The sequence below is a fragment of the Macaca thibetana genome, chromosome X (assembly GCF_024542745.1).
Source record: "Macaca thibetana thibetana isolate TM-01 chromosome X, ASM2454274v1, whole genome shotgun sequence".
Classification (NCBI taxonomy): domain Eukaryota; kingdom Metazoa; phylum Chordata; class Mammalia; order Primates; family Cercopithecidae; genus Macaca; species Macaca thibetana.
Window position 1 is genome coordinate 135758842 of NC_065598.1, and position 288358 is coordinate 136047199.

The 288358-nt window shown below is 38.5% G+C and overlaps 1 protein-coding gene and 1 non-coding gene across 2 annotated transcripts; one reads left to right on the forward strand and one right to left on the reverse strand.

Annotated features, from left to right (window-relative positions):
- Positions 1-23316: 23316 nt before the first annotated feature.
- On the reverse strand, positions 23317-24586 carry LOC126946934 (cerebellar degeneration-related antigen 1-like). The gene is given in 2 exon segments (XM_050777706.1): positions 23317-23668; positions 23670-24586. Coding segments are annotated over 2 exon segments (858 nt in total). The 5' UTR covers positions 24294-24586; the 3' UTR covers positions 23317-23434.
- Positions 24587-46626: 22040 nt separating this feature from the next.
- Positions 46627-46703, forward strand: LOC126947012 (small nucleolar RNA SNORD81). Its single transcript, XR_007722867.1, has one exon. It is a non-coding gene; the product is annotated as a small nucleolar RNA SNORD81 (small nucleolar RNA).
- The last annotated feature ends 241655 nt before the right edge of the window (positions 46704-288358 follow it).

A 288358-nucleotide genomic window follows, 5' to 3' on the forward strand; every position in this document is an offset into this window, starting at 1 on the left:
TCGTGCCATTGCTCTCCAGCCTGGGCGACAAGAGCAAGACTCCATTAAAAAAAATCAATCTATCTATCTATCTATCTATCTATCTATCTATCTATCTATCTATCTATCTATCTATCTATATCTGGTCCTCAACAGCTAAAAATGGCCCAGCCAGAACGTTGGCAGCCAAAGCAAGTTGAGCAACCAATAAAATGTCATGTCTGAGCTAGAGAGTTTCAGAGATCTCCTGCATCTATGATATAAATCACATCATCAGGAGAGCTTGCAAACAGTAAGGTTCACCTGTGGTTAAACTTAAGGCTGTTCATAAATATAGCAATAAAACTATTTCTTTCCCATGTCCCAGGTGTCTTAGTTTTCACACTCCCACCACAACTTGAAATGTTTAATATGAAAGTGTGACAATCTGCAAGTAACACTAAAATATTGTCACAGGAGGCTTGTTCACAAGAAATAGGCACAGCCTGGGAACAGTGACCTGCAAAGCTCTGGAGCCTGCTTTTGTTTGCATCTACCCTCCTTGTAGTTTTGGACACACTCAAGTACAGCTGCATTTAGCAGCTGGTCCAAGATTTGGTCCATTCTCATTGTGTCCCAAACTGCAGACTCTGCAGATGAATGTCAGTGTAAACGTGACTCTTTCTTGTGGGTTGCCCTAACCTTTGGTTCATTGAATCTGGTTCTTGGTCATCACCTAGCACAAAGGCTGCTGTTACAAGACAGAGACACCTTAGTGAGTACTGGAAACACTCACAAATCTTTCCTCTCAAATGAGCTTTAGCACAATGAGTTCTGAGGTCCCTTTGCAGATTCACAGTAAGCCGCTGGAAGTTTCTGAGACACTGAACAATGAAAATGGACCTCTTCTTGAGAACTCTGTGGCTTACACTGTCAAAGCTCTAAGCAAACATTGTTTTGTAGGCCCAAAAGTTGGAACTCATACTGAATTGGAAAAATTATTGTATGTCTTCATCAGAAAAGGATTTAGGGTAGCTGGTAGCTGGCGTTCTGCCAGGAGTGTCACAGTTCTCCAAGGTTTAAGCCTTAAGTATCTTCTTCCAAATTTGTGTGTCTTGCATCATAAAATGTGTCTAAGATAACATGTTTTGATACACATTAATTAAACCTTTAGCTAAAAAAATTGTTTGTCTCCTTAGAATATTTTTTTGAGAGGGGATGTTTCGGATGGGTCCTGTTTGTTTAAAAAGACTACCCAAGGGAGTTTCCCAAAATAAATGTCCTTGTGGCAGAGACTCAAAATCATTCATAGAATAGAACTGGAAATGTAGAAATGAGAGAGCCCAAATTCAGAGGTGTTAGATTCAGCCAATAAAGCATGACGTTTGAGTTCGAGCCCACCTGTATGACCTGGAGGAAGCCAATGTTTACACCCAGTTTCTGCATCTGAAAAAATATGGCATTATGCATTATGAAAAAAAGAAGATGTGCTTACATCACAGAATTGTGGTGAGGGAGGATTAGCTAAAATACTATACTTTGGGAAATAGTTTGTAAATTGCAAAGTGCCATTAAAATGTAAGGAATTACTATTATAATCATCACTGGCTGAGGTCCTACATATAAGGACCTACAGCTTATAGCGACCTCGTCAGAGTTTTTTGAAAAAGAGAGAGAGAGAGAGAGGGAGGGAGAGAGAGAGAGGGAGAGAGAAAGAAAGCACTCTTATCTTTCCCCACTAGATGGCAGGCGAGCCACTTGGTAAAGTACTGACTGGCTTAGGACTCTAGAAACCACAGCAATATTTTGGTTTGTGAAGCAGCCTAGCGATGGACAAAGGGTGAATTAGAAGTCATGAAAAACAGAGACAGCCTGTATCCCATCGGTTTGCAGTTTACCAACATTTCGTGTGTATGAAAACATGGTCTTTTTCTTTCTTTTTTTTTTTTTTTTTTTTGTACTTTTTAGTAGAGACGGGGTTTCACCGTGTTAGCCAGGATGGTCTCGATCTCCTGACCTCGTGATCCGCCCGTCTCGGCCTCCCAAGTGCTGGGATTACAGGCTTGAGCCACCGCACCCGGCCGGTCTTTTTCTTTTGACTGTGAGAAAAAGGATAGCTAAACAATTTCTCTAACAAGGAAAATGTTGAGCTCACTCAGTTACAGCTAACAGACTTAACGATTATTTGTCACACCTCTTTACAGGTAATGTCTTCATCTATATCAGGGATTGACAACCTGCTTCTGTAACAGTAAATATTTCTGGCTTTGCAGGTTATATGGTTTATGTTGAAACTATTCAGCTTTGCCACTGTAGCAGAAAAGCAGCTTGAAACAATATGAAAATAAGTGGGCATGAATAGGTTACTATAAACTTTTATTTATGGACACCGAATTTTGAAATTCACATAATTTACACTTGTCACAAAATATTCTTCTTCTTTTGATTTTTTTTTGAGCACTAAAAAATGTAAACATTATTTTTAGGTGAAAGATCATACAAAAAATGACCATAGGCCTGATTTGACTGGCAAGCAGTAGTTTGCAGAGATCCAAGACTTCTTAGCTATCAGATTGGCAATCTCCTCAATCTATATATTTATAACTTTCATAACACATATTTCAATGTGGTAAGTATATTTTTTGCACATATAAATTACTAAAAATCCATGTGGCATTTTTGCCTGTTATTGTCTTGTTTGTTAAAAACTATAGACAAAAAAATTCAAGTAGTATACCGGGTGTGGTGGCTCACGCCTGTAATCCCAGTACTTTGGGAGGCCAAGGCGGGCAGATCACCTGAGGTCAGGAGTTCGAAACCAGCCTGGCCAACATGGTGAAACCCCATCTCTATTAAAAACAAAACAAACAACAAAAAAAAAAACACAAAAATTAGCCGGGCATAGTGGCGGGTGCCTGTAATCTCAGCTACTTAGGAGGCTGAGGCAGGAGAATCGCTTGAACCCAGGAGGCAGAGGTTGCAGTGAGCCAAGATTACACCACTGCACTCCAGCCTGGGTGACAGAGGGAGACTCTGTCTCAAAAAAAAAAAAAAAAAAATTCAAGTAGTTGGTGCATTGTTCTTGGATTTGTCAGGAAGAGAGCACACAGTTAAATGTGAATTTCAGTTAAAATAAAAACAAAAGGGATTCACTGTTTCTCTGAGATTCAGTTTTAACTGGGTGAACTAAATTGCTAAGTCTGATATTTGTTCTTCTACTGACCGATCCTCATTTATTAAGGGCTTAATAAATGAAGTTGAAGATCTGAAGACAAGACTTCTCCAGTAAAATATATCTTTGGGGAATTGGGAGAAATATGGATCTCCACTGGCTTGCTTGTTTTCTGTGCACTTTAACACATTAAAACAACTGTAAGGCACGAACAGCTGTTACTCACATCCATTTTCTAGAACAACAAATTCTGAGCTGCCAGTCTCAGTTGAACAAGCCATTTAAAATGCTTTGTAAGAATCTCAAAGTAACGAGCACTTGCTATTTTATGTTGCAAAGGGCTTCAGAGAAATTTGAGGTCTTTTAATTGAGTAGGAACAGCAAATAAAAATCCTCCCAGCCTGGTGTTCTGTGGAACTGAGCTTCCTTCAGGCCGTTTCAAAACAGAAACTCCGTCCTCCTCTAAAAGCTTTTTTATACCCCTTGATGGAGGTGTCAAGCGTGCACAGGCAGCAAATCGTAGGGCCTGGTTCAGAGAGGTTTCTTTTTGTGTGTATCTGTTAGGATTCACTACTGGTATTAAATATTGACCCACATTTAATTTGCCTGGTGACTTTTCACGATAGATATTGAATGTTAAATGCTCTCCAAATCGGATGTTCTTTCCAGTTTTAAGATTTGACGCCTTATGATCTACTCTATCCACGACTTTTACAGAACCTTGGAGGGTCTCTTACCGCTCTGGACTTGAGTTGGTTAATCCCGCTGCAGAGACGGAGTGGGGCGGGGGTGGAGGTGGTGGTGAGTGGTGTAACTGAGGAAGAGTCCCTGGCATACTGCAACCAGGTCAGAAGTGACAGCATCCAGCCCTCCCCTCCTTGGGGAGTGGGGGAAGGGGGCGACCCCGCCCAGTGCAGAGGGAGGCGAGTCAGGAGCCGACGAAACGCTGGAGAGGCCATCCGTGGGGGCCGGTCTCTGCAGAGAGCAGCCGGGTGACAACGTGGCACGGAACGGCACTGCATCAGAGTAGCACACTGCAGAGACGAGACGAATCCTCCCCAGAGAGGGGAGGCGGTTAAGGAGAGGCGATTGCGTGGCCCGGAGCAGCCAGACCCGGTAAGCCGACTGCTTCCCGTATTCCGCTTTAACCAAGCTGCTTTTCCTGGCGGCCCCACAAATGTCCTGAGCGGAGCGTCTTCGCTGGCTCACAGCCAGCCAGCCAGAGCCCACTTCTGCGACCTCCTCCTTCTTCCCATCCTGAGGGCTCCTGCTTCGGCTCCCGGCTTCCTCCTCCGGGGTATCTTTTACCCCTTCTGTAGCTGGATAATCGCCCTCACTCAATCACCACGGTCGTAAATAGGGCAAAACGAGCAAGGCACTCGCCTTGGGTACAAAATTTAAGGCGGTACCCAGATACTCAGTAATCAAGATAAAAATGTTCATGCAATCTCTTGAAAATTCAAAGTTACAGCCAAAATTCCGCGAGAAGCTAGATAACAATTATTAAATAAGGGCAAGCTCAGACTTTGCACTTGAACGACTTAGCCTCACTTGCCTCACCCTAATCCCCGGCGCCACTAATCAACTCTGAAGTGATTCCATCCTTTCCGTGGTGCCACGTACTGGACCTTCGGTTTTCGTTGTGTATACGCCTTCCTGGTTGTGTGGGAAGGGGCAGGGACTGAGCCTCACGGAGCGCAGTCCAGTGCTTTGTTCACCGAGGCCCTGGGGTCGATATGGATTTTGGAGTAGCCCAAAGGTGAGGGCTTATGCAGCCAGGTTGCAAAGCTTTGCATTGGAACTGCCGGAGGCCCCACAGAAGCAAAGTTAGAGCGGAAAATGCACTCCTTTAATTAGTATTTAGGAACCCCTTCAATAATTGAATTGAGTATAAAATCTTTAAAGTAACTACAAATAGCAGGGAACGGCTTTTGGAATTCTTTTTCTAAGACGGATGCCTCCGCGCGTGGAGACGCATTGTTCCTCTCTAGCTTGCCATGTGTATTTGGTCGTGTGGCACTTCAGTCTGAAGTTGCAATGATACAAGCACCTTTAATGAGGATCACACTCCATAACTTAGGAAGCACCATTTACCTCTCCTAGTAAGTGACTAGACACTCTTAGGTGCTGGCTAAAAAAGGGTTTTCAATTCTTACCATCCCCTAGAGCCATTTTATGCTGATCTCGAATTGTTTGCTGCTCTTACGTTTAAGGGAGGTGACAAGGGGGGCAACTAGCTCCGGAGTAGGGGATGACCTGGTGTTATTTATAAATGCTTATTTTTGTCTTATGCGTGCCAGTGAAAAATGAGGTTAAGAGGAAGATCTCTAAAAGACCTGGAGAAGATCAGGAAACTATTGTTCAAATCCGTGTGCCTTTTCTTAAAATCTTTCGAAGTTTTGGGCGTGACCAGCTCTTCAAAAGGAAGAAAAGGGCACTTGTGATCCCTGGCCTGCTAAAAAGAGTTTGCTTCCCTTGAGGAGGGATCAAGCCAAATTCTGTCTAACCTGGAATGGGGAAAAGGTGGGCCGAACGGTCATTGTGGCCTTCGTCAAACGTGGGACACGGCAGATCCCCTTAGCTGTTGGATTTCTCATAGGCCTGGTTTAGCTGTTCCACGCTCTGGCCAGCAGAGGGCACTATAGCCACATAGAATGTTTTTTGACTGTTTTTGGTGGTGAATTTTCAGAGCTATCTAAAAGACTTCCATCCAGGAAGAAGTATGAACGATTTTCCATGAAATTTTAATGTGAAAAATAGATTATCATTAAAAACTGATGGATGTCTATTTGGTTTTTAACCCATTGAACCATAGAAAGAAAGTGAAGATGTTTCATAACAGTCAAAGATTAAAATAGCAAGAACATAAAAGCAATGTGATAATAAATATCGGCATCATATCCCTAAATTATTTCCAACATAAGTAGTTAGGGCTTTTGCTTATAGGGATGATATTTAAATTTTCAAATAAAGAAAGTTAATTTGTGAATTTATATTACTCATTGGAAGAATGAAAACTGGGATATGAATAGTCATGTGATCTTACAATGTACAATTCAATTTTCTACAGAGAAGTCTCCAGTAAAATATGCTTCTATGTGCCGTGGGAATTTAAAAATTAAAAATGTAAAAGATTTATAATTAACTGCCATAAATGAAATAACAAAGACTGTGTATGATTCTGAGCAAGATTAGGATTGAAATCTGTTCGCTATGTTTAGGTCATATTTGTAGAAAGTTAATGGAAGAGTTGTATCGATACTAATTTATTTCTTACAGTTTTGATAGGAATATCAAATTCATATTGTAGAAACTTAGACTCACATTCTGTGTTAGAACCTATGAGCTATTCTGGGTGTTTTAATATGGTTTTTGCTCATTGCTATGCTACAGGTATTATCATACATCTTTTCTAAAGGTGGAGGCCTTCTTTTTTATTTAACCAGAAGTTTCTTGTGTTAGGATGATTTTGAGCAGTTAAGAATTGCAAGAAAAGATCTTAACATCATTAGTTTCAAGTACACTGTAATGATTGAGTGTGGAGTGTAGAGCAAGATTGCATAGCTGTACATTTTGGGCTTTCCTACTTAATAAACGTGCGACCTCGGACAGATTACGTAACTTGTCTGAGCCTCAATTTCCTCATCTATAAAAGAATAATAATAATATCCATTGCATAGGGTTGTATTAAATATTAAGTGAGTTAATATATGTAAAGCAGCTAGAACAGTGCCTGGCCCAGAAAAATCACTTTATAAGTGTCATTTACCTATTTTTTTTTTCCATTATTGTTAATAATATTTTTAATTTGAACATGATGTATTAATTTCCCCTTAGTTTATTGTTTAGCTCTAGAGCTGCTTGGATTCATTTACATATAATATTGCTTATCTAATTTTAAATAAGTGGTTCTATGCACATTTAGTAACTTATGCCTCTTAAACATTGGCCATGAAAGAGAATTCTTGAATAGTTTCATGAAGCAGTCTTTGTGTCTTACTCAGAGAAGAATATTTTGAAGACATCTTTTCTCTGAAGTTTTTAGACAGGCTATAAACTAGTTTGTATTAGTCGGAGTTCTCCAAACAGACAGAACCAATGGGATAGCTAGCTAGCTAGATAGATAGAGGAGAGGGGATTTATTAGAGGAATTTGTTCATGTGGTTATGGAGGATGACAAGGGCCAAGATTGAGGGACTGACAGTTGGCAAGGGCTTTCTTGCTGTGTCATCCCATGGCAAAGGAGAGAGAGGCCAAACTTGCCCTTTTGTAAAGAATCCACTCCCATGAAAATGATGTTAATCTATTCATGACAGTGGAACCTAATCACCTTTTAAAGATCTCACCTCTTAATACTGTTACAGTGGCAATTCCATTTCAACATGAGTTTTGGAGGGGACAGACATTCAAACCATAACACAGCTCCATGACAGAATTTTCACATGCACCAGAATGTAAATGACAGCTACTCATTTTAAGGGGAAACAGCTTAGGTTAGTGTAAAAAACATGAGTATTGGAGTCTGGAGCTTGGACGCTAGCTGTGTGACTTTGGACATGCCACATGTCATCTTTGAGCTTCTGCTTTTTCAAATACAAGGCTGTTGTAGGCCAGAATATGACCAGGTTGTAAAGGGTTTGCCACATACCGACTGCTGACATCAAAACATATTAGTTCCATTTCCTCGACCTTATTCCCTTTCTCCTTTGATAATGCTTCATTCAAGTGCAGATCGAAGACCTCAGGAGGAAATGAAATGTTAAGAAGATTTGACTGTAACAAAAGGGTTAGTGTTAACACATCCATTGTGTACTTATACAATAGAAGTACAATAGTAATCTTAGAAGCTGTGCAAAATCACTGCTGCTTCCTCTCTCTGGGCCTCTGAATTAATGATGCAATATATACAATACATATAATAAATATATGTTATAACATATAATATATAATATATTTATTATAATTAATTCTTATATTATATATTATATTACATATAATAATAATTATTATATATTATAATATATAATATATTATATAATAATAATTATTATATATTATAATATATATAATATGTATATAATATATAATCATTATTATTATATAATATACATTTATATATAATATATATTATTATTATTATTATTTTGAAGACATATTTTCTCTGAAGTTTTTAGACAAGCTATAAACTAGTTTGTATTAGTCAGAGTTCTCCAGAGAGATAGAACCAATGGGATAGCTAGCTAGTTAGATGAAGGAGAGGGGATTTGTTAGAGGTTATAGAGGATGACAAGGCCAAGGTTGAGGGACTGACTTCAGCCGTCCTTTGTTTCAGCTTCATAATTAATATTAACTATAATAATTATATTATTAATCTAATTATTATAATATAATTATATATAGGAATTAATATAATAATTATATAACATATTTAATTATATATGATAAATATATATTATATTAGTATATGTACATATTAGTGTATATATTAGTATGTGTATTTGTATATATATTATATATATATTTGTACTAATATACATACACAAATACATATAAGTATAGGACCTAGTTGCTTCCTCTAAGGCTTCATGTTTCTCTAATGGTCATAAAATGGACTAAATGGGGCTTGAGTTGGATGATGAGATTCCATAGATAGAAAGGAAAGGGAGCATTCCAGCTAGAAGGAATGGTGTGAGCAGAGGTACAAGTATGATTTTGGTCAGGAGCCAATAAGTAAAGCAGTCTTTCCAGAGAACCTTTCTTGAGGAAGGTGCCTTGTAGTGCCCACAAATGCAGGAAGCAAGGATTAGGACAAGGTCACTGATGGTCAGTTCAAGGAGTTTGGAATGTGTCCTGTAGCTATTGGGAAGCCACTGAAGGCTTATTAAGTAAGTAAAACACAGCAGAGGTACTGTTTTGGGAACAAAAAGCTGGTGGCTATGAGGGTGGACTTGGTTATAGCAAAATTAGTCAGGAAACTATTTTAACAGTCTGGGGCCAGATCATAGAGGGCCTCATAGGCCCCATTTGTTCCTTCATCTACAGTTGCTTCAGCTTTTACATCTTTTTAGACCAGTCCTGTTATGTTTTACAGAGGTCTTCCATTTCAGTCTTAGATGCTGTCTTCTATTTGCCAGTGGGAATTCTATAATCCCATTTGATTTCCATAGCATCTAATGAAATTCGTTTTTTTCTCCCTCCCCTCCATGAAAGCAAATTTTCCATACACTTTGTGTGCCGAAACCTAGTAAGAATAGGTCAGATTAATCCTAAATATCTGCTTTTTTATTCATTGCAATCATAAACCCTTTCATTAATATCAAGACAGCTAAAGAACTCCACCTCATCAAAGAAATCTGGCATCTGAAGCCCTTTATGATTTGCCTCAACAAATCTTTTCCAGTTTTATTTTTACTGCCCACTTCAGCCATCCTTTGTTTCAGCTTCATCTCTCATCTAATTCCACGCGTACCCAGCAATTTCGTGCCTCCGCCTTTGTCCCTTCCACCTGCTTGCCTTCTCCTCCACACCCTAAAAATTCTACCCATTCTTCAAGGTCCCATTCAAATGCTACTGCTTTTGAGAGTGTTGCATGCTGGTCTTACTTTCTGTACTGTAAGCATTTATGCTATAAAATGAGGACCTATTCTATTCCAGTTACTGTCAAGGCATTCCCAAATGATTAAAACACAGGAAAACAGATGGCACTGTAGTGAAATATCCTAAGTGCTGTAATCAGAGTAGGCATTGGAGGAAGGCTCTGAGAGTTTCCACCATCAATACAGAGCCAGCAGGAGGGATCAGGGAAAGCTTCCTGGAAGACATGGTATCAGAGGCATTTGAACCAGAGTGACTCCATCTTGAATAGGGGCGGGGTAAAATAAGGCTGAGACCTACTGGGCTGCATTCTGAGGAGGTTAAGGCATTCTTATTCACAGGATGAGATAGGAGGTCGGCACAAGATACATGTCACAAAGACCTTGCTGATAAAACAACATGTGGTAAAGAAGCCAGCCAGAACTCACCAAAACCAAGATGGCGATGAAAGTGACCTCTTGTTGTCCTCACTGCTCATTATGTGCTAATTATAATGCCCACCTACCAAGCACCTGGATTTAAAACTTGGTAACAAGTTAGCCAGGTGTGGTGGCTCACGCCTATAATCCCAGCTACTCCGGAGGCTGAGGCGGTTGCAGCGAGCCAAGATCGCACCACTGTACTCCAGCCTGGGTGATAGAGTGAGACTCCATCTCAAAACAACAATATAAAAATTGTTAACATTTTTTCCATAAAATAAATTACTGGTAACATTATGTATGTATTTGCTTCAGGTCCTCCCCTGACAAAACATATATTTATTTATATTACCACACTTCCGTGACTGCACCCAGTAGAATCAACAGCAGTGACCTAATGTCATCTAACAGCCTACTCATGCTCAGATTCCCTCAGTCCTTCCAAAACTATGAGTGACTATTTATTGATTGATTATTAGTGAAGCATTATCAGAAGATCTGAGATCTGAGAACTTGGTACTGTTGCTTAGTTGATATGAGTCATAGTATGGATTGGTGGAAGAACAAAACTTAAGACAACAAAATAGAGAGGAATTATTTATTTGAAAACACTTTCCTCTCCAAGCTACACTAACCCAAAGAAACTGAGGGATCACCTAAGATCAACTTGAGCGCTCAACCTGGTTGCCCAAGGGTTATGGCACTACCGGAAACTCTCAGGCTCTAGAGAGAAACAAGGCCATTGGGAGAGAACTCCAGACACTTGTGGATGGATAGTCAGTTGTTTATTCCAACATCATTTTTTGAGTAGTCCATCCTTTCCTTAGTGTTTTGAAATTCTACCAGAGAACTGTAAAAATACTAAAAATGAATAAGTGAACACATTTGTATTATCTTATTGGGGGGAAGACTCTTCAAAGCAAGGCAGAGACAGTTGACTACATAAATACTAGAAGCAACTTTATGGCAAAAGACAAAAGTAATAAAATTCAAAAGTAAATGACATGCTTGGAGAAAATATTTGCAATATAGAGAGGATTAAAAATAAGATCTCTAAAATGTTAACAGTACCTATAAATCAGTAAGAAAAAAATATAACGTGGAAAAGGGATAAGAACAAGTATTTAAAGAGGAAAGATGATGAAAGAAATCAATTAAAACAAAAATTAGATACCTTGTTATTTACCTTCTAATTGATACAAGTCACAAATGCTGATTATGTTTCATGTTGGTAAGTACATGAGAGAAAAGAACTCTCATTTGCTTTTAGCATACAAATTGGTACAACCTTTGTAAGGGCAATTTGGCATATATATACACATATATACGTATATATGTGTATATATACACATACACACACACACATATATATATTTATTTATTATTATTGTTTTTGAGACGGAGTCTCACTCTGTCACCCAGGCTGGAGTGCAGTGGTACGATCTTGGCTCACTGCAACCTCTGCCCCCGGGTTCAAGTGATTCTCCTGCCTCAGCCTCCCAAGTAGCTGGGATTACAGGCGCCCGTCACCACGCCCAGCTAATTTTTTGTATTTTTAGTAGAGATGGGGTTTCACCACGTTGGACAGGCTGGTCTCAAACTCCTGACCTCGTGATCCCCCTGCCTCAGCCACCCCAAGTGCTGAGATTAGAGGCGTGAGCCACCACACCCGGCCTTGGCATATATTTTTATTACTCCAAATTTCTGTCTTTCTCACTAGCTCATAAGCTACTCATTTAGATTGCCTCTGTTCCTGACCTCATTTCCTATTTTTATGTTTGCTTTTTCCTAGATGGTGTGCTTCTCACCTCAGCCTGGTAGCCTGACCTTGACTCCTGAGTTCTACGATCGCTTCACAACTGCAAGTCATTCTCATACAAAATTTAAGTTTTCCTAAGTCTGCGCCTTTGAGAGCTTTGGAACGATATGCAAGTTCAAGTCACCATCCTCTTTCTTGCTACCTCCTGTGAGAAGACCAACATTTGGGTTACTTGTTTCTACCCTTGTTCTTCTGCTTGATATTGTTGCTTCTGCAGCCATTGATCACACACGTGTTGTCATACAAAAACCGGGTAGCCTTTTTATTTGTCTTGTGAATTTTATCATTTGGTTCTTACGTATTACAAATTAATATTGTGTACTCTCAGTGATATACAACTTTTGGTCGTTGTAAATTTGCATGAGTTAGGGTGAGAATGGCATGCAAGCAAAAGAACAAAAAGAGGGATGATAGAGATGCAAGAAGAGTAAAGAGGGCAAGAAAGGTGATGTTAATAGCGAACACAATGAAAGTTCTTTAAATGCTTGATAATGGTGAAAGCAACACTTCCTAGGTCATATTTTTGGTGTTAATGAACCTACACATCATACAATAAAGAAAAATGAGAAAGCAGTTGGGGCCAGTGAATCGGGGGCACACAAGAATCACTGAGAAAATCATACATAACTCAAAATGCCACAGTAGAGAAAATATAAAGAGATGCGCACTTGTGGCTTCTGAAACAGGGAAGGTTAAATAGGTCTCTTTCTGTGTGTAAAATCTGCCAGTGAGCATCACAAAAATGCACATTTAAATTTCAATCTGGATGGACAGTTATAAAATTCATTGCAAGTAATGGGTGGTTGGGTAGGTTTAAGAAATGCCAGGTGGGTGGATCACTTGAGGTCTGGAGTTTGCAACCAGCCTGGCCAACATGGTGAAACTTTGTCTCTACTAAAAATACAAAAATTAGCCAGGCATGGTAGTGGGTGCCTGTAATCACAGCTACTCAGGAGGTTGAGTCAGGAGAATCACTTGAACCCAGGAGGTGGAGGTTGCAGGTGAGCCGAGATCCTGCCATTGCACTCCAGCCTGGGTGACAAGAGTGAAGCTCTGTCTCAAAAAAAGAAAAGAAGAGAGGAGAAGAGAGAAGAGGAGAGGAGAGGAGAAAAAAGAGAAGAGAAGAAGAGAAGAGAAGCAAAGCGAAGCTGTGGCCTGTAATGAAAGGAAGTGGAGAAGTGGCTGGCAGAGGAAGCAGATTAAGAAGCTGCCGGAGAGTATCCTGAATACCTGAAGAAGATGATTGAGGAAAATGGCAATTTGCTTGAGCAGGTTGTCAGTGCTGCTGAAACTCTGGAAGCAAATGCCTACTTGCACATCTATTGCAAAGCATGAGAAAAGGACCAGAGGCTTCAAGCCTGGAAAAGACAAACTCGAAGTTCTGCTTTGTTCCAGTGTGTTCTGATTAAACAGATTCCAAAATTGTTGCCTTTTTAAAAGAGAAGGCCAGAAACACTTTTCTGTCTACATGAAGGGAAACCATAAAATATGGATCACTGAGAAACTCTTTTTGAACTGGTCTTTGAAGTGTTTTGTTCTGAGGTTAAATAATATTTAAAAGAGTAAAAAATCTTGACTTCACAGTGTTGCTGATTCTGGACACTGCTCCTACAGACAAAAATGCAGTCATAAATGCTGCTCCTTGTGTTCAAGTCATCTCCATTACCCCCAGTACGACTCCACTCCTTCAACTCATGCATCTGAGAGTGCTAAAGTTTCTGATGTACTACGCTCGGCCTGTATTTCGACTACCCGCAGATCTTATCGGAGACACCAGAACTTTACTGTGAAAGTGGCTTGGCAAAATTTCTCCATTTGTAATGCTTTAACAGGTGTAGAAGAATCAGTGAGACAAATAAAACAATCAACACTTAATGAAGTCTGGCAGAAATTTTGGAATGAGGTTGTGACTGATTCAGAAGGTTTCCTTCCAGTAGTAGAAGAAATTGAAAATGTTGTAACATCTGCAAACCATTTGAATAGTGAAGGCCTCGAAGACATTGAGTTAAGTGACATTACTGAATTGTTAGACTCTCACCGTCAAAAGATAGTTTAGAAATATTTTGGAGATGTGATCACATCAAAAGGCAATAAAAGAAGCCAGCATACGTTAACATCCAGAACTCTAAGAATGTTCAAGTATCTACTCCACAAATGAAATTGTCACAGTGATTCAAAAGAAAGAGGTCCTTTGGTGGACTACATACTGACTTTCAGGTAAGGCTTAGATGATTATTTACAGTCCTATAAAGCAGTAGTAATAAACCTCCAAACAAACACCAATAAGTCTTTTCTCTCTGCTTACTTGAAAGGGGAGAAGAGGTTGACATTAGGACATGTCATTCAAACCCGTTCTGCAGACAGAAAAACAGGAAGTAGATATGCCACACACAGATGGTTAAACCTTGGGATTCAGACTCTGATGGCTCTGATGATGTGGTGATTTGTGTGCTGGGGATGAAAGAGGAGCGGAAGACTGAGCTTACATCTCTTCAGATGAAATGCAATTTTCTCTATTCTTTCCCTGTTACTACTGCTATGACCAAGCATTTTCATTGATGTGTTATCATCTTCATCTTGAGATCACAAAGGAAGTTAATTGCCTGATATCCACTATTGCTAATATAAAATATCATTGATATTTATTTTATTGTTTTATTTTGGTGAACAAACTAATTGGGCTTTTGTAATACTCATATCCCTGCCTCATTTCTTCCTGAAAGGTCTTAAATTCCTACAACATGGATACTCTGAGAGTTTCAGGAACTCAACTATGGCATTTAAGGAGTGTGCTGCTACTGTACTTGGCTGGATGATTTGATTTTGTACTCTTGATCTGAAATTTGTTTTAATTCTGATTAAGCCTAACTTGTGATCTCACCAGAAAGGATTAGTTTGGTATACGTTAAATTCATTTGTTTTGCAGCAGTTGTATATGTTAGCTATTGGCTGATCCTGAAAAGCAGTATATTTATGTCAAATTTCCAGATTTCCTTTGGTAGCTAATCAAGGAGGAACAGTTGCTAGAGTTCATTTTCATAGATTCTTTCTGTTCTCATATCTGGCCTCCCCAGTGATTCGAAGAGTTGAATATCCTCCAAAAAAAAAAAAAAAAAAAACCAGATATTATTACTTCCTGTTCTCTGATGGTGATGGAGACATCATTCTCAGATTGTTTTTAAATTCCCTCCATAATTCCTTATATTTACTTTATTTGATTCAATTGTGTTACAAAAGTTATCGTTATGGTTGCTTTAATTTTGGATGTTTGGAATTTTCCAGGCAGATTTGACAGAGGGGAAAAAAAATCACAAAGCCAGAGATATGACGCTGTTATCTTGTTCTAAGAATTTTGAGCAAAGACATAGGATGGACCTGCCTGTTCTTTTGGCTGCTTGTACACATTCCCAACTGATGTCCATTTTGAACTCAGTTGGACAGTTATTCTGGGGAATAGAGAGGAAGTCCAAATAACAATGCTGTTGTTTCTGTCTTAATTGCTATTTGTGCCGGATTCACAGCACTGACCTCATCATTATATCTGATAATGATGCACAGGAAACCTGAATAGAGAAAAGAAGAAAGATAGTTCATTGGCATGTGCTTGCCAAAAAGAGACTTTATATAACTTGAGAAAACATAAAGACAACCTAGAATGAGGAAATGTATGTACAGTAATGAAAAAAAATGCTTTAAACAGCAGTGTCAAAAACTGACATTGGAGAGTAAATTGAATTTGGTTTTGTAGGAGGCAGGAAACAAGCCCACTCAACATGAAATTTGGCGTAAGGGAGTCCAGTAACTTTCTCCTCAGTCTGTGAACTATACGTGAGTTTGATATTTTGAAGGAAAAGGAACAAAAAAGTTTAAAAGGACTTTTGCACAGCAAATGAAACTAGCATCAGAATGAACAGGCAACCTAAAGAATGGGAGAAAAATTTTGCAATCCACCCATCTGACAAAGGTCTAATATCCAGAATCTGCAAGGAGCTTAAACAAATTTACAAGAAAAAACAACCCCATCAAAAAGTGGGCAAAGGATATGAACAGACACTTCTCAAAAGAAGACACTTATGCAGCCAACAAACATGAGAAAAAGCTCATGATCACTGATCATTAGCGAAACGCAAATCAAAACCACAATGAGAGCCAGACCGGGGTCCGGTGCGGAGAGCCCCTCATCCTGGAAAACGGGCCTTGGCCAGAAAGGCAGCCACCCCCTTGTGCATCATGCAACACACGTTTGTGAAGAACCTGGCGCTAAACCATTCCTAGACAACCGACTTCTGGGTCGGGGTTTCATGAGTAGCAGAGCAACTTCTTCACTGCCATCTATTGAAAGTGAGCCCTCCACACAAGGGTTTGTCTGCCTGCGTGCTCGGGGGGCCGTTGGACCAGTGGTGCCGTCTGTCCCTATTCCTTCCTTTCTCCCGCCACCCGCTGGGGTCCTCCTTACCCCAGCCTGCGCGTGCCCACCTACTCTGGGTGTGTCTCACGCTGGCCTGTCCAAACCTGCCGCGCGTCAGGCCAGTCAGAATGGCGATTATTAAAAAGTCAGGAAATGAGAGATGCTGGAGAGGATGTGGAGAATAGGAACATTTTTACACTGTTGGTGGGAGTGTGAATTAGTTTAACCATTATGGAAGACAGTGTGGCGATTCCTCAAGGATCTGGAACCAGAAATACCATTTGACCCAGCCATCCCATTACTGGGTATATATCCAAAAGATTATAAATTATTCTATTATAAAGACACACGCACACGTATGTTTGTTGCAGCACTATTTACAATAGCAAAGACTTGGAACCAACCCGAATGCCCATCAATGATAGACTGGATAAAGAAAATGTGGCACATATACACCATGGAATACTATGCAGCCATAAAAAAGAAAAATAATTGAGATCATGCCCTTTGTGGTACATGGATGAAGCTGGAAGCCATCATTCTCAGCAAACTAACAGGAACAGAGAACCAAACACCACATGTTCTTACTCATAAGTGGGAGTTGAACAATGAGAGCACATGGACACTGGGAGGGGAACATCACACACAGGGGCCTGTCGGTGGTGTGGGGCAAGGGAAGGGAGAGCATTAGGACAAACACCTAATGCATGTGGGACTTAAAACCTAGATGAAGGGTTGATGGGTGCAGCAAACCACCATGGCACATGTATACCTATGTGACAAACCTGCATATTCTGCACATGTATCCCAGAACTTAAAGTAAAATAATGATAATAAAAAAAGGGCTTGCTTGCATGGTTATGGTTGAGATGACAGATATTCTTCAACATGCTCAAATGAGGAAGATGAGGGTTGAAAACCCATTGTAGGATACTGTGGATCTAGCGATCCGCCACAGTTCCAGGAGGGCTTATGCTCTTGATCTAAACCACAGTTGTTCTCAACACTGACTGTGTGTCAGAGTAATGATAGAAAGCTTTGAAAAATATAGATTTCCAGGAACTGCACACAGACCTGCTGAATCAGGGATAGGGCCAGAATCTGTATATTTCAAAAGTTCCTCCAGTGTTTCTTTATATAGCCATGGTTTTCAAACTGCCGCTCGAAAGCTAAGGAAAATTATGATAGAAAATATAAATGGTAGTGGGCCCAGGAACTAGGAAACTTTGATTTGTTCTGCCACTAGTTCAATGAATGGTCTTATTCAAGTCTCTCGTATCTTTCATTGTCTTTCAAATGAGAGAGTAAGACTACTTGGTGTCTAAAGTCTTTCTATCTCTGACATTACCTTGAGAGAAAGGTGCATCAACCACAATGGTTGATTTTGAGAATATCTGAACTTTTTCATAGAGGCCAAGGTAAATAGGAGTATTATTGCATTGTGTAATTGTGCTCATGATTCAAGTTTTACCATGTTTTAGTCCCTCCCAGAAAAGGAAGTAGGGCGTAATGCCGTAGAAACAAGGCAAATACAGACACCAACTCTCTGAAAGGAAAGAGAGGAAATACCTACTGGGAGTTTCTTTTTCTGTGATAATAGCCTTTTTCCCCACTCCGGGTTATAGGGTTTGGGAAAAATAATGCACAGATATTGTGTGTAAAATGCCAATATTTTGTATCTATTGTTTCCACAAACCCAAACAGAGAACTCTGTATGGTGAATGCTTTAAGTTTTCATAGATTGTTTCCTTCTTCTTAATCACATCTACAGGTAAATATTTTTAAATCAGTGATCTTTTCCTTAGTATAATCAGTGGTTCTATATGACTTTAAAGAATGAGCTGTTTTGGTTGGGCACGGTGGCTCACGCCTGTAATCCCAGCACTTTGGGAGGCCAAGGCAGGCAGATCACGAGGTCAAGAGGTCGAGACAATTCTGACCAACATGGTGAAACCCCGTCTCTACTAAAAATATAAAAATTAGCTGGGTGTGGTGGTGCGCACCTGTAATTCCAGCGACTTGGAAGGCTGAGGCAGGAGAATCACTTGAATCTGGGAGGTGGAGGTTGCAGTGAGTCAAGATCGCGCCACTGCACTCCAGCCTGGCGACAGAGTGAGACTCCATCTAAACAAAAGGAAAAAAAAAAGCTGTTTTGATAATTTTACCATTTATTGAGATTACTACCTTGGCAATTTTTCCATTTAATTTGACCAAAATTAGAGAAATAAAAGGTTAAATTGAATTGCATCAACTAGGAACTCTTAATATACATAATAAAATGAGAAATTGACTATTATATGATTTTAGTTGTCATGGGAATACTTTGACTTTGGCTTGATGTATGGAAACATTTATCTAGGGCCCAGGTTATTTGAAATAAAATATTGGGATAAATCAAATTATTGTTTAAAGACAATATCCAGTTAAAACAACCTAAGAAGTATCACTGATGAGAGTCAAAGAACATTTTACCGTGGTTAAGTTCAACAAGTCAGCAAAACTTGTAGGAGGATGAGAAAGTTTGGTATAGGCTAAAGGTAGAAATAGAAGTTAATGACAACACTGCCATGTAAATGAGTTTTTTTTCTTGTTTAAGAATAGTCCCCCAAATATAAAAGCTGCAGTTTCTTTTAGTATGTTTTATGCACAGTTTGAGTGGAGAGAATCTGTTGTCAAATGGTTTGGGTAAATTCTTGAGCTCAGTATTACAAAGTGCATGGAAATTCCCTTCTTTACAGACATGTTTAACCATTGTGGCAAAAAGAAAAAAAAAAAGAGAGAGAGAGGCTGATGAAATGGGACGAATATGTTAGGAAACCTGTATTACATTTAAAAAGAACTTTTTGTTGAAAATCTTTTAAGTTCAAAATGCAGAGAAAGCTCTTTAAATTACACATTTGGATTACATAGCTTCTACCACCTGAATGCTAATAAAGGGTTTTGACAGTATATATAGTCTAAAAGCTTGCGTGAACAATGTTTACGATGTGAAATGCATTGATCACTGAACTTTACATAGTGTTATTACCTTTTAATGGCCTTTGATGTCAGTGTGTTATGGTTGCTAAGAATTCAGAAATATGATGTACTATGAACAGAGTGTATATATTACTGGGAACTATACAATCAAATAGAAAATAGATGAAAGAATAAGTATCATTTGCATAAATAACAAATACTGAGAAATTAAGTATGAATCTATTGTGTTTGAGACATTGCACTTCATCTTTCTTGCATTCCTACATAAAGCTAAAGATATAATTCATTCATCTTTGCAAACACCTAGAATTGGTTCTTGACTACTTGGCAGTGGTATGGTGAGTATCACAATGATAAGAAAATGGAACTTAAAGGGAGAGCTCTGCCAGTGACTTCTTGACTTCCTGTCTGCTCTGGACTGGGGGCACCCTCTTTTTGGGTGAGTGGCACTTAGTCCTGGTAGTACCACCCCTGGGTTATTGGGGTTGTGGAGAATCAGCATGGAGCCAAGGTTTTGTAATCACACGGATCTGCTTTCAAATCCTGCCCCTACCAATTACCAGCTGTGTGACTGTGGGCTTATTTCTTAACCATTCCAGACTTCAGTTTCTGATCTGTAAAATGGGGTCAAAAATACCTGCATTGTAGGATTGCTATAAGATTATATGAAATCCTTAGTACAGTGCCTGGCACATAGTAAGCGCTCAATAAATTGTTATTATTATTATATGAATAAGCATTATGCAACCAGAATATGAGAGTTCGTGGCTATCTTTGCAAAATTTTCACATTTTGATACTTAATTTCCCTCAAATTAAGGTATGCATGATGGTTTTAAGATGAGAGAAGGAAGTTTAAAAATGAGTTTTAGTATTTCTTTTTGTTTGCTGATGAGGGATACATGAAACAATAATTTGCTTGCCTGTAAGTTACTCCCTGATTTGCAGTGATTCTTCATGCTATAATATGGTTATCATTGCATAACATTTATTTGTGTAGTGACTAGAGGTAATCTCAGTTTTGGACATGGATATGTTCTTATTCTCTAGAAAGTAATCCATCCACTTGTTTCCACTTTAAAGAAAATTAGGTAGCTGTGATATAGGGGTAAAGATAAAGCTAAATAGGACCTGTTTTTGCTTGACCACCAAGGTATTAGCTCAGCTGCCTTTTGAGAGAATTTGTGTAAGTCTATGTAATCTTACTTGGCTAGGAAAATTCCTCACAGCTGGCTTCTGAACTTCTTTGAATTTCATGTATTCTATGATGGCATTCAAGAAGTTTAAAATAGTGTTATTCAGAATGCTAAGTATTCATTATAACTGATGCTGTGTCTGCTGAGTGACAGAAATGTCACTGCCTTAATTCTAGCCCCCACTACCACTTACCTACATAACTGTATTAGCCTCACATCCCAACCCTTTAAGTGTTTTAGCTTGGAGTATTAGGTGTTCTACTATATATATCTAGTAGTCTTTGCTATTCAGCACCTTGCTGCTCAACTGACTTTCCTTATGTACAGTTCTGATTCCAATACCTCCTTGTTCATAGACGTCTAATGACCACCCATTGTCTATATATTCCACTACTTGGTCTTTAAATCATGCATGGCCTAGTTCCAGTGTACTTTCCCAGTTTTGTATGCCAGTGTTCTCTTTCATGTAATATATGTGATAGTTCCTGACTCCTCAGCCTTATCTAAGTACTAAGGGCCTTCAGCCCACAGCTCAAGTCTGATCCCTTAAGCTTGTCACTTAAGCTCTTTGTCACTTAAGAAAGTACATATATTACCTGAAGCCGGGGTGGCTGGGAAGAGTCTACCAAGCTATAATCTTTTTCCTGTTCCCCTCCATAGATGTCCAGTCTGTAGGGGTAGGTTTCTTCTCTAATTTACTTAAGCTTCCAGCTTATTTAATTAAATCAGGACATACTCATCGATCCTCAGCCCTGTTGGTTGGGCCCCTGAATGCAACCCATTTAATTTTGGCTCTGAATACAAGGCTCCCTGTTTGGGCAATTGTCCAAACAATTACCTAGAGATCTAAATTCTTAGGTTCTTGCCAGTTTCATCTCCTATCATTACAGCACATGATATTGTTATTTACCATTCGGCTTCAATTTTCTCTGCTTGTTCTCCATGTGAGAACAAGTTCTCTTGTTCTCTGCTTGTTCTCATATGTGAATGCTAGGCTGGAATGTACTTAACTTTACCATATCCTTGATTTGGCGTTAGAGCAGGGCATAGCAAACTAAGGCCCTTGGGCCAAATGCAGCCCAACCATTTTTTTTTAAGTAAAGTTTTATTGCAGCACGGCCATCCCCATTCATTTACTTACTGTCCGTGACTGCACTACAATGGGAGAGTTGAGTAGTTGCAACAGAGACAATGTAACCTGTAAAGCCTTAAATATTTACTTCTGAACCTTTACAGAAAATGTTTGTTGATCCCTGATCTAAAGCCAAGCAGTTCTCTCAACCTAGATACTGCTTATTCTTTGATAATTTCCCATTCCCATCTTGTTAACTAATAAGGCCAGTTCATCGAGACTATGAAAATAGCTTCCAACCCATTCAAACTATTTGCTTTTTCTTGAATTTCCCTGCCTTCTCTTTCTCACCTTCCTAGAATACTATTTCCTTGTGTTTTGCTTTTTAGCAGAAGAGATGCAATAGTATTAAAGACTACAAGAGTAGTCTCATGATGTCTTTTAATTTAATATCTAGGCCCTAATACACAACTCTTTGAATATTGCTACTATCTTTCAGCATGACTTTCCAATACTATTAAGATTAGGCCTTTCTGTTCTTCAGTTTCTCTAACTCAAGTCTTCTAAGCTCCAAAGCTTCCAACATCTTTAATTGCCAGATCTTCCCAATATTATAACATCCATGCATTCCAGTCCCTGTCCTGCAGCATCTCCAATGCCCTTGTTTTCTAAACTTCCCAGTATTCAAGTTATTAAAAATTTAGGTCTAATATCTCCAACAACCCATCTTCAAAGTCCAGGTCTTGTCTTTCAGGATCCAGAGTTCTAAATTACAAGTCTTCCATGGTCCTAATCCTCCAATATCTCCTATATACAGGTGTTCTAGAGGCTATGTATCTCATAGTGTTAAGTCTAGATTCTTCAATGTCTTCCAGCACTTACATCACACAGTTTTTACATTTTTAAATGTCTCCTACATTCTAGTTTTACAGTGTATTTTTATTGCCAATTCCTCCAATGCCCAAGTCTTTTAATACCTGCAAGAACTAGGTCTTACAATTTTCAGGTACATCAATATCCTCAATGTCTGAATGAATAGACCTCTCAATATCCTGGTCTCATATTGTCCAGACTGCCAGTATTCTTGACGTCCAGCATCTTTAAAATTTAATTCTTCCAAACTGTCTTTTGACATAAATATGTCAGTATCCATGCTTACCAATGTCTCCCAAAATCCAGGGCTTCTCATTTTAGGATTTATAAATGTCTATATCTTGCTGTTGTTCATATCTGCCAGTATTTAGGAGTTCCAAGGTACAGGACTTACAATATCTCTAATTTCCAGAGATTTCACTGTCTATGACTTCCAATATTCAATATCCCAATGTTCAGGGCCTCCAGAATCATCAATGTCCAGTGTAACCAATGTCTTCAGAATCCAAGGCTTGCAATGTCTCCAATATCCTGTGCTTACAATGTTTCCAATGTCCAGGGTTTCCAATGGCGCCAGTGTCAAGGTCTTCCAACAACTCCGGGTCTTCCAGCGACTTCAAGTCTTCCAACAGTCTCAAGGTCTTCCAGATAATCCTGAGCTTCCAGAAAATCAACATCTTCCAGACAATCCATGTCTTCCGGACAATCCACGTCTTCCAAGAAGCTCCAAGTCTTCCAGTAAATCCAGTCTTCCAGCAATTATAGGTCTTCCACCAAATACAGATCTTCCAGGAAAATCCACGTCTTCCAGAAAATACGTGTCTTCCAATAATTTCAAGGTCTTCCATCAAATACAGATCTTCCAGCTAATCCATGTCTTCCAGAAAAATCTACGTCTTCCACCAAATCCAAGTCTTCCAGTAAATCTAGTTCTTCCAGAAAAATCTAGATCTTCCAGTCAATCAGTGTCTTCCAGAAAGAAATCCAGGTCTTCCAGTCAGTCAGCGTCTTCCAGAAAAATCTATGTCTTCCACCAAATCCAGGTCTTCCAGTCAATCCACGTCTTCCGGAAAAAATCCAGGTCTTCCAGCCAATATATGTCTTCCTGAAGATCCACGTCTTCCTGAAAATCCATGTCTTCCAGAAAATCCATGTCTTCCAGTAACCTCCCAGTCTTCCAGTAACCTCCCAGTCTTCCAGAAAATCCGCGTCTTCCCAACAATCCAGGTCTTCCGGATAATTCGGGTCTTCCTGAAAATCTACATCTTCCAAAAAAGCCATGTCTTCCAGAAAATCCACGTCTTCCAATGGCCTCCAGGTCTTCCAGACTATCCATGTCTTCCAGAAAATCCTTGTCTTCCCTCAAATCCATAGCTTCCAAAAAATCCACGTCTTCCGGGAAATCTGTGTCTTCCAGCAAATCCACGTCTTCCAACAAAGCCATGTCTTCCAGACTATCCACGTCTTCCAGAAAATCCTTGTCTTCCCTCAAATCCATAGCTTCCGAAAAATCCAGGTCTTCCAGGAAATCTGTGTCTTCCAGCAAATCCACGTCTTCCAACAAAGCCATGTCTTCCATCAAATTAATGTCTTCCAGCCTACCTGTGTCTTCCAACAAAGGTATGTCTTCCAACAAAGGTACGTCTTCCAAGAAAGGTACGTCTTCCAAGAAAGGTACGTCTTCCAACAAAGGTACGTCTTCCAAGAAAGGTACGTCTTCCAAGAAAGGTACGTCTTCCAACAAAGGTACGTCTTCCAACAAAGGTACGTCTTCCAGAAAATCCATGTCTTCCAACCAAGCCATGTCTTCCAGAAAATCCACATCTTCCGGAAACTATATGTCTTCCAACTAAGCTACGTCTTCCAACAAATCCATGTCTTCCTGTATCTGCAGGTCTTCCAGCATCTCCAGGGCTTCCAGCATCTGCTTGTCTTCCAACATCTCCCCGTCTTCCAGCATCTCTGTGTCTTCCAGCATCTTCATGTCTTCCAACAACTACCCAGTCTTCCATCAACTGGCTCAATATCCATGTCTTCCAACGTCTCCAGTGTGCTGATCTTCTAACATTCAGGTCTTCCAGTGTCTGCAATATCCAGGTATTCTAACATATTCTATAGTCCAGATCTTCCAACCTTTCCCCAGGTCCAGGCCTTTTCAAATCTAGGCTTCCCCTGTCTGAGCCTTCCCATGTTAAAATCACTCTACAGAAAAATCTTCCAACTCAACTATTTCTGCTTCTAGTTGAATTAGCTTCAAAAACATTTAATGGGACATTCCTCCTTATAGACTAGATCTTATGAACCAACTGTACTGCAGTTTGTGTTTTTTACAATTAGGAAATGTGTATTTAATCTCTACAACTTTTAAAAATAATGTCCACAATAAAACTTCTGCAGAATAAACAGATAGGACTGCTGCAATAAATTTTACTACTTCACTAGTGCTTACAGTTTTTATACAGTTGACTATGTTTAGATCTAAGTGAAATTTTTATTTAATGAGAAAAATTCCTGTTTAAGACTGGTATTTTAGGTAAAGTTAACATGTAGTGTATTATTTGTCCATTTTAAATATCAATTTTTAGCGTTGGTCTTATGTGACCAAAGAATAATATAATAATAATAACAACAACACTTAACATAGCATTTGCTACGTCCAGGCACTGTTCTAAGATCCTTACATGCATTAACTCATTTAATCTTCACAACAACCCATTGAAGCTAGGTACCATCATTATCCCTATTTTACAGATGAGGAAACTGGCACACAGAGGTGAAGTAAATTGTCCATAGGACACAACTACTAAATAATGGAGCCGGACCTGGCTAGCCTGTTGTGAGAGTCCATGATTGTAACCACTATGTTGTGATATCTGCTGTTTAAAATCATGATAGAATGATGTGATCCAAAGGTTGACTGCTTCCACATTATGTGTAGAATATTATACAATTCCATATACAAATGGTCTCGCTTGATCCTGTCACTGCCAGAGTCTATTTATATGCACAGCTTTTATTCCCCAACCAGCTACTACCATTCCCTTGGTCCTGTATATGGAAGTAGGTGCAAACACTTTCTGATACCATAAGGAAGCACTGAGTTCAATTACCCTTTGCTTCAGAATCATATTCATAGCTCCATGCTTTGAGTACTGGTGCTTGGAATTTATCTCTTCTATCTGTTTGAATCCCTTATTACTGACTATTCTCCAGTTTGTACCTTACTATGTGGAGCACTTACCTTTAGTTTGTTTCTAACCTCCAGCATTTACCTGCTTCCTGGGTTCCTGACCACTGCGTTGTATCCAACTAATGGTAGCTACAACTCCTTAAATCGCAGCATGCAGATCTAGAGAACTAACTACTTGGTTCTCTAAGTCTCAGCTCCCACCAGGTACCTTCAGCAATGTTGCTACCCAGGCCTCTGGCTGACGTGAAAACCATGAAAACCACATAATTAAATTTTTACAGTTAGGCAGGGACTCTCTAAAGATTTAAAATCATCTATAATGTAACAAAAAGGAACAATAATAATACCAATTAAAATAGAAATACCTTCTGAATGTCTAATGATTTATACTTTATAGAGTGCTGTCACCTCATTCATTCATTCATTCATTCATTCATTCAACAAATATTTATTGAGCGCTAACAGTATGCCAGGTTTGTTTTGATAAAGCTTAAAATCATCTGTGGGAAACAAACAACGTACAGATAATCGAAAAATTACTTATCCATTGTAAGGCCATGAAGAAAAAGTAACTGAGAGTCTGAAAAATCAAGGAAAGCATTCCTAAAGAAGTAATATTTATTGTGACTCTGAAGAATCTGTATTCTCATTTGGTTCTCACAATATAGCCTTGTGACTTAAATAAAAAAGATTTTTATATATCAGTTTTACTAATCTGAGTGCTAACAATAGCCATGGGACCCAGCTGTTTTGACCTCTTTGTTTTTCCTGCTACTCATTTTGCCTTAAAATATATATGAAGCACTATTGGAAAATATATATCAAGGGATATAAAAATATACTTTTTGGTTTAGTATATTCCACTTCAAGGAATCCATCCAAGGAAATTATCTGACATGTGGATAATTCATGCACAAAGATACTCCTCACATAGTTATTTGGTATAGTGAAAAACAGAAAAACCTTAATCTAACATTAAGGGAATGACTAAGTAAATGTGCCATGTACCTATGATGGAATATTCTTCCGTTAAAATACTGTGGCATATTCATTTTATAAGTTAAGTGAAAAATCAGCATACAAGGTTACATAAAGTGTGATGGCAACTATTTAAAAATATATAATCAGTGACAAATTACTAGAAGTAAATGTATTGGGGACTCTAAACTAATTATCACTGGATAGGTTGGATTATGTATGATTTTATTTTCTTCTATATATTCTTTTATTTTTAAGTTCTTACAATGTACAGGTATTTTCTATTCAGGAAAAATATTTAAACAATTGTGCACAAAACTATTATTTATTCATCGTTTTTCTTGTACATGGAATCAAGTTTTACTGTTGGAAACACTTCAAAATATATGTTAGCAAAGTGAAAAAAATAAATTCTCAAATAATTTCAATATCCAGAGATAATCACTGTAAAGATTTTTGCGTATGCTCTTCTAGACACTTTCACTGGTATATTTTCTTGTACAAAATGTAATCATACTGCATTTTAACCTATTTCTTTCTTACACTTAGCAATAAATTGTGAACAACTTTCTATGTCAGTAACTGTGCAGCTATGTAATAATTTTAATATATAATTTATTTACTCCATCTCCTATGGGTGAGCATTAAGTTCCTTCCAATTTTCTTGTATTATAAAAACTTCTGTGATCAGCACATACTTTATGTAAGGTGTGAAGAACAGAAACTGTGTCATTCTACATGGCATCCCTGTACATATTTGTGTGCAGATGTGTTTGCATATTACTTAGGATAAATTTCTAAAAGGAGAGCTGCTGAGCCAAACAAGACCATGTGCATCATAATCACAGCAAAAAAATTACAAGCAATCATATGTCTAACGGTTGGGGTGGTTAGAAAATTGTATTGTAACTATCTAATGGAATACTGTGCAGTCATTTGAATTTATACCATGGAAGAATATTTACTGAAATGGGAATATGTTCATAAGGTATCACCAGTGAGAGAAATAGGTCACGAAAATATGTATAATATTCATGTTTTGTAGAAGGAAAACTAAATGCCTTCAGGAAAATAACTAGAAGATATACACTAAAATGTTAGTAGTAAAAGTCCCAAAAATAAAATGGATAAATCATAGTATGTTTCACATAAAATATTATATAGTCATCATATGAATGTTCTACAGCTACACATAATGTGGGTAGATTTTACTTCTAGAATATTAAGATATCATGTCTCAAAAGACTACATATAATAGGATATCCTTTTTGTATTATTCAAAAACAAGTAAAACTAAGCACTATATTATTTAGGGCTACATACACACAGCATACAAATAATTTATTAAAAAGCAAAAAATAATTTAAAAATTGAAGATAATGGTCACTGGGGTTGAGGAAAGAGGGTCAGAATATGGGAGGACTATAAATGAATTCATATTATGGTTAATATTCTAGTACTCGTGTTGGGTAGTGGTTGGTGTCATGTATTTGAAATCCCATTATTGATTATTTAATAATTTTATGATTATTATTAACATTAAATAAAAAGGCAAGTTAATGGGTAAAAATAAAAGAGGGCCTTGCATGAATCAATGAGACAGTGTGCACAGTCTAAGGATTATTAATCCCTTTCTGTACATTTGTCTTTCATTATTTTTTAAAGTAATTTAAAAAATACTTATCTGTGGGTAGTAAGACTACATGGGATTTTTATTCTTTTGGTTCTTTGTTCTTGAAATTTTCTATTTTGAACATGCATTATTTTCAAAATTAAAATATATTTAAACTTTATGTTAATGTGTTTTTATTGACATAGGGAAATAGAATATTATATTTATTGAAAAACGAGCTCAAAATTACATAGCGCATGATCCAAAATATGTTGAAAAATACATAATAGGGAGTGAAAAGTGTTGATATGTTAACAATAATTGCTTCTGCGTAGTCAGATTTCAAATCACTTTTTTTATGTTTCCATATATACACATACATATGTATATATGTATATTCCATATATACACATATGTATATATGTATATTCCATATATACACATATGTATATATGTATATTCCATATATATACCTATATATGTGTATATATATGTGTGTGTGTGTTTTATAGGGTGGGCTTATTTTTTATTATAAAAGTAATACATGTTTATTGTAAAAAGTAAAAAAAAAGCAGTAGTGTATAAAGTAAAAAGTGAAAATATCCTCCTAATCCTATCTCCCAGAGATAGCCATGACTCTTTGTTTTGTTAACTTCCTCATACTGTTTTTTATTTACTTGAATGTATTCTCATTTGTTTTAGAAAATGAAAAAACATAACAGGGAGTGAAAAGTGTTGATATGTTATTATTATTGACATTAAATGTTATATTATTGTAACATAATAAAATATAATAATATCATATTATAATTATATTATTAACATAAAATTAACATCCTATACATATATTCTACAACTTGCTTTTGTCCTGCTCAGTAGAAAGTCATTTTATAAAACAGCTACAGAAAATTTCAGAGTAGGGAGTACTATATTATTTATTCAGGTCTTTCCACATTAGATCTTTAGGTTAACAGTTTGTTACTATTATAGATAATGCTATATAAAGCATCTTTACAATTTTTTATTCAATTCTTTCCACATGATAGATCTTTTGGTTGTTAACAGTTTGTTGCTAATATAGATAACGCTATATAAAGCATCTTTACAATTTTTCGCACTTTTACAATGATTTTAAAGAGCTGGTACCTGAGAAATATAATTTCTGGATGAACATGTTTGAGCTAAATTGCCCTCCTGGCATGCTGAATGCTGTTATTTTTGACTTTCGTCAATATTTTGGATGGAAAATCTAATCTCATTCCTTTAAATTATTTTTCTCTAATAATTTGTAAAGTTAAGCAACTTTTCATACATTTACTAGCTATTTTTATTTCTTCTGTAAGAGATTGTTTGTTTGTATCATTTACCTATTCTTTTGTTGTGTCATGTGTCTTGTTTTATTATTAATTTGTAGATCTCTGGATATTAGAGTTGATATCCTTTTGTCTGGTGTATATTGCAAATGTTTATCAATTTGTCTTTTAAATTTATTTATGGTGCTATTTACCATAAAAAAGATTTAATTATGTAAATAGACAAACATTTCAACCTTTTATAGTTTCTTGTTTTTGTTTCATACTTAGGTAGGCTTCTGCACTCCCAAGATTATAAAAATATTCTCCCACATATTCTTCTAATCAAAAAATATATTTTTTGAGATATGGTGTCTCTGTGTTATCCTCATTGGTCTTGAACTCTTGGGCCAAAGAGATCTTCTTGCCTCAGCCTCCTGAGTAGCTGGGACTACAGGTGTGGGCCAGTGTGCCTGGTTCTTCCAATATTTTGTACATTCTTATTGCTTAGTACTCTATCTAGGATTGGCTTTTGTTTTATAAATGTGTATATGGTAGAAAGTAGGAATCTAAGCTTAGTTTTAGTTTTTTTCAGAACAGAGAGTCAGTTTTTTCAACTTATTTACTCAATTGAATTATTTCCCTACTGATTTGGAATTCTCTTTTTATCATGAACTCTTTGGGTATATTTTTATGTTTCTTTTCTGTTCAACTGATAATATTTCTCTAGTACTGAGCTAGTACCTCACTGCTTTAATTACTGTAGCATTATGTTTTGACGTATGATGGGACTGCTCCCCCTACATTATTCTTTCTTTCAGAATTTTTCACTATTCTTGTGCATCCGATTTTTCTAGATTAATTTTAAAATCAACTCATCAATGTCCATAAAAAAATTAATCCCTTGGAAATGCTTCAGACCTTTTGAGTAACATGTCAAGAACTGCCATCTTTATGATAGTGAGTTTTGCATCTAGTAACAAGGTATCTGTCTCAATTTATTTAATTTACTGTAGTCTCCATTTAGATATTAAAACAATTGTTGGGCTTATTTGTTAGTTTATAGTTTTAATTCCTCTTACATGAATGATATTGCATTTTAAAAATTCCTTATCATTAGTGCATAGAAAAGCTATTTAATATTTATCTTATATCCAGGTATCATATTGAACTCTATTCCTAGCTCTAACAGTAGTTTTTATTTTCATTTGATTATCTTGATTTCTTAGGTACACAATCACGCCATTTGTAAATAATAAAACATTTATCTTTTTCTTGCTAATGTTTGTATGTATTTTTTTTCTTTTAGTACATTGGTAAATACTTTATAACTTCCAGGACAATGCAGATTGATGTTGATTAATAAAGAGCAGGCAACCTTCTGTTTTTGGCTCTAATAGAAATGCCTCTTTGTTTAAATATTATAATTGCCATTGTTTCAGATAAATACCCCTTTTCAAGTTGTGGAAATGCCCTTCTGTTCTTGATTGACATATAATTTTATCAGGGATGGATATAGAATGTTATCAAGATGGCTTTTCTGGCATCTGACAAGCTGATATCAAGGTGATGATATCGTTATTCTCTTTAATCCATCAGTGTAGTTAATTACCTAATGTTGAGCTATTCTTAGATTCCTGGAATAAAACTGATTTGGTAGTGGCATTTTGGTATGTCATTATTTTATTTAGGATATAAAACTCTATATTAACAAATGCCTATAGAAGTGCCCTATTACCTCTTTCACATCATGGCACCCTGGGGTAAATAGACAAGATTGCTCAGGGCAGAGGCAACTTGGCTTCCCAGGATCTGCCTGGTTGATCCAAGGCCTTAGGAGATAAAGATTACAGTACACATGCAAGCCATTTACAGGACACCAGTGTGCCAAGGTACACTTGTTGGGAAACTCTTATTTATTGTTTTCCTTTCTGTGATACCCCTTTCCTGATTTGATATTAGGATTATGATATTTTTGTGAATAAAGCTTTTTTCTTTTTCCACAATGTAAATAACTTAGACACAAGCTGCTCCTTAAACGATTGGTAACACTCACCGGTATAACTGTTTTGTCCTAGTGCATGCTTGGGGCCTAGAAATTTAAATCTTTCAATTTCTTGTATGATTATTTTATCCAAGATTTCCTCCTATTCTGGAGTCAATTTTGTCAAAACTGTCCATTTCATCTGGATTTTCAAATGTGTTCATTGGAAATTACACATAGTATTTCCTGATGTGCCTTAATTTGCTTATACGTGGCTATATGCTTTTTTATTTTCTCTGGTAGGACTTTCCATAGATTTGTATATTTTATTTTCAGTTATCTATTTTTTTGGAAAATCAAGTGTTTTCAAATATCACTTTCTGCTTTTGTAAATTCCTTCTTTTTACATTCTTTAGTTCTGTTTGATCTCTTTCTAGATTCTCTAGGTAATGCTTAGTTTACTTTTAATTCTTTCTTTTCTGTTTATTGCATTTAAGTTAGAAAATTTCCTCTAAACACATGTTTGATTGTATCCTATAGTTTTCAGCATTTTCGTGTTTGTTTGTTTGTTTTGTCACCTCATATTCAGTTAAAGCTTTGTTTTCCTGTTTAATCCAAGAGTTATTTAGAAGTGTATATATTTCAGTGTGGTTAGGTTTTAGTTGATGTTTTGCTTCCTGTTTCATTTTTCCCTTAATTACTACTTGTTATCTCATGGATGGAGAATGTTTCTTGCATGAGTTATACCTCTTGGAATATTTTCTTTGTATTCTATATGAAATAAATTTTTTATAAATATTCCATGAACAATTGGAGAAAATCTATATTTTTTGTTGGGGTAAATATTATATCATGCTTCTACAAATTAAGTCAAATTAGTTCATTGTTATTCAAATTTTCTATTTTTGTCTGATTTATCTAAATTTTCTAATAAAATATATAAAACATCTCACTTAATTGTTTTATTACAGTCTCCTATTTCTAACTTTTTTGGCTTGACATATTTGAAATTGCTTTTAAGGATATTGTTTTATGATTATCTTATTGGATTGTATTAGTTCACAATGTATATTAATTCAAAAAGATACCTTCCTTGACTCATTTAATGATTTTTGTCTTGACTCTTCTATGCTACCTCTACTTTATTTTTGTTATCATTTGCCTATTATATTCATACCAGTATTTTCAGCTTTTCTCTGTTGTTTTGTTTTGGGTATATCTTTTCAAAACAGCATGTGATGAGTTTTTTTACTCGATCTTGCAATGTCTGCCTTAATATTTCACAATTAAACCTTTCATATTTATTATAATTTGGTAATATTCATTAATTTTTCTGTCTTTTTAAAGCCTTGATAGATTTGTCAAAGTATATGTACTTTTTCCTATACTGGTTTAGAAGTTTGAAATATCACTTCTAATAGTGATTATGCTCAGATAGGTACATATATACGTACATATTTATTTTTAACTTTATATACTTTTGTGCAATTGGAACTTTTGAAGTATGTAATAATTTTGTAATAAAAAAGGGGGAAAGAAACATCTGCTTTTTAATGTGTCTAGTATTTGTTCCTTCGTCAGCAATCTCATTCCCCTTGCTCAGGCTATCATCCTCCAAATTTTAAGTCCTTCCACAAATCTCTCAATCTCTCATTACTGCCCATCTGGTTTATTGCTACCAGATTAATCTCTTTAAATATCATTTTTTTCATATCACTCAAAAGCATACAATTCAAGTTTCATCATTAAATCTAAATGTCCACATGTGCCCTCCAAGTGCCCATGACTTTCCCTACAGAGTCATCTTTGTTCTCTACTTGCCCATGGGTCATCTACTCTAGTCAGACTGGTTTTCTCAATACCACATACATCAGTATCTCTTCCCTCCTTTACTTTCATTTATGTTGTTCTCTAAACTTTTTCTGTTTTCTCAGAGCCCCACCCAACCATACCTCTCTCAGATATGTTATTCTCTTCCAATAGTTTTCCATCAGGGAACACCTACATCTTCAGGAAGGAGAAATAGTCTGGTTACAAAACTGTGGGAACAAACTTTATTTTTGACCCTGAAATCTTCAAACATTTGATTTTTATTGAAAAGAGACATTTTGACTATATCTTAAAATTATTTATTAGGTTGGTGCAAAAGTAATTTAATTGTGGTTTTTGCTATTAAAAGAAATGGCAAAAATCACAATTACTTTTTCACCAAACTAACAACTTTGAGATTGATGTTAAGCCCTCACCCCAAACCAGAATTTTCCTTATGCTTCTACCTTAGTAGCAGTGTTGGTCATCATCACCTCAATTTAAATATTTTCCTCAGTTTATGCACTTTTTGAATCCCCCCTACCAGAGGAAAGTCAATCTTTCGCTTCTTTGAGAGTTGGTTTGACATTGTTAGCATTTACTTCATGATCTTGAGCTCCTCTGGAAGTTTCTATCAGTTTCTCCAGGACTGAGATTCCAACAGGGCCTTTGCTTTCATTTCAGTCAGTGTGGCCCTTCCTGTCCTGGAATGAAACTAGGAGTGGGGCCCAAGAACTGTAGGCACTGAAAAAATGTACATTTTCTTACTGGTATCACGAATTAATCAGCTTTCTATGATGATTCTACCCAACAAGACGAGGTCTTTAGCATACTTTGTATTTTCAGTACTTTCACTTCTTCCCCTACCACCTCCTCCAGATGACTCTGCCTGCAGAGTTCCTAACAGAGAGAACAGCTGCAAGCAATACTATTCTCATGAAGTGGAGCCCTTTTGGAACAAAAAAGATGAATTCTTGCCAAACCACTGAACTTCTTCTAGATTTTAAAATAATTTTGTTTGTTTACACTATGCGTTTTTGTTTTAGGAACTTTACTTAATTTTCTTAGTTTTAAAAATTTACTTAGTTTTCTTAGTTTCATAGCCACATCAACAGTAATTATTGAGACAATATGTTCTCCTTGTGACCACTGTGAGCACCAAGTTGTCTCCTTTATTGCATGTATTAGTCCGTTTTCACACTGCTGATAAAGACATATCCAATACTGGGTAATTTATAAAGAAAGAAAGGTTTAATGGTCTCACAGTTCCATGCAGCTGAGGAGGCCTCACAATCATGGTGGAAGGCGAAAGGCACTTCTTACGTGGTGGTGGCAAGAAAGAATGAGAACCAAGCAAAAGGGGTTTCCCCTTATAAAACCATCAGATCTCATGAGACTTATTCACTACTACAAGAACAGTATGGGAGAACCACCCTCATGATTCAATTATCTCCCACCGGGTCCTTCCCACAACACGTGGGAATTATGGGAGCTACAATTCAAGATGATATCTGGGTGGGGAAGCCAAACCATGTCACTCCACCCCGCCCTCCACCCAAATTTCATGTCCTCACATTTCAAAACCAATCATGCCTTCCCAACAGTCCCCCAGAGTCTTATTTCAGCATTAACTCAAAAGTCCACAGTCGAAAGTCTCATCCCAAACAAGTCAAGTCCCTTCTGCTGATAAGCCTGTAAAATGAGGAGCAAGTTAGTTACTTCCTAGATACAATGGGGGTACAGGCATTGGATAAATACACCCGTTCCTGATGGGAGAAATGAGCCAAAACGAAGGCCCCATGCAAGTCTGAAATCAAGTGAGGCAGTAAAATCTTAAAGCTCCAGAATGATCTCCTTTGACTCTATGTCTCACATCCAGGTCACACTGATGCAAGACGTGGGTTCTCATGGTCTTGGACAACTCTACTCCTGTGGCTTTTCAGGGTACAGCCTCCCTCCTGGTTGCTTTCATGGGCTGGTGTTGAATGTCTGCAGCTTTTCCAGGCACATAGTGAAAGCTGTTGGTGAATCTACCATTCTAGGATCTGGAGGATGGTAGCCCTCTTCTCACAGCTTCACTAGGCAGTGCCCCAGGGGGGACTCTGTGGGGGCTTGAGCCCCACATTTTCCTTCCCCATTGCCCTAGCAGAAGGTTTTTGTGAGGGCCTTGCCCCTGCTGCAAACTTCTGCCTGGACATCCAGGAGTTTCCATGTATCCTCTGAAATCTAGACGGAGGTTCCCAGACCTCAATTCTTGACTTCTGGGTACCTACAGTCTTCTATTGCATCATCAGACTGCAAATTTTTCACACTTTTATGCTCTGCTTCCCATTTAAACATAAATTCCAATTCCAAACCGTATCTTTGTGAATACATAAAACTGAATGCTTTTAACAGCACCCTAGTCACCTCTTGAATGCTTTGGTGTTTGGAAATTTCTTCCACCAGATACCCTAGATTATTTCTCTCAAGGTCAAAGTTCCACAGATCTCTAAGGCAGGGGCAAAATGCTGTCAGTCTCCTTGCTAAAGCATAACAAGAGTCAGCTTTGCTCCAGTTCCCAAAAAACTCATCTCCATCTGAGATCAACTCAACCTGGACTTCATTGTCCATATCACGATCAGCATTTTGGTCAAAGCCAACCAACAAGTCTCTAGGAAGTTCCAAACTTTATTATATCTTCCTGTTTTCTGAGCCCTCCAAGTCTCTAGGAAGTTTCAAATTTTCCCTGTCTTTTTCTGAGCCCTCCAAGCTGTTCCAACCTCTGTCTGTTACTCAGTTACAAAGTCACTTCCACATTTTTGGGTATCCTTATAACAGCACTCCACTCTACTGATTTCAATTCACTGTATTAGCCCATTCTCAGGCTGCTAATAAAGAAATACCCGAGACTGGGTAATTTATAAAGAAAAGAGGTTGAATAGACTCACAGTTCCACAAGGCTGGGGTGGCCTCAGGAAACTTACAATCACAGCAGAAGGGGAAGCAAGCATGTCCTTTTTCACATAGTGGCGGGAAGGAGAAGTGCCGAGCAAAAGTGGGAAAAGCCTCTTATAAAATCGTCAGATCTTGTGAGAACTCACTATCAGGAGAACCGCATAAGGGTAACAACCCCCACATTTAAATTACCTCCCACTGGGTTCCTCCCACAACATGTGGGGATTATGGGAACTACAATTCAAGGTGAGACATGGGAGGGGACACAGAGCCAAACCATACCAACCCATTGTCTTTTTCTTTCTTTATCATTTAGAATTCCTATAAGACAGACTTTGACTGACTTATTTTTCAGTTGTCCTCTTCTGAGTTGTTCATGTTAATCATCAATGACCATAACATAAGTACTACTCCTGTTGTTTCTCACTCTGGATCACATATTAATAATATCAAGTTGTCTACTTGAGAAACAATTCAATAGAAAATCAGTCCTTGTAATTTGGTGTACTGTAATTTGTAGTATCTGACCTTGTGATTTTTAAAGAAGAGGCTCTTGTTTAAGCACTGCTTGATGTCTGACTCCTTGGCATCTTAATGCCTGTAGCAGGGCTTTCCTGATTAGCAATCATAGAGGGCTCTTGCTGAACCTCAGATACAGCTGCATTGCAGCATATTTTTAGGAATGTTTCCCTCCTGACTCTCAGAGTAAATCTCATGGATCTTACATAGTTTATATTTTGGGTTACAGTATTCTAAATACACTTTGCAATTTTGGTAAAAATGCATCCAGCCATTGTCATATGATACTGATATGTATTGGTAAATAATTCAACACAGTATTGTTTCTAATTTTTAACAGTTGAAAACCTAATAAAAACCTTTGGTATATTATATCGTATATATTATTACATCTATGTTCATCAGGGATATAAGAAAATGAAAATCATTTTCTTTTTCTGTAGTTTATTTTTGATTTGACTGTGTTCTTTTTTAATTTAATGTTTCCCTCCTAAGGATCTGGCCTTAATGTTTACAGTTTATTATAGCCAAATTTGATTTTTGCTGCTTTTAGGGGTGAAGACTATGAGTTCGTTAGTTACAGAGAGCCTTTGTGCACTGACTTTCCCAGATGCTGGTTGTAGTAGTTATGTACTTGGTGTGTGGGCAAGTTCACTGTCTCTTATGGGGTTGGAATGTCAGAGATCTCTTGAAGCCTATCTCATTCTCTTTTGTTGTACATTTTATTTAATTTTTCTTCAGTATTTTATTGAGTGAGTTGATTATTTAGGCTTCAGGATAGTAGGGGAGGTATCCCTGGGTAGGCACCAGTTGTAGCTAAAGCAGATGGGTAGACGTAATACCAATGGTGTGCAGAGGTCCCAGGCTTGATGAAGATGGCTGAGGGAGCCCTCTATTAGATGTGCTGAGGTTTTATCAGAGTGAAGGGTAGGAGCTACATCAGGTCACCTGCCAGGCCAGCAGGAAAGCTGTCCACTTCCAGGCCTCACTCCTGTCCCAGTGTTCCAGCTATTCAGATCAGACAAGCACCTCTTTTCATCTGCAGGAATATTGATGTTCCAAGTGTGGAAGAATTGTGACTCTGCCTCTTGTGCATGCCTGAATCTGGGGAGTGTTCCTCCTGTGGGGCTGCAATCACCCTGAATTGTTCCAGGAAGGCCATCTGTAGGTGCATCCATGTTGTGTTCCCATGGGAGAAGCTGCAGCTGTGTCTGCAGTGGTGTGCAAGGGGGGAACAAGGACCCCTTCTCCAAGACCCTTCATGATCACAGAGGCTGCCAGCCTATTGGGTAGAGGTGCAGATTTTCCCTACTGTGCCCAGCACTGCAATTGCGTCTCTGCTGTAAGAAAATGTCCACCAATGAAAAAATCTGGGACTCAAGGCCTGCCATTCCAATTCTTTTGTCCCATGGAGCATTCCCCTAATGCGGTGCTCTCCCTCTTCCCCTAGGAATGGGACTTCCTGACAGCCAGAATACAGTGATTGTTACTGCTCTTCTAGGTCTAGCCACCCAATGGGGCTACTAGACTCTGGGTTGGTACTGGGAAATATCTGCCGCAGATCCACTGATGTGATCTGTTCAGTTCTCCCAGCAGTGGATACCAGCACCTGCTCTGATGGAGGAGGCAGGGGAGCGGTGTAGACTCTGTGAGATTTCTTAGTTGTAGATAGGCTTAGTGTGCTGGCTTTCTCAAATGCTGGTTATAATAGTAGTGAGCTTATCATGTGGACAGACTGAAGACCTCTAGTTACTCACAGTGTTGCAGGCAGTGGTGATAGTTGAGGTCATGCGACCATTTTCTTCTTGAGTGCGGTGTTATTCTACCTAGAGGTGCTGTAATGGCCTGTGTTGATTGGCCTCCAGCCAGGAGGTGGCACTTGCAAAAGATCATCAGCTACAGTAGTAACAGTGGGATTTGAGTTGCGCTGTTTCTCGGAGGAAATATTCTGGTTTCTCAGGTGATGAGTGGGGCTATAAAGCTCCCAAAAGTTTATTTCCTTTGTGTTAAGCTACCGGGGTGGCTGGAGGGATGTCAACAGATGGGGCAGGGTTAAGCGGGTGTGAGCTCTTACTCTCTTTGAGTGGGGCAGGCCACAGCCCCTGTGAAGGATGGGGGTGGTTCCCAGGCCACTAGGGTAATGTTCTGGAGGAAGGTATAAGTGCCTCTGCTGCACAGAAGAGTTTGCAAAGGGAGTCTGGAGTAGCAGGCTGCAACAGTTAAGCTTTACCCAGCTCCCAGGCAGTTGGCGAGGCCAGTCTCACTCCTGTAGTGCTCTTCTAACAGCACCAGGTTTAGATCCAGGCATTCTGCGCACAGATCTCAGATATGCCCCAGGCCAAGAGACAGCAACCATGCCTTTCAAACCATGCCCCTCCCCATCTGCCTGCAAGGCTGGGTGCCAAGCTTCTGTGCTCGAGCCTGAAGCATACTTCCTGCTTGATCCCTGGGTTCTGATCAAGGGAATTGGTCCCCACTTGAGATTATATCACAAAATTCATTTGGGAGCTTCTTTCACTCTGCAACCTCTTTCCTGAGCTTGTTGGGTGTCTTCCCTGAGGGCCCCTGGGAGATATAGTCAGGAATAGCTTCCTTAGGTTCCCTATTCCTGAGGGATAGGAATGCCTGCAAGGCATTTTCTGCTGCTGCTTCTACTTTTATGTTTTACACCGCTCCCTAAATCCATCCCAGCTCTGTGTAGGGTTAAGGCCTTCTCCCATGGTCTGAATTTTCAGATTCCCCAGTGGGGATGTCTGCTCGGAGGCAGACTCTCCGCTTCTCACATTCTTGGAATTTACAGGTGTTTTGCCTGTCTCACAGAGTAGGTTGCAGCCTGCCACTTCTTTCAAAGGATCTGTAGATTCTTTCAGTTTTCCTGTTAAGTTCCTGTGTTGGTTCTTGGGGGAAAAAAATAGTGTGAATTTCTCTCCACTATTCTGTCCTTCCAGGTGTGAGGGCCGCACTAACACTGCCTCCAGTCTGCCATGTTAAAAAAAAAAAAAAAAACTAATTATGGATGTTTTTAGTATCATTCAAAAAATGTTTAACTTTTAATTGCAGGGCTGCAGGTGCAGGTTTGTCATATAGGTAAATTGTGTCTTGCAGGGGTTTTGTGTAAAAATTATTTCGTAGCCCAGATAATAAGCCATAGTGATTAGCTCTGATGACTGGAGGAATACCAGGGTCCTTGGCCTCATGCCGATGGGATTAACAACACGGACACGCGTGGAGTGGTTTTAAGGAGCAAAAAGTTTAATAGGCAAGAAGGAAGGAAGAAAGAAGAGAACAGCTCCCTGTACAGAGACAAGGGAGGGAGGCTTGGAACAAAAAGAAACCCCATGCATGGCAGAAAGGCAGTCCATTGTATCTGGAGGCTGGGGGAGGTGGTGTCTTGTTTGCATAGGGCCTAGGGGATTGGTTTGACCAGGTGTGTCTTTCACATAGCCCGTGAAAAACCTGGCCTCTCACCTTAGTCCTGTAATATGCAAATGTGGGTCTCCATGATGCTTTGAACACATGGTATTATCTGGAGGTGGCCATCACACTTGGCACAGATGGTGATAAGAAGAGGGCAGGAATCACCATATTGTGTGAACCCAATTTCTAATGGCCTGCATTTGCATATCAAAGCTTGACAACCCAGCCCTTCAAGCCGCCTTTTCCGTTAGAAAAGAGATGGGACCGGGCGCGGTGGCTCAAGCCTGTAATCCCAGCACTTTGGGAGGCCGAGACGGGCGGATCACGAGGTCAGGAGATCGAGATCATCCTGGCTAACACAGTGAAACCCCGTCTCTACTAAAAAAAAATACAAAAAACTAGCCGGGCGAGGTAGCGGGTGCCTGTAGTCCCAGCTACTCGGGAGGCTGAGGCCGGAGAACGGCGTAAACCCGGGAGGCGGAGCTTGCAGTTAGCTGAGATCCGGCCACTGCACTCCAGCCTGGGCGACAGAGCGAGACTCCGTCTCAAAAAAAAAAAAAAGAAAAGAGATGTTTCGGCCGGGCGCGGTGGCTCAAGCCTGTAATCCTAGCACTTTGGGAGGCCGAGACGGGCGGATCACGAGGTCAGGAGATCGAGACCATCCTGGCTAACACGGTGAAACCCCGTCTCTACTAAAAATACAAGAAAATTAGCCGGGCGAGGTGGCAGGCGCCTGTAGTCCCAGCTACTCGGGAGGCTGAGGCAGGAGAATGGCGTGAACCCCGGGGGGCGGAGCTTGCAGTGAGCCGAGATCGCGCCACTGCACTCCAGCCTGGGGCACAGAGCAAGACTCCGTCTCAAAAAAAAAAAAAAAAAAAAAAAAAAAAGAGATGGTTCAGGGGTTGTTTCTTATTACAGGAAAATTTCCACTGAGAACCTTTACCCTTACTATCCTACCTAAAATAATTTCTTAATAACTCCTGTATTATTTCCCCCTCAAAGAGAAGTAAACCTAACTGCTGTTGGGAGGTGTTGGATGATGATTCTTTCTAGCTACTTCCTGCCTAAAAGGGGCTTTGTGTGGCGGAACAGCGGCTGGGCCTTCTCCTGAGGTTGAATGGTGTGTCCATGTGTGGCTCTGCTCACAGCACCATTTGGAGTTTAATTGCTTCTAGGTGAAAACAGATACATTTTACAATAAGTTTTAAAATATAGGGTTAGAATATAAGTATTAAGGTTACCACCATTAGTGTGGATCCTATAGAACATAACTGACAGTAGAGTTTGACACCTGTTTGTTACACCAGTGGATTGCAATACCAGTTTGCCTCCACTAGATGTCGATGTACATTACCAGAAACGTTAATATAAAAGTTACTTTTTATATAAACTTTAATATAAAAGTTACTAGAGAAAAGCATATTTTCCCCTTGATTTGCCATTAGAGAATAACTTTAGGCTTAGGCCATCTTTTTAACTTGCAGTATGATTGGGAGAAATGCGTTATTGGCTGGCTAAAATAACTTTAGCGTTAATTTTGACAATTACTTTCCTTTAATTATTATAGTTTTTCATGACTTTCATAGACCCTCTCACAACATCCTTAAGCTTTCTGACTTGTCCCAAACGTCTTTCCCTTAAACAACCAGTCATTTCCTTTTAGGACAAGTATTTACCATAAAAATCCTTTCTTATATAAAATTTCTTTTTTTATAACCTTCTTTTCATAGCTTAGAGTGTCTTATATTACCAATCTTTAGTAAAAAGTCCTATTGAACTTAATGATAGTAAAATTTTTATGCTTGCTTCTTATCCGTAACTGTTGCTCCTGTTATAAGCAAAACAACCTTGACTAAATTTCTCCTGTAATTATTAATCCTGTTATAAGGATGATAATCAGGCAAAATATTACAGCAATTATAATTTTACAAACAGGATTCCATACTGTGGGTGCTGCCACAGTGTATAGTTCTATTGCAAATAGTAGCGTGACTATAACCATTTTCCCAAGAGTGGCATGGTAAATAATTGTCATTTAAAACTCTACTTGCCCAGATACAATATTTCCCTTTGGAGATTTACAAAATTACAGATGCGATTCTATGAATAATTAAATCTCCCTGCAAATATGCATTAAGAAGAAGTTCTAATATTTGGTGGCAAATTTTGAGACGAAAGGACAGAAATGACAAAAAGTATCTGTTGAGGTACAGGTGGGACTCAGGAAGATGAATAGTCCTTCACTCAGTTTCTTATCTTTTATGGTGTTTAGCTTAAGATCTTCTACTTCTTCACATTGATATTCAGGGTGTTCCTCTGGGCTGTCAAGGGTTGCTCCCTCAGCCCTTCAGGCTTTGAATTGAGTGTGATGTATCCAGGAGCTGATTCCTATAACTTTTACTGCTGAGAAGATTGAAAGAAGAACAGTGGCGGTCCCTTCCCAGGTTGGCTTATGGAATGAGAGAGAGGAGAATTTTCACTAATACCAAATTTCCTGGGTTAAGGAAAGGTGGTTTTATTTCCTGGGCTTGGGCTTCTGCTAGTTGTGTTCATTCTTGTTGGAAGTGAGCTAGAGAGGTTACATGCTTAACCAATGTGGAGGTTTTCTGCCGGCAAACAATCTCTGAGCACACTGATAAGTTTTATCCTTTCTCCAGTGAAAAGCTCGGTGAAGGATTTTAAGGACCTTCATTGGCTGGAGGCTGGCAAATAGAGTTTGCCATCCTGAGAGCTGAAAAGTATGCCCTTGAGAAGTGGCCTATTCTATTTCTGCAGGGGAATACTGAGGTTTAATTTCTTTTATGGAGACCTCCTAGATTAGAAGGGCTTGAAGTGTGTTAGTGCCTTGAGGCTTCCTTGCCTTTGACTTAGCTGGCTGATCAGCTCATCTATTTTCTTTGGCTACCTCATCTGTTCCCTTTCAATGTTCACTATAATGCACCCCTGCTATCTGTCATGCAAGAAAAACTGAGGATAATAATCTGCTAGTTTCCTAGTGATATTTTATAGTAGATCCATGAGTGGTAAGAAAATTCTTTTCCTTTTCAATGGCAGCATGAGCATGGAAAATCAGGAAGGCATACTTGGAGCCAGTATAAATGTTAGTTACCTTTCCCTTGCTTAATTTAAGTGCTTTTGTAAGAGCTATTAGCTCAGCTAATTGAGTGCTTATGTTTGGGGACAGTGACTACTGCTTATCCTGCCTTACGTACTTCTTGCTTTACCGGGCTGTTTGCTAGCTAAGAGCTCCCACCAGAGAACGGTGATCCTGCCACGTTATATGGGGTGTAAACAGTTCAATTATGTCCTGGGGTTAACTTGGAGGCTTTTCTGACTAATAGAGCTACCATGACAATGGCTTGGAAGCATGTTGTAAATAGGTCCTCCTAACTACAACCAAAGTGGAGAAAAACATTGGATTAGGATTTTTCCTGAGATGCCAATTACGATCAGGCTATAGGAAGAAGGGAGACCTGGGAGAAATAGGAACACTTTTACACTGTTGGTGGGACAGTAAACTAGTTCAACCATTGTGGAAGACAGTGTGGCAATTCCTCAAGGATCTAGAACTAGAAATACCGTTTGACCCAGTGATCCCATTACTGGGTATATACCCAAAGGATTACAAATCATGCTGCTATAAAGACACATGCACACGTATGTTTATTGCAGCACTATTCACAATAGCAAAGACTTGGAACCAACCCAAAAAAAGTCCATCAATGATAGACTGAATTAAGAAAATGTGGCACATATATACCATGGAATACTATGCAGCCATAAAAAAGGATGAGTTCATGTCCTTTGTAGGGACATGGATGAAGCTGGAAACCATCATTCTCAGCAAACTATCGGAAGGACAAAAAACCAAACACCGCATGTTCTCACTCATAGGTGGGAATTGAACAAGGAGATCACTTGGACACAGGAAGGGGAACATCACACACCGGGGCCTATTGTGGGGAGGGGGTCGGGGGAGGGATAGCATTAGGAGATATACCTAATGTAAGTGATGAGTTAATGGGTGCAGCACACCAACATAGCACATGTATACATATGTAACACACCTGCACGTTTTGCACATGTACCCTAGAACTTAAAGTGTAATAAAAAATACATAAAAAATAAAATAAAATGCCCTAGTCTGCCACACCAATAGCAACTAGCAGATGTACCTCGGCGGTCCTGGACTTTGCAAGCCTGCAAAGCTTCTGCTACAGCCTCTGTCCTTCTCCTGAGCTTTCTCTCTTTCTTTTGGGCCTCCTCCTGGTCCCTATTATGAGACTGAAGTGGCCACCTTCAGGGAGGTTCTCTAAAGTGCTATTCGGTCCTACAGCTGGCTTCTGTAGTTTTCTTCTAATATTGGGAGTTGCCTGTGTAATAAACTTGTCCTTCAGGATAAGCTGTCCCTTGACTGGATCAGGGGATAAAGAGGTGTGTTCTATTAGTGCCTCTCTCAGCCTTTCCATAAAGGCTTCATGATTCGCACCTGGCTTTTGATCTATTCTAGACAGTTAAGAGTAATTGAGAGGTTTGGCCTTCGTTTTCTGTAGGGCTTCTAAACTGCATATTAAAAACACTTCCTTTTCCATTCATTCCCTGAGCTAGTTCCCCAGTACTTGTCCTTCAGGATACTTGTCCTTCAGTACTTGTCCTGATCTTGCCTAACAGGATTACTTGCCTGGGCTGTAAAAAGTCCCACATTCTCAACACACAGGGAGTAAGAGACTGCAGATAGAGAAAGAAGGAAAGAAGGAAAGTTTTGCGACAGGATAGCTGGAAGACAGCCTTGAGATTAAAACAGATTTGAAGTTGAGATCCACTCCATACTCACCACTCTGATGGATGAATTCCAGGCCCATGCACCAAAATGATATGGCTCTGATGACTGAAGGAACACCACGGTCCTTGGTCTCGTGCGGATAGGATTAACAACGTAGACACACGTGGAGTGGTTTTAAGGAGCGAAAAGTTTAATAGGCAAGAAAGAAGGAAGAAGGAAGAGAACAGCTCTCCCATACAGAGGCAAGAGCGGGGGACTTGGAACAAAGAGAAACCCGTGTGTGACAGAAAGGTAGTTCAGGAGGCTGGGGGAGGGGGGTGTCTTGTTTGCGTAGGGCCCAGAGGATTGGTTCGACCAGGTGTGTCATTCACGTAGCTTGCCAAAAACCTGGCCCTCCTAACTTAGTCCGTTAATATGCAAATGTGGGTCGTCGTGATGTTTTGAACACATGGTGTTATCTGGAGGTGACCATCACACTTGGCACAGATGGTGATAAGAAGAGGGCAGGAATCACCATATTGGGTGAACCCAGTTTCGAATGGCTGGCATTTGCACATCAAAGCTTGACAGCCCAGCCCTTCAAGCCGGCGTTTCTGTTAGAAAAGAGATGGTTCAGGGGTTGTTTCTTATTACAGGAAAATTTTCACTGAGAGCATTTACCCTTACTATCTGCCTAAAAGAATTTCTTATTAACTCTTGTGTTAATAGTACCCAATAGGTAGTTTTTTGATCCTCACCCTCCTCCCACCCTCCATCTTCAAGTAGGCCCTGGGGTCTATTGTTTCCTTCTTTATGTCCTTGTATATTCAATGTTTAGCCCCCACTTACAAGTGAGAACATGCAGTATTTGGTTTTCTGTTCCTGCATTAGTTCCCTTAGGATAATGGCCTCCAGCTTCAACCATGTTGCTGCAAAGGACATGATTGCATTCTTTATTATGGCTGAATAGTATTCCATGTTGTATATGTACTTTGTTTTCTTTATCCAGCTCATGATTAATGGACATCTAGATTGATTCCATGTCTTCACTATTGTGAGTAGTGTTGCAATAAACATATATGCATGCATCTTTATGGAAGATTGATTTATAATCCTTTAGGTATATACCCAATATTGGGATTGCTGGTCAAACTCTAGTTCTGCGTAAGATATTTGAGAAATTTCTGAACTGTTTCTCACAGTGACTGAACTAAGTTTTATTCTCGCCAGCAATGTATAAGCATTTCCTTTTCTCCACAACCTCGCCAACATCTGTTATTTTTTTACTTTTTAATAACAGTAATTCTGGCAGGTGTCAGATGGTATCTCATTGTGGTTTTGATTTGCATTTCTCTGTTTAGTGATGTTGAGCATTTTTTCATATAATTGTTGGTCACATGTATGTTGCCTTTTGAAAAGTGTCTGTTCATGTCTTTGCTCACTTTTTAACAAGGATGTTTGTTTTTCCCTTGATAATGATTTTTGTTTGTTTGTTTTTGGTGTGTGTTCCAATAAAACTTTATGGACAAAAGTAGAATGTGGGCTGGTCATAGTTTGCTGACCTTTCCTGTAGAGCATTAGTTTTTTGTTTGTTTCTTTGTTTATTACTCATATATTCATTTATTCAAAAATAGCTTTTGGATATATAATAATCTCACTCCAACTTAAACTCTCTCACTGATTATTTGATAATAATAACAGGTCAGATATTTTGTAAAAAAAATATATAGCTATGGGATGTCTGCTCTGCTATGTTTACTATTTAGACATGGATAAGCCCCAAGGTCACGGAGTTTATAATGTACTAGAGGAGATAACTAGTTAAAATAAATACATTTTCTTGGTCTTGGTAAGGATTAACAGGTAAATTTAGATAGAGTAAGGAATGGTGGGTAATAATACAAAATATGGTGTTGCTATTTTTTTTCTTTTATTTTTATACTTTATGTTCTAGGGTACATGTGTGATAATGTTTTTAAGTGTCCTTGATAGTGTTCATTCGAGATTCTTCTAACTTTTTGATGTGAGGGTTTAGCAGTATAAACTTTCCTCTTATCACCACTTTAGCTGTGTCCCAGAGATTGTGGTATGTTATATTTTTGTTCTCATTTGTTTCAAAGAATTCCTTGATTTCTGCCTTAATTTTATTGTTTACTCAAAAGTCATTGAGAGAAAAGGCTGTTTAATTTCCATGTAATTGTATGGTTTTGAGAAACATTCTTAGTATTCATTTCTATTTTTATTGCACTGTGGTCTGAGAGTATGTTTGATATGATTTTGGTTTTGAAAACGTTTCCTGAAAATTGTTTTATGGCTGATTGTGTGGTCAGTTTTAGAGTGTGTGCCATGTGGAAATGAGAAGAACGTATATTCTGTTGTTTTTGAGTGGAGAGTTCTGAAGATGTGTCTTAGGTCCAGTTGGTCAAGCGTCAAGTTCAAGTCCCAAGTATCTTTGTCAGTTTTCTACCTCAATGATCTCTCTAATACTCTGTGTGGTGTTTCAGTGCTCCACCATGATTCTGTGGTTATCTAAGTCTCTTTGTAGGTCTCTAGGAACTTCTTTTATGAATATTGGTGCTCTCGTGTTGGCTGCATATATATTTAACATGGTTAAGTCTTCTTGTTGAATTGAATCTTTTAACACAATGTAATGCCCTTCTTTGTCGTTTTGGATTGTTGTTGGTTTAAACTCTGTTTCATCTGAAAGTAGAATAGCAATTCCTCCTTTTTTGTGTTTTCCATTTGTTTGGTAGATTTGGCATGCTCTAACTCTGGGGGGCTGGTTCTAGACTCCCAACTTTCATTCCTTGCCTCTTGAGGTTTGAAACCTGTTTTGTTGGAGAGGCCGAAGTGATCTGCTCTGTAGGCCACAATACTTTGATGGGGAAGTGCTGGCTAAAATGTTTCATCCAGGCAGTGCCAGCCAGATCTGTGCTCACTTATTTGTGCCAGCAAATGGAATGGCATGAAGGGGTGCCCACATGGGGGTGGGGTCTGGGCAGCATGGCAGACATGGCATGGCAGGGGCAGGGCATCAGTATGGGTGTGGTTCTGGCACCCGTGCATGCATTAGCACTGCAGCAGTGGAAGTGGTGCAGTGGGCTGCCTGAGCCTCCGTGGGAGTGGGGCGCTGGTAGTGTTGGTGAGAGTGGCAGGGTGTGCTCATGCCAACATGGTGGGAGGCTGGATGTGTGCACACATGTGTGCCATCGGGGGAGGAGGGGAAAGGGCCATATACTTTTTGCCCTTTCAGTCCAAGGTCTGTGCCCTCCTTTCATCCACTCTCAATGCCTTCCCTTTGAAGATCTGCTCAGAGTGTGCCAGTCTTCCCAATGTTCCTGTCTCTCAGTGGGACTTGTGCCTTCTGGCTGCATCTAGTTGGCTATCTTGGCTCCCTCTCTTCTTCAAAATGTTCAATGAGCATGTATTCTTTGAGCAGAATATAATAAACATTTTAATGAAAGTAAATTTCACATAATGAACAAGAATATATGACTTATATATTGTGTATAATTTATGAGTTTATCATTATTATGTTGGTACCTGAAAATGGTTTTCACTATAAAGGATAATTGATGCATTTCTAGAATCATTTACCATCATAATGTTGCTGCTGGAAATCATTGGTTTCCTTTCCCTTTATTAAGGAATGGTTGACCTATTTCTGGAATAGTTAGGGAAGACAACTATGGCTTTGCTAAAACTGATTAGGTTTTAAATGAGGAAAATATACAGACTGTACTCACACTGTGGCCTGGGGGCAAAGTGGTCCCTCTCCCCTCTGAGCTCTTGGAAGGCTTATTGTGCATATTAGTCATTGAGCACATGTCCTTTACTCCAGTACTTACAATAAGGTGGTTTCATGGTTCCATTCCTTAAAAGTCATCATATTGTGTATAATGGCTAGTGAAAAATAGTCACTTAAATTAATATGTGATGGCTAAAGAAAAAAGTCGGGTAGCTTGTTTTACGATGTTACTGGACTGGTTATTTGACACAGTAAACTTGCTCTTTTACCATCATCGAGGCTTAGATAACAATGAATAATATTAGGAAATCAAGGCACAGAAAGGTTATTTGTACCTTGGGCAAAATCACATAGCTCATAATTGAGAGGGTTATATCTTACTCCATTTTGTGCTGCTATAATAGAATACCTGAGACTGAGTTATTCATTTATCTTATTTTATTTTTAAAACTTTCAATGTTGGGTCTAGGGGTATATGTGGAGGTTTGTTATATAAGTAAATTCATACCACAGCGATTTATTGTACAGATTATTTCTTCACCCAGGCACTAAGCCTAGTACCCAATAGTTATTCTTTTCTGTTCATCTCTCTTCTCTCACCCTCCACCCTCAAGTAGGCCCCAATTTCTGTTGTTCCCATCTTTGTGGCCATATGGTCTTACCATTTAGCTCCCACTTACAAGTGAGAATATACAGTATTTGGTTTCCTGTTCCTGCATTAGTTTGCTGAGGATTATGGCTTCCAGCTCCATCCATGTTCCTGCAAAGGACATGATCTTGTTTTTTTTAATGACTGCACAGTATTCCATGGAGTATGTGTACCACATTTTCTTCATCCAGTCTACTCTTGATGGGCATTTAGGTGGATTCCATGTCTTTGCTATTATGAATAACACTGTGATGAAAATACAAGTGAAGTCAATGTGTCTTTTTGGTAGACTGATTTATTTTCCTCTGGGTATATGCCCAGTAATGGGATTGCTGGGTCAAATGGTAGTTCTGTTTTCAGCTCTTTGAGGAATTGCCACATGTTTTGCCCAATGGTTTAAATAATTTCCTCTGTTATCAACAGTGTGTAAGTGTCACCTTTTCTCCGCAACCTCATCAGCATCTGTTATTTTTTGACTTTTTAATAATAGCCATTCTGACTGGTGTGAGATGGTATCTCATTATGGTTTTGATTTGCATTAGTGCTTGTTGGCTGTATGTATGTCTTCTTCCAAAAAGTGAGACTGGGTAATTTATAATGAACAGAAATTTATTAGCTCAAAGTTCTAGAGAATGGGAAGTTCAAGGTCAAGGTACAGCATCTGGCAAGGACCTTCTTTCTGGGTCATTATATGGTGGCCGGTGGAAAGACATGTGCGTAAAAGAGGAAGCCAAACTTGCCCATTTATAACAACATTAATATCACCCATAAGGGCACAGTCCCTATGGCCTAATGACCTTTCCAATGTCCCCACTCTTAATACTGTTACAATGTCAATTAACTTTCAAGTTGAGTTTTGGAGGCAATGAACATTCAAACCATAGCAGTTGGGATGTAAACTCAGATTATCTGGCTGTAGAACCTGGGGTCTTTACCACTCATCTTTAGGTTAAGCTGCCTGACATATTAAGCTGGAAAAACATAAAACATTAGCCCAAATATATTCAGACACTGTATTACTTACATAGACAGCAAAAGCATGATCAGTATATTGTCAGCTCCCCATATTGCTTGTCCCACAGGAGGACCCCAAAACAAAGGTGGCTAGATCACAGGTAATACGAGAGGTGGGGTACTCTGTTGATGAGTAGCCAATTGCACATAATAGCTAAGCTGTTTTATAGTTTACTATTCCCCTTTAAGGCAGCTGACACAGCGCAGTCCTCTACGCTCTGTCGAGATAAAATCTGTTGAGTGGACCAATGAGGCACCTCATTTGAGCAAATGAGAGAAGGAAACCGATGTTGTGGATAAGGAACCTGTTCTGTTTACTGAGCACCATGTAATATATACTTATATATATGGAGAGAGAGAGAGAGAGAGAGTGCTAGGATTTCACTCTTGTTGTCCAGGTTGGAGTGCAATGGCACAATCTTGGTTCACTGCAACCTCCGCCTCCCCAGTTCAAACGATTCTCCTGCCTCAGCCTCTCAAGTAGCTGGGATTACAGGCATGCACCACCATGCCTGGCTAATTTTGTATTTTTAGTAGAGACGGGGTTCCTCCATCTCGGTCAGGCTGGTCTTGAACTCGCGACCTCAGGTGATCTGCTCACCTTGGCCTCCCAAAGCGCTGGGATTATAGGCGTTAGCCACCGAGCCCGGCCCATGTAATATTTTCAGTAAGGATTACAATAGATGTTGAATCCAAATCAGAGAAAAGATTTGATTGGCTATTATTATACAATTATATTATCTGCCTTTGAAAGTTTAGAAAGATATATTGTGGCAGTCAGCTTCTATGAAAGCATCAAAAAGACCAATGCTCCTGTCATTGCTGTGCAATTCTATTTTCAAGACAATTGTTTTTTCAGTTAGGTTACTTTCTTAGTTTGCCTAAAATAAACTTGTACAATTGTCTTTACAAAACTATAGAAATGACTCTATAGCTATTATAATGTCTTAGTAAGTAATAGTTTAATATAAATTTGAGAAGGAACATATGAAAAATCATGTTTATAAATAGTGGAAAATGGCTGTAATATGGAAGTTCTCCAAGATTACTTTTCTTTTTCTTACAAATATGAATACATCACGGATGAAGAGCTAACATGAGTTAATATCCACACACTTTAATAACAAAAATGGGAATTTTTTGCAATAATGCCTTGTCTAGATTACTATTTATTTCAGAGAAAACCTTGGCATTGACCAAATTGATGTAGACCCTATATGGGCAATACATTTGCTGAACCTTACACACAAACACACACAAAACACAAACCCAAATTAAGATGACTACTGAACAGGGATTCAGATGTCTTCTGGTTCCAAGACTAACTCACTGATCTCAACCACCATTTCCTTGTCTTTCAACTGTGGGGGTTTCACTGAAAAATCTCTAAAGGATCTTCCAGTTCTGACATAGTTAATCTAAGATTTTATTAATGTACCATAATGCATTAACATTTTTTTGCCGGTAGTTCTTTACAAAAGTAATATATTCAACACATAGTGTTCTATTGCTATCTTGATGAACCATAATTGTTTATTACTCTAGTAAGTATCAAATATTGAGGTCAACTAAACCCACAGAAGAAAATGTATTATTTATGCAATTCACACCTCTGGACAAATCTCAATCACTGCTTCCTGGAAGGCAGTAATGGTTGTAACAAACTGATAGGACTGTAGTCCAAACATAGCCATGGCCTGTTAGGAAATTGCAAAAATACTTGAATTGATGAGTTTGCTATTTGATGTTTCGCACTTGCAAACGTTAACTCGCATTTTAAAAACTCACTAGGTTTTTATCTGTGATAAATATAAAAATTAAAGGCATATTTGCAAAGTGTTAGCTTTTCTTTTTAAGAGGTCTCACCCAAAGCTCTGCGTTGCTTTTCAGTAAATGAGTCTTGCAGGGACTACTGGAGTATTAGAAATCCAGCAGGTGAATTCACAACCTTGGCTTTCAGAAAATGTCCTTAAAAAACTGGAGGCCGTGCTCTTTGCTTATTTTTGCTTTTCTTTAGCTGACAAAGCAATTAAGAAGGAATTTCTGGTTTTATACTTCATTGCCTCTGAGCTGGTTTTCATGTTTAGTTGTTGTGCTGGATACATTCTTAATAATTTAATATTTGAAGCTAAAAAGATGAAGACATTCTGATGCGGAAAATCAAAATTGCAATTAAACTACTGTTGAGTCACTCATTAGGAAGATATCTTTTGAAGTATTAGAGTAAGGAATAAAATTGCCTTGGGGTTATTCTTTCAACAGGTTTGGTTTATTTGACTACAAAGGCATTGTTTTTGAATGTGTAATAGAAGGCAATATTAATCTTGTGACTTAATTTAGTCACAGAGAAAGAAAGCCATATTGGTAAAAGGCCTGTGTAACAAGTAATGTCGACATTGAGAATCACAGTCTCACACATAACATGTGATTCTAGTGCACTAAGCACACAATTTACTTTAATTGTTGGTGTAAATACAATCTTCATTAGCATAAATTTTTCCAAGATCATATATAACAAATTCCTCACAAAATATATTTTAATCTCAGCCTTAGCAAGGTAGAGAAGTGGCTGGTAGAGAAAGTCATGACTTGACTTCTATTCTTAACTCTGCTACAATTTAAGAGTTATTACCCTGGGCTAGTTCTTTCCCTGCCATAGTTGTCAATTTCCTCATTTGTAATATGACTAGATGTCTTTAAACGGAGTCTCAAAATATGTTCGCAGGTCCACTGCTGGGCAATAAGTATTAATCTGATGGATTATAAATGAATTTTAAACTATAATTCAAGGAATGAATCTTTCCTTGGTTATTGAAGGCAAATGGTGCAGAATTCCATAGACGATCATTTTATTTATGATTAGGAGAACTTACTTTTTATACACTCATATAGAGTACTATAGGCACGACACTGCTGTAAGCAATTTATAAGTATGAATTAAACATATGTAACCCTCATAACAACCCTGTGGTAGATGATATGTTTATTGTCCCCATTTTATGGATGGAAAACAGAGGTACAGAGAAGTTAGGTAATCTGCTTCAAGAACACACAGCTAGTAAATGGCAGAGTTGGGATTCAAACCTCAGCAGGCTGGCTCCAGAGTCCTTGCTCTTAACCACTATCTAATACTATTAACTTTCTAAGAGAGCGATTAAAACTTTCTCAAACTTGAGGCCGGGCACGGTGGCTCAAGCCTGTAATCCCAGCACTTTGGGAGGCCGAGGTGGGCAGATTACGAGGTCAGGAGATCGAGACCATCCTGGCTAACACGGTGAAACCCTGAGTTATACCTGATGTAAATGACGAGTTGATGGGTGCAGCACAGCAACATGGCACAAGTATACATATGTAACAAACCTGCACGTTATGCACATGTACCCTACAACTTAAAGTATAATAATAATAAATAAATTTAAAAAAAAAAAAAAAAAAAAAAAAAAAAGTTTGCTACAAGATGAAAAGGTAAAAAAAAAAAAAAAAAAAAAAAATACAAAAAAATTAGCCGGGTGTGGTGGCAGGCGCCTGTAGTCCCAGCTACTCTGGAGGCTGAAGCAGGAGAATGGCATGAACCTGGGAGGCGGACCTTGCAGTGAGCCGAGATCGTGCCACTGCACTCCAGCCTGGGCGACAAAGTAAGACTGCGTCTCAAAAAAAAACCCCCAAAATTTCTCAAACTTGATATTCATAAGCTAAGATAAATACATTGCTTAAGTCTACTGAAGACTCAAATTCAGGATTGCGAGGCTCTTCCTCTGCATGCTCACGCACGGCTGGCTGCTGGAGTTATCAAATGTTCTTCCTATAAACAGCAGTTCGTTTTCAATGTTGTCCTGAGTAGGTTGTGGTTTACCATGGCTATTTTTGTGCATTTTAACTTTAACTTAATTATGGTGTGTTTTGATGAATATTTTCATCAACAATGTGCTTTCATTCATTATTAGCTTTCATATCATCCCTATTTAGACTTACCAACAGTAAGAAAGAGGCCCATTGCTGAGCCATATAGCTCCTGATGACCTCTCTTAGCTATCAAAGATCGTAAAAGCTTTGAGATTACTTACTTCTTGTAAAGGCTCCGTTTAGGCCTGGTGCGGTAGCTCATGCCTATAATCCCAGCACTTTGGGAGACTGAGGCAGGCAGATTACGAGGTCAGGAGTTCGAGACCAGCCTGGCCAGCATGGTGAAACCCCATCTCTACTAAAAATACAAAAAATTAGCCGGGCATGGTGATGTGTACCTGTAGTCCTAGCTATTTGGGAGGCAGAGGCAGGAGAATTGCTAGAACCTGGCAGGCGGAGGTTGCAGGGAGCCGAGATTGTGCCATTGCACTCCAGCCTGGGCGACAGAGCCAGACTCTGTGTCAAACAAAACAAAACAAAACAAAAGGCTCAGTTTCGTGTTTTCATTCTCTTTATGTCCTCTACTGGCAGGGCCAAGAGGATCGGGGAGGTGGGTATTCTTCCAGGTTTAACTTATTCCTCCAGTTACACGTAGGCAGTTTTAGGAAGACCCAGCACAGTGGAAAGTGTGCTGAGAATGTAAATTGTTATATGGCGCCATATTTTTACTTATCAAAACCAACACAACCTATTTGAAAATGTAGTTACTAATATTAATGATAGAAAAACAAATACAGTTCAGTTTATGCTTTTTCTAACAGTTACAAAGGTCTGGATCTAATCTATTACCTTTCGCAGCAAAATCTGTAGTCCCTATGAAACTGCATGTCTTAGATTTCAGGAGGTGTGGTGGGTTCAGGAATAAAAGATCAATGTATCCAGTATGTCTCAAATTAGAACAATTTCCATGACAACTTGTTCAGTCTTCTTTAATAAAACATTTTCACAGTTCATCTACAGAAAAAGAAAAGAAAAAAGAAAAAGAAAGAAAGAAAACAGCAGCTATTTCTCATGATGCAAAACTTCAAAATATACTTAATGTTTGTGAAAGTCAGCCAGGTCTTATGAATTATCTCTGTGCAATCGCTCATAATCTAACCCTGCAATACATTTTTTCATATGTTAAATTTTCATTTTTAATTTCTGGTTTGTTTTGTTTTTGTTTTTTCTTTTCTTTTTTTAAAAGTTTTTTTCTGCTATTTTAAATTGTCAGCATTAGTTTTTCCATTCTACTGTGTTTCATCTTTGCATTATTTTCAATACTGGAGGTTGAAATTGTGTAAAGACGTTTGGAGAGTTCTAATTCATTGTATGCATTGTTTTGCAAATGCATCTCCATGAAAGTGTATTATCACAGCATTAACTTTGTGTGTAGTAAGCGTTACGCGTGTATGTAAAACCATTGAAACTTCTTCAGTGAATGAAGAGATGCCCTTTTTGTACATCTGCATTCGTGCACAATACAATTTCTTGAGATCTTGGCCCTTGGTGTGTTGGTGATGTGACGGTGGCCTATTGCAATTTTTGATCCAGCTCCTCAAAACACTTAGGTTGTCTGTCATGGTGTTTCGGATGATTGTGTTCTAGAACTGGGGACAGACAATTACCAACCAAAGTGATATGCATTGATACATTTTTTGACCTATTTCTTTATGAATAGGGTTTGTCTGCTCATAACCGTTATGCCTGTGTGACAGATATATATCTGTATATTAGGTAGTGTCCATGTTTGCAAAAATATATATGTTATTACTGCTTATTTTATTATGTAAACTGACTTATGAAGGGTTCTGTTATGCTTTAAAATGTTTCTCAAATAAATTCCCTCTTAAAATTTATTTAACATGTAATTTATTTATTTAACATATAAATAAATATATTAAAATTTTGTTTAACATGTAACTAAATATATTTAAAAAGTTTTAATTATTCCAAATTCATGTTTTTGAGATTTTGATCTTCCAGGGTGTCAACATTCCAAATTATGACATTTGGGATTGTGTATTTTGGGATTATGATGAACTCCTCTGGGCATTCCTTAGCCCAGTCGACACATCAAATTAACCATCACTACATCTTAAAACATTTTAAGTCAAACCTACCATTCTACTGCTTAAAATCTTCTAAGAGCTTTCCATTAGCAACCAGAGAAGTACCTATTCTCCTTTTAGTTGTCTACAAAACTTTCTGTGATCTGGGCTCTGCCTACTTTGCTAACCTTATCACCTTCTATGTTCCCCTATGTTTGCTCTGCTCCAGTCACACTGGCTTTCTCTTCGACTGAACATGTCAATCCCATTCCTACCTCAAAGTCTTTTTTTTTTTTTTTTTCTTGAGATGGAGTCTTGCTCTGTCGCTAGGCTGGAATGCAGTGGCACAATCTCAGCTCACTGTAACCTCCGCCTCGTGGGTTCAAGTGATTCTCCTGCCTCAGCCTCCCAAGTAGCTGGGATTACAGGCAGGTGCCACCATGCCCAGCTGATTTTTGTATTTTTAGTAGAGACAGGGTTTCACCATGTTGGCCAGGATGGTCTCGATCTCCTGACCTCATGATCGCCCACCTCAGCCTCCCAAAGTGCTGGGATTACAGGTGTGAGCCACCGCGCCTGGCCAACCCGAAGTCTTTTAAATTGCTCTTCTTTCTCCCTGGCATGCTATTCCTTTGTCTTTTCAGATGGATGACTCCTTCTTGTCATACAGGTCTCAAGTCAAGCATTACTCTCCTCAGTGAAGCCTTCCCTGCCCACCCAAGGGAATGCAGCCCTCGTGGTCTTCCTTCTACACTACTCTGTCTTCTGCGGTGCATGCATCAATATCTAAAATTATCTAATGTATTTATGTATACATGTTTGTTACAGTCTTTCCTCAGGGGATTATGAGCAGTCACTGCCTTTTTTGTTGCTCTGTCACTTAGATAGGCTTTCCATTCAAGCAACAGAAGGCTCAATTTAGTAAGCCAGTTTACTGCCTTAAACCATAAGGAGATTTATTATTACCTATGACACAAAGTTCAGGGCCCAAGTGGTCACAGAATTGGTTATAACCATGACTTAGAAATACTATCAGGGACCCAGGTCCTTTCCATCTATTTATTTGACCGTCTTCAGTCTCAGGCTTATCCTCTCATGGTGGAAAGGTGGCTTTAAGCGGCTTCAAGAACAGTAGCCTCCCAAGGCCCCACCCAAAAGCCTGAGAAGAGAATGATCCTTCCTTAAGAATCTTTCCAAGAGGAAAGGGGAAGCCTTTCCCAAAGTGTCCTTCCCCTTACATTTCACTGGTCAGTAAATTTGTTAATTAACCCTTATGCTAGATACACACAACAGAGAAGACAAGCAAAATCCTTGGTCTTATGCAATGATGTTTATTGGGGTCTCCAAGGTGACAGGCACCCTTTTCCCCCAACCGTTTCAAAACAATTTGAGAGAACAAACATGTGGCAGGTGGAGTCAAAATACTATCTTTATTACCTTTCTAGATCAGCTTGGACTATGTGGCCTTAGCTCTGCTAGCAAACTGTGCTTGTTGGTACAGAACCTCTGAAATAGGCAGATTTACCCACCCAGTCCCAACAGCACTAACCCAGGATACTCTCCCTACCCTCTTAAAGGGGCAGAATCCCTGTAGTAGCAGAGAACAGCAAGAAGCAAGGAGAAGAGATTCAGAGATGAGCTTGATTCTCCCATATTTACCAATTAGACAAGTCACTTCACTTTCCCCGAGGGCAGATTGAGTAAATGAGTGAAGAGAGACCAAGAAAATATCTCCACACTTAAATCAGAAGTAAGGAAAGATATTTTCCCTCTAACAGAGCTTAATTATTATTGAGTTTTTCTTCCATTAGAAAGTGGGAATCAATCAGTGAGGTAAGTGGGCTACAGCGTCTTTTGTTCAGCCTAAGTGAACTTTAGACAATAATGTTTTAGAACTGCTGTCTAGTAAAAATGTCTTTGTTACGTAAAACCATACTTTAGCATAATGTGAACAAGTGGATGATATAATTGCATTTTGTTTGCATGTATGTATGCATGTTGCATACAAATCGTGTGGTTTTTCTTGTCCGTTAGCTCTTCGTTGTCGTCACTACCAGGGCCTCCACATGTGAACATTTGCAGCCAAAATAGACCAAGTAGTTTCTGAAGCAGGAGAATCAGAGGAAATAGCCAAATCATAGATGAGAAAAGCAAGACATCAGAGCTGCAAAAATGGTACCAAGTTTGGGTTCAAGATGTTAGATGAAACTGTAAATAACATAACAAGTCACCAGGACCAAATCTGGGATAAGAAGAACCACTTAGGACACTGACTAAAAGATAGGTTGCTGAAGCAGATCAGAACAGAGACTATGGATAAATGATAGGATACCACTATATTGTGGGTGGAGTGTGGGTGGCCCGACTCTATGTTGTGAACATGATTTCTTAAAGGAGCTTTGCAGGGCTAGATATCAGCTGTATTCAACACATGCTCTATGAAATCCTGGGAAGGAGTGGGTCATCTTTCCATGCTTTCTTGGATTGCCTGTATAAGCCAGGCTTCTGTATAGTTGGGTAGGAAGTGGATTGCTTAAACACGATGCTAGTTAGAGCTAGCTTCTAAGTAGCTTTCATAACCATATTGGAAGCTGTTGGACAGCATTGTTATTTGGGAGGTTTCTAGGTTGGCGCTGTTAGCATCTTCCCCAGGCTGGGCTCTAGAATTGTGTGAGAAGGCTTGAGAAGATTCTTTCTGTGAGTCTCTCTCCATGCTGTAAGCTATGAAATAGGTTCACATTTTTAAAAATAATCATTACATATCATATCAAAAAACCCACTTGTTGTGTTTGTAAGCAGTGCCTATCACTACTACCCTAGCAAGCTTTTGTTAAAAATTTTCACTTCCATTTATGTGCAAGTATCTACAGATTTGCTCAGGATATCTCATTTCCTTCGGATTTTCCTGTTGAAATATTCAGTAAGAATTATTTTGCAGAAATGCCAAGAAATGAGTTTTTGATTAAGATTGCAATTTTCTTACGAATGGTGCGAGAAAATAAATTTGTTGTTTAGAGCCAGGCTTCCAAAGGGATATCTCATTTAAAAGTTTAATATCAGAATTGAGGGAGGTATGTGATTGACACCCATATGTGTTTTGCTTTCTGAAAATTTTCTTTTATTTTTGATGAAAAAATTAGGCAAAATTATGAAAATGGTAGCATTTTAATTTCTTTAAAAATAAATAATACATTAGCTCTCCTGCCCCACAGGGAAGAATATAATTGAAATACCAAATTCATTTCTCTGAGACAGGAATAGTAAGAAGTAATGGCATATTCTGACACCTTTGCTGCTTTTTCAAATCCCTGGGAGACTTGGTGGGTTGATGTAACACTGTCACATTTTTGTTAGAAAGAAACATCTTCCTTCTGTTATTTCCTTGTCAGAAGCTATTTATTTCCACTTTAGTCTATGTTTCAGATGATTCTGTATCTAGCTAATATAAGAGCATCTATGAGGTCTATTAAGAAGCTTTGAATACATAATGGAGATTTAAAAATTAATATTATAATTTTCTTTATAAAACAGTGCAGTCCTCTGATGAAATAGAACACTTTAAGAGTCCAGGAGTGGCCTATGTAGTGGTATTGCAGGACAGGAATGGGTAGACGCAAGATAACAACACTCATGATTTTGAGTTGATGATGTCAATATAATATTTATAACATCCTCTCACTAATTCTTTACTAAATACAGTTGTAATAACTGCTGTTATACGGCCATTAGGCCATGCAACACACTGTTCGGTAATTGTTTATGAGTTTACCTTCTTCTCTGAAGTGTGAGTTTTTTTATGTTTCATTTGTTTTTCCATCCCCTACAGTGTTAAACTCAGTGCCAGGCCCAATGGAGTCACTCTGGAAATGTCCACTGTTTGCTTTGTACAGGAAAATAGTACTGGATTCATTATTCTTATTGTGATGTCAGAATTGTCAAAGTGTAAGCTTCATACTAACACTGAAGTATTAAAAAGTTGCCCCATGCCCATCTTTTTTTTCCAAGTAGATGCATTGTTGTTAACTTCAGCTATGGGTTCTATCCTATCCTAAGCTGTATGTGCTCAGGGGAAAGGTGCATGACTGTGCATTTGTTAACCTCTGTGTATATGGGACTAATATTTGAGGGCAATAGTAAGATGGATGACATTTAGGTCTTCTATGTCCCCCATGGGAAACAAGAGTGAAAGTAATCAGTTATCAGGTCATCTAGCTCTCCATACTCCATCTGGCCCACTATGCCCATGGCTGCTGGCTTGCTGGGCTTTGAACTCTTCTTTTGCTAATGCATATAAAAACAATTTCCTGCTCATATCCCATTTTGTTACTTTCTGAAGCAAGCATCTGCTGTGGCTTAGAAGAGGTTGTTTTACATTTTGTCATACAGGTATACATGTTGAGGGTGGGGATGGAGTGATATTTTATATTCCAATAGCATAAGTATAACAAGTTCCCAAATGTCTGCTTTTGGCAATTTGACATCAGAGGCTGCTTTCCACAGAGCCTTGTGTGAGTCTGTTTGCCTGGAACATTTTTTTGCTTTTACTATTCTTCTGGCATGCTTGCCAACGTGTAGCATCAGAGGATCACTTCCCATCTTTATAACTTTCCTGGGTTATCTATCGAATACTAGTGTAATTTACAATTCAAGATAGATGGTGCCTGGAAAATATACATACCACAACTTAGGTATCCAAATGAGAATATTCAGCTCCTTCTAAAGATCCTTACATTTCTCAAATGATGTTCAGAATTCCTTTTACTTTTAGAGGCAGTGATCTAGCCAAACGAGGACATTTTTCGTATAACTTTGCTTTAAAATGCATGTTGGACTGAAAATATTATTACCTACCTGATTTAGCAGGTTTGGTTGAGTCATTTTTAAGTATTTCCAGAAATCAAAAATGGGATCATTGAAAGAAGAGTTGCTACCAGTGAGGAGAAACAAGTGAACCAATGAACAAACCCCAATGAAGCATCATCCAAGTGAGTGACAAACACATTTGGAGTTCTGGCAGCACCATTGCAACCACTGCATGTCTTCCTACAGAGATGAATTCTAAGTTAACAGTGATCATCTCCAAATTGCATACCAGATAGTAACGAACCTCAGACACCAGGAAAACGGTGGCATGACCTGTGCAACTATTTTATCGACCAGGCTGTACTTAATGGGGGTGAGAAGTGAAATAATGAAAACACTTTAATTTCTCCAATTAGTGACTTTCAAGTTCATTCTATAAGAGCTCCCTTTCTCCTCATGGACAGAATCTCAGGCAGATTTCATAGCTTTGTCAGTCACTTTCAGTTTTTAATGAGAAATCTCAGCCTAAAGTATTAAAAAGCCCAGTCAGATAAAAACAGGAACTCGGGTCTTTTTCAATATAAAGTTTCTCTACTTCCTTATAGCTTTTGGCTCAACCTAGACTCAGAAGAATCTAGTCGGAAATGTGGAGCTGGTTCAGATTGTGATCCCCAGAAGCGAATTCTGAGCTGGGAATAGACAAACAGAAGGCTCATTAGAGAGTGCCTTTGGGATCGACACCTGTGGATAGAAATAAATGGAAAGAAGCAGGATTATACAGGAGGACTTAAACTGCAGTACATCCCAGCAGAGGTCTTGGCCAACCCAATGGGAAACTCTGAAGCTGAGATCACCCATCAGAGTTGTCCTGAGTTGGGTGAGGGAGCCAGGCATTTACACCTTGTATTTATCAGTCATTGAGTGTAGGTCACTCTTCTCTGAAAGAAGACATGGCTTGGGGAAAGGTGGCCTTTTGCAGCTGTGGTAATCCTCATAAAGGGGCAGAGAGCCAAGGGCTGTCAACTGGCAGCACTCCTGGGAAAGTAAGCCCTTCATTTCATTTCATTTCATTTCATTTCTTTTCTTTTCTTTTCTTTTTTTTTTTTTTTTTGAGACAGAGCCTCGCTCTGTCACCCAAGCTAGAGTGTAGTGGCATGACCTTGGGTCACTGCAACCTCTGCCTCCTGGGTTCAAGCGATTCTCCTGCCTCAGCCTCCCGAGTAGCTGGGATTACAGGCATGCACCGCCACACTGAGCTAATTTTTGTATTTTTAGTAGAGATGGAGTTTCACCATGTTGGCCAGGCTGGTCTTGATCTCCTGACCTTGTGATCCACCCGCCTGGGTCTCCCACAGTGCTGGGATTATAGGGATGAGCCACCGTGCTCGGCCTAGCCCTTCATTTCTGAATGAGAAACTGGGCAGCACATGATGGAGTCCACCAAAGGGACAGAGTGTTTCTTTTCTTCATTCTCATCAGCTTTTGCCACCCTCCTCTTCCAGGCATTATGCTTCTTCTGGCTTCACTTCGACCTGCCAGATAGGATGGATGAAAGGAAATGGGCAAAGCTTTACCTGACTGTACAGTGTTTATCTTGCATTGGCCTGCTGTGGATGTGACACACACCCCAGTACTGGCTCTTCCTCTTGTACAGTGCTTTTAAGAACTCTCTGGAGACACTCCACCATGGGATCATCCCACTGCATCATCTCTATCATGGGTGATGCGCCCTTTAAGCTGACTACCTTTGACTCTACCCACCCCTCTCCTGCTTCTGGGAATATGACTGATGCCTGCTTTTTTTTTTTTTTTTTTTTTTTTTTTTTTTTGAGATATTCCTGCCACGGCAGGCAGATCTCTTGGGCTGGGCCCCTTCAGCATGATTGACATCCATCAACCTTCCTCAGTGTTTATTGTTGTCCATGGAAAATATTTTCACCTACCAAACTCTGGCCATGTCAGCCATTCCTGCTATAGTCCACCGTATCCTATCTTTCATCTTTAGATTCCAAAGCAAAGACCAGTTTACACATTATTTAGCCTTCAAGAACTACACAACAAGCTCTCCCATTCATTTTCTTGAAGTCTTCTTACTTGACTGAAGACTATTCCTCTGGGACAGGTCACTGTGCTCAGGGTAATAAAGGATAGGACGGTGTTTCCTTTTGAATCGTCAATGCATTAAATCCTAATGAGCTGCCAATTAGGTGAAATCCCTGAGTTTTGAGGGAACATGTAATCTCTAGCAAATTTATTAAATAACTGGGCAAGATTCCCTTTAGGGGCACTCTTCTATGAAGGCCAGGGCTTGTGTATGCTGCCTTTGTAGGAATGGGGATATGGCTTCAGACTTAACATCTCATTAACAGGGGACTTGTACTATGCCATCCTTTTCCCATAAGGAGTCTAGGCCGGCATGGCTTTGTATGTATGTGAGGCAGGTGCTGCCTGTACTGTGTGAGCTCACTGTCTCCGAAAGGCAGCTGCAGAGAATTAGAATAGCCATAGTTTGTCAATAAAAGATCAGTGGTATATCGGGTTGGTGACGACAGGTGGGTAGTTAGACCTTAGGGATATATGTCACAATTGTGGCATTTCATAAAGCTTGAGAACCCGTTATATAGTAGAATGAATATGCTCTGTGGTGTAAGAAGATTTGGGTTTAAGTTCTGATTGTGTACTCTGAGTTAGATCACATAATTTACCTAAAATCCATTTTCTTCATCTACAAAACTGAATTAATAATACTAGCTCTGTTAGACTCACCGGGATGTAATGGAGACCAAATGTAACAACAGGTGTGAAATGAATGCAGTAGAAATATAAAAAAGATTATTATTATATATGTTTAGAGTGTTCGAACCCGCTCTACACTGAGGATGAGAAAGAAGCCTTTAATCTGTTATGTCACACTTTCTTGATGTTATTTTGGCTCAAATGTAAAAACTCTAATTATTACATATTTATGCCGACTCCAACCAAATTGAAAGAAAATTATTTAAATAGGGCAATTTTTCAGGATGCTGCAGAAGCTGTAAGTAGCAACTAGTGGCATGATTTGCAATGAAGATCCAGCATTATCTTCAAAAGTTACTTATTTGGAACAGTGCTCCAGGAAATCTAATTTGAGATCATTTAAATGTCAGCAAATTAAGGGGCCCAGGTGATTAAATATAGTGTAAAGATATTAAGAGCTTCAGGGATGAAGAGCAAGAACATTCTTCTCATTCTGATTAAGAATTGCTACACAGAGTTCTTTTTATAGTGTAGTAGATATTAATAAAAGCTCCTTCTTTTACTGTATACTTCTGGAAGCTCGATAGTGAATTGGAAGGGAGGAGAAAAGGGAAAATGATACTTTGATACTTTTTGTTGTCCTTATGACGTCTGATAGCTTTCCTTTGCCTTTAAGCTGAAACCTACTGAAAACTAAGTTGTAGAAGTGATATGGCTTGGATATGTGTCCCCATTCAAGTCTCATGTTGAATTATAATTCCCAGTGTTAGACCTGGGGCCTGGTGGGAGGTGATTGCATCATGGGGTAGATTTCTTACGAATGGTTTACACCATCCCCTGCAAGCTGTACTGGAGATAGTGAGTGAGTTCTTGTGAGATTTGATTATTTAAAAGTGTGTGGCGCCTCTCTTGCCTCTATCATGGCCACGTGACATGCCTGCTCTCCTTTCATCTTCTGCCATGATTGTAAGGTTCCTGAGGCCTCCCCAGAAGCTGAGGGGATGCCAGCACCCTGCTTCCTATGATAGCCTGAAGAACCAGGAGCCAATTACATGTCTTTTCTTTATAAATTACCCAGTCTCAGATATTTCTTTATAGCAATGTGAGAACAGTCTAACACAAGAAGGTCTTGTAAAATTTTTGACATTTTCAGTTATGGCTTCTGCTTCAAGATTCTTTTGTGGCCACAGTAAATTAACATTTAAAACATTTATTGAATATTTACACTACCTCAAGCAACAGGAAAGGAGGGAACTCAAGAAGAATGACAGAGCGACTCCTTTGGGGAGAGTGTCTCTCAGTGTAGGCAAATGTTCTGGAACTTTAGTAAGCCTAAGAATTACCTGGAGAGCTCGTGCAAATACAGATTTTCAGCATTCACCCACACAGCTTTTGACTCCATAGAGTTGCGCTGGATGTCAGGAGTCTTAATTACTGCCCAAAACATCAGGTAATTCTTATACACATTCTAAAAAACACTAGTCTGGAGAAAACATCAGATAGGTACAAAGAACTGTGGTCAAAGCAAAGTTACAGAGCCTAATGGGAGTATGGCAATGACTTGTGACCGATAAAATCTAAAGAAATCTGCAAAAGGAAGTGTAGGCTAGGACTGCTACAGGTGAAAATGGTAAGATGCGGATGAGGAGAATTGGGGAGGAGGTAGGGAGGAGGCATTCCAGGTGGAGGGTTAGCAATTTTAAAAGTGCATAATGTGAAAGCATTTAGGCCAATGGCATATAATCTGATATAGCTGGATTGTAACATGCCTATAAAATTGTACTGGGAAAATGCATTAAACAGAATGTTTGTATCCCCCCAAAATTCATATGTTGAAATCCTAATCCCCAATGTGATGATACTAGGTGGTGGGATCTTTGGTAGATGATTGGGTCAGGAAGGCAGAAATCTCGTGAATAAAATTGGTGCCTTATAAAAGAGACTCCAAAGAGCTCCCTTCCCCTGGAGAGTTTCTGCACCTCTTCTGCCATGTAAGAACACAGTACATGGCAGATGTAGATAAGAACACAGTACATGACAGAAGATGATCTATGAACCAGGAAATTGACCCTCTCCAGACACCGAATCTGTCGGCAGCTTAATCTTGGAATTTGCAGCCTCCATAACTATAAGAAATAAATTTCTGTTATTTATAAACTACCCGGTCTGTGTTAGTTACAGCAGCTTGAATGGACTAAGACGAAAGTTGGTACTGAGACATGGGGTACTACTATAACAAATAACTAAAAATGTGGAATTGGCTTTGGAATTGAGTGATGGGTAGAGGATAGAAGAGTTTTGAAGTGCATGCTACAAAAAGCCTACATTGTCATAAAAAATCATTAAAAGCAATTATGGTGAAGGCTCCGAAAGAAAAGAGAAGAGGTGGAGAGAGAACCTCAGTTTTCTTAGAAAATACCTAGGTAATCATGAACAGAATTTTGGTAGAAATATGAACAATAAAAGCCACTCTGATAAGATTGTAAGTGGAAATGAGAAACTTTATTGGAAACCAGGAAAAAGACAATTCTCATTATAAAGTTGACAAAGAGCATGACTGAATTGTGCTCGTTTTGGTGTTTTGTGGAAGGTAGAACTTGTGAGCAATGAAATTAGATACTTAGCTGAAGATGTTCCTAAACAAAATGAATCCTTATGACCTTTTTAATTAATTAATTAATTTATTTATTTTTTGAGATGGAGTCTCACTCTGTTGTCCGCACTGGAGTGCAGTGGCACGATCCTGGCTCACTGAAACCTCTGCCTCCCAGGTTCCAGCAGTTCTCCTGCCTCAGCCTTCCGAATAGCTGGGATTATGGATGTGTGCCACCATGCCTGATTAATTTTTGTATTTTTAGTAGAGGTGGGGTTTCACCATCTTGGCCAGGCTGGTCTTAAACTCCTGACCTCAAGTGATCTGCATGCCTCAGCCTCCCAAAGTGCTGGGATTACAGGTGTGAGCCACCATGCCCAGCCCCTCATGACTTTGTATATTAAAATGCAAAAAGAGAGAAACAACTTAAAGACAGAATTGTTGGGAAGTAAGAAAGCAGAACTTAAAGATTTAAAAAATTCTCAGCCTATCCATATTGCAAAAAAATGAGAATATGTGTTTGGGAGAGAACACTAAGGGTGTGGCCAAGGGCTATGGTTGTTTTGGTGGTAGAGGTAAGAGGCAATGCAGGTGGTGGTGCTGCTCACTAAGATGTAGAACACACCCATAATTTGTTATGCAGTAGAAAGTTGTTGTGTTAGGCACCATGTTTGCCATGCATTCAGTTTTTAAATTAACATTTTTAATTTAAATCAGATATTACATTACATTGCTCAAAAGTTAAATTATATTACAAGTATTGAGAAGAACAACAGAAATCCCTTACTCCTACCCTGTACTCCTATCGTGTTCTCCAGAGGCAACCACTCTTATCTCTTTTGGCTTTTTTCTTGTTCCCCGATCTTGTATGTTTTTCTGTATTTCTTATACTTTGCTTTTATAGCTACTTTTTTTTTTCCCTAGAGACAGGGTCTCACTCTATTGCCCAGGCTAGTCTTGAACTCCTTGACTCATGTAATCTCCCAACTCAGCCTCCTGAGTAGTTAGGTGTGTGCCACCATACCTGGTTAATTTTTTATATTGGTTTGTAGATGTGGGGTCTTGCTACATTGGCCAGGCTGGTCTCAAACTCCTGGCCTCAAGCAATTCTCTCACTTCAGCCTCCAAAAGCATTGGGATTACAGGAATAAGCCACTTTGCCCAGCCTGACAGCTCTTCTTAATTTTTACATTTTAGATGTTATTCATTAACTCTCAACTATGAAAAACAGGATTTATTTTTCTTAGAGCCCCTGTCTTAGTCCATTTTCTGCTGCAATAGCAGAATACCAAAGACTGGATAACTTATGCACAATGGAAATTTATTTCTCATGGTTCTAGAAGCTGGGAAGTCCAATATCAAGTGCCTACATCTAGTAACTACCTTCCTGATGCATCATCCCATGGCAGAATATGGAAGGGCAAAGGAGGGCAAGGGCAAGAGCAAAAAATTGAATTTGCAGCTTCAAGTCCTTTTATAATTGTCGTGACTCCATTCGTGAGGGTGGAGAGCTCATGACACCTCCCTTTAGGCTCCACCTCCCAACATTGTTGCATTGGGGATTAAGTTTCCAACACATGCTTTTTGGGAGACACATTCAAACTATCGCAACCTTCTATATCCATACCCCCATTTTCTATATAGTTATATTATCATCTTAAAATCAATATTATCTTTGCAAACATTTTGATTATGTAAATATTGTACAAGGCTGAGCCATATTGTGTACTGACTTTTAAAGTTTGCCATTACTTTACATAGAGTTAATAATTTCCTTGTTTCCTATTTCTTTGCTTTATTTATATACAGCTCAATAGATTTTCCCTAAATTTTATGGCAGATAGTTAAAACCCCTTTTTGCAATCAAAGATATCGGGTATTCTATCAGCTCCTTCTCTTTTTTTTTCCCACACTTCCTCCCACCTTCTCATGTCCTCTGCCCCCCACATTCCTTGCTCCAATCTGGACTAATTACTCTCTAAACCAGTTTCACATGTGCCATTCTGGGGGCTTTTCCTCATCATCGTCTTGGAAATTTTCTTTACCTCTTTTTTGCATTGATCTCTACTTTTCTAGACCCCACCTCTTACTTATTCCTGGTTTACTTGCTTTTTTTGATGCAGCTTATTTTTAAACAGCTTGCTAAGAAGGGTTATCAGCCCATTTTCAAATAGCTTGCTAAGAATGTTAATCAACTTTTTGGTACTTTGAATAGATACATATTTATTCTGATTTCATGCTTTTGATATGATGTTTTGTGCTGGACACTCAGTGGGTCCTCCTAACATGGAAATACATCTTTTAGTTCTACGAAGTTTTCTTGTATTATTTCTTTTATTTCTTCCCCCATCTTTGACTTGCTTTTTATTTCTGAAACTTCTATTATTTGGATATTGGTTCCCCCAATTGATTATTTAATTTTCTTATATTTCTTCACTTTAGTGTATCTTGGTGTTTTGTTATACTTTGGGAAATACTCTCACCTTTATCTTCTACCACTTACAAAGGATTTTTTATTTTTATTATTTTAATTATTTTTATTTTTTGAGACGGAGTCTCACTCTGTCACCCAGGCTGGAGTGCAGTGGCATGATCTTGGCTCACTGCAACCTCTGCTTCCCGAGTTCAAGCAATTCTCCTTCATCAGCCTCCAGAGTAGCTGGGATTACAGGTATGTGCCACCATGCCTCCCAAAGTGCTGGGATTATAGGCATGAGCCACTGGTCCTGGCCTGTAATGTATTTTAAAACTTGACTATTGTGCTTTAAATTTTCATGAGCTCTTTCTTGTTCCCTAATTATTGTTGTTATTTAACCTGGATTCAATATTTTAATGGATTCAGTATTTGTGTTGAATCTTTCAAGTTATTAATGATCAATACTTGAAAATTTTCAACTGAGTTGTTTATTTTATTTTTTTCTTTCATGTTGGAGACATTCTTTGCATTTGCTTTCCATTGTATTTTACAGCTATGCACAAAAAACTGATAAACTCTTTGTTTGTGAGTGATATTTTTTACTGGTAGTCTTTATTCTAGAGTAATTATTAAAGCACCCAGTGATCAGTATCTGTCACTCCAGAGAGCAATTCCCCATTCTATCTAGGTGATATAAACTTGACTGACAACATTCTTGGAGTCAAGCATGGAAAGGGAGTTGTGGGGGTTCCTTGGCATTCAGTATTAGGTTTTCCCTTAAGTCCTTTGCTTTCAGTCTTGTGTTCCTAGGTTTTTAAATATCTCCAAAGTATAAATATAAATATCTCTTCTACTCATATAGGAGAGAGATAGCCTGGATTTGTAAGGAATAAAAAAAGATACGTGGTGAGATTGTATACTTCTCATATTCATTTTCAACCCCACAGTTTACCTCTCAAAAAAGACAAAATTTGTCTTTGCCTACTCCTGCCTCTCGTTTCTTTTCACCAATATTTATTGAGAGTCTAGTATGTTACATACTGCTACTCACCTAGAATAGAATGATGAATAAAGACAAAAGTACTCCTTGACCTGTAGAGCATACAGAGAAAGAGACTAATTAATAAAGCAATCAATGTAAAATTATAAATAAGTGCTAATAAGAAAAATTATGAGGTAAAATGAAAACAGCAATAATAACAGCAGCTAATAACTTCTTATCCCTATACTGTAGGAGTATTTAACTGAGAATTTTGACCTAGTTAGGGAGTTTGGAAGCCTTAAGTGAGATCTGAAAGGAGAGAAGGAGCTAATTAGATGACTGTGAGGAGGAGGGGAGGAGAGCATAGATAGTCTCAGGGAAGAGGGAACAACTTACTACAAATATCTGTAGTGGCAAGTAGACTAGAGAGGCCAGAAAGAAGGCCAGTAAGAATGGAGTGGAGCGAGAATGAACTTGAAGCTGTGTATAGCTCTTGGTGATTACATTAATATTCACTAATTGAAGCCTTAAATTTACAATTGAGTTTTTCTTTAAGCCTTTACATTCAACTTAAAACCCTGTTATTCTATTTATAAATGTAGTATTTTTGTATAAAAATTTTAAAAATCACTTTTATCTGTTCTTTGACTAACTCTTAATGCACTTTTCTCTTAATTTTTTTTTTTTTTTTTTTTTTTTTTTTTTTTTTTTTACCGTAAATACATTTAGAAATTTAACAAATTGGATTCCCATAAACACTTCAAATGCTTGATAGGGCAATCTTGCAAGCCTTTACAAGCAAAATATTTCTACATTTTATATCTAATTAACAAAAATTATAATAGTAATAAATTACATTCTGAAAAGTATTCAAATGTTGTACATAAACATAACAAAATAATTTTACCCCTTTAGTGACCTACTGATAATTAAACACTTCAAGCTAAGTTATAATTTTAGAATCCCTAATAGGTTCATTTCTTTTAAATGTTTCAAATTCCTTATGTTAAAAACACATCACAGATTATCATGATAATAACAAAATTACCGCTAAAATGAAAACAGTTATTGCTAAAGGGTCAGTTTGCTTCAACATTTATGTATGTATTTTTATATCTTACTGGCTTTTTGGGCTGCCAGATTTAGCTAATAAAAATACAAGATTGCCAATTAAGTTTGAATTTCAGATGAACAACAAATAGCTTTTTAGTAACCAGCAATTAATTTAACTGGGTGTCCTGTATTTTATCTGACAACCCTACTGGGTTTACAGAATTGCTTACCCAACTAGGAGAGCAGAGTCACTATCTCCAGTGGGCTGCACTTATGGGTCAAATATTTGTGATCATCATGCAATTACAGGGTCAAAAATTTGTGACCATAATATGGTTATGAATTAGGGATCTTTGTCAGAAATTACAGACCTGGGCATTACTTCCTGGAGAATTCTACTCAAGTCACAGTTTAGCATGCTGAGATACTTCAATTACCTAAATTTGACCTGGTTTGTCAATGGTGACCCAGAATCCATGCATTTTAATGGGGATATAGTTTTACAGCCCTAGACAGCATTGATTCCTTGGATTTCTTCTATTTTTCGCTACCACCTAATATTTTATTTTATTATTTTATTAATTTTTTAGATACAGGGTCTTGCTCTGTTGCCCCAACTGAATTGCAGTGCCATGATCATAGCTCACATTTTTGAATGCCTGGACTCAAACGATCCTCTTGCCTCAACCTCCTAAAGTGCCTGGATTACAGGTGTGAGCCACTGCACCTGGCCTACCTAATTTTTATTGTACCTGGTTTCAACTATTTTTCACATTGTTTGGGATGATGGAATCATTATGGTTTGAAATGATGGAATTCTGAACTACCTCCCTTTCCCCAGCCCCAAATCTGAACAAGCAAAGCCTTGGAGGTCACTGGAATAATCTGTCTTCTTTTCCCCTAAGAGCACTGGGGAGCCACCAAAGACTTTCAGCAACAACATGACATGACCGAGTTTTTGTTTTTGGAAAAACAAAAACAAAACCCACTCTGTTTGATACATAGAGAATAAATAGGAGGAGTTTGAAGTGAGAGACAGAAACCATCTAGGAGGCTTTTGTGGTAAAAGGATTGAGGGATGATGATAAACTAGGGTAAAGTTGATGGAGATGTAGGAAACAAAGCAAATCTGAGCTATTTTGTAGGCAGAATCAATAGGATATGGTGATGGATTGAATGTAGGCAGTAAAAGAGAGGGAAGAATCAAGCTTGAGTCCCAGCCATCTGGGGTAGGTAACTGGGTGAATATTGATGCCACTCACCCAGATAAAAAACAAACGAGAAGGAGGAGAGCAGTTTTTTAAAAAAAATATTTATTTTGCTCTGTTTTGTTTTTGTCAAGGGTGGGGAAAGATACTGAGTCCAGTCTAGGCATACCAAATTGAAGATGCATATGGGGTATACAAGTGAAGATGTTCAATGAACATCTGGAAATGCAATAGACTACTCTTCGGTTTCCAGCTATGGCTATAGAATCCAGAACTTCCTACAGCAACATTATTGCAATTTGTGTTTTCAAAGGCTTTTACCATGGCCAAATTTCACAAAAGAAACATATAATGTGCAATGAATTAAAAATAAATGTCCACAATAGAGCGGCTGTTCTGACCATCCTGATCCCTCATTAGTTGGTGATAGTATTTAAAAAAATACCACTCCATTGGTAGATTCAAGGTTATATCCCTATTTTGGGAAATGATAGGTATTTACTTGAACCTATATCCAGAAGAACACTGTTTACATGACTTAATTTAGTTCTGAATGTTGTGCTTTGTTACTCTGTTTAATGGGTGCCAAGCTATTTAGAAGCAGTAGGTAAATAAATCTCTAAGTTTGGATCGCCTGTTTATAGTCAATTGACTTCCACCTTCAGGAGATGGAAAATTAATGAACTCTATCCTTTCTGTGACAACAAATTTTACTCAGTTCTTTTAAGTTGTTGTGAAGAATTCCTTGTACAGTTTTCAATTAGCCAGGACTTCCTAAGATGGTTTAAACTTAGGGAACCTCTGTTCCTCAGGACATAGGTTTGCAGTCTGTGAGCTTTGTTAGTACGCTTTATGTAGACAGTAGCTTGAGGGGCATCTTGGTCAATTTCTCATTTTGTTTTTCCAAGCCCAAATAGCTTTGATTTGTATTCAGAATAAGGAGTTGGAGCTGCTTGTGGCAGTTTTCTTTCTTTCTTTTATGTCTTTATTTTGTCTAGGATTTCTTAGGATATTTGCAAGGATATAGTCCTAAAAATAGCTTGTGTCTAAAGTGAACTTTTATAATACTATGCTAAATATTTTGATGTCTGTTCAGCTGTGGAAAGCCATTCATCTGTTCTATTCAAACTATTTTTCCGATTATTGAAAATGAGAATATAATTATTGTGTCTTAACCACCATCAGTACTTTTTCTGGGGTACAAAGTATTGCTATTTCTATACAACATAATTTTTGACTAATTAATTAGAATGTATGCCTATAATGTCAAGAATGCTTTCCTCTATATTTAGAAAGAGGACAAGAACATTTTTAGACTTCCTAACATGCAAATTCTTTGCAGGCCTGGTTGTATGTCTAGTCTGGGACTTAACAGATCATGTTGAGAATAAATTACTTACTGATAATAGATGACAAACAACTAAGTATTCAGTGTCTAATAACCTGAGATCTTTTCTCCCAAATGATAAGTGGTTAGCAAAAAGTGAAAGATAAACCATGATAACATTAAAAAGTTAATCAAATTAGTTGTGGTATAGTTTTCAGGAACCAGATGAAGACACCAAGGAGCTTTTCCAACCTTATGGGGTTTTGTTTGTTTGTTTGTTTGTTTTTTTGAGTGTATTGTTGGCTAAAGGAGGTCAGAGTTAAGATGATTCCAGTAAAATTTCAATGACATGCAATGAATAAAGCCAGAGAGGGTGGGACTCAGAATCAGAGACAGAAGAAATATGAAGAAGGCAGGCTTTGTTAATGGCGATCTAGAAACTAAAATCCAGAGTGGGAGAGGAAAGGTATGAGATGCATATAATACCAGAGAGGTCCCAGGAAGAGGAATGGCAGGTTCATGTGAGGCTGTAATACAGTAAGGGACCACTCTGGCTAGTGCCACAATCTATAATCCAGGCTCAAATATTTCCCTGAGTACCTTGGTTATAGCTAGGTCTCCATGAGGTTACAGGTACAGGTTGAGGAAACATAACAGTATGATAGGAGATAGATCATGACAGTTACCACTGTGTTCATGAAACCTACCTGTGTCTTTAGCAACTGGAAGTTAAGTTTGACACCTAGGCATCTGGAGCCCACTAGACACCCAAGAAAAAAGGGGCAAAAAAAAAAAAAAAAAAAAAAAAAAAGCTATGGTTTTCTATAGCTGATTCTATACAGGTAGGGAAACTGAGAGCAGCTCAGATTTCTCAGGAATGACAATTAAGTCATACCACCCAGGTAAACATCAGAAAATAGCTACCTACCAGGATATTGACAGGTACCAGAAAAAAAAATTGTGTTTATATAAAATCTTATGAATTATGTATTTTATGCATATTTAGTGCAAGTAATCTTGGTCATGGAGTGTTTAAATAGTAATATCCTAAGATATTTTGCCTTGATTAGGAGTGGGCTACATTTCATTGTGTTATCCAAGAGGTATCAGGGCACTCTACAAAAGGCAAATCTTGTAAATCCCACTTGGATTACAAGTAGGAAGAGACTTCTAGCCAAAGTGGATATAAATCACTGTCTGCTTTGTCCCTTAATCCTTGTCGCTGTGTTCAGAAGCATGTGGTGCTTTGTGGAAAGAACGCAATTATCCAAAAGTCCATAAGCCCAGAATGCACAGGTTAAATATACAGTTAATCTTGCCCTTTATTCCCCGTTCTCTATTCCTCTCTTGAGGTGTTTTGATCTTGTTTCCATGGCCTATAATAAGCTTCGCTGGTGTCCTGAATTTCTTCTATCATATTCTGATAGAAGATATCACTAATTAATTATGGTATGCCTTGTCATTGAGCTAGATCAGGCTATATGCCCCTCAGCAGAGTGCTCCAGATATCTACTATAAGCTGTTTGGCTTGGAGCTTAAGACAAAAACTATTTGATGTATTGGGTGTATAGTACCAGGAAAAAGAATTAGAAACAATTATAGGAAGGCTTGATCACCTGCTTACTCATTTCTTAGTAAGCTTATAGCAAAAGTAGAAGGGTAGACATTTCTGTCTATATATTCTAATGTTAGGAGATAAAAAATAATACATGCAGAATGAGGGTCAGTAAAGCAAAGAGTAAAATAAGCCATTAACTAAATGAGGACAGTGATCTTCTAATTCACCCAATACTAGGAAGGACTGCTTAATAAGTACCCATAGTATTAAATCAATAGATAAGTACTAAGAAATACAATTATATGGCAGCTAATCACCCGGGGAAAAGATAGGGTGACTATAGCGATAAAATAAGCCATATTACAGCATGATTAGAAAGTACTTCAACTGCACCACTGTGGGATTATAATATAATTAATAATTAAAAATACACTATTTAGAATCCAAGAAGCTAGGGAAAAAGACAAATTCAACAATTTCCTTTAATGTTAACACTAAATAAACTTTATTTTCCCATGAATGAGCTACAACAACTGTGGCACTAACCCTTAACATCAGTGGAATCAAGACTCTCTAGACCCAGTGTTTATCTCCAACTCCACCAGACTCAATTGCCCCAAACTTGTTGAAGGAACACTGAGGAGAAATTTGTCTATACTGCTCACATCTGCTAAAACTTAAGAGCTGAATTTTTCTAGCTTATGTAAATGCAGTGGAGACTTTTATCTCAGTAATGTTGCAGAAGTGGAATATACAATAATGACACTTTAGAAAAGAAAAAAACATCAGAACCCTGTACTTCAGTTTCATTACAAAACCATATACCAATTCAGCAGGCACTGCAAGTGTTTTTGGAACTTGGGAAATGCTTCATAGGATGCTGATGAGCCAAAACATTAAATGTAGTCTTTTAATATAATATTTTTAGCCTAAAATAATAATGTCCATATTATTCACCTTCTCTTTTGACTATTTTTGGTTCAGACAGACTTTTTGGTAGTTTCTTTTCTTTTCTTCTTCTTCTTTTTTTTTTTGTTTTTTTTTTTTAGATGGAGTCTTGCTCTGTCACCCAGGCTGGAGTGCAGTGGTGTGATTTTGGCTCACTGCAACCTCCACCTCTCTGGTTCAAGTGACTCTCCTGCCTCAGCCTCCCAAGTAGCTGGGACTACAGGTGCGCGCCACCACGCCCAGCTAATTTTTTGTATTTTTAGTAGAGACGGGGTTTCACCGTGTTAGCCAGGATGGTCTTCATCTCCTGATCTTGTGATCCGCCCGCCTCGGCCTCCCAAAGTGCTGGGATTACAGGCGTGAGCCACTGCGCCCGCCCGGCCGAGACTTTTTGGTAATTTCTAAAAGGTAAGTTCATCCTTAAAGTTAGTGTTTGGTATTGCTGAAGAGGGTCAAACAATGTTTCCAATGTTTGAAGACCATCCTAATGAAGATCTCCCCAAGTTCTTTGTGTGATGGTTGCTTCCCTGAATTGTGCGCAGCTTCCCCGTGTAAGAAATGAGTAATCTTTATTCATATATTTATTCTCTTATTCATTTCACAAAAACATACTGAGTACCTACTCTGTTCCAGGTACTGATCTAGATGCTTGGGATGCAGGAATAAAGCAAAAGAGACAAACTTTTCTGCTGTCCTTTATATAGATTACAGCCAAGTGAGGGAACATAGACAATAGGCAATAAACACTAATAAATGAATAATATATATCAGAAGGTGATAGATGCTACTGACAAAACAAAAGATAAAGAAAGGGAAGGGGAATGAAAGCTATGAAGTTTTGGAATGGAAAGTTGTATTAACGACAAGCTAATATTTGAGCTCAGAGTTAAAGTGGTAAAAAAGCATGCTATCTGGATATCTGGGGTAACTGCTATAGGCACAGAGGAAAAAAAAAAAACTAGAGAACATTCCAGATATAATGAAAGAGCAACAAAATCAATGAAGATGAAATAGAGTGAATAAGGGGGAGAGTAAAGGAGATGAAGGCAGAGTCATAACAGCACAGGCCAGGTTATGATGAGTTAGGTACGTCGCTTGGCTTTTATTCTGACTAATTTGGGGAACCACTGCAGTATTTTGACCAGAGATATTATATGACCTGATTTGCTTTTTAAAAAGACAGTCCTGGGTGTTCCACTTCTGCTATGACTGAGTAGTTCCTACTGGACCTCACCATTCATAACAACTAAAACTGATTGAACAAAAGCAGGGGTTGTGAGTGTGTGGAGGATTGATACGTGAAAGAAGTGATGGCATCAGGTGAGATTCCTAAGTTGTAGCCACTTTACACTGCTACCTTCAGCCTATTTCCAGGCTTTAGCAGTATAAAGTGGCTAGAACTCTGATGGAAAATCTGTAGTCATACAGGCTTAACGAATTAGAGTACAGAGTCTGGAGCAAGCACAGCCATTGCATTTCTGGCTGACCACTGATTCACACATGTGCAGGGCAGATTCAAAGCAGCCCAGCTACCTCACACGGCGGGGTACACCCCTGAGACGAAGCTTCCAGAGCAAGAATCAGACAGCAACACTCGCTGTGCAGCAATATTCTATCTTCTGCAGCCTCCGCTGCTGATACCCTGGCAAACAGGGTCTGGAGTGGACCTCAAAAGAAAAGAAATTAAATGAGACTTGAGCTATAACCCAAAAGAGACTTGTTGGAAAAGCAAAGGAAATATCTACTAGGGAAGAGAGGGAAGTCTCTACTGAGGAAGTAACATTGATGCAGAAATCTAATGGCTGAGAAAGAGCCAGCCATGTGAAGGCAGGAGGAATGTGGGCAAGCTAAACAGGATTCCAGGCTTTGGGAACACCACGGCCAGAGACTCAAAGGCAGGAAAGATCGTGGTGTCTTCCAGGAAATGAAAGGAGGCAAAATGTGGAATATACGAATAAGGGAGAGGGACAATTTATTACAAAACAGTAGCTGCTCTAAATGTTTATTATATATACTCACTACTGTAGGGAGATAAAGAAAAAGCACTAAAGTTGATATCTATCCTTAAGGTACACAATTGTATTGGAGAGACAAGATTGGTGATGTCAAGGAAACAACTAAACTTCAGCACCAGACAGCATGTAGTTGGTCAATGCTCTGAGTATTCAAAATACATTTGCAAGCAAATATCACCTCATTTGACCCTCATAGTAGCCCTAGAGACCAGGTAGAATTATTACAACTATGCTTATTTAACCCACCTCCCTGCCTCCTCACTAACTATATGCCCTATGAAGGCGTGGACCACACCTGTTTCTTTTACCACTGTACCCTCCTCAGCACCAGGCACAGCTCTGAGTTCAGTGTATTGCTCAGTAAATCTTTGTTAAGTGCATGAGTTTTGCAGATTGGGAAGCCAAGGGTTTGAGGGGAAAGAACTTAAATGCTCAAGGGAACACAGCATGTCTGTGATAGAATTAACTAGAATTCATGGTGGTCATATCCTAGGCCAGTATTATAACTTGGCCAGTGATTTTCAATTCTCCTTGCCTCCCTCTTCTCCTTCCTCCCCTCTGCTTCATTGTTTCCTCCTTTCCTTCCTTCAAATAGCAGAAACTTTTGTTTTCAAACAAAATTTTACTCAGCTGGATATAGAAAACAGAAAAAATTTGTTATAAATGCATCATAGATACTTTACAATTCCAGTGTGCAATTTTAGGAATTATGATTAATGTCAGTCAATGAGAATGATAAAAGTTGTTTAATGAACATAAAAATTAGATGCAGGCAGCAGTCATCCAACAGTCTCACTATCCAATTAATTAATTAATTTTGTTTTGAATGCCCAGTATTGAGAAAGTCCACATGAATTTAAAAATATAGTAGCTGCAAATGGCAGCAGGTGTTAATTATAGATTTCCAAATCTCAAAATGCTTAGATGTCACTAATCCTGAAGCTTGAAAGAGGATTAAAAGAGGGCATCTTTATTTTACATTTGAATCACTAGCAACCACTAGCAACAGCATCTAATTGTTAACTCACAAGTCTGCTTCAATATTCTATATCATGTTGATACCATCATAATCCAACATGTTACATGCCCCTTTCTAATTGCACAACTGACTATCATGTGAATTTAGAGCAAGTGCTGGTAATGCAGCTGTGCCTTGCCTTGCCTTTTATTGGGCCCAGCACATGTGTTCCGTGATCCTCTTCTCATTTGTGCAATTTTGTGGCAGTGGACCAGCACAGGCCTGAAATAAAAAGGTAAATGAAAACTTACAACTCTTTAATAAATGACATATGTCTAAGAAGCTCAAATTTATACCAGCTCTAACGGGAAGAACTTTCTTCTGAGGTCTGCTCCCAAACCCGCCTCACTGTACCACACAAGGACACACATCTATGACTTTCAATCTGCTCAAGCATGGCACATTTGAGTGGGCATGTTATGTTTACTACGTTTTAACAAATACTTTAGAGTGTTTTTCTAAAATTAAATTCAACTCACATATTTGTACTCTTGAAACACCCAAGAGTTCTGCAGAACTCTGTTTGAAATCCAGGCCCTATAGCACTATGCTTCACCATAAGCTATCTCAAACTTAGGTAGGCTGACTGTGGTGAAGTCTGTCCAGGCCTAGCAGTGAGGCATTATAAGAAATTTCGTATAGTCTTCAAGACATGTATGTGCATTTTGCCAACAATCTCAGCACAGACAATGGAAACAAAGCCTTTTGCGCTCCAGTTGAAATGTAATTTCTCTGCCTATCAAAATTTAGTGGGGCAGCTGAAGGAATATCTGAATTTTTATAGTGTTATTGTTTCCCCTTTCAGTTTACTTATCATTAATCTTTAAAGAGACATTCTGGAATTTTGAGAGTTGAAGACTATTTGAAAAAAAAAAATAGGTTGTTTAGTTTTATTAACTTAATTTTGCATAAGTAATTTCTCGGATAGGTCTGTAACTAACACTCATTAGTCTTTATTTTTGTCAACTCAATAAAGCTGTTTTTACTGTTGTAAAACGTACAAGTTTAGGTTTACAAGAAAAGGCAACTGGACATATTTTGTAGGGAAGGGAATATGTGTGAGAGACAGACAGACAAAGGAGTTGGACAAGGGAGTTAGGTGGTTTGCTTTTTTTCTGCCTTAACAGACCTGAGAGTTAAACATCTCTCTTAGTAGTGGTGCATGATGATGCAGTGATTCTCTGAGTAAAGGTGGGAATGAGGACATATCAAATTTGAACGGGTCTTGTGTGTGTGGCTTGAAGAACTCACCCTTCCCCTGGTAATGAGGTAATTGTAATGTGAATGCTCCCTCATAGCTTCTCAATCTACTCAAATCCTATCTCACTTTCTGAAGTGCCTCCTCCATAAATACTTTCCTGACATTTCTCATTCTTATTCATCAACCATTTGTCCCTTCTCTAAATTTCTATAAAAGTTGTAGAATCAGGGCCACTTAACATAGCTAAATGAGGAGAGAGAAAGTGTACTTAATTAGGAGTTAGAAGGCATAGGTGTGGGCTTGGGACCCCACTGGGCAAGTAACTTCCTTATTTTGATTTCCATCTATTAAATGAGGATGGTAGTAATAAATCTACCTGCCTTCTAGGGCTATTGTGAGGCTCAAATAAGATGATTCTTACAAATGTATTTTGAGCACTCAGAGCACTGGCTAATTACATGCTGTCCAGGGTTGGAGGGTAGTTGTTTTATTGACATTAGCAGTCTTATCTCCCTGATATAATTGTAAGTACCTTGAAGATAGAGATCAGCATTAATGCTTTTGCTTCATCTCTCTACAGTGGTGAAACCATAATAAATATTCAGAACCGTTATTGTTTATCATTTCCATTTACATAGTGCTTTATAATTGCCAAAGCAGTTTCACAAACATTATATTCATGGTGTATCTCTATTATTATAAGCCAGAAGAGCAAGATTTTGAGAGACACAGTGACTTTCTTAAGGCCCCACAGAAGAGTTTTTGGAACTATCATACAGGTCTGCAGATTCATTACCTATGGCTCTTTTCACTGTGTGATTAACTTTTTGTAATCTGGGCAGTATCGAAGAGATGCTTTATTCTAGGGAGTTCATGAGGCTCTGGTTATAGAAGGCATTTGACTTTGTAAACCATGTAAGTCCTCTGGAAGTGGTATTATTCATTCTCTACAGCTGGCTGTTCCCGTGCCTTTGACAGCTTTATTTTCTCTTTCATTATAACAGCAAAGATAGTTAGTGCATGGCACATGCCCAGGATGACGCATGGCTTCGGGCTTCTCCATTTCAACAGAGTCAATTCTTATTTTTTGAGATTGTGAATTCACAACAGTGAACTGTTGGGATGTTCTTTTCCTTTTTCCTATCATTCACTTTTTGTACATGTCACTATGAGCTTGAATTCTGATCTGAATGAAGCTAAGAAAGAGAGAGGATGGCTTTCAATTCTACATGTGATATTTTTAACCACCCTGCAAAAATGTTTTAGAGAAAAGTTTGAAGTTATTGGACAAAAATAAATTTTTTAATTATCAGGATAGTTTTTTTCCCCTGCACATTCTCCTGGTCCTAATTAATACTGACTCTGCCATCCAAATTAATTCCAAACAAAAGTAAACAGTCGATGAAAAACATTGTATCCTAACTATTATAATTAAAATCTAAATTTAGGTCAGAAAATGCTCCTTAAATCACCCCAGGGTTTGACTAGGAATGAGAGTAATAGGGATGCAGTGAGCTACTGACAAGACCCTAGCAAAATTCTCATCAGTTTCTATAATGATTTTGACATTTCATCAAAGCTCAGGAGGAAATTAAGCAATTATTTATTTGACTTTAAAAATCACAGGGTGTCAGAATGTACTCAAGTGACTGCAAATGAAATGCTCTGACAGAGAAGAACTTCAGCAGGTATATCGCAACTGAAATTAGAGCAAGTGTCACTATGTCAGCTGCAAAGTGACAGGTCTTATGCAGGGTGCTTCAGGTTAATGAGTGATATTTCATTTGGGCAGAATGACCAGGAAACTTCAATAATGTGATTTCATCTTAGAAAAGAACTACTTGAAACAAAAGTCTATAGGAAGCTGATATAGTTTTAAAAGCAGAGAAATTAGCATGCAACTGGAGGGTCGGATCAAGATGGCTGAATAGAGGGCTCCATCGATTGTTCTCCCTGCCGGAACAGCAAATATAACAACTATCTACACAAAAAAGCACTTTCTTAAGAACCAAAAATCAGGTAGATACCAGCACTGTCACAGCAGGGTCCCTGATTCTAGGTCCCTGGTTCTATGCCTTGGCTCTTGGATGGCATTTCTGGAGCTGCCCTGGATAAGAGGGTAGCCTGCTGCCCTAAAGGGTGAGTACTAGGCCTGGCAGCATTCACCAAAAGCTGACTAAAGAGCTTTTGGGCTTTAAGTGAACATCAGTGGTAGCCTGGCAATATTCTCCGTGGGCCTGTGGTGGTGGTGGCCACTGGCTAAAGGTCTTTTGCCTGTGGAAAGGGGAGGGAAGAGTGAGAAGGACTGTGTTTCATGGTTTGAGTGTCAGTTCGGCCATAGTACAATAGAATGCCAGGTAGATTTCTGAGGTTTTTGACTACAGTTCCTGGCTCCCTGCATCTCTGGACCTGCCAAGAGCCTGAGGGAACTTACCACCATGAAGGGAAGGACACAGGCCTGGTAGGCTTCACCACCTGTTGATTGTAGAGCCCTAGGGACTTAAGTGAACATAGGTGATAGCCAGGCAATGGTTAGAGTGAGTGAGAGCCAGTGCTGTGATAGCAATATGACTGCTCATGTCAACCTACCCCCAGTTCGAGGTGGCTCAGCACAGAGAGAGAGACTCCACTGATTTGGGAGAAAGTAAGGGAAGACAACAAGAGTCTTTCCCTGGTAATCAAGAGAATTCTTCTGGGTCTTATCCAAGACCACCATGATGATACCTCTACTAGTCTGCGAGAACCACGCAGTTACTGGGTTTGGGTTGCCCCTTAATGCAGATGTGGCTTAGATCACAGCATCCAAGTCCTTTCAAATACTTGGAATGCCTTTCCAAGAAGGATTGCTACAAACGAGCCCAGACTGTGAAGACTAAAATAAATACCTAACTCTTCAATGCCCAGACACCAACAGACATCCACAAATATCAAGACCATCCAAGAAAACATGACTTCACCAAACAAACTAAATAAGGCACCAGGCACAAATTCTGGAGAAACAGAGATATGTGACCTTTCAAACAGATAATTCAAAATAGCTGTTTTGAGGAAACTCAAAGAAATTCAAGATTACACAGAGAAGGAATTCAGAATTCTATCAGATAAATTTAACAAAGAGATTGAAATAAGTTAAAAGAATCAAGCAGAAATTCTAGAGTTAGAAAATGCAACAGGCATATACTGAACTATTCATCAGAGTCTTTTAAGAGCAGAACCAATCAAGCAGACAAAAGAATTAATGAGCTTGAATTCAGACTGGCTAATTTAAAATACACAGAGGGGACAAAAGAAAAAAGAGTGAATAAATAAAGCACACCTACAGGATCTAGAAAACAGCCACAAAAGGGCAAATCTGAGAGTTATTGGCTTTAAAGAGAAAGTAGAGAAAGAGATGAGGTAGAAAATTTATTTGAACAAATAAACACAGAACATCCCAACCCAGAGAAAGATAGTAATATCTAAGTACGAGAAGGATACAGAACACCAAGCAAATTTAACCCAAAGAAGACTACCTCAAGGCATTTAATACTCAAACTCCCAAAGGTCAAGGATAAAGAAAGGATCCTAAAATCAACAAGAGAAAAGAAACAAATAACATCCAATGGAACTCCAATACGTCTGTCAGCAGATTTTTCAGTGGAAACCTTACAGGCAAAGTGAGAGTGACATGACATATTTAAAGTGCTGAAAGGAAATAAAGAAAACAAAAACTTTTACCTTAGAATAGTATATCCAGCAAAAGTAGCCTTCAAACATGAAAGAGAAATAAAGACTTTCCCAAACAAACAAAAGCTGAGGGATTTCATCAACACCAGATTTGTCCTGCAAGAAATGTTAGGATAAAGGGCCAAGATGGCTGACTAGAAACAGCTGTTGTTGGAGGCTCTCACTGAGAAGAATGAAAATGACAAGCGAATCCTGCACCAGCAACTGAGGTATTCAAGCTCTCTCATTGGGACTGACTAGGCAATTGGCGTGACTTACGGAGAGCAAGGGAAAGCAGGGTGGTGCAAAGGCCCACCTGGGAGCCACATGGGGCAAGGGGAACTACCATCTCCAGCAAAGGAAGGAGATGAGCGATTGTGCTATCCTTATCAGGAAACCATGCTTCTCCCATGGATCTGTGCAACCTGTGGATCAGGGGATCTCCCTCTTGGACTGTGATTGGCAGCTAAATATTTACTCACCAATTGTATTTGCTGATAATACTTCTGAGTCAGTATGTGACTGATTATGTAGCTTTATTTGTCATCACACCTATGAAAAGGATATCCTTTAAGAAGCTACTTCAAATTTTATATTTTTTCTTTATTTCGTCTTCTGTCATGATTTTCGCAAAAGTAATTGGTGTTATTTTGTGTAGCCATTGTGCTCTATGATGGGTCTTTTGTATTCTTAGGAATGTCTTTGGTCTTTTCAAGGTCAGACCAATTTTTAAATATAATTTTTCTGAATATCATGTTTTAGTGTTCTGAGAGAGTAGAAATAATGACCCTGAGGGGCAAAGATTTCTGATAACCTTTCTGATGGAAACTATGGTTCACAATGATTTAAGTCTCCTCCCGATCTGTGACTTTCTTTGAAAGGCTTAAAAGCACAGTGTTCCTCCCCTGAGTGTGTTTCTTAAAGAAATTCTTGCACATCTGCACAGAAAGTATGTATCAGAATGTTCATTTTATCATTATCAGTGATAGCAATAAAATTGTGTCTAAATGTTCCATCAATGGGAGAAGAGATAAAAAAATTAGGTATATTTGTATATGGAATGAACTCTATAGCTACATCCATCAGCATGGGTGAATCTCAAAACTGTAAAGCAAAAATTGCTGAATGATAAATGTGGTGGGATAACATTTATACAAAGTCTTAAGTCATGCAAAATGTGTCTGTTTGGATAAGCTAGGTAATGCTGCCTTAACACTCCCAAATCTCGGTTGCTTAATGCCATGATAGGTTTAGCACAGATTATTTGGAGGCCTCTGTTCATGGGTCACTCAGAGTCTCAGGCTGATATAGGTTTCATCTTATCACGTGTTTCACTGGTCACTCAACCAGTGGGAAACAGATAAAGTGATTTTCATGGTAGCTTTTAAAGCTTCTGCCTGGAAGTGACACATTTTATTTTTCTTCATATTTCATTGTCCAAAGCAAATCACACAATATCGCTGAACTTTAATAGGACTGGGAAGTCTCATTTTCCCATGTAATTTGAGGGGAAATCACTCCAAATATTTGTTAAATAATTGAAATAACTACCAGACTAAATAACACTCTACAGCGCATATATGGGTATATACAAATGTAATAAAAGTATATTTATATAAAGTTCAAATTAGCAATACGCCTGTGGAAGAAAAGGAAGAGAGTGGAATTGGATGAGAATGCTGGATAACTCAGGTTGGGTTTACACCATGGGGAAACAAGAGATTAGGGAGAAGAAGGGAAATATTCTCCTTGTATCTTCTCTGTGAAATCATCTCAAACTGACTATGTCCCTTGACTCTCAATGTGGCTAATTTTACAAGATACTTCTTTGGATTCCAGGCACCTTTTTCTCTCCTATGCCTTTGGGCCTAGGTGTTAATACCTAAATTGCTACTAGCCCCAAGTTTCTGCACCATCCATTGTGGTTTTCTTATACCCACATCTTTGTAAATAGTCCCCTTCTCCAAAAACTCTCCAGGAACGATCCTATACTGAGTGTATCACTGTGTGTCTTATTGGGGACCAGATGGATAAACAAGGGACTTCACTTGTATCTATACTAATTTATTTTATGGGCTGGGTTGTGGGCACATCGGCATTCATTATAATAGTCTCTATGTTTTTTGTAGGTACATAATATTTAATGATTAAAGAATAAGCTGAAATAACTTGAAAATATAGTGTAAACATCACAATCCATTCTTCTAAAAAAAAAAAAACCTTTAGAATGCCACTTTTAAAAATGTAGTGTATTGACAGTTACATGGTAATTAAAGTTCACTTTTGTTCCTGTTGCCTTTGTGATTTTTCTAGATTTACAAGTTTTCAACATTGGGCGTATTATTACTTTTTTGCATTTAAAATGTTATTTGATACTGTTACTGACTAAAAGAACTTTGAATTCTATTAGAAAAGAGATACATAATTTGATCTCAGTTTCATAATAAAAATGTGCAATAAGGATTCTATTAAGTGACCTCTAAGTGGTTTCTGGTTCATCTGTAAAATAGACAGTACTCAGCACACGTAAAACTCAGGGCTGGTAGCCATCTGTAAAATAGACAGTACTCAGCACACGTAAAACTCAGGGCTGGTAGCCATCTGTAAAATAGACAGTACTCAGCACACATAAAACTCAGGGCTGGTAGCTATCCCTTCTGTGTGCCTGTGTGACTCTTCTCCCACAAGTGGAGTTATATATACTTATCAAGAATCATTTGTATAATTTGAAGTCAAGTAATGTGATGCCCCCAGTTTTGTCCTTCAAGCCTATAGTAACCAAAACAGCATGGTACTGATATAAAAATAGACACGTATAAATCAATGGAACAGAATAAAGAACCCAGACATAAAACCACATGCTAGGAGGGAGCCAGGATGACTGATAAGGCACAGCAAGGAGGCACATCTCTCATCAAAGGTCTGAGACACCAGGAAGACTGGCACACCATGAGCAGATCTTCAGACGGAAGGCATTGAGAGTGGATGGAGGGAGGATGCAGACAATGGATGAAGAGGGAGGAAGCTGGGAACCCTGTGTGGGGCTGCCAAACACTGGGACCCACTCCCGGCCCCGAATGCCTCCTGGGGAAGAGGTGAGTTGAACAGGTGAGGACTGGCCATCTCTCACCACAGACCTCCAGAATCCTAGCAGCAGGAGACCTCATGACTTCCATGGGCACTTGGGCTGAAAAGGAGAGCAAAGTGGAAAGGTGGCAAGGGCAGGACTCTAGCTTGTACAGAGCCCAGAGGGTTTGGCATGGGAATAGCTGCAGTGGAGCACAAGGATACCCATCTCCAAAGGTTTGCCAAGCTCCTCTAGGTGACTGTCATGGCTGGACGGAGCAGGGTAATCTTGCCTGTGGGATAGGGCTAGTTCAGCCTGAGCACCCCCTCATCTGCTGATCTATCCTGGGGCCTCAGCCAAAGGCCACCCTCTTGCAGCGCAGCCTCAGATGCCCTACCAAGGTGCTTCCCAGGGGCCCACATTATAGCTCCTTCTCTGACAGATCATGTCTAATCATCAGAGAGCTCCAGGAGCCCACCTGGAACCTCCCCCAAACGCAGTCGCTACCTACTGCTTTGTTGGCAAGAACTTGCTCATGAGTCCACTCCCTACTGCTTTGCCAGCACATGCACGTGGGTGGTCCTTGCCTCCCTTCTCATGACAGTGCACATGCACAAACACCTCACCACCCCGCTGCTTCCTGGTGAGTAAGCACATCTGGCTGCCTTACCCACCCTCACTGGCACACTGCTACCACTGAGGTGTAGCCCCCGTGTTGCCACCACTACTGCTGGCACAAGTGTGTGCACAGATGATGGAACCACACCCCTGCATCAGCTGGTATCATGCCCCCACTGTGTTGCATCTGCTGCTGGTGCAAGATCGTGCACAGACACTGGCAACCCTGTCACCACCTGCCTCTGCTGCTGGCCTACACTCCCCTTCACGTTGGCACTCTGCGGTGCCGTTGTGGCTGCTGGCATGTGCAAGTGAGCATGTTTACCACTGCCACTGCCCCTCTGAAGCACTTTGGCCGGCACACCTCATCAGAGTGTTGGGGCCAGTGGTCTGCAAACATCTTGGCCCTTTCAGTGCATCAGGTTCCTAACCTCAAGAGATCAGAGATCAAATCCACGGGTCCAATACCAGTCCCCAAGAGTTACAGCACACAGCCCGCGAGTGCTGAGGTGAGCTTTCGCACCCTGAAATCTTCCAGTATTGAAGCCAGTTGACTGAACCCACCTTATACCACAATCAAACAACCAAAGGCGTAGAAGAAGATAAAAACAACAACAACAAAATCCCACGCAAAGGACAGCAGCTTCAAGGATTAAAGGAACATCGGTGCACACAGATGAGAAAGAAAGCACAAGAACTCCGGCAACTCAAAAAGCCAGAAATGTCTCCTTACATCTAAACAACCACACTAGTTCCCCTGCAATGGTTCTTAACCAGGCAGACATGGCTGAAATGACAGACCTTGAATTCAGAATGTGGAAAGGAATGAAGATCATTGAGATTCAGGAGAAAGTCAAAACCCAGTTGAAAAAACCTAAGGAATACAATAAAATGATACAGGAGCTGACAGAGGAAATGGCCATTAAAAAAAAAAAAAAAAAAAAAACTAATCTGATGGAGCTGAAGAACACACTACAATAATTTAATAATATGACTGCAATTATTAACAGCGAATAGATCAAGTGGAGGAAAGAATCTCAGAGCTTGAAGACTGGCTTTAAAACGTAGCCTGACAAAATTTTAAAAAAAGAATGAAAAAGAATAAACAAAACCTCTGAAAAATATAGGATTATGTAAGAATACCAAATATATGACTCTTTGGCATCTTTGAATGAGAAAGAGAGAAAGCCAGCAATTTGGAAAATATATTTCAGGATATTGTCCATGAAAATTTCCCCAACCTCACTAGAGAGGCCAACATCCAAATTCAGAAAATGCAGAGAACCACTGCAAGATACTATACAAGATGGCCATCCTCAAGACACATAGTCATCAGATTGCCCAAGGCTGACACAAGAGAAAAAAATATTAAAGGCAACTAGGGAGAAGGGGTAGGTCACCTACAAAGGAAACCAAATCAGGCTGATAGTAGACCTTTCAGCAGAAACACTACAAGCCAGAAGAAATTGGGGGCCTATATTCAGCATTGTTAAAGAAAATAAACTCCAGCTAAGAATTTCAAGTCCAGCCAAACTAAGCTTCATAAGTGAAGGAGATAAAAGATCCTTTTCAGACAAGCAAATGCTAAGGGAATTTGTTGCCACCAGATGTGTCTTACCAGAGGTCCTTAAGGGAGTGCTAAATAAGGAAAGAAAACACCTTTTCCACCCACCATAAAAACACACTTAAATACATACACCGTTGACGTGTAAAGAAACTATGTAGTCAAGTCTGCATAATAACCAGCTAACAACACAATGACAGGAGGGAATCTACACATATCAACATTAACTTTGAATGTAAAAGGGATGAATGCCCCAAGTAAAAGGCACAGAGCCCCAAGTTGGATTAACAAGCAAAACCTAACTGCATGATGTCTTCATGAGACCCATCTCACATGCAATGACACCCATAAGCTCAAAGTAAAGGGAGGGAGAAAAATCTAAAAGGCAAATGGGAAACACAAAAAAGCAGAGTTTGCTATTCTAGTTTCTGAAAGAAAAAAAAACACAGACTTCAAATCAACAGCAATCAAAAAAGGACAAAGAAGGGCATTACATAATGGTAAAGAGTTCAATTCAACAAGAAGACTTAACCATGCTAAATATATATGCACCCAACACAGGAGCACCCAGATTCATAAAACAATTCTTGGAGACATACAAGAGACTTAGGTGACCACACAATGATAGTGGGAAAATTTAACACTCCACTGATAACATTAGACAGCTCATCAAGGCAGAAAACTAACAAAGATATTTGGGTCCTGAACTTGACGCTTGACCAAATGGATGTAACAGACATCTACAAAACACTCCAAAACAACAGACTATACATTCTCATGTGCACATGCCACATACTGTAAAATTGACCACACAATTGGCCATAAAACAATCCTCAGCAAGTTCCAAAAAACCAAAATCATACCAACCACACTTTCAGAACACAATGCAATAAAAATAGAAATCAATGCTTAGAAGATGTCTCACAATCATATAACTACATGGACATTAAACAACCTGTTCCTTAATGACTTCTAGGTAAACAATGAAGAAATTCTTTGAAGCAAATGAAAACAAAAATATAACAAATCACGATCTCTAGGACACAACTAAAGCAATGTTAAGAAGAAAGTTTACAGTGTTAAATGCCTGCATCGAAAAGTTAGGAAGGTCTCAAATTAACATACTAATATCACACCTTGAAGAACTAGAAAAATAAAAGTAAACGAACCCCAAAACTAGCAGAAGAAATCAGAGCCTAACCGAGTAAAATTGATACCCAAAAAACCATACAAAGGATCAACAAATCCAGAAGTTGATTCTTTGAAAGAGTAAATAAGATTTGTAGACTGCTAGCTAGATTAATAATAATAAAAAAAAACCAGAGAGGATCCAAATAAACACAATTAGAAATGACAAAGGAGATGTTATCACCAATCCTACAGGAAAAAGAAAAACCCAGAGACTGTTATGAATACCTCTATGCACACAAACTGGAATACCGTCAAGAAATGGATAAATTCCTGGAACCATATAACCTCACAAGATTGAACCAGGAAGAAATAAAACCCCAAATAAACGAATAATGAGTTCTGAAATTGAATCAGTAATAAATACCTAACAACCAGAAAAAGTCCATGTCCAGACAAATGCACAGCTGAATTCTACCAGATGTATAAAGACGAACTGGTACAATTCCTACTGAAAGTAGTCAAATAAATTGAGGAGAAGAGACTCCTCCCTAACTCATTCTATGAGGCTAGCATTATCCTAATAGCAAACCCTGGCAGAGACACAACCAAAAAGCAAATTTCAGGCCAATATCCTTGATGAAGATAGATGCAAAAATCTTCAACAGAATACTAGCAAACTGAATCCAGCATCACATCACAAAGGTAATCCACCATAATCGAATAGGTTTTATCCCTTGGATGCAGGGTTGGTCCAACATATGCAAATCAGTAAATGTGACTCATCACATAAACGACCAAAAATAAAAAAACACGTGATCGTCTCAGTAGATGCAGAAAATACTTTTGATAAAATTTAATATCCTTTCATGTTAAAAGCCCTCAGCACAGTTGGTATTGAAGGAACATACCTCTAAATAATAGAGCCATCTGTGATAAACCCACAGCCAACGTCATACTGAATGGGCAAAAGCTGAAAGCACACCTCTTGAGAACTGAAGCAATACAGGAATGCCCACTTTTACTACTCCTATTCAACACAGTACTGGAAGTCCCAGCCACAGCAATTAGGCAAGAGAAAGAAATAAAAGGCATCCAAACAGGAATACAGGAAGTCAAACTATCTCTGTTGGCAGATGATATGATTTTATACCCAGAAAACCTCATATTCTCTGTCCAAAGGCTCCTTGATCTGATAAACAACTTCAGGAAAGTTTCAGGATACAAAATCACTGTACAAGAATCAGTAGCATTTCTATACACCAACAGTGTCCAAGCTGAGTGCCAAATCAAGAACACTTTCCTAATCACAATAGCCAAACAAAAAATACCTAGAAATGCAACGAACCAGGGAGGTGAATGATCTCTACAAGGAGAACTAAAAAACACTGCTGAAAGAACTCATAGATGACCCAAATAAATGCAAAAACATTCCGTGTCCATGGATAGGAAGAATCAGTATTGTTAAAATAGCCATACTGCCCTGAGTGATTTACACATTCAATTCTATTCCTATCAAACTACCAATGACATTCTTCACAGAATTAGAAAAACCTATTTTAAAATTCATATGAAACCAAAAATGAGCCTGAATAGCAAAAGCAATTCTAAGCAAAAGACCAAAGCTAAAGGCATCACATTACTGGACTTCAAACTATACTACAAGGCTACGGTTACCAACACAGCATGATAATGGTACAAAAACAGACACACAGATCAATGTAACAGAATAGAAAACCCAGAAATATAGCCTCACACCTACAACCATCTGGTCTTTTTGACAAAGTCAACAAAAACAAGCAATGGGGAAAGGACACCCTATTCAATTAATGGTCCTGGCATAACTGGTTAGCCATCTGCGGAAGATTGAAACTGGATCCTTTCTCTACACCATACACAAAAATCAACTTGAGATGAATTAATGGCAAAATGTGAAACCTAAAACTATAAAAAAACATTGAAGAAGAACTAGGAAATGCCATTCTGCACATAGGCCCTGGGAAAGATTTCAGGATAAAGATGCCAAAAGCAATTACAACACAAACAAATATTGACACCTGGGACTAACTAAACTAAAGAGCTTCTGCACAGCAAATAAACTATCAACAGTATAAACAGACAACCCACAGAATGGGAGAAAATATTTGCAAACTGTTCATCTGACAAAGGTCTAATATCCAGAATTTATAAGAAACTTAAACAAATGACGAGCAAAAAACAAACAACTCCATTAAAAAGTCGGAAAAGCACATGAACACACACTTTTCAAAATAAGACAAACACGTGTCAAACAAGCATTTGAAAAAATACTGAACATTACTAATCATTAGAAAAAGGCGAATCAAAATTACAATGTGATACAATCACACCAGCCAGAATGACTCTTATTAAAAAGTCAAAAAATAAAATAAAATAAAATAACAGATGCTGGCAAGGTGATGGAGAAAAGAGAATGCTTATACATTGTTGATGGGAATGTAAATTAGTTCAGTCACTGTGGAAGCAGTTTTGAGATTTCTCAAAGAACTTAAAACAGAACAAACATTCGACCCAGTAATCCCCTTTTGGGGTATATATCCAAAGTAAAAATGAATAATTTTACCGTAAATACACATATACATATGTTAATTGCAGAACTATTCACAATAGTAAAGACATGGAATTATCCTAAATGCCCATCAGTGGCAGGCTGGATAGAAAATGTGGTATATATATACACCATGGAATACTATGCAGTCATAAAAATATGAGATTATATCTTTTGCAGCAACATGGATAGATCTGGAGGCTATTATCCTGATCGAACTAATGCAGGAACAGAAAACTAAATACCACATGTTTTCACTTATAAGTGGGAGCTAAACTCTGAGTACACGTGGACACAGGAGAAAAAGCAATAGACACTGGAGCCTACTTGAGGGTGGGGGCTTAGAGGGGGGTGAGGAATGAAAAACTACCTATTGGGTACTAGGCTTAGTACCTAGGTGACAAAATAATCTGTACACCAAATCCTCATAACATGCAATTTACCTATATAACAAACTTGCAGGTGTACCCCCAAAGCTAAAATACCAGTTTTAAAAAATGAAGCCACATATTTACAGCCAACTGGTCTTTGACAAAATTGACAAGAACATAAAAGGACACACTCTACAATAAATATTGCTGAGAGAATTAGATCGCCATATACAAAAGAGTGAAACTGGACCCCCTCTCTCTATATATATATATATTATAATTAACTCAAGATGGATTAAAGATTTAAATGTAAGACCTGAGTCTATACAAATACTAAAAGAAAACCTAGGAGAAACCATTCTGGACATTAGTCTAGGCAAATAATTCCTGATGAAGACCTCAAAAGCACAGGCAACAAAACTACAAATAGACAAGTGGGTCTCAATTCAACTAAACAGCTTCTCACAGCAAAAGAAATTATCAACAGAGTGAACAGGCAACCTACACAAAGAGAGAGCATATTTTCAAATTATGCATCTGACAGAGGACAAATACCCAGGATTTACAAAAAACTCAAACAACTCAACAAAACAAAAAAACAAATAATCCCATTAAAAATTGGACACAGGACCTGAGTAGAGATATTTCAAAAGAAGACATACAAATGGCCAACAGGTATATGAAAAAATGCTTCATATCACTACTCATCAGAGAAACACAAATTAAAACCATAATGGGATATCATTTTACACCCATCAGAATTTCTATTATTATTTTTTTTAAATTTTGACTTTGTAGATTCAGGGATTACATGTGCAGGTTTGTTACACCGATAGATTGTTTGATGCTGAATTTGGAGTATAATTGATTCTGTCACCCAGGCATTGATCATAGTACCCAGCAGGTAGTTTTTCTGCCTTTCCCCCGACCCCCTTCCCCCTCTAGTAGTCCACACTGTCTGTTGTTCTCATTTTTGTGTCCATGTGTATCCATGTGTACTCCCACTTATAAGCGAGAAAATGCAGTATTTGGTCTTCTGTTCTTGCATTAATTCGCTTAGGATAATGGCCTCTAACAGCAGTCGTGTTGCTGTAATGAACATAATTTCATTCTTTTTTACAGCCGTGTAGTATTCCATGGTATATGTGTACCGCCTTTCCTTATCTGACCCATTGTCAATGGGCATTTAGGTTGATTTTATGTCTTTGTTGTTGTGAATAGTACTGCAGTGAACTTATAAATACATGTGTCTTTTTGGTAGAATGACTTATTTTCCTTTGGGTATATACCCAAAAATGAGATTGCTGGATCAAATGGTAGTTCTGTTTTAAGTTCTTTGAGAAATCTTTACACTGCTTTCCACAGTGGTTAAGCTAATTTACATTCCCACCAACAGTGTATAAGCATTCCTTTTTCTCTACGACCTTGCCAACATCTGCTACTTTTGGAGTTTTTAATAGCCCTTCTGACTGGTGTGAGGTAGTAGCTCATTGTGGTTTGAATTTGCATCTCTCTGACGATTACTGCTGTTGAACATTTTTTCATACGTTTGTTGGCCACTTGTATGTCTTCTTTTGAGAAGTGTCTGTTCATGTCCTTTGCCCCCTTTTTAATGGGGTTGTTTTTTGTTTGCTAATTTGTCTAAGTTTCTTACAGATTCCAGATATTAGACCTTCATTGGATGAATAATTTGTTAACATTTTCTCCTATTCTGTAGGTTGTGTGTTTGCTTTGTTGATAGTTTCTTTTGCTGTGCAGAAGCTATTTGGTTTAACTAGGTCCCAGTTGTTAATTTTTGTTTTGGTTTTAATTGCTTTTGAGGTCTTATCATAAATTCTTTGCTGAGGCTGATGTCCAGAATGGTATTTCTTTCTGTTTGCTTGTTTTTTGGGACAGAGTCTCGCTCTGTCATCCAGACTGGAGTACAGTGGTGCAATCTTGACTCACTGCAACCTCCGCCTCCTGGGTTCAAGTGATTCTTGTGCCTCAGCCTCCTGAGTAGCTGGGATTACAGGAATGTGCCACCATGCCTCGCTAATTTTTATATTTTTAGTAGAGACAATGTTTTGTCATGTTGGCCAGGCTGGTCTTGAACTCCTGGCCTCAAGTGATCCTCCTGGCTCGGCCTCCCAAAGTTCTGGGATTACAGGTGTGAGCCATTGCACCCAGCCCAGTATGGTGTTTCTTAGATGTGTTAGTCCATTCTTACATTGCCATAAAGGAATACCTGAGACTGGGTAATTTATACAGAAAAAATATTTAATTGGATCACAGTTCTGCAGGCTGTACAGGAAGCATGATGCTGACATTCACTGAGCTTCTAGGGAGACCTCAGTAAGCTTATATTCATGGCATAAGGTGACCACGTAGCAGGCATGCCTTACGTAGCAGGACCAGGAGCAAAAGAGAGAGTTAGTGGGGAGGTGCTACACACTTTTAAACAACCAGATCTCACAAGAAATCACTCACTATCATGAGGACAGTGCCAAGGGGATGGTGCTAAATCATTGATGAGAAACAATTCCATGATCCAATCACCTCCCTCCAAGCCCCACCTCCAACACTGGAGATGACAATTCGACATGAGATTTGGGCAGGGACACATATCCAAGCCATATCAATAGGTTTTCTTCTAGGATTTTTACAGTTTGTGGTCTTATATTTAAATCTTTTATCTATCTTGAGTTAAATTTTGTACATGATGAAAAGTAGGGTGTTGGGTTTCATTCTTCTTCATATGGCTAGAGAATAGGTATTAAAAAGAGGAAATAATAACTGATGCTGGTGAGGATGCAGAGAAGGAACTATGATGCACTGTTTGTGGTAATATAAAGTAATATAACCTCTTTGAAAAACAGCATGAAGATTTCTCAAAGAACTAAAGGTAGAACTATCATTCACTCCAACAAACCTACTACTGGGCATCTGCCCAAAACAAAAGAAATCATTATATAAAAAAGATATCTGGACCTGTATGTTCAGCACAGTACTATTTACTATTGCAAAGACATGGAATCAATCTAAGTGTCCATCAATTGATGACAAGATAAAGAAAATGTGAAATACATATACATAATTTAATACTATTCAGCCATAAAAAGAATAAAATCATGCCATTTGCAGCAACATAGATGAAACAGAGGCCATTATATCAAGTGAAACAAGTCAGATATGGAAAAATAAATACTGCATGTTCTCACTTATAAGTGGAAGGTGAATACTGTGTACACATCGATGTAGCGTGTGAAATGATAGACAACGGAGACTTGGAAGAGTGTGAGAGTGGGAGGGGGTAGATGATGATAATTACTTGATGGGTACAATGTATATTATTCTGATGACAGACACCCTAACAGTCCTGACTTCACCACTACACAATCTATGCATGTAACAAAATTACACTTGTACCCCATAAATTTATACAAAAAAGAGAATAATTTATATCTTTACATAAACCTTTCAATGTGCTAGTTTAAGTTTGACATTATAGTTATTTATTTGATTAAATATTATGGAAATGGGCGAAGGTATGCATGTGTAAGGGAAGAGCATATGTAGCGTATGTATGGAAACCAATGAGATATAGCTGTAAAAACAGAGGTTCTTTTTCTTGTAGAAAAGCTCAGTTAAAAGCTGTAGAAAGACACAAGGTGAGCATCTTTTAAAAATTCTGTATTGGTTACATGTGGGGAGGAAAATAAAATGTTGGAAAAAAATTAGAAAAAATTCAAGATTTTTCTCAGATTGTTCTGCAAGTGTCTTTAAAATTTATTGTTCCCATTCAAATAAATGTAATCAGAGTTTATAGTGTATTTGCTGAGTGAGCATTTCATAAGAAAGATTAACAGAGGTCCAATCATTGGATGTATCTCCAAGAGAAGATCTTGGTTTCACATCATAAGACTGGCAGAGAATTGTCTTCTTTGATGTTTTATGCTAAGAATATGGGGAAAATACAACATTCTAATGAAAAACTTAAAGAAGACCTAAATAAATGGAGATATGCCTATGCATGGATAGGAAGACTCAATATTGTCAAGATGTTAGTTATTCCTAACTTGATATATAGATTCAATACCATCCCAATCAAAATCCTGGGAAGTTACTTCATGGATATTAACTAACTTATTCTAAAATGTATACGGAAAGGCAAAACACAAGAATAGATAACACAGCATTGAAGAACAAAGTTGGAGAACTGACACTACAAAACTTTACTTACTACAAAGCCACAGTAATTAAGAGTGTGGAATTGATGTTAGAACAGAAAATTGATAAATGAAACAGAATAGAGAGCCCAGAAATAGACCCACATAAATACATTCAACTGATATTTGACAAAGAAGCAAAGGCACACAATGGAGAAAAGATAGTCTTTTTAACAAATGTTGTAGGAATAATTGGACATCCACATGCAAAAAAAAAAAAAAAAGAATCTAGGTCCAAACTTTATACCCTTCACAAAAATTAACTAGAAGTGGATCACAGACCTGAATGTAAAATGCAAAACTATTAGACTCTTAGAAAATAACATAGGAAAAAATGTAGCTAACCTTGGGTTTGGAGATGACTTTTTTGACATGACACCTACAGCATGATCCAGGACAGAAAGAATTGATAAGCTGTACTTCATTAAAATTAAAAGTTTCTGCTTTGTAAGAGACACTGTCAAGGGAATGAAAATAAAAGCCAGAGAATAGGAGAAAATATCTGCAAAACAATTACCTGCTAAGTGACTGTTATCCAAAATATACCAAGGCCTCTTAAAACTCAAAAATAAGAAAACGAACAACACCATTAAAAACATTGACCAATGAATTTAGCAGATACCTCAGCAAAGAAGATCTACAGATGGCAAATAAGCATATGAAAAGATGACATTATCAAGGATATCCAAATTAAAACAACAGTGAGATACTACCATACACCTATTAGAATGGCCAGAACACAGAACACTAACCACAGTAAATCCTGGTGAAGATGTGGAGCAAGAGGAACTCTCATTCATTGCTGGCAGGAATGCAGAATGGCACAATTACTTTGGAAGACAGTTTGGCAGTTTGTTACAAAGCCAGACATACTCTTACCATATGATCAAGCAATCTCACTCCTTGGTATTTACCCAAAGGAACTGAAAAAACCTGCCCCTGGATGTTTATAGCAGCTAAATTCATAATTGCTAAAACTTGGAAGCAACCAACATGTCCTTCAGTATGTGAATGGATAAATGAACTTTGGTACATCCAGATAATGCAATATTATTCAGCATTAAAATAAAATGAGCTATGAAGCCATGAAAACATGGAGAAAATGAAAACACATATTAATAAGAGAAAAATAGCCAATCTGAAAGGCTACATACTGTTAGATTCCCACTATATGACATTCTGGGAAAAGCAAAACTATGGGGACAGTAAAAAGATCAGTGTTTTCAAGGGGGTAATTGGGAGGTAAGGATGAAAAGGTGGGGCGCACAGGATTGTTATGGCAATGAAACTATTCTGTATGGTACAATAATAGTGGATACATGTCATCATACATTTGTTCAAACCCGTAAAATGCCTGACGCCAAGAGTGAACCCTAATGTAAACGATAGACTTTGGGTGACAATGATGTGTTGGTGTAGCCTCATCGATTGTAACAAATGTACCACTCTGGTGCAGTGTTAATAGTGGGCGAAGGTATGCATGTGTAAGGGAAGAGCGTATGTAGGAAATCTCCGTACCTTCCACTCCATTTGGCTGCTGAACCTGAAACTGCTCTAAAAGTCTGTTCAAACATTTATTATATTTTCTGATTCTTGTTTTAACTGACTTCTTGTGCTAACTGTGTTAAATAAGAAGTCTTCTTTTCTATTTGCATGGAAAAAAAGGCTGAGAGGAAATATATCAATATTTTAAACAATCTAATCCCTAGATGGTTGTGATATTGTGAAATACAGGTTGAGTATCGCTTATCCAAAATGCTTGGGACCAGACATGTTTGGATTTCAGATTTTTTAAGTTTTTGGAGTATTTACTTTATACCAGCATGTAGTTTACATCAGTTAAGCATTCCAAATCTGAAAATCCAAAATGCTCCAATGAACATTTTTGTTGAGCATCAAGTCAGCATTCAAAAAGCTTCAGATTTTGCAGCAGTTTAGATTTAGGATGCTCAACCTGTATGTAATTGGCTTTCATCTCAGCTTCCTAGTAAAAAGTTCCTACAATCCTTGGAGTCTCTGGAGTAATAAGAGTGCCTTTTATACACTAATGAGATGACTGGTGGCTGGGGGGCCCCTAAGCGTCTTCAGGATGGGAGCACGTCACCAGAAAGACCAAGGCATGATTGCAGGGTTGGAACTTTCAGCTGTACCCCCTTTCCTCATTTCCAGGGAGGAGAGGGGGCTGAAGCTTGAGTTGATCACTAATGGCCAATGATGGAATCAATCATGCCTAAGTAATGAATCCTCCATAAAAACCCAAAAGGACGGGGTTTGAATTAGCTTTCCATCTTTACTGAACACATGGAAGTTCCTGGAGGGTGGTGTGCCAAGAGGGAGCATGGAAGCTCCGCGCCCCTTCCTGCATGCCTTGCCCTAGTCATCTCTCTTCCATCTGGCTGTTCATCTGTATCCTTTATAAAATCCTTCATAATAAACAGGTAAATGTAAATAAAGAAATTTCCCTGAGTTCCATGGGCCACTCTAGCAAATTATTCCAATAGAGGAGGTGGTTGTGGTAACCCCAATTTACAGAAGCACAGACCACAACCTGGGGCTTGCAACTGGCATTTGAAGTGGGAACAGTCTTAAAGGATTAAACTTTCAACCTGTGGAGTGTGATGCTATGCCATTTCCAGGTAGATAGTGTCGGATAGTATCAAATGTTGAATTACAGGACACACAGCTGCTGTCCACTGCAGAATTGGTTGCTGATGGGGAGAAATCTGTACATATTTTGGTGACCAGAAGTGAAGTGTTGTGCTCAGTGAATATATGAGAGTAGGAAAAAAAACACGTCGGCTTTGGTTTTTCCTATATCTCTTACCCATGGTATATTGTAGTTGAATTTTTATTTTCTTTGTATTTTTCAATTTTTCATATTTTTATAATAAATGTTTATATTTTAAAAAGTTAGGTAAAAACCATTGCATGTAACACAGAAGAGTAAAAGTAGTTTAGACTACAGTGTAATTCCTTAGTATTCACCTCAAAAGCTATTATTCTGACAGTTGTAATATTAACCTACATTTGAAGTTAGCGTCCTGGTGTTACTACTTTGATAACCCTACAGGTTTTTGGTTTGTTGTTTTGTTCCTTCGCCCTGAGGAAATAGCTGCCTGGAGTTCCTTTCTGTTGCTCGTATGATGTATTATGGATTCTAGAGAATTTTATGTCTTCTTGTAAGCATGGCAAAAATTGCCTGCTTGTTGTAAATATCAATTTATTGGGAGATATTCATAACGTTGGGTTTAGGCACTGTCTGTAAATCCACTCCTTCCTGTTTTGCCTGAAGATATACTTGGGAATAGTGTGTTTCATCACTTAAGAAATTTTCCATAAAATATTAGAAATAAATAAGGGGAGAAAGAAGTACACTTCAGTGAAATGTATTGAGTATAATTATGTAAGTGTACCACAGAAACTGAGCTTGGGAGAGAAAAGAGCAGAAATTTTTTTTTAAAGATGCTCCAAGGGAAATAGAAAAATGTCACATTTTAGTGACAGACAGAAAATTAGAAATAAAATGTTCAGAAACTTCATCAACCAATGGGTGCAACTTTTCAGAATCTATTTGTTTCTAATAAAATACCAGTCAGTGCCAGAATGAAGTCGGGCCTTTCCCCAGTTACCTTATCCTTGTTTGGCTTGTCTTAGTTGGAACCCATTGGCTACCAATTTGCAATACACACTTCTAGCACAATGATTCATGTAATGAGAAGTGTCATGTGTTATTCTGATGCTGAAAGTAAACTTTGGTGCCCCCATCTCAGTTCATTGTGACTCTTGAGTACTTACTGTGTCAAGTTGTGCACTTAATTTTGGAATGTGCAATCTAAAAGAGAAGACTCACATATACACAAACAATGCTAAACTCAAGCAAGCTGTGATAGACAATCGAAGGGCAAAGTAATGCCACGACATGAGGGACAGCAGTTTGGAGAATGGAGAAGAAGACAGTGGCATCTGAGGTGAGCTTTGAAGGGTGATTAGCACTCAAGGTCTGGTGAGATGTCCATTCTGCTCAGCATTGCGGCTTTCTGAGGTGGCAAAGTGATGAACCCCGGAAGTGAGGTGAAGGCTTGTTTATCTCACCAGACTGAAAGGTTTAATTTTTGAATCAAGGTTAGAGCTCGAGAGGGCTGTGCTTTGAGGAATGTTCTGCCCTTGAGAGTGGAGGGCATTGAGGGAAGGACAATTCTGGAGAAATCGCCCTTTTCTGTCAACCCTCCAACCCTATCTATCACTCCTGGCCCCAAATGCCTCCATTTAGCATACTCTCCAAATGAGTCAAAAACTCACAGCACTGAACTCTGCTCTATCTAGCATTGATTTTTTATTAGGTGCTCGCATCAGGACATTCATCAGATTCTCATCTGGATCCTGTGGGTTCAAGAGGAAAAATGCAATCATGTTGTCTTAAAAATGTATCAGAAAGATCAAAGTTTCTGGTTCGATCCTTCATCTTTCTTCTTTTAAAATACATAAAGAATAAAGAATTATTGAAAGTACAGTAATATATGGGTTTTCTGAGTATGGAGTTCTCTACTTTTAAAAAGAATCGAAGTTTTTTTTTTTGAGGGTGGGGCGCATATATAGTTAACTATTGTCAGTTTTAATTGGGTTGAACGAAGGGGTGGAAAACCCAAAGAGGCAGATAATTAAAAATCTTTGTTATTCAATGTTGGTAATCATTCTTAAAATATCTTTCCCATACAAAAAGAACAGCCGGAGGATGTGAAAAGCAAGGTTTATATTTGCCTTCTTCCATTTAGGAGGAATAAAGTACTGCCCTCTACGCATCCATCTATATTTTTAAAATATTGAAGAGAGTGTGACATTCGTTTAGAACCATGTAGTTTATACTGCTTGGTTTACTGTCTCAGCATCCCATTCTGTCTCGGGAACATCTGTATCTTCTTGAAAGGAAATGTCTTTACCCTCTCAATTAAACCACGTTGTTTCAGTAGAGCAGGCAAGTGTCCTTGGCCACAGGGGTGGGATACTCAACTTTGAAAAAGTTATAAAGTTAAAACAATTACATATTTTATTTAAATTCAGAATCATTGGCAAATCAAATGATTCAGTAACAAATATTTACAGTGCACACTGTGCTTCAAGCAATATGCAGACACTGTGGATACAGTGGGAGACATGACATGGTCTTTGCACACATAGAGTTTATTGTCAAATGAAGGATACAGACAAGTAAACTATCAAACACAGCTTGTAAATTAATGCTATATTGAGAGGGGGAACACAAAGGGAGGTGGAAGCACAGAAAAGAATGCTTAACCTAACCTGGGCTTGGAAAGATGTGGGATGGAGATGGGATAGATTATTTAACACTTTTCTATATCAGTTTAGCTATGATTACTCTCATTTAATCTGTCAAAGTGGTTGTTTGTATTGGATTTATTTGCCCTGAGAGCTATCCCTCATTTGGCCTCTGCTGTGCCTCATAATATATATAGGCTGACCCCCGAAGATGGCGATTCCTAGACTAGATCACATTTTGTGGCCATCTTGGTTCAACCAACAGGCAGAAAAACAGGAGATTAGAACCCAGGAGGATGGAGCAGACAGTTTTTCTCCGTCTTCTGCATCAGGTGGGGCTTCTCCTTCAATGGCTACATATTATCCATGACTCTAAGCCCATCAAATTAGCCCGCCATGACACGAGGTCCTACGGAACCCAACACCTAGGCTCCAATAACACTATCTCCTCTCTTTGTCTTTCTAGCCTAGAGGTGAGAGTGACTTCCTCATGTTGAAAACTGTTGGGTTCTCCAGTTCTCCTGTTTGGCTTCTCCATCCCTTGTGTAATCAGTTCCCTAAATTAAATTCTCTCTTGTGAGGGGAGAGATCATCATGGCGGATGGGAAGCAGGACTAGATTGCAACTCCAGACAGAGCAGTGTGTGGAGGCTCGCATTGTGAATTTTAGCTCCAGATAGACTGCAAGAACAAACCAGCAATCCCAAGAGGAATCACAGACAATATGAAGGAAGTGGACTGCCCCTGCAGAACCTGGGAGCTACCCCAAATACTGTGAGTTCCCCAACTGTGGAAGTGGAAAAGGGAGACCCTCCTCTCCCAAATACACATCCCCACGGGAGAAGCTGAATGTCTGTTTGCGGGAGAAGTTTCTGACTTCACCTGGAGCTGAGTCAATTTGGAGAGCTGAGCAAAACACAAGGGTAAAGGAAGTAGCAGACAGGCCCTGGGAGCTCTCTGGGTCCCTGAGCAGGCCATTCCAGCCTGGCACCACAGGGATCCATCCAGAGGGCAGCCAGAGAAGCAGGGGATAAAACTCCAAAGGGAGAAGGAAATCTTTAGCTGGACTTTGTAACAATTCGAATCCCGTGAGAAGCCTCCTGGCCAGAACTTGGGGGAGGTTGCAAATCTGGTGTGCAGACTCCACAGGCAGGGATAGAACCAAATCCTTTTCTTTTGCAACTGGGAGGCAGGTAGCCTGGGGCAGATTTTCAAGCCCATCTCACCCTCTTCGAATCCATGAATATGATATATTGTTCCATTTTTTGGTGTTGTCTTCAATTTCTTTAAGGTACTGGTATAAAAACAGATACATAGACCAATGGAACAGAATGAACCAGAATCAAATCCACACACCTATGGTGAACTCATTTTCAACAAAGAAGTCAAGAACATACACTGGGGGAAAAGACAGTCTTTTCAATAAATAATGCTGGGAAAATATTTGCAAACTATGCATCTGACTAAAGTCTAATATCCAGCATCTATAAGAAACTTAAATCTATAACAGAAAAACAACCCCATTAAAAAGTGGGCAAAGACATGAAGTCCTTGCCCATGCCTATGTCCTGAATGGTATTACCTAGGTTTTCTTCTAGGGATTTTATGGTTTTAGGTCTAACATTTAAGTCTCTAATCCATCTTGAATTAATTTTCGTATAAGGAGTAAGGAAAGGATCCAGTTTCAGCTTTCTACTTATGGCTAGCCAATTTTCCCAGCACCATTTATTAAATAGGGAATCCTTTCCCCATTTCTTGTTTCTCTCAGGTTTGTCAAAGATCAGATGGCTGTAGATGTGTGGTATTATTTCTGAGGGCTCTGTTCTGTTCCATTGGTCTATATCTCTGTTTTGGCACCAGTACCATGCTGTTTTGGTTACTGTAGCCTTGTAGTATAGTTTGAAGTCAGGTAGCCTGATGCCTCCAGCTTTGTTCTTTTGGCTTAGGATTGTCTTGGCAATGCGGGGTCTTTTTTGGTTCCATATGAACTTTAAAGCAGTTTTTTCCAGTTCTGTGAAGAAAGTCATTGGTAGCTTGATGGGGATGGCATTGAATCTCTAAATTACCTTGGGCAGTATGGCCATTTTCACGATATTAATTCCTCCTATCCATGAGCATGGTATGTTCTTCCATTTGTTTGTGTCCTCTTTTATTTCACTGAGCAGTGGTTTGTAGTTCTCCTTGAAGAGGTCCTTTACATCCCTTGTAAGTTGGATTCCTAGGTATTTTATTCTCTTTGAAGCAATTGTGAATGGGAGTTCATTCATGATTTGGCTCTCTGTCTGTTACTGGTGTATAAGAATGCTTGTGATTTTTGCACATTGATTTTGTATTCTGAGACTTTGCTGAAGTTGCTTATCAGCTTAAGGAGATTTTTGGCTGAGACAACGGGGTTTTCTAAATATACAATCATGTCATCTGCAAACAGGGACAAATTGACTTCTTCTTTTCCTAACTGAATACCCTTGATTTCTTTCTCTTGCCTGATTGCCCTAGCCAGAACTTCCAACACTATGTTGAATAGGAGTGGTGAGAGAGGGCATCCCTGTCTTGTGCCAGTTTTCAAAGGGAATGCTTCCAGTTTTTTATGATACTGGCCGTGGGTTTGTCATAAATAGCTCTTGTTATTTTGAGATACATTCCATCAATACCGAATTTATTGAGAGTTTTTAGCATGAAGGGCTGTTGAATTTTGTGAAAGGCCTTTTCTGCATCTATTGAGATAATCATGTGGTTTTTGTCTTTGGTTCCATTTATATGCTGGATTATGTTTATTGATTTGCATATGTTGAACCAGCCTTGCATCCCAGGGATGAAGCCCACTTGATCATGATGAATAAGCTTTTTGATGTGCTGCTGGATTTGGTTTGCCAGTATTTTATTGAGGATTTTTGCATCGATGTTCCTCAGGGATATTGGTCTAAAATTCTCTTTTTTTTGTTGTATCTCTGTCAGGCTTTGGTATCAGGATGATGTTGGCCTCGTAAAATGAGTTAGGGAGGATTCCCTCTTTTTCTATTGATTGGAATAGCTTCAGAAGGAATGGTACCAACTCCTCCTTGTACCTCTGGTAGAATTCAGCTGTGAATCCATCTGGTCCTGGACATTTTTTGGTTGGTAGGCTGTTAATTATTGCCTCAATTTCAGAGCCTGTTATTGGTCTATTCAGGGATTCAACTTCTTCCTGGTTTAGTCTTGGGAGAGTGTAAGTGTCCAGGAAATTATCCATTTCTTCTAGGTTTTCTAGTTTATTTGCGTAGAGGTGTTTATAGTATTCTCTGATGGTGGTTTGCATTTCTGTGGGGTCGGTGGTGATATCCCCTTTATCATTTTTTATTGTGTCTATTTGATTCTTCTCTCTTTTCTTCTTTATTAGTCTTGCTAGCAGTCTTTCAATTTTGTTGATCTTTTCAAAAAACCAGCTCCTGGATTCATTGATTTTTTGGAGGGATTTTTGTGACTCTATCTCCTTCAGTTCTGCTCTGATCTTAGTTATTTCTTGCCTTCTGCTAGCTTTTAAATGTGTTTGCTCTTGCTTCTCTAGTTCTTTTAATTGTGATGTTAGGGTGTCAGTTTTAGATCTTTCCTGCTTTCTGTTGTGGGCATTTAGTGCTATAAATTTCCCTCTACACACTGCTTTAAATGTGTCCCAGAGATTCTGGTATGTTGTGTCTTTGTTCTCATTGATTTCAAAGAACATCTTTATTTCTGCCTTCATTTTGTTATGTACCCAGTAGTCATTTAGGAGCAGGTTGTTCAGTTTCCATGTAGTTGAGCGGTTTTGATTGAGTTTCTTAGTCCTGAGTTCTAGTTTGATTGCACTGTGGTCTGAGAGACAGTTTGTTTTAATTTCCGTTTTCTTACATTTGCTGAGGAGTGCTTTACTTCCAACTATGTGGCCAGTTTTGGAATGAGTGTGATGTGGTGCTGAGAAGAATGTATATTCTGTTGATTTGGGATGGAGAGTTCTGTAGATGTCTATTAGGTCCGCCTGGTGCAGAGTTGAGTTCAATTCCTGGATATCTTTGTTAACTTTCTGTCTCATTGATCTGTCTAATGTTGACAGTGGGGTGTTAAAGTCTCCCATTATTATTGTGTGGGAGTCTAAGTCTCTTTGTAAGTCTCTAAGGACTCGCTTTATGAATCTGGGTGCTCCTGTATTGGGTGCATATATATTTAGGATAGTTAGCTCTTCCTGATGAATTGATCCTTTTACCATTATGTAATGGCCTTCTTTGTCTCTTTTGATCTTTGATGGTTTAAAGTCTGTTTTATCAGAGACTAGGATTGCAACCCCTGCTTTTTTTTGTTCTCCATTTGGTTGGTAGATCTTCCTCCATCCCTTTATTTTGAGCCTATGTGTGTCTCTGCATGTGAGATGGGTCTCCTGAATACAGCAGACTGATGGGTCTTGACTCTTTATCCAATTTGCCAGTCTGTGTCTTTTAATTGGCCCATTTAGTCCATTTACATTTAAGGTTAATATTGTTATGTGTGAACGTGATCCTGTCATTATGATATTAGCTGGTTATTTTGCTCACTAGTTGATGCAGTTTCTTCCTAGCATCAATGGACTTTACATTTTGACATGTTTTTACAATGGCTGGTACCTGTTGTTCCTTTCCATGTTTAGTGCTTCCTTCAGGATCTCTTGTAGGGCAGGCCTGGTGGTGACAAAATCTCTAAGCATTTGCTTGTCTGTAAAGGATTTTATTTCTCTTTCACTTATGAAACTTAGTTTGGCTGGATATGAAGTTCTGGGTTGAAAATTCTTTTCTTTAAGAATGTTGAATATTGGCCCCCACTCTCTTCTGGCTTGGAGAGTTTCTGCCGAGAGATCTGCTCTTAGTCTGATGGGCTTCCCTTTGTGTGTAACCCGACCTTTCTCTCCGGATGCCCTTAACATTTTTTCCTTCATTTTAACTTTGGTGAATCTGACAATTATGTGTCTTGGAGTTGCTCTTCTCATGGAGTATCTTTGTGGCATTCTCTGTATTTCCTGAATTTGAATGTTGGCCTGCCTTACTAGGTTGGGGAAGTTCTCCTGGATGATATCCTGCAGAGTGTTTTCCAACTTGGTTCCATTTTCCCCGTCACTTTCAGGCACACCAATCAGACGTAGATTTGGTCTTTTCACATAATCCCATATTTCTTGGAGGCTTTGTTCATTTCTTTTTACTCTTTTTTCTCTACACTTCTCTTTCGCTTCATTTCATTCATTTGATCTTCAGTCGTTGATACTCTTTCTTCCCGTTGATTGAGTCAGTTACTGAAGCTTGTGCACTTGTCATGTAGTTCTCGTGTTATGGTTTTCATCTCTATCAGTTCTTTTAAGGTCTTCTCTGCGTTGATTATTCTAGTTATCCATTCGTCCATTCTTTTTTCAAGGTTTTTAGTTTCTTTGCACTGGTTACGTAGTTCCTCCTTTAGCTCTGAGAAGTTTGATCAACTGAAGCCTTCTTCTCTCAACTCATCAAAGTCGTTCTCCATCCAGCTTTGTTCCATTGCTGGCGATGAGCTGCATTTCTTTGGAGGGGGAGATGCCCTCTGATTTTTTGAATTTCCAGCTTTTCTGCACTGCTTTTTCCCCATCTTTGCGGTTTTATCTGCCTTTGGTCTTTGATGATGGTGACGTACTGATGGGGTTTTGGTGTGGGTGTCCTTTCTGTTTGTTAGTTTTCCTTCTAACAGTCAGGACCTTCAGCTGTAGGTCTGTTGGAGTTTGCTTGAGGTCCACTCCAGATCCTGTTTGCCTGGGTATCAGCAGCGGAGGCTGCAGAAGATAGAATATTGCTGAACAGCGAGTGTTGCTGTCTGATTCTTGCTCTGGAAGCTTCGTCTCAGGGGTGTACCCCGCCATGTGAGGTGTGAGGTGTCAGTCTGCACCTAGTGGGGGATGTCTCCCAGTTAGGCTACTCAGGGGTCAGGGACCCACTTGAGCAGGCAGTCTGTCCCTTCTCAGATCTCAACCTCCATGCTGGGAGATCCACTGCTCTCTTCAAAGCTTTCAGACAGGGGCATTTACCTCTGCTGAGGTTTCTGCTGCTTTTTGTTTAGCTATGCCCTGTCCCCAGGGGAGGAGTCTACAGAGGCATGCCAGCCTCCTTAAGCTGTGATGGGCTCCACCCAATTCAAGCTTCCCGGCAGCTTTGTTTACCTACTTAAGCCTCAGCAATGGCTGGTGCCCTTCCCCCAGCCTCGCTGCTGCCTTGCAGTTAGATCTCAGAGTGCCTTGCTAGCAATAAGGGAGGCTCTGTGGGCGTGGGACCCTCTGGGCCATGTGTGGGCTATAATCTCCTGGTGTGCCGTTTGCTAAGACCCTTGGTAAAGTGCAGTATTAGGGTGGGAGTTACCTGATTTTCCAGGTGTTGTGTGTCTCAATTTCCTTTGGCTAGGAAAAGGAATTCCCTTCCCTCTTGCGCTTCCCAGGTGAGGTGATGCCTTGCCCTGCTTCAGCTCTCACTGGTCGGGCTGCACCAGTGGACCAGCACCAACTGTCCAACATGCCCCAGTGAGATGAACCCAGTACCTCAGTTGAAAATGCAGGGATCACCTGTCTTCTGTGTTGCTTACGCTGGGAGTTGGAGGCTGGAGCTGTTCCTATTTGGCCATCTTGGGCACGCCCTTTTGTGTTTTTTAGTAGAGACAGAGTTTCACCATGTTGGTCAGGCTGGTCTCAAACTCCTGACCTCAGGTGATCCACCTGCCTCAGCCTCCCAAAGTGCTGGGATTACTGGCATGAACCACCACACCCATCCTTACCTTTGTTTTTAAAATATATTTTCACTGTTTATAGATATCTATGTAAACAGTTATTTTGTTTTTCAGCGCTTCAAATATATTGTTCCACCTTCCCCTGCTTTTCTTCTTTTTATTGTTATTAAATACACATAACAAAACATATAATTGACTATTTGAGTAGCTTTAAAGTGTACGATTCAGTGGCACTTAAAGTGTTCAGTTAAGTACGTTGATATTGTTGTGCAATTGTCACCACTATCTACTTCCAGAACTTCATGACCTCAAACAGAAACCCCATGCTCATTATCATTCACTTCCCATTCTCCCCTCCCCCAAGCCCATGGAAACCACTAATCTCCTTACTGTCACTACAGATTTGCCTATTTTAGATATTCCATATAAATAGAGTCATAAAATATTTGATATTTTGTGTTTCTGCTTTTATTATTTTGCAAGAAATCTATGTCATCCTTATATTCTTCTCTTTGTAAATCAAGTGTTTTTCTCCATCCCTGACTAATTTTAGGATTTCCTTTTTAGCACTACTTTTTTTTTTTTAGTTTGTTTGTTTTTTGTTTTGTTTTGTTTTCCTTTATAAGATGCACATTCATTAACTGGCTCATAAGTGCCATCTTCAGCCCTGGTTTTGGCAATTTAATTATTATGTGCCTTGGTCTATTTTTCTAAGCCTTTCTTGTTAATTTCCTAGCTCTGTGGAACTACATCGTTTTCATCAAATTTGGTGATTTTTATTCATTTATTCAAATGTTTTTCTGTATCCTCCCTTTTTCCTCTTTTGTGATCTCCAAATTTATCAGGCCTCTTGAAGTTGTCTCATAGCTCAATAGTGCCCTATTTGTTTTTTTTTTCTTTCTGTGATTCATTATGGAAAGTTGCTATTGCTATATTTTCAAGTTCACTATTCATTTCTTCTGCCTTTATTTCAAACCAATGTATTTTTTCAACTCAGATATTGTAGTTTTCATTTCTCAAAGTTCATTTGGTTTTTTTTTATATCTTGCATGTCTGTATTAGACAACTTTAAACTTTTCTCTTATTTCTCAAACATATGAAACAATTATAATAACTGTTTTAATATCCTTTACTTAACTCCATCAATTATATTATTGATCAATTGATTTTTTCTCCTTATCAATTATTTTCTTTTACCTCTTTTCATGCCTGCTAATTTTTATCAATGCTAGACATTGTGAGTTTTATTTTAGTAAGTGCTGGGTATTTGTGTATTTCTACAAGTAAATATCTTTGAGCTTTATTCTGGGACACAGTTAATTGGAAATAGTACAATCCTTCAGGTTGTGTTAGTTTCCTAGTACTGTCACTAACAAGTACCACAAACTTGTTAGTTTAAAACAACAGAAGTTTATTTTCTCACAGTTCTGGAGGTTAGACATCTGAAGTCAAGTTATCATCAGAGTTGCTTCCTTCTGCCGGTTCTGAGTCAGAATCCGTTCTATACCTCTCTCCTAGCTTCTGGTGATGGCCAGCAATATTCTTGGGCTTATAAGTGTATCACTATTATCTCTGCCTCCATCTTCACATGGTGTTCTCCCTCTGTGCCTCTGTCTTCTCCACTTCTTAAAAAGACGTCAGTAATTCTGGACTAGGTGCCCACACCATTCCGGTATGACCTCATCTTAAGTAAGTAACCTTCAAAGATCCTATTTCCAAATAAGGTCACATTCACAGATATAGGTCATTAGGACTTGAGCATATTTTTGGGGTGGCACAATTCAAACCACAATGTGTCTTGCCTTTAAACTTTGTTAGGAAAAGTCAGAGCACTGTTTAGCCTATAGCTAATATTACATCACTCCAAAGAAAAGCTATCTGAGTATTCCGTATTCCAATCAATGCTCCATGAATTATAAAGTTTTCCACTCTGGTGCTACCAGGGATTATGCACAGCCTTCTGTGCAACTCTCTCATCTCTGGTATTCTGTCCTACAAATTCTGGCCTCATTTACCTCCCTGGATTTTCAGCTCCATTTCTTCCACTCAAGAAGACTTCCAGGCTCCCACTCTGTGCACTGTGGGCTGCAATCTCTCGCCAGGCAGTAAGGTGAGCAATTGGAGAACTCACCTCATTTGTTTACATCTCTGAGATCACTTTCCTGTGCTGTCTGAAGCTTGATAAATTGAAAATGATTGTTCCATGTGTTTTGTCATTTTTTTCATCTCTTTCATATAGGGATATAAATTTGGTTCCTGTTATTTCATCTTGGCCAGAAGCAGAAGTCCTATAGTACAAATTTAAAAACTAAAATATCTAGAAATGACAAATATCCCAACATTGCAAACTTATTGAAGTTATAACCAAGATTGAAATACTGTCTGACACACATATATGTGTTTATATAAACATATAAACTGGGAGAATATATAGCAAAATGGCAACAATGTTTTCCTTTTGTTGGTGAAATTATGTGATAACTTTATTTTCTTGTTGATTGTTTTAATATTTTTCAACACTTTTGAAATATGTAAGAATTACCTTATAATTATAAAATGTAAATATTTTAAATATGATTTAGACTACCAAAAATAAACATACATTCTCTATGGTGTGTTTGCCATATTGACCATACTCTCGCCAGATTCTATTCACCCTCTGGCATGCTTACCACTTGTGTAACTAGAAAGAAAAGATTTTGAAGTCCAATTAGTAGGCAATTGTATTAGTCCATTTTCACACTGCTATAAAGATATTACCTGAGACTGGGTAATTTATAAAGAAAAGAGGTTTAATTGACTCACAGTTCTGCATGGCTGGGGAGGCCTCAGGAAACTTACAATCATGATGGAAGAAGAAGCAGGCACCTTCTTCACAAAGTGGCAGGAGACAGAAGAGTGAGCAAAGGGGAAACTTTCAAATACTTATAAAACCATCAGATCTCGTGAGATCTCACTCACTATCACAAGAACAGTATGAAGGAAACGGCCCCCATGATCCGATCACCTCCCACCAGGTCTCTCACTGGGGATTCTAATTCAACATGAGATTTAGGTGGAGATGCAAAGCCTAACCATATCAGGCATACATAATCAGCCAATTTCCCTCATACTTTCAAATACAATACTATACAAGTAACAAACTAAGGTCTTTTAAGCCCATCCTCCAGAAACAGTATTATCTACAATTTTAAAAGGGAAAATTATATTTATATATAAACCACATTCAGCATGAAATGATTGGAGCCAATATTTTTATGAAGGATCATATGTAGGCAACACTGACAAGATGAATTATAATAATCATATTAATTATTGAATGGTGTTTATATGTATATTATTAAAGCTCACAATAAGCAAATTATGTTACTTAAAAATATGTTCTTCAATCATAACTGTCATTCATTCCAAATTGTTCCTGAAAATAAACTTTTTATTTAAACACTTGTTGATTTTCATAAGAATGATTTTCATTGTTTGATATAAGAACAATCACCTTTTTCCCTTCATAGGCTTATTATTCAAAACAGTTACTAAAGTTAGTTTGTGATTATCCTTCATAAATTCTGTATAAAAATAACTGTGATTCATAATTTTTTTTTTTGAGATGGAGTTTCGCTCTTGTTGCCCAGGCTGGAGTGCAGTGGTACAATCTCGGCTCACCGCAACCTCCACCTCCTGGGTTCAAGCGATTCTCCTGCCTCAGCCTCCCAAGTACCTGGGATTACAGGCGTGCACCACGACACCTGGCTAATTTTGTATTTTTAGTAGAGACGAGGTTTCTCCATGTTGGTCAGACTGGTCTTGAACTCCCTACCTCAGATGATCCGCCTGCCTCGGCCTCCCAAAATGCTAGGATTACAGGCATGAGCCACTGTGCCCAGCCCCATAATTTTTAAATACTTCTCTATAGTACAGATTATTTGCTTGGTTATTGGTTATATCTCATATACTCATTTTCTGCATTTGCAATTCTTCCATTTTGACAATTTCATTCACACAATTTTCTAACAAATTTATTAATGTTTTCTCTCACACTGATTGATTCCATATCATTTTATGCTTCATAAATTTCTTCACCACTGTACTCTTTGTTTTTTGATCTCTTCTTTTTCTTTGTATAAGAAGAATCGACCTCTTTCTTCCTGTGAACATTTCTCTTCCTTTATATTTTGCTCCATGTCTCTCTTTCTGAAACTCATCAATTATTGAATTTTACCAAATGATTTCCATCCAAAGGTGTTCCTATAGATATTAAGTTGTAATACATTTGCACATTATTTATTTCTTTTCACTGGGATGATCTTGTACTTATTTTCCCTTTCATTTTTATTTCCCTTTTTATTTTTATTTTTGTTCTTTTCTTTCTTTTTGTGGAGACAGAGTCTCACTCACTCTGTCACCCTGTCTGGAGTGCAATAGTGCAATCATAGCTCACTATAGCCTCGAACTCCTGGGCTCTAGTGATTCTCTTGCCTCAGCCTCTGAAGTAGCTAGGACTATAGATGCCTCCACAATGCCTAACTACTTCTTGAAATTCTTTGTAGAGATGCAGTCTCACTCTGTTGCCCTGGCTGGTCTTGAACTCCTGGCCTTAAGTGATTTTCGGTATCCTAGAATACTGAAATTACAGGCATGAACCACCACACCTGATTTATTTATTTATTTATTTATTTATTTATATTTTAGAGAGAGGGTCTCACTCTGTCACCATGTCACCCAGTCTGGAGTGCAGTGGGGGGATCGGAGCTCACAGGAACCTTGAACCTTCCACCTCACCACACCTTTACTATCTTTCTTTTTTAAAATATAGATTCATATTTTCTAAAATAGTGGGATGATAAGTGGAGGAAAAAAGTATGCTACTTTGATAATGGCTTTTTCCACTTAGCAAAATGCCTCTGAGTGTCACTTAAGTTGTTCTGTGTGTCAATAGTCCATTCCATTTTAGTACTGAGTAGTATTCCACTCTATGGCTGTATCACAGTTTATTTATCCATTCATCCATGGAAGAACATTTGGGTTGTTTCCAGGTTTTGTAAAGCATGGATATAGCCTTCTTTTTGAGTATATTTTTATTTCTCCCAAGAATGGGACTTCTGGGTCATATGGTAAGTATAGGTTTACTCTTTCCTGTAAAAGTAGATCGTAGTGTAGTTCTTGGAGTCAGAAAAAGGGTTTCCTACCTCTCCTCCAGAAGCAAACAGATGCTACTTTTACCCCTGTCCCAGAGGTCCTGGGGTTTAGAGAATTAGCTGCCCCTCTCTGAGGGTATCTCTCTCTGTCTCCTGCCATCCACCCATTTTTTCACATTTGTACCCAACGGATGCCCAAGGAAAAGAGTCCCGTGAGTGAATTTGAATTCTCTTGTGTTTGGGGATCCTAGTTCTTCTATACTCAGACTTTAAAAATTTATTAGAATTTCAGCTATAATTATTCTTAACATACTTCTTTTATTATTATTATTATTATTATTATTGTTATACTTTAAGTTCTAGGGTACATGTGCATAACGTGCAGGTTTGTTACATATGTATACTTGTGCCATGTTGGCGTGCTGCACCCATCAACTCGTCAGCACCTATCAACTCGTCATTTACATCAGGTACAACTCCCAGTGCAATCCTTCCCCCCTTCCCCCTCCCCATGATAGGCCCCGGTGTGTGATGTTCCCCTTCCCAAGTCCAAGTGATCTCATTGTTCAGTTCCCACCTATAAGTGAGAACATGCGGTGTTTGGTTTTCTGTTCTTGCGATAGTTTGCTGAGAATGATGGTTTCCAGCTGCATCCATGTCCCTACAAAGGACACAAACTCATCCTTTTTTATGGCTGCATAGTATTCCATGGTGTATATGTGCCACATTATGAATTGACATTTTTAAGTGTGATAATGGCATAGCAGTTTTGTTTAAAAGTTAGTCTTTATATTTTAGAGATGCACACACAAATATTTGTTAATTAAATAATATTTTGTCTAGAATTTGCTTCAAAATAATCTTGATGGGTGAGTGGGCAAAATTTCCTAAGAGTCTCATTTCCTCTTGACATGTACTGTATCAACTCTTTCCCCGGAGTATGGGTGACACCTGTGAATATGAAAAGATATCACATTCACGATGATGTTATGTTATATGGATAAAATACTTTTAAGCTGTAATTGAAGTGCCTGATCAGCTGACTCTGAGTTTTTTTAAAAAAGGAGATTTTCCTGAATGGGCCTCACCTAATCAGTATAGCCATGAAAAGAGACAAGAAGTAGCAGCAGGTGCTTTCCTGCTGTGCTTGGAGAAGCCAACACTTGTGTCATGAATTGCCTATGTAGAGGGCCATGTGCCATGGACCTAAGAGCAGACTCTAGGTGCTGATAATGGTCCCTGCCTGATAGGCAGAAAGAAAATGGAGACTCCAGTCCTGTAACTATAAGGAATTGAGTTGTGCCAATAATCACATGAGCTTGGCAGAGGACCCCAAGCCCCACATGGGATTGCTACTCCAGGCAATACTTTGCTGCCTAGTAAGACCATAACGCAGAGAATCTAGTTACACCATTTCCAGATTTCTGACTTTCTGTGAGGTAATAAATGACGTCTAAGAGTATTAATAATTGACCATATAGTGATAGAAAACTAATACTGGAGAGCATAGCTAAAACAAAATTAGCCATGAGTTTATCATGGTAGAAACTGCGTGATAGCTACATGGGTTTCATTGGGCTATTCTCCCTACTTTTGTATATGTATTCTTTTTTTAATAAAAGATTTTTAAAATTCTCATGATGTTTTATGCTAAATGCTTCAGCTGGTGGGAGTTGGGTGATGAATAGCATGGTTTCTAAGACTGACTGCCTTCTCTGCGGAGAGTAGAGCTTTAGCCTCAGTGTGCACATGGCTTTAAAGGAAGCAGACCTGGTGCTTGCCCCGGAAACTCAGGTTGCCTGTTGCATTGCTGGTTATAATTTTAGTTTATTTTGCAACTTGTGATAACTATGAACTTTTAGTATAGGATTGTTAGAGGGGTGTGTGTGTGTGTGCACGTGCATGTGTGTGTGCGTGTGTGTTTATGGGCATATGTGCATGCACACATGAATGTATAAAACTGATAAACCAATAACAAAAAACTAAAGAAACTAGAAATAGAAATTGTATTTAATTTTCGGCATTGTTTACATGGTTCAGATGCTGGAACTCTACTTATACACCTATAAACTCAGTTGAATATAGGTAACAAAGTTGTCTGGTAGAAAAACAAAATAATAGAAGGGACCAGTATTTTACTTGGGTGTCTCAGTATGTTAAAGATGAAACCTTAGGCCACCTAAACTTTGCCTCTTCCTTCTATGAAGTATTACCTGTGTTAATAAATGCTAAAATATGTAACCATAGTCCCCTTGGCTTTTAATTTTTCCTTACCTAAAATAGAACTAGAACCACCACCTTACCTACCTTATTTAGGGCTTTATGTAAAGTCACAGTAGGCAGAAAATGAAACTTCTACCTCTCCCCCTCCCTCAAATGGAAAAATTATTTAATAGTTGTATCTAGAATTTATATCACAAACAGAGTTTGTTACATTCTAAAGGAGTCAATTCACAAAAACACAGATGAATAGAATCTACTCTAAGCAATAATTCCTTCTCCAATAATTGTACCAAGAAGGTAAACACTTTCCATTTTGAAAAATTGCACTCCCTCCTGAGCAGCAGCAGCTTAAAGGAGTGGCTTGGGGCCTTTAGCTTCCCCCTAATATCTATCACCTTTGCCCAATTCACTGATATGAACAAATAATGTTTTTACAATGTACACCAATTTCTATGCAAATGTAGGGTCCAATCGAGTCCCTTAGCCATCCACTTTTGACTAGAATGTCATCTCTAAATCTCTCCCAGATAAAAATTATGGAGCTGTCATTATTCTGAAAGTGTAGGCACACCAGACCAATCTGGTTCAAGTTTTATGTAACAAAGTTGTGAGTTGTTTTTCAGTTGCCATGAACTCTTAGGTCATGTAGTCTGAGTATGCCCAGATGAACCAAGCATGCATTCACAGGAGGAACTTAAATTCTCAGACCTCGGAGCAGGGATTGAACTAAAAAGTGGACACCACATGGCAGGATCCAGGGTCCAACCAGATTGAATCCTGGTGTCATACCATGGCAGGATACGGTCAGATAATGCCTCCCAACATTACATAATTGCAAGATCCAATCAGATCATGTCTCATTGCCCTATGCTTATAAAACCTGACCAGCCCCTAGCTCCGGGAGACACTGCTTTGGGAACTGTCCCCAGTGTTCTCCTTATTTGTTGCAAGTAATAAAAATCCCCTTGTTAAATTCTCCCTGATTGTGGTTATTGGGTTAACACCTGCCAAGTGACTGAACCCACTCATTGTGGTAACAAAAGTACACCAGGTCTCAGTCCAGTTTGACTATTAGAAAGAATACTCTGACATTGAGCCAAAGTTTACTTAGCTTTTAATTTTATCCTTTAGTTCCATTTTCCTACCCATATCAAGACTGCTGGAAACAAACAAGCTAATCTTTCTGCCTCCAAAGCTTTTGACATATCTTACCTTCAACTCTCATGTCTGTTTCAAAGAAGAATTTTCAGTTATCCTGAGTAACATGCAAGAAATGGAAAGTTTGGGCATGGATCACATGATTATTGCCTAAGAAGTTCTCAATGGGGCTAGGACGAGTGTCTGGAACAGTTAAGGTAATAATACAAACTTCAAGGAGACCCATCCATCATGTCAAGAAAATCTAAACCACAATTCTTTAGGACGCAGATTTATATTAACAACACAAATCATGTAGCTGTAAACATCTTTGCAAACCTGTTAGAGAGAGTAAGGTGAATCTCCTTGAAGGACTCTTAAGGTAGTCGTTTGAAAGTAATATGTGGCTATGACAAAAAAAAACCCAGAAATTTCCTGAAAGAAACAATAATCAGTTCAGGGTTATAGTAAGCTATAAATATTTCACATCATGCTGTGTCTGGAAAAAAATGTCTTGACTTACCAGCACCCAGGCTCCTTTCTTATGTAACTTTCTCAACATAAATGTTCAGGCATTTTATAAATAGTTGAGACATTCAAAAATAGGGAGAGAAATTTAAAGCTAGGACTTCATGAAATTCCCAAATAGGGAAAAGAATGGCTTACATGTCTCTTTTTTACCTGTGTAAACCTGACTGTAAGATGCTAGTGAGCACTAAAAATAGAAGCAGTTTGTATTAAAGAAAGTGAAGAGAAAACAAAAATGATGATGGAATCTGCCTTTCGTCTCCTATAGAAAAGAGCCTGAAGTTAGGAATCTCCTCTTCAGACCTGAGAGCTCATTTGTTTTAATTAAATTTGTAATTTTTAAAAGGACCATCATGCTTAGTACCAAAACACAGGGAGTGTACAAGTCCCCAGATGACAATATATGGTCCTCTCAATTTGTAGATCATAGAAAAAAATAAGCTTGTACTGCAGGCTGGTGTCTGTCTGAATCACACATCATTTTCACACTAAGCGTAGACTAGGCAGAGAAAAACACTGCTTCAGAGCAGATGTAAATTAAGTTACGTTTAAAAAATGTTTCATCTTTCTCAAATTTACTGAGCACCTACCATGAATTAAGCACCATGGTAGGCACTAAATATACAAAATCGCAATTCATATGACTAAAAGGCTCACATCATAGTAGAAGAGACGAAACCTGTAAATAAGTTCTTATAATACACTGACAGAATTGTTATGGACTGATCCAGTGTAGTGCTATAGGAACACAGAGGATATGATGCTTGAAGAACTGAGTCACTGAAGAAATGATGCTCTTGCAGACTCTTGACAAATGATTAGAATTTGGCCAGGAGAAGAAAGAACACTCCAGACAGAAAGACTAGTAGATTTGTAAATGGCACAGAGACCTGAAATAAAATTGTGTGTTGAGAAAATATAACATGTGGTTTTGTCTGACAGGTTGCATAAGACACATAAGGGGAAAGAGATGTTCCACACCTTTTTTAAAAAAAAAAAAAAAAACAAGCAGAAAGATGATAGTATGGTGGAGCATATTGATGAGAAAGAGAGTAGCACAAGATGAGTGAACACAAATGGGCAGGGGGCAGATCATAAAAGGGCATTTACAACCACAGTAAGGATTATGAACTTTCAGGAGAGCAGTGGGAGGGTCACCTACAAATATTAAGCAGGAGAGTGACACAATCAGATCTGCATTTTATAACAATGACCGGCTTCCGTGTGGAGAACAGCCGGAAGATGGCAAGAGTGAAAATGGGGAGACCTGTCAAGAATCCATGTTAATAATAAAGGCCAGAGCATATAAGAATCTGAACTAGAATGGTAGTAGGAATGAAAGAGTAAAAACATTAGAGTACAGTCATCAATATTTAATATGGTCAGCCATTTAAATTTTAGCCATTTAGTAAGCATGTAATGGTATTTCATTATGGTTTTCATTTGCGTTTTCCAAATAAATATGTTGAACATCATTTCATATTCTTATTGGCTATTTGTATATCTTATTTGATGATGTGTCTGTTCAAATTATTTACCCATATTTTAAATAAGATTGTTTTCTTATTGTTGTTTTGAGAGTTCTGTGTATATAGGTTGGTGCTAACGTAATTGTGGGTGTTGTATTATTGGAATTTGCCATTTGATATTGGAATATATTATTAAATAAATGTGGTTATGGTGTACGTCATTTTAACGGGCATTTCTCAACTTCATGTTTTTTTGCTAATGATTTACTACTTGCTGTTTATTTCATGTTTATTTTAGACTACGGAAATGATGTTAGACAAAAAGCAAATTAGAACAATTTTCTTATTTGAGTTCAAAATGGGTCATAAGGCAGTGGAGACAACTCACAACATCAACAATGTATTTGGCCCAGGAACTGCTAAAGAACATGCAGTGCAGTGGTGGTTCAAGGAGTTCTGCAAAGGAGATCCGAGCTTTGAAGATGAAGAGCGTAGTGGCCGGCCATCAGAAGTTGACAATGAACAATTGAGAGCAATCATCAAAGCTGATCCTCTTACAACTACATGAGAAACTGCCAAAGAACTCCATGTCGACTATTCTATATTCCTTCGGCCTTTGAGGCAAATTGGAAAGGTGGAAAAGCTTGATAAGTGAGTGCCTCATGAGCTGAGTGAAAATAAAAAAATTGTCATTTTGAAGTGTCATATTCTCTTATTCTATGCAACAACAATGAACCTTTTCTCAACTGGATTGTGACATGCGACGAAAAGTGGATTTTATATGACAACCGGCAATGACCAGCTCAGTAGTTGGACTGAGAAAAAGCTCCAAAGCACTTCCCAAAGCCTAACTAACTTGTACCAAAAAAAGGTCATGGTCACTGTTTGGTGGTCTGCTGCCGGTCTGGGCCACTACAGCTTTCTGAATCCCAGCGAAACCATTACATCTGAGAAGCATGCTCAGCAAATCAATGAGATGCACCAGAAACTGCAACACCTGTAGTCAGCACTGGTCAACAGAGAGGGCCCAATTCTTCTCCATGACAATGCCCAACCACAGGTTGCATAATCAATGCTTTAAAAGTTGAATAAATTGGGCTCTGAAGTTTTTGCTTCATCCGCCATGTTCACCTGACCTCCCGGTAACTGACTACCACTTCTTCAAGCATCTCGACAACTTTTTGCCGGGAAAACTTTTCCATAACCAGCAGGATGCAGAAAATGCTTTCTAAGATTTCCTCAAATCCCAATGCACGGGTTTTTATGCTACAGGAATAAACAAACATTTCTCATCAGAAAAAAAATGTGTTGATTGCAATGATTCCTATTTTGATTAATAAAGCTGTATTTGAATCTAGTTATAATGATTTAAAATTCACAGTCTGAAACTGCAGTTACTTTTGCACCAACCTAATATATTGAATACAAGTTTTTGATTGGTTATGTGATGTTTCAAATATTTTCTCCCAGGCTTTGACTTGTCTTTTCGTTCTCTTAACAATGTCTGTTGGAAAGATTTTTAAATTATTTTGTTAAAGTCCAATCTGAGGAGAGCAACCTGGCTCTCCTGGCAACCATCAAGCAGGCGCTGGAGACAAGAACTCTCTATCAGAGGAATTTAGAAGTAATCAGACTTCCCTGTTATCTTAAGACACCTGTTTCCAGGCCTCTTTTCAACTTAAAATTTATAAAGTAACTAGAATTTGTCTACATCTCTGGAATGCATGCATGCCGAAACTCACTGTGCAACCCTTGAACCTTTGTCAACATTAAGGCATCAAAATGTCTACAAGTGTAACCATTTACTGTGCAAATTACATTTCAGCTCCCACATTAAGGTCCATAAATAGCTCTAAGGAAAAGTTCACTGTGGCTGGCTCAGCCCTCTCACGGAGGCGCCCCGCTGCACTTGTCTGCAGCATTCTTTCTTTCTAATAAAACTTTCCTTTTTCAAACCTATACTGTTGTCAGTAAATTCTTCTTACCAACCCACGAGTCAACCGCTTTCCTATGCCAGGGTTCTGGCACAATCAATCAGTTTTTTTGTATGGACTTGATGTTTTAGTATCATGTCTGAGAAACTGTCTAACTTAAGATCACAAAGATGTCCTTTCAAGCTCTGTTCTAGAAGTTTCATAGTTTTATTTAAGGTTTACATTTAGGTTTATGGTTTATAGTTCACTTTGAGTTAATGTTTAGATATGGTATAAGGTATAAATCCAATGATTTTATTTATTTATTTTTTTGCACATGGATATCTAATTGTTCCAGTACCATTTATGGAAGAAACCATCATATCACCACAGCATGGCTTCGTATTTTTGTTAACAATCAGTTGTTTATATGAGTATGCGTTTATTTTCCAACTCTGTATTTTGTTCCATTGATATATTTGCTTACCTTTGTGGCAATACCATGCTGTATTGCTTAATGCAGCTTTATAATAAATCTTGAAATCTGATAGTATCTTACAGCTTTGTTCTTTTCAAAGTTATTTAGGCTACTCTAAATTGTCAGCATTTCTGTACAAATTTTATTGGCAGCTTGTGATAGCCACAAAATGTTTACTTGGCATTTGATAGAGTTTGTATTGAAGTATAGAAGAAGTAATGAAGAAGTAACACCTTGACAATATTGAGTCTTCCAATCCGTGAACATAGAATATCTTTCTATTTATATAGTTCCTTAAAAAAAAAGTCTTTCATCAGTGCTTTTTTTTTTTAACAGGAAAAGGGATCCCAATTCAGACCCCAAGAGAGGGTTCTTGGATCTTGTGCAAGAAAGAGTTCAGGGCAAGTCTATAGAGTAAAGTGAAAACAAGCTTATTAAGAAAGTAAAGGGATAAAAGAATGGCTATTCCACAGACAGAGCAGCCCTGAGGGCTGTTGTTTGCCCGTTTTTATGGTTATTGCTTGATGATATGCTAAGCAACGGATGGGTTATTCACGCCTCCCCTTTTTAGAACATATAGGGTAACTTCCTGACATTGCCATGGCATTTGTAAACTGTCATGGCGCTGGTGGGAGTGTAGCAGTGAGGACGATCAGAGGTTACTCTTGTGGCCATCTTGGTTTTGTTGGGGTTTGGTTGGCTTCTTGAATGTAACCTGTTTTATCATTAAGGTCCTTATGACCCATATCTTGTGCTGACCTCCTATCTCATCCTGTGACTTAGAATGTCTTAACCATCTGGGAATGCAGCCCAATAGGTCTCAGCCTCATTTTACTCAGCTCCTATTCAAGATAGTGTTGCTCTGGTTCACATGCCTCTGACTTTCCCCCCTCCCTTTTATAAGAGAACACTTAATCTTAAGGGTTGCAGAGGGAGGAAGATTCATATTCTGGGCCGGGCACAGTGGCTCACGCCTGTAATCCCAGCACTCTGGGAAGCCAAGGCAAGCAGATGACGAGGTCAGGAGATCGAGACCATCCTGGCTAACACGGTGAAACCCCATCTCTACTAAAAATACAAAAACTTAGCCGGGTGTGGCGGCGGGCGCCTGTAGTCTCAGCTACTCGGGAGGCTGAGGCAGGAGAATGGCGTGAACCCGGGAGGCGGAGCTTGCAGCGAGCCAAGATGGTGCCACTGCACTCCAGCCTGGGTGACAGAGCGAGACTCCATCTCAAAAAAAAAAAAAATTTTTTTTTAAATTCATATTCTGTAACTTCTTCAAGCTAAATAAGGGCAATGATATTTTTGCCTAACTATTAGGGTCTCTTGTATTCCGGGTAGAGAGGAGGTTAGTCAGAAAGGATCAATATGCTGAATCATAACTCTTGAGTTCCAACAAAAAGTGATATCTGGAAGATTAATAAGTATTCAGCTGAAGAAAACGTTGAGTAAGTTTATTCTTATTCCTATGCAAAGAGCACAATAGCAATATACTTTACAACAATAAAACAAAATAAGTAAAAGAATTTCAAGTAAACTAAATTAGAGGGCTTTCCAAGAACTGTGCAACTGTTGGAACCAAGCTGATATGGGGTTGCTAGGCAATTCCAATACATGCCCGGAATTAGAATACTGATCTAGATTATTACTTTACCCATCCCTCTTGTTTATTCTGAGCAGCAGTTAGAGATCACTGCTTGGTTCACAGGAATAAGCAGGGCTAGTCTAAATTGCAGAAACATACTTAAAAACAACTGATGAGACTGGAATTCAATAACAAGTATACCATGCTTTGTGAAACATAATTTCTCTCTCCAGTTTTTCCATTTTCACCAAAGACAAACCATGGTAAGACTGATTTGCTTTATTATACTTGGCCTTATTCTTTGTATAAAGTGCAGCAAGAATAATTATTTTTCACATAAGCTATTTTTTAAATTGGTTCTGATGGAACTCTGTTCCATAGAAGAAATCTTAGATAAGACTTTTTTAGAGCTGAGTCCAGCCATGGGTTTGTACTTTCAAATACCTATGAGTTGGGTAAATTCCACTCCTCTTGAGGTTCCAAGATAACTTGGGGCTCCTGGACATGTTAGAAAGTGACATTCTTTATTTACCACAGCTCAGAAACCCTGAACAGAGACTGTGTAGGCAAGGTATGAGGCCAGTACCCCAAGGAGCTTTAATTGGCTTTACAAGTTGTATTTGAGTCCTTAAAGGAAAGCACGCCATTCCAGTCAAAGCCTTGGAAAAATAACCAGTTTCTCCAATTGTGTCCTGTTGCAAAAGAAAAAAGATTCTGATTGAACTTATGCAAATAACTATATTGCCATAAGTTAAGAATACTCACAACTGGTTTCCAAATTCTAGAGAAATTAAGTAGAGAGAAACAAATATGCTCTAAATTTTGTTCACAGGAGTATACTTTACTCAATTGCTAAAAGCTGTAAATAACTTAAAAGAAAAGTTTCCTTGACTTGGAAAAACAAAACAAAGGATCAGCAGCATTTTAAGCAAAAAGTTTAAACGATCACTTCAGACTTCCTTAGTTTATGCAGTTAACTTTTGTTCTGCTTGTATTCATGAACATTTCAGGTCTCTATGAGAGTTCTAAAAATTTTTTTCCCTTTATTCTGATGTTATAATCTCCAAAGTTACCGGAAATCTGCATTTAAGAGTACCTGCTAGATTTCTATAGTTGATTATAAACCACCTTCTAAAGACGACCAAAACAAGGCAACAATTGTCTGTGGCTGACAAAATGTTTTAGGGCAGCCACAGTCAAAGACACAATTGACAAAGAAATTTGGTTATGTCTGTGGCATACAAAAATTTATGTAACAATTATAGTTGTTAATAACTAAATTAATACTTGCTAATACTAAGTTAATAATTGCTAATACTAAGTTAAATTATAATTGCAGGAGTTTCCCATAATTTTGGAAAATATACCAATAACGCATTTATACAAATATAGCCCAAGGAAAGCCAAACACCATTTTCTATTTAACAATGCTTCCTTTATGATTTTTATACCAATTAAGCCAAGCATCACTTTTACATTAGTGCGTTATTGATGTCAAATCCAATTCTTAATAAAACCTTATAGACAAATGTATTCAATCTTAATCAGTTTTACCATAAGGTATGATTTTCATAAACCTTTTATAACCCTTTACAAATTTTTGTAAAAGAGATCATAAGCAGATTTTTGCTTTAAGAAAAACCTGTTGCGCTCTTATTCCAATGGTTAATTTACTGAAAAACTGAATACCCCTTTAACTTTAGCCAATATGTTTACACACAGAATTTCTTTTACAATTAATTTTTTACAAAACTTCCACAACTTGCTTAAACCTTCAGCCTTATTCTAACTTAAAACAATCCTTTAGCCGTTTAATTTAGGCAAGAAAAATTCACATTCCTGTGACTTTCTATAATCTTTTACCAAAAGTACATTCTACTTTCCTCACACACCTTGTGTGTAGAACTGTCTTTTCAGTAGTCTCAAATACGTGTTGCACTGTTAACTCTCAGCAACTTTTCCTTTAGGTGAAAACCTTGGCAAGTAAGGGATTTTCATTATGTACTAGGTGTGGAGCCAAGGATCCAGAAAGAAGTGCAGATAAGGTCTGACTCTTTCCAGTGTTTAATTCCACGTGTCTCAGGCCTTACCTAGCTATAAAGCAGGCAAGTTGTACAGTGAAGAATCATAGTGGCATTTTATGAAGCAGTTAGGAGGCTCAATCACCTTTCAATTGTACAACATTTCTTGTATAAATTCCCTTTTTATTTTTTTAAGCAACCAGTCATTTTACCTTAGGACAAGAATTTACCATACAAGATCCTTTCCTATATAAAATGTCTTTTCTTTATAACCTTCGTTGCAAAGCTGGGGGGCATGGCTAATTCCACATATCCCCAGGCCTTATTTAGAATAAGATGCTTCAATGTACATTGAACAATTTTTAAAAGTCAAGGAAGCAGTTTATGACCTTAAAGCATTTAGCAAACCTAATATCTGACCTGCATCATTTAGAACAAATGTTTATTTTTTGAATACATATTTATTTTACCAATAATCTTTAAAACTGTCTTTATTTCCCAAAGATTACTTAAGTTACATGAATGAAATAAAGGGCATTACACTTTTTACTTTTGATTTAACCTCTTATTATTATTAAACCAATTAATCAAAGCTCTTTCATATATAAACATCACACACATAATACATATAGATACACAGAAGAAGATAAAGGACTCATCCCCTAAGCCAGGAATCGAACTCTGAACCCAGCTTCACTGTGACGGTGGAGACCAAGAGAAAGTACTGCCAGGTGGTTACAAGGTCAAGCTTCCAAGGACATACAAGACCAGACGGAACCCTCATCCACTTTTTTTTTTTTTTCAGGAACCTGCAGTTTGCTGGGCCATCTTGAAGAGCAGGCTTACAGGTGTCCTAGGCCACATTCTATCCTAAGGTACTGCTCTCCATTATAAAACACAGGAAGACAGACACAGCATGCCAAAATAGCTACAGCTGAAGACTAACCTCACAAATCCTTTTTTCCCATTAATCAAAACTTTACAGGAGACAAACAGTGATTTTTACCATTCATTCAACTAGTTTGCACAGAGAGAAAGAGAGATAAAGAGAGGCAGAGACAGAGAGAAGAGAAAAGCATTGCCTGAGGCAGTGTGGGGAAGGCAAGCTGCTCAGGGAGGCCAGAGAAAGACCCATCCATTGCAGTGACACTGAAAAGTTCAGGCGGCCACTTGTCGGTAGCAAAGGGATAGTTTCCAACAGTCCCGTCAGCTCTCACATTTCCTCTTTTTGGGGAGGAAAAAGTTCCCCATGTCCCACACTCCTGTACATGCCTAACCTTATCACCCACTGCTGTCAGCAAATAGTACACGGCAGGTTAATCCAAAGAGAACAGTAGTTAACATCCCGTATTGCCAAACCCGCTCTTAGACAAAAGGGACTTTACCAATAGAGACTTTACTGAGAGGGGCCTCTAACCCCCTAAATCTTAGAAGGGACTCTAACCCTCCTAAGTTGGGCCTCTAGCCCCAAATCAGTCAGCATCTTTGCCTTTTATTAAGAGGGGCCTTTAACTCACTCTGTTTTAGGAGACGCTCTAACTCCCCTAAGTTGGGCCTCTAACCCAATCCCATCTTTTACTCAGGTATATGCACCTTACTTACCCAAAGTCAGCCAATCAGTGCTGCAGTCTACTTCCTTTGGGTCAGGAAGTTTCCTCAGTGTCGTCCCTTTTGTGGTTCTCAAGAAAGATGTTACCGGACCCCACCACTTACCCAAAGTTAGCCTTTGGGTTGAGAGTTTAGCACTATAGTCCATTTCATGGTCGCCAGAAGGATATTCCAGAAAAGGAGTCCTGATCCAAATCCCAAGAGAGGGTTCTTGGATCTGGTGCAAGAAAGAATTCAGGGCGAATCCACAGAGTAAAGTGAAAGCAAGTTTATTAAGAAAATAAAGGAATAAAAGAATGGCTACTCCATAGACAGAGCAGTCCCGAGGACTGCTGGTTGCCCATTTTTATGATTATTGCTTGATGATACGCTAAACGAGGGGTGGATTATTCATGCCTCCCCTTTTTAGACCATGTAGGGTAACTTTCTGACGTTGTCATGGAATTTGTAAATTGTCATGGCGCTGGTGGGAGTGTAGCAGTGAGGACGATCAGAGGTTACTCTTGTGGCCATCTTGGTTTTGTTGGGGTTTGGTTGGCTTCTTGAATGCAACCTGTTTTATCATTAAGGTCTTTATGACCCATATCTTGTGCCGACCTCCTATCTCATCCTGTGACTTAGAAGGCCTTAACCATCTGGGAATGCAGTCCAGTAGGTCTCAGCCTCATTTTACCCAGCTCCTATTCAAGATGGTGTTGCTCTGGTTCACACGCCTCTGACACTTTGTAAATTTCTGTATACAGTTCCTGCACATATTTTGTTAGATATACCCAAATACTTCACTGTTTGGTTCTATTGCAAATGGTATTTTTTTTTAGATGTCAAATGTTAATTTCCAGTTTTTCATTGCTGGAATACAGGAATGCAATTGACTTTTGAATATTGTCCTGGCATCCCCTTGTATCCTACAACTTTGCTCAACTCAGCTTTCATTTATAGAAATTTTTGCTTTTAGATTTATTAAGATTTTTGGGTAGACATGTCATTTGTGAATAAAGACAGTTTTATTTCTTCTTTTCTAATGTATATGTCTTTTATTTCTTTTTCTTATCTTATTGTACCAGTTAGGTCTTACTTTAATTTAAAAAGTCACTATTTTATTCAGGGCCCTGGGATCTGTTTTCAAGGATACATTTTAAAAGTTTTGGCAGGGGGCGGTGGCTCACGCCTGTAATCCCAGCACTTTGGAAGTCGGAGGCGGGTGGATCACGAGGTCAGGAGACTGAGACCATCCTGGCTAACACAGTGAAACCCCGTTTCTACTAAAAATACAGAAAAATTAGACAGGCGTGGTGGTGGGCGCCTGTATTACCTGCTACTCGGGAGGCTGAGCCAGGAGAAAGGCGTGAACCTGGGAGGCGGAGCTTGCAGTGAGCCGAGATCGCGCCACTGCACTCCTGCCTGGGCCACAGGGCGAGACTCCATCTCAAAAAAAAAAAAAAAAAAAGTTTCAAGTAGTTACTCACTGGATGATAGTCTGATTATTCAAAGAGCCTCCAACATTTCTTAAAACAATTTCTGTTGTTGGTGATGGAATCAGATTAAATCCATTGATACTCCTCAGGAGGCAGGAGGGGACTATAAACTCTTTTCCCTGAATTGAAGAGGGGAAACTAGAAAATTTGAGAAGGTAGTGTGACGTGGCAGTAATATTGCATTTTTACATACATCGGGTAATACCTCAGAACATCTATTATTCCATTTGGTGCTCGTGAGAACTCTGAGAGGTCAGTATTATCTTTTTTTTTTTTTTTTTTTAAGAGATGGAGTTTCACTCTGTCGCCCAGAGTGGAGTACAGTGGCACGATTTTGGCTCACTGCAGCCTCCGCCTCCTGTTTCAAACAATTCTCCTGCCTCAGTCTTCCGTGTAGCTGCGATTATAGGCACCCACAATCACGCCTGGCTAATTTTTGTATTTTTAGTAGAGACGGGGTTTTGCCATGTTGGCCAGGCTGGTCTCAAATTCCTGACCTTAAGTGATCCACCCGCCTCCTCCTCCCAAAGTGCTAGGATTACAGGCATGAGCCACCACGCCCAGCCTATTAAATTCTTTACATATAGGAAATCAGAATTCAGACAACAACATGTTCTATCTAAGCGTACATGGCTTCGTAACTCTTCATTTAATATTCTAAGAATAACTGATCTATTTAGATATCCTGCTTTATGCGTTAGGGAAACTCTGGCTTTTTCTGTAAGTACTGGGACCGGTCTATATTATGTGGCAGTTTTACATATTGTCCTATTGGTGTACAAGAGTTGGAATAAAAGTTTCTGGCAAACTCGTTTTGCCTTTATGTAATCAACTGTACACCAGGGAGCTGTACTTTCTCTGACACCTTGCCCCTTTAAACACGACACTGTAAGTACTGGATTCTTTGATAGCTGAGCAGATAAATGATTTCCACTAAGTTATTCCCCTGCTCTGCCACTCTATAGTTCTGACTGCACAGAAAGTTCAAGGGCACAGAAGTGTTTATGATACATGAGGCTCTCAAACACAGAGTCTAGGGACCCCAGGGTTGGACTTGATCTTGCTAAAAGGCATAGAAAATGCCATAGCTAGTGTGCTCCACTTTCATTCAGGAAACCTCCAGATGCCTGCTGGGTGAGTTTAGGTATGATTGATGTCTTTTCTTCCGTGATACTGGCTTTAAATAGTAATCTAAGTTTGTCTTTTTTGGCAAAATCTTCACAAATCCAACTTCTTTTGTATTCTGGTTTTTTTTTTTTTTTTTTTTTTTTAACCTTTAGGACAACACTTCTCACTGCTTTATAATAGAAATATTTGTTTCACAGTTTCTTCCTTCCACTCTCCCCTATTAGGCTGTATGCTTTCTGAGGACTGGCTCCTTGCCTTCTTGATCATTGTATCATCAACGTTGAGGACAAGATTTAGAACCAGAGTGAACACTGAATAAATAATTGCTTAATGGAATTGAAGAGTAGGTTTTTTATTTGTTCTAGATGCACAGCAACAAAATAATTTTTTAAAGGTTTTTCATTATTAGACTTGTTTTTCTGATTAATTAAGCAGAAAACGGTATGAGACTTGGGTAGTAGGCAACAGTCGGTTATGCCTCTAGCTATCCTATACGGAGGAGTAAAGTTAGCATTGTCCTTGCTGTCTCTCCAGTAGAGTTGTCTGTTGTGGGGACAAATTTCTCACAACTCACTGGACCATATAGTCAAGGTGTTCCCTATGCCCACAGTATGAAAGACAAGGTCTCTGCCTTCAAACAATTTGTCGTCTCTATAGATAATAAGAAAATAGCCCAATAAGCAAACAAAACTATAATTACAGGCGGTTGTGATATGAAAGACATAGACAGGGTGGGGTTTTAGAGTGTGGTCGGGGAGAAGGGTGGCTGCTTTGGAAAGAATTCTCAGGAAAGACATCTCTGAAGATATGACATTTGTCCTGAGATCTGAATGAATAACAAAAACAAAACAAAACAAAAATGCCGGCCACGTGAAGAGCTGAGAAAAGAGCACTCCAGGCAGAGGAATCAGCAAGCGCAAAGGTGTTAATGTGAGAAAGAACTTTACTTCTTTGAGTGACAGAAAGGAGGCCACTATGATTGAGATGATAAAAAGAGAGTTATACAATGAGATTGGAAAATTGTCAGGGGCCAGATCTTAGGAGGCCATGTACCTCATGAGAAGGAGTGGGAATTGTATTCTCAGTGTGATGGAAAGGCACGAATGGGTTTTAAGCAGAAGAATGGCATGAACTGATTTGTTTGGGAATTATCCCACTGTTTGGAGATTAGACTCTTGGATGTGAAGGGCAAGAGTGGAAGCAGAAACATCAATTAGGAAGTTGATGACACCATCCACAGTGACGTGGACTATTCTGGTAGCAGTAAGTAAGGAGAGAGGTGAATGGATTTGAGGATATAACTTGAAGTAGGTTGACAAAACTTGCTGATGCATTGTATATGAGTGATTACAGAATAGGAAGAATCAAGGATAACTAATTGATTTTTGGTTTTAGCTACTGGAGGAATGATAGTGCCGCTTACTGACACATGAAAGACTGAGGAATAAGCAGACATTTGTTTGTGGAGTGGAGAATCAGGAGGTTGGGCCATATTAAGTTTGAGCTGTAGTAGACAATTATGTCGATATGTTGAGAATATAACAATCTGAAGTTCAGAGAAGGGTGAAAGCTAAGGCTATAAATTTGGTATATGGCTGATAGTAAAAGTCATATGCCTGGGTGAGATATTTTAGGGATAAAGTATTTTTAGAGAAGAGTACCCATTAACATTGGGATCCCTCAACATTGAAAGGCTATGAAGAAGAGGATAATAATGGTAAACAAATTGAGAAGAAGTATGAAGAAAGTAGGTAGAGCATGAAGAAAATTGGAAGAGTGCAACATTTTGAATGCGGAGAGATGAATGTGTTTTAAGAAAATGAGTTTTTAAGACAATAATAGGGAAGAGTCACTGAATTTAAAAGCATGAGGATTATTGGTTATTATAAGAAAAAGTATAGGATGCTCAAGTCAATTGCTACTAACTTCGCAAAGCAGAACAAGGCGAGGCCATCTGTTGAAAGTGTGTGGATGAGGCTCTGACAGGTTTGAGGAAAAATATAAAGGTACAAAATGGAGATGATGAAGGCAAATTTATTGGGGGAAATGTAGAATTTCCAGGCACTATATAGTGTCCATATGAGGATTGTGATGAATTTAAAGAGGATTTTCCCAGGCAATATTTTTCAAAGCAATATTCAGATGCTTAGTTTTCCATGTGAGAAAATGACATATTTCAGTTCAACCAAGTTTGGAATTTTATTCCTTGCTCAGAGGGATACAGGGACTAGGATATAAGAAAGGGGGTGACTATAGTGCTTGATGATGGGATATAATTTGGGTAAAGGAGTGAGGAAGTGAAAATGGTGTTGGGACTTAAAAATGTGATGTGGTGAATGGATTGGAGATTACAATGTAGTTGAAAAATTGTTGGAGTAGGGGTACGAGAGAGACTGATATCAAGATTTCAGATGTGGTGCAGTTATGGTAATGCTAAGCATGAGTGTGTATACATGGAAAGTGGGTGACTGAGGTGAGGTGGAAGTAGAGACAACTGGAGGAAGTCAAGAAGCTGTGAATTCAGAATATTGGACGTTTCATGTGTGTGGTAATTGATATCACTAAACATTATAACTGGACAGAAGTGGAAATGGTGTCAGGGAACCATAGGCAAAAATTTCAGTGAATGAAAAGACACCAGGAGGTCAGTAGTTGGCAGCAACTAGGAGAGGTAGCGGGTGATTTCATTGATGGTGTGAGCTTTTAAAGAGTTGGGGATTTTGAAGAAGAAAAGAGGAGACATGATTTTGAAGTGGCAGTGAGAAATAAGACTGCCCCCAGCTCTGGGATTCCAGGATTATGAGAGGAAAAAAAAATCATTTTTGAGAGTTGCACACCCTCATGGGACAGGCAGGTCACAATTAAAATGAAGAGGTAGAGGGGTGGTTTTGGGAAGAGGTAGAAGATATACAACAGATTGAATAAGAAATAGGTTCTCAAAAGCTTAGAAGTGATAGGTAGGGGTTTGAGTCAAATTACACAGAGCAGTATAGAAAGGAAAATAAAGATGAGTGAGGTAAGCAAGAATGTGAAGCATTATGGAATTAGTCATTATGGTTTCGTATGAGTGGGTGGGCAATAGTTCAAATTATAGATCCACATACCATACTCAATTCAATGATTTGGTGATTATGTGTCTGATTGGCAAGGGGTCAGGTGTTAGAAGTGTTCTTACCAAGAATACAAAGAGATTTGATGACCTTTGGGGTAAGTGGGCAGTCATACAAGCTTATCATGTTGTGACTTTCTGAAGAAGAAGGCCATGTGATGGGCCTCCTCTCCCCCTAGTGAAATACTTGGAACTTTCAAAACACAGATTATCTGTGGGAATCTCTGTGGGACAGATTCTCTCTTTGTGCTTATGAACATGGAGAAATGGTATCTAATTTAGTACAACTGAGCTTTGTATGTTGTGCAGCTTTTGACTTCTTGGAATGTGCTTTTTTTCTGAGAATGTATGATCCATCATAAGCCAAAGTGATATGAGAAAAATCCTGTGTCTTCAGACACCAATTTCCATTCCTAAGAAGTGGACTCCAACCCTGCTCAGGTAGAGTTGTCACTGGTGGCTTAAATGTATACTGCATGGACACATAAGTCTTGCTAAGGAAGGAAGGTTGCTCCTTACAACCATCCCATGTCTGGGTGGCAGGTATCATACCACTCTTTACAGTGGGATAATTTTTACTGAAGGAAATACAAATATTTTACCCCCAAATATATTTCTTTGACCTATTTTGAGATGGCTGTTAGAGGGCCAGCAAACAGAAGTGGTCCTGTAATGCTGTCTTTTGCGGGAAAATGATTTTATCTGCAGAGAATCTATATTAAAGCAGCCATGCATTTTCTTGTCCAGATCTAGAAAAGATTAACTGAGGGCCTGCCACCTTTAAAGGTCTAAAACAAAATTTACCTTCTGTTCTCTCTAAGGGCTGCTACCTGTGAGATTTCATTTACCTAACAAGACCACCTTTGCTACCCAAGTCTCCTCTTTTCTCCATCTCATAACCTCTCTTGCCATTATTACCTGATTTACCACCATAACATTTTTGACCATGCTTTGAGCTCCTGTTCTTTTTGTAAGCTCAAGACGATATATAAGCTTCTGCACCTCATTGGGTGTTTGGGTTTTCATTCTGAAGGCTCCCGTGTCATACAAAACTATAATTAAATAAACATATATGCTTTTTCTCCTATTAATCTGTCTTTTGTGAGTTGATTTTTCAGTGATGCTTCCCCTTTGTTCTTCATTGGTTCCTGCTCTAGGGTGCCAACTACTCTTATTCTTCTATCCGTTTTTCTGTCCATCCTACTCTTACTCTCACATTCTTCTAGGAATGGGAATGGTTTTCCTTTTGGGCCATGTTGGGGCCATCTGCCAGGTTTCCTGGGGGTAGGACTGCATCTGTCTCTACCAGCTCCTGGACATCATTTGCTCATTGTGATTATTTATTTACCTTGACAGCTCTACCTCTGGTGCCCACCCTGACACTAATTTTTTTTTGAGACAGAGCTTTACTCTTGTTGCCCAGGCTGGAGTGCAGTGGTGTGATCTCAGCTCACTGCAACCTTTGCCTCCCGGTTTCAAGCGATTCTCCTGCCTCAGCCTCCTGAGTAGCTGGGATTACAGGCACCCACCACCACACTGGGCTAATTTTTGTATTTTTAGTAGAGATGGGGTTTCACCACGTTGGCCATGTTGGTCTCGAACTCCTGACCTCAGGTGATCCACCTGCCTTGGCCTCCCAAAATGTTGGGATTACTGGCGTGAGCCACCACGCCCGGCCCTGACATTGATTTAAGTACACTTCTTATTGAAGTAGGCATGGACAATAAAATGCACACAGGATATAAGCATGTCATTCAATAATTTTTTTCAAAAGTAAATGCACTTATTTATGCATCAATCATACCAAACACGCCACAGACCCTCTCCATGGTCCTTTCTTGTCACTACATCCCTCCCTTCAAAGTTATTACTGTCTTTAATTTTATGGCACTCTCAATGTGTATGCTGATATTTATTCTATTGCTCTAATAACAAATGCAGTGTGTCTTTCCTTTAGCTGACTTAACTATTTGAATGCCCAAATTGTGCAACAGGACCTCACCTTGACTGTAGGTGTAGTAGACTTGTGTGATTTTAGGCTTCTTGAAGTAACCAATCTATTAATGAGTTAATGTATGTTACTACAAGAATTGTCCAAGTTTGTGTACTCTGGTTAAAAATGTTATATTAGCACATTTCTATGGTTTGATAATTTGAATAGACTCTAGATAAGCTGCTTGTGAGGGTAAGATCTTCTTTTGTGCTTATTGGATATATAAATTACATTTAGATTTAAGATTTAACACCATTCTGGACCTGAGAAATACACGCTCCAATAAATTCCAAAATCATTTGTTTCCTCACATTCTCACATGACACAATGTCTCCCTTTTATCTCCCCCTGCCTCTACCAGTAAATCTCTAAACTCATCTCCTATTACTCTTGCTCTTGTTCACTCCGCTCCAACCTCAACCATGCCAGGACAACTCCCATCTCAGGTCTTTGTACTTGCTATTCCTTCTGCATGAAGTTTTCTTCTTCCAGGCACACAAATGGTTCACTCTCTCAATTCTTTCAAAAGTTTTAACTTAATTGTCTCCTTCTCTGTGAAGCCTTCCTTGGTTTTGCTATCTACTTTTCCCCTCCTCTGCAATTTAAGATTTTTTGTTTTTCCTTTCTGTACTTTCTTTTTCTCATGGGTGTTGATTAATAACATAGCATGTATTTTACTTTATCTGTCTTTCCCTACTATAATGCAAGCTCCAGGAGTGCACGAATAGGTGTCTGTTTTGTTCATCACTTTATCTCCAACACCTAGAAGAGTCCTTGGCACATAGTACATACTCGATCTGGAGGTAGAGCCACCATCCTTGTCCCTGCAAGTGAGCCCAGGCTGACCATGAATATTAACAGGATGTTCTACTAAAACTGCCATTCACTGCTGCTTCATGGTAGCTGGTTATGTACATAAATAAGTAGGTTATAACCAGTCCATAGTTCAAAAGGTGTACCATACATAAACTCTTCAAACTTAGCTATGCGCCCTTAATCTCACACCAATAATTGTTCTTTTAGTGCCTTATTGTTGGACATTTAGATTTTTTCAATTTTTGATGCTATAAATACTGCCGCAATAGACATCTTTGTATTGTAACCTTCGCGAGACTCCTATTATATTCATTTTGGTATCCCCTCTATACCTAGAATAATTCCATGCTGATAGAAGCTATTCATAATGATTGATTAAATGAATTAAATCTGAGTGGGTAGAAATGCTCACTGTCCTACATTGATTTATTAATCCTTACTCTCAATTATCTGCCAATGCTAGGGCAACCAGTCAGTAATATCTGCCAGTTATTTCTTTCTTTCAACGGTAATTTTTGACCACTTATTATATGACAGATGCTATTCTAGGAACTGTGGATGCAGTCATAAAGAAACAAAAATGATTTAGGTTTCTATCCCTATGGAGCTTGTAGTTAAGCAGGGAAAATAAACCTTAAACAGGCATGTGTGATGGCTAACTATATGTGTCAACCTCAGTAGGCTATTGTGCCCAGTTGATTGGTCAAACACCAGTTGAGATGTTGTTATAAAGCCATTTTTTAAATATATGGTCAACATGTAACTGTTGTAGTACTTTGGGGAAAGCAGATTACCCTCCATAATGTGGATGGGCCTCATATAATCAGTTAAAGACCTTAAGAGACAAAGACTGCGGTCTCCCGAAGAAGAAATTCTCCAGACTGCAGCAGACATCCTGCCTGTGTTTTTAGCCTGTGGGGTTTGGACTGAAGTTTCCAACATCGACTCCTATCTGAATCTCCAGCCTGACAGCCTGAAGAACACTGACTAATAGAACAGGTGTATAATTATTTAGGCATAAACTGTGGTAAGTGCCATGAATAGTATGTCTATCAATGAGTCTAATCAGGAACTTCATTTTGTTTAATTCAGGGACTGCCTTTTTGAAGAAATAAGACTTTAAAAAATATGCTAGATGCATAGACGTATTGCAGGTAAAGAAGGAAGATTTATGCAAGCAGAGGGAACCCAAGATCTGAACATCCTGTGATGAGTGACTGGTTCATTTACAGTTAGACTGTGTTAAATGAGCAGGTGAGTGCTGTGAGATGAGGCCGGAGAGACAAGCAGTGGCTAGCTGTGCAAGATCTTGTAAGGTTATGATCATGACATTCTTCCAAAGGCAGTTACTAGCTGTCTGACCCTGGAAGTCAGTTAATCTTCCTAAGCTTCTGTTTCTTGATTTATAATATGGGGGGAATAAAACCTCTCCAAGGTAAGAATTCAATTAGATAATGTATGCAAAAAGACCTAAGCCAATGCTTGGCACAGAAGAAGCACTCAAGACATGAATACGGTTATTCTCTTTCCAGTTAAATCCTATCCCGCCTGTAAGATGCAGTTCAGTACTCCTATCTTCCATGTAGATTTTCTTAACAAGTCTGGTATGCCTTGAACTTTTTCTTTTCTGAAATCCAATTATGTCAAGAGTCTTTTTGAGTTTCACCCTTATTGTTTCAAACTAGGTTAACGCCTCCGGCTTATTTCTAAGAGATCAAAGGCCAGAACTTGAGGCTATCCATTTTCTGCAGCCTCCACTCCACCATAGTAATTTGGTAAATTGGCTGGTAACTCATGCTGCTCGTTGCTTCTTTCATAGTATTTCTTTCACAGTCTCACTCAGCCTCTCTGGCCACTTTTGCAAGAGGCTCATTTGGGGTTATAGGCACAGTTAGAGACTCGAAATGTGAGCAAAACTCGATTGGCCCATTTGGGGACAGAAGCCAGTACTTTCACCTTGAGCACAGGGTGACATTTAGATGACCTTTTAGGATATGACACAAGCATTTTGGAATGTTTGTCACAGTTTTATAGCGTACACCAGAAGACATCATTCAGGCTTATTTTCCATCTTTTGTTCCTTTTTTCTTTCCCCCGGAAGATCTGATTAACTATGCCTCTGATTTCATCTCTTTTCTCTGTGCCATATTTAATGGAATTGTTTTGTATTAATATCAAGGGGTGGGAGTGGGGTCCAATGAATTACATTTGGTATTCTAAGCATTTAATTTGTTAACTCCTAAGCAAACTTTCAAGAAGTTAAGCTTTCTGTCTCTCAGCTGGGGAGGAGAAAGAATTTCCCTTTTAACTTACTTGTCACTTGAACATCTTCAGAACATCTTCAGGCTGTTTGTGAATGCCAAGACCAACCTGTGGGAAATCCTGAGGTTTTGCTGGTTCTCCTTCTCTCAGCAGGGTTAGGAAATATATTTCTATATGCCTGACACTTCCTTCAGCTACTAAGAGACTTGTTTTTGTGTGTGTTAACCAGCGTATTTTCAAACTTGAATGGCATACCAAGAAGCCTCGAAATAATAATTTACCTCTTTTCCTTTTTGCATATAGCAAATATTTCATACTAAGTTGAACATGGAATGTGTAAACTAGAAAAGTACACAATAGCAAAATTTAAGTTGAAGAATTAGATGCACTTAAATTACTTAAAGGAATGACCTGGCTAGCAGTTGTTATTAAAGTTGCACTTCTGTTCAACATGGAATATGCTTAATAAAGTCAAGTATCTTTTTTTAGAGGCATTTTTATTTGCATTTTTTCTACCTTGAGTAGCTCTGAATCCTCAAAGGAAGAAACATTAGGTACTATACATGGCCTCATAAGTCAAGTAGTTACTGTTTGTTGCATTGGCTGAAAATAATGCGGGATTTTCAAGCCAGAATTTAATCAGTGTTACCAGATAATTGTTCTTGTGAGAAAAGGATAAAAGGGATTTTGACTATTTGGGATACGTTGAAAAAATAATTACATGGGAAAGAATGACTCGTTAGAGGAGTATATAACAATGGTGTCTCAAGCCAGTGTCTATCTTTTAGGCAGAATATTAACATGGAACGGCCTCCACCTTGAGCAAATGGGGACCTTCTCAATGAGAAGAGAGATGGATTGATCAAGAACCACATAGAGCTCTAATAACCATTGCTCTGGACAGGGAATCTGGGCACCGGAATTTGACTCCCAATTTCCCTCACTTACTGCCTTGCCTAATCATAGACAGGTCACTCATGCTTTTGGAATCTTTATTTTCCCTGGAAATGATTAATATATTGAGTATCATGGGAAATAATAGATACATGAAAACACCTAGCTTAATTAAGAGTAGGAATCTGAAGGCACTTTGGATGTCACAAGGTTGTATTACTATCATTACTATCTTTCATGCAGCTCTTTATTACCTACAAAGCACTTTGAGACAATTATCTCCTTTCACATCTAAAACTTCAGCTTATTGTCCCATGTTCACATTTGTTCCCTCATGGCTATCCTGAAGGAAGCTACAAGCAAAGAATAATTTGGCTGTTATCTCAAACCTCTTGAGTTTCCTGTTTGTTTTTCTTCAACAGAGAGATGAAGATCGTTTGTGGTTATTGCAGACATGCCAATTTGGTCACTAACTTAGTTGGTCATTAATTCCCACTGTCTGCCAACCACAACTTTTATTAAAACTTACTGCTTTATGCTTTATTTATCTTTAGGGACATTCTGATATTTCTTTCTTAGTGCTGAGAGAGAAGCACTTGACCTTTTTATATGTCCAATATCATACTGGCTACCCTCTGGGAATTTCATAAATGTATGCAACATCATCTCTATTTTTATTAGTAAGAGTCTTCTGTGTGTCACTGTCTTCTCTGAGGTCATGAATAATCTATATTATACATCCTCTTCCTACAATGACCCTGTTACGCTGGGACAGCCAGGATATACTTTATGCTTTATCTGGCCTTTCTAAATCCTTAAAGGTTTGCTCACATTTATATTACCAAAATTATTCTCACACTAAAATGCTAACACCATGTCCATATCTAATCCGTGACTAAATTGTACCATTATTGTGAATGTGCCTGGCATCTGCAATCGCTGATACAGTTTTAAAAATATGACTATCACTTTGCTCCCAATAACAATTTTGAGAGCTTCTGCAAGGCACATAGCTTTTCTCTATCTGCATGTTAATTATTTAATAAATCAATTTTTTGCCTCCTAAAGTAGTTTGCTTAACAGGAGCAACGTATCATATTTCCATATAAAGTGCTTATAAAAATAAGATGGAATGGAGTGTTTCCAGAGGAGAATGATTATGAGGTTGAGCTTTTCATAGCTACAGTATTAATTTATAAAATTATTTCAATATATTTCAAATTGTTAACATTGCACTGAAAGTGTTGTCAGCTACTGGCTGGAACTTGACATAAAATGTCCCATTCATAAAGCAATTTCATCTCATAAGCTTTTGTTAAAATGGTCATTTATTAAACTCAGAAAAGGGAGATATCTTTTCAGCGTATTCTTTCTTTTTATGTATTTCTTTTGACTGTGTGACCATAGATTCAGAAATGTTTTCTCGATGACATGGCATTCTACATTTATTTGCAACAGAGTAAATAATCACCATTTTTGAAGAAAAATAAACTAGCTTGTCTGATTTGGATCTTAAATACAAAGCTCATCAGAAAATGAATTGTTTTCTTCTTCAGGACCAACAACCAGTCAATCACTTATCAGACCTTTATTGAGCACTCCAGTATTAAAGCGAATGTGCTAGGTGCTGGTTTCTATGGGAGGCGCAACAAAGTGTGAGACATGGCATATCATAGGCACGAATCTATCTCTATGGGTCTCAGAAATTATTCATGATGAGGATTTATTTCATCATACTTCAATATTCCTTAAGTACCATATCTAAATCATTTTATTTCTGACACCCCATTCCCTTCTGTATACGTGCTTATCTAATGTTTGTGCTTCAAGTGCTTTATGTTGAAACAGCTGTTATGAAATTTTGCAAAAAGCAAAAGGGCTTCAATAAAATCAATTGTTTCTTGTGATAGAATGAACTTTAAAACTAGAGTAAGTACTCAGTCCAGCAATGATTTGTAAAGTAGTAGTGTTTTGCATCCAAGTCAATAATTTAGCTCATCCTCAGCTCTAGAAAGAACTGAGGGTCACCTGAGGGTTTGGCAAATCTTTGGTGGTAAGAGTTGGAATGAGAGTCTCAGGGCGAGGGACGATATAATACATAAAAGCCGAGAGATAGACATGGTGCTGGGAGAGAAAGAGGCTCATTGTGTATGTTAGGAGGAAGATAAATTTTTGATCAGATGATTTGGGACCTAGTCAACTGGATTCATTTACTAACACTCTTAAAATTGGAAATTCGTACTTTGAAAATCCTATTTTTTTCTCTATTTGTGTTTTACGTCAATTTAATTTTTATATTCTCACAGCGTGCATTAAAACTCTTGAATAAATGCTACCCTGCTCAGCTCTACAAAATGGATTCTTGTCAAAAACTACAGTGGAGCTTTAATGAGTGAGCCTGGAATGGTAGTGACAGTAAGAACCAGAGTGATTGACCCTTGTTGGGAAAATAAAACATGAAGGAACAAAGAAGTTAGTTGGAAGCTGACAGTAGATTCATCCCTTTCATCCTGGAGTCTGGGGCACCTTGCTTTGAAATTCAGGGGCGTGTATGTGCTTCGTTTAAAAATGAAGGCCATCTCTTATTTGTGGTAAGGTGTTCTTGGGCTCGGAGCCCAAGTTATCTCATTTACTAGGCTCTAGCCTACACAGGAAAGCCCAGGTTAAATATCAATTACACTTTGGGGACAAAGTGGAGCAAAGATCTGCATATGGTTCATACATTCATTTATCGTGTAACAACCAAGAAATGTGCCCTTGACTGAGAACAGCACTACTAATAGCCTTCTAGAGACTTCCAGAATCACTTATCATACACTTAATTTAATAGATATTTATCAAATGTCAGTTCTATGTCAGAACTTTTGCTGAGAACTACAGACCAGCATGAACCAAAGTCCTTTCAAAGTTGTCAGTGCAAACCTCTATGAAAATACATGTATTATTTGGGATGAAGAACATGTTTCCTATTAACTTACAGCATCTTAACATAAATGAGGTGATTAGTGCCTGGATAAAGCTGTGCCTCAATCAAATAATATATAAAACAAAGAAAAGCTTGTTTAATTAGCTGTGTGTGTGTGATGGGGTGGTAGGGTAGGTGGCAGAAGGAATGGTATAATCCTGAAGCAGGACCAGCTACATAATTTTTGAGGCTTGATGCAAAATGAAAATACAGGGTCCCTTGTTCAAAAATCAGAAAAAAAGTGATGTTAAAGGTATGAAACTATAAAGCTTCTCCCTTTAGAAATATTTTATTGCTTATGAAACTTAATAGGGGTAATAGTGATACATGAGTAATGGCATAATCTTTAGAAATGCACATAATAATATTTGTTTCATAATTTTATAAATCAGTGCCATAATTTTATATATACAGTAAATAATAACATTTTATTAATGTGACATCTTGATTGAGCACAAGATTCTTCTGGTTTACTTTTCTGCAAATTAATTTATAATATCATCAAAATTTATACTTATAGCAACCTTGTTTTTAGTCAATATAATTGAAAGTACCATCAGTTACTGGTGACAAATGTAAGATTGCAAATCCCCTTTGATATGTTTTAATATTGAAAAGGAATTTTCCTGCTCATGCAACTGTAACTGATGCTGTTAAAAGTATTTTTAGACAAGGACAACTTTCGGGTAAGGTTTTAACAAATTATTTTAAAATATAAATTTTAGTACATCTAGAGCTGATGATTCTCATGAAGCTATTTTTCTAAAAAGATTTAACTCTTCATACAAGTCAGTTTCATGTAAGTCAGAATTTAATTTTAAATGTAAATGTAAGCAATGGCAGTTTAATGTTTATTTGACATTTCCTGCTACTCATGGAGGTTATATAATTAACCAAAAGTGACTTCATTATTTATAAAACATTCAAAATGCTTGTTTATTCATTCTACCACTCTATCTTCAATTACAAGGAAATGTTAATTTTCAAATTGTCTTCATCTTTAATATTTGGTTCATCCGAAGCCTTATATGAAAATACTTATTTTCTGTTGAATAGGATAATCTTTAAAATTAATTCTTTTCTAAGTGTGTGGATATTTCCTTTGCAAGGCTGCAACAGGTTTCAAACCCAGAAAGTCTAAACTCTTTGAAAAATCCAAATAACTCTCTGATATGTTTATTGTAATGTACAATGCATTTTATACTTGTTTTATAGTAATTTGCTGGCAAACTTTATTGCCTAAAACAGGCAGTTACATGTCCCAAAATCCAAGTCAGAGAGTCACTATTCGTGTAGATGGCAGAGGGATGGGCTTTGGGGATGGATAGGTAAGTGAAAGTCAACCTTGGTCCCAGTGCTGGCCTCATATGGAGCACCCCCTCTTTTTTGGGGCTGGAGCCACTGCTATGACAACTGTAGCTTCTGCTGTTTTCACCGCTATTGACTCCACCAGTCTTGACCTAGATCCTGGCCACAGCTATTCTTTCAAGGACCTGCAGTACCCTGGACTACCCTGGGTGTGCATAGTGTACTGGATGAACTGCTATGTGCTATGTGCATACTACCACCTGGCATATCTTGTGTGCTCACACAAATGTTCTGTTGTCCCATTAGATTTCACTTACAAACCACAAGATCAAAGTTAAAATTATTCGTAATTTCAAGACAGTGACAGCAGGGCATTAAACCAAGCACAGGGCCCTTCTGAGAGTGAGGCCTTGAGGAAAAAGGAAGAAAACTACCTCTCATTCTGATTGCTTTGTAACAGAGAACAAACCCCACAATAACACTTCTTCGAAATATCCTGCCACAAGTAGATGAACAAGATTGCTTCCATCCACAAAAACCTCCTTAATGCTTTTGCATTGAATCCTAGTTTTCCTCCTCAGTCATATTAATTTTGCTTGAGCTTTTTGCTTCTTTTCCTCCTGCTGATGGAGTTCATTCCAGTTAGTCCTTTGCTATTTTTTTCTAAAAATTTAGTTATGGTGACACTGAGAATATTTGCAGAATGTTGCAGAATGTTCATGTAAGCATGTGTATATGTGTTTTCGGACGTGTAAAGGAGAAGGAGGAGGAGGAAAGACAGAGACAGAGAGACAGAGAGAGACAGAGAGAGAGAATGAATTTCATCTCTACAGAGGCAGGGAGATCTGACTCCCCACTTAGTAGATGAGTAACCCTAAGCAAACCACTTAAATGCTGTGACATTTCTTCATCTGTAAAATGGGAATAATAATGGTACCCATTTCACAAAACTCTTTTAAGAAATTAATCAGCAAATACCTCTTGAGAAACTTCTTGGTATCAGGCACTGTTCTAGGTGCTAAAAATACAACAGTAGTTTCTTCATGGAGCTACATTCTTCTAATGAGACATACAAAATACACAATATGTAAAAAAAAAAAAAGAAAGAAAAAAGATTTAGTGTATCAGATGGGCATCGGTGCTATGAAAAAAGCCAGGAAGGGTTAGCAAGGACTGGGGTAAGGAGGAGAAGGTCATTTTAAATAGGGTGGTCCTGGATGCCTTCTCTGGTCAGGTGATATTTGAGCAGAGGCCTGAATGGGGTAAGGGGAAAAGCCAGACAGATTCTTGGAGAACAGCATTCCAGTGAGAGAGTACAGAGAGTGCAAAGTCCAGGAAGAGGAAAGGAATTGCACAGAGAGCAGGATGGTGAGTCATGGAAGTCTCATAGGCTACTGTCAAGACATTGCCTTTTACTCTGAGTGAAATTGGGAGCCATGACAGAGTTTTGAGCCTGATAGTGACATGATGTGTTTTGAGTTTTCAAAGGATCTTTCTGGCTGCTGTGTTGAGAATAAACTGGAACTGGAAAAGGGGGACGGAAGGAGACTAGTGAGGAAGTGATGGTCATTATTTGGGTGAGAGGTGATAAGGAATAGCATTGAAGGTGGTAAAAAGTGGGCATATTCTTGGTACATTATGATAGGAGAGCTGACAGGATTTTCTGACAGACTGGATGTAGGGTATGAAAGAGTGGAATTGAGGAAACTTCAATGTGTTTGTTTTTCTTTTCCACCTGAGCAATAGGCAGCTTCAATGAGACAATAAATACAAAGTGCTCAGTATTGCCTCCCTCATAGTTGGTGTCCAATCAGCTGGTAACATATCTAGCCGATTCCCAGAACCCGTCAACCTACGTGAGGTGAGAGACCAGTAAGATATTTCCTGGTCCGGACAGGCTGGAAAAAAAAAAAAAAGTCAGGAACCAGCAGGTGGCGCCCAACTAAAGTTAAGAAAAAAAACCGGCAAGCACCAGTAGGTGGCACCGAAGGCAACCTCTATTTGCCCTTGCTGCTCATTAGCATAAGACCCTCCCACCAGCGCCATGACAGTTTAGAAATGCCATGGCAACGACCCGAAAGTAACTTTCTGTTTCTATGGCAATGACCTATAAGAAAGTTCTAGATAACCCATCCTTTCAATTTGCATTAACCCACCCCTTAATTTGCATATAATTAAAAGTGGGTATAAGTGGATACCACTAAAGTTGACAACATCCCATATCCTGCCCACTCTGGGCACATCGCATATGAATTAGCCCTGCTCTGCAAAGAGCACTACAGTTCAATAAAATTACTGTTTAACATCACTGACTCGCCCACTAATTCTTTCCTGGCCAAAACCAAGAACCCTAGCCAGCTAAGCCCCAATTTTGGGGCTCACCTGTCCTGCACCATATGCATATAAAATGGGTCACCTTCGCTGTAATAACCTACTTAACCCTAGCTCTTTGCTCCACCAACTTAGCTCACCAGTAAGTCTAATTCCATTTGAATTGACATTCAAGGAAAGAGATCCAGGTTGATTGTCAGGAACCCTGGGTCGTAGTCCCATATTACCACTGGCCTGTTGTGTGATCCCAGGCAAGCCCCTCAGCTGCTCAGCACCCAAGGGGGATTTATCAACATGACAAAATCTAACAACATTTGCACTACCTAGCTCAGAGGATGGCGAGGGCAAAGTGAAGCCAAACTGCCGATCCTGATTGGTTTAAAAATGTGTTGATTATAAAAGTGTTATAGAAATGCCAGATTTATTAAGTCAGCATATTCATTATAATGAGTATCCTGTGGAGATTTTAATTTCAGATAGTAAAGACTAGGGCTGTAACTCTTTCGGTTTCTTTGGAATAACAGACCTGAAGATACTGCAAAGCAAATATTTTAGTACTGCTCATCTACTACCTTCCATTTAAAAGTCTCACATTTTCTTTGGAGCCATTGTTAATTCACCTCCCAGCTATTCTCCCTTTAGGCTCGGTAATCGTAGCCCAAATACCCTTTCCTTTATAGAATCTTCTCAACTCATTTTGTTGCTGTAATGCTGGATGGGAAATAGCTTTTATTCCTTTGTCCAATTTCTGTCAACTTTTAGTGGTCGCCTGGAGCACTGACTTCAGAAGGTTTCTGAGGCCTTGTCCAGGCTCCATGGTGAAGAATGTCCTGATTCAGATGTTTTGGAGGAAAAAGGGACTGCATGGTCTGGATTTGACATCCCTGATCTGAGGCTTATCTTGGTTTTGCTTCTAACCTTAGAGCTCTGGCAGCATGCTAATCCAAGCTGACTGCTATGGATCTTCCTGTTCTTTTTTTATGCAACAGAAATTTTTGCTAGCAAATCTCTTGTGCATAACCTCCTTTCACCTCTTTAAATTTTAACTGCTCTCTGGCATCACTCCACAGATATAATCACTTTTAACAATTTCTTTCATCTTCCTCTGGAAACTCCTTGTGCATATATAAGCTTATATTGATATTCTTTGTCTTTCCCCTTCTTAAACAATAATGGGATCATATTGTAAGCATTTTTTGCCACTTTCTTTTTCACCTAATAATGTAACTTGGAGCTTATTCCATATCGACACCCAACTGATGGACATTTAGATGTTTTGAGGTAGGTATCTCTTTAATAGTCTCTGCTTCACACATGGGGAAACCGAGGTGCACAGCATTTACATATCTTGCCCAAGGTCACCCAGCTAGTTAGTTGTGAAGCCAAGATTCAAAAGTAGATCTCTCTATTTCTAGAACTCACTCTTTTAACCATTAAGCTTTACTGACATTGCTGATTGACCCTGGAAGTGGCTGTATTACTGAGTTTCTATTTGCAGAAATGATGACATACTAATGTGTGTCCATTCAAAGCACTTCCCACAGTTCCACAGCACTTCAAAGCTTCAAAGTACATTCACACACAGGATCTCATTTAATTTTAACAAACATTTGTTGAGTTTCTACTCTATGCCAGGCACCATTTTAGGCCTGAACATAAAACAATGAATACAACGAAGTTCTTGGACTCAAGGCACTTATAATGAGGTGAGAGAAACAGACTTGTACATAGACAATTATAACGTCAAACAATAAAGAATATTCTAGTTCTTTAGACCTCTCCTAATATGCGCTAGTGGTTGCTCAGTTCATTTATGAAATTGATTACGGCTGGGAGCGGTGGCTCACACCTGTAATCCCAGCACTTTGGGAGACTGAGGCGGGTCAATCACAAGGCCAAAAGTTCCAGACCAGCCTGACCAACATGGTGAAACCCCGTCTCTACTGAAAATACAAAATTATCCAGGCGTGGTGGCACATGCTTGTAATCCCAGCTACTCGGGAGGCCGAGGCAGGAGAATCACTTGAACCCGGGAGGCGGAGGTTGCAGTGAGCTGAGATCGCACCACTGCACTCCAGCCTGGGAGAGAGAGCGAGACTCCATCTCAGAGAAAAAGAAAAGAAAAGAAAAAAAACAAAAAAAAATTGATTACATTGGGGAATTATAAAAAAATCAGGTACACATTTAAGTGGTTCAATGTTCATTTAAACATGTTAAATATTTAAATGTACATACTTCCTCATCTTTGGATATTTTTGAGGTCTATTGAGTATACTTTCCTAACTCTTTCTTGCATAATCTCACCCATAAAGTTTTACTGATGATTTTGTGTCAGTTTGTTTTACCTGGAACAAGAAATTAAATTAAAGTATTTGCAAAGGATTCAGGTCACAGAATGCAACATTTTAATGATTTTTCACAAATAATGGTTGCCTCACTCACACTTAATTTGACAGCAGTTGTTTTAGTGAGTGCCCTTCCAAAGCAATTATCTCAGTTGTCATAGTATAGCAACTTTTTTCTTTTTACACTCCTCTTTTTTTTTCTAGTGGGTATTTGCATAATATTTGACTAAATTACGTAATTATAATACAACAGGCATACACAGCTTTCGGAACAAACTGGACTGATTTTCCAAAAGCAAATAACTCACTTCAGGGGAGCAAAAGTGGGCGCTCAGTCTACTATGGGGCAGCATTGCCTAGTGACCGGCTCGAGTTCAAATCTCTGCCTAGCCACCTGCAGGCTGTGTGATTGTGAATAATTTAATCTTTCTGTGCTTCAGTGTTTTCATCAATAAAATGAAAATTATAATAGTGTTCCTGTGTGAAGTATATGAGTTAGTACTTGTAGAGTGCTTGGAAGAGTACCTTACACAAACTTCTGCTGTTATTGCCATTTTCAGATGGTAATCTGTTCGTTGTAAATTTCCTGAGGGCACTTGTCTGTATGTTTGATAGAAGATTTGAAACGCTTTAGTTGGTCTAGCAATTCACTTAAATAGAGATTGATTAGATTGGGAATATCAACAAGAAGCTTTTCCTCTATGTTTTCATCTAGTATTAAAGTTTCAGGTCTTGCATTTAATTCTTTTATCCATTTTGAGTTGATTTTTGTGTATGGTGTAAGATATGGGTCCAAATTCATTATTTTCTATGTGGATATCCAGTTTTCCCAACCCCAGTTGTTGAAGAGAATGTCCATTCCCATTGTGTGTTCTTGGCAGCCTTGTAGAAAATCAGTTGAACATATTGTACATGCATGGATTATTTCTGTGCTCTCTATACTGTTCCAGTGGTCTATATGTTTGTCTTTATGCTAGCATCATATTGTTTTAATTACTGTGGATATTTATAAGATATTTTGAAATCAGAAGGTGTGATGTCTCCAGTTTTGTTCTTGCCAATTAAACCTCAATCAAACTTGGGGAAAAAATAGGATCAACAAGATAAGAATGAGTTCTGCCACTGTGAGTTGAAATGGATTCTAAACTCTGATTTTGCATTAAAATTACCTGGGAGAAGCCAGGCACAGTGGCTCACGCCTGTAATCCCAGCACTTTGGGAGGCCGAGGTGGGTGGATCACGAGGTCAGGAGATGGAGACCATCCTGGCTAACACGTTGAAACCCCATCTCTACTAAAAATACAAAAAAATTAGCCAGGCGTGGTGGTGGACACCTGTAGTCCCAGCTACTTGGGAGGCTGAGGCAGGAGAATGGCCTGAACCCAGGAGGCAGAACTTGCGGTGAGCCAGATCACGCCACTGCACTCCAGCCTGGGCGACAGAGTGAGACTCCATCTCAAAAAAAAAAAAAAAAGATTACCTGGGAGACTTTGAACATATTTTTTATGTTTTCAAGTGAGAGCAAGTTTATTAAGAAAGTAAAGGAATAAAAGAATGGCTACTCCATAGGCAGAGTAGCCCCAAGGGCTTCTGGTTGTCTATTTTATGGTTATTTCTTGTTTATATGCTAAACTAGGGGTGGATTATTCATGAGTTTTCTGGGAGAGGGGAGGGCAATTCTGAGAACCTAGGGTTCCTCCTTTTTTTAGACCATATGGGGTAACTTCCTGACATTGTCATGGCATTTGTAAATTGTTATGGTGCTGGTAGCAGTGTCTTTTAGCATTCTAATGCATTATAAGTAGCATATAATGAGCAGTGAGGATGACCAGAGGTCACTTACGTGGCCATCTTGGTTCTGGTGGCTTTTGGCTGGCTCCTTTCTGCAACCTGTTTTATCAGCAAGGCCTTTATGACCTGTATCTTGTGCCAACCTCCTATTTCATCCTGTGACTTAGAATGCTTAACCTCCTGGGAATGCAGCCCAGTAGGTCTCAACCTCACTTTACCCAGTCCCTATTCAAGATGGAGTCACTCTGGTTCAAACACTTCTGATATTTGCCCCCTCCCTTATACAAGGGAACCTTTAATCCTAAGATTTGTAGAGGGAGGAAGATCCATCTTCTGTAACTTCTTCAGGCTGAATAAGGACAATGATATTCCTACCTAACTATTAGGGTCTCTTGTATTCAGGGTAGAGAGCTCAGTCAGAAACTGTCAGTATGGTGAAGGCCATTTGGAACTCCAACAAAAGGTAATATCTGGAAGATTAGTAAGTGTTCAATTTAAGAAAACATTGAATAAGCTTATCCTTCATTCCTACACAAAGAGTACAACAGCAAACATATCCCAAGTAAACTAAAGAAGAAGGCTTTCCATGAATTGGGCGGCTGTTGGAACCAAGCTGATATGGAATTGCTATACATGCTATACATTCCAATAAGTGCCCAGAATTAGAATATTGATCTAGATTTTTACATTACCAATCCCTCTTGTTTCTTCTGATCAGCAGCCAGAGATCACTGGTTGGTTCACAGGAATAAGCAGAGTTAGTCTAAATTGCAGGAAAAAACTCAAAAACAACTGATGAGACTATAATTGAATAACAGGTATATCACAGTTTTTGAAATACAATTTTCTCTCTCCAGTCTCCCATTTTTACAAAAGACAAATCATAGTAAGACTGCTTTGCTTTATTATACTTGGCCTGATTATTTGTCTAAAGTGTAGCAAGAATAGTTGTTTTTACATAGGCCTTTAAAATCGGGTTTGATGGAACTTTGCTCCATAAAAGGAATCTCAGATAAGAGTTTTTTTAAAGCTGAGCACAACCATGGGTTTGTACCCTCAAATACCTATGAGTTGAGTAAATTCCTCTCCTCTTGAGATCCCAAGATAACAAGGGGCTCTTAGGCCTGTTAGAAAGTGACATTCTTTACTTACCACAGGTCAGGAACCCTGTACAGGGACTGTGTAGACAAGATATGAGGCCAGTTTTCCCAAGGAGCTTGTATTGGCTCTATGCCCCACCCAAGATGGCAATTCAGGATCTCTGGGAGTGGCCCTGGCTTCCTAGGTGATTCCAATGTGCAGCTCTGGGAGTCACTGCCTCACAGGAAGGTGTGATGGTCTTAGCACTTGATACGATTCAGCTGTGTCCCTGTATGAATCCCTTCTCATGCTGCTAATAAAGATACACCTGAAACTGAGTAATTGATAAAAGAAAGAGGTTTAATGGACTCACATGGCTAGGGAGGACTCACAATCATGGTGGAAGATGAAGGAAGAGCAAAGGGACTTCTTACATGGCGGCAAGAAAGAGAGCATGTGCAGGGGAACTCCCCTTTATAAAACCATCAGATTTCATAAGACATTCACTATCACGAGAACAGCATGGGAAAGTCTTGGCCCCATGATTCAATTACCTCCCACTGGGTTCATCTCATGACACGTGGGAATTATGGGAGCTATAATTCAAGATGGGATTTGGGTGGGGCACAGCCAAACCCTGTCAGTCCCCAACCAAATCTCATGTTAAATTGTAATCCCCATGATCCCCGCATATCAAGGGAGAGACCAGGTGGAAGTAATTGAACCATGGGGGTGGTTTCCCCAGTGCTGTTTGTGATAGTGAGTGAGTTCTCATTAGATCTGATAGTTTTATAAGAGTTTGGTATGTCCTCCTTTGTTCATTCTCCTTCCTGCCACCTTGTGAAGGAGGTACCTTGCTTCCCCTTCACCTTCTGCCGTGATTGTAAGTTTCCTGAGGCCTCCCCAACCATGCTGAACTGTGAGTCAATTAAACCTCTTTCCTTTATAAATTACCCAGTCTCAGGCAGCTCTTTATAGCAGTGTGAAAATGGACTAATACAGCACTGAAGGATGAGTGGGATCTTAATAGGCATATGTGTTGGTAATAATTCTTTGATCTAGGTGGTACAGATTCTTTTATCTTCATGTTTTTTGATTAAGAATCTAGGTTTCCAGACACTTGGCTCAGACAGTAGCAGAGCAGGCTTTCTAAAATCAGGTCCAATGGTCTTTCCAGGACTCCAGGCTGTCAAAGCCAGGAAGGATTGAAGCAATTAATAAAAATTCATATAAATCTGCTCTGTCTTTTCAAAGTAGAAGTAGTCATAAAATGTGTTGTGTGAATTTTGAAATGAAATAAAACATCAACCTTTTTATGTAGGTAAGATTTACATTTATATTTTCCTCCATAATGAGAAATGTTTTCTGTTATCTGGATTGCAATTATAAGCTATATAAAAAGAGGGTTTTTTTCTTTGAGTAAGTGTCTTACAGCATAAATATGATAAGAATTTGATAGATTTGCTTTTTTTTTCAAATTTATGCTAGCAATTCTCAGTAAAAACCATTTCTCTTTCCACTGTTATTTTACCTAATGCATAAAGAATATAGTAAATAATGTCATATGTGAAATCCAGCTAGAGCAGTAACATACAAATTGAATAACTTGGTGGTCTACTGAAACAGCCTCTTGCCACCCCCGTATTACACACACACACACACACACACACACACACACACGCACACACAATCTAAACATAAAAAACTCTAGCTAACTGAACTGGAGCAATAAAAATTAAGTAAAATAGAGATTACCTCAGAAGTGCATCCAAATCATACTGCAAGAATATTAAATGTGACCATTTTAGATGTTTTTTCTTATTTAGATGTTTACAGACAGGAAATGGTGCATTTTTCTACAACAACCCACAATAGCAAGGCTTAATTGAATGCATTAAAATAAGCAATTTCCTTGTGGCAATATAATAGTGGGAAATCCAGCTTCTTTTCTTGAATTTAAAAATATTGATTTTTTTTTCTTTTTTCTTTTCTGTGCCTCTCAACCCAGCTTTTCTTGACTCCAAGAAGAACTGGGAAGAGAAGGCTTATTGATACATTTCAAGACATTTCGGAAGTAGAATTACAACTTTACAAAGGCTAGAATTTCCCCCTTGCTTAAAGGTGATAAGAGCTGGTTAGCTTTACAAGAGCTCTAAGAACACAGTGAATATACAGACTTTAATGTGAAAAATGGCTACAAAGTAATTGACTTGAGAATCCCAACTTCCAGTGGCAGCAGTCTGAAATCAAGCTCTCCACAGGACCACACTCCCTTTAGGGCAGGGGTCGTTAACCCCTGGGCCATAGACCGGTGGTGAGCAGTGGGCGTGTGAGCATTACCACCCGAGCTCCACCTCCTGTCAGATCAGCATCGCATGAGAGTCTCATAGGAGCACCAACCCTATTGTCAGCTGTACATGCAAGAGATGTAGGCTGCATGCTCCTTATGATAATCTATCTAAAGCCCGATGATCTGATGTGGAACAGTTTCATCCCAAAACCACACCCCCAACACCTCCATGAGTACGTGGAAAAATTGTCTTGCATGAAACAGGTCCCTGGTGCCAAAAAGGTTGGAGATTGCTGCTTTAGAGGCTCTAGAATTTGTTCCCTGCCTCTTCCAGCTTTTGGTGGCTCCAAAAATTCCTTGATTTGTGGTAGCATCAATCCAATCTTGCCTCCGTCTTTACATCACCTTCTCCTCTGTGTGTTTTTCTCTTCTCTTCTGTTTCTCATAAGGACACGTGTCCTCGGTTTTGGGGTCCACCTGGATAATCTAGGATAATCTCATTTTGAGATCCTTACCTTAATTACATCTACAAAACCCTTTCCTCAAATAAAGCAACATTCATACGTTCCAGGTATTTGGATGTGGACATATCTTTTGGGTTGGGGTCTCTATTCAACCCACCATAGTTTCTTTCAGGGGAATTAGGGCTGTACCATCTGTTCAGAAACATTAAAACAATTCAGAGGAGCATGAGTGTACCTCAATATCTTATTTGCAAAATGAAGATAGGGACATAGTTTGGTTAGCTAAGGTAGCATGTTTGGCTAAAATGCCATGTTTAACCAATAAGCACCCACATATTTAAGGTTTGCTTGTACCCAGTATAATCCCATTTCTTGAAAACTTAATAAGTGAAAAATTGGAGGTGAGGGCATAATAGAGACCACATAAAATGGCAAATATATACATGCTTCTTTCTTTATTCTGCTTGTTAGTAGTTCAGAACTTCACAAAAACGAATATTACCACTAGCCAGCAGACATCCCTCAAACTCAAAAGTAAAGCATTGACAGACGTGACTGGCTAGTTGGGTGAGACCATTTCCAAATACTACTTGTAGGTTACTGAGTTGGTTAAGGATCAAGTAAGGTTCTGCATTTGAGGTTCTTTATAAATTGTGTAGTATCTTACAAGCGTAAAAAATTACAGTTGCTCTTTTGAAGGGGATAAGAACAAGTCTGATATCATAGATGGACACTATAAAAAAATCTTTCAGTAAGTAGAAGTTAAAGACGTTTTTGTTCAACACACCAAGCATGTTTGCACCTAGTTGGGGTGGTCATTGGGGTTTAGTGTCTGCTTGTAAATCAGTCTAGCAGGTTATTTCCCTCTTCAAGAATGAATTGGGTTTGCATTAGAGATAATCTCCTTGTTCAGAAGTAGGTGAGTCAAGAGAAATTCTTTTCTTGCTTTATTTATTTATTTCTTTATTTAGCTGATACTGATTCATTTGGTATGAAAAGACAGATGAAAATCTTAGAGGAAATGATTACAAAATGAGGGAATTTGAAATCCTAGGGAAATAAGAATCTGTCAGCAAGATTAAAAATCACTTTTAAGAAAGTGCATCTCATATTGGAGACATATAGTTGCAAAGATTCAGAAGAAAAAAAAATTCATCGCCAATATAATAACAGAGTTAAATGCCATACAGTAGTGGCTTTCCAACTTTTAAAAATCAAACCCCAGATTTTCCCTAAATTAATCTTACCTGGAAGCCCAATACATAAAAGAGACTAAAATGCAGCTGCTCTGGTTGTACTCTATCAAGGTGAGGGCGGGGATGAGGGGCACAATGGACCTCTCGGAGGACTTGCCACAGTTGCAATTGTTTATTTCCTGTGTGGTTTTTTGATCAGTAGCTGTCTTCTCCACCAGAGAAGACCCTACTCCAGGCTGGGACTTTGATTTTGCTCACAATTACATCTCTAGTGCCTAACACAGTGGCTGGCACTCAGTATATACTTGTGTTAATGAATGAATGGATGATGGAGAAGACAAAAAAAAGTGAATTGAAACAAACTGGTCAGGTCAATATCTGACACATCTCAGATGGCAGTGTTGATCTTTTTTTCATCGTCTTAGCATTTGTCACCAGTACTGGCAGCCAGAAAGAACATTGCATTTTGGTGTCTGGTGCAGTTCCTAGCACATAGTAGATTTCGGTCAATGAAGTAAGTGATACTCAGTACATATTAGTTGACCAAATGAATAAGGTGCTAAATGATTGAATAAATGAATGGCTGTGTTGTGATGGAATGAGGACAAGTGATTCAATTTTCTGTCTTAAAATAATTTCAAAAACAAACCCCAAACTCCATGAAGGACCCTAATGAAAGCCTCCCTCCTAGGTGTCTTTTTAAAAAGCCAAGACTACATTTAATGTAAGTTTCACTTTGTTTATACCGATTTCCTAGAACTGTATTGTCTGAAAGTGTGACACATCATAAAACAACTGGAGCCAATGGTGATGTTAAAGCCAACTTCACTCAGTACAAATTGCTGACTTACAATTATCGCCAGGAGACACTGAGTGCCCCAAATATGAACAGCTCCAAAAGAAGTATTCCTGGTTTGAAAGAATTGCGTGCCTGCAGGAAACACACAGGCTCTTTATTTGAGAAGAAGAGGTATAAATTACAGTTGCTTGAAGGAAACCCTACCTTGTGCCTTAGCTATCTGTGTAAGCAATGTGCCATTTGATCTACGGTGTGTATTGTAGCAAGACATTGCCTACGGATGTACTTAAATGAGGGCAAACAGATTTGCAGTTTATCTAGTCATCCAGAGCATTAGCAGAGTAAGACACCAAACAAAGCCTTATGCCATAGTGGTTTTCGTACAAAAATATCCAAAGCTCTAAGGAAACCATTGCAGTGTGTGTGTGTGTGTGTGTGTGTGTGTGTGGAGGGGAGAAGATGGGGAGATCTGGGCAGCAACTATCATTGGAGCCTGCTGAATCTGCCCTCTGATTAACCTCTGATGCTCTCACATATGGAGATACAGAGGGCAGATTCAGGCCTTGATTAACCGTCTCAGTGGGTGGGCTTGGCCCTGGGAAGGATGAGCCAATCCATCCTTAAAGTGGTGATCTTAGCTGACTGGCTCTGAGGTGACTTCCAGGTGGCACACAGATTGAGTCCAGAACGAAAACTCAACAAATCTGGGATTTCTTTTTTACATATATATTTTTCAAAAACAGCCACATTTACAAATTTATAAAGTGTTCATTATAAAAAATATAACTAACACAAAAGTATATGTAGTAAACACTGAAAATACCTTTTCATAAACCACTCTCATCAACCCTACCCATGCCGCACCCCTCGCCCCTACCACATCCTGCTTTCTTGCCCAGAGGTAAACACTAATACCTGTCTGATGTCATTGAATGTGTCCTCACAGACCATTTTCTATTGAGATACAAATATAGCAATGTGCATACACAAATTTTCAAACACATACATCACATTATACTATGCATATTTCACTATGACATGCTTTTGCCACATAACAATACACCTTTGACAGGGATATTTATAGCTCAAAACAAAAATAAACAACAACAAAGGTAACTTCAGTTAATAAGATTTTGGCTTGTATTCTTTCAGGCCTTTTTCTATACATACATTTGCATATATATATATATATATACACACACACACACACTTTATTGAATTTTTAAATAAAGGGTATCATGTTATATACACTATTGTATTTTTCCCTTACTAGCATATTGTGAAGATCATTTCATGTCAGTACACATAGGTCTTCCGCTTTCTTTTAAATTGCTGTTTGATTTTAATAAAATAGACTGTGTCATGTAATTTTGCCTGTTCTTTATTGATGGGCAATTAAGTTGTCTTCCCAGGGTGTTGTTGCTTGTTAGTGTTGTTGCATTTCTTATAAACCACACTGCTGTGAATAGCCTACATATTCATTTCTATGTGCACAAGTGATATTGTTTCTATAGACAAATGTCCTAAAGCAATGGATGTGCTCATTTGAAATCAAGAGACACGGTCAAATTGCTCAAAAAGATCTCTTTCCTCAAGTCCTTGCCAACACTAGATATTGCTAAACGTCTTAATTACTGCAAATTGAACAGGGAAAAATGATTTCATTGTTTTTTAATTTGTATTTTCCAGATTAATAATAAGGTAGACCTGCTGGGTCATTTTTAATTTGTATTTTCCACTCTAGATAGTCTACCTCCTGACTTTTGTTTCCTTCTCTAGTTTCTTCCAAATCCAGGTTATCCTATGCAATGCTTCCAGGAGAATTTTCCCAAAGCTACTTTTTTTTCTTTTTTCTTTTTTCTTTCAAAGACAGGATATCAGTCGGTCACAAAGGCCGGAATGCAGTGGCATGATCACAGATCACTGCAACTGTGGTAGGAGTTATTAAGAAATTATTTTAGGCAGATAGAGAGGAAAAGAGGTCCTTGGAAGGTTTTTTCGCAGCTCCAAAAAAAAAACCTTTCTTGTCTAGCACAAGAGCCCTGGCTCTTAGACCCGGGCTAGCAGCCCTTAATATGCAAATACAAGCCATTAGAAACTGGGTCCACCCAACATGGGATTCCCACTGTTGTCCTCTTGCCCTTGCCCCTACGTGTGCCTGACAGCGTGGCCACCCCTGCATATCCCCACGTGTGTAGAACATCAGGGGCCCTGCATTTGCATATTAAAGGATTGGGGTGGGAGGGCCAGGATTTTATGGGCTACGCGAACAACATGCCTGGTCAAACCAATCCCCTTGAGCCCTATGTAAATCAGACACCGCCTCCAGCCATAGCATAAAACTGGCTGGGATCCTTCAAATGTGGGGTCTCCTCTTTAGGCTTTGGAGCCTCCCTCCCTCTGTCTCTGTACCAGGGAGCATCTTCCTTCTGCCTTCTCCCTTCTTGCCTATTAAACTCTCCGCTCCTTAAACCCACTCCACGTGTGTCCGTGTCAACTTACCTAATTCGACTCGAGATGAAGAACCTGGTGTTCCTCCACTCATGGGAGCAGTATCACAACCTCCAGCTCCTGGGCTCAAGCTATCCTCCTGCCTCAGCCTCCCAAGTGGCTGAAGCTACAGGAATGCACCACTCTGCCTGGCAATGTTTTTTTTTGTAGAGATTGGGTCTTGCCTTGTTGCCTAGGCTGGTGTTGAACTCCTGGCCTCAAGCAATCCTCCTGCCTTGGCCTCCCAACCCAAGCTACTTTTCATCACTTCACTTTCCTGATCAAAAACCTTTACTTAAAATTTCCAGATATTTAGTGAATTTCTACTGTGAGCCATGAGCTCTGCTAGCCCACTGGGAGGAGGAGTACTGGTTCATAACCCACCATCTGCATGGTGGCGCAGGAAGCTCTTCTTTCTCTTCATACATGAGATATTCAACTAGCTCCTAGTTAATAAACCTCAAAACTCCCTTTTAAATAACTTTGGAATAATCCACTCCATACTTTAGTTCTGTAAAAGCCAAGTTCATTTTTGCTTAAGTATCGAGGGTGCAGCAGTATCCAACTTAACAAGAATGATTAGGAAATTTTGTCTTAATATTTGCAGAAATGAAATTAAGCCTCTCTGTCTGAGACTCTCAGCACAACACTGCTTCCCTCCTACTCCTGTTTGAGGATTGCTGCTGTCTCTTGTCCACGTCAGCTTCTCTGTCTTCATTCAGTGGAGCTTCTCCCAGACACTAATGTCATTCAATGGGAATTCAAATAGTAGAATCTCCCCTGATCCTGTAGAACTTCCTAGGTGGGGTGTCTCTGGCAATACCAGGATCCAAGTCCTGTGGATAGACTGAGTCTTTGAAACCCTCCATTTTGGTCTCAAAGAGAATCATAAACCTTTTGTTAACTGCATAATCACCCCGCCTTCCCCCCCAGTGCCTTTTGAGGTGTCATCAGTGTACTTTGGCAACAGTGATGGGAATAAAAGTACGTTTCAAGAGTGAAATTCTAAAATGTGTTATTTTTCTGCCATTTCTAATTCTAGAAAAATAATAATACTTTTTAATTTTTAATAAAACATCTTAGATGATAATGTTAATGATATATAGTCTGAACTAAGGGAGGGGAAACACTGACTTCAATGGAGCTGCTTCCCAGTAATTGGTACTTCATAAGTGTCATCTGTGCCTTTGTGACAGAGATGGTGAAATTTATCAAAAAGGTAAATGCTCAAAGAAATGGAATTGGCACTTGGCTTTCTAGCTGTCTCTTTTGAAGTATACTTCAAAAGTTTTAATAGGTAGAAACTGTTTGAATTTGGCTCCTATTTGCTCTAAATTTACTGATATAGTCATTTTTTATGCAGTATACAGATGCTTGTTACTTGAGCTCAATAGTCATTACCACCAACAACCAAAGTTTGTTTCACAAACCTATTTATTTTGTGTGTCAGTTGGAGGATAGGCAACTCCAGAACTGTATAATTCTCTGATCCTCAGCAACTACTAAAGCTAGTAATTAATGATAAAAAACCAGATGTATCAAAAAGAATCACATTCATTCCACAAATAGTACACTAAGATGTTTATAAACACCCACCCAGACCAAGCCAGTAATACATTATATTTCTGTTTTCTTTGCAGACAAAGCCTCAGATTTCTACAACAAAAAGTCTAAAAGCTCAGTGATAAAAATTAATATGAAGTCAGAAGATTTAAGGCTTAATTAGAATTCTGATCCAAGACGGCAGACTGTGTGAACTGCTGTTGCTAAACTGTACTGTGTAAACATTGCATACTGATAGAATTTGCTTGTCAACTCCACTGGCATTTCTGTGCAGTAAGCTTGTCTTTCTGTCAGCGGAGTGCATCATGGGAAAAGATCAGCATCTCAAAGGAATGTGATCTGCATGTATAAAGAGGAGAGAAAAAAACCCTTAAAGAAAAAGAGGTTTTGCTTGTTCTTCTGTTGTGTTCAAAGGTTAAAAAGAAGGTCTTCTCCCAATGTGCATTTTGGTTTCAGGATAGTGAGGGTTTTTCTTTCCAAGAATTAAAAGATGAACTATTTTTTTCTTTTTTTAATTTGAAGGAAAGTATCATTTGTAACTTTGGCTAAGCAGAGCAAGCCATGGAAAGAAGACTGCAGAGAAGGAAAAGAATTTTAAAATATGTTGAGCTTTTTCCTAATCCTTCCTGTGGAACTCTTTGTTTGCTTGTATCTACTACCTCAGCCAATTTATCTAAATCAAGAAGCATTAAAAAACAAAACAAAACAAAACAAAAAAACCCTAAGCAGCAACATAGTGCAGGCAATGTAAGAAACATAGGAGCTGGATCGGATAGAGAGCTGTTCAAATCCTGACTCTGCCACTAGATCACCTCTCTGCACCTTAGTTTCATCAATTAAATATTGCGTAATCAAAGCCACATCACATCCATATGAGGGTTAAATGATATAATGTTTGTGAAAGTCCTGGTACTCAATGATTAAGAAATGTTTATTAAATTATTTAAGACAGTTTATAATGTAATAAGTTTTCTTTCCAATGACATTCTAAAGTCATTGTGATTCTCGGCTATATTGTTGGTTGAGTTGTTTCATAAGCTTCTATGACCAGGGATCATGTCCGTGTAATTCTTTGTTCTCAGCTCTGCAGTATGCATAGGGTCTTTCATAAATGCTTTTTGCTTGCCACGCTCAATAAACAAATTTCTGCTTCCTGCTGGTCCTCTGATCCTTGTTTCCCCTTTTACTTTCAGTTGACACATAATAATTGTACATATTTATGGGATACAGGGCAACCTTTGGTACATGTATACAATACGTATTGATCAAATCAGGGTAGTTAACATATCCATCACTGCAAACATTAATCACTTTTTGTGTTGGCAACATTCCAAATACTTTCTTCTAGGTTTTTGAAAATATATAATAAATTATTGTTAACTATATTTACAGTGTTATGAAACACTAGACCTCATTCCTCCTACCTCTGATCCTTTGACCAGTATACTCTCAGTGTTGTTTGTCTGTTGGGTTCAGAGAGTGTCTGTTGCAGACAGTTTTGGACAGGCTTATTTACAGTTAATTGTGAGGAATTTATTTCAACACAAACACTGGAGAAGAGGAGAAAGGGAGGAAGGTGGTTGGTACATATTGGGCATTCAAATATTTGTAGAAAGTACTAGGTGCATGTGGGATGCAAATATAGTCAAAAAGAATGAGGCAAAGAGAAAAGGGGGTAAAAACGAGGCAAAGAGAAAAAGGGGTAACAATAGCTAACATTTGCTATAATTATTGAATGTTTGGTACTTTCAGATGAGAAAACTGAGGCTTAAAGAAGTCAATTAAATTATCCAGGTAACTGATAGATCCATAATATTTTATCTGAAGCCCTTGGGAACAGGTATGTTTCAGGATCCAAAAATTGTTGGATTTTAGAAAGATATATGGTACATGTATCACATATTACACGAAATCATTAGCAGGATTGGTGGCAGTACCACATCATCAAATACATTAATATTAATGCATTGAAATATATGAATATTCACACCTAATGAAATAAATAAAGATTATAAATAGTTCCATACTAGTTCAGGTCAATTCAGGTTTTGCTGTCAAATAAGTTACAAAATAACCTTATTTTTCAAAACCTTTTTTAAACTTTGGAATTGCAAATAAGGATTGCAGGCCTGTGGTAAATGGTAGAGAATAATGAAGAATGAGTGAGAGCCCAGGTGTGTCAGACTCCGGAGAAGGACTATTGCCATGCTGCCTTAGTTTTCCGCTGCTGCTAGACAAGTTACCACAAATTAAGCAGCTTAAGGAATGCAATGTCTTATCTTACAGTTCTAGAGAACAGAAATCTAAAATGGGTCACACTGGGCTAAAGTCAAGATGTCAGCATCGCTGCATTTCTTCTGGAGACTCTAAAGGAGAATAAATTTTCTTACCTTTTCTAGCTTTTAGAGGCCGCCCACATTCCTTGGCTTATGGCCCCTTTCTTCCATCTTTAAAGCCAATGATGGTAGGCTAAGTCCTTACCTCTTATCACTCTGCCCTTCTCTTCTGACATCCTCTTTCATATTTAAAGTGCCCTTGTAACTACATTGTACTTACCCAGATCATTCGGGATGTATTAGAGCACTCCAGTGGGATGGGTGTATATATATATATATATATATATGTATATTCCACTGGGTCTCTCTTTCTGTCTCTCTCTATTACATATATATGTAATATATATGTAATAATATATAATATATATTATATATATAAATACATGCAATAGAGAGAGAGAGCGAGACAGAGACAGAAACAGAGATTTATTTAAGGAATTGTCTCACATGACTGTGGAGACTAGCGAGTCCAAAATCCGAAGTCACCAGTAGGCTGCAGACTCAGGGAAGATTTGGTGTTGCAGTTCAAGTCTGAAGGCCCTCTGCTGGAGAATTCCTTTTTGCTTGGTGCTTGGGAGAAATTAGTCTTTTGTTCTATTCAGGTTTTCAAATGGTAGATGAAGCCCAATCAGATTATGCAGAGCAATCCACTTTACTCAAAGTCCACCAATTTAAATATTAATCTTATCTAAAAAGCCCTTACAGAAACATCTAGAATAATGTTTGACCAAATAACATTTGACAAATAAGCAAAGTTGACACATACCATCGCACAGGTAATCTCTTCATCTCAAAGTCAGTGGATTAGCAGCCTTACTTATTTCCATCTGCAGCATTAATTTTCCGTAGCCATGTAATCTATCATATTCTCATTTCCAGGGATTAGGACGTGAACATCTTTGGGGGCCATTATTCTGCCTACCACAGTGTGGTTGCACAAGTTGTACATAGCACAATTCCAAGGGGGCACCATTCACCTAGATTGCAATTTGAACAGTACCCCCAAAGCCATGCAATCTGGAGGTCCTGTTGTAGAACCTACTTGCCTAAACACAGCCATTGCACACATCCTGTCTACCAGGGAAGAAGTGTACTCAAACGTTTTCCAGCTTCTGGCAAACAGGGTGATGATGGCTTCTGTATCAATGTATCAGTAAGCTCCACAGGAGATGAGAGGGAGCCAGTGTGGGAATGTAGGGGATGTAGGGAATCACCCTGTGGAACATAGGGGCAGAGTTGTTAGGTTTGCAATTCCAAGTTTTCCTGAGGATTAAGCTGAGATAGTCTCTAGTAGGCTTTTATAACTCAAATAGGATTGTCTCCTCTGGATAACCTTTGAGTGTTTTGTGGAGGGGAGATGAAAAAGCTGCATTCCTGATCACAGGAAGCCTGGTGTGAGGCTTCAAATGAACAGTTTCCAGTTCAACCTCTGAGGCAGGGAATTCTTGGGTCTGGTGTGGCTGAACAGGTGATGAATATTATTTTAATAGCTATGGGGCCAACAGATCTATGACATCTTTCTGCAGAAAAGTGTTTTTCAGGAGAGCCAAAAAAATCCTAGAGTATCTTATATTTTCATTGTTTTTTTTTTTCCATAGATGTCAGAAAAACAAATACCTTTTAAATAGTCAAATTAGCAGAGAGATGGACCTTTACCACAATTTACTCTATTGCCCTCTCCCCAAACTAAGCTAATAAAACAGACAAGAGAGGAGAGAAAAATCAGAAAGTCTTTTCTAATATGCCAGGGCCATTAATTCAAACTGCTTCAGGAAACCGAGGAGGCAAAGATCCCTCTTTTGTGGCTGATGTGAAAAATCTCATTTATCATTGTTTGCAAAAGCTCAATGAGGCAAACCTCTATCTCTCAACCCTTCCAATTCCTACAGTACATAGCGACGCTCTAGATGTTTCATTGATGTAAAGAGAGTCATTACTACAGATAGTTAAGTAAATTGGTAAAAATTCTGCTGTCAGTGTATAATCACTATGTAGTTCTTTGTAATGTCCTCAGCAACTTCTGTTTCTGGCATCCTATTGCTCAGGGCAGGGGCAACAGTCTGGTTTTGATGTTGATTGACTTTTATTAGGAGACAGGAAGTTTGATCTAGATTAAAACAGTGCCTGTGAACATGGAGAACATGAAGAAAGGTCAGCAGGTTGGGTGAGCAAATTGCCACCAAATGGAGGATGTGACCTCAATTTTTCCATTAACAGAGAGGACCCAGAGTTGACAAGTTCTTGGGGACACGGTATTTGTTCAAAACAGAAAAATACAAAAAGGAAATATTTGACAGTTCTTGAAGCTCATATGTCTTTGTCTGAATGCCCATTGGGTTATTTGTTAATGGGATTAGCACACATTCTGTCAGATCTCTTGACTCCACAGCCCATGCTCATTCTGTTATGTCACATTATTAAATTATGCTCAGTATCTCCTGCTTAATGTGTAATACATTTTAGAATGGAGAGAGGACAATCTGGCTAAATTTTATAAAGATCTGAAGCAAAAATGAAAACAAATTATTGCTTAAAAGTTGAAGGCTTTGGTTGACAGACAAACCAACATAGAGAAGACCTTACTATATTTTGTTTATAAACACAATTTAATATTTTAATCTTTCTAGATTTTTTTTAGTTGTCAGGTAATCGTAGCCTAAGGCAGGGGTCAGTAAAAGTTTTCTGTAAAAGGCCAGATAGCAAATATTTTAGGCTTTGCGGGATAGCTAGTCTCTGTTGTAACCACTCAACTCTGCCTCTCTAGCATAAAAGCAGCCGTAGACACTGTGTAAATGAGTGGGCATGGCTGTGTTACAATAAACTTTATTGACACAATGCTGGAGGACCATATTTGGCCTGTAGGCAGTGCAATTTTGATAATAAGCTATAAAAATTAGAGAGATAATGAAGGTCAGTCACCCAATCTGGTTCGAGATGGGAACAGCTGTCTAAACCATTGTTTCGTATATGTTTTCAACAATACTGGAGTTCTTAAGGCGTTTATTTTGTCTCCCTGCTGTTCTGCACTCTGCTAGCATGCCACAGGATCCTTTGGGAGAGAGGAAAAAAATTGGAGGATGGGTGGGTCATTGATTAAGGTGCCTAGGATGCTTAAAAGAGATAGAATGATTTAGCAAAAGTTGCCTTATATGCATGGGTATAAATCATCCAACAGTTTTAGTTCTTGTTTTCTGACAAACAGAAACAAATGACCTAACCAAGACAAAATAAAGACATGTTCTTTTCACCATTTGGGGGCATGGAGGGCAGGATCCAGCAAACACTAGGCTCAGTCCTCCTAAAGAAAGCAAGCTTTTGAACTGTGAAGCTTAATTGTGGTTACTCCTCCTTCTTTACTTAGGGAACATGCTCCCCTCTCTCAATATCTCTCATTTTTAAGTCAGTGTAGTTCCAAGGGCCAGATTTTAATCTTAAATGTCAAGTATACTTACAAATGACACGTGCACATATAAATATCAAATGAACCATGTAGTTCCTCATATCCTCTCCTACTGAAGTGTAGAAGACACCATGCAGGAGACTCAAGAATCAAGGATTTCAATTCTTAATGGAGTTCGTTCTTGTGCTAGAGGCATAGCTATTTAGTTAGCTGTTATATTCACTTGACAGCTTCGCATTGAAATGGTAAGATTTTTCAGAATTGAAGCTAATGAACCACATTCTTGTTTATAAGAAGTTACATACAGAGTGCAAGCCCTCTCGGTGAATTTTTTGAAAGAAAATGGGATCAACACAAAAAAATAATTTTTGAGGAAATTGCCTGTGGGGGTCAATATTTTGAAACACCCTTTGTATTACTTACTTAGTCATGTGACTGGAACACCTTTGCCTTCTTGTCCGGAAATCTTCCCTGCTTGCGCAATGGGAAGCCATGGCCCCTATTTATATTTTCGCAATTTACCTTTTCCTGGAAATGGATCCCTTTTCTCCAAACTCAACTTTTTGAGTTTTTAATAAATATTCAGAAGTTCTATAATATGTGCTGAGTTTCCTGCACATGTGTGGATTCCTTTCTTTACCCATTTAGTAAATACTTATTGAGTGTCTATCATGTTTTAGGTGCTGGATATAAATAGCAACGAATTCAGAGAGCTTACATTCCAGTTCAGGAGACAGATCTTTTGAATAATTAATCATCCTAGTAAATAAATAATTATAAACTGCAGCAAGAGCTATGAAGGAAAAGCACATTGTGCTCTTAGAGCTCAAGATGGGCAGAACTGACGTAGTCTGAGATCACAGAAGACGTCTCTAAGGAAGTGATCATTTGGGCTAAGCCTGGAAAAATGAGTAGAGGTCCACTAGACAGAGTGGGAGTCAGAGTATTCCAGGTAGAGAGAACACTAGATTCTAAGGCCTTGAAGGGGGAAAGAACACAGAACACTACAAATAGACTAATGTGTCCTAATCTAGGAAGGGAGCAGGACAGGGACACAAGAGTCATTTATTCATCAAATGTTCTGGGAGACTACTGTGTATTGGAACTAATCTAGGTACTGGGGACACAAAATGACCAAAAAAAAAAAAAAAGAAAAGAAAAGAAAAGAAAAAAGAAGAAAATCCCTGCCTTCACAGAGTTTACATTTTAGTTGGTGAGGAGACTATAAATATATAACAAGGAATTAATTCGATTTTTTATAGTGATAAATGCTAATATGGTTTAGCTCTGTGTCCAGCCTCCACCAAATCTCATCTAGAACTGTAATCCCCACATGTCAAGGGAGGGCTCTTGTGGAAAGGGATTGGATCACGGGGGCGGTTTCCCCTCTGCTGTTCTCATGATAGTGAGTGAGTTCTCATGAGATCTGATGGCTTAAAAGTGTTTGGCAGTTTCCTCTCACTCGCTCTGTCTCCTGCCGCCATGTAAGTCATACCTTGCTTCCCCCTTCACCTTCTGCCATGATTGTAAGTTTCCTGAGGCCTCCCGAGCCATGTGGAACTGTGAGTCAACTAAATCTCTTTTCTTTTATAAATTACCCAGTCTCAGGTAGCTCTTTATAGCGGTGTGAAAATGGACTAATACAAATGCTCTGAAGAAAATGAAGCTGGATGTTCAGTGAAGGTCTAACTCCGGAGATGCCATTTGATTAAATATTGATTGATATGAAGGAGCCATTCAGATGAAGATCGGAGGGAGGAAAATTCTAGGTGGTAGAATTAGCCTGTGAGAACATACCTGGTGTGTTTTTAAGACTATATTTTATTTAGTGTTCAAAACCAATTCAAGAGGCAACTTGTGCTAAGTTCATGGCTACTACACGTCAGGGTAGGATTTAAACCCAAGACTATCTATTCCTTCCCTTTTCCCATCACAGAATAACACCTCTTTAGAGGGTATTAAGCCATGTTAATGTGCACAGGTCATTTAATCAAATCATCATTTAATCATTTCAGCTATTTATTTAATCATTTCATTTATGTATTTAATCATTTCAGTCAAAAGAGTCACATCTGAGAGTGAACATAACCTTCAGTATGTATCCTAGGTGAAACCCCAAGATATTGCTGATAAAGGTGTTCTCACCTTTCTCTGTTGGAAAAGACTCCTGTGAATCTCAGTATGAGGAGAGCCCACTATTGTAGAGTCTGTGGTATGTTTGGGAATCATTGTACAATGTAGAGAAGGTCCCAGGCTAATAGGAGACTCGGGTTTTATGCTCTTACTTCCATTCAATTAGTTGTACAAGCCTAAGCAAGTTACATCTTCTCCTGAGTTCCAGTTTTTTTCATCTGTAAAATGGGAATGTTAAAAATGGCCTTTTTTTTTTTACACTTCTCAGACTTCTGAAAATCCAATTAACATGTTGCCTCTTCCTTCAAAATATATCCAGAATCCAACAATTTCCCACCATCTTCACTGCTACCATAACCACTTCTTTTCTGGATTATTGCAACAGCATCCTAACTGGTGTCTCTGTGTCCTTGCCACTCCAGCCCTGAACGCCATTCTGAATGGAACAACCAGAGTGATCCTGCTAAAAGCAAGTCAAATGTTAGTGGAACTTATTACTCTCCTTATTCCCCCAGTGACTCATTCATTCACTTGGAATTAAAGCCAAAATGTTAATGTTTACATGTCCCACCATGATGTGCCTGCCCACATTACCACTCTGACCTCCTCATCTGGTCCTCTCAGATACTCTTGCTCTAGCCTTGCAGGTTTTCTTGGTATTCTTCAACCACACTAGGCACAATTTCAACTCTGAGATTTTTGCTTGCTGTTGCCTCTGTCAGGAATAATGTTTATGCAGAGAGCTGCATAGCCGACACCCATACTTCTTTCAAGACTCTGCTCAAATGCTACCTTGTCAATGACGTTTACAGTGACTATTCTATTTAAAATGGCAACCACTCTTTTCCACATTTCAGACTCCCTTATCCTGCTGTACTTTTTCTTTTCTCCTTTACATAACACTACTCATTGTTTAAATGTACTTATTTATAGAATGATCATATAACATTTTGCAAAAACTGGTATATTTTTGAAAATGAAAGTGGGACTATTAAATTATATCAGGACAATAGATACAAACATGGACTCAGTAATTTATAATGATTTTTACAATGTTATGTTTCCCTTTGCTGGTTTTCACAAGAAAAAGGATCATTGAATGTTTTGTTGTTTACTTATTTATCTCATGTGCCAATAACAATGCCTGACACATAGTAGATTATCAATAAATATTCTTGAGTGAATGAATAAATAAAAATAGGTATAAAAGATGTTCATGGCTAGGCACGGTGGATCACGCCTGTAATCCCAGCACTTTGGGAGGCCGAGGCGGGCGGATCATGAGGTCAGGAGTTCCAGATGAGCCTGGCCAACATGGTGAAACCCCTTCTCTACTAAAAATACAAAAAATTAGTTGGGCATGGTGGTGCGCACCTGTAATCCCAGCTACTGGGGAAGCTGAGGTAGGAGAATGACTTGAACCCAGGAGGCAGAGGTTGCAGTGAGCCGAGATCGTGCCATTGCACTCCAGCCTGGGTGACAGGATTGAAACTTCATTTCAAAGAAAAAAGAAAATAAAAGGTACACTATCTGTTAGTTGAGGAGTAGACAGGAAGCATGGAAGAATTGAGAGACTTCCTACAAAGGATGAGCTGCATGGAGTGGAAGTGGCATCTGGTAAGAAGATGGTAAGAGTTAAATTAATGGTTGAAGTAAATTAACCCCTGTCAGGCTATACAAAATTCTTGACAACAATTGGAAATAGCCATTTCTGTACTTGTACACACTATGCATCCACTCATCACTCCATCTACTCTATTTATTGACCTGTTCTTGAATGAATTTTTGGCAGAAACCAACAAACAATGTGCTATTGTCAAAGTCAATGAATGAACTGAATCCAAATGCAAAATGGTTTAAATTCTATTTTGCTTACTCTGTAGTTTTGGAAATGCTTAGATAACAAGAGTGTGCAGTTTACTTATAAAGCCAAAGCAAAATCAATAGATAAGCTTTCATGCTTCCTTTTTCAGTTGATGATATGGATAGGAATGAATAAGCCAGAGTCTTTGCTTTTAACCAAATTTAAAAACAATAAAGCCTTATTGGGCAGGACTTTGTGGGCCTTTTGTCTTCCTCCCTGGTTTGGTAAATCAGGTTTGGTTGAGTTGGTTTTCCATGCATCCCACCCCAACAACATTTGAAATTTCTTTTTCATTTATAATGTTTTTCTTATACTCCAAGGATGTATCATAGAACAAAGGCAACAAAGTTTATTGCGTTCAGATGGATCACAAAAAAAGACATCCAATTTTCTATTTAGGCGTTTAGCAAATCATAGGAGAAATCAATATGCAAAGAAGTAAAACCTTTACAATTCCAGTAATGGAAAAGAGAGAAAGACTGTTTTCTACTTGCTTTTGACTTCTTTTATGATATTTCAGCCTTCTGATAGCCTTAAGAAACTGGCCTCTAGTTCAGATTCATGTTCAGCTTTTGTGGTTTGTATTACCCAGGGTTGCAAAGTCAGCTATTTTGTTTAAATATTTTAAAAGTACCAAACTAGAAGTACAAAGCCGAAGCAGAACCAGGCACACAGAAGGAACTCAATATATGTTTTAATTTAATGTGAGATGGTTGATATATTCTGTAAGCATATTCATCTGTCAATCTGTCTGACGCTAGTTAGCCTCCTAATATCTGAGTAGCTAAAGAAGAGATATAAATGTGTGAATATCACAGTCATAGACTCAAATATGCTAAAACATAACTTACTTCATTTTTATGTTAGTGAAAGCATTTTTTTTTCCAAGTGCTTAATCTACCTTACTAGCAGTAGAAAACCACAATGACCACCACCATAGCAACAGGAATAAAATCTTTAATTTAGCTGCTTCCAGGTAAACTCAGTCCAAATCTGTGATGTATTTATTAATACAAATTAATAATCTATCCATTTTCAGATTTAAAACATCTCACATTTTTTTCTCCCTTCTTCATCTTTTTGCACTTTCTTTTAGGCTTTTGAGCATGATGAGAATATTGGTGGGAACTTGGCTTACGCTGCTGTTATATGAGGTTTTTGAGGAAAGGGTCTCGAAATGCTCTCTTCTTATCTGTGTTGATCCTATTGGGCAATCCTACTCCAGTTGATCTTCTCTTGTATATCCATTAGGAAGGCCTTTGCCTTAAAGTAACAAAAAACCAGTAGTTCCTTAGAAAAAGGATATTTACTATTTAGTAATAAGAAAATCTAGACACAGATGGCCTCTGGGTTGAAGCTCAATGACCCAGACTCTTATTATTTTGCTTTTCTACCATTCTTTGCATGTTGCTTTTTTCAATTTTGTCCTGCTCACCTAATGATCACAAAACGGTTGCTGCACATCCCAACATCACATAATCTTTCCTAGGCAGAAATAAATGTAGAAGAACCACCATCAGTAGCTCTCTTCTTGTATATGCCTCTTTTATCAAGAAAGCAGCGAGAACTCAAAAACTTCCACTTAGGTCTTCTGGGCCAGATCTGAGTCACAGGTTATCACTGGCTGTGAAGAAGGCAAGGAAAGTAATGTTTTGGGCTTTACACTCTCTATAATGGGAGATAAGCCAGGGAGATAGAGTTGAGAATGGTATTTTGAGCGGCCAGCCTTCAATTTCTGCATTATTGGTCTGGTTTTTGGAATAGGAAATGTACAGTACTTCCTGAGAGTGTGATTGAGATGGTCTGTGAGAGAATGATGTGGTTGAATCAGTGTAAATTTTTTGATGCCTGTGGAGGACCTTTTGTGCACAGGAAATGCTATTTGCAGTTACTTGGTTTTAAATTAATTTATTAAAAAACCACTTAAAAAGTAGTTATTTTTCTTACTTTTAAATGTAATTTAAAACTCTTAGTCTATTCCATAAATCCTGTGTATTTTATCAATCCCTTGCAAGGCAGTGTTGGATCAACTCAAGTTGAACAGACTGAACTCTGCTTAATTAAAAGAACTTCTAAGTGTAAACCCAGATTCCTCAACTATTTTTAGCATTTCAGAGTACATTTTAAAGTCTGATATATCAACAAAGACACACTGGACTGAAATTGAACTTTAGACAGAATGGACTTAACAGACAATTATAGAACATTCTACTCAGCAACTGCAGAATATACATTCCTCTTATCAGCTTACGGAACTTTCTCCAAGACCACAAAACAAGTCTTAATGAATTTTTAAAAATTTGAAATCATACCAAGTATCTTCTCAGACCACAGCAGAATAAACTAGAAATCAATTCTAAGAGGAATTCTCGAAACTGTAGAAATACATGGAAATTAGACAACGTACTCCTGAATGATCTTTAGGTCAACAATGACATTAACATGAAAATTTAAACAACTTCTGAAGCAGAGGAAAATGGAAACACAACATATCAAAATATCTGATTTTCTTTTTAAGCACTTCAGTACCTGACCAGGCAAACTTATGATCCCAACAAGCAGAAATTGTAAATTGCTTGAACAACTCTTAAATATTTAATGATTTAAACTTGTAAATATAAAGAATCTCAAGTTTTCTCTTAAATATTCTAACACACTAAAAAGTAAATTTGGTCAAAATATTTTACATCCTTTAATGAAAAAATGACAAACTAATAAAATATTTTAAATGAGAATCTGTCTGTTCTCTCTGTTTAAACTGTTACTCTAAAATATGTCATATTCTCTTAAACATCAAAAGCACATTTAATACCAACTGCACACACATTATTCTAAATTTCACATATTGGTATTCATACTATGGACTTTGTTCACTCCATTACATCTGTTTTTTATTCCAAACCTCCCTAAGATTTTTAAGGATACTTAGTAGCATATCATCAGGCCAGGCAAGCTGGTTTTGTCATTACAAGGCAACTGAGATCACTTATGAGGCAGAGATTTGAGGGTAGGAAGCAGTACAGAGTCAACAGCATTCCAGGGAGATTCTATTTGTGTGCAGTTGTGTAAACTGAGCTTCTTGTTTTTGTCACTGTGGTGAGAGGAAATTCAGAGACCATATCCTTTAGCTAGGGTTGGTTTCTTGTAAGATTAAGTTGTATCCTTATTTACATCATTCTTCCACCATCATTATCATCATTTGAATAGATGAGAGTCTTCAAACCCCTCATTCCCCAAATTCATAGCTAATGTCCTTGAACTGATTTCTACTACCTGAGTGAATTCAGGATTTTTTTCCTACTTTCCCATCTGAGCTGCCATTCTTACGGAGATTGTTATGGCATCTGATTGGATTTTGCATACTTCTTTTACCGTTGTCTCCATGATTATAACCATGTATGGCCATTTCTACTCTGGCATGTGGTCATTATGTAACTACCTCTTCAACTGATTCTAAAGAGGGAGTCCTGGTTGCTGGGTTGGATGGAACTGTCCTTATCACTGCATCCATTGTTGCTTGTTTTTTCATCATAGCCATGGGACATTAGACATACCCACTATTTTTATCTGCCAACTTTTATTCTCCATTAGACACCCATGGAAACTCTGGTGCTGCCAAACTTGCAGGGGTGTTAATAGACCCTCTTTTTGCCTAAGTCTCCCGTATACATGATATCCTATGCACTTCGTCACAATAGGCAGGTACCTCTCTCCAAAGCTTGCTCTTCTTTCTTTCCCCAACCCGAATTCTGTGAAGGATGGTGACAAATCTTTGGCTTTCCCCTCTAAAATGCCCTTCTACTCTCCTCAGCTCAAATGGTGGGGGTGAAACAGTAAAGAGAATGCTGCGTGTCTGAATCTCTTGCCTTTTGAACTTAGAGGCTGGACATTTAAATTTCTTTGTTTTTCTGGACCAATATGTCAACTTTCTTCTGGGTTAGTTTCAGCTCCATTTCTCACAGAAGAATTTGTGTGTCAGGCAGGGGGGGTGGTATATGGGAGAAGAAAAGTACATCAGTTAAAGACTCATATAATTACTTGGCAAGCCATAGGGGAAGATAGAAGAATTTCTGTCACATCTTCTAAGTAGGCCTATGATTTAATAGCTAAAGCAGCTATAAGGGGATCTTACAGTTTAGGATGAGAGTATCTTGCAGATTTATTGGAACCGAGACCAGTGGCTTCTCTAAATGTAGCTGATTCCTATTCTTCCATGAGTTCTCCACATAAATGCCACTTCACTGAGGCAGTCTTCCCTGACCCCGCTGGCCAGGCAAGGTTCCCCTCTTATATATTCTCAAATTTATCTTGATTTCTCTTTTAGCACAAATTGCACATTTTGTTTTAAAGTTTGCCTTAACCAGTAGACTGTGATTTCTTAGGGTACCTGGACCTTGTGTCTCTTCTTTATAGCTCTCCTCTCCAGTGCCTGATACTATATTTGGCCCTGAGTATCTGCTGAACAAATATTGAATGTATGAATAATTATTAAGTTTTTTTGGTGAGTGAAATAAAGTAAACATGAACAGTGGATTGTCATGTCTTGAAAGCATGAGCTTGGGCAGTAGATTTTTGGTTACCACATTGAATTCTTGAACTTGCTGGGCAACTTTAATTTTCACCAAGTTTTTTGAAGGTCGTGGGATTGAAGTGGAAGGCATGGTCTCAGGAGATGTGGGCATGTCTTGGCATACACAGAATGTAGCATCCCCACTTTCCAGGAAGGATGACTTTTTTTTTTATTTCTATCAATCAAAAACACGTTATCTTCAGTGTTTAGCCAAATAGATTGAATGGAGTGATTTTACTGATCTGTTGAAATTTGTTAGTCGAGAAAGACTTTTGTGAACTCTAAATGGGAATTGAGATGAATCTAAAGCTTCCTTTCATTTTGTAAAGCAGGGGAATCTTCCTAGACTTATTTTCGCCCTGACATTCTTTTATATAATGCATTTGAGCAGACTAAAGATGAAACAGAGACTTTTTCATGTCTTTTGACCCTGAGACATTTATATGAGAGAGGCTTTTAAAACATGAATATTTTTGGCTCTAACAACTGCCCCTTTGAAATGGCATGAAACACAGTGTTTAGAACTGCAAATATCACTGACATTTCTAAAGTGTGAACAATGTTTAATAGCATGGCAGAAAATTTATTGCTTCTGCAAGAACATAGATATTCTTTCAAAGCCGATGGTATTTAAGAGTTAAACAAGTAAGTGGAAAACTCACTACAGACTAGTCTATGTAACCAGAGGTAGGTATAATAATTAGGAGGATTGCGAAACTCTTAATGCTTCAGTAAATATGCCAAATATCTGGGGCAGCCTTCTGTTCTCTGAGCCCAGATTGCTGCTTTGTAGGTATGTATCAATCTTCACTACTTACTATGTTCAACCTTTCTGAATCTGTGATCAGGATCCATCTGTTCGACTACATTTATTAGTGTGTTTTCTTATGACATAAATCCTTCAAAAATTGTCATCTCCAAGTAGGGTCATGATACCTGCTGGGTTATATTTGTTCAACACAATAATGGTATAATAGTCTTTAACCACAGAACACAGAAAGTAAAACATGCAAAACAAAAAGTTGTGTACTTCCACCGAGGCCAGGGCTGCCTTGGGAGTAAACGGTGGTGCCCCTGACAGATTTGTCGGAAGGGATGGTAATTATGAAAGATGGTTGCGGCTCGGGAGTAGCAGCCTAACCCTTCACTCAGAAAAAGGAGTTGGGGCATGTGAGCTCACTAAGCATTTCTGAGGCTTCCATCCTGGTGATATGCTTGCTTGGTGTCCAGCCACAGAAAATAAAGTGGAGAGAAAAATGATTGCTTGCAAATGGCAGTGCAGTGGGAGCCAACAGCCAGGGACTGCCACTGTTTTCATTAAGGAAAGAATTTGGTGATCCCTTAAAGATAGGAAAAATACTTTTTAAATTTTGGACAGATTTTAATTTTGAAAGATGCGATGCTCTATCACCCACTACATTTTTCAGCTCACCGCAACCTCTGCCTACTGCCTACTGCGTTCAAGCGATTCTCCTGCTTCAGCCTCCTGAGTAGTTGGGATTACAGGCATCTGCCACCATGCCCAGCTAATTTTTGTATTTTTAGAAGAGACGAGGTTTCACCATGTTGGTCAGACACAGGCATGAGCCACGGCGCCCAGCTGGGAAAATAATTTCTACTTTTAAAATGACTTGACTATCTCCTTGAGGCCGGCTGTCCAAGAGGCAAGCATTTCCAGCAGTCCAATCTCACTTAAAAAGGCATAAAATATCAAACATGGAAAGGACAGTTCTTTTATCATACAGATTAATTTTTTTTCAACAAACATCTTTTGAGTGCTTATAGATAAGCAAACTAGGGCTCAGAAGGGTTGATGACTTAGCTAAGTTCATAAATCAGTCCCATATTTCTTATTTTATATTTTATACATATCAACTTTCATGTCACTGTTTACAAGTATTTTAAAATTTCTGTTACATCTTTTTTGTTTGTGCTATTAATTTACTCATCAATATTACTGTTATTTTGTATGGGTATGGATTGATCTCATGTTTAACAAAAGCTCACTGTATTCTCTCACATTTCATATCTTCTATTGTGATTACTTTCTTTTTACCTTAAGTTCATACTTTAGTAGTCATTTGATGAAGCTGCATATATGAATGTGCATGTGTATACACACACATACATATATATGTATACATATAACAGGTTTATGATTCCTTCTCCTATTTTGCAAATGAATATTCATACTATTTATTCATATTAATTAATCCTTTCATTTATTTATTTCATCCAACAGTTATCTTTATGCATGTGCCTACTCTAGGGTGAATATAGTTTTACTTGCTAGTGAAACAATGGTTAATAAAAATTACCATAATCGTTTTTCTTATAGAACTTAACCTCTAATGGAGAAGGCAAACAGTAAAGAAATTATCACATAAATATATAAGTGCAAACTGACAAGAGAGAATAACAAAGGACTTAACATAAATCCAAGAGAGAGGATAGGGAAACGTGGTCTGGCAAGACCTCTTTGAGAAAAATAAGTTTAAGTTGAAAACTAAAATTAGGCTGGGCGCTCATGCCTGCAATCCCAGCACTTTGAGAGGCCAAGGGCGGGGGATCACCTGAGGTCAGGAGTTCGAGACCAGCCTGACCAACATGGTGAAACCCCATCTCTACTAAAAATACAAAAATTAGCTGGGCATGGTGGTGTGTGCCTGTAATCCCAGCTACTTGGGAGGCTGAGGGAGGAGAATCGCTTGAACCCGGGAGGTGGAGGTTGCAGTAAGCCAAGATTGCACCGTTGCACTCCAGCCTGGGAGACGAAGCAAGACTCCATCTCAAAAAAAAAAAAAAAAAAAAAAAAATCCTTGACTCAGAGGTGGCGTATATACTTCCATTTGCAATCTAATGGCTAGAACTAATCACATGGCCACCGCACATGTTGCAGAATCTTCTCAGATACAACCTGTCAGTGCCAAAGGTGGCCAGGAACACCACCGTAGGGGAACAAGTTGGGTTTAGTATTCATGAAGCAGGAGAGAATGCACACCATAGGAACCATGAGGCCTCTCAGGAAGAGGGCGTTCAGTATGCCTTATTATAAGTTTAAGGACTAAGTTAGGTGATATGGAGAAGGGTTTAAGGAAGTATGACTTTCCTCTGGATTGGGTGTGTTAGAAGGCGGGCAGGGGTAATTTTACGGTTGGGTACCTTAGTAAATCTAGTCTAGGAGTGAAGGCTAGAACCGGCTAAGGCTGCAATTAGTGAAGAAGCAGTAATCACTTACGTTGGTCAGGATCAGTGGACGCTTGACCATTTTTGTGACTTGCACAATGTTCATAATTTGTTTGTATTTAAATGTGACTATGGCATGGTCTTTTGTCTTGACCCATCATGGTCACATCACAGAGTGGCCTTGTTTGATGTTGATGTTCTATGATTTTGCTCATGGTCAAAAGGAGAACATCAAGACCTTTCTGTGAGTGACAAGCCAGCTCCTAGCAACACCCAGGCCAAGCTGATAGGACCAGGATAGCTCACGGATGTCAGGGCTGCCATTCTCTTTCTCTAACTCTGTACTGTGAAGGGCAGAACAAATTTTTGTGAACAGCTATTACCTCTTACATAGTAACTAGGAATTTAAAATGATGTACGTCTGGCAGGCAGGTTTTGTGAATTTCTTCAGTAATACTCAGCTTACCCTGTAAAATTCTGTTTTGTGTCCTTCCCTATCACACCTCTTGCTAGATGCTAAAGTCTTCAGTGAATGAGGGAGAGGGACAAGGAGTTGGTGAATGATTGCCATAAAGAGGGGGAGGGACCGGCGTAACTGGAAGACATGAGCCTCTAAGGCACTGGTTTTGTATTTTCCATAAGTGAAATGGATGGGAATAATTGTCTGGAAGTGATGCTTGAGAAATATAGAGTGAAGGGAAGGCAGTGTCCTCACAGAACAGCCAGGTTCAAATGAGGTTTTGGTGGTGAAACTATCAATTGACAAGTGGCTTGGGACCTTCTATTTAAAATGTGTCCCATTGATCAGCAGCATTGTCATCACCTGGGAGCTAAGTAGAAGCGCAGAATTTCAGGTTCAATCCCACACCTACAACATCAGAATCTGAATTTTTTTTTTTTTTTTGAGACGGGGTCTCGCTCTGTCACCCAGGCTGGAGTGCAGTGGCCGGATCTCAGCTCACTGCAAGCTCCGCCTCCCGGGTTCACGCCATTCTCCTGCCTCAGCCTCCCGAGTAGCTGGGACTACAGGCACCCGCCACCTCGCCCGGCTAGTTTTTTTTTTTTTGTATTTTTTAGTAGAGACGGGGTTTCACCGGGTTAGCCAGGATGGTCTCGATCTCCTGACCTTGTGATCCACCCGTCTCGGCCTCCCAAAGTGCTGGGATTACAGGCTTGAGCCACCGCGCCCGGCCCAGAATCTGAATTTTAACAAGGCATCCAGGTAATTCAAATGCACATTACCGATGGTTTAGAATTTAGAGGAACTCACCAACATAGATTGGGAGTTCCAGAGGTCATAGTGGAAGGCTTTGGGGGTAGGAATAGAGGCAAGAAGATTGAACAGAGTCATACAACGACAAGAACACATACTTTCTTTATCCCTTCAGGCTGCCTTTCAACCTCCACACTTGTCTCCAACTCTCAGATACGACAGATCTTTCCCATGTCACTGCACTGAACACAGTTATTTTAAGCAGTTTGTCCAAAATGATTGATTACAAAGGTGTTATATTTTCTCTTCTAATTTTCCCTACTTTCTCAATTTCTGATAATGTTCATGTTACTTTTATAATAGGACAAAATAGTATAAAATATGTATTAAGGAAATATGGAAGTGAAAAGGGGTTAAAATGTTAGGCTGTGCCGTGATTTGCTGTTCTTCAAGAAGTGACCTGTCAGCTGTTATCTGTCAGCTGACCCTTTTACAACGTCCCATTGTTTAGAAATCAGTACTCTCTCTAGAGATAATAATGAGACCTGTAGTGTCAACTGAAGTTTCAGAATTTTTCTCCTGGCTGTGACTTTTCCTATGTGATTTGGCTACCTCCCTGATGCAGAATCCATCTGAGAAAACCTCTGTTAATCATGTGGTCAGGGATAACTCACTGATTCTGCCAGGGTGTGAGAGGGCTTAGTAAAAGCAATTTCTCTATATATTTTTTTCTTTTTTTGAGACAGAGTTTTGCTCTTGTTGCCCAGGCTGGAGTGCAATGGCGCCATCTCGGCTCACCGCAACCTCCGCCTCCCGGATTCAAGTGATTCTCCTGCCACAGCCTCTCGAGTAGCTGGGATTATAGGCATGTGCCACCATGCCTGGCTAATTCTGTATGTTTAGTAGAGATGGGGTTTCTCCATGTTGGTCAGGCTGGTCTTGAACTCCTGACCTCAGGTGATCTGACTGCCTCAGCCTCCCAAAGTGCTGGGATTATAGGCGTGAGCCACCACGCCTGGCCAGCAATTTCTATATTTACAGAAGGAGATGGTCACTTCTGTGACCATCCATGAAAAAATAACTGTTGGAAAACTTTTGCAAAGCCATCCGTGAAACACAATTGTTTAGAGACGCACATATAATACTTTTATTCTCAGACGCTTTCAGTTATTGGAGCCATGCACCTACCGCCAATTGGAGTCTTTTCATACTATTCAGAAAGACATTTCCTTATCCTGTAGCTCAAAATATATTTAGCCATCCTATGACTCAGAGTTACAGTTCCCTTCATCAGTTCCACCTCTTCTGCCGGAAGCAGCTGAACTTCTTTATAATTATAGAGTTTTCTATCATCCAGCTTGCAGAACTGAAAGAGAATCTTATCTCTTGACCCTTTCTCATACCTGACTTGTTCAAATACAGCACTATGAACCTGCAAATGGCACAAAGTTTCTAACTTAAGTAGAAGTAAAGTGTGACTTTTCTTGTGGAGCGATGATTGTTAATCAGGCCAGATCTTGCGAGATTTTTGTAATGGGGATAAATAAAAATTGGGATAAATCCATCTGTGACGAGAAAGACAGTATCAGGTAAAATGCTGGTATAAGACAGAGCTAGCTAGAGTTGACAAGATTATCTATTTCCATTGTTTACATCATTCACTGTTAAATACCCAGTGTCTTTCACTGGACAAATAATATTTCCCTCAAAGTTATTTCTTTTTAATCCATGTGTGTAAGAATAATCAATAGTTATATTAACTCTGTTTAATGCACGTTAATTCTGAAAAGAGTCATGAACTGTGCTCCTACTTTTGTAATAAAAATGTTTCTCTTACCAGGGTTTTTTAACATGTGGTCTAAAAATGTGTGTCTATGGCTGGGCTGGGCGTGGTGACTCACACCTGTAATCCCAGCAGCTTGGGAGGCGGGTGGAACACGAGGTCAGCCATTCGAGACCAGCCTGGCCAACATAGTGAAACCCCATCTCTACTAAAAGTACAAAAAATTAGCTGGGTGTGGTGGCAGGCACCTGTAATCCCAGCTACTCAGGAGGCTGAGGCAGAAGAATCACTTGAACCCAGGAGGTGGAGGTTGTGGTGAGCCGAGATTGCGCCACTGCACTCCAGTCTGGGCGACGGTGGGAGACTCCATTTCAAAAAAAAAAAAAAAGTGTGTCTATGATAGCAGTCACTTGGGGTGCCTGTTAAAGATGCAGATTCCTGGGTTTTAACTCAAATCTACTTAAACAGATTTTCCAGAAGAGGCCTGGTTATCTGTATATTTATTAAACACCTTGAGTAGTTTTGTTTTTTTTTTTGAGACAGGGTCTCACTGTGTTACCCAGGCTGGAGTGCAGTGATACAATCACTGCTCACTGCAGCGTCGATCTCCCCAGGCTCAGGTGATCCTCCCACCTCAGCCTCCTGAGTAGCTGGGACAGCAGGTGTGTGCCACCATGCCTTGCTAATTTTTGTATTTTTTTGTAGAGATGGGTTTTGTCATGTTTCCCAAGCTGGTCTTGAATTCCTGGGCTCAAGTGATCAGCCTGCCTTTGCCTCCCAAAGTGTGGGATTACAGGCATGAGCCACTGCGTCCCGCCACCTCGAGTAATTCTTAAAGTGCTTGAGAACTTATTAAGCACCTTGAGTAACTCTTATTATCAAGTTAGTTTAGACCACGCGTGGTGGCTCACTCCCGTAATACCAGCACTTTGAGAAGCTGAGGAGGGCGGATCATGAGGTCAGGAGTTTGAGACCAGCTTGGCCAACATGGTGAAACCCCATCTCTACTAAAAATACAAAAATTAACTGGGTGTGGTGGCGGGCGCTTGTAATCCCAGGCCCTCGGGAGGCTGAGGCGGGAGTATCGTTTGAACCTGGGAGGCAGAGGTTGCAGTGAGCCAAGATTGTGCCATTGCACTCCAGTAGTCTGGGCGACAGGGCGAGGCTCTGTCTCAACAAAAAAAAAGAGAGAGAGAAAAAAAAAGAATGGTGGTGGTTTCTTGTTAGATATGCAAATTCTTGGGTCTCACTGACTCTGGGAGTGGGACGCATCAACAGGGAACCACAGAATTTTTACTGAAGAACTGTATCTTTAGCACTGACTGTTTACCTGATCCCAAAAGATAATTTCTTAAGTGCATCAGAAGTTCAGAAATATTTTCAGAAGGACTCTTCAAGTTGAAAATGAAATATTTAAAAGCTTGAAATTATATTAAATTGTATAAATGCTGGTGAATTTTACAGCCTAAGAAACCCACACTTCAGAAATAGGTTGATAAACTATTTTAAAACATTGATAATATCTCCATGGGAATTACAGAAAAATTAAGTAGAAGAACTAATGCAGTATAATCATATAACAATTATGACAACAGCTATTTTTCCAGCCCTTTACATTTTAGAGAAAGATTTGCAAAGAATATTTTTACATAAGTCATCTTATTTTATCTTATAGCTACTGTGAAGCCTGTCTGCATAGATCAGGTTTTATAGTTCAAGAAGTTGGGGTCCAAGATGCAAAAGATAAGTGGCAGTCAGGAATAGAATTTGTCCTTTTTGTCTGAAGCTTCTAATCTACCTATGACCCAGTTCCCTGCTGTTGCTGTAGTTGCTTTCCCATAGCCCAGGGACTCTGCCGCTTGACAGTTGTCTTAGGAACTACTAAGCACAGTGTCTTACAGTCAAACAACCATAACCAGGGAACTTCTAACTTTAGGGATAGCCCATGCTTATACAGCATAGCATTGCTGAGGCCAAAGAAAAGAGGTTCTGCTATTCTAGGTCCTCAGATAAGATAGCCTGGAAGAATTTTTCTGCATGTGATTCTACTTCCAAAGAATCCCCACCTTCATTTCTTCAAGCAGGAAATGTTCTGAGAGGGAGTCTGGCTTCACCACCAAATAATTATTATAAACTTGGTGTTTTGTGGCCTCCTCTCAAATGGTTACTCGGAATTCAATCTTGTGTTGGCTTTTTCTATATATTCTCTGCAAGGAATGGTGGCAGTTGGTGGGGCAGAGACACGTAGACAGTGACTTGGACATAACTCAACTGACTTGTTATTTTGTCTACTATTAATGCTCTTTAGAAAGAAATAGAAATTTTGTGCACAGTATTAGAATATGACAGAAAACAGAGTTGTATTACCTTGCCAGATCTTCTGTCTTACATTTCAGAAACAGCACCACCTGTCTATATATTTTGGCTGCATTTAAAAGGTAATAACTGTTTCTTTATTGAAAAAAACAGCAATAACCTTGGGAAAAGAGTGTAGAAAAATGTTTGAGAGAAGAATGCTGTATACCTCGCATAAATATGTCTAAGAAAATGTTTGGGCTGGGCATGGTGGCTCATGCCTATAATCCTAGCACTTTGGGAGGCTGAGGTGGGCGGATCACTGGAGGTCAGGAGTTCGAGACCAGCTTGGCCAATGTGGTGAAACCCCATCTCTACTAAAAATGCAAAAAAAAAAAAAAAAAAAAAAAAAAAAATTAGCTGGACCTGGCGGTGGGTGCCTACTTGGGAGGCTACTCGGGAGGTAGGAGAATTGCTTAAACCCACGTGACGGAGGTTAGAGTGAGCCGAGATAGCGCCACTGCACTCCCGCCTGGGCAACAGAGCAAGACTCTGTCTCACACACACACAGACAAAAAAAACAAAAAAGAAAATGTTTGCTTTTTGACTAGATACTACATGTTTCTACCCACAGAATTCCTCAACCGGGTATGTACAGCCTTTTTACTTATGAACAGGTCACAGGCTCCTAAAGGCTTTTCTCAAGGCCATTTGTTTCTAAGTTCAAAGTTACACTATAAAAGTGACTGCTAATAGCAATTATTTGTGGTATCTGATGTCACTCTTGCTTTGGAATAACAATACTTTTATTCTAAGTATTAAAATGGGTACAGTCATCCCTTGATATTGAGGTAGATTGGTTCCAGGACCCCCTTGGTTACCAAAATACAGGGATGTTCAACTCCCTGATATAAAATGGTGGAGAATTTGCGTATAACCTATGCACATGTTTTCGTACATTTTAAATTACCTCTAGATTATTTGCAATACACAATACAATGTGAAGACTACGTAAGTAGTCGTTATACTTTATGATTTAGATAATAATGACAAGAGAAAAAGTCTGTATAAGTTAAGTATTTTCAGTCCTCAGTTGGCGGAGTCTACAGATGCGGAAGCCACGGATAAGGAGGACTGGCTATTTCCTATAAGTAAATGTCAGTGAGGTTTTCTCAGGTATTTGTGGGCAAGAGAATAATGTAGACGCAGAAATCCAGGAGTGACTTGTAAGTCATTAAATGCATCGTTCTCAGATTGAGTTAGTTTTCTCATTTGTGGCTTAACCCTTTTCCAAAAGGGGAAGAAAAGGCAGAAATGTGTTGCAGTCACAGCTTTCCATTCCAGAAGCTCCTCTGAGCAATGTTAGAAGTAACACTCACTAGGCAGGTTCAGGCTTGACAGAAGAGGGAGTGGGAATCGAAGAAATAGGGGAAAGATGCAGCTGTGTGGAGGCAAAGGCTGGAGCAATTTTTCACCCATGCAATGACAAGTAGTCAAACACTGGTTTAATTTGAGTTGGCTTTGTGAGGACAAAGCCTGTTTGGCCCTAAGTAAAACCTCTCCGTTCTGAAAAACATTTTTTGGGTTACTGCTACAGATCAGGAAACAAAACAACAATTTGAGGTTGAGAGAGAATTATTATATGAGAAAATGTTTAAATTTTTATTTTATGACAAGTATATGATTAAATGTGCTGACATTGTTTGCGAAAGTTGCCTCAGCTCAAGAAAAATATTAGGTACCTTAATAGAATATAAGAAAACATGGTTTAGATTTAGATATTGCAACACATAAAATGAAAGAGCAGGAGTGTTTCCATGAAATGCTGCTAGGGAAATTCCTCTTGCCCAAAGTAATATTATAGAGGGCTGAGTAAGCTATGATAATTTTCAGTGCTGATTATATCAGCATAGAAAAGCAGTCTATTGTGACGTTGAATTCTTGCAGTTAATTACTTATCCTTCCTTAGTAACTAATATTTTTATTTTAAGAATTGATTTTCAATACTTGCATTGTGAATATTTGATAGGTGCATGAGTTATGGGTTTAATTACCTTCATGACTCTTGAGAGTTGAATGCATGCATTGGAATAAAAATTGTAATTATTTATCACATAGAATATACAGAAGCCTTTCTATTTATGAACAGGTTACAAGTTCTTAAAGGCTGTTTTTTTTTTTGTTTTCTTTTTTTCTTTTTTTTTGAGACAGAGTCTCGCTCTGTTGCCCAGGCTGGAGTGCAGTGCTGCCATCTCGGCTCACTGCAAGCTCCGCCTCCTGGGTTCATGCCATTCTCCTGCCTCAGCCTCCCGAGTAGCTGGGACTATAGGGGCCCGCCACCACGCCTGGTTAATTTTTTGTATTTTTAGTAGAGATGGGGTTTCACTGTGTTAACCAGGATGGTCTTGATCTCCTGACCTTATGATCCGCCCCCTCTTGGCCTCCCAAAATGCTGGCCAAAGGTCTTAAGATCAAAGTGCTGGGATTACAGGCATGAGCCACCGCACCTGGCTTAAGGTCTTTTGTCTCTATGTTCAAAGCTGCACTATAAAAATGACTGCTGGCCGGGTGTGGTGGCTCACACCTGTAATCCCAGCAGTTTGTGAGGCCAAGGGGGCGGATCTCTTGAGGTCGGGAGTTCAAGACCAGCCTGACCAACATGGAGAAACTCCGTCTCTACTAAAAATACAAAAATTAGCCCGGTGTGGTGGTGCGTGCCTGTAATCTCAGCAACTTGGGAGGCTGAGGCAGGAGAATCACTTGAACTTGGGAGGCAGAGGTTGTGGTGAGCCGAGATCATGCCACTGCACTCCAGCCTGGGCAAAAAGAGTGAAACTCCGTCTCAAAAAAGACAAAAAAAAAAAAAGAAAGAAAAAAGAAAGACTGCTAATGACATTTACTGGTGGCATGCAGTTTTACCCCTTTTTTCTGGCTCATGGCTGCTTCACATCTATGCAGTTTGGTAATTCAAAACTTTGTTAGTAGTTTCTGTAACATGGCAGGAAGCACTGGATAGTGTGAGACCCAAATGCTTGTCCTGGTACCACTAGGGACTAGATTTGTAACTTTGAACAGGTCCCTCTATCTCATTGGCTCTCAGTTGATCCTCTGTATTCTGAGGGATCCAGACTAGTTAATCTTGATTCAGGTTCTAGTTGAACTCCTCCTTAGGCTATAGATTAAAGCTAAATCACACACATATATGTCACACTGTCTATTCTGAAATATTTTAATGAAATTACAGACAGCATAAAAACTATGCAGTGGCATGGTTTTTCTTCTCCCTTTTTGTATCCTTTTTTGACAAATAGTTTTCCAGTTATTTCTTGGTGTACTGGTCAACCCCCACTCCTCACTCCCACTACCCTGCAACTAAAAACAGGTGGATATTCTGCTTAATGGTATTTATAACTCTAATTAAAGCACACTCCAAGGATGAGAAAAAAAATAAATAGTAATTGTTTAGAAAGACAGGATCTACCTGGATGAATTTACTTAGCCATTTGCAGAACTTCCTATCTCTGGATTAGAGTATATCAACTGACATAGTATTTTACAGTAAACAAAGAATTCCCTAGAATTAAAATTGTGCTAAAAATTATGGATTAAAAATCACACTGAAGTTTGTATGCATACACTTTACATCAGACTTGGTGCTATGGACTGAATGTTTGTGTCCTTCCAAAATTCATGTATTGAAATCCTAATTCCAAATGTGGCGGTATTTGGAGGGAAATCTTCGGGAGGCAATTAGATTGTGAGGATAGAGCTCTGATCATGGGATTAGTGTTCTTATAAGAGAAAGCTTGTCTCCTGTCTCTGCTTTTTGTCATGGAAGGATACAAGTAGAAGACAGCCAGCTGTCTTCAAACCGGGAAATGGGCCCTCCGCAGACACCAAATTCGCTGGCACCTTGATTTAGACCTCCCAACCTCCAGAACTGTGAGAAATAGATGTTGGTTGTTTTACCCAGTCTATGGCATTCTGTTATATTAACCTAAATGCTATGAATCTTGGTATCTCCATATTAAAACAGTGGTTATATCACAGAAGGTAGTATTATTTGGATTGCACACAACTTTTTAATGGAAAGAATAGTTACTTTATTGGAATAAATTAAGTACAGCAGCTGACATCCACATAAGTAAACATAATAGATTGTGTTCCCTGAAAACAAACTCTGAGATGGAGAGTTAGGAGCAGGTTTATTGTTAAGTCCTCTTGGGTCATCTACTTGCAAGGAGGTGAGCAAGGAGTAGAGGGAGAAGGCTGGCCTCAGTTGAATGGGGGGAGAAGCGGATCTCAGGCAACCCTACAGAGAGTTCGGAAGCAGAGATAGACTTCAGAGTTGTTCCAAATTGAGGTAAGGAGGCTAAAGCTTTCCATGTCTTTTTCAGCCAGCCATTAGCCATGAGACAATCCTTGGGGGGAGGCATGAGCTGAGGTTGAGGCAATGGCGTTCAGTCAAAAAGGATGACTAGTGAGGGACTCAGCTGTCAGCTATTAGCATATGATGAATCCATCTGTCTTCCTTTTTCACCCTAATAGCATATAAGCCAAGAAAATATAGGTGGAGCACAACAGTATTCACTCTCTATCCTGCTCTTTTTTTTTTTTTTTTTTTTTTTTGAGACAGAATCTCACTCTGTCGCCCAGGCTGGAGTGTAGTGACGCGATCTCGGCTCACTGCAACCTCTGACTCCTGGGTTCAAGCCATTCTCCTGCCTCAGCCTCCCCAGTAGCTGGGATTACTGGCACGAGCCACCGTGCCCGGCTAATTTTTTGTATTTTTTTAGTAGAGATGGGGTTTCACCATGTTGGCCAGGCTGATCTTGAACTCCTGACCGTGTGATCTGCCCGCCTCGGCCTCCCAAAGTGCTGGGATTACAGGTGTGAGCCACCGCGCCCGGCCTACCCTGCTCTTTCCAGTGTCGCTTATAGTAAGTTTGGCCCACCTAGGAAAGTTTGTCCAGAAATCTGGTTGGCCATACTTATCTTACTTCCTGCAGAACATTCTCAACATCAAGAAATGTTGGAATGGTTTCTCATCCGCACAACTGACATTTTGGGCGAAACAGTTCTTTGTTGTTGTTGTCCAGAGCATTTAAAAATGCTTAGTGGCATTCCAGTGTCTACTCATTAGATACAAGCAACATGCCAACCACATTACTGAGAGAGCCAAATGACTCGGTAGATAAAAAGGGGTGCCTGGAGAATTCGGACCTGCCTCACAAGTGTTTACATCGAGGCTTTTGTGCAGACGAGGGAACCTGCCCGGGGCTTGTCTGGGCATGCCCATAGTGGACTGGAGCCCAACATGGGCGCTGGGGGAAGTGGGTGGAGCCACAGGGTATGTGCACCTGATGCAGGGGAGGAGTCTGCTCTCTTCGGCTCCTGTGGTGACCTGGGATTCAATCTGTGAGGTGGAGGGCCTGTTAGGAGGACATCATCTCACTTTGTTGAGGTCGTTTTTTCTTTTTTTCCTTTTTGCCCAGTAAAATCCTGCTCTACTCACCCTTCAATGTATCCGCATGCCTAATTTTTCCAGGTTGTGTAATAAGAACCCAGGTTTTAGCTGAACTAGGGAGCAAAGGACTACAACATTATGACAATAAAAATGACTTCAGAGATTGCTAAATATTTCTTGGAGAGAAACATTTCTTGATGTCGAGAACCACTTAGGATCACTGAACTTCAAAGATGATTGAATCTCTAGGTAAGTCTGTGATGCCAAGTCCAAGGACCTAGTTAGGAAAACCCGGCACTCCAACACATGAGGTGGAGACGTATTATATCCTAAATATTTTTGATTCCTGGACTCCACTGAGCCCTGACAGACTGCAGAATGGCCACCCATTCTCTATTAAGAGCTAGCACTACCTCTGTCCCAGAAGACACTGCAGAGCCCTTCTCATCTCCTGGTTATCAGGCTGATAAGTAGGGCTATGTTACAGCTTAATCCAACTGGACATGCAATGAGCATGATAATAGAGGTATGACACTATACCTCAAAGAAACTACAAGAAGTAGCCAGAATCTACAAACAGGAGCTGAACAAATACCTGTGTGACTAGATGTTGAAGATGCTTGACTAAGGAGATTAGATCATAAAACTAGACAAGGAAGAGTTATTGACTTGGGAGCACTCTTCCAGAACACTGAATTTAATATCTATCTTAGTCCTTTCCAGCTGCTATGACAAAATATCAGAAACTGAGTGACTGATAAACAACAGAATTTATTGCTCACAAGTTCCGGAGGGTGGGAAGTCCAAGGCCAAGGCAAATCTGGCATCTGGTAAGGGCCTGTTTCCTGATTCATAGATGATACCTTCTAGCTGTCTCCTCACTTGGTGAAAAACTGGAGGGCCTATTTCTGAGCCTCTTTTATAAGGACACCAATCCCATTCACAAGGGCTCCACTCTCACAATCTAACCAGTTCCCAAAGGCCCCACACATTGGTGGTTAGGTTTTCAACATATGAATTTTGGGGAGCTCTGAAATTCAGTCCATGGTGACACCCTAGCAAGAACTTCAGGGAATGGTGTCAACTCACTGCTTGGGCACCCCCTAGAAACATGGAGAAAGCAATGGCCCATTCTGAATAGTTTTTATAACGTTATGATAGACAGCAGACAAAAGGATTAAAAGGCTTAGGAAGGTGGAAATGCAGGAATGGATAGATGAGACAAGCAAGACCTACCAGAGAATTCTATCTCATGACAAGGCTATCAAGAATATGCTGGTGAGATAGGTAATGGCGTCATTCAAAAGTTCAGTGGTGGTTTTCCTCTGTAGACTATCACTGATTGTAAGAGAGGTTGTCATGGAGCCTGTTGATAGTAATGGGGAAGATGGGGTCATGATTCAATAGTGGCCAAATGGGAGACTTAATAACCAGAAGCCAGGGAGTCATAATTACTGTAATAAACAGCCATGTCCTAGTGGCAACCAAGAGGACTTGACCTCCAATGAGTATGAAGAAGACTAACAGAATATAGTGTCCCTAGGCATCACTAGGAACAATGAATGTACATATATATATATAAAATCAAATAAAGGAAAGGATAATTGGTAGGAGGCTGAGAACATTACCTCAATAAAAACTCATGCTACCTTGTTATTGAATTAGAGCCAGATTTCAGACATATAATCTACTGGCTGAAGAGTTGGCTAGATATCTGGAAAGAAGAAACCTGTAACACCATGGCAAGCATATACTGTGAGATTTCCTCTGATTCTTCCCTAAAGGGACCTCTGGCCATTTACTCTGGTAACTGTACACTAGGAAAAAAGGAATAATGAGACACTTAAAGGACTCCTGGGCACAAGTTCTGATTTAATATTGATACCCAGAGACCCATATCATCATCATATCCCCTTTATTAGAAAGGGGGGCACATGGGGCCAGGTGATAAACAGGCACCTGGTCAAAATCTGGCTCATAGTGGGTCCAAAAGGCCCATAGACTCACTTGATGATTACTTCTTCAGTCCCCAACAATATGATTAGTACTGACATACTTCGCAATTGGAGTGTCTTCCACGCTGAGTTACTGGCCCATGGGGTAAAAGATTTCATAGTGGTCAAGATCAAATGTAGACTTTTGAATCTTCCTTCTTCCCATCCAATCTAGTAAATGAAAAACAATATTACAACCCAGGGGGAGGATACAGCAGATTAGCGCTAATCTTAAAGATCTAAAGGATACAGAGTGGTTGGAACCTATTATATTTCCATTTAATTGGGCGATCAGGCTCCTGCAAAAACAAGATACATTCTGAACAACGACTGAAGACTACTGCAGGCTCAACCAAGTAGCAGCCACAATTAATGCTGCTGTGTCGGCTGCAGTATCTTTGGTATTTCAGAGGGGAAAAAAGGCCAGATTGATGTTAAATTGCTCTAGCATAGACGTATCATATGGTACACCCATAGCACAAGGCTATAAAGGATTGTTCTCCAACTTTTCTGTGCACAAAAATAGGCAGAGTGCTTCATTAAATGCAGATTTCTTGGTCCAAAAGTTTTGGAGCATGTGGGAGGTGAAGCCTAAGATTGTGCATTTTAACGAGAAGCCCAGGTGATTCTAATATGGGTGTCCTCAGGCCACACATTGGAATATTGACCTAAAAGCAAGCTCTGAGACTTCACTCAGGGGATATCACTTGACCCCATTGCTAATTACCTCATCTGCTGAGTAAGGCTCATAATTCCTCCCCTGCCTACCTCAGAGAATTGTTGCCAATATTCTTAGACAACTACTGGGGCTACTACTTGGTTAAGTTTCTGGAAGCCCATTGTTATTTATTATGATCCATTCAGTTTTTATAGGCACCTGGCTGATGAATTTAAATGGGGATATGCGGCTGGGCACGGTGGCTCACTCCTGTTAATCCCTCACTTTGGGAGGGTGAGGTGGGTGGATCACCTGAGGTCAGGAGTTCGAGACCAGCCTGACCAACATGGTGAAACCCCACCTCTACTAAAAATACAAAAATTAGCCAGATGTGGTTGTGCATGCCTTTAGTCCCAGCTACTTGGGAGGCTGGCCAGGAGAATTGCTCCAACCCGCTAGGCAGAGGTTGCACTGAGCCAAGATCATGCCATTACACTCCAGCCTGGGCAACAGAGAGAGACCTCATCTAAAAAACTAAATAAATAAATGGGGGTATGCTGGGGACCACCACCCTTGCATTTTTTAAGTCTTTGAGAGTGACACCAATTTGTCATTTCTTGCATGAAATGAAATATTAATTTTTTTTAAGAGACGGAGTCTTGCTCTGTTGCCCAGGCTGGAGTGCAGTGGCACCATCTTGGCTCACTGCAACCTCCGCCTCCTGGGTTCATGCCATTCTCCTGCCTCGGCCTCCCGAGTAGCTGAGAGTACAGGCGCCCGCCACCACGCCCGGCTAATTTTTGGATTTTTAGTAGAGATGGGGCTTTACCGTGTTAGCCAGGATGGTCTCGATCTCCTGACCTCGTGATCCGCCCGCCTCGGCCTCCCAAAGTGCTGGGATTACAGGTGTGAGCCACCGCGCCTGGCCTTGAAATATTGTTTTAAATTTACTATTTTGGAGAACAGGCTCCAGTGGTTGTGGGCAGTTAGCAGTGAATGATGCAGCTGTCAATTATCTGCAGGTGATATTTCCAGTAGTTGTGGGATGGGAATGTAGAGGCCAAAAGGGAAAGCTTCCCCTTCACCCTCTGAAAGTTCACTGAAAAACCAATTCACAAAAGGCAGGTTAATTGGAGAAAAGGTGTACAGATTTATATAATGTGTACACACCAGAGCCTTTAGAATGAAGACTCAAAGATACAAGAAAAATTATCCATTTTTATGCTTCAATTCAACACAGTATGTGTAACTGAGCATAGTAGCTTAACCTCAAACCATGTTATAAAACATTTTTTTCCTTTCCCCTTTCCTTCTCCTCCCTCCCCTTTCCTTCTCCTCCCTCCCCTCAGTTTCAAGATGTAGCTCTGAGATATACTTTACAGCTTCCAAATGTTTTCTTTACCTTCCATTTTCCACTTTATGCCCCCATGCCTTATGCATACTCATTTACCTGGATGCTTGTTAAGCGCACACCATACTCACTTATCTGGTCGTATATTTCCTTACAAGCTTCACGGGTCAGATCCTAATATGGACCAGACACCTCCAGAATTCTCTCTCCAATAAAAGATTACTTGAAGGCCAGAACCCACTCTCAGCTAGAGATTAGCTGCAAGATTGACTGTGATTAATCTGTAACCTCTTTGGGCCACGATGGCCCCTTCACCAGATGAAACAATAATTCAAGATGAGCCATCGGAGCAAGTCACATTGCCTGGCACCTCCTATCCCTGCCTTGCCTCTTCTGCATTCCAAACCCTTAAAAAAAAAAATACTCCTGCATTCCTTCCACAAATTGAAGAGTGGAATTGTTTTCTGCCCTTCCCCTTGCTGGCACAGATAATAAAGTCTCACCCTTTTTTTTTTTTTTTATCATACTTTGTTATTATTTTGGTTTATTTCTACAAGTGGCAAGCAGCCGTACGCTTTTGCTGGTTACATAGGGACAGCCATGTAGAAATAGGATTGGACTAAAAGATATGAGCTAATGATAATGGACTGAGTGGGGAAACTCCGCAGGACTTCTCTATCTAGACTCTTCTTAGCCTCTCTGAGAATACAATCCTTCTCTCTGGGTGTGTGGCAGGGCCTTCTCTGGAACGGGGTTCTTCGACCTACAGTAAAACAAGGTAGGTCAAATGATTTCTTTATGGCTAGTTTTTACACAGAGAAGTAGAAAGAAAGAGTAATATTTTTGGGCTTTATGTCTGGCTTTAAGGAAAAGGGGTTCTGGTTCCTATGATCCACCTTGGGGAGGAGGGATTCTAGTTTCTACGGCTAGCATTTGGGAGAATGGGACTGAGATACAGGAGGGCAGGTCAGAGAAAAACTTTTGCTTCTGAGGCTATCATTTTGGAGTATTGTTTTCTGAGCCCCAACAGGTTTAAGAACGCTTTAAGGGGAGCTCTGGATGGAGAACCATAGTATCCACCAAAGTAACCAGTAGGGCACATCAACGTGTGTATGCATTTATACATGCATGCACACGCATGCGCCTACAGGTGCTTGTGTTTTAAGAGGAGACTTTTCTTCTATCTGTGCAATCAAGATGTCACAGCCTTCAGAGTGGTTCTGAGATTCGATATAGTTTAGGTCACAGGTTATGGCACAAGGAGTGCTGGTCTTGAGAGATCGAGGAATATGCAGCTCTTACTCTCAAAGGGCCACTTCACAATAACACGGCTACTGTAAGTCCTTGTCCACTTTCACAACTCTGGTAGCTGAGTACCATACTCTGTTGTTTGCTTTGATTTCTGGTGTAAATTGCTTGGCAGTTTCACTAGTATTATCTCAGTTGATCTTGGCAACCATTCTCTCAGGTAGGGAGAGAAGGAATTATGAGCTTAATTCAGCAGATGAGGAAATGAGGACTCCGAAAGGTCAAATGATTTGTGCCAGGTAGAGTTTCAGAGCTTGCTTTTAAGTCAATGTTTCAATGTGTGTGGCCTGAGGGGGCACCTGAGTGAGAATCACCTGAGCTTCTTATTAAACTGTGCATTCTTTTCTTTTTGAGACGGAGTTTCATTCCTGCTGCCCAAGCTGGTGTGCAATGGCAAAATCTTGGCTCACTGCAACCTCCACCTCCCAGGTTCAAGTGATTCTCCTGCCTCAGCCTCTCAAGTAGCTGAGATTACAGGCATGTGCCACCACGCCTGGCTAATTTTGTATTTTTAGTAGAGATGAGGTTTCTCCATGTTGGTCAGGCTGGTCTTGAACTCCCGACCTCAGGTGATCCACCTGCCTCGGCTTCCCAAAGTGCTGGGATTAAAGGAGTGAGCCACTGCGCCCAGCCAAAATGTGCATTCTTAGGCCTTGCCTTCCATATGCCAACTCCAAAACTTTTGGACCAGGAAATCTGCATTGATATAAAGCATCCTAGCAATTCTTGTGCACAGCAAAATCAGAGAACAATCCCTCTATGTTTGTTCTATGATTTGAATGTTCTTCCCTCCAAAACTCAGGTTGAAACTTAATCTCCAATGGGTCAGTACTGAGAGGTGCATTCTTTAAGAAGTGATTGGGTAATGAGGTCTCTGGCTCAATGAATGGATTAATCCATTCATGGATTAATGGATTCATGTGTTAATAAATTAATGGGTTATCACAAAAGTGGACTAGTGGCTTTACAAGCAAAGGAAGAGGCCAGGCGCAGTGGCTCATGCCTGTTATCCCAGCACTTTGGGAGGCAGAGGCGGGCAGATCACGAGGTCAGGAGTTTGAGACCAGCCTGACCAACATGGTGAAACCCCATCTCTACTAAAAATACAACTCTCCTGCCTCAGCCTCCTGAGTAGCTGGGCTAATTTGCTGGGTGTGGTGGCACCTGCCTGTAATCCCAGCTACTCAGGAGGCTGAGGCAGGAGAATTGCTTGAACCAGGGAAGCGGAGGTTGCAGTGAGCTGAGATTGTGCCACTGCACCCCAGCCTGGGCGACAAAGCGAGACTCCATCAAGAAAAAAAAAAAAGAGAAAGAAAGAAAAAAAGAGAGAGAGAGAGGGAGAGAGAGAGAGGAAGGAAGGAAGGAAGAAAGGAAGGAAGGAAGGAAGGAAGGAAGGAAGGAAGGAAGGAAGAAAGGAAGGAAGGAAGAAAAGGAGGAGAGAACTGAGCTGGTATATTTAGCCTTCTCACCACAGAATGCCATGCAACACCTCAGTTCTCTGCAGAGCGTTCCCACCAGCATGAAGGCCTTACCCAGGTGCATCCACTTGACCTTGGTCTTCTGTGCCCCCATAATTGTAAGAAATAAATTTCTTTTCTTTATAAATTACCCAGTTTCAAGTACTCTGTTATAAGCAACAGCAAGCGGGCCAAGACACCTCACTACTCAAAATTTTTAGATATCATCTGAGAGCATGTTGGGAATGCAGAATCTCAGGCCTCCCTTTGAATTACTAAATCAGATCTGCATTTTTACAAGATTTCAAGGCTGCTTTTATGCAAACCAAAATTTTAGAGCCATTGTTCTATGGTGGTGCTTCTCCAGCTTTAGAGTGTGTCAGAATCAGCTGAAGTGCTTGTTAAAAGTTTGCTGGGCCCTCTCCTCAGTTTCTGAATCTGAGCATCTGGAGTGGGGCTGGAGAATTCACATTTCTAACAAGTTACCAGGTGATGCTGATGCCATTAGGACAGAGACCACATTTTAAGAACTGCTGCTCCAGGACAGAGATTTTCAAATATGAGTACTCATTAGAGTCACCTAGGGAGTTCTTAAAAGTAGCTAGATGCTGGCCGGGCACAGTGGCTCACACCTGTAATTCCAGCACTTTGGGAGGCCAAGGCAGGTGGATCACCTGAGGTCAGGAGTTCGAGACCAGCCTGGCCAACATGGTGAAACTCCGTTTCTATTAAAAATACAAAAAATTAGCTGGGTGTGTTGGTGTGTGCCTGTAATCCTAGTTACTCAGGAGGCTGAGGCAAGAGAATCGCTTGAACCCGGGAGGCAGAGGTTGCAGTGAGCTGAGATCGCACCTTTGCACTCCAGCTTGGGCAACGAGAGCGAAACTCTGTCTCAAAACAAAAACAAAACCAAAACAAAACAAAACAACAAAAACATAGCTTGATGCCTAGGCTGCACTCAGTGAATTAGGTATCTGGAGATGGGGCACAGGCATCTAGACTTTTAAAATCTTCCAGGTGATTTTTATGTGCAGCAGGGTTAAAAACTTAAGTTCTGTGGAAGCAGGACTTCATTGTAAGACCATGTGCGTTCCACTATGCCCTGCTGCCTATCTGCAAAGCAGAAGCTGTTCAATCACCTCAAAGTGAAAAATATTCATTCAATGTATTGGTGTGTGAACACGGAATTCTTGTATGAAGGCCTCCCATCACCCCACGTTGTTAGAAGTATGAAGTAGAAGGCTAGCTTTCTATTAGGTCTCTGTTTTCTCTTTCTGGTTCGTTGTTTGAACATCTAACTTCCCACCTACCACTTGGATAAACTGTCAGTGCAATACATCTTGTTCCTTACATTTTATTCTTGTATTTTCAATTATTTTGTCTGATGACTCTGGCTTTAGTCCCGGACAGCCTATTTGAGTGTTTAAATGAAAGCGTGTAGGTGTGCATTTAATATAATGCAGGACTGCCCTCTCACCCCCTCCTCAGCCTCACCATTCGCTGTTAAATAAAATTCATATTTCAAGGTCCTCAATTCCAAATTATTTGAAGAATTTCAATTGGTGATTACATTCAGAATTTGATTGACTCTAACAGTGCACATATTCTCCTATGTTGATCCATAAAAATGTGTGTCGGCCGTGCACGGTAGCGCATGCCTGTAATCCCAGCACTTTGGGAGGCTGAGGCGGGCGGATCACGACGTCAGGAGATTGAGACCATCCTGGCTAACATGGTGAAACCACATCTCTACTAAAAATACAAAAAGTTAGCGGGGCATGGTGGCATGCACCTGTAGTCCCAGATACTCGGGAGGAAGGAGAATCACTTGAACCCAAGAGGCGGAGGTTGCAGAGATTGCGCCACTGCACTCCAGCCTGGGCGACAGAGTGAGACTCCATCTCAAAAAAAAAAAAAAAAAAAAAAAAAGTGTGTCTACAGTTTTTCCGTAATATTTTTATATGCTGTCCTAAGAGTTCCCAAATAATTTTGTAGGATGGGAAGAGTTTCCTCAGAAGCACTGAGATCACAGGACCATATGCATGTGTGTTGGGGTGTGGAGATAGGGAAAGGGGGCAGGAAGAAGTGTAGATTAGGAGTGCAGGAGGCCATGAGGTGACAGGTGGAAAAACAATGACCCCATTGCCAGAGAAGCGTCAGGGAAGAGATGCTGCTGCAGTTGCTCTACAACTGCGAGATATTATTGAAAGCCCAAGTGAAAAAAGAAAAGAAAGAAAGAAACAAACAAAAACATACAAGAAAAAAAAATACAAAAAAGTCCAAGTGGGGGAGATTTAATAGCAGCCACCGGCTTAGAGAGCTACCAGTAAGACTTTGACACCTGCTGGCGTTCTACTACCTGAAAACCCTGACTCCCAGTCAATAGGCAGTGACATTGTTTGCTACATGCACCAGAAGTCATATAACTGCAAAGTCTGACCTGTAGCTAGTAATCTTTCTGTATGTGGGTGAAGCTGGACAATTAACTTCCTTTTTTGAGACTTGGGAAGAGCTTGAGTAGGCTATCATGAGACTCTCCTGAGCATAGTGGCTACTGCGGAAGAGCTCTTAGTTTGGATTTTCATTAAGATAAGAATGCTGTGTCAAAGCCAGGCAACTCTCTCTTCCTCACTGTTTCAAGAGATCTGGAGAATTACAACATTACTGTCACTACATAATGAATGCCACTATCTTTCCCACCTGCATTTTAAGGGGTGACGAAAAGAATCCAGGGATATTATTTAATGCTGAAATGTCCTGTATTCTGGCTAGTATGACAACAACAACAACAACAAAAAGACAAAGACTAGATGTATTTTTCTGTGATCTCCAGTCTTTGCATCTATGATTCTATTACTGGTGGCCACTGTGGTCCTTTCAGACTGAACAGGATTGGATTATCATGCAAGATTGTTCTCAGAAAGAAAATCTTTTTGAAACATACTATTCAATTTTGGGAGCATAATTGCAACAAATATGATTATCCAGTCATCAGTTTCTGGTTTCATTATGGACCACATGAAAGCCAGATGTGTACACGCACGCAAAGATCTCTGGAGACTAATTTATTGTGGCAGTTCAACTGTTCACGGCTTGTACTTTGCAGAGCACTTGAAGGGATTTTCTTCAGAGGAAATTGACTCAATGCATTTGAACATGTTTTTGCTTGTGATTGGTTATGTAGTAGGGACTTCAAGCTCAATTTGGATAAGAATCTTACTCTTTGAATTACTTCTTTAATCTGCCATTCAACTACATCTTGCTTGCAATCCTGAGCATCCTCCCACTTACCTCTTCAATCATTTTTATCACTAAATACTTTAGAAAAACATTGGATTTTTGTTGAGCCGTGTTTATAATTTTTCATTTTCTGGTTTCCTCAGCTATAAAATGAGATTGATGAAAATGCATATATATGAATGTGGCTGATGTATGTTCTATAAATATAATAAATAGCTAAAGCAATGTCAGTTTCAAAAAGCAATCCTTAGAAAATATTCAAATAGACTCACTACATTCTTTCCCCCTACAATGTCAAATTGTGATTTCCTAGAGGATAGAGTCTATGCCTTCTGTATCATTGGTACACATAGGGGCACTGAATAAAATAGTTTGCACAAAAGTCACTCTGGAAATACAATGAACGCATCTGTGCAACCTAATCTAAATCAATTGATTGGTCAAACAGTTGTCAGGGTTTTGGGGTATATATCAGCAACTTTAGAAAATTAGAGGTACATGAGAGCTATACGTCTCCCCTTGCTACCAGGTGGTATGTTATAATGAGAGCAAGTCTCTTGCCACATTCTGGTACCTAGGCAAACGCTCGTTAGTGAGTAGGCACAAACACTGTTGCACAACCTATTTCTGTAAATGGTTCCTACTCTCTGTCCCTCTGGGAATCCTAGGCGCTTAGGAAAAGCACTTTGCATGAAAGGTTTTTTGCGAGACAAAGACACAATATTATGAAGGCAGAGTCAGTAAGCATGTTAGTAGGCTCAGCTGACAGAATTTCTCATACAGCAGCAGCCTATAGATCACAAGGAACAGAGTTCTAGAATTAGGGTGCTACTTCTAATGTGTAAAGTTGCTGGTCTTTCCAGATTATCCATTTTTCTTCAGAAAAGTCTTGAGGTAAACTCTTTCTAGACAACCATAAGTCCTCATGCTAACTAACCAACGTTGTGGTGCAGATTTAGAAAGCTGCATCTGGAAGGCTTGTCGTAGAGACTTTTGGAGTGAGGGGCTTCTGAGATGGCCTAGATGGGATCCTTCAGATGCTAACTAATCACATCTGGAGTGCACATTCCTGATTAGGACAATTCAAATGTAACTGTCGGAACATAGTATTTAGGAGAAAATTAATTCACATGCTGCCTATGCTGAAATTTCTAAAATTGAATTATAAAAAACATAAAAATTCTTCTCATCCTTTGTCTCAAATAGAGTCATGAATCACTTAATGATGGGAATACATTCTGAGAATTGTGTCATTGACTAATTTTGTTGTTTTGCGAGCATTATAGCATGAACTTACAAAAACCTAGGTGGTACAGCCTATTACACATCATCTCCAGCTCCGTTATATCATTTGACCACCATTGTATATGTGGTTCATTGTTGACTGACATGTCCTTATGTGGTGCATGACTGTATCCTCTGAAGTGACACTGTTCTTAGGATGGTTGATTCTGAGGGTTTCTGTCTTTATAATTTGGGGAGAGAAGTCTGAGAACAAGTCTAAAGATGCCAGACTTCCTTTCCTGTCCTGGTGTGGGTTTGTTTGGGATCCACTCTTCTTGACTCTTTTTGAAGCCAGAGTCTTATTGGCTCCTTGTGAGTTGCAGTTATGTTCGTTGGACACATTGCAAAACCAAAGCAAATTGCCACGGTGATGCAGATTAAAAGACCAAAATGCCAGACAGAGTGAATAATATGATCTACAAGATGCATTTCTGTACTCTAACCAAGTTGTCTGTGGTCCCAGAAATGTCGATGACAGGTCTGCGAACTCTGGTTCTAGAGTCAAATCGGCACTTCAGCTTTTCTTTACTTTGTAAAGAAAGTTTATTAGAACACGGCCGTGTCTGTTCATATATATATTGTCTAGTTCTGCTTTCACATTATAACAGCAGAGTGGAACAGTTGAGACAGAGATGGTACGTGTCCTCCAATGCGAAATATATTTATTATTTGACTTTACAGAAAAAAGTTTGCTGACTCCTGCTACAGATTGTAGTGAGGCAGTAAAAATATGCACTTGTGTCTCAATTTTGTCATCTTTAAATAAAGGTAGTAATATTACTTATCTCATAGGGTGTTGTAATGATAAGTGTTCATTAAATGTTAGCTGTTAAAGGAAAGCACATAAACAAACTGTGCTCAATATTCTCAGTGGATAGTTCTCTGGGAGACTCCTTCTTATGTGTGTCTGCTGATTTTTCTTCATCTTCCTCTGCAGTACTACAGGGAAAGACCATTGGTGTCACTCAGGAAGACTTCCCACCATCTCCATCAGGCACTGGAAGTCCCCTGCCTACCAACAGACCTGTGAGTGCCATTTGATATGATCTGAATGTTTGTGTCCCTCCAAAATTCATATGTTGAAGCCTGCCCTCCAAGGTAATGTCATTAAGAGGTGTGGCCTTGGCTGGGCACCATGGCTCATGCCTGTAATCCCAGCACTTTGGGATACCGAGGTGGGTGGATCACAAGGTCAGGAGTTCGAGACCAGCCTGGCCACTATAGTGAAACCCTGTCTCTACTAGAAATACAAAATTTAGCCAGGCATGGTGGCAGGTGCCTATAGTCCCAGCTACTCGGGAGGCTGAGGCAGGAGAATCACTTGAACCTGGGAGGCAGAGGTTGTGGTGAGTCAAGATTGTGCCACTGCACTCCAGACTGGGCAACAGAGCAAGACTCCGTCTCAAAAAAAAAAAAAAAAGGAAAAGAAAAGAAAAAGAGGTGTGGCTTTTGGGATCTGATTAGGTCATGATGGCTCTGCCCTCATGAATGTGACTAGTGCCCTTGTAAAAGGACTTACGGGGGTATATACCCAAAGGATTATAAATCATGCTGCTATAAAGACACATGCACACGTATGCTTATTGCGGCACTATTCACAATAGCAAAGACTTGGAATCAACCCAAATGTCCATCAGTGACAGACTGGATTAAGAAAATGTGGCACATATACACCCATGGAATACTATGCAGCCATAAAAAAGGATGAGTTTGTATCCTTTGTAGGGACATGGATGCAGCTGGAAACCATCATTCTCAGCAAACTATCACAAGAACAGAAAACCAAACACCGCATGTTCTCACTCATAGGTGGGAATTGAACAATGAGATCACTTGGACACAGGAAGGGGAACGTCACACACCGGGTCCTATTGTGGGGAGTGGGGAGGGAGGAGGGATAGCATTAGGAGATATACCTAATGTAAATGACGAGTTAATGGGTGCAGCACACCAGCATGGCACATGTATACATATGTAACAAACCTGCACGCTGTGCACATGTACCCTAGAAATTAAAGTATAACTTAAAAAAAATAAGAAAAGAAAAAGGGCTTACGGTAGTCTGTTAGCCCCTTCTGCCATGTGATGATTCAGCAAGGTGTCATTTACGAAGTAAAGCAGGAGCCTTGACCAGACACCAAATCTGCTGGCACCTTGATCTTGGGCTTTCCAGCTTCCAGAACTGTGAGGAATAGATTTTTATTGTTCTATATTACCCAATCTAAGCTATTTTTTGTTATGGCAGCCCAAATGGACTAAGACATCATTCACAGGCTTTCTGTCTTTCCCAAGGCTGCACTGCAAAAGCATCTACTTTTATTGTGCCATCTTTCTCTATTACTTTTTCTCTTCTACCTGCTGATTCTGTTCCAACAGTGATTTACAACCTAGTTCATGGTTTGATGAAATGGGTCAGTAGTGCTGATATGGTTTAGATCTGTGTCCCCACTCAAATCTCAAATTGTAAACCCCATTGTTGGATGTGGGGCCTGGTGGGATCTGATTGGATCACGGAGGTGGATCCTTCTTGAATGGCTTAGCACCATCCCCTTGGTGCTGTTTTTGTGCAGAGATCTGGTTGTTTAAAAGTGTGTGGCACCCCCTCCACTCACTTTCTCTCTTGCTCCTGCTCTCTCACCATGGGATGTGGCTGCTCCCTCTTTGCCTTCTGCCATGACTGGGAGCTTCCTGAGGACTCCTTAGAAGAACCCCCTATGCTTCCTGTACAGAACCGTGAGCCAATTAAACCGTTTCTTAAAAAATAAATTATCCAGTTTCAGATATTTCTTTATAGCAACGTGAGAACAGCCTAATACAAACGCAACACAATTTTGACCTGTGGCAGATTAGAAATGTGTTAGAAGTTGTGGTTTCTTTATACAGGTATTTTAGATCTAGACACTGTGTTGGGAGGGCAGGCGGGGGGAGTTCAATGCACCTAGTCAGGAGTTTGAACCTCCTTTTGATAGGGAATTCCAGCTTGTGGAGGGTGCAGACCTATTTCTGGAGCTGGGGCAAGAGTGTAGTAATCAGAAAAGAAACGCTCTCTACATATGTTGGCTTCCACAGGTAAAAGGCCAATGGATGAACAGGGAGATGCTGCCAGTCTGTTTTACCGGGCACATGAATAAGCTTGCACAAGATTTGCTTGACTCTTCTCATGTTATCAGACCTCGTTACAGTCCAGACCAGTGGCCACAGCTCAACAGCAAGCTTGCAATTTTAGCAGACTTCATTTTCCAGTTTCAGCCAGTGCTTGAAAAATATTCATAACTCAGAGAGATGTGCAATTTCATGAAGGATTACAGGTTCTGTATACCAGCTCTTAAAAAAAAAAGTGGTTAGTCAGTGAAAGTCAGACACTGAGATGGAGAGCAACTGAAGAGGTAGGAACTAAGCTGTTGATACTTTTGTAGGAAAAGCAAGTTTTTGAAGACCAGCCATATTGCAATGCATTGATAAGTTTTATTTAAACAGCATATGCTCTGCCGACCCATGAGTTGTCAGGGTTCCCATTCTCCTGTATTAGAGCAGTAAAAGGGATGCAGACTCAGAGAATCTTAAAAAAAAAAAAATCAACCTATTTATTTCTTCACACTGCCCCCTCCCCCACAGACTTCGCACAACAGAATTTTATTGCTAAAGATAATTACTGTGTTCTTTCCAACCCTGCAGTCTATTCCCGGTGAAAAATCACTGGCCTCTGACTGGGTCTGAGTCTTTTATTTTTCCTTTTGGAGGTACTTATCCCCAGTGAGGCCAGGGGAATTATGCTAAGAATAGTAATATCCCGAAAATAAAGGGCCATTAAAGCCTTTTTTAGGTGTGACCAATAGGTAGCATCTGGTCAAGAACAGACCCTCTGCAAAATTCCAGCCTAGGCTACATTTGTAATCTTCGTACAAGAAATTGGCAGAAAAATAGAGATCCTAATTTTAGCTGTTTAATCATTTCAGGAGATCAATTTATATAAAACTAGCCCACAAAAAGAAAAGTCCAGGAATTATAAAAAGGACGCTTATTTATTTTATTTTATATTTCACAGACCTTAGTTCTCCAGAAAAGGTAATTAACCAGAAACTATAATTCTGATTATACTTTCACGGGCGGCGTGGAGGCGGATGTTGCTTTCCTGGCTGCACAGTCTGGTACTCTTAAGATGCACACTTAAGCCTCTTTTGGCAGCTTCTCTTCCTCACTGCAGTTTGCCACTATTTTATGACTGCTCTTCTTTTCCATATGCTGCTTACCTTGCCACTAAATTCTGTGTGGGTGAGAAAATCCATGCTTAAAATAAGTAATAGGGATTAATTTTTTAGCTGAAAGATCATTCTCAGATAAATCTTTGGTTCTTTATCACAGCTCTGTTGCTAACTATAGTGACTCGTTTCCTAACTCCATTTTTTTTTTTTTTTGCATTGCAAAGCAATTTAACGGCACTGAAGCAGTTTGAAAAAGAAAAAAATAACGTTCTACTCTTAATTCCATGATCCAAAACAACTTCTTTTATTCATATTCTCTTCCAGATAATGCCCACAAGCACATATCTTTTTTACAGTTGTAAACATTGTGTGCATACAACTGTGTATTCTGTTTTTTATGCTATAGATTATGTTTTACACATTTTGGCCAATTGCTAGTCATGACAAATATATTTGACAACTGTGAAAATTCTGTGGAGTGGATGGGATACAGTATCCTTAACGGTTTCTTTATGATTAGTATAAAATATTTTCCTCCTCTTTTCTCTTCTTCCCTTCACCTTCTTCCTCTTCCTCCTTCTCCTCCCACCCCAAACCTCTTCCCTTCTCCTCCCTCATCCTCCTCCTTCTATCCACCTGTTCTTCCTTTCGCCCTCCTCCTCTTTCTTATTTTCCATCTTCTTTCCCTCTTCTTCTGTATCCTTCTCCTTTTCCTCTTCCTTATCCTCCTCCTGATTGTTTCTGCTCCTCCCTGTTATTACAGATATAATAAAGAACTTTACATGTATATTATATATGGATATATATACTTATCCATAATTCATATATATGTTTATATATGTGTATGTGTGTGTGTGTGTGTGTGTATATATATGTCCTATATATAAGGACATACACACACATACATGTCCTATATATAAGGACATATATATATATATATATATATATCCATCAGCCGAGAACATAGGTTTTTTTTCCATAGAGATGAACATATATGAGATATTACTAGGAGAGAAAAAGAAACTTGAATTTTGTAACAGTCACCTAGATACAAAACAACAGGAATGCATACAAATTAACTTGAGAAATGCTAAAGTAAATAATAAAATATAAGTATTGAATTATTTGAAATTTTAAGTTTCCTAAAAACGGTTCCTATAATAAACAGAATATCGTGGCTGGACGTGATTGCTCATGCCTGTAATCCCAGCACTTTGGGAGGCCAAGGCGGGCAGATCACCTGAGGTAAGGAGTTCGAGACCAGCCTGATCAACATGGTGAAACCCCGTCTCTACTAAAAATACAAAAATTAACTGGGCGTGGTGGTGCCTGCCTGTAATCCCAGCTACTCAGGAGGCTGAGGCAGGAGAATCGCTTGAATCTGGGAGGTGGAGGTTGCAGTGAGCCGAGATCGTGCCTCTGCACTCCAGCCTGGGTGACAGAGCAAGACTCCGTCTCAAAATAAATAAATAAATAAGTAAATATAAAAATAAATAAACAGAATATTGCAACTGATACAAAATTTGCTGTATTTGAAACAGACTTCACCCTGTAATATTTATAAACAAAATTCTGAAGCGTTGACAGTACCCAAAGTACTTTAAAAAGTGCATTTTACAAGTGTATCAACATTTAAAAATATCATTAATAAAATATACACAGAACATGCTGTAAAATGAGTCCGAAATTAACTGCAAAATACATGCAGCATATTTTATTATTTCAAGTGTTCTAAACGTAGGCAGAATTAGGTTTTAGGATTTAAATCTTCATTTCCTAAGAAGTTCTTAGGTTTTCTGCTTCACTATTTCAACTTTTCAACTTTAAGTGTTCTTTGTAGTTGCTTCTGATACTTTTCACCTTTTGGGGGCCCTGACAAAGTATGTGGCACAGAATGAGCAGTGGCTCCATGTGGTGTTATAGAGAAAAAATTTAAAAGAGAAAAAGAACCCAACTCTTTCTACTGAAGTTCCAAAGAAAGTTCCATATGTTCCTGATGAAGATTTAAGTTTTTCCTATAATAATTATCTTGTTCCTTCTCCCATTTCAAAATAGACTCACAGGTTTCATAGCAAGCAGCTTCTTCCTAATGCCATCCCAAACTCCTTGTCTGTAATGAAACTCTGCAGGGCTTCTTTTACAATGATTAGGGCATACATGCGTTTCCGCATTACTACTTGAAAACTGAGTTACTAAGAACACACTTTCTATTCACATCCAGCATTTGCAAAGACCCTGTAACCATCAACATCCCTTATGAGGGTTCGAAGCTCTGGAGGAGTAGAGTGGCTTTAGTGGGTCTACTTTTCTTTTACATTCGGTTTCTTCCGTCCCCAGTACACTTAACTCCATTCATTATATTTTAAAGCAGCAAGTCCCTTAAAAATACACTTAGCCTGACAAATATTGGGAAAAACCTATTGTTAGTATCCCAACGTTAAATTATTATCATCATTCTTCTTTTATTTATTTATTTATTGAGACAGAGTTTCACTCTTGTCGCCCAGGCTGGAGTGCAATGGCACAATCTCGGCTCACTGCAACCTCCTCCGCCTCCTGGATTCAAGCTTTTCTTCTGCCTCAGCCTTCCGAGTAGCTGGGATTACAAGCGCCACCACGCCCAGCTAATTTTTGTATATTTAGTAGAGATGGGGTTTCACCATGTTGGCCAGGCTGGTCTTGAACTTCTGACCTCAGGTGATCCACCTGCCTTGGCCTCCCAAAGTATTGGGATTACAGGCGTGAGTAGCTGCGCCCGGCCGCATCGTTCTTATTCTTCACAGCATCCCCTTTATAGTGAAACAATGAACACATTTGTGAACCATTCATTCAACTGACTTTTTCCTTGACTGTCCACTGGTTTAGCTTTTGCAATATTTTACCTGAAGAAGAGTTTTGAATAACAGCATTGGCATACAACATCCTCAGGTGTTTGAATGTCTTTCTTTTTAAAAGTTGCATCCCTCACACCTGCATCTTGGGGTTTACAGTTTGCTATCAGGTTAGCCGAATATATTTTCTTACCTTACTAGTTCTTCAGGTTTAGTTCACAGCCTTATTAGGAAGCAAATTATCCTTGAATTTGGTATTCTCTGGAAAATCTGCTTGAAAAATACCTGAAGGTATTGGTTCCGAATGACCTCTAAGAGGACTGGAGTGTTTTTCTTCAAAGTCATTTTGAATGTACTATATTTTTAATGAAAATAATAACAGGACCATCATTAATTATCTGCTAATTATCCATGATCTCAAAAATTGCCATCACCTCTTAAAATCATCTACCATTTTCTTAATATGGGCTTTATTTAACCTGCATCCTATTTTGTGGAAACTTGCAAGTTCTGTTGTCCTGAAGTCCAATAGCGATTGCAATGATATGAACAAGTGTTTCTGACGTTCATGCCAAATGGCATCACAGTCTTGGAACACTGTTTAGCCGGCAATGTCTGCAGTGACTTTTGAAGTGCATGGCAATCACCTTCTTCTTACTTAGTTAGTTTTATTCTTGGCAGCTGGCCTGCTGCTCACTGCAGAGGCCTGCCATTTGTTCAGTGTACGGCAGCCTTGAAGTAGTAGCCCAGATTGAGACACTCAATGTGACCTTGGTCTTAAGGATAATGTTGGGCAGGCCTCAGTGAGCAAAGGAGCACTGAAGAAAGATATGGAGAAGCAGCAGTGAGTTCCTGGGAGCTTAACTGAAACCCCAAAGTGGCCCAGGTGGAAGCCAAAGTAGAGAGATTACTGCAGCAGAGGTGGAAGCTGATGTTCCTTCCCTCTTCCTTTGCCCCCTATTGCCGAGCCAAATACTGCATGATAGTCCCCTTTACCACTTGCTCCAACTGGGCATGACAGAATGACCTTTCTCTTCAGGATGATTCTTTTGCCCATTTGTCCTCTAGGCTTCCTACCACTTAGAAGATCATTTAATACTTACACGCATCAAGCTAGCTCTCTCTAATGCTTTATTTCTCAGATGATCAGAGAGGCCTTCCCTGACCAATAAAAACTAAAATAAGCCTCAATGTTTTCCTGATAATTCAAGTGTTTTCCTACTCAGTGTAGCACAGGAGCTTAGTCTCTGCAGTCAGATTGCTTGGTTTGATTCACAGTTGCTCTACTTATAAGCTATTTAATCTTGGGTGAGTTGCTTAATATAGATGCACCTCAAGTTTCTCCTCTGTAAACTGATGTCTACCCTTTGCAACAGTTCCCAACACAAACCTACTCAATAAACTTAGGTTGGTATACTGAGACTCTCACTGCAGTTTGTAATTATACATTTAAGGGTTATTTGTTCATTTTTTCATTCTGTCACTACAGAGCAGGGATTGTGTGTCTGTTATTTGTCGCTGCATACCCACCACGCAGCACAGCACCTGTCACATAGACACTTAATAAACATTTTATTAATGAATCACTCTTATAGCCTTTCGAAGTTGAACAACTGCATTTTATTGCAGTTTTATAACAATTTCACTTAACTATTTTACTTTTATGTACCTTACTTGATTATTTTTAGTTACATCCTTTTTTTTTTTTTTTTTTTCTTTGAGACAGAGTCTTGCTTTGTTGCCCAGGCTGGAGTGCAGAGGCGCGATCTCTGCCACTGCAACGTCTGCCTCCCGGGTTCAAGTAATTCTCTGCCTCACCCTCCTGAGTACCTGGTATTACAGGCACCCACCACCACACCCGGCTAACTTTTTTGTATTTTTAGTAGAGAAGGGGTTTCACCATCTTGGCCAGGCTGGTCTTGAACTCCTGACCTGGTGATCCACCCACCTCAGCCTCCCAAAGTGCTGGGATTATAGGCATGAACCACAGTTCCTGGCCAATCCTTTTATTTTCAAATGTTCTGCAAATGTTGTATCTCAGTCATTGTATAAATTCTTTTTGTTTGTGCCTATATATTGTGTATATATAATATACACAAATGTATATAAAGTCTATCATATACAAATGCCATTTTAAAAAATAACAGTAACATGGCAACAAATATGCCTAAATCCAATTTAAGAAATATTACCAGTGCATTTGAAGCTTCTTGCATGTTTGTTCCCAATCTCAGATGCCCCCACTCTCCACCCTGAGATACTGTTTTGAATTACTAATTATACTCATATCACCTGACAGGTGTTTATCACAAATGTCTGTATCTTTTCACTGTGGAGTTTTATTTCATTGAATGACTATTCCACTACCTATTTATCTTTTGTACTCTTTATGGACATCTAGGTTGCCATGCATTTTTTTCATTACAAACAGTGCTGCTATGAACATTCTTGTACATGCTTCCTGATACACATATGCCAAAGCTTCTCTGGCATATACCTAAAACTGGAATTGTGTGCTTTTTGTGTATGCTACCTTTAACTTAAGTAGGTTTTTTTTCTTTTTGTGATGTCTACCTTCATTGATAAATAATGCTTGTATCAATTATTTTACCACCAGTCTACAAAAATAGTGATATTTTAATTTTATCGTTGTGAATTTCTAGTCTCAGAGTTGCAATATTTCTTTCCAAGGATCCTTGCTTTCTTTTAGTGAGAAATAGTATTTCAAGACCATTCTCTGGGTACTCAGAATGTTGCCCTTATGTTGTTGCTCTTACGTTGATTGTTGTTTTTAGGACATTTCAGTGGACAGAGCTAGGAAATATTATTTAAGGTAATTCACATTATGAGTTCACACTGATCTTCCAGTTAAAATTCAGGATTATTCAAGTTTCAGTTAACCATTTTGATCTGTATTTCCTTTTGCTCATTGTATTAGTCTGTTCTCACACTGCTAATAAAACATACCGAAGACTGGGTAATTTATAAACAAAAGACGTTTAACAGCCTCACAGTTCCACATGGCTGGGGAGACCTCACAATCATGGTAGAAGGCAAGGAGGAGCAAGTCACATCTAATGTAAATGGTGACAGGCAAAGAGAGAGCTTGTGCAGGGAAACGCCCCTTTATAAAACCACCAGATCTCGTGAGACTTATTTACTATCACAAGAACAGTATGGGAAAGCTCCGCCCCCATGATTCAATTACTTCCCACTGGGTCCCTCCCACGACATGTGAGAATTATGGGGGCTACAATTCAAGATGAGATTTGGGTGGGGACATAGCCAAATCCTTTTACTCATTTTGAAAATTCCATTTCCCAGTGACACTGACATACTTGTTTGTTTTATCCCGTGACACATATACTTGATTCTCAGAATAGCAATCTACAAGTACCTTTATTAATATGATTTCTCAAAGTTTAATTTAATTATATATGTATTATATATAAATACTCAAAAAGACATTATATATTTATTTATCTTTTATGTTTTATATATGTATATTTATATGTACATGTACACATATACATATATATTATATATATATCTATTTCCTTTTGAGTCATTTTTTTATTTAAAGTCCCTTGGAATGATTCTTTTGTGTACTGTTTTGCTACCAACTTATATATAGATTCATATGTTTCATTTTGCTTTCAAATTTTAGAAACTGCCTTATTTGGATTTAACATTTTAAATTATGTAAAATAATTATGTAAAGTGAAATCTATACATTAAGATATATTCATAAAAATATAATTTACATTTCTGTATCCTCCATCTTATTCCTTTTCTCCTTAGACACTTTTTCAGTTTTCAGTTTATACTTTCATTAAAAAGATATAAACTATGGCCGGGTGTGGTGACTCACACCTGTAATTCCAGCTCTATGGGAGGCTGAGGTGGGTGGATCACCTGTGGTCAGAATTTGAGACCAGCCTGACCAACATGGAGAAACCCTGACTCGACTAAAAATACAAAATTAGCGGGACATGGTGGCAGGCACCTGTAATCCCAGCTACTCGGGAGGCTGAGGCTGGAGAATCACTTGAACCTGGGAGGCGGAGGTTTCCGTGAGCCGAGATCGCGCCATTACACTCCAGCTTGGGCAACAAGAGAGAAACTCCCTCTCAAAAAAAAAGATATAAACTAATGCACACAAATAAGTTCCCTAGTATCCCCCAAAGGTGAAATATGACTGTTTTTAAAATACCAGTATGAACCCATGGCTTTGAACATATCGTATGGGTGTTAATCCATTGAAATTATTATTTTAATTGAAGCCCCAATTTTTCTATCTGTAGTCAGTGAAAGCCTCTTTAAGTTGGTGCCTGAGTTTGTTTGTTTGTTTGTTTGGCACAACCTCAGTTATCTTTGACATCTTCCTTGATTTCTGCTATGACAAGATGCTGCTCCCCCTTTTTCTTAGTTGAACAGTGGCATAATATGCACACTTTTATTTACCTAATATAAATGTAATATAGTTTACTCAAATAGTACCCTATTGATGAACATTTTGATTGAGCCCAACTTTTTCCTATTATATATAATGCTGCAATGAATAACCTTGTACTTAGCCTTTCATATTTTTGCCAATGTATCTTTCCTAGAAGTGTGATCTCTTAGTCAAAGGGTACATTGATACACAATTTTAGGCACGATGTTTTTTAAAAACACCATTCTAGCAAGTGTAACCCATTTATTATCTTGTTGACCATACTGTTAGAATAGACTTTCTCATGATAGATGACCAATTTCACCTTTGGCCCTAGTGAAAATAGGGAAAACAGTTTAATCAGTCTTTCTTGACAGTCAGCAGGATTTGACTGACGTTGTGTGGAAGATTTGCTCACTGGCTTTGTTTATCAAAATTCTTTCCATCTAGGCTAATCAAGTCAACCTTGAGGCTAACGCATGACTTTCATACTCACTGGGAACTTGAGTGAATAGGGTATGTGAAACGTTACCACAGAGTCTACGTACCCTGTGTGGTATGTGGTTTTTAGAGAGAAGATCAAGCCCCACAGACAGTATGTTTGCAAATTTAAAAACAAAACAAAACAAAGGAACAAACAAACAAACACTTCTTAGGCACTTAACAAATGAACCCTTGCTGTTTTCTCTCAACTTGCTCCCTTTGCTTTTGCTTTTCCCAAATCCCCATGGACAGCACCTTAATATCCCACCTCTCTCTCATTCATTCATTCATTCATTCATTCAACAAATATTTATTGAGATAATCTCTATGCATGTTTACACTGGGATGTTATTTTTTTCTCAGGGTTCATGTTACTTATTGCAGAGAATGCTAAAGTTTTTGCTTATGATCTTTTTCAACATTCACTTTAGATACAGAGTATTTGTCAACGGATTGCTAAGGGCCTCCCTCACCCCTCACCCCACCATAATACTGGGGCAGCAAAATGCAGGCTGCCTGCATTACTGTTTACTTGGAAATGGCTTCTTTCTTGTTTGTGTGAGAGTGTATCTCTTTATGTGGCTCACACTAATCTGGGCACTCAGTATCACCAGTGGCCAAGAAAAGGTTGTGGATAAGAATTTTCTGAGGTGAAATTTCTCAGGACTGCTTCTTGTTACAGAGAAGCCTTTATTGTATCTCTAACAATTTTTACTATTTATTCATGAGGAAACGGAGGCTGAGAAAAGTTTAATAACTTGCCTAAAATTACACAGTTAAGTGACTTGTAGAGTGTGGATTCAAACTCAGGTCTCTTTGACTCTAAATCCCATGATTTTCAATGTTTTAGTCAATGGACTCCTTGAAGTCAGTTTGGCTTGTGTTTGGTTGCTGTTTGACATGCTAACCAATATCTAACTGGTCCTACGGATTGAATAAATGAACTGTTTGTCTTGGAGAACAAGGCTCAGCTGCAGAATAGGGCTTTTCCAAAGCCATTTGATACTGGGTAGACGTTCAAGGCAGAATTACGTGTTATCCTCATTGGGGAGGTTGCAGGGCTAGGTACGAATTTTGACCCCGTGCTTTCCAGCTAGCAAAATCACAGTTAAAAATATTTTACTTTCAGCCAGCCCCTGAGGCTTGATTTCCTTTGTGGCCTGATCTGTGAGGTCATCTCCAAGTAATCAACTCTGCTTTTTCCATTTCTTCTCTTGGAGCTAGGTAAAGGTCTTACACACATATACTATGCTGGGGTAAACTAGAAATAGCTAAAGGAATGGTGTTTATTAAGTAAAAGGAACATTATCACAAAACCTTACTTCTCTGTTATAGAAATAGCTAAGCTTTGAAGGTCAACCAAATTTTTGTCACATACAGAGTTCAAACATATTTATGTTTGAGTTTCTTCATTAGTTCCTTCATTAGTAAAATGAACACAAAATTACATATTAAGTAATTCTAATAAGCACTTATAAAGTGCTTCATTGATTTATTTATCAAATATTCAATGTTCATTCTAAGCTCTTAGAGTGATGCTATATTAGTTTGCTAGGGCTACCATAACAAAGTACTACAAATCGGGTAACTTAGAACAACAGTAATTTATTTTTTCACAGCTCCAGAGGCCAGAAATCCAAAATCAAGATGTTTTCAGGTTGTGCTCCTTCAGGAGATGGTAGAGTACCGTTCCTTGTCTCTTCTTAGCTTCTGGTCACATTGTGAAGTAGTGGAAGTTAGGACTTTAATGTATCTTTTTTAGGGGGGACACCATTCAAACTATAACAGATGCCTAGATGAATAAAATACAGTCCTTAATTTCAAAATGATTCCTATATAGTAGGAGAGATTGGCTGTACAGAAATAATTGCTCTATAAAGCATCAGGCAGAAGTTTTAAGTGAAGGACTATGACAATTTCAAGGGGAGAGAGATCGCTTTAAATGGAGCAAATATGGAAGGCAACATTGGAAGTCCCAAGTATATAACATAGAGAACTATTTCCAGTGTAATGTAGACTTTTTTGTTTGTTTGTTTTTACACGGAGTTTTGCTCTTGTTGCCCAGGCTGCAGTGCAATGGCGTGATCTCAGCTCACTGCAGCCTCCGCCTCCCAGGTTCAAGTGATTTTCCTGCCTCAACCTCCCAAGTAGCTGAGATTACAGGCATGCTCCACCACACCTGGCTAATTTTTTGTATTTTTAGTAGAGACGCGAGGTTTTTCCGTGTTGGTCAGGCTAGTCTTGAAATCCTGACCCCAGGTGATCTGCCTGCCTCTGCCTCCCAAAGTTCTGGAATTACAGGCGTGAGCCACCGCGCCTGGCCTAGAAAATGTTTTAAAAGAGATTGCAATAAATTTCTTTTTTTGTTGTTTAGTCCATAGCTGGCATATCTGAACACCCTTGTCCCCACAATAGTCCCTCTCTAGTTCTCTTACCCTGCCTTATTTTTCTTAATACTAAATACAATCTGACATAGTATGTATTACTTGTTTATTTATCTACCTGTGGTAAAATGTAAGACATATGAAAACAGGGCTCTTAGGAAAAGTCAAACCATTTTTCCCTACTCTCTCACACAGTCACTCACAGTCAACACAGAGGACTCCACCTCTAGTCGTCAAAACGTGTGTGAGAATTTCCCCCACACACCAAGACATTCTCCAGTGGATACCAGCTGTATGTTCTACAATGTAACTTAATTCTGACGCTATCTACCTTGAGATAGTGTCAGATCCCACATGTTAAGGGCTCAGTCCCATAAGACTGCTCCCACTTCAGACATCAATAGCAAGCTGCTGATGTCGTCTCTACTTCTGGCTGGCCAGCTGTAAACTGGGGTTTCCAAAACTCCTCCCAAGGTTCAACCAATTTTCTCATAGAACTCAGAAAAACACTTTGCTTACATTGACCGATTTATCATAAACGATATCGCAAAGGATACAGATGAAGTGATGCATGTAACAAGGCATGTGAGAAGGGGTATAGAGCTTCCATGCCTGCTCTGGGCAGCCACCCACCTCCATGTGTCCAAAACCATCCAAAACCTCATCTAAGCCATTCAAAGCCATTCAAAACCTCATCTAAACCCTGTCTTTCTGGCTTTTTATGGAGGCTTCAATACTTAGGCATGACTGGCTACATCTTTGGCCATTGAGGATCAATTCAACATTTAGCTCCTCTCCCTCCCCGGAGCTGGGGGTCGGGTAGAGCTGAAAGTCCCAACTCTCTAATCATGCCTTGATGATCTTTCTGGTGACCCTCTAGCCACCTGTCATTTCATTAGCATACAAAAGATATTCTTATCACTTCAGAGATTCTAAGAGTCTTGGGAAGTATGTGCCAGAAATCAAGGGCAGAGATGAATTATATATGTCTTATTACAACACAATATTGTAAGGGCCCTTGTCTATCTTATATACTGTAGCATCTCTAGTGACTCTGCCAGTGCCTGGCACATAGTAGGTGCTCAATAAATGATCAGTGACTGGACAAATGAATGATTAAGTGCATTGCTTAAAATGGAAACTTGTTTGATTGTTTATTTCACTTCCTTTTCTTGAGAAGGATCAGGGGGTACAGTCGCTATTGGACCCTAACAATTACCTATAGTGGTGAGCGTGTGTCCTTACGCTGTACCAAATTTCAGGATTGAAATTAAGGCTGCTAAGAAATTAACGTTTTAAAGAAGATTATTGGTCCTTCCATGGTGGCCAGACACTGTCCTGTTAGGTACAAGGAGAAACAGAATTTGGCTGCCAGGACTAATTTGTGTAATTTCATTTCTTTTTTGCGTCTTGGCCCTCCTTTGTAGGTTAAAAGCCTACATTGCAGCAACCCCCTGCAATTTACACAGCATGACAGTCAGAAGGAATTGCTTGGCCAGAAAGCTCCGCAGTACAACACAAATGGAGGGGTTTGCTGCACTGCAGTGCCGGCTCTTTCATTTCACTTTCAGACAATGACACAATTATAAGCAATTACTTATTAGATGTTTGAAAACTATTGTAAAAAGCCAGCACCATTTGCCAAAAGTAATTTAACGAAATTGGGCATAATTGCACCCTGAACTAAATTTTTCTGATTTGCCCACAGTTACATGACTCCACGGAAATTATTTAGCAAATGAATGAATAAAATCACATAGATGGAATCTTTACCCATTTGATGGAAATGCATGATTTGGAGACAGAAGGCACAAATCTTTGATTGTTTATGGTGAGATGTTTGACAAATGTGTAAGAAATAAACTAGTTGCTTGATAAAATACAAAACAGTATTATAAAAGAAAATAAGATGTCTTAAGGATCTAGAGCCCATTTGATGTTTTGACTGAGAGTCGAAAACAATTACAAATTTCAAATGTTAATTAATGACTGTCTCACATAGTTAATAAATATGAATAAAGGAATAAAGCAAGTTTTCACCAATTTGGATGAGGAAAGGTCTTCTAAATTTGTTAAAACTCTAATTCATAAGACAATATTGAATAAATGGAGTTTCTTTACTTTCTCATACACATGGTAGCTACATAGACCAAATATTTCCTCTTCCATAAGGCACATTATTTTCTCTGAATAAATGAGAATAATTTATAATGAAATACTTGAATTGTTTGTAAATTGATGCATGATTAAAGTATGTTTTCTTTTCTTTTCTTTTTTTTGGAGATGGAGTCTCGCTCTGTTGCCCAGACTGGAGTGCAGTGGCGTGATCTCAGCTCACTGCAACCTCTGCCTCCTGGGTTCAAGTGATTCTCTTGCCTCAGCCTCCTGAGGAGCTGGGATTACAGGCATGCACCACCATGCCTGGCTTATTATTATTTTGTATTTTTAGTAGAGATGGGGTTTCACCATGTTGGCCAGGCTGGTCTCGAACTCCTGACCTCAGGTGATCTGCTCCCCTCAGTCTCCCAAAACGCTGGGATTATAGGCGTGAGACACTGCACCCAGCGTAACGTAGGTTTTCTGATGGAGTTTAAATATTCTTCTTCACTTTTGTTCATTAATACATTATTGGTTTAGCAATCCTATCCCTGTGTTTTATTTTCTTTTTTATCAAATGAATTTACTTTTTTAGTAAACACTTGTTTGTTATTTCTTTTTAAAAAATCAAGCAATACAAAGGTGTACAACAAAGCGGGGGAGTCACCTCAAAGCCCATTACCTGGAAACAATCATAATTAACATTGGTGAATATCATTTCATATACCTCTTTTTGTAAATACACAAAGGGCTGAATGGGTAGTTTTATAAAAGTGATACTACACTGTATCTCTTTTGAATTTTAAAGGAGTACATAAATAACTTGAATTTAGTAGAAGAAAAAGAGGTCAGAGTAAAATGGGAAAAATGTTGAAATTAATAAGAATTATTCAAGCTTTTTTTGTTTTGTAAGCTCTGTAAAAACATTTAGATAGTACTTGTTATTTTATTAGTTATTTTGATTTTGAAAAGCTATTAGCATTTAAATTGACTTCTAAAATCCTAACTCTCACGACTGCTTAATTTTAATTCTCTGTTCCAAAACATTCAGTGCCTGCCATTAGTTCTTTGGCCACAACTTCTCCATCTTTAAGTTCTATATTTTGATTAATCTGTTGGTTGAACTGATGGCATCACCAAGTAATTTTTTCAGATAGGGCTCATGGAGTCCTTTGAATGCAGGCATACTTGAAGAAGATTGTGTTTATATGCAAAGGACAACTTGACTAATGGGTATAGAATTACATGCCATGATTTTTCACCCTCTCAGGATTGCAGACTGCTTTTCTTCTTGCATTGAGTGTCACACTTCTTTTTACCATAACTTCTTTAGTTATCTCTTGTCTGGTTAGATTTCGTCATCAATTAGTTTATATAAGAGCTCTTTATTACCAAGATACCTTTATGTTGAATGTTGCTGTGGAGAAGTCTGAAGCCAGCTTAATATACCTATTTTTCCTTTTGTAAGTGCCTTTTCCTCCTTGTCTCCATGCCTGAAGAATTCCTGAAGGCAGTAGGCAATGGCCACTACTCTCAAGAGTTCAGTCCTGACTTTTTTTTTTTTCTTTTGAGACGGAGTTTTGCTCTTGTTGCCCAGGCTGGAGTGCAGTGGCACAATCGCAGCTCGCTGCAACCTCTGCCTCCCAGGTTCAAGTGATTCTCCTGCCTCAGGCCTCCCAAGTAGCTGGGGTTACAGGTGTTCACCACCATGTCCGGCTAATTTTTTTGTATTTTTAGTAGAGATGGGGATTTCCTCATGTTGGCCAGGTTGGTCTCGAACTCCTGACCTCAGGTGATCTTCCTGCCTCAGCCTCCCAAAGTGCAGGGATTACAGGCATGAGCCACCACGCCCAGCCTAGTCCTGACTTTTCTCTGGGCTGTTCATCCATCCTTTTAGTCTGATTTTGACCACAGGATGGGTATTGGAAAGAATTTTCAGGCTTTTATCAACACTTTTTTTCTTTAATACTACCTATGTGGGGTTACAGTTGGGTCAAATTCTTTGCTATGTCACACTAGAATATCAGGATTTTTTTTCCATCGGCTGTCATTTTTTAAAGTGCTTGGCAAAAGGCTGTATCCCTATGTTAATTGGATGCTAGTATAGTCACAACCCTTCGCGTTTTTATTGTTTAAAACATTTTTGTTGCTGTTTTTCATTGCATAAAATAATTTTTCTTCATTCTTCTGACTCATCTGGAAATAGAACACAGTAATGATTGTCTGAGATTTTCCGTTATTTTATTTTGAAGTTTTTCAAATATATAGCAAAGATGAAAGAATTTAGCAGTGAATAATTATATCTGCTTGATCATCCATGTCTAGTTGAGAAACAGAAACTACATCAGAATTTTCAACAGGGAAGTTTAATATGAAGAATTGATAACAAAGTAAAAGGTGATTAACTATGGGCAGTATCCCACTTTTTACAGTAGCAGATAGCAATAAAAATGCCAGTACGAGCTGAAACTGTGCAAAACAATCTTAATATATGGGGAGTTATGATTGTTCTATGACATTTATAATTGTTTGTCAAAATATTTTAAGACTTTCTGTTATAAATTTATAGCAGAGTAAAAAATAGCAAAACTGATCTTTATTTAGTATACTGTGATTTAAAACAATAGAAACATGGAGAGTTAAAGCATTTTATTTATTTGTTTATTTATTTATTTTGAGATGGAGTCTCACTCTATCACCTAGGCTACAGTGCAGTGGCACGATCTTGGCTCACTGCAACCTCTGCTGCCCAGGTTCAAGCAATTCTCCTGCCTCAGCCTCCTAAGTAGCTGGAATTACAGGCACCTGCCACCGCGCCTGGCTAATTTTTGTATTTTTAGTAGAGACGGGGTGTCACCATCTTGGCCAGGCTGATCTTGAATTCCTGACCTCGTGATCCACCTGCCTCGGCCTCCCAAAATGCTGGGATTACAGGCGTGAGGCACCACGCCCGGCCAAAGTATTTTATTTCTTTGTAAAAATTTATAAAGGATGGTTTAAATAGTGCTTGCCTTCTTATAGAGAGAGCATTTGCAAATTGCTATGCTCCTTTGTAAGTTTGCATCATCTTTCAATACTGTATCCTTTTCACTTTCAACGTTGTCAAATATCTTCAAGATTTCCTTTAATGTGTATTTTTTTTTTTTTGCTGGTGTCACTTTCTCTGGAACATCTTCATTTTTTTGGTCACAACTACTCACATTCATGTTCATAATTTAGTTCCTGTGGCTGCATTTCTAGGGTCTCTTGAATGGCATGGCAGCAGTATCAATGTTCCTGTGGTTGGCTATTTCTTCTATAACTTCATGTATTTTTAATTCTAATTTCACATATAGCAATATTAAATTTTGTTCTTTTTCTTTCTCTTTTTTTTTTTTTCTTGAGACAGAGTTTCGCCCTTGTTGCCCAGGCTGGCATGCAATGGCACAATCTCGACTCACTGCAACTTCCACCTCCCAGGTTCAAGCGATTCTCCTGCCTCAGCCTCCCAAGTAGCTGGGATTACAGGTGCACGCCACTACACTTGGCTAATTTTGTATTTCTAGTAAAGACAGGGTTCCACCATGTTGACCAGGCTGGTCTTGAACTCCTGACCTCAGATGATCCACCCGTCTCGGCCTCCCAAAGTGCTGAGATTACAGGCATGAGCCACCATGCCTGGCCTTGCTGCACTTTCATCTTTGTTGACCGTTTCTCCTTTGATATCACATTTTTTAAAATGTCACATAAGTTCATATTACTGGGAAAGAAGGATTCAACACAATAATATGCTTTGTTGTCTGTGCATAAACTGAATAACGGATATGCAGTGATCAATCATTGACAGATTTTCAAAGAAGTGACAAGATTGGTCAGTAATAACAACATGCATTTGTTACTTGTGGACTGAAGAACTACTAGCAAAGTTTATATTTTACGCAGTTACTCACAGTTCTTAAACACTTGTAAGTAAAATTCAGACTGTTGTTGGGGAACTCATTTATTCAATCAGATGGTAGCATATTACATCCCTACAAAGTAAGGGCTGTTTGTACTAGCAAAGGTGAAAAAATATTTCTAATGTATATCAGAAGTTGAAGTTGCAAAATGAGGCTACCACCCTAGGCCTGAAGGAAAATTGAACCAGGAAGAAACTTTAACTAAAAGGAAGCTGAGCTCCCTACAAGCTGAGATTCAGATATTTGAGACGTTATAACTGTGAAAAGGAGGATGACTTCAGCTGCCGTGGATAAAGAAGAAGATGCCCCAGAACCATGACAGAAGTTTATCCCTATGGTAAAAAACGGAGTTGCGGCTGGGCGTAGTGGTTTACGCCTGTAATCCCAACACTTTGGGAGTCCGAGGCAGGGGGATCACAAGGTCAGGAGATCGAGACCATCTTGGCTAACATGGTGAAACCCCGTCTCTACTAAAAATACAAAAAAAATTAGCCAGGTGTGGTGGCGGGCACCTGTAGTACCAGCTACTTGGGAGGTTGAGGCAGGAGAATGGCGTGAACCCGGGAGGCAGAGCTTGCAGTGAGCCGAGATTGCGCCACTGCACTCCAGCCTGGGTGACTGAGCAAGACTCCGTCTCAGAAGAAAAAAAAAAGGGAGTTGCTGGAGGCAAGAACAGCTTGCCACCATGGTGAACACTACAGGAATCAGCCGTATCTGAACTACTCATAGCTGCAGACACAAATTACAAACAGGAAAAAACAAAAAAGAAAAGGAAGTTCTTTATTTTACATCCAGGCTTGCAGTCACCCTCCAGGACCCACTACTGTCAGAGAAAGACAACAAGGATCCCACTGGCAAAGGAGAGATTTAGTTGCAGAGGCCAGAGTAGAATCACAAAATTGGGCCAGGAAGAGTGGGCTTGGGACTATGAAGCAATAAATTACTGGCACACCCATTTCCCAGATTCTACCATTAACATTTTGTTATAGTTGTTTTATCACATACCTATCCAATGGCCCATCCCTTTATCTATGCCTCGATTCCCCTTATTTTTGATGGATTTTAGATAGCAATATACTTCCTTCTAAATACTTTAACATGTGTAGTTAAGAATTCGATATTTGATTTTTCCACTTTTATGTAAAATGTGTGTAAAATTAAATGCATAAATTTATTGATTTTTGCAAAATTCATATTTCTGTATAATCTTAACCCTATTAGCATATAATATACATCCATTGTCCCCAAAATTTCCTTCATGCCTTTTTCCTAGTCAATCCCCTCCTCTACCCCCCCCAACGCCTGGGGACAAATGTTCTGATTTTTTTTTCTGCTATAGATTAATTTTGCCTTTTGTGGAACTCCAAAGAGATGGAATCATAGGGTATGTACTCTTCTGTGTCTGAATTATTTCTCTCAGCATGATTTTGAAATGTATCCATATTGTTGGTCAATATCAATTGTTCATCCCTTTAGTATTCCATTGTATGGATATGACAGTGATTTTTTATTCATTCTCATATTAATAAACACCAGGGCTATTTCCAATTTTTGGCTATTGTGAATAAAGCTACTAGAAACATTTTAATATAATTTTTCTGACTTTTAAAAATGAGGTTAAATCTGTGTATGTGTGCATGTTTTCTTACAACAACACTTTGTATGTGAGTGGGAATGAAGTGGCCTGTATTCTAATGCAGGGACCATCATCTTTATTCTAAAATTTATTTTTAAAAATCATAGTTTTTTTCTACGCCTACCTATTAGGCTAGGAGACAGCAGTTGAACACAATCAATAGCAACTGGCTGAAGCAATGCTGTCCCTCACAAACTGATATGTCTCCATAGACGTTGCCTCATTTTGTTACTACTTCTCACTTGCTTTTATTATTTTCCTGTTCAGTGTGTTATCAAACATACAGAACAACTATTGACACACACGTTCATGGAAACTTTCTCTTTCTATTCCTTATTTTAATACTTCTAATAGTCATTCCCATACAATTATATACAAAATATCATGGAATTTACTCTTAAAATAGTAATTGTAGTATTTTTGTGTTGAAAAATACTTCATAATGACAGTCTTAAAATTTTGATTAACGTGGTACACGCTCAAGCATTTTTATTTGGCAAACAATTTAATCAAAATAGGGAAGTTTTGTCTATTTTCATTTTATAGACTGTTGGAAATTCATCAGTGATATCTCGATAAAATTTTAAAATATGTGTTAAAGGGTGTAGAGAAGAATGAAATGAAGTAGCTAACCATCTCCATGGTAACAGAGAATGCAATGGTGGGTGGCGGGAAAGCTTAGTAGTAATGAATGCAATACTATTTCTTAATGTTGGGAATATGATCTATGCTTTTAAATAAAAGTTTATAAAAATTATTTGGATCATTTTTACTTAACATTTCTTTCTCATTTTGTTTCTGACTTGCACTAAATATGACACAGTTACATTACAGCGTTTGTTTTAGCATATGGGCTAATGACAACTATCAAATGTAATGAGTACCAAGTATTGAATACCAAATATAACATTCAATAACTTCAGTAGTTTTCAATTCAGAACACATTGTCTCAGAAAAACAGGATTATAAAGGGGTTCGACTCTGAATCATACCTTAATTTAGATCTGCATAACGTTTCACCTGGGCCACATACAACAGTCTTCTGTTTTCTCATTCACTATTGTCTCCTTCTAAACAGCCTCCAGAAGAGTCTTGTGAGTCAGTCCTGTGCAAAAACACAAATACTAGCTCCTCATTGCGGAAAGTAAGTCCTAGGCTTTTCGCATTTTGGCCCTTCCTACTATTGCAGCCCTAACTTCCATCATAGCTGTGTGCTGCAGGTTTTCTTGCTCCTGCCAGTTCAAGATCTTTACTCTTTTGGAAACACATTGCACTTTTTGCCCTCTTTGCCTTTGCATGTCCTGTTCCCTGCATCCTAGGTGGGTTTGCCTATTCTCTTTTCTGGGCCTTACTTTGGCCTGCATGAAATATTCCTTGTAAAAAGAAAATAAATCTTGGGGCCCCTAAATCACTGAGCTAAAGGGAAAAGTCAAGCTGGGAACTGGTTAGGGCAAACCTACCTCCCATTCTATTCAAAGTCATCCCTCTGAGGCTCACCTGAGACAAATGCATATCTGATTGCTTCCTCTTCCCTATTGTTTATGAAAAATGCAGATTCACAGAGCCAGGCTAAATTGTGTATTCAGTGGATGGCCAACCAAGGACTCAAAATAATGCAATCTTTTGTCTTTTATCTACTTCTAACCTGGAAACCCCCACTTCGAGTTGTCTGGTCTTACTGGACTAAACCAATGTACATGTATTGACTGGTGTTTCGTGTCTCCCTAAAATGTATAAAAGTAAACTGTGCCCAGGAGCACACTGGGCACACATCTCAGTGAAATGGGAGAGTTCTCTGATCTCCCTCTCAGGATGTGTGATAGGCGTGCGGCTCCTCTGGCTGCCATGCATGTTCAAACCCCTCATGGGAAGGCGAACATGCAGACGGGCAGGTGCAGAAGCTGGGGCAAGCAACCCTGGGCTCTAGACCCATGGCAGCATCCAGGGGTGGGTGCCTGTGAAGCCCAAAGCCCAAGTGGGTACGTATTACAGTGTGCTCTTTTAGCTTTGCCATCCATGGATGGCTTAAGCGTTAAACAGCTTAATGGACCCTCTGTCTTTTCACAAGGGCAGAGAGCCAGTGTGACAGCTTTCTGTATCCCAAACTCCTGTCTGGCATCCAGGAAAAATCAGGTCACACATGGATTTGAAGGATGGTGAATGTGGGGGTTTTATTGAGTGGTCAGGGTGGCTTTCAGTGGGATGGATGGGGAGCTGAAAGGGAGATGGAGTGGGAAGATGATCTTCCCCTGGAGATTTGCTGTCCCCAGCTGAACTTCTCTCAATGTTCAGATGCTCCTTCTCTTCTCTCCTTCTCTGCCATTCTTCTGTTTTTCTGTTCCTCTGCTCGTCTGATTGTGGAGCCTAGGGTTTGGCGTTTATATAGGTACAGCATAGCGGGGTGTGGCAGGTCAAAAGGCAACTTTTAGGCATGAAAAGAGGAATGCCTGTTCCCATTTAGGGCCATGGGTTTCCAGGCTTGAGGGTGGGGCTTTTGCTGGGGAACCACCCTCTTCTACCCAGTATTTTCCTGTCTCCTGTCTGTATCATCAGGACTTCCTGAGGCTGCGTCATGGGTGCATCCTTAATCTTGGCAAAATTAATTTTCAAAATTGACTGAGACCTGTCTCAGCTATTTGGGGTTCATGTTTGGTAACCACAAAGGGATTCTGAGTATAGGTGCCCCTGATCTTTGACAAACCTTCTACTGATACTTGGTATCAGCTTGAGCTATCTTTATGGCTAAAACCAATAGGACAATTTGCTGAGGCCTGAAAGCCACCCCTCCAAAGAATCTCTGATCTCCAAAAATGTGGTTGCGATCTAAAGTTTATTTGGCTGCACAACTTCTTTTCTGAAGATTTACTTGCTTTCAACAAGAAAGGCAAGCTTTCCTGCTTCCATGACAATGGAAGGCGGATACTTCCTTTATGGAGTTTGACCTTGCTGTCAGCACAGAAGATGAGTTTGAGTTTTTTCCTGCTTCTAGGATGATAGACAGCAGCCTTCAGCCTGAGACCCATCACTAGGTAAGTAGCTCAGTAGGGGTTTTGTCTTGTCCAAAGTTAAGATTAACAATGAGCTGGTCTTAATTTCTCCTTACCATTAGAGTGCTCAGTAATCATATAAATTTTGTGATACTTTGTGTTTTGATTAACTTTTTTTTTTTTTGCTGTTATTTGTTTCTGTTTTTTTTTTTTTTTTTCATTGGGAAACAATCCAACTTGATCAAATCTAAAGGAAAGTTCCAAATTATGAGGAACAAGGCCTCTGAAGTGGCTGAATTCCCACAAAAGGTAGGGAGGGCTTGGGAAGAAAAATGGCCAGCAAAAGAAAAAGAAAATAAATAGTTTTGATTTTGAGAACTTAAGGGGCTTTATGTACATAACAAGGCCACCTTTTTGCTAGCCAGGCCAAACTGAAAGAGTAAGGCTGTCGCCCCATGCTGCAGTTTCACAGCTAAGGTTCTGCCTTCTTTTTTTTCCACCACAACAGCCTGGGTTTGCTTCCTAAATCAAGTCCTTTCTGGTTTGATACTTGTTACTTTTGAAACATCAGCAATTTTTCCTAGCTAAAATATGGTAATGAGATTTAGAAAGTTTTTTTAAAGGAGCTCAAGGGTTAAAAGTCAGCTTAATTAAAAGCTAACATCCGAGATGTGTGTGTGTGTATGCGTGCACAAGTGCATTTGTATTAAAAGGTCTTTATTTTTTCTTCTGTTAGAAACAGATAATCGGTGCCATAAAGACAAGACAAAGGATCTCTCAGCAAGGCAATCTTTACTTTCTGCAGAAAGGGTGCCCCTCGCAGATCAAACAATGGTGAGAGCACACCTGAACAAAGGAAAAGCAGACATATTTATCCTTTATACATTTGGGTCAGCCTTACTGCTGTGTCCTGCATCCACTGGCTGGAACTGGACCTCAGTCTTAAACTGATACCCAATTTGCTAATAACCTAAAACTTTCCTAAACAGGTAAGTGCAAGGGAGAACAAAGAAGAAAAGGAAGTTGCTTATGAAAGGTTTAAGGAAGCAGTAACATTTCAAATAAGGAAGGGGCATAAACTATGAGCTAAGACTTATCTGGGCCTGTCCAGACATGCCTGAGTAAGCCAAAGCAACTAACTGGGCTAAAGTGTAAGAACTAGTAGTAGATAGGAGGTTTTAGAGTAAGGAGCTATTATTCCTAGTGTCTATTATTTTATTTTTAAACCAAGATGAGTTTTGAAGAGAAACTTTTCTATTTTCTACATCTTCTCTCCTAGGACCTTGTCTTTATTGAGCAAAAGATTTTTTTCTTCTCAGATGACTATATTCTGTTTTCTTCATTTACTTCTGCTGTCTCTCCTTTGTTTTGCTACCCTCTGCTGCATGATGGACGTAAAATAGTTTACAATTGCCTGGGTTCCTTAAAGAAAACGTTGCCTGGGTTCCTTAAAGAAAACGGAGAAGATGCCACACTCCCTTTTGGGGAGAAACCTCTGTTTTTTCCCAAGAGTGTAAACAGACAAGTTCATCTCAGATCTTAAGATGCTTGCTTTTGTATTGTGTTACTTGATTTTTTGACTAAAGCAGTTATTACAACAGAGGCTACTCTTGGATTATTAAGGAAGAAAGCAGCTTGGACACTTAGAAATGTCTTTGTTAAAAAAAAAAAAAGTGCACTGTAAAAGCATCGCTTGGTCTAGCCTCATAGTAATTCTCTTTTTTTGGAGATCTAGGATTCAGTGTGGGCTCTGCCCACAGCTCAGAGATCCAGTTAAAAGCTAGGTAGTCCCTATCTAAATAAAACTGGTCTCCTCATACAATCCTATAATATATTTCTATAATTTGGTGTTTGATTTGGCATCCATCTTTAATCTCCCTCTAACACCACCAGACTCTTTCTCTCTGTGCTTTGAGATGTAAATTTCACTATCTGATTTTTTTTTACCTAAGGGTTCCTTTAATATGCAAATTTAGGGCTATCTAGCTGACAATTGCCTAGGGCAATAAAATAGGTTATGAAGAAATTGTAAGTCTAAAATAGGAGGAAAAAATAAAGGTCTTATGAATTTATAAGATCTACTTCTTTCTACATGTCTAATACATCTATGTATTTATGTGTCATGTATATGACGTTTCACTACTAAAAATGTATAAAAGAGCTCTAATTAATTGGCTTAACAAAGGCACTTAAATCTAATGCTTTTCAGAAAAACAGAAACTTTAAGCCAAATGCTTTTTCAAGTTCATGTGACTTAAGCAAATCTCAATAAAAAAGCTGGTTTTAAAAATTTTAGTGAAATTAAATTAGAAATGGCTTTGGAATTGTCAACATATATTAATCTCTGCTAGATGTCAAAATCTGGCATAAGGTTTCTAAAGCTATGAATGCAGCTCAAATGAGAATTATCTTTGTTTATGTAAAATTTAATAAGTAAGGAATTTAATATTGTTTGGTTAATGAAAATAGCTAAATCCTGAGTTATTGGCAAAACAAACAAACAAAAAAATGACCCTTTATCTACTCTTAATGTTCTTACTCAGGAAAACCTGAAATTCACAGGTTATAAAAATGGTTAAAAAGGAAATAACTTTAAATGAGAACTATCACAGTTTTCATGAGTAATCTAGGTAAACTATTAAAAAATCAATTAATTACACAAATGTAATAAAATAAGTGCTTATAGATAATCTTGTCATATAATTTAAAATCCAAAGTTGTATTAAGCTAAATAATAGATATTTATTAAATGTCTGGGTCATTTCCAATTTTTTTAATTATAGGAAAACATTTTTCTGTAAAAAAGAAATGTGATCTTAAAGGAAAATACTTTTTGTCTAATTCAAAGCTTATTTAAAAGTTATTTATGAAATTAGGTAATCAGTGAATAAGAACAATGTGAAGGAAATTATGAAGAGGCATTTTTGGCACAAAAGGTTAAAAGGAAAATAATTTTATCTGAGAAAGAATCTTGTATGGTAAATTTTTGTTCTAAAATAAAGTAACTGGTTATTTAAGAAAAAGGAAGGCTGGGCATGTTGGTTCATGCTTGTAATTCCAGCACTTTGTGAGGCCGAGGTGGATGGAACACCTGAGGTCAGGAGTTCGAGACCAGCCTGGCCAACATGGCAAAACCCTGTCTCTACTAAAAATACAAAAATGAGCCAGGCGTGGTGGCACGTGCCTGTAGTCCCAGTTACTCTGGAGGCTGAGGCGGGAGAATTGCTTATACATGGGAGGTGGAGGTTGCAGGGAGCCGAGATGGCGCCACTGCACAACTCTAGCTTGGGCAACAGAGCAAGACTCTATCTCAAAGGAGAAAAGAAAGAGGAAGGGATAAAACAGGAAGTCCAAGCTGTCATAAATGATTTGTATAAAGTTGTCTATAATTAAAGGGAAATTATTTATAATAGTCTTTCTACATTTAGGTTATGATATTAAAAAAACACTAAAAAATTCATTAGAACAATAAAATTTTCTTAAGGGATTGATTTACTCTTAATAAATTATTTTAATTTTTTTAACCCAAAGTTTAACTTTTATCATATCTCACCATTTTCGGCTTACTCTCCCCTTTTAAAAGGTGCAAAATAATAACTGTCTCTTTCAACTCATTTTCAGCTCATATAAGTTTTTTTTTTCTCTTGTGTTCTGTCTGTTGTGGCCTGATGCTAAAATTTTTGTTGTTGTTGTTGTTGTTTTTGTTTTGTTTTGAGGTGAGGTCTCACTCTGTCACCCAGGCTGGAGTGCAGTGGCACAATCTTGGCTCACTGCAACCTTCCCCTTCCAGGTTCAAGCAATTCTCCTGCCACCACGCCTGGCTAATTTTTGTATTTTTAGTAGAGACAGGTTATTTAAGAAAAAGGAAGGCCAACCGTGTTGGCCAGGCTGGTCTCGAACTCCTGACCTCAAGTGATCCACCTGTTTCAGCCTCCCAAAGTGCTAGGATTACAGGCATGAGCCCCCATGCCAGGCCAAAAATTTTTTCTTAAAGGTCTAAAAAAGTGTTTTCTTCCAACATAATATTCTGTACACTGCAGATGGTCTTTTATTTTGCTTGTTGGTAACTGGCCTAAGTGATTTTACATTTTATTGAAATAATTCCTATGTCATTATTATAAGCTTTGGGATTGCTTAGAAAAAAAAGAAAATTTCTTTTACTTAAGGTTATTACATCTGTGTAACTTTCTGTATGTGCTTTTAAAGTTCTTGTGCCATTGAGTTTTAGGGCTTTGACTCTTTGGTCTAAAAAGGACACAAAGTCATGCTATATCTTAAACACTGACAGCAATTATAGCCTTATCTTCAGGCCCAGTAGAAGATGCTAATCAAAGTAAACTGCGTTCATGAGATGCAGGACCAGAAATTAAAACTATTCAACTCCTCAAGGCCCAAGGACTATTGTGGAAGAGGTGGGCATGTGAGATTGTAAGGGCTGATATTAAGAGAAAAGTAGTTCAGTTTCTCTAGAAATTAACCATTAATATCAAAGGCACACTAAAGCAAAACCAGCATCTAGGTTGCTTTGTCAGTTTAACTAGATTTTCTTGGAGCATTAACTCACTCCTTAATGCAAAATTATAAAAGTTACAAAGTTTATAGAAATTCTATTTTGTAGTCAAGATGATTAAACTTTTATCGTAAAATTTCAAAAAAAAATTTAATTTGCCACATCCTGTTTTTATTAGGGCTTATTGTTTGGGATATTAAGTCTCCTCTCTCAAAGAATAAAGATGTTCACCTTTTTTTTTTTTGAAATCTTTGAGTTATTGCTTTGGTTAAATGAATGACTTATTTTACAATGACTCATGACCCTCTTTCGTGATATCAAGCATTTTAAACTTTTTATGTTTGACAAACTTTCCAAAGTCAAATTCTGACTTGATTCCTCATTAATTTTTTGATATTAGTCCTCTGAAGTTCAAAAGAGACATATTTGTCTTATTTGGTATAAAAATCATACAAGAAGCATTGTCATATATAAAATGGTGTTTGACTTTCTTTGGGCTATATTTATATAAATGTTATTGATATGTGTTCCAAAATTATGGGAAACTCTTATAATTCTGATATAACTTGTATATGTTATTAATTATAATTTTTATATTAAATTGTTGTATGCTACAGAAGTAACCAAAATTTCCTTGTCAATTGTGGTTTTAATAATGGCTGTCCTGGCCAGGCATGGTGGCTCACGCCTGTAATCCCAGCACTTTGTAGGATGAGGCAGGTGGATCATGAGGTCGGGAGTTCAAGACCAGCTTGGACAAATGGTGAAACGCCATCTCTACTAAAAATACAAAAATTAGCCGGGCGTGGTGGCACATGCCTGTAATCCCAACTACTCAGAAGGCTGAAGTAGAGAATCACTTAAACCTGGGAGGCAGAGGTTGCAGTGAGCCGAGATCATGCCATTGCACTCCAGCCTGGGCAACAAGAGTGAAACTCCATCTCAAATAAATAAATAAAGAATAAAAATAAAAAAAAGCAACAAATACAATAGCATCTTTCTTTATTTGTCCTGAAATGACTACTTTAATAATCAATTGTTTCCTTGCTTTAAGGGTTGTGTCCACACACTATATATATTTTCAAATATAACTGTTAAATTATTGAATAAAGCCTGCAACTCTCTGGATTTATACCTTAAAACAATTCATATGCTTATACATTATTATTATTGACACATTGTATGGGGGCATTTTGATATCATGTTGTTATATAAATTAATCAGTTGTTATGGAAGTTATGAACAATAATTTTGTACTTCTCTGATAAATTGCTCTCCAAATAAGGTGTCCAGGGCCAAAACATTTGTTAAGAAATTGAACTGTATGTCTTAACTAGGTAATTTTTTTAGAAAGTCCCTTTGACATTGTTTAAAAAGATGTTCTTGATCTTGAATTTTCTTCCTAAAGTATCTAATTCCTGTTGATAAATGTAGCCCCACTTTACGAGATTGTTTGCATTTACCTTAAATCTTCATAACAAAATGTTACTTGAAAAGCTAATGTGCAACTTATTTTGGACATATATGTCTCATTTAAAAATATTTTAGCAGGTGAACCTGAATAAAATATAACGTTGGGTACAGATAATTCATATTTTATTGATGTAAAAATGGGCTGTCTACGTATACTCAGAACAGTACATATTGTAATGTAAGCAAATGCATCATCTTAATAGAAATTTCTAAAGAGGCTTAGCTTAGTGTTTAGTATAGGTTAGCAGCTGAAGATAACTTAAGGAAGAGGGATTTTATGTATATCGATCTTTGAGTCTGGGACTCTGTTCTAAAGTATTTGCTTTATTTTTGAATTTTTAATCAATTATGAGATTAATCATCAAATCTATGCTTCAAGGCCTTTACTCTATAGAAGATGTTAATTATACAGTAAATTTGTGCAATTTAAACCTCTATGTCTTCTTTGTGCTATGCAAAATTTATCTTTATGATTTGCTGTGTCTGTCTATGCAAACCAGTAGACAAATTTTTGCTCAGACTATTATGTGCATCCAGTCAGCCCAGAAGAGCTATTATCATCACCTCTTCAGTGAAAAATATTGTGGCTACCTGCCAGCTACTTTATGATTTTTATTTCACTAGATTATACAAACATCTACTGAGTACCTAAGATATTCCCAGGTTCCGTTGAGGATCAAAGGTGAACAAGACAATGTTGCTGCCGTCAAGATTTCACACTCAAGCAAGGGAGATGAGAAATTGGTCAAAATTATTCTATCAGAAATAATGTGCTAGAATATATCTTTGAATGACCTACAAGGTGCTACAGAGGTTTGAAGAAGGGAGTAGCTGCATCAGGAAGGCTTTGTAAATGAGATATTCCTTCAAGGACAGACTGAGCACAGAAAGGCATTGCAGACAGTGGGAATTTTAGCAAAAGCACTGATGGTGAAGAGGAACACTTGTTGTATACAGGTTGAACACACCAAATCTGTAATACTCCAAAATCTGAAACTTTTTGAGCACCAACATGGTGCTCAAAGAAAATGCTTTTTGGATTTCAGATATTTGAATTAGGTATTCTTGACTGGTAAATACAATGGAAATATTCCAAAATCCAAAAGAAATAAAAAAATCGAAACACTTCTGGTCCCAAGCATTTAAGATAAGGGATAATCAACATGTATTCCTCTGTGTCTGGGTCTGTACTGGGCCTTTACAATTGCTTGCTCATTTAATCCACACAACCACCCTGTAATGTGCATGATACTATTTCTATTTTGCAGATAGTACCAAGGCCCAGAGCTGGTAAATAAGTGGCAGAGCTGGTATTGAACTCAGGCTGGGGTGACATCAAAGACCATGTTCTTTCCTCACAGAGGTGAGAGAAAGCACAATCTGTTTGATAAAAAGGAGTAGAGTTACTTAGAACAAAGAATGCTGGAAAGGTAGCAAAACGAAAAAGATGATCGGTGGAGTTGATGTAGAACCAAATGTGCTCTAGTAGACATTAACAAGTATTCTCGACAACGTCCCATGGTCAAATATGTATGGAAAATATTGCATGCTACATTCTAGTGCTGCCATGTAGAGGTTGTACACTACATGAATGAATGTCATATAATAGGCTACAACGTGAATATTTGCCTCTAGAGTTGTACAGTGAACAACTTGCACAAACATATGTTGCCAATCAGCTCTATCTTATTTTTTTGGAAATTCACAAATCACATTAGGATGTGAAAAACTTCAGAAAGTCTTATAATAATGAAATACATTTAACCCACTAAATCTCAAAATTATTTGACCACAGGAGGGAAATTGCTTTAGTGTCCAATAATATCTCATGGAATACTAGCATTCTATGAAACACAGTTTCATAGAAAATGCTAGGCTAGCCAGTCATACTTGACAAGTCAGTATAAAGTGGAGTGACTTGGCCACATAGCCTTTGTCTGGAAATTCTGCCAAAGACACTCCCTTAGTCTGGATGATGTGACTTCAATTTTCTAATGGTACACATTTTCCTTCACCAATTTTTTTTTTTTTTTTGAAATGGAGTCTCACTCTGTTGCCCAGGCTGGAGTGCAGTGGTGTGATCTCGGCTCACTGAAAACTCCACCTCCCAGGTTCAAGCAATTCTCCTGCCTCAGCCTCCTGAGTAGCTGGGATTACAGGCACGCACCACCACGCCCAGCTAATTTTTGTATTTGTAGTAGAGACGGGGTTTCACCATGTTGGTCTGGCTGGTCTCGAAATCCTGACCTCATGATTTGCCCACCTCAGCCTCCCAAAGTACTGGGATTACAGGTGTGAGCCACCAATGCCTGGCCCGTTCCTTCACCAATTCTAAGTTCAGAGGAACAGGGTTGTCATGAGCAGAGCTTGTGTGCTTGGTGAAAATGGCTGTGGGTGTAATGAAATATTTATTCCCCAAGCGTTGGGGTGGTTTGATGGGACCTGGGGCAGCTGGGGTCCCTGGGCCAGTCATTTTCTGCCCAAGTAGCCTCATCTATTTACCTTAGTATGCTGTACAAACATTATTTTTAAGGTATACTACAATGGGGCAAAGATTGAGAAGCAATGATTTTGAAAATGCCAAGTTACTTGTTAAGGACTCCAGTCTAGATTTATAAGATAGCTTTTTCTTGTCCCATTTTGTTTAGCAACTCCAGAAATAGTAATTGGTACAACTAGTGTTAGAAGAAAACATCATTATTACAAAATATACTACAAGGAAAGAAGAATTAGATATTTGAGAATTATCTTTTTTGTTATTTTGCTTATCTAGTTGGGAACATCACATTAATCTGTTTTCCCCTCAATATTAAAACTTTTTGGGATAACAGCAATTACTCATTTATGTGCAAATATCTAGAAGATGAGCAATGTGAATCTATAACAGTAAAGGAGGCATTCAGGATGAGGTGGCAGAATTCCTTAAATAGTCATACTTCATTTCAATTGAAAAACTGCACAACTGAAAGAATGACAAAAATGCTATTGTTAAAGTAAAAAAAAAAAAAAAACTTTGGAAAGTTATGAATGTCTAAAATTTCCTGCAGTTATTTTTGCAAAGATTGATTCATATTCAGATTAGCTTCCTGCCAGATGGAAGAAACACACAGTAAATCAGCTTTTGCAGGAGAGAAATCAAAAAGAAGCATAAGCTGCTGTTTAAAAGGGTTTTTTCCTTTTTTGCCATATTAATAGCACATTAACCCTTAGGGAGTGTTATTGCAAGAAGCTAAACCATGGAGGCTTCATTCCATCCTTCAGGAAGAATAAATATTTTTCAGCCCACTAGGTTGGGGGAAAATAGCTCCTTGGATTGCACACTCAAAAAAGTGTTTTGTTTAATGATGGTCAAGTCTCATGCGCTCCAAGGCAGAAATGAAAGAGTAAATGTATGGAAATAGGGAATGAATTCCTCCTCTTGCATCCAGCGAAACTCCGCTTTAGATAATTGTTCCTGGGATGCATTAAGGATACAGTAGATGAGATGGATCGATGTCCTTGGGGGTCTTTTAAACCAGGTGTGTGTTGTTTTGGGGGGTGGGGAGTGGTGCTGCTGGAGCCCATACAGTACCTTTAAGGAGCTCCCTTTATTATTCTGGCCATGTGATCCAAGTGCATGAGAACGCAATCATACCACATGGTTGTACCAGTGCTGGAGACTAGGTTTTCTCTCTGAACCAGCAGTCACTCTTCCTACTGAGTTCTCTCTTTGTCCTTCCTTCTAATCTTCTACTTGTTCTTGTCCTCGTGCCTTTGCCTCACAGTTTCAACTCTATGCCCTTTTTGTTTCACATGTGATCTAAGCATTCCTTGTGATAATACTCTGCTCTCCACCGTAGTTGAATAAAGTAATCTGGACTCTAACCCTCTAGACTTGATCCATCCTCAAGTGTCCTCTTTCCCCTATATGCTGACTTCATGGGGACAGCTTTTCACCTGTCCTGTTTCAGCCTTGACACTTTGATGATAATGGTAGCAGTGTAGCTATAACATGTGTTTACTGAGCACCTACTGTGTGCCAATCTTCTCAACCGCCCTATGAGAGAGGTATTATTACTATTCCAATTTTACAGCTGAGGAAATTAGGCATAGATAGTTAAGAAAACTGCTCATAGATTATAGAGCTTGTAATTGACAGAACTTAGCTTCTGATGCACATGAGTCTGAATTCAAAGCCTGTGCTCTTAACTACTATGCTATCTCAGAGTCTTAAACTGCACCAATTAATCACCTGGGAATCTTGTTAAAATGCAGATTCTGATCCAAATGGTCTGGGATGAGATTTGAGAATTTTCATTGTTTTACTAGCTCCCAGGAGATGCCAATGTTGTTGGTTTAAGACTTTGAAGAGCAAGAAACTATATAGGGTGCAGCATTTCAAGAAAACAGATGCTTTGGAAATCTCTTCCACCCAAATTTCCAGAAGAGGTGCTACAAATTCACCATACCACACCTGTGCATTTTTCGTGGTATTTGAGGGATGAAAATGCTGGTTCTTCCATGCAATACCAAAAGCTGCCACCATTCAGTGAGTGCTTTCTCACTTGCAGTCACTGTTGTTAAGTGCATTTCAGAAACCAACTCACTTAATACCTACGACAGACTTATGCAAAAAGTCATACAACTAATAAAATCGATGGAACTGGATTCATGCCTAAGGAATCTAGCTCTAGAGCCCACATATAACCAATATACGCTTCTTAAGTATAGCAGAGTGGTCTGAGATCAGCTTGGGGCAGTGGTTGACAGTGGGCTTTGACACTAGTTTTGAGTCTGGATTCATTACTTCTTAGGTGTATAACCTTGGATATGTTCTTAACACTATTCTGTTCATTTTAATTTCTACCACTTCTGGTGTCTGGTCCAACACATAAGGAGCCTGGAAGTTGTTACTCCTTCCTATCAACATGTAAAGAGCTGAACAAAAGGGAAAATCAACAACTATTCTTAGGTTTTTAGATTCATCAGAGAAGTGAGGTCACAGGGTAAATTGCCGCCCCCAGAATTGGAGACAGAAGCAGGCACACAAAGGGAATCACAGCTTACTAGAGCAGAAACCCGAAAGCATAAACCTCCACAAGAACCAATGCCATAGTAAGAAAACATCAACTGTAATTGGTGAATGCTGGAGGCTCAGAGTGGACAAATCTGAAAGTTAAAAACTTCAGTTATATGGTTGCCCTTAAACTTTGTGAGTTTTTACCTTTTGGAGCTCTATTGGGTCTTCATAATGAGCATCAGAAGAATCCCCTCATGCTTTAGAAAAAGAACCATTCCGAAATACACCAAAGCATTTTGTTCTTCTTCACAAGGAATGTCCTTAGGAGAAACTACAGTATTTTACAAGAGTCTAACCTGCTGGGATTATTTCAAAACCTAACCTACTTGTGGGAAGGAAAATACCCAATTCCAGCCCCCTCTAGCCTTTCATGTGAGGAAAGGGAGATGCTCAGCTCTCACCACTATAAACATTCCGTCCTATCTAAGCAGGAAGAAGCTAAGAAGTACTGGCTAAGTTCACAGTCTAGGGGCACAGGTTCACCAAAAGACAAAGTTAATCATAAAGCTATAGAACACTTCACACGCCACCTTCAAACACACACCACTACATTATTCAGAGCCTATTTATTGCAGTTTCTCTCACCCAGTACACTATGTTCATCCTTCAACAAAACATTACAAGGATATTACTGGCGAAACATACAGTTTGAAGAGATTGAACAAACATCAGAACAAAATTTAAATATAGCAGGAATGGTGGCATTATCAGACCAGTACTCTTTTTGAAAATACTTATTATTGTACTAAGAGCTTTAATGGGAAAAGTAGACAACATGCAAGAACAGCTAGATAATGTAAGCAGAGAGATAGAAATTCTGAGAAAGCATTTAAAAGAAACGCTAGCGATCAAAGACACTGCAACAGAAATGAAGAATGCCTGTGACGGCCACATTAGTAGACTGGATGCAGCTGAGGAAATAATCTCTGAGCTTGAGGGTATGTAATAGACACTTTCAAAACTAAAAAGAAAAAAGAAAAAAAATACTGAAAAACCACCCCCAGAACAGAATATCCAGGAACTGTGGGGCAACTATGAGAGGTATAGCATACACATAATGAGGATCTCAGAAGGAAAAGAAAGAGAGACAGGGATGGAAGAAATGTGTGACAGAATAATAACTGAGAATTTCCCCAAGTTAATGTCAGACACCAAACCACATATCCAGTAAGCTTGGAGAACCAAGCAGGATAAAAGCCAAAAATAAAAATTAAAACAAAAATACACATAGGCATACCTTTTTTTTTTTTTTTTTTAAGACAGAGTCTTACTCTGTCACCCAGGCTGGAGTGCAGTGGCACAATCTTGGCTCACTGCAAACTCTGCCTCCTGGGTTCAAGCGATTCTCCTGCCTCAGCCTCCCGAGTAATTGGGATTACAGGTGCCCACTCCATGCCTGGCTAATTTTTGTATTTTTACTGGAGATGGGGTTTTACCATGTTGACCAGGTTGGTCTCAAACTCTTGACCTCAGGTGATCCACCCGCCTTGGCCTCCCAAAGTGCTGGGATTATAGGCGTGAGCCACCATGCGCAGGCATGCATACCATTTTCAAACTGCAGAAAATCAAAGATAAGAGTCTTGAGACAAGCCATAATAAACAAAAAACATCTATATAGGATCAAAGACAAGAATTACACTTGACTTCTCAGAAACCAGGCAAGCAAGAAGAGAGTGGAGTGAAATATTTAAAGTTTTGATAGAAAAACAACTTCATCAACCTAGAATTTTGAATCCTATAAAATTATCCTTCACAAGTGAAAGAGAAATAAAGACTTTCTTAAACAAACAAAAATTTAGAGAATTTGTTGCCAGAAGACTTGCTTTGAAAGAAATGTTAAAAGTTATTCAGGGAGAAGGAAAATAATATAGATCAGACACTTGGATTCACATAAAGAAATTAGAGAATGAATAAGTAAAAGTAAAATAAAAGCTTTTATTTTTCTTATTTGTAATTGATATAACATATAATGGTTTGTTTAAAAAATAATAGCAACAATGTATTTAAGTGTATATACTTGTGTATTTATATGCTTATGTATAAGTAAAATAAATGATAGCAATGTTGCAAAGGACAAGATGGAGGAATTCGGATTATTTTATTATTTTAAGTTACTGTCATTATCCATGAAGTGGTATAGTGTTATTTGAAAGTGGACCTGGATTGGTTGTAAACATACATTGCAACTTTAGGGGAACCACTAAGAAAAGATTAAGAAGGACTATAACTAACATATTAATAAAGGAGAGAAAATGAAATCATATAAATATTTAGTTATAACTACAAAAGGCAGAAAAAGTGTGGGAGACAAAAATAGAAACAGAACATAGGCAACAAATAGAAAACAGTTGCAAATGTGTTAAATGTTACCCACCTGTATCAATAATCATTTAAACATCAATGGTCTAAATATAGCAATTAAAAGACAGATATTGTCATAGTGTATCATAAAACAAAACCCAGCCATATGCTTTTTACAAGAAACTCACTTTAAATATAAAGACACTTGTAGGTTAAAAGTAAACAGATATAGAAAGATATGCCGGCCAGGCGCGGTGGCTCATGCCTGTAATCCCAGCACTTTGGGAGACCGAGGTGGGCAGATCACCTGAGGTCAGGAGTTCGAGACCAGCCTGGCCAATGTGGTGAAATCCTGTCTCTACTAACAATACAAAAAAAAAAAAAAAAAAAAATAGCCAGGCATGTTGGTGGGTGAAACACTGTCTCTACTAACAATACAAAAAAAATTAGCCAGGCATGGTGGCGGGCACCTGTAATCCCATCTACTCGGGAGGCTGAGGCAGGAGAATCGCTTGAACCCAGGAGGCGGAGCCAAGAATGCACCATTGCACTCCAGCCTGGGCGACAAGAGTGAAACTCCATCTCAAAATAATAATAATAATAATAAAATAAATAAAAATAAAGATATGCCATGCTACCACTAATCAAAAGAAAGTGGGACTATCTCTATTAATTTCAGACAGAGCAGACAACAGGGCAAGGTAAGGTATCATGGAAAAATTGAATAATTATATAATGATAATGGAGTCAGTTATCCAAGAAGACATAACAATCTGCTATGGTCTGAATGTTTATGTCCCTGCCCCACCCTCCCCCAACACACAATTTAAATGTTGCAATCCTAATCCCCAAATAGAGGGTATTAGGAAGTGTGGCCTTTGGTGGGTGATTAGATCAGGAGGACTGAGGTGTCATAAATGGGATTAGTGACCTTATAAGAAGACGCCAGTGAGATTCCTTCCCCCTTCCACCACTTGAGGACACAGCTAAAAGTCAGGGGCCAACAAAACAGGAAGAGGCCCTCTCTGGACACTGAATTTATCAGCACCTTGATCTTGGACTTCCCAGTCTCCAGAAGTATGAGACTAATGCCTGCTTATAAACCATCCAATGCATGCTTTTTTGTTATAGCAGCCTGAATGGACTAAGACAGAAATCTTAACGTGTATGCACCTACAAACAGAGCATCAAAAGGCATGATTCAACAACTGATAGAAGTTACAGCAAGAAATAGATAAATTCAATGTTATAGTCAGAGACATTTTTTCTTTCCTATAAAATAGGAATAATACTAGTGCCTATTCAATAGAATTTGTGTGAAGATTCAATGAGTTAATGGGTGTAAGGGCCTTAGAGTAATACCTGACACATTCTAAAAGCTTGAACAATGCTGGCCATTATTGTTACTATTACTATTATTATTATAGTCTACACGGAACCAATGTTTATTTTTATGTTTGACACTCAAATCACTATACTAATCTCTCATCTTTGCTTTTCTTCTGGAAATCTAGTAAAAAGGGAGGAAGAAAGAGGAGTACAGAGATGTTATAAAACATAGATCACAGAGAGAAGCCATTTATTTTTCCACCACTACCCTTGACATGACTGCTGCCGAACTGAAGGAAGAAAGAACATTGCGGAGGGAAGAGATCAATAAAAATTATTCTTTTCCACCTTCTTTCCCTGCTGTTGGAATTCAATCTTTAGGCTAACATTATGGCAAGATTTATGATGCAGAGGAAATGGGATTCTTCCCCAGTACCTCACTCATGTTACCCTTTGTCCAGTCTTGGCAGAAATACTGCAGAGTAGTAGTTGAGGTGCCACATGAATTCAGGAGGAAATTAGAAAGGTGACAAATCCAAAATCTCATGACAAACTGTAATTCACAGAGTTGGAGGAGGGGCCAGGTAGAAGGTGATTTAATCATGGGAACCAACTTCCTTTCTGCTGTCCTTGTGATAGTGAGTGACTTCTCACAAGATCTGGTTGTTGTAAAAGTGTGTAGCACCTCCCCCTGTCTCTTATTTTCCTGCCGGCCATGTGAAGATGCACCTCCTTCCTCTTCACCTTCTGCCATGATTGTAAGTTTCCTGAGGCCTCCCCAGCTATGCCTCCTGTACTGCTTGTAGAACTGTGCATCAATTAAACCCCTTTTCATTATACACTACCCAGTCTCAGGTATGTTGTTATAGTAGTACAAGAACTAACTAATACAGACGGTAAATATAAATTTGAAGTAAGAAAGATGAAAAAAAGAGAGGTGCAATATATATTTGTTTATAATAAAGACAGTATTTTGTTACTCTTAAGGGAAACAAAATTCACGCCTGGAGGAAGATTTTGTTATTGTTATTGTTGTTGTTGTTCTCTAATTTTTGTGTATGAAGGTTCATTTTATAGATAGCAGTGCCCTTGTGGTAAGAAGTAGGGAGGAGCTAACACTTATTGAGCACCTACTATGGGAAAGATGCCTAAGTTTAGCCATCCCCTGAACAAACCAGCAAGGTAAAGTTTGTCCATTTCATAGATGACAAAACTGAAGTGCATCCAGGTTTAAGTCAATTGCTGAAACATGCATAGTAAGTAAATTGCGTATCTGGGATTCAAATCCAAACCTGTCTGATTTCCAAACTCTGATGTTCCCATACTACCTACATTTTAAAAAATATGTGCCCCAAAGAGAAATATAGAGTTCCCCTAGAAAGCCAGTGGGTGATATAAGTTGCACTTCTTCATACATGATCAGCCACAGAATATGAGTTCTGGTCCCTGGTGCCTGGAGACTTCGGTACCTTTCAGAGCTCATCTCCATTCTGAACTCTTCAGGAATATCAGGTTGACTCCTCTGAGACCATACAGGTTGATACAGCAAAAAGAACGTGGAGTTGGAATCAGACATTCCTGAATTGTAGTCATAGTTTCATAATTTCCTCGTCTACAACTTTGGGCAAGTGTCTTGGGCTCTCTGAGCCTCAAATCCCTCCTTATAATTCTCTTTTCTAGCTTCCTTCTTCCTAATCTCATGTGGGATACATAAGGGGCATCTTCTTCTTATCTTTGGTCAGTTCCCTTCTGTGAGTTAAATATTGCCACAATAATTAGGTGTAACAATCCTCCAAATTATACGGCTTATAGTTGTCTATTATTTTCACCGATCTGTTAATTGGCTGATGTCTCTGCTTCAGTGGTACAGCAGCTGGGGATATTTATCTCCAGATCTGTTTTTCTTGGGCTCAGATTGAAAAGTGAACAGCTATTGCAGGGATTTTCTTCTCATGGTCATTGCAGAGGCATAGGAGGGCAAGCAGAAACATGTGAATCCTCTTAAGTTATTGAATCAGAACTGGCGTACTGTTATTTATGCCCTATTCTATTGACCAATGCAATACACAGGGCCAAGCCCCAAGTTAAGGGAGACAATGTACATTTTCTGCTCATCAATGGCGTGGCCAAAGTGTAGTTGTAGGGGAGGGTGAATTGGGGTTGACAAGTCAATCCCTCTTAGAAACTACGACTACTAAGTTTCTAAGTAGTTTCCTTTATCATTCTCAGGCTTACTATTCTATTGTACCAGGAATAGAATTCTTCAATTTCCTGACTTCCTACTTAAAAGCTTTCTGTATCCACATTTACCAACCATTTTCTCTTTTCTTTCAGTCCCGGATATGCCATTCAACCTGTGTTTTGAATTGTATTCCCTTCTTGCTGCTCTGGAAATTATCAATTATCTTCACTGCCTCCCATATACTCAACTTACACGTCTCTGTTGTCCTCATCTTTTGAAACGCTGTAGTTCCTGCCCCCTCCACTTAAAATATAATCAAAAACAAACCAAAAAGTTTATTTGATCCAACACCTTGCCTTTAGCAACTCCCCTACACCTCTCTTTCTTTCCTCAGTCAAGATTCCAGTTACGCCATTTTCCTAAATTTCATTTATTCCTCAATATATTCAAATCTGGCTTCTGCTCCCCTCAATTTGCTGATAATGTTCTCTAAAATATCACTGTAGATCATTCCTTTCCTGAAATGCTCTTACCGTGCTTTACATGATTTTACACTTTTCCTGTGCTGTTCTTACATCATTGTATGTTGTTCCTCAATTTCTTTTACTGAATTCTTTCCCATGTTTGATTTTTAAAATGTTGTTTCCTAGGGTCTTCATCTGATTCATTACATTTTATACAAATTATCTAAGGTTTTCCCTTGGTTTTAATTATGTGTAAATGCCTCCAAAGCCTTTATCTCTTTTTTTCTTTTCTTTTCTTTCTTTTTTTTTAATTTTTATTTATTATTATTATTTTTTAGATGGAGTCTCATTCTGTTGCCCAGGCTGGAGTGCAATGGCGCAATCTCGGCTCACCACAACCTCTCCCTCCTAGGTTCAAGTGATTCTCCTGCCTCAGCCTCCTAAGTAGCTGGGACTATAGGCGTGCACCACCATGCCCGGCTAATTTTTGTATTTTTAGTAGAGACAGGTTTTCACTATGTTGACCAGCCTGGTCTCCAACTCCTGACCTCATGATCCACCCGCCTCTGCCTCCCAAAGTGCTGGGATACAGGCGTGAGCCATGGTGCCTGGTCTGCCTTTATCTTAATTTAAGATAACTCTCTTGACCTCCAGATACCTCCAAAACAGATATCACACAGATATAAACCCAACCTGCTCAATTATAAATCCACTAACTCCTACACAATACACACAAACTCTTTTAGTTCATATAGAATATAGAATATTGCCAGCTATTCTCACCCAGTCTTCCAAGTAAAACCTTACATTTATCCTTGCTTCTTCTTTTTTCATCTTTACACATCCAATTAACCACTAAGTTAGATTGAAGTGAAACAGATCCTTCACTACCACTGTCATTTGTTGCTTTATTGTTTCGCTTGGTTCTTTGGGGCAGGAATCATTTCAGTAGCTTCCTAGTTGGCCTTTTTTTCTTTGTCCTTTAGGGGTAACACTTTTTAAAATAATCAAGTGCTTACCACAATACTTAATACACCAAGCTTAGGTGCTCAGTGTTAGTTTAGTCTCTCCTGTTCTCTCATCCTTAAGGCAAACCCATAGAAGTGGGTTGGCACAAAATGAAACTCATCTGATGACTCAATGAGTTGATTCTTCTTTTTTTTTTTTTTTTTTTTTTTTTTGAGACGGAGTCTCGCTCTGTCGCCCAGGCTGGAGTGCTGTGGCCGGATCTCAGCTCACTGCAAGCTCCGCCTCCCGGGTTCCCGCCATTCTCCTGCCTCAGCCTCCTGAGTAGCTGGGACTACAGGCGCCCGCCACCTCGCCCGGCTAGTTTTTTGTATTTTTTAGTAGAGACGGAGTTTCACCGTGTTAGCCAGGATGGTCTCGATCTCCTGACCTCGTGATCCGCCCGTCTCGGCCTCCCAAAGTGCTGGGATTACAGGCTTGAGCCACCGCGCCCGGCCTGATTCTTCTTTTAAGGTTTTTCTTTGAGCCTTAATACGTAAGGATTTATTCTCTAAGATCCTTCCGTGTTTCTTTTAGTTCATATACAATTAGTAATGCCATTAATTATATAATTAATAGAAATACTAATTATCAAATTATAATCCATTAATTATAATTCTTATAAATTAATTATATTCAACATTCAAAACAATATTGCTATGTTTCCAAGCCACCATGGTTTTCATCTTCAAGGTCACCCAAGATGCTGCAGAAACATCTCTGTTTTGTTGCAGCCAATCAACAAACAGTGTAATCAACTCCCTTCAAACAAACATCAAGGATATTTTATACAGCATGCTCCTTTGCATCTCTCTGTGTAGAACTCAATCACACCTGCTGCAAGGCAGACTGGGAAATGGCAGCAAGTAACATTGTCATCTTCATTTTCTCAAATGAAAAAATAATTGGGAAGCCAGACAGTAGTTTTAACTTTGGGTGGTAATGTACCCAGCTTGCAACTGGGGTTCTGTGACTAAGGAAGAAGAAAAGAAATATTGAGAGGCAACCAGCAATCTCTGTATATGCCCAGAACCTTGCAAGGTATCTGGCCTATTGACAGGGCCCAGCAAATGTTCAAAGATTGAAGGTTTCTTAATGTACTTTATAAAAATAACTGATCCTTATTTGCCAAAAGTGTCTTTGAACTACCAGCCTTCCCTTTGTGGCTTTTAAATCTGACCTTTCTTCCATATGTTGCTACTTATGAGGTCTTAGCTTACTTTCTAAAAGGGTTTTGTTTTAGTTTGTTTTCAAAGTGAAAATTAGGCTTGTTTCTGGAATCTCTGACCTTCCACTTACTTTTTGCTTGGATCTCACTGTACTCACAGTTTTTCCACTTCTCTTTCTCTAGTCCTGCTCTCAGGATAGGATATGATGAACACCATCAGCATGATTAAGCTTAGAGTACGACTTCACTCAGAGTTAATGTTTTAATAGGCTCCAAAGCCTTAAATTAAAGACATCCTCCAATAGCAGAATTTCAGGACTATATAATTGGTTAATGGAGGTGTTTGTGGATGGGATTGCGACTACTCTGAAGTCACAGCCTTCACCCTGGCATGCTCCCATTCTCAGGATGGGTCTGTATCTTGTTACGGCACTACTACTATAAACAGTGATTATTTAACAGTCTTTTCTTCTGTTTGCAACTGCAAGGTGCATTGCACTGGTAGCTCAAGTGACTTCTGCTATCATGTTCAGATGGAGTTCAGTTTCCTTCAGTGGCTCCCAAATTGTTATTTTTAATTAGTCAATTCATATGCCTATTACTATTGGTAGATTACAATAAAATATCTTGTTGACTAAATAAATTCTGAAACAAATTGGACTCAGAAAGTAAATTTGTTTATAAATCTAGACTAAATTTGAATTAATTTGAAAAATGATGTTTAGGACAACAACATGAATTTTGAATATATAATAATGAAATTGAACAAAGGTGATGTTAGAAAAAAATAGGTTACATGAAAAAATAATGACTAGCAGATAAAATTTATGAGAGACATGCTGCTAATTTTGACTACTGATCTAAAATTTGAAATGGCAGCAAATAACATTATCTTCATTTTCTCAAATGAAAATATAATTGAGGAGCCAGTTTAATTTATAAAGCATGCTGAGATTATGTCTAGTAGACTGCTTATACTGTTTTCTTAGAAATCAGGAGAAAAGGTCTCCTCGGTTAAATATTTAAAGGAATTAATGCCACTCTTGGCTCTGTATGCTATTTTACCATTAAGTTTTTATGAAAGTCTCTTCTTTTGTTCCATCCTTGGCCTTTTCTTATTGGCAGAGGTTGAAAAGAGAGTCTTTATTTAAGAAGAAAGGCTACATAAAAGAGATTCTAGATGCAGTATTAGGCAAAATATATCCTTGAGTTCCTTCCTTTTGTTAAAAAATGACTGATGAAGTATTAATTTCAGATTTACAGTGCTTCAATTGACATTACCTGGGGATAAACCCTCAAAGTGAAGAGTAACAAGAAAAAAATACTCAAACAATTACATAGATTTGATGCCACATAATTTTAGGCCAGTAAATTTCTCATTATTTTTATATGTTAGCCAGATATATGTGGATTTGAATCTCAACATTGCTACTTACTCTAAGTGGTTTGGGCTAAATCTTTGATCACAGTTCCCCATTTGTAATATAAAAATGGTTTGACTTAACTTATGGAGATGTTCTGATGGTTAAATTTGATACTTTCTGGAAAATATAGGTATTCTTTAAATACTAACCCCCTTAAAGCTCCTGTCTTCAACCAGGACTTTCTTTCCTCATAGATAAGCAATATTCTTGATATTTAAACAAATAAATGTGATCTTATATAGTTAAAAACATGTTATCCACATCAAACTAGGTCTTCCGGCAGTCAACTCACTTTCTAGTGATATATACAACATTCAAACGGTATCTTTAGCTGATCTTTGAAAATTCATTTCGAGTCATTCTCTGCACAAGTAAACCAGTTTTATTACTTCAAAACTGTAACATTTTTAGCAGGAAGCAGAGAGTAAAATTACGTAACCAAGTTTCTTCACTTGCTTTACATATTTTTTTGTGTGTATTCCCATCTCTTCTTTTTCCCTTGGACTGCAAAGATACATGCATTATAAGAATTGATGATGCCCCCAACTCACCATGATTTCATTTTTCAGTCTTTTTTATCCCCCTCTGCATTTTGGTTTGGATAGTTTCTATTTCTATCCCTTCTAGTTTACTGATCTTTTTTCTGTAGTTTCTAATCAATTATTAATGCCACCCAGTGTATCTTTTATTACATAGATTGCACTTTCAATTCTGGAAGTTCCATTTGGTTCTTATTTCTAGTTTTTTCTCTACTATTCTCAAAGGCATAGGATTACCTATATAATCTAATGTTACAACTTAAACTTTAGTTTCAATTATTTTGTACTCTTACTGGAATTGGTTACTCTTCTTTGAGTATTGATCTTAGTAATTGTTTTACCAAGAGAGCCTCTTAGACCTCCCTTGTTAGTACAAATCCTCTCTGGAAGAAGTACTGCTTCTTCATATTATCCATCAGTGCTGTAATAATACACGTTTGGATGCAATTTTATTAATATCTGTCTTGTGTAGTAGATCGTACATTCCATTTGGGTATGCAATTACATTTATTTTTGACCAGAGATACATCTTCAATACGTAGCACATTATAGTGCCTGGCATATTGTTGGCACTCAAATATTTCAACAATGCTGCCAAGAAACTGAAACACCTAAAAATGTATACTCAGCTGATGTCCATGTGAAGCCTTCAGACTTTCTTTTAAAAAGCTCCAGAGTTAATGGTGAACAGCCTCAAATGGGATGATCATGACCATCATGGATCATGATGTCTGATTTTATACTTTTTCAGAGCTTGAAAACTGTAATTTGTAAAGTCCTATAAGGCATATATCCAATTTATTCACTGATTTTGCTGTTTGTGAAGTACATTTCTCTCAATTAAAAAACCAGACAGCTATAACAAACCGTATAATGTATGTATAACCACATTTTCATGTAGTCTTTTGGGAATACACAGAATTTTAACTTTCTCTCATGTTAAACTGAGAAAAGTAAAACTTTCTGCTCAGGAAATCAAGAAAGGTATTATGCTACTTAATTAGTTTTTGTTTTAGCTGACCAAGTTAAATTTTAGACTTTAGAACTGCCAGTATAGACCATGATGTACCATGCCATTACATTATGTCATACAATGCCATTAAAACCATCAGTATTACCACCACCCCACTAGCACTGCAACGTACTGAATATCTGTTAATGCTCAGGTCAGTACTGTATCCCTATACACTATTTGGAATCATTAGAAAGTTCCTACATGGTTGGTATTATCTCCATTTTGTGGTCTTGGACAGTGAGACATAGAGTGGCTGGTAACTTGCCCAAGATCATGCAGCTAACAAGTGTCCTAGTTGGTATTTCAATCTATCAATAAAGATCAGAAGGATTAGCTTTTATTTAACCTGGTAGCATGCACATAACGTAAAATTTACCATTTAAACCAACTTAAAATGTGAAATTTAGTCATATTTAGTACATCACAATATTGTGCAACCATCACCACTATCTAGTTCTAGGATATATTCATCACTCTAAAAGGAAACCATATACCTATTAATCAGTCATTCCCCATTTCCCCATCTGATTTTTGAGTATTTTGTACACTGAAATTTTTTATTTTTATAGATTAAGGGGGTACATGTGCAGGCTTGTTACATGGATATATTGTGTAATGGTGAGGTTTGGGTTTCTAGTGTACCTATCACCTGAATAGGAAACATTGTATCCACTAGGTAATTCTCAATCCTCATTCCTTTCTCTCACTCCCTTTGGAGTCTCCAAGTGTCTATTATTTCCATGTTTAAGTTCCAATGTACACACTGTTTAGCTTCCACCTGTAAGTGAGAACACGCAGAATTTGATTTTCTGTTTCTGAGTTATTTCACTTATGATAGTGGCCTCCAGCTCCATCCATGTTGCTGTGAAAGACATGCTTTTATTCTTTTTTTATGGCTACATTGTATTCCGTGGTGTACATGTATCATCTTTTTTTTTTTTTTTTTTTGAGACTGAGTCTTGGAGTCTTGCTCTGTCGCCCAGGTTGGAGTGCAGTGGTGTGATCTCGGCTCACTGCAAGCTCTGCCTCCCAGGTTCATGTCATTCTCCTGTCTCAGCCTCCCGAGTAGCTGGAACTACAGGTGCCCGCCACCTCGCCCGGCTAATTTTTTGTATTTTTAGTAGAGACAGGGTTTCACCGCGTTAGCCAGGATGGTCTCGATCTCCTGACCTCGTGATCTGCCCGCCTCAGCCTCCCAAAATGCCACATTTTTTATACAGGTATCTGTTGACAGGCACTTAGGTTGACTCCACGACTTTGATACTATGAATAGTGCTGAAATAAACATAGGGGTGCATGCATCTTTTTGGAGAATGATTTTTTTTGGGGGGTAGATACCCAAGAGTGAGTGGGATTGCAGGGTTGAATAGTGGTTCTACTTTTAGTTCTTTATGAAATCTCCATACTGTTTTCCATAGGAGTTGTACTAATTTACATTCCCACCAATAATGTATATGTGTTCCCTTTTCTCCACATCCCCACCAGCATCTATTGTTTTTCATTTTTTCATAATAGCCATTCTGACTGGTGTGAGATGGTATCTTATGGTGGTTTCAATTTGCATTTCTCTGATGATTAATGATGTTAAGTATTTTTTATATGTTTGTTGGTCATTTGTATGTCTTCTTTCCAAAACTGTCTGCTCATGTCTTTTGCCTACTTTTAAACGGGGCTACTTAGGGTTTTCTTTTTTTTTCCTTCTTCTTTTTTTTTTTTTTTTTTTTTTGAGACGGAGTCTCGCGCTGTGTCACCCAGGCTGGAGTGCAGTGGCGCGATCTCGGCTCACTGCAAGCTCCGCCTCCCAGGTTCACGCCATTCTCCTGCCTCAGCCTCCGAGTAGCTGGGACTACAGGCGCCCGCCACCACGCCCGGCTAGTTTTTTGTATTTTTAGTAGAGACGGGGTTTCACCATGTTAGCCAGGATGGTCTCGATCTCCTGACCTCGTGATCCACCCGCCTCGGCCTCCCAAAGTGCTGGGATTACAGGCTTGAGCCACCGCGCCCGGCCAGGGTTTTCTTAAGTTGCTTGAGTTCCTTATAGATTCTGGATATTAGTTCTTTGTTGGATACATAGTTTAAAAATATTCTCTTTCATTCTATAGGTTATCTGTTTACTTTTTTGATTATTTCTTTTGTTACGTTTTTAGTTTAATTAAGTCCCATTTGTCTATTTTTTGTTTTTGTTGCATTTGCTTTTGAGGTTTTAGCCATAAATTTTTTGCCTAGGCCAATGTCCAGAAAAAATCTTCCTACATTTCCTTAAATTTTTCTAAGTTTAGGTCTTAAGTTTAAGTCCTCAATCAATCCTGAGTTAATTTTTTTATATGGTGAGAGATATGGTTCTAATTCTATGCATCTGCATAGGGCCATCCAATGTTCCCAGCACCATTTAATAAATAGGTATCCTGCAACTTTTCTGCAGTCGTTTATTTATTGTAATACATTTTGGTGGAAATTTTAAAGGATTCTTTAGATAAAAGATCATGTCACCTGTGAAGAGAGATTGCCTTACTTCTGCCTTTTCAATGTGGATGACTTTATTTCTGTTTCTTGTGTAATTGCTCTTGTTAGAACTATCAATACAGCGTTGAAAAGCAGTGGGAAAAAATGGTTATCCTTGTCTTGTTCCTAATCTTAGGGAGACTGCTATCAGTATTTCACTATGAGTATGATATTAGGTTTGAGTTTCCCCCAGATGCTCTTTATCGTGTTGAGAAAGTTCCTTTCTATTCCTAATTTGCTGAATTTTATCTTAATCATGAAATCGTGCTGGATATTGTCACATGTTTTCTCTGTATCAGTTGAGACTCACGTGTATGTTTTTCATTTATTCAATTACGGTGGTTTATTACATTAATTGATCTTCATATTTTACCCATTTTTTGATTGGATCATATTTTGAAACTTGCTTTCCTTCTTGGGATACATTCCACTTGGTCCATGTTGCATAATTCTTTTAATATGCTGCATTTTTTGCTTTGCTAGTATTTTGTTGAGGAAATTTGAATTTATATGTAAAGGAACACTGGCCTGTAGTTTTTATCTATTGTGATGTCTTAGTTTGGCTTTAGTATGAGAATAATGATGGCTTCATAGAATGAGTTAAAAGGTGTTCCCCCTCTTATTTTTTGGAAGAGTTTGACAAGGACCGGTATTTACACTTTAAATTTTGGTAGAATATTTACCAATAAATTCATGTGGTTTTGGGCTTTTCTTTCTTATATGTTGTTTTCTTACAGAATCAATTTCCTTATATGTTGTAGTTCTATTCACACTTTCTATTTCTTCTTGAGTTTATTTCGATAGGTTATGTGTTTCTAGATTTTGAGCCTTCTTGCATTTTCTTTTACATGGCTGTAATAATGGTTTATCAATTTATTAATCTCTCCTATGAATAAACATTTTTCTCTATTATGTTTCTTTTTTCTATTTCACTGATCTCTGCCCTCATCTTTATTATTTCCTTCTTTCTGCAATTATCGGACTTCATTTGTTTTTCTCTTTCAAGTCCCTTAAAGAGGAAAATTAAGTTATTGATTTGAGATCTTTCTTTTAAAAAATATGCATCCACATTTATAAATTTCCCTCTGTGAACTGCTTTTGCTGTATCCCACAAACTTTGGTATGTTGTATTTTTATTTTTGTCTCAAAATATTTTCCAATTTCTCATGTAATTTATTCTTTGACCCATTGGTTATTTTAAAATATATTATTTAATTTCCATATATTTCTGAATTTTCCAGTTATTTTTCTGTTATTTAAAGACAGCTTGTATGATTTCAAACTTTTTAAGTTTATTGAAACTCCTTTTGTGGTCTAACATAGTCTATCCTGGAGAATGTTCTGCATGCACTTGAGGAAAAAATATGTATTTTGATGTTGAGTGGAGTGTTCTGTATATTTCTGTCAGGTCTAATTGGTTTATAGTGTTAATTTAGTAATGTATTTCCTTATTGGTCCCTTATCTGCTTGTTCTACCTATTATTGAAAATGGAGTATTGATGTCTTTACATATTATTGTAAAGCTGTTTATTTCTCCCTTCATTTCTGTTATTTTTTCCCTCACATATTTTGGAGCTTATTGTTACATGTGTACATATTTATAATTGCTGTATCTTCTTGAAGAATAGACCCTTTTACTAGTATGTAATGCCCTTCTTTTTTTCCTGTTGTAATTTAGGGCTTAAATTGCATTTTGTCTAATAATAGTATATCCATCCCATCTCTCGGTTACTATATGGAGGGAATATCTTTTTCTTTCTTTTTGCTTTTTTTTTAACTTTAAACTTATTTGGGTCTTTGAATCTAAAGTGAGTATCTTGTAGACAGCATGTAGACAGACTTCTTAAAAAATCCATTCTTCAAATCTCTTTTAATTGGAGAGTGTATCATGTTTACATTTAAAGTAATTTCTAAGGAAGGACATACTTCTATTATCTTGCTAATTGTTTCCTGTACATCTTAAATCTTCTTTATTAGTTAAGTCTTCTATTACTGCTTTCCTTTGTGTTTAATCAATTTTTGTAGTTTATCATTTTGATTCTCTTCTCATTTCCTGTTCTGTACACTTTTACTTATTTTCTTAGTGGTTAGCTTGAGAATTACAATTAAAATATTAAACTAATAGCAACCTAGTTTGAATTAATAGCAATTTGGTATCAATATTATATAAATCTCTGTTTCTATTCATCTCCATCTCTTGCCCTTTATTTTGTTATTATCATAGATTATGTTTGTACCTTGTGTGCACATTAACATAGATTTATAATGATTGTTTTGTGCATTTATCTTTTAAATCAGGAAATGAATAGAGGAGTTGGAAACCAAAAATATGAGAATTCTGGCATTTGCATTTACCTATAGTTAGTTTTACTAGTGTTCTTTATTTCTTTATATGGCTTTGATTTGCTATCTAATGAGGTTTAATTTAAACCTGATGAACTTCCTTTAGCATTTTTTGTGGGGCAGTTCTATTAGTGATGAACTCCTTCAGTTTTCGTTTATCTTGGAATGTATTAATTTCCCCTTCTTTTTTTTTTTTTTTTTCTGAGATGGAGTTTCACTCTTGTTGCCCAGGTTGGAGTGCAATGGCGCAATCTTGGCTCACTGTAACCTCCACCTCCTAGGTTCAAGTGATTCTCCTGACTCAACCTCCTGAGTAGCTCGGATTATAGGCACATGCCACCATGCCCAGCTAATTTTTGTATATTTAGTAGAGACAGGGTTTCGCCATGTTGGCCAGGCTGGTCTCAAACGGCTGGTCTCAAACTCCTGACCTCAGGTAATCCGCCTGCCTCAGCCTCCCAAAGTGCTGGGATTACAGGTGTGAGTCACTGCATCCAACCTCTCCTTCATTTTTAAAGTATAGTTTTGATCAAAATAGAATTATTGAACGATAATTTTTCTTTCAGAACTTTAAACGTGTTGTTGCCTTCTGCCCTCCATGGTTTCTTTCTTTTCTTTTCTTTAACTTTTACGTTAAGTTCTGGGGTACATGTGCAGGATGTGCCGGCTTGTTACATAGGTAAATGTGTGCCATGGCGGTTTGCTGCACAGATCATCGCATCACTTAGGTATTAAGTCCAGCATCAATTAGCTATTCCTCCTGATGCTCTACCTCTCTCCACTCCTGGCAACAGACCCCAGTGTGTGTTGTTTCCCCCCATGTGTCCATGTGTTCTCATTGTTCAGCTCCCACTTATAAGTGAGAACATGTACTGTTTGGTTTTCTGTTCCTGTGTCAGTTTGCTGAGGATAACAGCTTCCATCTCCATCCATATCCCTGCAAAAGACATGCCCTCATTCCTTTTTATGGCTGCATAGTATTCCATGGTGAATATATATCACCTTTTCTTTATTCAGTCTATAATTGATGGGCATTTGGGTTGATTCCATGTCTTTGCTATTGTGAATAGTGCTGCAGTGAACATAAGTGTGCATGTATCTTTATAATAGAATGGTTTATACTCCTTTGGGTATATACCCAGTAATGGGATTGCTGGGTCAAATGGTATTTCTGGATCTAAATATTTGAGAAATCACCACACTGTCTTCCACACTATGGGTGAACTAATTTAGACTCCCACCAAGAGCGTAAAAGTGTTTCTTATCCTCCACAATCTCAAGAGTATCTGTTGTTTCTTGACTTTTTAATAATTGCCATTCTGACTGGCATGAGACAGCATCTTATTTTTGTTTTAATTTGCATTTCTCTAATGATCACTAGAGAAATTGCATTTCTCTAGTGATGTTGAGCTTTTTTTCATATGTTTGTGGGCTGCATGACTGTCTTCTTTTCAGAAATGCCTGTTCATGTCCTTTGCCAACTTCTTAAGGAGATTATTTGTTCTCTTCTTGTATATTTGTTTAAGTTCCTTATAGATTTTGTATATCAGACCTTCGTCAGATGAATAGATTGCAAAATTTTCTCTCCTATTCTGTAGGTTGTCTGTTCACGCTGATGAGAGCTTCTGTTGCTGTGCAGAAGCTCCTTAGTTTAATTAGATCCCATTTGTCAATTTTTGCTTTTATGTTGCAATTGTTTTTGGTGTTTTAATTATGAAATCTTTGCCCCTGCCTGTGTCCTGAATGTTGTTGCTTAGATTTTCTTCTAAGGTTTTTATAATTTTGGGTTTTACATTTAAGTCTTTAATCCATCTTGAGTTAACTTTTGTATAGGGTGTAAGAAAAGGGCCCAGTTACAATTTTCTGCATAAGGCTAGCCAGCTTTTACATCACCATTTATTAAATAGGGAGTCCTTACATCATTGTTTGGTTTTGTCAGGTTTGTTGAAGATCAGATGATTGTAGGTGTGCCATCTTATTTTTGGTTTCTCTATTCTGTTCCATTGGTCTATGTGCCTGTTTTTGTACCAGTATCATGCTGTTTTGGTTACCGTAGTCCGTCCGTCCGTCCTTCCTTCCTTCCTTCCTTCCTTCCTTCCTTCCTTCCTTCCCTCCTTCCGTCCTTCCCTCCCTCCCTCCCTCCCTTCTTCCTTCCTTCCTTCCTTCCTTCCTTCCTTCCTTCCTTCCTTCCTTCCTTCCTTCCTTCCTTCCTTCCTTCCTTTCCTTCCTTCCTTCCCTCTCTCTCTCTCTCTCTTTGACAGAGTCTCGCTCTGTAGCCAGGCTACAGTCCAGTGTCACCATCTTGGCTCACTGCAACCTCCGCCTCCTGGGTTCAAGTGATTCTCCTGCCTCAGCCTCTCGAGTAGCTGGGACTACAGGTGCGTGCCACCACGCCCAGTTAATTTTTGTATTCTTAGTAGAGACAGGGTTTCGCCATGTTGGCCAGGATGGTCTCAATCTCTTGACCTCATCATTCACCTGCTTCAGCCTCCCAAAGTGCTGGGATTACAGACATAAGCCACCACACCCAGCCCACTGTAGTCTTGTAGTATAGTTTGAAGTCAGGTAGCATGATGCCTCCATCTTTGTTCTTTTTGCTTAAGATTGTTTTGTCTATTTGGGCTCTTTTTTGGTTCCATATGAATTTTAAAATAGTTTTTTCTAATTCTGTGAAGAATATCAATGGTAGTTTAATGAGAATAGCACTGAATCTATACATTGCTTTGGGAAGTATGACCATTTTCACAATATTGATTCTTCATGAGCATGGAATACAAACAACCATCAGAGAATACTATAAACACCTCTATGCACATAAACTAGAAAATCTAGAGAATCTAGAAATGGATAAATTCCTGGACACATACACCCTCCCAAGGCTGAAATAGGAAGAAAGTGAATTTCTGAATAGATCAGTAACAAGTTCTGAAATTGAGGCAGTAATAAATAGCCTACCAATCAGAAAAAGCCTAGGACAAGATGGATTTACAGCTGAATTCTACCAGAGGTACAAAGAATTGCTGCTACCATTTCTACTAACACTATTCCAAACAATTGAAAAGGAGGGATTCCTTCCTAAATCATTTTATGAGGCCACCATCATCCTGATACCAAAATCTGGCAGAGATACAACAAAAAAAGAAAACTTCAGATCAGTATCCATGATGAACAACAATGCAAAAATCTTCAATAAAATACTGGCAAACTGAGTCCAGCAGCACATCAAAAACCTAATCCACCACGATCAAGTGAGCTTCATTCCCAGGATGCAAGGTTGGTTCAACATATACAAATCAATAAAAGAAATTTACTGCATAAACAGTACTAAAGACAAAAACCACATGATCATCTCAATAGATGCAGAAAAGGCCTTTGATAAAATTCAACATCCCTTCATGTTAAAAACTCTCAATAAACCAGGTATTGAAGGAATATACTTCGAATTATAAGAGCCACATATGACAAACCCACAGCTAATATCATACTGAATGGGCAAAAGCTGGAAGCATTCCCCTTGAAAACTGGCACAAGACAAGAATGACTTCTGTCATCACTCTTATTCAACATAGTATTGGAAGTCCTGGCCAGGGCAATCAGGCAAGAGAAAGAAATAAAGGATATTCAAGTAGGAAGACAGGAAGTCAAATTATCTTTGCAGATGACTGACCTTGTATCTAGAAAACCCCATCGTCTCAGCCCTAAAGCTTCTTAAGCTGATAAGCAATTTCAGCAGTAGCAGGATACAAAATCAGTGTGCAAAAAATCACTAGCATTCCTATACACCAACAACAGGTAAGCAGAGAGCCAAATAATGAATGAACTGCTATTCACAATTGCTAAAAACAGAACAAAATACCTAGGAATACAGCTAACAAGCAAAGTGAAGGACCTCTTTAAGGAGAACTATAAACCATGGTTCAAGGAAATCAGAGGATACAAACAAATGAAAAAACATTCTCTCTCTCTCTCTATTTATGTTTTTTTTTTTTTTTTTTTTTGAGATGGAGTCTCACTCTGTCACCCAGGCTGGAGTGCAGTGGTGTGATCTCAGCTGACTGCAACCTCTGCCTCCTGGGTTCAAGTGATTCTCCTGCCTCGGCCTCCGAGTAGCTGGGATTACAGGTGTGCACTACCAGACCAGGCTAATTTTTGTATTATTAGTAGAGATGGGGTTTCACCATGTTGGCCAGGCTGGTCTCGAACTCTTGACCTCAGATGATCCACCCACCTTGGCCTCCCAAAGTGCTGGGATTACAGGCGTGAGCCACCGTGCCCGGCCAGATCTTCTCTTTTTCTTTCTTAATCCATCTAGGGGTCTATCGATCTTATTTATTTTTTCAAAAAACCAACTCTTGCTTTCATGGATTTCTTTTTTGGATCTTATGGATTTTAGCATCTCAATTTCACTAAATTCTTTAATTTTAGTTATTTCTTTTCTTCTGCTAGCTTTGGGATTGGTTTGTTCTTTTTTTTTTCTATTTCCTTTAGGTGCAAAGTTAAATTGTTAATTTGAGACTTTTCTAACCTTTTGATGAAGGCACTTAGGGCTATGAACTTTCCTCTCAACACTGATTTGGCAGCATCCCAGAGATTGTGGTAAGTTGTGTCCCTATTTTCATTAATTTCAATGAATATTTTTTATTTCTGCCTTAATTTCTATGTTCACTCAGGAGTTTCTCAGGAGTAAGTTGTTTAATTTCCACATATTTACTTTGTTTTGAGAGACCTTGGTATTGGTTCTTATTTTTATTACATTGTGCTCTGAGAATGTACTTGGAATGATTTCAAGTTTTTTGGATTTATTGATGCTTGTTTTATGACCAAGCATGTGCTAACTTATAATACATTCCATGTGCAGATGAGAAGAATGTGTATTTAATGGTGGTTGGGTGGAGTGTTCTGTTGATGTCTTATTAGGTCCAATTGGTCAAGTGTCAAGCCTAAGTCTAGAGTTTCTCTGTCATTTTTGCTTTTGCCTCAGTGATTTCTCTAATGCTGCCAGTGGGGTTTTGAAGTCTCCCACTATTATTGTATTCTTGTCTACGTCTTTTCATAGGCCAAGAAGAACTTGATTTTATCAATCCAGATGCTCCAGTGTTGAGTGTATATGTATTTAAGATAGTCAAGACTTCTTGTTGGATCGTATTCTTTATCATTATATAATGCCCTTCACCATCTTTCTCAATTATTATTGGTTTAAAGTATGTTTTATCTCATATTAGAATAGTGACTTCTGCTTTTTTTTGTTTTCCATTTGCATGGTAGATCATACTCCACAATTTTACTTTGAGCCTATGGGTGTCATTGTATGTGAGATGAGTCTCTGGGTGACAATGGGTAGCTGAGTCTTATCTTTTTATTCAGCCTGATACTCTGTGTGTTTTAAGTGAGGCATTTAGCCTATTTACATCCAAGGTTAGTATTGATACATGTGATTTTGATCCTGTTATGGTGTTGTTAGCTGGTTGTTATATAGACTTGATTGCGTAGTGGCTTTATAGAGGCTGTGGGCTATGTGCTTCAGTGTGCTTTTCTGGTAGCAGGTGTCATTCTTTTGAATCCAGGTTTTGCATTCCCTTAAAGACCTCTTGTAAGGCTAGTCTAGTTTAACCATATTCCTCAGCATTCACTTGTCAGAGCAGAATTGTATTTCTTCTTCACTTATTAAGCTTAGTTTGGTAGTATATGAAATTCTAGTTTGGAATTTCTTTTTTGTTATGAACACTAAAAATTGGCCCCCAATATCTACTGGTTTGTAAAGTTTCTGCAAAGAGAGCTGCTGCTAATCTTACGGGGTTCCCTATGTAGGTGACCTGTCCCTTCTCTTTGCTCCCTTTAAGATTTTTTCTTTTGCATTTACCTTGGTGAATTGGATGACAATATGCCTTGTGAGTGGTTGTCTTGTATTGTATCTGACTGAGGTTCTCTGTGTTTTTTGGACTTGTATGTCAACCTCTCCAGTGAGATTAGGAAACTTTATGTGGACTATATCCTTAAATATACTTTCCAAGTTGCTTATTGTTTCTCCTTTCCCCTAAGGAACACTAATGAGTCATAGATTTGGTCTTTTTACATAATCCCATATTTTTCAGAGGTTTTGTTCATTTCTTCTTAATTCTTTTTTTCTTCATTTTGGTCTAACTTAGTTGATTTGAAGAACTGGCCTTCAAGCTTTGAGGTTCTTCAGCTTGAGCTATTCTGCTGGCAACACTTTGTATTGTATTACGAAATTCTTGCAATGAATTTCTCAGCTCAAGAGGCTCAGTTTTGGTCTTTATTAAAATAGAAACTTTGTCTTTCATCTCTTGAATCATTTTACTGTATTGCTTGGCTTCCTTGGATTGAGTTTCAGCTCTCCCCTTGAATTCAGAAGAGATTCTTCGCCATCCAGATTCTGAATACCATATCTCTCATTTCAGACAATTCAGACTGATTAAGAACCATTGCTGAAGAGCTAGTGGACTCATTTGCAGGTAAGGGAGATCTCTGGCTTTTTAAATTGCCAAAGTTCTTGCACTGATTTTTTTCTCATCTGGGAGGGCTGGTTTTCCCTTAATTGTGTTGTAAATTGAATGTCATTCATTGACTTTGTTTCTAGAAGTTTTCAGAAGATTAAGGCTTTGTATCAGGTTTTAGTTAGTTGTACAGTTCTTGCTCCCTTCCCCCAGCACCATCTGGGGTGGGAAACTAGCCACAGAATTCAAGCACCCCACATAGGGTTCCTGGCTTCCTCCCTCTTCAGCCTCAGTGACTGTGCCTTGTCTCCATCCACATTCAGTGTTTTATCTTCAAAGATCTCAAATAATGTTGGTGTAGTCAAAATCCTGGTCTCTCTCTCTCCACGAGTGGAAATTTGCAGCTGCATTTGGTCAGCCATTTTGGGAGCTTTCTATACATAGTAACTTTAACTATGAATTTACCCACCGTGCCACCACTGGTATGAGTGTGTCCATGGACCCTGTGCCCCTGTCACCACTGCACTGCCACTTCTGGTGTTCTGCTCCTACCAGTACCTTACACCAGCTGAAGCATATGTACCCCATTGTGCTCCTGTGGCTGCTGGCACATGCAAGCAAGCACAAGTCCTGCTGCCACCACCTGTATGAAGCACTTTGGTTGGCATCCCCCATCAGAGAGTTGGGACCAGCACACTGGGAACACCTTGGCCCCTCCAGTCCAGCAGGTTCCTAAGCTCGACGGGCAAGAGAACAAGGCCAATGCCCAGTACCAGTCCTCTAGAGTTAGAGCATACTGCCTAGGAGTGCTGAGCTGAGCCTTGGCCCCCTAAAATTTTCCAGAATTGAAGCTAGTCCACTGAACCCACCTTATACCACAATCAAGCCACCAAGGGCATCAAAGAAGATAAACGCAAAAAGCATCATCAAAAGGACAGCGGCTTGAAATATTAAAGGAAAATCACCCCACACAGCTGAGAAAGAACCAGGGCAAGGACTCTGGCAACTCAAATAACCAAAGTGCCTTCTTACCTCCAAACAACTGCACTAGTTCCTCAGCAGTAGTTCTTAACCAGGCTGAAATGACACACGTAGAATTTAGAATATGGAAAGGAATGAAAATGATTGAGATTCTTGAGAAAGTAAAAACTTAGTCCAAGGAATCTAAGGAATACAGTGGAATGATACGGGAGCTGAATGACAAAATGGACTTTTTAAGAAAGAACCAAACTTATCTGTTAAAGCTGAAAAACAAAGTATAAGAATTTCATAATAAAATCAGAAGTATTAACAGCAAAATAGAGCAAGCTGAGGAAAGAATCTCAGAACTTCAAGATTGGTTCTGTGAATTAACTCAGACAAAAATAAAGAAAAAAATACAAAATAATGAATTAAACCTCTGAGAAATACGGGATTACCTAAAGAAAACAAATCTATGACTCATTGGCATCCCTGAAAGAAAGAGAGAGGAAGCAAGAAATTTGGATAGCATATTTGAGGATATCATTCACAAAAATTTCCCCAACCTCACTGGAGAGGCCAATATTAAAATTGAGAGAATCCAGAGAACACCAGTGAGATCGTATATAAGATTATCATCTACAGGACACATAGTCATCAGGTTCTCCAAGATCCACATGAAAGACATCCATAAACTCAAAGTAAAGGGATGGAGACAAATCCACTGAGCAAATGGAAAACAAAAAAAGCAAAAGTTACCATTCTTATTTTAGAAAAATCACACATTAAATCAACAATCATCAAAAAAGACAAAGAAGGACATTACATAATGGTAAAGGATTCAATTCTACAAGAAGACTTAACTGTCATAAGTACATATGCACCTAATACAGGAGCACTCAGATTCATAAAACAAGTTCTTAGAGACCTACAAACAGATTTAGGTAACCACCTAATAATAGTGGGAGACTTTAACACCCCACTGACAGTACTGAACAATCATCAAGGCAAAGAACTATCAGAGATATTCAAGACCTGAACTTGATATTTGTCCAAATAGACCTAACAGATGTCTACAGCATTCTCCATCTTGAATCAAAAGAATATATATTTTTCTCATTTGCACATGTTATGTACTCTAAAATTGACCACAAAATCTGCCATAAAGCAATTCTCAGCAAATTCAAGTGAAATCATACCAACTACACTCTCAGACCAAAGTGCAACAAAAATATAAATCAATACTAAGAAAATTGCTCAAAACCATACAAATACATGGAAATTAAACAATTTGCTCCTGAACGACTTTTCAGTGAAGAATAAATTTAAGGTAGAAATCAAGAAATTCATTGAAATGAATGAGAACCAAAATACGGCATACTAGTATCTCTGGCACAAAGCTAAAGCAGTGTTAAAGGAAAAGTTATAGCACAAAATGACCACATCATAAAGTTAGAAAGATGTCAAATTAAACAACCTAACATCACACCTTAAGTATCTAGAAAAACAAGAACAAACTGACCCCAAACCTTGCAGAAGGCAATAAATAACTAAAATCAGAGCTGAACTGAATGAAATTGAGAAATGAGAAACCATACAAAAGATCAATGAACGCAAATTGGTTCATTGAAAGAATAAATAAGATAGACCACTAGCTATACCAATAATGCAAAAAAAGGGAAAACATCCAAAGAAACACAATCAGAAATGACAGAGGGGACATTACCACTGACACCAGAGAAATACAAAAAAAAAAAAAAAAAAAAAAAAAAAAAAAAAAAAAAAAAGCCCTCAGAGGCTACTATGAACCCCTGCATGCAGACAAACTAGAAAACCTAGAAGAAATGAATATATTCCTGGGAACCTACAACCTCCCAAGATTAAACCAGGAGGAAATTGAAACCAGAAATATGCCAATGGTGTGTTCTAAAATTGAATCTGTAATAAAATGCGTACCAACTAGAAAAAGCCAAGGAACAGATAAATTCACAGTGAAATTCTACCAGACATATAAAGAAGTGCTGGTGTCATTTCTACTGAAACTATTCAAAAAATTGAGGAAGAGGAACTCTTTCCTAATTCATTCTATGTGGTCACCATCATTTTGATAACAAAACCTGGCAGAGACACAAGAAAAAAAGAAAACTTCAGGCCAGTATCCTTGATTAACATTGACGCAAAAATCCCCAACGAAATACTAACAAACTGAATTCAGCAGCACATCAAAAGGCTAATCCACCAGGATTAAGTAGGCTTTCTCCCTGGGATGCAAGGTTGGTTCAACATATGCAAATCAATGAATGTCATTCATTACTTAAACAGAACTAGAAATAAAACCACATGATCATCTCAATAGATTCACAAAAGGCTTTTGATACAATTAAACACCCCTTCATGTTCAAAACCCTCCACAAATTAGGCATTAAAGGAATATACCTCAAAATAATAAGAGCCAACAAACCCACAGCCAACCCACAGCCAACATAATACTAAATGGGAAAAAGCTGGAAGCCTTTCCCTTGAGAATCAGAACAAAACAAGGATGCTCTCTCTCACAACCACTCCTATTCAACAAAGTACTGGAATTGCTAGCCAGAACAATCAGGCAAGACAAAGAAATAAAAGGCATCCAAATAGGGTGAGAAGATGTCAAACTATTTCTGACTGGAGATAATATGATTTTATAATAGAAAACATCATATTCTCTGTCCAAAAGTTCTTTGATCTGATAAACAACTTTAGCAAAATTTCAGGATACAAAATCAATATACAAAAATTAATACTATTTCTATACATCAGCAATATCCAAGTTTAGTGCCAATCAGTAATGCAATTCCATTCACAATAGTCACAAAAGGAATATAATACCTAGGAATACAGCTAACCAGGGAGGTGGAAGATCTCTATGAGAAATACAAAACACGGCTAAAATACATCATGGATAACACAAACAAATGGAAAAACATTCCATGTTCATGTAAAGGAAATGGCCACACTGCACACAGCAGTTTAAAGATTCAATGTTATTCCTGCCTAACTACCAATGGCATTCCTCACAGAATTAGGAAAACCTATTCTAAAATTTTAAATGGAAAAAAAAGAACCCAAATAGTCAACACAATCCTAAACAAAAAGAACAAAGCCAGTGGCATCACATTACCTGACTGCAAACTATATTACCAGGATACAGTAAACAAAACAATATGGTATGGGGACAAAATCAGACACATAGACAGATAGAACAGAATAGAGAGCCTAGAAATAAGGTCACATACCTACAACCATCTGATCTTTGACAAAGCTGACAAAAACAAGCAATGGGGAAAAGACTCCCTATTCAATAAATGATGTTGGGGGAGCTGGCTAGCCATATGCAGAAGACTGAAACTGGATCCCTTCCTTAGACCATATACAAAAATCAACTGAACATAGATTAAAGATTTAAATGTGATAAAAGAAAAACTTCAGCCAAATTAAATTTAAATGAATTTAATTGAGCAATGATGGATTCGTGAATCACGCAGCCCCCCAAATCACAGTAGATTCACAGACACTCCAGGAGTGCCTTGTGGTCAAAACAAATATATAGACAAAAAAGGTAAAGTGACATACAGGGATCGGAAATGAGGCACAGAAACAGCAAAATTGGTTACAGCTTGGACTTTGCCTTATTTGAACGCAGTTTGAACATTCAGCAGCCTATAAGTAGTTGAGGTATGGCCTCTGGGATAGGCCAACATTCAGCTATTGTTACAGGTGTATACTGTTAAGTTAGGCTTTTGATTTTTTCTGACTGTCCACAAGGTTAAAGTTCATTCACAAGGACTGAAATATAGAAGTACAGAATCCTTCTTAGGCCATATTTAGTTTGCCTTAACAAATGTAAAACTTAAACTATAAAAGCCCTTTTAGAAAATCTAGGAAATACCATTCTACACATAGGCCTTGGCAAATATTTCATGGCAAAGATGCCAAAAGCAACTGCAACAAAAGCAAAAATTGACAAGTGGAATCTAATTAAACTAAAGATTTCCCACACAGCAAAAGAAACTATCAAACGAGTAAACAGACAACCTACAGAATGGGAGAAACTATTTGCAACCTTTGCATCTGCCAAATGTCTAATTTCCAGAATCTATAATGAACTTAAATATTCAAGCAAAAAATAAAACCACCCCATTGAAAAGTAGGCAAAAGACATGAACAGACACTTCTGAAAAGAAGACATAAACCCAGCCAACAAGCAAATGAAAAAAATATTTAACATCACTCATCATTGGCTAAATGAAAATCAAAACCATCTCACACCAGTCAGAATGGTTATTATTAAAAAGTTCAAAACAACAGATGCTTGCGAGTTTTCACAGAAAGGGGTATGCTTACACACTACTGGTGAGAATGTAAATTACTTCAGCCACTGTGGATGGTGATTTGGCAATTTCTCAAAGAACTTTAGAGAACTACCATTCAACCTAAAAATGTCATTATTGGGCAAATACCCAAAGAATATAAGTTGTTCTACCATAAAGAGACATGCATGTGTATGTTCATCGCAGTAATGGTCACAATAGCATAGACATGGAATCAACCTAAATGCCCATCAACAGTAGACTGGATAAAGAAAATACAGTACGTATACACCATGGAATACTATGCAGCCATAAGAAAGAACAAGATCCTGTCCTTCTCAGCAACATGCATGGAGCTAGAGGTCATTATCCAAAGCAAATGAACACAGGAACAGAAGACCAAATACTACATATGCTCACTTATAAGTGGGAGCTAAGTATTGAGTACACATGGACACATAGAGGGGAACAACGCATGCTGGGGCCTACTGGAGGGTAGAGGATGGAAGGAGGGTAAGGATCGAAAAACTACCTATTGGTACTGTGCTTATCACCTGGGTGATGAAATAAACCCCAGTGACATGCAATTTACCTACATAACAAATCTGCAGATGTACCCCTGAAAGGAAATAAAAGTTTAAAAAAATATATATATAATCTGTTGAATTTCCGCTCTCATGAAATTAATGACTTTGTTGGGCTCTACACCTTGCTGTGAATTTATCCCGCCTAGTATTGTAATACAATGTGTATCTTCTGTTTACTGGTAAAAATACTGTCCATTTCTCTCTAATTAATCAACTTTCTAATAAAGTTATTTAGCATTAAAATATATCTATGTAATTTCTCTAATTGATTTAGGATTTGCCAGGTTTACTGTTTTGTCTAGGGTCTTTTTTTTTTTTGATATGGATTCTCACTTTGTCGCCCAGGCTGGAGTGCAGTGGCGTGATCTCGGCTCACTACAACCTCCACCTCCTGGGTTCAAGCAATTCTCTGCCTCAGCATCCACAATAGCTGGGATTACACGCACCCGCCACCATGCCCGGCTAATTTTTGTATTTGTCGTAGAGATGGGGTTTCACCATCTTGGCCAGGATGGTCTTAAACTCCTGACCTCGTGATCCACCCACCTCGGCCTCCCAAAGTGCTGAGATTACAGGTGTGAGCCACCATGCCCAGCCTGTCTAGTGTCATTTTTAATAATCAGTGCTTTCTAAGAAATGTGTCAATTTCATCTAATTTTTCAATTTCATTGGCATGAAATTATTCACAGCATTTTTTATTAGCTTTTTAATAATATAGGACACTCTTTTGGACCTGATAATGGTAATTTACATCTTCTTTTTTTTAATCTTTTTCAATCTAGTTAGAGACTTACCAAAATTATTATTTTCAAAGAACAAGACTTCAGTGACATCAATTTTTTTCTCTATTATTTTTCCAATTAATACTTCATTTATTTTGTTATTACCTCTATTATCTCCTTCCACTTTTTTCTTTGGCTTTGATTTACTCATTTTTTGCTCATTCTTTTGTGATGCATATTCAAATCACTTATATTAGATCTTTCCTATTCTTAACATGATAATTCAAAGCTATAATTTCCCTGTAAGTACTGCTTTAGCTATATACCAAAAAGTTTTTTGTTATTCCTTTCAAAATAGTGCCTAAATCACCTTGGTATTTCTTGTTTCTTGTATTGCTTTTGTTCATTATTAATTTTACCAGTATTTAGTGTTTGTCTAGTTATATTATTGATTTCTGGTGTGATTTATTTGTGGTAAGAGAAAAGACTGTGTTATTTAAATCTTTCCAAAATTATTTAGATTGCTTTATCACTGAACATATGATCTTAATATAACATATGCCACTGAAAAGAATGTGCTATTCTACCATTGTTAGGTGCAGTGTTCTGTAAATATCAATTAAGCCATTGTGGTTGATAGTGTTATTCAGAATTTCTATGTTGAACCACAGTACTTCAAAATGTGAATGTATTTTCAGATAGGGTCTTTAAAAAGGTAATTAAAATAAAATGACTTCATTAGGATGAGTCCTAATGCAGTATGTCTGATGTCCTTTTAAGAAGAGGAAATTAAGCAGGGCATGGTGGCTCGTGCCTGTAATCCCAGCACTTTGGGAGGCTGAGGTGGGCAGATCACTTGAGGTCAGGAGTTTGAGACCAGCCTGGCCAACTTGACAAAACGCTGCCTGTACTAAAAATACAAAAATTAGCCGGGTGTGGTGGCACAGGCCTGTAATCCCAGCTACTCGGGAGGCCAAGGCAGGAGAATTGCTTGAACCAGGGAGATGGAGGTTGCAGTGAGCCAAGATTGTGCCACTGCACTCCAGTCTGGGCGACAGAGCAAGACTGTCAAGAAAAAAAAAAAAAAAAAAAAGGAGGAAATTAGGATACAGACACTTGCAGAAGAAAGACCATGTGAAGACATAGGAAGGAGACCACCATTGCCCAGCCAAGCAAAGAGACCTCAGAAGAAACCAATCCTGCTGACTCCTTGATCTCAGACTTTTAGCCTCTGGAATTGTGAGAAAATAAATTTTTGTTGTTTAAGGCGTCTCGTTCATGGTACTTTGTTATGGCAGCCCTAGCAAACTAAAACAGTAGGTTTCAGTCTACCTTTTAATTATTTGCTTTTATTTCTTTATTTATTTTGTTTTATTGTCCCTCTGTTCACTTTTTTCCTGCCTTTTAATAAGATTTTTTACTTTATTTTCCGAATTGTATTTTATTTTTCTTATTGAGTTTTTAGCTACACTTTGCATTTTAAAAAATTCTCCTCTAGAGATTCTAATATACATCCTTTACTTTTTATAGTTAATTTTCAGTTAACATCACATTACTTCACATAAAATGTACAAGCCTTGCAACAGTCTAGGATCACATGCCCCATTTCTTCTATTATTCTACAGTTGTTGTTATATCTATTAAATGTACTTACATTATAACACTGCAAAGCAATATTATACATTTACCTTTAAATAGTCACACATATTGCTAAAAAATGAAGAGGAAAGGAAGCCAATATAATAGCGATTTGCATGTACTATGGCACTTATTGTTAATGATATTCTGAATATTCACACCTTTTTATGTACCACGTGATCAACTGCAATCGATCCTAGGATACAATCCAGCAAAGCAGAAACTTCTTCACGAACTACCCACCTTCCCTCTTCTGAGTATGTACTCCTACCAGAGTCTTTGGCTTCCATTGACAATCCAGTACCTCTAAGCATTTGGTTTTTATATCAGGTTTCCATTTTATAATTATTTTCTGCAAGTGACTTCCATCTGGTAGGGTCTTAGTGTGTCATTACAGAAATCCTCTGGATAGTTTTATTTGGATGAAGTGTTGGGTTTGAGTAGACAGTTGTAAAAAACTGGGAGTATATAGTTAATTTTTTTTTTTTTTTTTTTTTTTTTGATTCGGAGTCTCGCTCTTGTTGCCCAGGCTGGAGTGTAATGGCACGATCCCGGCTCACTGCAACCTCCACCTCCTGGGTTCAAGCAATTCTCCTGCCTCAGCCTCCCAAGTAGCTGGGATTACAGGCGCCTGCCACCATGCTCGGCTAATTTTTTGTGTTTTTAGTAGAGATGGAGTCTCACTATGTTGACCAGGCTGGTCTCGAAGTCCTGACCTCCTGATCCACCTGCCTCGGCTTCCCAAAGTGCTGGGATTACAGGCGTGAGCCACGGTGCCTGGCCAATTATTTATGTGAAAGTTTATTAAATAGCAGGCTGGTGGGGGATTGTGCTAAATTTATAAGGTGACGAAGAATAACTGTAGAATGGCAAGCTATTGTTATATTCTTTAAATATATCTGTATGATTAACTTAATTACAGTAGTACACAAAAAGTCACTTGTGAAAATAGATATGTTTGAATAGAATCTGTATTGATATGTATTCCTCTCCCCAGAGTTTATGAAAAAACTTCAAGGAGAAACACAAACACACTTTCCTTCTTCCTGTAGCAACCGACACTCAGGCGAGAGCAGCAGATAGCTAGCACATTGAAATTCAGGAGCTGATTTTCTATTTCACAGACCGTAATTCTGAACTGACAGGAAGCAACGGGCCTCAAACTAAAGCCTTTAGTGAAGAGGGACCAGTATTTATGTGGGGTGTTGCATGTTCTACTTTTGTGTGTTAAATAATAGGATACTCCAGGGTGCTCTCATAATTACTTCACAGTCATTCACACAATGCAGTCCACCAGCTGCCGACCTTGAGCATTCTGAGTTGTTTCTAGCCAGGTAAATGAAAATGAGGGAAGAAAATAATAACCCTCAATTGTATAAAGCCCTTAGGAAAAATTAGTTTTATTAACCTGATGTCTGACTCATCACAGGTACTGATTTTGAAAGATGTTCTGTAATTTAGTTTTATACAAGAGCCTTCTTTTTGTTGTTTTAAAATTAGCATCAGGGTAACCAATGTTGGTTAGCAAAGGGACACTAAAGAAAGAGATTTGGGAAAAAGAGTAATTTTATCATTATGCTTTTATTCTTCGTAATCACCTTTTCCATTAGCAAAACTCCCAAGGATAGCAATGGCACACAAGCTTTTGAAGTGTCAGTGAAGGCTGAAATCAGCTAAAATAATAGTTTGCTGCATTTAAGATATAACAGAGGCAGCAGTGCATCAAGGTTACTGTGAAGGTGAAAATAATTGGATACAATTGAAAAATAGATTTCTTTGTGGTTACCACCCTGGAATGGGAACAATTACTAACTTACAAAGAGATCTTTATCACTTTTGTTCACCGTAGGGAACCATGAGGCAGCTTAACATGGCCCATAAGGCCTCAGAAAAGCATTTGTAATCATGAGATTGCATTTACTTTTATATAAGTTAGACCTTGTTTATCCTGGATTCAGTTATCCTTCACTACAGCTTTGAAAATCTAAAATGTTTCTCTTATACTTGTCCTCCTCTTAAACACTATCACAGTCTCACAGTCTTCTATTGAAATTTTACTTCTGTCAGCCTTTAAAAAGTATTTGATAGCACACAGGGTGACTGTAACCAATAATAACTTAATTGTATATTTTTAAATAACTAAAAGAGTACAATTGGGTTGTTTGTAACTCAAAGGATAAATGCTTGAGGGGATGGAAACCTCATTCACCAAGATGTGGTTATTTCACATTTCATGTCTGTATCAAAACATTTCATGTACCTCATAAATGTATATGCTTGCAGGGTACCCACAAAAATTAAATAAAATAATTTAAAAATAGCTTTACAATTGTTTGCAGAAATGGTACATCATATATTTTGTAGCAAATAAATCTTAATTTGAATGTTAATGCAGTCTTTATATGCTAATTGTTTGACTAATAGGGAGCCATGTTGGAGAAATAGCACCCTTAAAATATACTGATGCCTAAATATGAAGTATGGATGATGGTGCTTTTATAAATAGAGTGATCAACCATATGCTTCATTGTGCAAGCTGGGAAGCATAGGGGAGTATAATGGGTTTTTTTTTTTTTTTTTTTTAAGATGGAATCTTGCTCTGTCGCCAGGCTAGAGTGCAGTGGCGTAATCTCGGCTCACTGCAACCTCCGCCTCCTGGGTTCAAGTGATTCTCCTGTCTCAGCCTCCCGAGTAGCTGGGACTACAGGCATGCACCGCCATGTCCAGCTAATTTTTGTAGTTTTACTATAGATGAGGTTTCACCATGTTGGCCAGGATGGTCTCGATCTCTTGACCTCATGATCCACCCACTTGGGCCTCCCAAAGCTGCTGGGATTACAGCTGTGAGCCACTGCACCTGGCCAATGGGGCATTATTAATAATGATGTCAGGAAAATGGGTATGAAGGAGGACTAACCATAAATTATATGGGAATATATATATATATTGCTATCCTCGGGAGGCTGAGACAGGAGACTTGCTTGAACCCAGGAGGCGGAGGTTGCAGTGAGCCGAGATTACACCATTGCACTCTAGCCTGGCGACAGAGTGAGATTCCATCTAAAAAAATAAAAAAACCCCATTATACTCCCCTATGCTTCCCAGCTTGCACAATGAAGCATATGGTTGATCACTCTATTTATAAAAGCACCATCATCCATACTTCACATTTAGACATCAGTATATTTTAAGGGCGGTATTTCTCCAACATGGCTCCCTATTAGTCAAACAATTAGCACATAAAGATTGCATTAACAAATTAAGATTTATTTGCCACAAAATATATGATGTACCACTTCTGCAAACAATATATATGTGTGTGTATATATACATATACATATATATACATATACATATATACATATACATATGTAAATACATATATATACATATATACACATATATACATATACACACACACATACACACACACATCCATCCCCATATGTGTGTGTGTGTGTATCTCCCCACAGTAATGGAATAGAGCCCAGAGAAAGAATTTATTGATGAGAGAGAATGAACAATTATTTAAAACTAATAATGTTCATTTTTTGTTACTTACATGGAAATAATGCATGCTAATTTTATAAACTTTAGAAAATATAAAGCAAAAATATATTTTATGTTCACTACTGTTGATATGTCTCTTCAACTTGTAGCAGTGTCACACCGTTTAAATTTGTCTATTAAGATAAATTTTTAATGTCTGGTTGAATTCCTTAAACCCTGTTACATCACTTTAAAAATGATATATAAATGTTGGGCATTTATTCTGCCCAATAAACTTCAAAAAGTTTCACTTCTTTAAACTTACAAATTAATGTGAAAGGGATTAAACAGATTTACAATATTGAATCTTTCCATCCAGGAGCATGATGCATATCACTAATTTTGCAGAATGTCTTTTGTTTTCTTCCATAAAGTTTTGTAGTTCACCTAACATATATCCTACACATTTCTTGTGTATTTGTAAACATTTTATAGTTTTATTATTATTGCAAATCAACTATATTTTTCATTAACTTCCAAACTGATTTTTGTTGATACACACACACACACACACACACACACACACACGTAAATTTTTCAATGCATTTTCTTCTCTTGTATTTCACAAGGGACATATTGTCCTGTCATTTATGAAAGTTGCCAAATAATTCTCTAAAACTTTCTTTGGATCCTGTAGTAGATAATATTCAGTAGCATGAGATTCCTCTGAGTCATTAGTATTATTTATTTTCTTTTCTTCAATGTTTTTCATAAGTCTCTATTTTGTCTCCCTTGGAATAAGAAGTAATCGCTTCAGAACTAGTGTTTACCAAACACAGGCCAGAAGCAACTTTCTCTTGCCATTGACCCACTGAGTTGTCTTATTTCAGGAGGAAAGCTTCTATAGGTCACTAATTGCGCTTTTTCTTTCAAAAGCAATGACCTTGTACTTATTATGAATTGCAATGCAATTCTCATCAAAACACCACAATCATTCTTCACAAAACTAGAAAAAACAATCCCCAAATTCATATGGAACCAAAAATAAGAGCCCACAGAGCCAAAGCAACACTAAGCAAAAAGAAAAAATCTGGAGGCATCATACTACCTGATTTCAAACTATACTATAAGGCCATAGCCACTAAAACAGCATGGTACTGTTATAAAAATAGGCATGCACACCAACGGAACAGAATAGAGAACCCAGAAATAAACTCAAATACTTACAGTCAACTGATCTTTGACAAAACATATCAAAACATAAAGCGGGGAAGGGGCACCCTATTCAAGAAACGATGTTGGGATAATTGGCAAGCCACATATAGGAGAATGAAATTGGATCCTCATCTCTTACCTTATACCAAAATCAACTCAAGATGAATCAAGGACTTTAATCTAAGACCTGAAACTATAAAAATTTTAGAAGATTACATCAGAAAAACCCTTCTAGACATTGGCTTATGCAAAGATTTTATGATCAAGAACTCAAAAGCAAATGCAACAAAAACAAAGATAAATAGGTGGGACTTAAACTAAACAGCTATTGCAAAAGGAACAGTCAGCAGAGTAAACAGACAGCCCACAGAGTGGGAGAAAATCTTACAATCTATACATCAAACAAAGGACTAACATCCAGAATCTGCAACAAACTCAAACAAATTAGCAAGAAAAAAACAAACATTCCAATCAAAAAAATGGGCTACGGACATGAATAGACAATTCTCAAAAGAAGATAGACAAATGGTCAACAAACATATGAAAAAATGCTCAACATCACTAATGATCAGGGAAATGCAAATCAAAACCACAATGTGATACCATCTTATGCTCATAAGAATGGCCATAATTGAAAAATTAAAAAAAAAATTAGATGTTGGCATGGATGTGGTGAAAGGGGAGCACTTCTACACTGCTGGCGGGAATGTAAACTAGTCCAACCACTATGAAAAACAGTGTGGAGATTCCTTAAAGAACTAAAAGTAGAACTACCATTTGATCCAGCAATCCCACTACTATATAACTACCCAGAGGAAAAGAAGTCATTATACAAAAAAGATATTTGCACATGCATGTTTATAGCAGCACAATTCACAATTGCAAAAAATGTGGAACCAACCCAAAAGCCCATCAATCAACGAGTGGGTATATATACCCACTGTGTATATACATGATATACACATATCTGTATATATATATGATAGAATACTACTCAGCCATAAAAAGGAAAGAATTAATGGCATTCACAGCAACCTGGATGGGACTGCAGGCTATTACTCTAAGTGAAGTAACTCAGGAATGGAAAAGTAAACATTATATGTTCACACTCATAAGTAGGAGCTAAGCTATGAGGATGCATAGGCGTAAGAATAATACAATGAACTTTGGGGACTAAGGAAAGTATGGGGAGGGGGTGAGGGATAAAAGAATACAAATTGGGTTCAGTATATACTGCTTGGGTGATGGGTGCACCAAAATCTCACAAATCACCACTAAAGAACTTACTCATGTAACCAAATACCACCTGTTCCCCAAAAACCTATGGAAATAAAAAAGTTTTTTAAAAAAAGAATTGCAAGCATTGTGGCTCATGCCTACAATTCCAGCACTTTGGGAGGCTGAGGTGGGAGAAACACTTGAGCCCAGGAGTTCAAAACCAGCCTGAGCAACATAGTGAGACCCTATCTCTACAAAGTAACTTTAAAAATAGCCTGGCATGGTGGTGTATACCTGTGGTCCCAAGCTACTTGGGAGGCTGAGGTGGGAGGATTTCTTGAGCCCAGGAGGTCGAGGCTGCAGTGAGCCATGATTGTGCCACTGCACTCCAGCCTAGGTGACAGTGAGGCCCTGTCTCTAAGTCAATCAATAAATAATTGCATGCAGTTTCTTACGATTGTTTATTTTTAGTTTCTCTTCTATGTCTCCCTTAGCATTTTAGTGGGAATTTGGCAGAGACACTTTCAAAAGACTCTGAAAACAAGTAATTCAAAACCTAAGCTGTTAGAACTCCAAATTATTATGAGCCTTAAAGGTATGTGATTATGGGGCCTGAGTCATGTGACAAGCAGCTATAACCTAGACAGTTGTAAGCTTTCTTTCTGTGATTATAGATGAAATCTTCTTCCTTACCTGCATTGTTTTGTAAAATGTTGTAAATGACTTAAGAAGGCCAGGAAAAACCCTTTCCCTCTTCACTTAATTTTCATTATAGATTAACTTCCGTCTTATCTTTCTCACACAAGGCTTCCTGGCTATCACATTGTCTTCAGATTAAATGTTAAATACACTGTTTTAAATTGGAAAGGAAATGAAAACCAGCTGTAATGAAAAGAAAACAAGTCTTATGGGAAGAAAGCAAACTGTTACTTTTGGTAATTCTTAAACCAGCCTTGTACAGAAAGTGTTTCAGTCTTATTAAATTTCTTTGTTTTCTGCCAATATAAGCAAGAACTCAATTTTTAACTTTGGAGAACTGATCCTTTTTCTCTGGAGTCCGTGTGTACCAAATGATCATTTCTAGGTTTTCAATTGAATAAACTCTTTAGAACTGGACTCTGATCTTTCTGATTATTTAAAGTTGACAAGGTATATAACTGGGTAACATTTTGAACAAAGTGTGAGAAACAGGCTGTTAAATGTTTCTCAAGTTCTCCCATGTTTTATACTCTCAAATAACACACTCTCTATTTCTCCAAGGGAGTTTGAGAAAAACAGATACAATTTAAGTTTTAGATATTTTTTTTAAGAAGAATTAAGAACTTCTTCTTAAATATAAGAAAATATAAGAGAAATGTCAAATGGTGGCACCTCATTCTGATTTACCTCCTATAATCCTTTCGATTTATTCATGTGACCTTTTCTATCTGAGTTAATAAATGTTCAATTTGCTTTAGTGAATAGATTCTATTGAGTTCATTACTGAAAATTGTACTTAAAAAACCAATATATTAATTAAAACTTTATGGTTTGTAGATGGCAGAGAAGCAACTTGAATTAGCTTAGGCTGTAAATATACTACATTGAAAGAAAATAGGGGAATTTCTCAGAGCTAATAAAAGTATATATTAATTAAACCATGGTAGCAACAAGGCTTCAGAACAACTGGCAGCAGAAGTTTTGTTCTGGCTGTCATTTGATTTTTCTCTTTACATCTGGTTATCGTTTTCTACCTTATACTGGCTTGCTTTATATGGTGAAGAGCATAGTATCTCAAATTTGGGATCTCAGACCCCAGATTTCACGTATTATTGTTCCTGTTATCCAAGAGGGACTCTTTATTCAGGTTGGAAATATTCTAGAGAAGGACTATCATCTCATAGAGTTTGTGGGGCATGTGAATTCAATATTTCCAATTAATCATTAATCATCGTTATTTAGGATAAAGCAGAATTGTAGGAGTTCTCATTATTACATATTTTTTGACCCCACAGCGTTAGAAACACAGGATTCTGTTTTGGCAGAACACAGTAGTAAACATCAAGGTTGGGGTACAACTCTGTGCAGTAGAAGTGTCCTGTAAATAAAGAACTTAAGTCATTTGTTTTTTAATCTGGAGTGGCAACAAATCAAGCCTGTGAAATACTGTTTTTTTCTTTTTTGCAAAACTTGACCTGTCAAGAGCTGAATTTGGAGCCAATCATCAATGATGCTACTATATTGTGGCCAAATAATAATCAATTATTACGGATTTCAGAGATGTTACATATTGACAACATGACAGTCATGATAAGTTTACATAAACACTTCAGGAAATTTTACATTGTATTGTTTCCAAATGAATATAAGCTATTACCATCAACAGTGATGAAGGAGAAATAGAAAATTAGAACTTTCAGTTTCTCTTTTTTAGATGATGGTATTCTTGATGTAGAGACTTTGTTTAGTCGCATTACCTGTTATGTTTTATTCAGCCATCCATACCCCACAATGTACTATGTACCAAGGACTCAAGGCATAGTATTGAATGAAACAAAGTTTTAGAATTCAAGGTCTTTAAAATCCAGTGTGGGTTGTTGGGCAGCTCCTTGTGAAAAGTTGGTACATAAGGAGTTTATGGTTGAATGTTCTATTGCATATATTTTTATTGTTCACCAGAAATTCATGGGAACCATTACATTTTCTAGATTCCCTTTCAGTTAGGTTACAGCTACATGACTGGGCTCTGGCCAATAGAATGTGTATGGAATTGACATAAGCCTATTTTAGGACTGGCTCTTTAAATTTTCACATCACCCCTGCTCTTTCTTCTCCTGCTGTAGAAACCTAGAAGGCCATATTTTCAATATAAGATGATATTAAGATAGAAGAAGATGACTTGACTTAATTTGAACTGTATGTTAAAGATAAATAAAGTTTCATTTTGTTAAAACACTGCCTATGCCAGAAGATCCCAAAGTGTGGTCCAAAGAACATTGGTATGGGGTCCCCAGGATCCTTTAACAAGACCCACAAAATAACAATTATTTTCATCAAAATTCTAAAATATTTTTTGCTTTTTCCACTAATTTGTCGTGAGTTTACAGAGAATGCTCCAGAGGCTACATGATCTGTAATAACATCACTGCCCTTAAGGCTACTGGAATGTGTGCTCATGTATTCTGTTTTGTAGAACTTTAGAAGGTAGTATGTTTAGGATGTAAATATGTACTTCAGAGATAAATTCCATTTGTTCTTGATGCTTCTTTTCTATTACTACATATCTTTGGGTTGTACCTGCTCTAATCTCTGTAATTTCAGAATTGTGCATTAAATTAAATTTTAAAAAATTTTCATTTCTCTTGGGCCTAAGGAGAAACACAACTAGAAATGAATACATAGTATTGTTTTGTTTTTGCAATATATTTAAAAAATTTTTAAATTACTTTTTAAATTTTGTCTAAAGTTATTACTTTATAAGTTAAACCATATGTTTTACTAAAATAAATATATTTATAATTTCTTATATTTAAAGATACACTCTTGCCTTAAAAAGAAAGGCTAGAATTCCTTTCTCAGCTCACAATGTAATATGTACACACAAAGATGCTGAAAAAATATTAAGCTGACATTCTAGATAATTGTCTGTTTTAGGGAAGAGAAGAATCTACTCCAAAGAAACTGTGAAAAACTAGTAAGACAAAATACATGATGAAAATTTATTTTCCTCAGTCTTATATGTGGCAATAAATTTCTTAGTTTTTCATATGCAAAACATTTTGAATAGTATTATGGAGTCTGCTAAGTTGGGGCATGATTTTGAAACCAATAATTTAAAATTTTTACAAAGAAGTATGTTGTAGTCATTTATGATGGATAAGATCTAATTTACATCACCAGGGCTATAGTTAATAATTTCATATTGTGTCTTGGAAATCTGAAAAAAGATTAGATTTCAGGTGCTCTTACCACACCTACGTACACACACTCTCAGACAAAGGTTACTATGTGAGAAGACAGATATGCTAATTGGCTTGACTGTAGTACTCTTTTCACCATGTATATGTATATCGAAACATGATATTGTACACCTTAAATATGTACAATAAAAATAAAATTAAAATAACTAAGGCATTGTATGTTTTAACATTGACATGATAAACTATTTAAAAGTCAAAAATTGCTTATTACAGACTTTTAAAACATAAATGGAAAAGTCACTAAAGGATTTGATAGGGAAGTTCATGGTGTTTTATTGTCTGGAGAAGTACACACAACTTTTTACATTTTACTTTGCCTAATACCTGCTCAATGAAAAGTCAGTAAAAACAATAATGGTGCTGCCACTTTCCAAACACATAGTAACTCATTGTCTTAAATATGTAGCTGCAAACATTAAGACTGAGTTAACATCTTGTCTTCAGAAGTGTACTTTTGCCTTACAAATGAACAAATCTAGGCCGGGCGCCGTGGCTCAAGCCTGTAATCCCAGCACTTTGGGAGGCCGAGACAGGCGGATCACGAGGTCAGGAGATCGAGACCATCCTGGCTAACACGGTGAAAACCCCGTCTCTAGTAAAAAAAAAAAAAAAAAAAAATACAAAAACCTAGCCGGGCGAGGTGGCGGGCGTCTGTAGTCCCAGCTGCTCTGGAAGCTGAGCCAGGAGAATGGCGTGAACCCGGGAGGCGGAGCTTGCAGTGAGCTGAGATCCGGCCACTGCACTCCAGCCTGGGCGACAGAGCGAGACTCCGTCTCAAAAGAATAAAAACAAACAAACAAACAAACAAAAGAATGAACAAATCTACAGCTGTAACTGGGCTTCCTGTTTTGCTTATGTTCATCTGGTATGAGCATGGACTAATCAGCAAAGTATATCTTCTTTCATTTGAATGCTGGGCAATAAACACAATGGTGATAAATATTAAAATAGAATAATATTTTTGACTCTCAGGTTCTATCCTGAAACAAGTGTGTTTACGGTTGCACTGATGGTGCTAGAGCAATTGTGGATAAAACTGCTGGTGCATTGGCACAAATCAAGGCAATGGTTCCTGCTTGTACTATTGGTCTCTGATTTTTTTTTTTTTAACACCATACACTCAAAGTGAAAAGAAAAAATTACGTTTTACCTGAGAATATCCTTTGTAAAACTATAATAGTATTAACTTTATGAGATTAATATTCTGTGTGAAGAAATGGAAAGTATGCATAAAGCACTTTTTTCTGCATGGCATAGGACAATGGTTGTCTCAAGGAAAAGTGCTTTTGCAATTGTTTGAGTTGTGAGATCGTTTTACTTGAAAGAAAAACTATTGGGATTTATGGCTTTTTTGACTTAGGTATTTTGCAGGACATTTTTTTCTGAAATTAAAGTGAGCTATTACTTCAAGGAAAACAAAGGATGGTGTCTGTTATTCATTGCAAAATTTGAAATTTCAAGTAAATATGAGAATTTTGAAAAACTTGTCTCCATTGCCTTGAATTTAATAGCTACCCAATACTTAGACTTTTCTGATAAGACTGACGGTGATAGGAACAAATGTGATGTTTTTGATATTGTATAATAAAGATCTGCTTAACTTGTGAACTAATAGTTTCAAAGTGACTGTTGAACGATGTTACAAAATCAGGCATGGGTAAAAGATTCTTTCAAGATGCAAAGTAGACCAAAGAATTTTTCTGTAAACGAATATTTTACTGATATATTTTTCGATTCCACATTCAAACTAACTTTTAAGAAACCACTCCCTGCCGAGTTTTCGTACAGTGTCCACGGACACACACAATTATTTTTAAAGGCTATTAAACTGCTCCTCACTTTTCTGATTACATATACAGGTGAGGCCAACTTTTCTTCATATACTTCAACCAAAACAACATGTTATAACAGATTAAACACAGAAGCAAATTAGGCACTGCACCAGCATTTTATTAAGTCAGATATTAAAAGATTTGTAAAAATGAAAACAATCTGAGTCTTTAACTCATTTGTTGTTTTGGAAAACACATCAACTTTTCATAAAAATAAATTGTTAGCATGGAATGAGTTTGTCACTTTTGTAAATGAACTGATAAAGTAATATTTTAAAAAGTTTCAGTTTTATTTGAAAAAGTGGTAAGATTCAATAGATAGAATCCAGTAAAAAATGTCTTTTGGGTCCTCAGTAACTTTTATGAGTGTAAAAGGTCATAAAAAATGAGTCACTGACTTATATTATCTTGATTAATATGTACTTTGGTAGAAGTTCTAGGAATATTGTGTAGCCATGTTTCCAAATAAATGATTTTAGAGTTTGCTGTATATCATGTGATTACCTTTCTATACTCATCTTACTATATGCAGTAAAATATGCATAATCTATGGAGTGGTCTAAAGTGCTAAAGCTATTCACAAAGACCAGTAGGCCCTTTCTGTTCTCAAGTAATGCTCTTCTTTTTCTGTGGAAATGGAATTGTTTTTATTACAAGATGGTCATCACTACATCTTGCCCATGCCTCATTCAACAAGCTATTTTTGTATGACTCATCCCGGATAAGATCATCTTGATTATGGTCAATGCTTTTTCAAAGTGGCTTAGAGTGGTACTTATTTGATTTCAAATCTCGACTGAACAACTTTTGCTTCGATAAAGTTGATTGCATAAGATGTCAGCATTATTTTTACAAAAGTTTTGCATTCATTTTAGTTGAGTTTAAGGAATTTGTGGATGGAAATGTTATCTACTTTGTCTCCATCTTGTTTAATCAAGGAAAAACCATGATGCAGGTGAACTTGTCTGATCCCAGATACTGTTTGACTTTTCAGGAAGTGAATTCGGACACCTTTGTATGTTTGTGGAAATTTTATCTTGTGGCTAGAAGAATTTATTAAAAGGAACAATATATTTTCAAGAATAATCTTAATTATACCTTTAATATTACTCTTCAACAAACATACATCAATCTCCTGCCATATTCAAGGAATTGTGCTAGGTCCTGTCCTTACAGACACGGCCGAAGGTAGTAAGTGCCAAAATAAAAGTTTAGTTTTCAGGATATAGTATGACAGAGATCACCATTTTTTACATGAAGGTTATATCACAAAACGAGGTAGATTATGTGTACATAGAAGCCAGCTGATGGCTCATCATTCTTAAAGAGAATATGGGATTTTAAAAAAGATTTTAAGGAGATGAGATTTGAACTTGACTTTGAAAGAATGTAATTAACAGAGATGTTGCAGGGTGTGTGAGTGGGGGTGGGGTGAAGAATCTCTAGGTGAAGGGAAATGCATAATGGGCCATGAGAAAATACCAAGCCTTTGGAAGGCATTCTGGTGGAGCATAAGAATCTGGGAGTGGAGGTGCAGGGGCTGCTGTTACATAAAGCGAGCAGGTGGACTGTGGCCAGGTCCAGACCTAGGTCGCAGAGGAGGAAAAAAAATATGAAAAGTTAATGAAAGGGAAACATCTAATTAAGGATGGCATTATAAGACCAGAACAGATGTATTGACGCGCCCTATGCTATTGCCTGTTGTGCTACTCTTGAACTTTTGTCTAAAGGCATTTTGGTGCTATGAATCACAAGAAGCCCAGAAAGCCTATTTTAGACATTCAGGTGCCCATTTTATTAAAGAGGCAATTGTAAGGCTGGGTGTAGTGGCTCATGCCTGTAATCCCAGCACTTTGTAAAGCCAAAGTGGGAGGATCACTTGAGCCCAGTAGTTTGAGACCAGCCTGGGCAACATAGTGAGACCCTGTCTCTACAAAAAAATTAAAACAAAAAAATTAAAAATTACCCGGGCACAGTGGCAAGCATCTGTAGTCCCAGCTACTTGGGAAGCTGAGTTGGGAGGATTGTTTGAGCCCAAGAGGGCGAGGTTGCAGTGAGCCATGATGGCACCACTGCCCTTCAGCAGCCTGGGTGACAGAGACAGACTGTCTCCCAAAAAAACAAAACAAAACAAAAAAAGGGAAATTTGATAAATAAATCTCAACCTTACAGAAAAATTTAAGCTTTTTTTCATAAATAATTAATTTGTATTTTTTCAGGTTCATGCTAATTTAATGCTAATTTTATGTAAACCAAGCCATTTTCATCTGCATTATTTTATTTGTTCTTCATGTGTACCAATGTAATGATGCCATCTGGACATAATATATATATTTGGTCTCTGCCAACCACCCCCCTTTCCTGGTGCACAGCTTCTAAAACCCTTGGAATCCACCAAGTGGTAAGTGTCTTTTGTCTGCTAATGAGATGACTGGTGGTTGGGGGTTCCTGGAGAGTTTAATGATGCGGACTTGTTTCTAGGGAAACCAACCATGTGATTAGACGGTTGGAATTTTCAGGCCCACTGCCTGATCACTGAAGAGGGGAGAGAGACTGGAGATTGACATAATCAACAACAGCCAATGATTTAATCAATCTCGCCTATGACATGAACCTCCATAAAAATCCCAGAAGTGTGGAATGCAGGGTTTGGAAAGCTAAGCTAGTGAATGCAACCACGTGCTAGGAAGGTGGTGCACCCCAAATCCAGGGGGACAGAAGCTTCTCAACTTGGGACCCTTCTGGACCTCACCCTATCTACTCCTTCATCTGGCTACTCATCTATGTCCTTTATCTTATCCTTTATAATAAACCAGGAAACAAAAATGTTTCTACAAGTTCTGTGAGCTGTCATAGCCAACCTGAAGAGGGAATCATGAAAATCTTTGATTTGTAGCCATGTTGAACAGAAATGTGGGTAACTGAGGACCTATTAATTGGGTTTGGCATTTAAAACAGGCAACAGTTTTGTGATATTGAGCCCTTAACTTGTAGGATCTGCACTAACTCCAGATAGTATCAGAATTGAATTGTAGGTTACCCAGTTAGTGTCTAGAGACTAGAATGGGTCAATGTGTGGAAAAACCCACACATTGGGACCCAGAAGTGTTGAGTGTGTAGAGAAAAATAGTGAGTTTTTCCTATAAGTATCATGCCCAAGAATGCCTCTGAAATTGACACTTACTTTTTCCCTTGCTTCAGGTACATTGTTTTGTATAACGTACTACGAATAATATGTGATTTATTTTGTTAAAAGTAGTTAATAAGATAGTTAAGTGTTCGTGATTCTGTTCATTATTTCTTGTGGGTAATAAGTATATCATGGAATCTACTTGAATCCCTCGTTCATCTACCACATGTATGGTGCTATTTCTTTTTTCTTTTTTCTTTTTTTTTTTGAGACGGAGTCTCCTTTTGTCGCCCAGGCTGGAGTGCAGTGGTGTGATCTCGGCTCACTGCAACCTCCACCTCCCGGGTTCAAGTGATTCTCCTGCCTTAGCCTCCTGATCCAGAATAGCTGACATTACAGGTGCATGCCACCACGTCTGGTTAATTTTTGTATTTTTAGTAGAGACGGGGTTTCACCATGTTGGTCAGGCTGCTCTCGAACTCCTGACCTTGCGATCCACCTGCCTCGGCCTCCCAAAGTGCTGGGATTACAGGCATGAGCCACTGCCCCGGGCCTATGGTGCTATTTCTTAAGTCTTCTTTTCAGATACACCATTTTGGTCTGATTTTATGACAAAATTCTAAAATATACAGGAAGTCTGTCTTCTTGAATCTATTCTGATATAAATTCTAAATAGCTAAATAAATTCCAAATAGCTTCACATTGATTCCAGAAAAATACTCAGCATCTCATTTAGGCTTTCTAACTAGTCTTCTTCCTCAGGAAGAAAAGGCTACCATTCACTGATTGCCAAACTGTGTCAGAAGATAGGCTAGGTATATCATTTAATTTAATTCACATAACAACCTTATGAAGTTCATTATTATTGTTGCTGTGTTTTACAAGTGAGAAATGGGAACAAAAGCCAAAATTGACAAATGGGATCTAATTAAACTAAAGAGCTTCTGCACAGCAAAAGAAACTACCATCAGAGTGAACAGGCAACCTACAGGATGGGAGAAAATTTTTGCAATCTACTCATCTGACAAAGGGCTAATATCCAGAACCTACAAAGAATGCAAACAAATTTACAAGAAAAAAACAAACAACCCCATCAAAAAGTGGGCAAAGGATATGAACAGACATTTCTCAAAAGAAGACATTCATACAGCCAACAGACACATGAAAAAATGCTCGTCATCACTGGCCATCAGAGAAACGCAAATCAAAACCACAATGAGATACCATCTCACACCAGTTAGAATGGCAATCATTAAAAAGTCAGGAAACAACAGGTGCTGGAGAGGATGTGGAGAAATAGGAACACTTTTACACTGTTGGTGGGATTGTAAACTAGTTCAACCATTATGGAAAACAGTATGGCGATTCCTCAAGGATCTAGAACTAGAAATACCATATGACCCAGTCATCCCCTTACTGGGTATATACCCAAAGGATTATAAATCATGCTGCTATAAAGACACATGCACATGTATGTTTATTGTGGCAGTATTCACAATAGCAAAGACTTGGAATCAACCCAAATGTCCATCAGTGACAGACTGGATTAAGAAAATGTGGCACATATATACCATGGAATACTATGCAGCCATAAAAAAGAATGAGTTTGTGTCCTTTGTAGGGACATGGATGCAGCTGGAAACCATCATTCTCAGCAAACTTTCACAAGAACAGTAAACCAAACACCGCATGTTCTCACTCATAGGTGGGAATTGAACAATGAGATCATTTGGACATGGGGAGGGGAACATCACACACTGGGGCCTATCATGTGGAGGGGGGAGGGGGGAAGAATGGCATTGGGAGTTATAACTGATGTAAATGACGAGTTGATGGGTGCTGACGAGTTGATGGGTGCAGCACACCAACATGGCACATGTATACATATGTAACAAACCTGCATGTTGTGCACATGTACCCTAGAACTTAAAGTATAATAATAAAAAAATAATAATAACAAAGGCAAAAAGTTTGACCCTCTCAGATCATGGAAAATTACTTTCTCTGAAAAGCCCAGTCTTCTAGATTAATATCCAAGAGGACAGGGATTTTGTCTGTTTTGCTCTGTAACATATTCTCAGCACCTAGAACAATGCCATATCAAGGTATTCATTAAATATTAGATGAATGAATGAATAAAGGTTTAGCATGAATAAAAAAAAATACATGAGACCTATCTTCTTAACAAATTTCTAAATGTATAGTAAAGCATTGTTAAGTATAAGAACAATGATATATATAGATCTCTAGAACATATTCATTTGCATATCTAAAATTTTGTATGTGTTGAACAGCAATTCATCATTTACCTCTCTCCCAAGCCCTTGATTAACAACCATTGTATTCTCTGCTTCCATGAGTTTGACTATTTACATACCTCATATAAACAGAATCATAAAGTATTTGTCCTTCTTTAATTGGTTTATTTCACTTAGTGTAATGTCCTCCAGGTTCATCCATGTTGTCACATATGGAAGTATTTCCTTCCTTTTATAGGTTTAATAATGTTTCTTTGTGTGTGTAGATGATAGATAAACAGATACCACATTTTCTTTATCTGTTCATCAATCCAAGGACATTTAGCTTGTTTCCACATCTTGGTTATTGTGAATCATGCTGAAATGACCATGGAAGTTCAAATGTCTCCTCAGGATCCTGATTTCAATTCTTTTGGTTAAGCACTCAAAAGTGGGATTGTTGAATCATATGGTAGTTCTATTTTTAATGTTTTAAGGAATCTCCATGCTGTTTTCTATAGCAGCTGCATCATTTTTTACGTTCAGGCTATATTTCATTCTCACACTTTTATAAAGAACTAGCTGAGACTGGGTAATATATGAAGAAAATAGGTTTAATTGACTCACAGTTCTGCAGGCTGTACAGAAAGCATGGCTGAGGATGCCTCAGGAAACTTATAATCATGGCAGGAGGGTGAAGGGGAAGCAAGTACCTTCTTCACATGATGGCAAGAGAGAGAGAGAGAGTAAAGGGAGAGGTGCTACATACTTTTAAACAAGCAAATCGTGTAGATGTGGGTTCTTGCCATGTTGCCTGGGCTGGTCTTGAACGCCCAGCCTCAAGTGATTCTCTTGCCTTGGACTCCCAAAGTGTTGAAATTACAGACCATCGTGCCCAACCAAGATATTCCTGATGACTATAGAATTCTTGGTTGATTTCTTCAATATTCTTGACATTTTTATTTTCTTTGATCACTTTAAATATGTTATCTCATTGCCTTCTAACTTTCATTGTTTCTGATAAGAAGTTAACTGTCAATTACGTGGAAGTTTCCTTGTATGTGATGAGTCACTTTTCTCTTGCCAATTTTAATATTTTTTTCTGTCTTATATTTCAACATTTTTACTACAGGTCTGTGTGCATCTCTTTGAGCTGATTGTTCAAAATTTGTTGAGCTTCTTGGATGTGAAGATTGATGTTTCCCAAAAACTTCAGGAAGTTTTCAGCCATTCTTTTCATTTTCCTTTCCCTTCTTTTCCCTCTTCTTCTGGTACTCTCATTACATATCTGTTGGTGTGCTTAAAAATGTGCCACATTTCACTTTAGGTCTATTTATTTTCTTCATTCTATTTTATATTTGTTCTTTAGATTGTTTCATCTCTATTTATAGTCAAGTTTCTGATTCTCTCTACTTTCAGTTCAAATGTACTGTTGAGGCTGGGTGCGGTGGCTCACGCCTGTAATCCCAGCACTTTGGGAGGCCGAGACGGGCGGATCACAAGGTCAGGAGATCGAGACCATCCTGGCTAACATGGTGAAACCCCGTCTCTACTAAAAAATACAAAAAAACTAGCCGGGCGAGGTGGCGGGCGCCTGTGGTCCCAGCTACTCGGGAGGCTGAGGCAGGAGAATGGCGTAAGCCCAGGAGGCGGAGCTTGCAGTGAGCTGAGATCCGGCCACTGCACTCCAGCCTGGGCGACAGAGCGAGACTCTGTCTCAAAAAAACAAAAAAAACAAAAAAAACAAATGTACTGTTGAATCCCTCTATTACATATTTTTTATTTTGATTATTGTAATTTTTAACTCCATAACTTTCATTTACTTCTTTTAAAATAATTTCTATCTCTCTTTGAAGAGATTTTTTCTCACAGCTTCTTTTAATTCTTTAAACATGGCTTCTATTAGTTCTTTGAACACATTTATAATGGCTACTTTGAAGTGTTAATTATAACATTTTGTCTTTCTCTTAGTTATTTTCTGTTGCCTACTTTTCTTTCTTCTGTATGGGCGACTTATTCCAGTTTCTTTGCAATATACCATAACTTTTTGCTGAAAAATGAACATTTGAGATAATTTCTTTTGGCAATTCTGTATACTGATTCCACTTCTTCAATACTAGGGCTTATTTGTGTTTTCATTTGCTTATTTGTTTTGCTTGCTTGAGTAGGGTATTTTTGTGAAGTCAATTTCTCCTGCAGCGTGAAGCCTTTTGTGTTGTTCCTCAGAAGGTGCAGCCTTGGGCATGCACATAGTCACCAGGAATGACAGTGGTTTTAGAAGGTTTCTGTTTCTGATCTTTTTTCAACCTGTCTGCTTCAATTCTATTCTATCCCATCCCACTTTCAGGCTCTGCTAATTATTTTTACTTCTTTTTAAATTAAAAAAAATTTTTTTTTTTTTTTTTACTGTTTTACTTGTTTATTGTTTTGACAGTGCTCTGGGGCAGAAATTGCTCCACCGTCTGATCCAATTATACCTAGGCAGGGATAATTTTTGAGGTTTCTTTTCATCCCAGTAGGGCTCTGTGTAGATGTCTCTTTTCCTGGTTCTGGTGAATTAGCTTGTCTACGGTTTCAACTTGCTGCTTTTAATTATAATGGTTTATTTTTGTTGTTGTTTTTGAGAGTGCTCTTAAACTTGAATACACACTGTGTCAAATAAAATTATCTTCTTTGTGACTTACTCAGAGCTTTCTTTTTATGTGGACTGCTGCTACCCCCGGAAAAACTCTGATTGATCACATTCAGCACTATGTGGCGTAGTAGCTACTGGTCTTTTCAGCTTGTATCTCCAAGCATGGAATCCACGCCCTAAGAGAAAGGTGCAGTGAGGGTCACTAGGGCCCCAGTATTCTTTATCTCTGCCCTTCGAATAAATATTGAGTGAAGGAGCATCCAGGCGCGGTGGCTCACGCCTGTAATCCCAGCACTTTGGGAGACTGAGGCGGGCGGATCACGAGGTCGGGAGATCAAGACCATCCTGGCTAACACGGTGAAACCCCGTCTCTACTAAAAATACAAAAAACTAGCCGGGCGAGGTGGCGGGCGCCTGTAGTCCCAGCTACTCGGGAGGCTGAGGCAGGAGATGGTGTGAACCCGGGAGGCGGAGCTTGCAGTGAGCCGAGATCGCGCCACTGCACTCCAGCCTGAGCCACAGAGCCAGACTCCGTCTCAAAAAAAAAAAAAAAAAAAAAAAAAAAAAGATTGAGTGAAGGAAGGGATGAGTTACGTAAGCTCTATACTGTACTCACTGGGAAATTAACTTCTTCTACTCTGCCCTATGAACTCTAGTTTTCTTATACTTGGGTTTCCAGCTCTTTCTCCTTACCTCAGGGATATTGTTGGTCTCTGCCCAAGTTCTCCCTCTCAGAGCCATAAATTAGAAAATCTCTTCAGGCAGTAGGCTGGGATAATTGTAAGACTCACTTCAATTTTTCTTTCTCTTTCTAGCATCACTGCCCTGCATTGCCAGATATCCAGTGCCAGAAAGCCTTTCTTTAACAGGCTTTGTTCTCTTCTTTATTAGTTGTTTTGAGGAGGAAGGTAAATTGGGTTCCTGCTGCTTCATTTTGGCTGCAAATGAGTCACTTTTGGTCTGCATATTTAACAGAAATTATAGCATGTACATACCCCTGAAAACTCTGTAGCATAAATCCTTTTTTTTCTAATGGATATTTGCTTGAAACACATCTGCATTTTAGGTTGTGAAAACATGTAAACAGGCCGGGCACGGTGGCTCACGCCTGTAATCCCAGCACTTTGGGAGGAAGAGGCCGGCAGATCACGAGGTCAGTTGATCGCGACCATCCTGGCTAACACAGTGAAACCCCGTCTCTACTAAAACAAAAACAAAAACAAACAAAAAAAATTAGCCGGGCGTGGTGGCGGGCGCCTGTAGTCCCAGCTACTCGGGAAGCTGAGGCAGGAGAATGGCATGAACCCAGGAGGCGGAGCTTGCAGTGAGCGGAGATCGTGCCACTGCACTCCAGCCTGGGCGACAGAGCGAGACTCCATCTCAAAAACAAAACAAAACAAAAAAAACAAGAAAATATGTAAACAAGCACATTCTTTACTGAGGTAAATATTAAACACCACGTCTACTTAATGTTAAAGTGACTGGTCATTTTTGTGTAAAAAGCATTCAAAATGATTGGCATTGTAAAACAAAGATCTCAAGTTGATTAACTGTGTTCTAGGTATTTCTATCAGTTTTTAATGTGTTTAAAATTTATATGACTGTTGAACTTCACATACAATTTTTCTCAAGTACATATTACAGAACAGAATTTTTAGGAATTGTAATGATCGGCCGGGTGTGGTGGCTCACGCCTGTAATCCCAGCACTTTGGGAGGCCGAGGCCGGTGGATAACAAGGTCAGGAGTTTGAGACCAGCCTGACCAACATGGGGAAACCCCGTCTCTACTAAAAATACAAAAATTATCCAGGCGTGGTGGAGCATGCCTGTAATCTCAGTTATTCAGGAGGCTGAGGCGGGAGAATCGCTTGAACCTGGGAGGCAGAGGTTGCGGTGAGCCGTGATCGCACCATTGCACTCCAGCCTGGGCAGAAAATATCCAATGATTTCACTCAACAAGAGTGAAACTCCATCTCAAAAACAAAACAAAACAAAAACAAACCAAAAAAACCCCTGTAATTATCATATTTTTAATTTTTTTAATAGACCATTATAATCAGGTAATCTTCTGGCTTTAAAAATATTGAAGATTTTCTTCCCATCTATGTTCTTTTAGATATTTTAGAAATTAGGAAAACAGTCTCTTTTTTCTAACACTATTCTCAGTCAAACAAGTTTTCAAAAAGGGGAAATAATCCTGAAAAATAAGACACCATTGAGGTATGTAACATCCATACTCTCTAAAAATGTAAATTTTGCACAT